The sequence below is a fragment of the Perca fluviatilis genome, chromosome 9 (genome assembly GCF_010015445.1).
Source record: "Perca fluviatilis chromosome 9, GENO_Pfluv_1.0, whole genome shotgun sequence".
NCBI classification, from domain to species: domain Eukaryota; kingdom Metazoa; phylum Chordata; class Actinopteri; order Perciformes; family Percidae; genus Perca; species Perca fluviatilis.
The window spans coordinates 6,888,114-7,120,613 of record NC_053120.1 but is presented as its reverse complement, the minus strand read 5'-3'; the positions used below and the strand labels follow the sequence as shown (position 1 = coordinate 7,120,613).

The window sequence follows — 232,500 nt, the reverse complement described above, 5'->3', positions numbered from 1 at the left end:
CGGCGTTCGGGAAAAGTTTGATTTTCCAGCTCGCTCCGTTAGTAGTGAAGGAGTTGGCTAAGGCGAACGCTAGCGATGCTAAGCCGATGTCACGACCAAACGTCAGCGATTGGTTATGGCAGATCCAGAGTGGCTCTGGGCAGATCCAATAGTTTTAAACTTCAACAGAGTACCCGCCTTCAAGGAAGTTAACACTTGTCAATGGAGAGAGGCCAGACTCTCTGGACTAATGAAATGGACCAGAGTCTGGTAGGACCAGGATACAAGTGAGAAGGAAGGCGAGGTGGATTAGAAATCCAGGGAGGGAACAGAACGAGGGAGAGAGACAGAGTGAAAATAGCTGTCTGGGTCCCCGAAGGTTGGCCAGTTATTATAAAGCCATTGTGGTTGGTGTGTACATTTCCACAGATCCTTCTGAGTCACGCTCAATAAGTCCGTCCTTATGGGTCTGGCACTGTCAGGACCCAGTGAGGGAGGAGGGAGGAGGGAGGAGGGAGGAGGGTTAAGGGTACGCAGGCACCTGGCTCACATCCTTAACCCAATGCCCCTTCCCCCTCCTCCTCCTCCTCCTCCTCCTCTTCCTCTCAAGACACACACACTAAACTCTGAAAGAGTACACAGAGAGACGCAGACACTGTCGTCCCATTCACAACCCTCTGCGGGGTGATTCCTGGCAAAACAAGGAAGGAAAAGCCAGGTGGGCGGAAGGGCAGGATGGACAGAATGATGGAGCGGGCAGACAGAACAAAGGACGGGTGGATGACTGTAGGCAGGGCACAATGGGGGTAATGATGGGTGGGCGAAACGATGAATGAGAGAGAGAGCCAAGGAGTGACAGTGAGAGAAAGGAAAAGTGAGAGTGCGTGTGAGACTTTGAGGGGTGTAATGAGTGGGTCAGTGTTAGGCATGCAAGGCCTGAACTGGGATACTGGGCCAATTCATATAACTGCTGCTAAAAATAGGTTTCTCTGTAGCAGAGTTAGGGCTAACACTGCTCGACCTTCGTCTACAGTGCTGGGGCATTCATATTATCAGCAACATATACACTGGAAACCACACACATACAGTACATGCTTGTGACTTTTTCCCTGTGATAGCTGACCCTCACAACTCACTGTAGACTTGAAAAAGTGGTTGTTCAAATTTGACTTTTGCCCTTCATGTAGATTCCAATGGATTCCAATAGTGACAAGAATTCTGAGTGGAAAAGTGTCAGACAATGTTCTGCAACTTTCCAAAACCGTCAACCAGGTCCACTTCACAAAGCTATCAATCAATTATGCGGAAGTGAGGAAGTCTGCAGGATTTCTTTGCTTTTCAACCTGTCTTTGAGCTATAAGCACTTATCCCTTCAGACATGGTCAGACGACACATCGTACAAACCATTTAGTTTTGAGCGTACCCTTCACTACCCTCTTCACTAGGGCTGTAACCGAAATAACACAGTGCCAGGGGTTTCTCTACCGTTATAAGGGCTAGGCACAGCACCCAAGCCTTTTTGGGCAACACATGCCGAACTTACACCAAACACTTTTCAAGCGATTCCACTGTTGCAGACAAATTTCCAATATCGGCATGAAATCCTGAGTCTTGCTAGAGTTGGGGCGCGCTCACGCTGTCTCAATCGTATGGTGTAAGGTGGTCATACAACTCAGTCCGAACTGTCTTATTCCCGTTCCGATAAAATCAAACATGTTTGATATTATATTAATTATTATATATTTATTATATTAAGTTTTAAGTCTTGGTAGCAAACTCTTATAGTCTGTAACTAAAAACTCAGTGACATTATGACAGCTTGTCTTAAGATGTAAGATGGTTGTCTTTAGATGTGAGATGCTGTCAGACTTTAGTCTTTTCAGAGTCTTCTAGTGTATAGTAGGCATAAGTCGAATGAATGTAAAATCAATGTGAGCATCAAAACTAACTAAAAGACTTCTCAGATGATTGTAGTTTGTCCCCAGTGGACTTCTTTAGCAAGTTTTGTCTTTAAGCTTTTTGAGTGTTATTTATGTATCATCTCCTCTAGCTTTTCCAACATTTTGGACACAGATATGGTAATCAAGTCGTAAAGTAATGAGGTAATAATGGTCAAAATTATGTAAAATTGCCTTTTTTTTTATTGAAAAACATTTTCTTGATGGAGAAACCCTAAACCCCTGTCAAATCTGTGCACTTAAGTCTTCCACATACCCAGGAAAAACAGAGTGATGCATAATTTATGGTTCTGCGGAGGCTCCACACAGAGCTTTCGCCGTAGCCTATGTAAGTGGCCTGAAGTTTATGCTTGTGCGTTGGTGTCTGCTTCAATCTCTTTGAGAGAATAGCAGGGCCGGCATGTGTGTGTGTGTGTGTGTGTGTGTGTGTGTGTGTGTGTGTGGTAGAGAAATGTAAAATGACGTAAAAAAAGGAAGCCCCACTGCGTCTGACCGAGACGCTAAAGGAGACTTTTTGCATCAGTAACAAACGCCAAAGGCACCTGACCAAGCATCGCTTCTTGACGCCCTGGGAGCGAGAATGTGTTGGATCGACGCACTACTGCAGCAGCTACGACCCATACAGTCTGTGATGTGGTGAAGCTTGAGCGTGGAGTAATTGACGGAGATAGCAGTTAGGCAGGCTGAGACGCTTTCATTCATTACATTACATTACATTACATGTCATTTAGCTGAAGCTTTTATCCAAAGTGACAAACTCCGGACAGCAAGAAGTAAGTGCAAGTACATTAGCTTTAGCTAAGCCAAACTACAAAGAGCCACATGAAAGTGCAACTGTAAGTTCACATCATTCACATGATATGTATTGAATGAAGTGGGACATTTTGATTGTAATTATTTTAAACGATACCCAGCACTAGCCTTCACCTACTCCTCCACAATTTATCAGTTTGCTCAGTATATTCAAACCGTCATTGTCTCCCAAAACATGGCAGAATAAAAGCGAGCACAGTTAGCAGCTTTACGACTCACTAAGCCAACATAGTTTCAAGTGCCAAATGTGAAGAGCTACAAATAACAGCAGTGTGTGTACAGCCGTATTTTGGCACAACCCAATATGTTTGCAACACACTGAGCAGCACAGTATGCAAATGATGCTGCAGGAGTGGTTTCACAAGTTTCTATAATCATTTTGATCCCTTTCTTCTGCTGTGAAAACCTATCACCACTGGAATCCATTGTAACCGACATGAATGTAATCTGACCACAGTTGCTTTTCTTTTCCAGGAACCCAGCAATCTTTTAGGAACTCTGGAACTTTTTCTGCATTTCCACCAGATGAACCTGTTTCCAGCTGTCCTTCTGGTGGCTTTACAACTACCTGTGCAGTAGTCTGCAGTACTGCCGACTGCCGTATGATCATGTTCTGGTCTCCCTGATCAAACACAAGCCTCAAAACTGCTTCAACATCTGTATTTATTTATTCAAAGTAAAAGCAAGAAGTGGCTGTTGCTAATATCACCATGTGGAGTAGGGATGGGATTAATGGAATTAAAACGGAAGTCATGTAGCTGAATTCCTGATATATTCATGGTATAGCCTAAAAACAAGCAAACGATTTCCACATCTGCAAGTCTTACACAATGTCTCTCTGTTATTGTTTCTATGTGTGAAAACCGTTAACGTCATCTAATCTGTTAAGAGGAATGCACAAAAGGGATTTATGTATAGTTCTTATTTTACTTCCTCCTTCCTTCCTGGAACTACTTGTTCAATATATTATTATTACTTGGTTGAAAAGCCGTGTTAGTTTCCAGTTTAATTCCTAATTACTAGTTGGTGCAAAAGGTCCATATGAAAGATGACACTACATATCAGCTTTTACCAGCCACCTTTCAACAGTTCGTGAGTATTTGTAATTAAATGATTGCGGGTGAAGTATCACTTAAAGATACTAAACGCAGCATGTGTATGATGTGTATGGTTATGCCCCTTTTTCCTCTGCTCAGTCCTTCACCCATCCACCCCCTCACCCCTCCTACCCCCCTTGCGCCCTTCTTTTCACAGTATTGTCACCCTAGACGGTTCACACGGTCTCCTCTTCGCTGTGTTTCCGGTCATAAATCTCTGCAACACACCGTGAAGGCACATCCCTTCAGATGGATTTAACACAACACCCTGCCCCCCCTGCCCCGGCCCTCTGAGAAAAGGGCGATCAAGGGCTGGCACACTGCTGCACACACACATTCTCACACATACACACACACACACACTGTTAGGTATATGTTGATAAAATCCAGGAAAAGAACAAGGAATTGAGTCTTATTTTAATAAAAGTAAAAAAAACGCACTTTGGAGAAACTGGGAAAGAGTGAGGTAAGAATCTCTGAGGATGATTTTATTCTGTGTGTGTGTGTGTGTGTGTTATGGCTCGAGTTGGTCTCTGACTCATGGTGCTTGTGGGGTTTGGTGACTCATGGGTTTCTCAGAACAGGCTCTAGCTTAGTGGAATCCCTCTGATAAGGTTCCCAACCTTAGGAAATAGGATGGTGGTATTTATTTGACACGCTGTATGTCTCAGCAATGCCCCACCACACCTCCCATCCATCCTTCACTGACTCCTCTCCCAGGCTTTCAAGTTCAGCACATCAACCACCAAACAACTTCAAATTAATTTTAGCTTCCTCGTCCCCCCCCCCGTCTTACAAATGAGCAGGCCATGGGTGGCCCGAGCCTGCTGCACCACGGACAAGAAAAACTAAACCAGTGACAGCCTGTTTGTTTTTTTTACCTCACCAACAGCACCCCACACCTACACACCCTCACCAAAACTACCGCCATCAAACAAGCGCCATACATACACTCCCCTGCCGCCACATCTACCGTGCCACACACACTCCCAGACCACATTCTTACATCCATACCCCCCACACTCTCCCACACCACAAACACACCTGACCGACTTCATTTCCTGTGAGGCATGAGTCAGACGGCTGCAGTGCATTTACTGGAGTAAAACATGGTTATTAGCCATTCTGATAATATAGTGTTGATGTGGCTGTCAAGGCAACCCGAGCTGCAAAAAAAAAGGGGGCATTGTGCATGTGTGGGTGGGTGGGATGAGTCTGTGTTCAGGTATGCAGTGGGTCTATCTGCATGTCCGCAGGTGTGTGTGTGTGTGTGTGTGTGTGTTGTTTAAGTGTGTAAGACAGGGTGTGAGAGAAACAGAGAGATGAAACAGCAGGGAGAGCCATTCACCTGTTTTTTCTTGTAGAAGCCCTTTCTGTCACAGTTGGGTATGCGGAAGCCTCTCGGGTTGAGCACGTTGCTGATTTTAAGACTGCTCAGGATGCTCTCCATCTCCCGCCGACACGGCCCCTAGCAACACGGCAAACACACCCGGGCGACGCCAGCGTTACACACTCATCCTTACACAATCACAGACATGAAGAACATGAGTAGTGTTCATGCAATTACAGCAAATCTGAGTTAAAAGTTAACTTCCTGAACCCTGAATGTCCTATGAACTTTCCCCTTCAGTTAAAGTTAAGAAGAAAAATTATTTTCCCACACTGCAGGATAACATATTTTTGGTATCTCCTTGTTCAACACATGCTTTGAGCTATATGATGCTTATATTAAAATATATACTAGAACTAAAAATGCCATCATTTTCATGGCTGCATCATCACATCAAAATTAAAAATTAAAAATCTTTAAAAAAAAATTATGTAAAAGTCTCCAGAATTTTTGGAAAAGGTAAATGTTTTTCTGTAAATGTTAACGCTGCTTGTCTGAACAGCACTTGAGTTGAAGTGGTGATCCCACTGTTACAGTAGGTCCAATGTTGAAGAGGTTATGTCCAAAAATGAGATGTAAACTTTCTGGGAAAAAATAGTACCTTCTTTTACAAAATGTTTGATAGCAAACAACCAAAATGATGTTGTTTAAATGATAGTACAGCAGATAACTTAATGGTACCCTGTGGAGTGTTTGACCACAAATTGCTCTGCAGAGCAGTGTTTTGTTGAGAGATTTCCTATACTGTTTGTAGCTTGTGTTTTTTTCTGCACATGCACGAGGTTGCACGCACACCACCTACCACAGGTTGACAGTGATATTCTTGCTAACTGCATCCATATGTCATGAAGAGCCAGCAATGTGTAGGATTTGGTTCCAATAAATTGCCTCAGCAGTTGATTTAAGTGATGAGTTATCCCCCTTTACCAGTCCTGCTAATCAGTGGGTAGAGTATTTGGTTGAAATAAAAAAAAGAAATACAGCCAGGGACCTTTGCTGCATGTGATTTCCCATCTCTCTATCCCCTGACTTCTTGTAATTTCTCTTGTATCAGCTTTTTAACACGGGCATTGAATGTCAAAGTAGCAGACTGCTGTCTCTCCATGGCATAGGCTGATGTTGCCTATCGACAGGTTGGATGGTAATTCACAAAAAAAACAAAAAAAAACGACATAATAAAGTAGGCAGTAATAAAAACATTGACCGAGCCGATGGTGAAAAGGCTTTGGAAATGTGTTATGAGATAGAATATGTACTCAATATGCTTGTTTTATTTCATAAACCTGCCATTTGTTCTAGCACAGCCTTGGAACACGAGGCTGTGTGGTGCTGAATGTATTAAAGTGTCTTCACAATTAAGGGTACCTTTAAGTAGGTGTTTGAATATAATAACATTTCCAACTTCAATAGCAGAGGTTCATAAAGACCTAACTGGTTAACAAATAACTGTCACACAGTGCAGTGCATGGGTTATCTATTTTTTTTTTTTTGTCAGTTAAGTGGTCTCTGTTAAAGTAGCCTGAAAGGACACAACACATGACGCTGCACTGGGTACACGTCACTCCGAACAGGTAACAGTTGTAAAAATGTTTAAATAAAGATATATATATATATATATATATATATATATATATATATATATATATATATATATATATATATATATATATATTTAAAAAAAGGTAAATACTCACTGTATACATGTTGGTAAAACTAGCTAGCAAAGTAGCAATTGGGCAAGCAGCTTATTAGCTGCCCTGCAGTTTTCAGTCACTCATTGTGAAACTTTTTTTCAAAGGTTATGTTTTGGTTCATTTCGAAACATTATTGGTTGCGAATTTGTCAAAACATAAATATTGCGTCCAAAATACCAGGTATTGTTAGCTAAAGAGCTAACTAGCTAGCAAAAAAAGGTCTGCTTTCAGCTAGTTAGCAAACAACCTAGCAAGCTAACGATAATTAACTGCTCAAAGACTCTTCTTTTCTCTTTTGTGTGTAACATTTATAATGCTTATTATTTAGGTTTTCAAAAGGCCAACATTATCAATCTTAAATATAAATTTGTCCAATGATAAATATTGTGAACAAAATGCAAATAGCTTGAGAAGTAACCGGAAGTATACTAGCTAACAAAAAAAACTAGCAAGCTGTCCCAGATCTTCTTCCTTTTGTTTTGTTTATGAGTGACATTCATAAGACGTGGTTGGAATCACACACGCATTTTTATTTATTTATAGAAAGCAGGTCATTTATTTTATTTCACAGTCAACAGCTGTCTTTATGCACCTCTGCCAGTTACTGTTTTTCACTGTTTAACAGAAATGTCAATGCCTCAGGGTGTGACTTACATACTCGGTCTCCCTCTTGTTCTCCAGGGAGAAGTTGTGTATGTCCATATTGGCTCCTCCTGACACCGATTCCACCTTGTAGCCCTGAGTCTTCCTGTTCTGATCTTTCTGGATCAATTTGTTGTGCAGCGGGGGTCTGATGTCCATCGACCCCCGACTGTGCCCAGCCTTCACGGTCGCCAGTCCAGGCAACACTGTCATCGTCGCGGTAACGTTGGCACAGTCTTCTTCTATAAGATTTCCAGCGTTCTCTGAAGATGTAAAGGTAAGTCATCAGTTTTAAAATGCTCAATACTTATTTAATGAAGCCGAAGTTAGTTTAGATTCATAGAGTAAGATAAATGCGGACATTTGGTGGCTGATTCTCTGTTTTAGTAGTGGAAAACGTGCTTTATATCTTACTAAAAGCCTCAAGGCCAAAAGGGCAGTTTTGTCACTTTTTCTGCATTGACAAGATAAGATAAGACCAGGTCTAGATCAAAAACCACTTAACACTTAAAATCTGGACTAGATTAGAGTCCAGAGACTGCTTATATACTATTATCTGTTTGTTTTTATCTGGACTATACATCTGCCCATTGCACACAGTGCTTAAACTACTTAAACAGCTATTTTGTATATATATTTGTCTATGTTTTTGTATTTATTGTGGCAATAAACTCCTTTCTGATTCTGTTTTACATCATCAGAATACAGGTAAAGCAGTGGGATTCCCCTTTTTTCTACAAAAAGAGTTTTATAAATCTTAAACTGTGTTTTAAACAGTCTCTGGAGACTAATTGCTAATCTAGTCCAGGTTTGACAAGTGTAAATAGGGCTGGGCGACATGGCTAAAATCTTCAATCTCGATATAGGTCATTTGATATCTCGATAACGATCACGGTATAACATCTTTTTCTGGTAATACAATAAATAGATAAATAGTCCATATGAAATAACCACATTATAAAGCCTATTTTTGTACACTCTGTGAATGAAATACTTGACAAACGAGAAATACTCAGGATGTACCTGTGAGTGCAAAAAAATCAATGAAGATGTTGTTAAAGAATCACAACGTAAAGCGTCGTGAAAATTATGTTAAATATTGCAGTAACGTAGTTCGGCCGCCGGTTATTCGATAACGGGATAGAAACAATATAGAAAACATGTACCTTATAGATATTTTTATATAATTTTTACGATATTTATGGTCATATCGCCCAGCCCTAAGTGTAGGCCTAAGTATAGCCTAGGGGTTTTTAAGTTAGACCTGATCTGTATTGATGCAGAAGAAACTGTAAAACCGCCATCTTTTTTTAAACAAAATGAAGGTTTCACAAATCCTAAAATAGCTTTTAAACAGCCTTAAGGCTTTTATTACAATATCTTAAGATAATGCTTTTTCACAACTGCATGTGGTGCAAACACTGGGAATCAGCTCCTAAATATTATCATTTATTTTCCTGTAACTTACTTCTTAACCTCCGAATCAGAAGCTATGAATCAGAAGCTGACTTCAACGTTGTAGAGTTGTTTTAGTTTACTATTTTGAACATTTTGATGTCCTTGTGGGCTGTTTGGAGCCAGAGCTGAAGCCAAGTATTAACAGAAACATGACAATTTCAAATCCACAAATTTCCACAGCATGCAGACCAAGAGATAGTCAGAGAGAGGAACTGAGTGTAAACAAGACTGTTTAAGGACGCTGTGAAGAAGAAAATGTTGTGTATGTGTTTATATGTGTAGGGTGGGGGAATAAGGGATTGGGGCTAAAAGAGGAGGAGGTTAGGGCAGGACGAGGTGAAGTGGGAGATGAGGGAGCAGATATATTAATAGCCTGTGGTGCTGGCAAAGATTCCTGTCAAATCTTTAAAGACAGAGTGGGGACCGTCTGACCGAGAGGAAAAGAGGAGGGGACTCCAAACACTCCTCCCTAATATAGGAGAGAGACCAAACTACCCACCATGTGCCACAGGGTCGGCCACACCGCAACAAGGCCACAGTCGGAGGAGCTAACTGAGCTTGGAGACGTCCCGAAGAGGCAGAGGGACGATGGGAACACACATGCAGCGGCTCACACACACCCAAACACAGTTTTAAACCGTTAACTCAAAGCAGATTTTGTGTTCGAGAGCTGCGGTGAGGGCGGCGGACGGGCATGTAGGGGTGTAGCTCATGTGGGCAGGCAGGCTGGCAGCCCACCCTTTCTCCGTGACCACCTGATCAATTAGTGACGTGGTGGGGCTCCACAGTCTCCCAGGCTCTCCAGAACTCGGAACAACAACATGGATGTCAACAACAGCATCAACCGGAACACGACAGCGTCACAAACCCGACAGATGATCTTTAACCTGATACAGCCTCCACACGGTTTTTCTGAACTCAAAAGAATGGCCATAAATGTCCATAACCATGGACAGAAAAATTGAGTCCTTTTTAAGATTCCTGCAAGCATTAATTGTTATTGTCAATATAAACTTTTATATAACCTTTCTAGGAAGTCTGGGGCGTTTTAGATAAACACATTACGCAATTTGTTTGTATAATGGCACAGAGGTAAACAGCACAAACTGCGGTGAGGAGAGCTTGTTAATGTCTGGGAGGAGAGGCTGCTCTGGAGCTGGGGACTGAGGGTGGTGGTGGAAACCACTGGGCTGCATTTACACACTCTGTCCAACAGGGGCGCTTGGGATCATTTCCCACATTTTCTTTCCCATATCCAATAGTGGAGATATTGGGGGGGGGGGGACATGCATTGGTACCTGTCACAGTAATGCTGTTTATTGTGTTCTGTTTTACAAGCCTGCAGTGAAGTGTGATAAGATGGATCTTTTTGCTCCAACATTGGAAATAATGTTAGTTTTGTCCTAAATCAAAAGCTGCAAATAGTGATAAACACATGTATAGTGATACAGGATGAGAGAATGAGAAGTAAAGAGAGAAATATACAGGCATGTGTGTGCACGCTGGTGGATGTGTGCGTGTGTGTGTGTGTGTGTGTGTGTGTGTGTGTGTGTGTGTCTGTGTGTGTGTGTGTGTGTGTGTGTGTCTGTGTGTCTGTGTGTGTGTGTGTCTGTTGCACACCACACATTACTGTGGCCAAACCAAATAACCAGAAAGATGAAAACACACACAGAGGCTCCTGGAGGCCTGACGTCAGCAGTGCCTAAACACACAACAGTGTGTATTCACATGCAGGTGACATGTGTGCCGTGTCACCAGTGTGAGCAGCATGCATCCATTCACACACAACACCATGCAGATATAAGGTCTCTCAATATTAGCAGAGACACTAGCATGCAATGAGGAAATATGCAGTTTGGGCTCATTGATAATGACGTGTGAGTGTGTGTTTGACTGTGTGTTGGTTGCTTATATTGAACTCAGAGAAATGCCCCCCCCCCTTTGCCACACACCCGAGATGTTTTGTCCCATATCCTGGACCAGGAAAGCACCAGCACATATTTTCATGCTGTGTACAAAAATCCATGAGCTTTACTTGAAGGAAAATAAGGACATTACAGATGACAAGGACATGGTCTGCGCTCGGCCTCAGCTAAATACTGTATACTTACAGTATGTATGTGGCATTCCTTAACTATTGGTTTGAGGGAGCCAGGCTGTGTGTGTGTGTGTGTGCGTGCGTGCGTCCGTGCATGCGTTATAGGGAGAAAGAGAGGAGCAGTGTTGTCATGCTGTGTGTGTGCGTGTGTGTGCGTGCGTTAGGAGGAAAGAGAGAAGGAGCATTGTTGTCATCTTCTTAAAACAAACGATCTGCAACCCCCAAACGACAATCTTTTAATTCCTTAAATTTCGTTTTGCATTTTACGCATGATGGCCCAAAGCTAATTAAGTGCGCACATGAAGAAGAAACAAAAAAGTGGCCGTCTGGTGGGAAAGCAACGATTAATTGCTGCGTAAACCTCCCACCCATAGCTGGTGTTATCCACTCAAACTTTCAGGAGCCTATGGGATTTGGGGATTTGTTTAACCCAGGCGAACACATCCCTGTGCAATGTCAAGCCTGCCCTCCAAAAACCTCACGACTAAAATGGTGTTTTACATTGTGACAGGTTGCAAAACAGCCCAAAGAATGCATTTACATGCCTATGTTTGTTTTTGCCTTATATCTCCCGTTGATCAGTTTAAGCATCTTTTAAAGATAGACTACGCACTTAATCGTTTTTTCCCCAATGAGCAGAGAACTCCCCGGACCTGGTCAGCACAGCGCAACCCCTCACGGGGAGAGCGCCTGTAAGCCCCTAAATAACAACACAAGCACACAAAAAGCAACACGGTCATCTACAAGCCATTATAAGCGCAAATAAAAACACCGCGTCTTACCTTGCTTTTGCGCCGGTATGAGAATGCTGTTGAGTTTTTTGGCCGCGGCGCTGGAGCACACTCCCCGACCCTCCAGCAGAGCTTGCAGGGGTCGGCTTTCCCCCGGCCGGTGCTGGCAGGTCAAGCCGGAGCCACAGCGCGCCGTGTACACTCCACAAGCCAGTCCCTCACCGAGGGCGCACGTCATGCAGCAGCCGCAGCCGGGCTCCCTCACTCGCTCCGCGCAGTCCTTCGGCAGGGGCTTACACTGCAGGAGCGCCCCAGCGTCGCACGGCTCGCATCGGACCACCGGCCCAACGGTTCCGGCGAGCCGGGTGAACGCAGCCAGCGCAGCGACGAGACAAAGCACGCAGAGACCGGGCATTCTGCCGATTAAGCTGGTCACAAAGGGACAGTATGTGAGTTGTCACGTAGGCTTAAGGGGACTCTCTGTGACACAGCGAGCCGGCTAGCCTTCTCCATCTGTATTTTCTTTTACGCGAAGTTCTCGTTTTATAAAGAGCCAACAAGTCACACCCTCCTCCGTATGAATAATGTAAACTGAGAGCCCCGATATGAGGGACCGCTACATCCAGTCTGAAGAGAGAGCTGCTCAAACGTTCAACCCTTTTAATCCCTCATAATAATTTACTCCTGATTGTTCATCTTTCATGCTCAACCTGTTATGACAAAAAAAAAACATCGGTGTTTTTGTTCCATCTGCAAATGTGGCCTCTTGTCAAAAAACAGGCAAGTGAAGTGAGCTGTGGCATGAATGTGTTGGTTAACATTTCTCTTCACTTTCAAAAGTATTCATATTTTTGTATGCTACAGATAAGATGCAGATTTCCACCAGAAGAGAAATATGCTGCACCAGGGAGGATTTCTTCTGTGTTGACTGTTCCCGAACCTGCGGAGGTTACCACACCACTGGCCACATCCCCTGCTGGCATCAAAGGTATGGGAGTGAATGCCATTGGTGGTACCCCCCACATGCAATACTGATAAAACATTCCTCTGGGCAAGTGTGTAGGTGGCCTCCATATTAACCCACTAAAACAATAATTTCTTTGCATATAACTTGTGTGTGTGACCACATGCTCAGTGGCGGTTGCAGTCGAAGAGGTTTTCTTTTACTGTTCTGTGTTGTAGGAGCTGCATTGTTCGGATGCACATGTCAGTCAGAACACCAGCCTCAGCTACCGCGCACGTGCAGGCCAGACTGCATACCTGACCCTTTGCCCAAGTCGGTTCAGGAGCGGTGCTCACCTTTCACATACCCTGAACAGACCTGGTGATCTGGCACTTTGCATCGCCCCCTCCCGATACGAGTCCCACAGGCAAGCATCCAGACCCCCTACACCTTCCCTCCTGTATGCTCCCCCCCCCCTCGACCTCACAGGATTTCAAATTATTAGACAGAAAATGTTCAGATTCTGCAGGCTCAGCATCGCCCCCCCTGTCCGGTATATCCTCCTGTTCTGCAATAACAAACGCGAGAGGGGGGTACACACTGAGAAAATAAAGCAATCAGTATCGGCCATTGTGTGATTTCCACCACAGAAGCAGAAAAAGTGTTGAGACTGCATTATGAAAAACAAGCACGGGGTAAGGAAACACCCCCGGAATAGCAAGAAAACGTATCCAGCTAAGATTAGTTTTCTTATTACTTGACTTTTTTTTTCTCTTTCTGCATTTTTTCATGTCTGATATATTCCGCTTCTGACCTTTGGCTTGTTTATTGTCTGCCCGTCCTTCCACGGTTTGATTTACCTAAAGCGCCCTTACCGTTTAAATGAATTCAGCAAAAAGACACTTTTTGGGAAACTGTGCCCCCTTTGTGTAAAACTAGTACGATCAGAGTTTATTGTGTCGTACCGTTAGGGTGACAGGGTTCATCCTGATGTGCTGTTATTGTTTCCCTGGCTGAAGATAGCTGCTAAACCGGCCTTCAGAGAATATATAAACAACCTAGATAGATATGACATTCTCAGGTTTTATGCCATTTTTGCTTGATCAGATAACATGCAATGCAGAAGAGATATCATGTGGTAAAAGCCAACCAATGGGGACATAACATTCACCTTCCCCTGAGTGTGTTGTAATTTGCCTCAGGACAGTTGAGGGTATTAAAGAAACATAAAATGAAAGCAGACAACTGCTGTTCAACCCGTCTGTGTTGCAGTCTCAGCGAACTGCAATAAGAGATACCATTTGTCATACTCAACGATCTTGTCTTCATCTTGCGTATGCACTTTTTATCTTTCACCCTCTCTGTCTTCTCGCCGTCAAAGAAACTGATATTCTCTAGTTATTAATCTCTGCTTCATTACAGCGTCTCTCTCCCAGTGAACATTCCTTTGCGTTGCATTCCCACAATGCAGCACATTTCAGGCCGTAAATCATTAATTGGAAACCCAAAGTCGATGACGGTCCTCAGTAACACTGGCACAATGCACTTTATAATTTGAGGTTTTGTGGGATCGAAAGGATCTGGACAGATTTATTTGTTTCCTTCCTCCACAAGTGATTCGAGCAGCAAATTTTACTTGCTGTCAGCCTATGCTATATTCATATGTGAGCTATGCCATCAGCACGCGCCTCGCTCGCTGACCACGTTTTGACCTGCATAATATCCCTTCATACAAAAAAATGGCATTTTACATGCTACGCACCATGCATCACGTTGACTTGACAGCCATGTTATTTAGTGTTTTGTCAGTTGGACGACTTTCAAGTTTACCACAGTGAGCTTCAGTTGGTCTACAGTGTGTTTTAAAGTGGATCTTCTTTTGGTATTTTTCACCCTCAGTGTAACCGTTGGACTGTTGAAATTCTTAGTTGGTCAATCTACGAGTCAACTGACATAAAATGACAAAAAAAAAATTTGTTTTTGTTAATCGATTAATTTCTCCTCTTTTTTTACGTGTGATTGACTAAACAGTTGAATGGTAATTCAACTTTGATCGTATTTTTGTAGTTTTGGCCATCATTACTATCTTTGAACCAAAAAATCTTAACTCGAGGTCTTCTAGAACTTTCCAAAGCTTTAAGCCACATCTTACGGTCTTCATCAATGGACAGACTTGCCTCGTTTGTCATGGAGATGGCTTAGTTGTCATCATATGGTCTAAGCGAGACCTAAGATGACAGCTGAGCAAACTCCATGTGCTGATGAACTCGGTGACATGAGGTTGTAAACTCAAGAAAAAAAGCCAGTAAGTGGACATTGAGTTCTGCGTTTTTGGCAAATTTTTTACAATGATGAGTAATGATTACAGAGATGTCAGAACATTGTGATATCACTAAAAGGAAGTTTAATGGTACCACTTTATCTGGAGGTAAAACTGAAAAGTTAGTCCACCCAAAAAGTTAAAATAATTCCTCATCGCACAGGAGAACTGTGTGCACAACTACAGTAACTACAGTAGTTGTAGACAAAGTTGAAGCAGGAAGTGGCTCTGTAAACTCTGATGGATTTTTACTCATGAACACCATTTTAAAAAAGTAATTGACTTTGCTCTCCAGTTGCTTCCTCACATGTTTTCTTTTAATACATGTTTTCATATTTTAATTATAAAATGTAATTTTGTTTAATGATGTTGACTGTGGTTTGCGGGGCGGGGGGAAGCATAAATAATGTGTACTACCAGCTTTGTGTTTAGGAAAATCATTTGGGGCTCTTTAACTCAGCCGGGCGTGCTGACAGCGAGGACAGGCCTCGTCCGTCATGGGGGAACCATGAAGATCGGCTAATGAAGCGAGTTTGTTTCTGAAGGCTGATAATTGCGTCTGGGATGTTTCGGGTCATTTAAACGACAAAACTGTAAAGCATGTAGTAAAATCTGGTAAACTTGCAGTACAAAAATATAGGAATCGGTTGATGGAATCTGCTGATTCCATCATAATCAGAATCGACATCTAGCCTTACCACCTAATGCTTTAAACAGCTTTTTTACTTTAGTAGAGCAAAGAAGATGGGATATAACCATATGCAGTATGCCAACCTGGGTGGTAGACATCTGCCCTTTTAACCACCATCCTCAGACCCCATTAATTTGGCTGTTTTGAGGTTAGGACTGACAGTTGAATCGTTTTCCAGAAAGCTCAAGGCCTATAGTTGTTGTTGTAACTGGGTCTGAAATGGTCTGTAGGTTTTCTGTGGATATGAAGCAGGTAAACAACTGTGTCAATACAGTCCTGTTTAGTTTTTATGTGTTTTCCAACTTGGATAAACCTGAAAGTTTCCACATTTTCCATGGCCGTCATAGTTACTTTGGTATCTGCTTTCTTGGAAAGCACAGGACTGACTTTTGAGTATATGTTCCAGGAATTATAAGTGTTTTCATTTTAACATTTGAGAATTATACAGCATTTGCCCTCTTTTCTAGAGATAATGGTGCAGCTTTTATTGAAATCTATTAAATGTCATGCACGCTTTTAAAACCAGCCATTCTTTATTGATTCCTGTAATAGGGGGGAGGGGGGGGGGGGTTCTGCTCTACAGGAATGAGCTCTTCCTGTAATATCTGTTTTCAATAAATTGATGGAATGAACACGGCCTGACCGCTCTCTGTCACAGTCTGCATGACATGGTTAGAGAAACATCTGGAGGCGAGCAGAGGAAGACAGAAAGAGGAATGTGTAGAGCTAGAAAGGTGAAGACTAAGTTAACAAGCTGTAGGTTTTTCAATCAAGACCGCTGCATGTGGGAGCAAAGAGAAGCAAAGAGGTTAGGGTTCGAGCATGTGTTATGATGTGTTTGTGGTAGATTGATTAATTGATTTTATTTGACCATTTCATTACAAGATACGATACAGCTTTGCACCATACATAAAAAAACAACAAACAAAGTCAGGATAACACAATAAAGCCCTGGGGCTTATTTCCATTGTGGTCCCTTAAAGGTAAAGCCTGTGCCGTTTTGTTTGGGCTGCAGTTAGATATGCCTGGCAGCTCTCAGCAGGAGGTCTGAGTCCTGCCCAGCAGAGGCTCACTCTAATTGGTCAAAGAGGCACTGTGGCACCTTGGATTGAACTCATGCCTGGAGGCCAGGTACGGCATACTTAGCAGCATGCTGAGGAAAGATCACAGTTATGTGCTCTCAGTCACTGGCTGTCTTTAGGTCAGCGCTCGTCCCACTGCTGGCCGGGCAGAGGAGGAGGCCACCACGGGAAGGAGATACAAGGCTAGACAATCTCGCCTGGCGCTCTCAGGTTGACCAACTCAAGTGACACTTTCCTGAGATGGGGCCAATTCCGGGCTGCTAAGAGGATCAGTTTCCCCTTCCTGTCCTGACACACATACCCAGCTAGCGCCACTCAGGAGTCTTCAGGCTCGCTGCTCACCAGGCACAGCCGCTTCAGACACTCTTCCACACTTTCTAAAAGCCAATGTGGCCCTGCAGCATATACGGGATCAGAGTGTTTCGCTGCAAAGACAAAGTCCCCACTAAGAGGATTGAGATCTTAAACCTAACTCTCACAAAGTATGACTGTAAACACAGGTAGGCAGGAGGAAAAGGCCAGTTCATACAACTTCAAACAGACTAGAATAAATCACGGTGGCTATTCACCTAGAATAGAGTTGTATAGAAATGAGTTTCAAGGAAATGGATTCGGATTGAGATTTAAAAAGTCTGATGGAAGAAGAGCAGACAGAAGAAAAGCATGAAACAGTGGGGGAGAGAGACACAGAGCAGTGTCTAATCTTGGATCTTTGAGTGGCTAGGCTTGCACCGAGCACGTCACATGTAGTGATGTCACTTCCGGGGAGCACGGCACGTGTTCGCAAGTCAATAGATCCTGTATTGGGGTAGTGGCTTACATTTCTCAGAAAGCCAGAGACTTGGACTTGAGTAAGACTTAAAGCTACTATGTATAATGTAAAATGTGTGGGCGCCTGGCTAGCTCACCTGTTAGAGCGTGCGCCCATATACAGAGGCTCAGTCCTCAGCGCAGTGGCCACGGGTTTGATTCCGACCTGCAGCCCTTTGTTGCGTGTCATTGCGTCTCTCTCCCCTTTCATGTCTAAGCTGTCCTGTCATAAATAAATGCCCAAACATTAATCTTTAATGTGAAAGGTGTCCCTCTTAGTGACAAACCTGCAGATATGACATGCCTCTGCTTTACCACTCAGCTCTACGGAGCGTTTTAGCATCCTTCAGCTCTGTTTTGGTTTCACAGCTTCATTGATCTGGTCACTTTACGCTACCTGCATCAAACAGATAAACGTAACAACTAGCTGGTGAACACAGTGGAGTTTTAGCAGCTAAAGAGGCAGATATTCCCATCAGGATTTGGCAGAGACCAAAATGGGGATAAAAACAGAGGGACTATTGATTTAGGTTCATCAGGTGGCCAAATGAATGCTAATGTTGCTCCGTGTCTGCTGGATGTGTAAATAAGGAACCGTTTGCCAACACGCTTACCACAACAACTTCAGGCGATGTATGTTGTGTTTACAGCTTGATGCAATGCAAGAAAAAAAGGAATAGCAAAGAAAAGTAATGCAGGTTTAAGTCACAAAAATTTGTACTTGCATGAGTCTTGCAATTTGGGGTTGTATCCACGTGACTGAATGCACTTATTGGAAGTTGCTGTGGATAAAAGTGCCAGCCTAAATGTAATGTAATATAAAACAAAAATGTATAACAGGGACATGATGAAAAGCAAAGGGAGCTTATGGATTTGTAATCAAAAGATGAAAGCTAAAAAAAAAAAATAAACACTCTCTCTTTCTTCCTGATAAAGGGACAGGTGTTGCCAAAAAGGCCAGAGTACAGCCCATTATGTATGAATGTAACCCTGTATATTTTGACACATGTTGGAGCCTGACCTGACACTGAGCAGGTGTGTGCCAGAATGGGCAAAAAGGCAGCATGTCCTGCACACCAGCTGCAGAGTGGCTCTGGCTGAACCCTGCCGCCCACTAAACCTGTGACTGCTGTTTGGATTGCGGGTGACTGATTAGGTCGTTATGTGGAGCCCGTCAACCACAACGCGCCTTAGCCGCCGCACTCAGGCGGCTAACAGCTGCTCTGAGCAGCACCTAGCTGTGGCCTAATGGATGGCTCCCATGTATCGTAGATGTGGAGGGGCTGACAGGCTGTATAGGAACATTTAGGTGTGGTCATGATGTTCGACATGTAAGGTGGTGTACGGAACTAGCTCTCAGACCCCACTCGATCAGATCCTGCTGTTAAAGCAATACGTACGTTATGAAAAGGGCTGCAGCCAACATTTTCCTTATCGGTTAATCAATGGTGGATGCCCATAATAGGTTACATGAGCCTAAGATTTCTTGTTGACCCTGTAATATGTTCAGGTTTGTTGTTACTTCATGCACTAATAGGTCAATTTCATCGTCAGTATATTTAAGCTTGCGCTTTCTTTTTCCCGTAGGAAGATCCATGATAGATACATGCGGGCCCATTCGTTGCTCTTTTAGAGGCGCGCTAATTACGCTAGAGGGCGGAGTATGTGTTACCTTTCTGTCTCTATCGACCCCGTATATTCGACTTATATTTTTTTGCAAAAATATGGCTAACATGGATAGACATACAGCTTCTGCTTTGTCACTATCAAGGTTAGACATTTATCTCTGTTGGTCGCAGAGATGGGGACTCGAGTCTGAGACTTGGACTTGAGTCGCACTTAAGTCGCACAAACAGTGACTTCAGACTTGACTTGCGACTCAACCCAAAAGACTAGGGTTGCACGATATTCACAAAATGTGATATTGCGATATCGATTATGAATATTGCGATATCAATATTAATTTTGATGTAAAATTACAAAAGTTACGGGAAAATGCATCAAAATAGATTCATAACAAATTAAACGTTTTCTTACAACACAAGGTTAATTTCAACTGACTGTCATATTGGACTGGTCCAACATGAATAAATAAATAAATAAATAAGGGCCGGGTCTACAGAACAGGACGTTTTACTGGTTGGACAGTATAAAATAAATGCAATAGAACAGGACACAACTTTTCTTTCGCTTCTCTGATTTGTTCCGTTTAGTTCTCTCTATTTCTTCACTTAAATCGTCACTCTGTTGAAATATGCACACACGTGGTACGCTCCATAGGGTTTGTCACGTTGTGGACCCGTGCGCTGACGTGCACTAACATGTGGAAGTGGCACAGTAACTGGCCACTGAAACATGATCATTATAGCGTTTCAAGCTCTAAATCAAAGACAACTAAGCCACACAGCCAACGGACGGGACGCAGCACTCCACAAAATATTGCATACTTATCGCGACAATTTCGATAACGATATTGAGTCGATATATCTAGCACCCCTACTTCAGACTTGACTTGGACTCAACAACAGCGAACAGCTATATGCAAGGTGTGTGGCACCAAGATAAATGATGCCGGATCAACAACGTCGGACTTCAACAAGCATCTCAAAACGCACCCAGATAGGTCAGTCGCTTGCTAATGTGAAAGAGACGTTACATTTAGCATATATCGTCACAGGTAACAAGCTAACCATCGCAAAGTGTTAATGCTGGGAACAGGCAAATGGTATCTTTATAGTTGAATCCATATGATGTGACAGACTTAGGTTAATATTTCACCAGGTCCGAGGGCTAGAGGGATGTGTTAAGTAGCAGAAGATTAGACTATATGCAATATACCAAAATGTTGAAAAATACAGTTATGAAATTGAAACGGAGTTCTTAATTTGTGTTTCTTCAGATTGCATTGCATAACTGATTTTGATACTGTACTGTATGGATGGTAGCTACAGGACATGCTTTGAATTCATAAGATTTAACAATACAGTGTTAGGGACAGATCAGATGGCCAGAGACTTGAGACTTGACTTGGACTCGTGGCAAAAGACTTGAGACTTGACTTGAACTTGCCCCTCAAAGACTTGAGACTTGACTTGGACTCGGGCTCAAAGACTTGAGACTCGACTTGGAGTTCCAAAAAATGACTTGTGAACATCTCTGGTTGAAAATACAGTAACCAAGAAAGTGATCCATTGAGAGCTCTGTATTTAGCATTATTTCACCAGTAATCTAAGGTTTTTAGACCATACTAAACATACAAATGTACACAGGAGAAGTAGAAAGTTTTCAGAGACACCTTTTAGCAAGTGTGTGACATTTAAAAATAGTTTTTTGGTAGAAATTACCCAACATATGTGTGTGCATACTATATGTGCATACTCTCACACATGTAACTGTGCTCTTCACATCAGTGATTCTGTAAAGGGCATGTTGAGCTCTGCAGATTGTTTAAGTGAAGTTGGAGAAATGAATGGCTCCCCAGTGCTCATCGCTAAGCTGAGTGGCAGTGAAGTAGGTTGTTAAGGTGGTAAAGTAAATACACAGGTCTCCTTTTTCAGCAGTGGAAAAAAGAGACAAATGAAAATGTAATCTCACTTCAGCTTTTAAAATCTGCCTCCTCCGCGAGACCTTGAGAACAACACGTTTCCCATCAAACAGCAGATTAATCTCGCGTAACTCATGCATGGTCACATCCGGGTCCTCTGGCAGTGCCGGGAAGGCTGTGTGGGAGAGGGATGACAGTGGGAGATGGGAGGAAGGGCTCAGTGTGTGCATCATATCATCTGATTTGTGGGGAGAGTTGGGGGCGGGGGCTGAGAAGCAATATAGATGCCAGGAGTGAAAGCAATATCACCGCCTGGGCCAACATCTCTCTGAAAAACTGCCTCCTATTCGTCGTGTTTTCATTGTGCTCTGCATTACAAGGCTGCAGAGCTGCTGACAGTGGAGTCAGTCGGCTGGTGTGGACAATTATCCAATGAACAAACTAACCTGTGCAGATTATAAAACTACTGGACCATAAGACTTGTTGCACGACTATCTATACTGTACAAAGACACAATGGAGAAACGTCCGAAGCTTGACAATGAATCGTTTCACAAAAAGAAAACAGTCGAGATTAATGTTTCTAGTCAAATATATCCAGTGCATATTGAAGTCCCAATAATGTTGAAGCGCTTGTGTTGCAGACATTTCAGCTCCGTATGCTTCAAACAAACTAAATCGACGTGTACGACATGGCTACCAATCATACACTTTCAACTTTGTGCATTTTGAATGTTGTTGTGTCGTACAATTGGGGATAATGGCGCATACTTTGAGACAGTCTCTCCTTAAAGGAATTCTTGGTATTCACCCCGGGCGTAGACATAAATAGGAAATGAGTAGTTGTGTATAGAATGGATATAAGAACTTAAAGCTTTAGTGCATAACTTTTTGATATTAATAAACGTCTGTTACATTCAAGCCATTGCCAAATGAGTAGCTACAAAGCTCATTAAGGCTATCAGCTCCAAACAACTCTCTCTGTACTTCTCAGTATGGCTATGTTCAGAAGATTGTGGCGTCCGGTGACTTCCCCGCGCAGAAACTCGAGTGAAGATAATGACCTCTTCTGAAGAGTCCATCATGTTTTTTTAATACCCCTGTCCTCGTTAGCTGCTAGCAACTGCGTGGGGAAGGGGTGGGGACGCGTGCGTGATCACGTAAGGCTTGTATCATGTGGACGCGCCGACAGTGTTGTCGTCAATACTTAGAATTCCTCATCGGGGCGACAGAAACTACGCACTATAGCTTTAAGGGCTAGGGCTGGGTGCCGAATTCAATACTTTTTAGACACCGAATTGCCTTTTAAAGTCTTGAGTATCGAAAAATATCTGGTCATTTAAGACCCAATTTCAATACCTAAGGAGTAAATCTCATCAGTGTCAGTGAGCCAATAAGCACGCAGCATGCTTCTACCTACATCTAATAATGTTTGTGATTGGCTGTCTAACTTTACACATTGTAGAGGCAGGCAGGAAAAACTACGTTACACACAGAGACGTAGTAGGAGCTGAAAAATAAATAAAAATATCTTTTCTTTTTTTTAAAATTGGTATCGAAAAAAGTAGCGTTTAGGAACCGGTATTGAAGTCACGGTATTGATATCGGTACTGGTACCGATATCAAAAATCTTTAAACGATACCCAGCCCAATTAAGGACCACAATTGCAGAAAGCAGCCCCACATCTAATTTCAGCCTCTTTTTTAAAGGGGTTTTCAGACACTGTGGGGCGATTCAACAAGCACTACATTTGAAGCACTGAGGGGCTAGCCTGACAAGCCAGACCAACATCCAGATGTTGGGTCTGGGAACTCACCATTGACAGGGCTCAATCCGAGAGGCGGGAATAAACGGTTGTCTTTCAAATATCCTCTGCACGCACTAGGATAACACTACAACCAGGCAGAGCAACGAAGAAGGTAGAGAAGCTAGTTGATTGATTAAACTTTTGCCGTATCCGGTCGGCAAAACTCCGAACACATCTTCCTTTTTTAAGAATGACTTCAGTGCCGTTCTTTGTTCTTTTCTCAAAGAAAAGCTGAACTCCAAGTCTTCCAGAAGACCGCTGTTCCCAGCAGCAGCAGCCATAAGCCCCGCCCACCGACTCTATACACGATGTGATTGGCCTGACCAGAGTTTGGTTTTTCCAGCTCGCAAGTCAACGGAGAGTGCCTAGACCAATAAAATAATTTTGCTGCCGCTAGGGTGCTTCTAGATTTCTAGGCTACTGAGGGGCTTTCCGGCAACAGCAACTGGTGTTTACAGGTCCCAGTTCAAAGAGAGTGAAAATGTATTGGCCACTGGGGGCAGCAAACACACCTTGAGCAGCTACTCAAGGTGAGAAATGCAACAAAATGAAGAGCAACGTATGTGTACAGGGCACACCGACAAACCGTGGGATGTGGGTGTTTTAATAGAGAGGACAGAAGAAGACAACGTTATTTGACAGGGTAATACTGAAGTCAGATGCTCAGTGTCAGCTGTCACTTTCCACACTATATGAGATATACATATGCTCTGGCTTATGATTGATAAGAATCAACTTGGACCATCTGAAAAACTAAGAAAGTGAGATACGACTAAAAAAAATAAATTAAAAAAAATGTCAGAATACATTTTAATGATTACAAATATACTTGCAGATGAGGCGACACAAAGCTAACTACAATGCAATCAGAAAGCCTGGGTGCTTCTTTTCGTGCTGAACAACTGGTACATGTCAGATTCATATTTCTTGACCATATAGTCTAATGTATTTTTGCCACAACCGCCTGTGAAATTCCTCATGTGAACTTTATTTCTGACACAAAATATTTGGGAGCTACTTGACATAATGAAGAAGAGAAAGTGAGCGAGAGAGAAAAAAAACCTGTCATGCACGCTTACACACACATGTACGCACGCACGCACGCACGCACGCACGCACATACATATACTTTCTTGGAAAGCCACAAGTTTCTAATTATATCCTGGGTTTCAAATAAAATGCGTTTACAGCCAATTCGTTTGCGTAAATGCCATTCCTGTCTGTGTGGAGAGATGTAACCATTTCTACCCCCGAGACAATAAATAGTTTATTGCTTTTATTTGTCATGGCTTTATGTTGTATTGCCAAGCCCTCAAACGAATAGAAAAAAAGCATATTTTCCCACTAATGACTGAGTGTGATTTATAGAGTCTGCCTTTGACATGGGGGTGTCTGTGCTTTTAAACCAAGCATAATTAGACCTCTGGAGCTGCATGCTGCGCAAAACGCATTGGACACAAATGCTGTGCTCCCCAGAGGGACTCTGCAGTGCGGTCTGGGTACGATGCTGAACAATCGGTACGTGAGAAAAAAATGCCTGGAGGTTTCCCTTCCAAACACCCGGATACACGCATGCACACAGAGGTCAATGATATCTGAAACAAACATAATTATTGGCTTTGACACACTTTCAGAATCAGATACAAGGGGAGAAGAAAGAGCATATAGATTGGCTCAATGGGGATCCAAAGAGTTAGTCAAGAGTGAACTGTTCCCTGCCGAGCGGAGAAAGAATTCCCCTCCCTCCTTCGTCCTTGCTGACCCTAAATGCTCACTAAGTGATTTTAACAGGTCACAAAGGAGCAGGAGTTCACACTTTTTGGACACCCCTCACCCCCTGTCACTCCTCCACCTCCTCTTCCCACCTTCTTCCTGTCTCTACTCGCCTTTGTCTGTCTCTCTGTGTGGATGAAAAAAAAGAGTAAGAAGACGTTTCTGTTTTGGGTGTCCCCGTCAAGTGATTTCTAATGACACACTGCCATCGTCCCCACAACATGTATTTTAGAGTAAATGAATCAGGCAGGACATGGCCTTGTTAAGTTGAAAGTGCCGCTCTCGGCCGCAAAAGTACATGGTGCTTTGGAGCCGGGACGTTCACACCGAGAGGCCGAGCTGCAACGTCAACAGAACACACGTGCAAGTAGAGGTTGTCTGTGTTTTCGGTGGTGAACTCAACTGGAGAGGCTGAAAGTAAGGGTGCTATTCACTTCCTCCACGCCTGCCTCCATCTCACCTCTGATGAAGAGATGGAGCTGGACGCAGCGATGGTCTTGCTTGTCCACGTAGTCGGCATCGTAGCCATAGGTGATATCTACGAGCCATCTTCACCTTTTCCTCTGTGTGTGTGTGTGTGTGAGAGTCAGTACAGAAGGGGATAAACAAAACATCAGGTCTGACTAACACAGATCCCTAAATGTGATGAAAACATCCACGTTGTGCAAGTAACCACAATTCAGGATATGATGGAAGTCCCCCTGACGCACACAGACACTTTATCCCCCTCCACCAAAATGAAGTCCTTGTGTTCCTTTCCCATCAAGATGGGTTACAACAGCATTGTTTACGGGGCACTTTTGTTTTATTAGGCTTAATTTTGCTGACTAAAAAGACGAGAAAGAACGTCATATGAGGACGTTGTTGAAGCCAGATTGAAACTAGAGACGTCACCAACCGGCGGTTTGTGCCTCAGCAGTGCTTTGTAATGATCATATCTGTCCAGTAACGATTCAGTGTTGAAGAGGCCAAGAGTTAAAGTGGAAACACAAACCGTTTGTGACAGCTCATAACCCATTCGATCCCTCAACTGCCTCATGATCAATCTCATCTGCAATAAACCACAAACAAGCTACAGGAGGCTGAAATGAGGCTTTTTCCTAAAGGAAAGAAAGAGCAACAATTTATCGCATTGATACATTTCAACTCCCCATTAGCGGTGGCTCTGCTGATTGTGAGGACAGATTGATAACATTGATTTTTTGCAGCGTGTCACAGTCACCTGACTGGCGAGGACTGGTGGAGACAGATCAGGAGGTTTCAGCAGCCAATCACAGCTCTGTCAATCATCTTACCACAACCAATGGCTTACTCTGCAGCTGGGCTGAGGCCCTGCCTCCTGAGCTGTCCAGTCAAAGGGTTAAAAAGAAATTCATTATGGTCAAATCATCTGTAGCTTGATCAAACAAGCTTATTTTACTCCTCTGTTCTTGCCCCTAAATGCAACACAGAAGATAGAGTGAAGACTGATGTTTCAACTGTCACCACGCGTCTTAGATGTAGTAGCTTAATATAAGGTGTTGCATTGATATGTTTATTTAATCTTTTTGACCTTTATCTAACCAGGGTGGTCACATGCGAGAGTCCTGTCCACCACAGTGATGTTACACGAACCAACACGGATACAGGGACAAGAAAAAAAAGAGCGAGAGAGAGAGAAATGTTTGTAAAAATGATTGAAGGCTGCCTGGAATGATAGGAAACCGAATATTCAAATTTCTAAAACACAGTAGCCTCGATTTATTGTTAGATCTCTTGAGACTCTCTAGTCTCTTAACATGGAACGATACAGAGACAAAATGAAGGCGAGGAAGCAAATATAAAGGAAAAGCATAGAAAAGCAGGAAATTCAAGTTGCATTTATTTATTTGAGCAAAAATGTTATGGTCCAAGAATCAACACCCAACCCAAATGGAGAAGAGGAAGGAAAGGAAGAACAATGGAAGTAGGAAAAAACTTAAGGGATGAAATCAACACAAGGGAAGGGCTCTCCGTGCATCTCCCAGTTTGTGGCTTCAGCCCATGCAGTGCGAGGACAGTCGAGGACACGGCGCTAAGCTCTGATAAGATGATGCAACCGCTCCGCGCATCAGGCACAGCGCCTACCTGGGCTGTGGCCATCAAAGGGTTAACCCTGAGCTTATACATGCAATACTACGCAGATCATTAAACGCATGTTAGCCACACGTGCAGTTAGTCCACAATCCTGCAGCCTTCTTTTTTTAATACCCCCATCCCCTTCCTCTCTGCTCCACCACCCCCACCTCTAACCTAAGTGGCAGGTGGGACATAAAATGTTGGGAGGTCTCGAGCTCAGGACATCAAAAGGATGCACCATGGGTGAGTCACCCCCACCGGCTCCAGATCGCTGCCCTGCATCATGAAAAGAGAGCGGCTGTGCATAAAACAGTCGTTGGCGGCGAGGAGAATGGAAAGTGGGACACGACCGGTCACAGAGGAATGTAATCAAAGTGCATTTTATTATGTTTCGCAGCAGGACCACAGGACACTGCAGCTCTTACCTCACACGTCAGTCCACTTAGTCACTGTATGCGTGGTGTATGCCTGCTTTGATTTTGGTGTGTGTGTGTGTGTGTGTGTGTGTGTTTGTTGATGAGTGTGCACGCATTCCTCTCATTCGTTACATGAGTGCGCTGCATTCCTGCATGCTTTTGAGGGTTTTTCGGTGAGAGAATGCCTTGTAGCATGTGTCATACCTAAAGGACCATGCCAGCCTGTTTTCAAGTTCAACTCTTTAGCTGCTTAGCATGTATAGTTGAAGTAAAACTTCCGGGTTCCGTACCCCAAGTAAGAAAACCTCTGATGTTTTTAATAGTGCGTATTAGTCCATGTCCATGACGTTCCACTTCCGAGGTTGCTCCAGGGCCGTCGGAAATTCCCCCGGATGTCACTCTGTTCACTCTGTAACCTTCCGCTTTCTTTGTGTTGTCGTGTTTTGGCCATTTCTTCGCTTTTCCGTAGGATTCTCTATAGAGCTTATAGAGATTCTCTATAAAAACTCCATTTCTATCTTGTTAGCCGGTTCCTGAATGGGCGTATGTGTGCAGTGCCGTGAAGCAATTTGTTACATCGTGAGACCTGATATCACGCGATACTTCCTGATGCTGAGGCCACTGGCTCGCCGGACGAAAGTTGCAAGGGTGGTTTTTCCGCTCACAGGCGCTAGGGGGAAGCGAGACGGCCACCATTCAACTCGAAAAAAGGCATATAATATTCCAATGACTCCAAAGCTGTTCAGTTAAGGTAAATCAAGCTAAAAAAAAACTGCAGAGTTCCCCTTTAAGTGTGGTAAAAGTGTTACCTGTTCTGCATTGCTACACCCAAAGGCGGTTACCAGTGACGATAATTGTTCAAATGGGAAAATGGTGAACGCTGTCTGACAGTCTCTCCTCAAAAGCCTTTGTGGTGTGATCATGTGACTAAAATGGGATGGAAGTAGTTGTGTGAAGAATGAAACTAAATCTTGAGAGAGTTAAGACCTTGCTTACTTTTACATCTCCACACATTGTCGAATTGTCTGTTTCAGAAATGTTCAACAATTGTCAGATGTCACGCAGCCCTCCCCCCCCCTCCTATTCAGATATCAGAAAGGTGTCAGTTGATTTTTTTTTTCCAGATCAACAAGCACTGCGTTTGAAACATATTAGTCTGGGTTAATGGAAGTACATACAGTAGGATAAAACCTGACATTTGGCATGTCTCTCATGCGATGTCCCTCCACTCTCACTGTCTCTGCTATCAGGGCTATTGGTTTAAAAAATTAATTTTTCCCCTTATGACAGAATAGATAGGTGGTGTAGCCAGACGTTACTCGAGCGCTGAAACGGCGCTGTGGAGAAAGGTCTAGCAATGCGAGACTAGAAGCATATTGAGTCCTGAAACAGTGGCAATCTTTATTAAAGGGTTTGTCCATCTCCCTAGTCCAGACATGGCAATAACAAAAGTACTTCTTCCACACAGAAATTCCTAGAGAGATTCTAGAAAAAAAGTGGTTATATTAGAAATAGCTAAAAATGCTTAGAGCACTGGCATATTTTAAAAAATATTTTTTTAAGCAAACAAGACTTTTAATACTCTTAGTCACAGTTTGTCAAATTTACTTTATTGTTTCATGGTGATACAGTTTATGTCCAGGGTGATTTGAGAAGTTTATGTCCTCAGTACTTATATAACTTTCAAGAGTCTGCTTAATGATTTCTACATAAATTAATGGAAACCACAAAATGGAAAATGGTGATATAATAACTAAAAACCGCAGTAATGTTTTTAATGTGCATAATGATTCGCTGTGATGATGTATATCATACATGATTCCAATGCTTTTTTCAATTCAATTTATTTATAGTGTCAAATCATAACAGGAGTTATCTCAGGACACTTTACAGATAGATCAGGCCTAGACACTTGACCACACTGTATCACTTACAAAGACCCAACAATTCCCCAGTGGGGCAAGCATTTGGTGCAACAGTGGCGAGGAAAAACTTCCTTTAAAGGTCCCATGGCATGACAATTTCACTTTTTTTTAACATTAATATGAATTCCCCCAGCCTGCCTTTGGTCCCCCAGTGGCTAGAAATGGTGATAGGTGTAAACCGAGCCCTGGGTATCCTGCTCTGCCTTTGAGGAAATAAAAACTCAGACGGGCCGATCTGGAATCTTGCCCCTTATGAGGTCATAAGGGAAAAGGTTACCTCCCCTTTCTCTGCTTTGCCCGCCCAGAGAATTTGGCCCACCCATGAGAAAGAGAGACATCATGGCTTTCAAACGAGCAAAGTGGCAGTTGGTCAAGGCCACAGCCACACCCTCCACCTAAAGCTACAGACACAGAAATGGCACGTCCTAAGGAAAGCTCATTGTGGGACTGGCTCTAGTGGCTGTAATTCTGCACCAAGGCTGAATTTCGGGAAAGAGACTTCAGATACAGTATTAGGGGACCACTAAGGTTTATATAAAAGAGACTTCAGATACAGTATTATGGGACCACTAAGGTCTATATAAAAGCATCCAAAAAGCAGCATGTCATAGGACCTTTAAACAGGCAGAAACCTCAGACAGAACTAGGCTCTTGGTGGGCAGCCATCTGGGACATAGATAAACTTATACAGATATAGAGATTTATGATTCATAATAATTATAGCAGTTGGTATGATGAACAGTGGCAATTATAGTGACAGTAAAGATGAACAGTAAAGGGACTATGACTAGAAATACTAGTAGTAACAGTAGATTTGTTGGCTATACTTGGTACAGATTAGTACAGTTGAAATGAACTATCCCAGTCACATCCTGGCTGGATCAATTTTGTCAAGCTGAATAATATATTGTTCAGTTATTCCAACAGGAAGCAAAGGTCTTGGCCAAACCTCAGACCATCCCTCTTGCATTTTTCTTCATCGTGTTTGGGATTTGTGTGATGTTGAATAGAGTCTTTGAGATAACAGAGGATATGAATCACAAACTTGTGACACACCCATTTCTGATATTCATTAAGGGCAGCTAAGCATTTTTTCCACCCTCATCCTCCAAGATGTTAGTCACCCAACGAAGACGAGAAAAAAAGAAGGAAAAGGGTGAGAACTGAATGACAGCAGCGTGTGAACTGAGGCGATGACTGTACGAGTAAGACGAGACAGAGGCTAGGAAGTGTTACAACGGAACATTTCAGGAGTAGAGGGCGACAATTTGCTGGTTACCTTTCATGCCAAGCTGAGGGAAAGTGTGACAGCTCAATGAGGTACAGAAGTGAGGGAAAGGGGGAAGCTAATTTGTTAGGAATGCAAAAAATCCCAATTATGTAAGAGGCCCCCAATGACTGAATGCGAGTTTCACTTTGACACAACACCTCCCTGCCTCTGCATATCCACAGTAGACAGATCATTTTCAGGCATGCATACAAATGCCATAAACTGCCATGGAGAGTGGAGGAGGGCGACATAGGAGGAGAGAGTAAGAGTTAGCAAGCATAGGGGTTTGGACAGTGCCATTTATAAAGCATGGCCCTCTGCCTGCCTCATAAACTGTGCATTATTCTGGGAAAGCAGGAAACCGGCTGGACTTCAGGAAAGAGGGAGTCAGAGTGAGCGAAAAAGAATAAATATATATAGCCCATTTCTGTCCGTTTCTTCTCTTTCCTGTGGTCCTACCTTCGATGCCTTTAGAGTATTTCAAAAATAGTTTTTCTTCTAAACCTTCACAGGAGACATATGACACCAGAGTATATGGGATTATTTTTGTGCCTTTAATTCCAAGCAAAACTTCTCAAGTACCAACTAAAATCCCTAACTCAAGCCAAAAAATTGTCATCTTTTTAGTCGTAAACTATTGTCCTTTTGTTTACAGTTCCGTCTGCTTCTTTCTCAATGATCAGTCTTTTGCGCTCTCCATCAGGTTTGCAGTTTTGCTCCCAGCTTTCTCGTTTGCGCTTCCAAACTCTTTGTTTGCAATTCTCGCGTGGGCGGGTCTTACAGGGGTGCGTCCCCATTGGCTAATGAGTTTTTGGAGTACGTTTGAGTGACAGCTCAGTGCCTGCCTGCCCTGACGTTTCAGTGCAGCTAACGTTAGAGACTCTGGAGGACACACAAACCACTCTACATAGCGGATTCCTACAAGATTAATAAAGTGTAAGTATTGATCATATATAATGTCTGTGATGTACGTTGTTCGCATGGTTAAGAGATGTGCAAGTATATAATATAATATAATCCTGAAAATGCTGTATAATAGTTGCCCTTTAATGCTGAAACCAAACCTACCCCAACAATTTTGCAGCAATAAAATTGAAGTGATATGAACAAACAGAGAAATGTATTTTTAGATAAAAAAGATATTGACAAAGTTTCCTTTTGAGGACATTGAAATTGGGAAGAATTTGAAGTTGAAAAAAGTTAATAAATTGCAATGTATCGCAGAATATTGCAATATGTTTAAAATCACAATAATATCTTATCGTGACAAGTATCGTGATATCGTGTCATGAGGCCTCTGGTGATTCCCACCCCTATCGAACAGCGTCTGAATGCTCCTCATCTGACACCTCTCCAACTCCGAATTTAAGGGGGCTGTGTCCACCAATTTCCGTAACTTTACTGTCTAAAATTGTGCACTTTTATCCACATATTTAAACAATTATCGCACCACGCCCCTCTTTATGATGACAGACTTTTCACCCCACCTTCTGGTTTGGACGTTCAGGACAGCTATAAACACTTTTGCCTTTGGACGTGGTGACGATTAGTTCCTTTTTGGCCTTAAGCCGGCTGCCACCACAACTCAGACCTGGATAATTGGCTTAAAAAGGATGTATGGATGCATGAATTGCCCTTTTTGCTGAGCAGGTCCTTCTCTCATACCTTTGCAAAACAAAATCCTCATCAAACAATTTATGTCGACCAATGGGTCCTTAAGATCGTGTTTTTTTTAAAACTTGAGTGGAAATTGTTCTGTAATGATACCTAAACTGTGACTCTGATCCATTCTATGCTAACTTTCAGTACTTCACAGTTTTCGGTACTCAGTGTTAAAGACACATTTTCCTTCACAGTTTTTGGTTCCCAGTTCGATACCTAATCCAACTTGCAGCACAGGTTGTAGTTTGAAAATAGACAAAAAATGACTTGATAGGATGGAGACTTGTTAGTGCACGGAATAGTGATAGTAATAAGCTATCAAGTCGAGTTCAGTAAAGCTGAGAAATGCACTGTTAGAGCCCAATAACACAGATATGAATAATGACAGAGAAAGGCCGACGAGCTCTCCGTGTTCTTTCTTTCCCGCTCTCTTTCTTTCTTTCCATGCCGGTCTCATTCGTCTTCCCCCAGTGCACCAGGAGGTCTATGTTTAGACAGGATAGAGTTCTCCAGGGCCAACATGGGTGAAGCTCTGTCTAGTTTCTGCACGGTGAAGGTGTCAGCGGAGAGAGTTATAAGCCTTGCTCTCCCCACCACCCCCACCTACTCCTTGGCAAGTGGCAGTCAGTCAGCTGATTTGTGCTGCTGAGGGGATTTGGTGTTCCACGTAGGCTATTTAAAAAGCACCAACACCTCTCTCTCTCTCTCTCTCTCTATTTTTCTCCTCTCTTTTCCACTCCCTCACTTTTTCACTATCTTGTGCACTGGCTCCCTTACAACCTCATAACATACCCCTCACCCATTCCCCTGTATTTCTCTCTGCACTCCCTTCCCCCATCCCCCGTCTTTTCAATCTGTCTTTTTTTTTTCTGCTCCCTCTTGCCTCGATGACTATTGCTGCATTTATTCCCTCTACTGTATCTCTCTGTGGGTCCGGTACTTCTGTTACAACATCTTCCAGTGGGGGTTGTGGATAATTTGAAGAACCAGGTTGAACGCCAGATTTACACCTCTCTGCCGTTTGGAGGTATAGAAACTGAGTTATCTTCAGTCTAGGATTTAGCCCATTTATTGTCCAGTATGTCTTATTCGTATGACTCTTTCCACTCATATGAGCATTTTCTGACTTGGCACCTCTATGCTTAATGTGTGATTGCATTTAAGTAACTCAATCTACTAAAGCTGCAGAGATTAATCGATTAGTTGTCAACTATTAAATCAATCACCGACTACTATGATAATCGATTAATCTGCTTAAGTCATTTTTTATGTAAAAATAAATATGGAAAATTCTCTGATTCCAGATTGTTAAATGTGAATATGTTGTAGTTTCTTCTCTGTGACAGTAAACTGAATATATTTGAGTTGTGGACAAAACAAGACATTTGAGGACGACATCTTGGGCTCTGGGAAACACTGATCGACATTTTTCACCATTTTCTGACATTTTATAGACCAAACAACTAATCCATTAATCGAGAAAATAAGCGACAGATTAATCAACATTGAAAATAATTGTTAATTGCAGCCCTAAAATCTACTTGGTTAAGAGAAGATTGCATTTATGTTTAACATAAATTGTTTGTAGGAAAATGAGGATGAGAAATGCCACATGAACCACAGTCTCACTTGTCAAAGTCTTATGTTTATCCACGATACACATTGGCCGTGCCACCGACTGTTGACACTCAATAAAGCACACTGGACATACATACAGAAGCAGTGGTCAAGCAATTGCAGCAAGAATTTACCACCTCAGTGGCTACATGTGATAAAATGGCAGTTTTTTTTTTGAGAATTAAAGCACGTTGTACGGGGTCGAAGGCTTGTGGGGGTGCGCTGGACTCCAAATGCCTGTCCATGCCAGCGGGATTAGCTCCACCATAACAAACTTGGTTGCCTGTAAAAAAAAACAACAACTTTTAAAACAACACGTAACTTTTCCCGCTTCGGTCCCCCTACAGGTTGTCCCATTGGAACTACAGCTCGCGCGACTGTAGTTCCATAAGACAACCTGTAGGGGGACCGAAGAGGGAAAAGTTACGTAGTGTTGCTTTAACTTTTGCCACAACACAATTAAACATTATGAAACCATGCACTGTGTCAGACAATCAAATCCACGCAAATGCACATTCCTGGTAGACTTTGTAGCGTCATTGTATTGAATGAAAACGATTAGCCTCATCAAGAGTCAGTATTGGTTTGGATATAACATTTCTTTTCCTGGAAATACGTATAGAAAAGTGGGGTCGTCATATATTTGGGGTCTAGACTTTTTTATGTTAATATACCCACAACAACAGATGTCGCCAGCAAGGGCCTGAAACATAGAGAGACACAGCGATCGTCTCGAACAAAGTCTCAGCTGGACAGCTGATGGTCACGCTGCGTTCAAGTCTCAGAGGCTGGTTTTAGAACCCTTGATTGTAATATTAACAGTTTATGGTTTCAACAGAGAGAAGTCAGCTGGTAAAGTCAGTTATAAACAATAGAAATGAAATTATCCATAATCCATTTCATTTTAATGTTACAAACAGCTGGTCCAAATGGCAGGGTTTATAGACGGAGCTTCAATGACCTCCCGAAAGGTAGGTCAGTCGCAGTCTGCGAATCTCCGTAGGAAATGAATGACTTCCGGTCGTTTCGCAGCCGTATCTCCTGTGCCAATGTGAAGGCGGCGTAAAAGTCGGAAGTTAGAATGGAAGTACAACGAGGCGTTGTCATGGAGATGATACACCGTCTAAAAATGCAAACAGCCAGAGAAAATCTTATCGTGGTCCTTCCAAGAGATTGACAGGAGCAACATGGCATCTTGACTTTGCGTAGACATACACACCACTTTCCTAAAGCCAAATGGCGTGTTATCTGTACGCATTTTGAGCTATCCACGTGTATGTCTACGCTGTCTACAGCGGATGTAAACATACACACCACATGGCGTCTGTTGGGTTTAGGAAAAGAACATTGGGAAAGACTTTAGTAACACTAAAAACGACAAAAACACAAAGAAAGGGGAGTCGTCTTACAATCAGGGTCGTCTTATTTTCGGACCAATACGGTACTTTCCAGAGTATTCTAATCCTGATCTGATGTTTGCCCAATCTTCAAACTCATGGATCTATTTACTCCAATCCCCCTCACACCCTGGGTCTTATCTCCAGTAATCTCCTCATCTGTACTCGCAGCTACATGTCCACACCAGAGCAGCCTCTGTGCTATTTTTGGTCTAACCATCAGCCAACAACATGACATTATTTCCGCCTTTGTTACTGTTAGAGGATAATCATTCACATGACCGCAAGATGTTGCTTGTCAGGAATTTGTAAACCCGGGCCGTTTTGAAAGCTTTTGAACAAACAACCAATGCCGTGATTTTTCAGATAAGTAGTGTGTAAATGTAGCGCCAACGCAACACTAGATGAATATGTCTTACATTAGGTATTAAGTTTAAATTTTTTGATTCACTCCTGTGACAGAGCAACGTTTACAGCGAGGTCTGACTCACTTTCATTTGTTACTAAAACAGAGAACCTCTTGTTTTCACTATTAACAATCAACGTCTACCTTCATTGGAAACGTGTAGGAGAAAACAAAAAGCCCCAGCTAACGTATTCAGGTTTTTGTGTATTTTTTAAAAACATTTTTTATGTTGTATCTTCATTGCCTCTTCATTGCCCTGACATGCAGTTATATTTTTGAGGAGATGCGTGTCAGCTCCTGTAGCCTCCGCAACACCCTGATCCAGAAATATAGATCTGTTTTCATGCACATACCTAAACCTTTGCTGAGATCTTGGTTACTTTCCCAATGTGTTTCAGTATACATAGCACGCATATATGCATGCACGCAGACAAACTGACAAACACAGATATAGCTATCTCACACACACACACACACACACACACACTGTAACACATACCCTTTCCAACCAGTGAGTGTAACCATTCAATACTGCAGTCTTTACATTCTGGGAGTGTCTCCGGCAGCGACTGGACTCCTCTGTCAGCAGCGGCTGCATTTATCCTGTTACATTTACAATGGAAACAAAAACATGGCCTCGGGACTTCATGGCAATTTATAACGCAGGTGTGTGTGTGTGTGTGTGTGTGTGTGTGTGTGTGTGTTCTCTGTATGCATGCATGTTTCTAGCTATGCTTATCTATTTCTTTATATCTATCTATCTTCTGTTTTTCTCTCTTTCCCTTTCTGCTGTTTTCTCCATTCTTCTCACTCTTCTTTTCACTTGTCTTCTCTTCTCCTCTCTTCATATCTTTCCTCTTTCACCCACTCTTCACTTCTTTCCATTTCCACCCCTCTCCACTTTTCCTTTCCCCCCTCTTTTTTTCCTCTTTCTTCTACTTTTTTTTTCTTTTCTTTTCTTAAGTCTTCTTTTTCTCTCTTCCACTTTTATTCTAGTTATCTCTTCTCTTCCTCCCCCTTACTTTCACTTTTCTCTCCCCCAGTTCTTGCCTTTTGTCTTCCACTTTTCTTCCCCCTTTGTCCATTTTTCTTTAACTCTTCCTCCCATTTTTGCCTCCTCCCATTTTTTTTTTTTACTTCTGTCTGTCCTCCCATGTTTCCATTTTCTTCCATCTCCTCGTCTTCCTTCCTTTTGTTTCTTCTTTACTGTTTCCTACACTCCTCTTCCCTGTCTGTTATTACTTAGTGGGATTGTTGGCTTTACAAAAGAGTCCAAACATTTATTGCACAGAACAATACATTAATAGTCACTTCTCTTTAAGGTGTAAAGATAGTCTTTTTTTTAACCCCCTCCCTCCCTCTGTCTCCCTTTTATTTCTGCCTCTTACTGTTTTAAGTGTGTGTGTGTGTGTGTGTGTCTCTGGTCGTCTCTCCGGGACTGCCTCCGTCCACCGTCGTCGTGCTGGGCAGAGCAGCTGAATAAGCTCATTGTCAGCCTGTGGAGAGTGCAGGTGCACCTCTTCTTCTTCACCTCCGACCCTCGGCCCTCGACCCCACAAAGCCCTTTGTGAACTCTATTTACTGGCGACTCCGATGAAACCGCAGTCCATTACCAACATCTCCTCTGCCTTTCTCTCCCCATTTTCTACTCCTCTCGAGAAACCAATTAGCGACAATACAAGTAGGTTAGACTCTCTATTCAGAGTGGGCATTGTTGAACACAATACCAGGAAGCATTGTGAGCGAACAATTAGTGGCAATGGGGCAGTGTAGAGTGTCACTGACATTGTTGGGAGTTGCACAAGGCTGGGTTTGTTCCCAAAGAGGGAGCTAGACAAGGGTGGAGGAAGAGAGCGGAGGGGTTCCCAGGTGCTGAATTAGCCCAATCTCGGCCCATGTGTCCCGGTCACACAAGGCGCTTATCAGTGGCAGGGCTCAGGCTACAGGGTAGTGTCCCCGAGAGGGTGTCTTGCTTTCTTTGGGTGTAGATGTTTATGTTAGAGGTAACCGTACCTGGATGGGATTGTGTGTGCGTGCAAGCATGCATGCATTCTTGAATGAGTGTATGAGCTGAAGTGTATGAATGTGCATCAGGTTACCTGTGTTTTATATTTCTTTCTTTTTTTTTTTGTGTGTGTGTGCAGAAATGTAGTTGATTGGGCTTTGTATGCAGGTATGTGAGCGCTCAGAAAAAGAGTGGTTGGCTCAGGGTCTTCCCCTGACCCTCTGGCCTCGAGAACGAGACCCCGGGTCTTTAGCCCAGGCTAATGCTAACAGCAGCCTAGTCAACCCGTGAGGGGTCTGCCCCCCCCCCGCTGCCGCAAAGAGGTTTTACCCGGCTGGTGACGCCGTGCTAACAGGTCACGACCAGAAGGTCAAGGGTTCAGCCATCATTGTTATCCTGCCCCAGCGCCTTTCACCATCAACACCCCAAACACACCCCCGAACACACCCCAGAACACACCCCCGCTGCAGCATGACATCATAGCAGACACAGCCAGAGAGACTGGAGGATGAGACAGAGTCGCTGACAGCTGACGCTGGCTGGCCTCGACCCGAATACTCGCCTCTGTTCAGTAATGAGAAAAGATTTAATCAGTCCTGTCTGACACAATTAGCTGTTCCAGGTGAAAATGAGAAGGTGGATTTTCAATAGAGTTCAGAGAAAGAGAGATGAGCTTTAATCTAGTAGCCTCGTAAAAAAGACTTTGGGAGACAAATTAACCATTTCAGGCACACATCTGGTAATTATCATGGTAAACCTCAGTAAGCTCAACGCTCCGGAGCAGCTGACAGCAGAAGAAGGACACACTCACGCCTGCAGTTTGTTTTCCTTGATCTGAATCATGCCGGAGGCCTGTCTCACAAGGCAGGATTATTAAGTTAGCTGGAAAAATGCACTGAGCGAAACCCAGAGGAGCTATTTTTTACTTCAGAAGACTTGATTTAGAGTCTGAAAGGGCTTCGTAAATGATCATGATAATTTAGTAACCCTAAATCTAGTCATCCTAAATTTAGCAATCCTAAATGTGTGACATAAACCCCAGTTGAAACTGCGCCTTTACAAAGTGAGGCACATGGACCGACAATCATTTTATTATCCTTGAGGGCTATTTTGGGGACTTGTGACCCTGTAACACTCGATGACACTTAAGATTTAAGCGGGAAATTTAAACAAATTAACAGATCACGCTGCACTTAACTGTACTTAACTTGCATTTGGTTTTCTTTCAAGCTATAAAGAGCATCAGCTGAGACTGTAGATCTAACCTGCAGCCACAGCTTTAGCTCAGTAGAATGAGTCTTTACTGCAACATGACGAGGGACACGGCAGCCATGATCAGAGGATGCATGAGGTCAATGTATCAAGTTTTGCTGTCTTTATGGCGTCTTGTTGTCTTCTGTATGTAAATTTTAACCTGTACTGTCTAGCTGTTTCCTGTTGCTCTGGTCTCAAAACATCCCGCCAAAGGACTACAGTTGAAAATTAGCCGGTTGGCTAACACTGGTACATTTACAGAACTGTTGATTGGTTTGATGTTGGTTATCTTGATAAATAAATGAAAAATTCAAAATGGTGCAACATAACTGAAAATATTACACAAGCAAACTAAGTTGAATTCCCTTTTAAAGAAAGGAATAATTATATATAAGACTGTCTGAGGGCGTTTTCACACCTAAAAGTCCGGACCAAGGTCCAAACCAACGTTCGTGTTTAATTACATTTAATACATTTGATTCTTTTTGGTTTCACATAGTGATTTTGTTAGCGCACTAACTCCTAATTTCCACCGGCTGCTGCAGAACGGCTGCAGAACGGCTGCAGAACGGCTGCAGAACGGCTGCGGAACGGCTCCGCTGCGTGTCGGCTCCGTGCTCTGCCGGCCATGACAGCTGTAGTGACGAGGACCCACGAGATCTCGCAAATTCACGTAAAATAGAACCAAAAAACCAACAACAGTTTGTTTCCATCCAGAGGAGTAGAGGGGAAACAGCTCTGTGCTGTGTTTTCAAGGTGTAGTGCAGGGAAATATGATCCGCCGTGAGCGCGGTGTATTTTATTTAGAAAATTAACCGGATGTTTTATTTTGTTTCTGTGCTCGACTTCCTGTCCTGAATTGAATCTGAATTGTGCTGAATCGCTCTCCGCCGTCCGGCAAAAATAGAAGCTCTGTGTATCTGCTCCGGAGGGCTGCAGACCGCCGGAGCTGGGACGCAGTCAGAACGCAGCCGTTCTGCAGTCAGTGGAAATACACACATTAACTTTAATGGAAACCTATGACTCCGCCGCCGTTCCGAAGCCGGTGGAAATTGGGGGTTAAGAACTTTCAATGTTTCCAGGGTTTTTCTTCTTCCTCTATGGTACATAGTTGCCTAACTTCCTGTAATTGGTCCGAAAGTCCGAACCATCCAAAAAGTGTTTTCATACTGCAAACGAACCGAACCATGGTTCACTTTGGTCCGGTCCGAGACCCCCTCTTTTGATCGGACCAAAATTTTGGTCTTTTGATCTGGACCGTGGTCCGAGGCACCTTTCTCACCTGCAAATTTGGTTTGGACCAAACTGAAAAGTCAGAAAGACCGGACCAAATGAGGTAGGTGTGAAAACGCCCAGAATACTAAAGTGTAAAGTGTTTCCATGCTTAGATAAATACGGTGTAGTAGGTCTGCAGTGTGATCTCAGTACTCTAGTAATTCACCTGCATTTATTTGGTGCAGACATCATTCTGTTCAGCTCCCTAAACCTGAAATTATGAGGTAAATTCTTTTAAGCATTCAAACTAAACTTCAATTTTTCTATCCCCGAAATCGGCCAGAAGACAAGAAACGTAAACCATGTAATCAAAGAATCGTATTCATAGTCTATAGTGTAGTTGTTTACGTATTTATGATCAGAGTTGCAGTTTTGCTCTTGTGGAACGGCTCTCTGTGGTCCTATGGGCCAATGTAATGGATCATGCTGTAGAAAGATGTCAAACAAGGCGAGGGAAGGCAAAAGCATTATAACACATTTCTGTCGAGATACTCTATGCATCTCATAGCCCTAAATTGCCTCCTTGAGTCCTCCACCTGCCTCCCTTCCTCGCATCTTAGTCCCTCCCACCGAGGACGCACGGGAGAGAATCGAGGGGAATCATGGGAGGAGAGAGGCAACAAGCAAATGTGTTTTTAGAGGGATGAGATGTCCTTTCCTCTGAAGCGTCACATGAATTCGTCAGCTGTTTGGGCGGAGTTAGCAACTCCTTCAGCTGCACGGTTTCAGGGAAGGCTGCTCTCGTGTATCCTCGCCTATAGCTCCTCGATGCCCGCTCCTCGGGCAGAAATAAGAGCTTTGAGACGGCCTTCACCGAGGAGGGACAGAACAATTTCCGGTTTAGCCGAGGACCGAGGAGTCGAGGAGCTGTCAAATAAGGGGCATGAGATGCAGCCACTATGAGGCGTCCTAGATAGTGATGTCTTACACTATGTCCACTTCACGAAATAAAACAAAGAACTGTTGGGCCTGATGCTTATTTTTACTCTTGTCAGTTCGGGCCAGTATCGGGGGGGTGACATCCTGTAGTCTGATCACAGCATAATATTGGAATAATGGAAAGTAACTGACTGAGGAGGTGAGCATCCGTCAACATGAACTGCACTCACGTAATAATGTTCCTTGATTGTAGAGGGAGACTGTTAGGGCTGGATCCGAATAATCTAATATTCTTTCGATGGGTGGGTACTGCATTTTCAATTTAGGGATTTGAATATTATAAAAATAATTATTATTTTTTTTTTAAATGTGCATGCAAGCTGAAATTCACTGTGTTGTTTTGGTGTTTAAGGTGCTTTAAATGGCCGCTATCCGCTGGCTAATGTATGCCATGCTGTGTCGTCCATCTCAGCCAAGAACGGAGAAATGTTGAGTTACAAGCGCACAGTCTGAAGTGTGGTGTTGGTTCCTGGTGTTGTTTTCAGGCAATGTGATAAAGGTAAAGATAGTACAATCGTGCATAGGGTCAAGACAGTGAGGCCTGGCTGAGCATTCACTCAGCAACACTGCGTCGGTCGTCAGACAGTCTGGCAAAAAGTCTTTCGTTTTGTTTTGAATGCCTGCAGCAAAAGTTGAGTTCGATAAATTTTTTGGAGAAAAGCAACCCAACTTCATGCTGCGGTGGACAATCATGTAGCATTAAAGCAACACCAAAGCACTTTTCCTATTCGGTCCCCCTACAGGTTGGAAGCGGAATTGTCCAATACCGCTATCGTATGTCTCATTCGAACTACAGATCCGCTACCTGATCTGGCAAACTTGCATAGTGCGGTTATAGCCGATAGAGGGCCGCAAAGCAAATGCAGAAGTGCCGTTCACCCTGTTACGAGTTGATGAACCACTGAAACGATTTTGGAAACATTATTTTAAGGTACAAAAGAATCTTAGGTGTTGCTTTAAGCGGCTTTCGGACTCGTCAGGCCGTATTGCTGCATGCGAAACATCACTGCCTCTATCGCTGCTACAAAAAAAGTTGTAAACAATATGAAGGTAAAAAACGAACCACAAGCACTGAACTGCCCAGGATTTTGTGTAACAGCAGGTGATATCTCTAGCTTTTCTTTCTCTCTTTTTCTGTGAAATGAAGCTGTCTTCAGGTACGTTCGGAAATGTCGTTTTCCCCGCCGCCACCAAAGCTTCAAACATTCGCTGTTGAAAAGCACTGTAGCTTTGAAGCTCAAAAAATGGTATATTCGGTCCAGTCCTAGAGACGATCAGACAGTAGAGCCTGCCGGGGGAAGTCGGATGCCTTTCGTCCCTTCATTTCCTCCCCCCATTACCCCGGGCAACCCCTGCTTACATTTGAAGGGTGTGACAGGAGAGATGTGGAGCGATGTACTGGAGGCTCTCTACACTGGTGCCCATTGTGCAGCCATCCCAAACAACCCTTTTCTATTTCTGTCTGCCCCTCTCATTTTATGTTTCCCTACACTCAGAGTTTATTTACTTCTTTTTTTCTAATCAGTTGATTGATTTTATTTGTTGATTTGACTCTGAGTACCCCTCTGTCCCGGTCCCCTTTTAAGGCTCTGCTTTCTTTCCTTGACAGCAGACAGAAAGAAAACTGGGTCATGGCATTCAAAACTCACATGGTAGAAATGCTGAATGAGAATACTGATGGGTCAAAAAAAGAGAAAGAAAGGAAGAAAAGAAAGTTGGATGCAGAGGGCCAAACAGCTCAGGCAGCATGTGTCTTTCTCCGCAGGAGATACACGTAGACTTGCTACTTTGTTCCCACATTCTGTAAAGTTTTTAAGTGCACAGACAAATCCAAATAAAAGACAGGAAATAAAAGAGAAAAGGAGAAAGAATGAGGCTGAAACTGAAGATGGAAAAAAACATAGTTGAAATGTGAACCAGAGGTACGTCAGGTCTAATAAAACACTGTGCAGAGAGGCAGGAAACAGCACAAAGAGGCGCACAGGCACACCATTTCACTAACTTTCCTCGCACAAACCAAACACACAGCACACTAACATGTAAGTTGTGTAATAATCTTTGAGGGAAATTACACTTCATTTCATTTATTGTATTCTGGTCTGGTTTTCATAGTTTTGTGCGTCATTTGTATCAGTTATGATAACATACTCAGCAAAGTAATTGCTGAGATGTGGGAACACCGTGGCGTCAATACAACAAAGCAAGAAACACAAGCAGTCAGATGATCAGAGTCTAAACCACTTTGTTTGAGGGTTACCCTAAAAGTGAGTACACCTGAAAAGTTGGAAATAATCATGCACCAAAAACAACTGTGCACAACTACAGTAATTACAGCATGTCAAAGTTGAACCAGCAAGTTGGTCTGTAAACTGTGATGGGTGTTTACAACAGACAGTTTGGATCCTAATGTAACCATCAAATTCTCTAACAAACAAGTTTAGTCTAGATGTATTTTTAGTGCTATAGTTGCGTCACCTCAGAAATTAACTTGGTAAGTACAGTCTTTTTATTGTCCTCATTGAGATGTTAAGATAAGACCTACCATCCCAATGAAGGTAAGCCCCAAGTTCTAACGGACCTTCGAACAAGCAGAAAACACAAAATGTACATATTTTATGAAGTTAATGTGGTAAATCTGTTGGCCAACAGTTGCTTATTTACACATTCAGCAGACACCATGCAACACTAGCATTGATTAAGAGTCGTGTTTGTGTCCACCTGATAAATATGTCAGATATTCACTCACTTTTAGCTCTGTTTTTGGTCTCCACCAACACCTGAGAAAAATATCCGTCTCTTTAGCTACTACTGTCAATGCTCCCCTATGTACACCAGCCAATCAGTATCTTTCAACCCAGTCTCACGGCAGTTCGTGATTGCATCACGAAAGGAAATCTATTAGATCGTGATACCATCACGATATTTTTAAGATTTTCGTGATGGGGTCACGTTTTTTAAACTAATGTATTTCAGTGGGAAGCATCTTTCGTGATCACAGCATGATTCTTTCTGCCAGTCGGGCTGCAGCAGAGAAGCAGTATACAGCTTTGCTATTATTGGTATTTTTAGCCCAATAACCGCTGTTTTAATCAACATTTATTAGGGATGCACCAAAATGAAAATTCTTGGCCGAAACGGAAAACCGAAAAAGAAGAAACCAAGACCGAAAACCGAAACACCGAAAGAAATTATGCCAATTATTAGTACCATTGCATTTATGGCTATGACTGTGTACTAACTTTACTAAAATCAAGGCATTGCAATTGTATAAATTAATATTAAAGTTTAATTAAAAAAATATCTAGCAGAAATATGGCTACAATCTGATAGTCACATACAGTATATAGTAGCCTAAGAACAGAATAGCTTACCTATTGTTATTATTATTATTATTATTATTATTTGAGGCACTTTCTTGCAGGATTTCACTGAACATATCAGACAACAAGGGTGCTTGCCCCTCATCTGGTGCAGAGAGACGAGTCTTTGTTTCTGCGCTCTGATCTCCTCCTGCGCCGCTGCCGTTCGCCTCTGCCTTCCACGCGGGTTCTCCGCATCCATCGCGGCCTGGATCATTTCTCGTGCTCCCTGATTTATTTCCCCTTCCAAGTAATGGTCTTTATAACGCGGATCAAGTAAATTCGCGATGAAGTGCAGAGGATCCGAATAGATCTCACTGAAACGTGTGCTGACGGACTCTAAGAGCACTTTTCACTGTTTTCACTCCGTGGTCCGTCTCAACCTCTTTGCTTAGGAGACGCTTTGCAGGTGGAACGGATCGGGTACTGACACACGTGCAGGTCGCGGTTTCTGTTTGCGTCATCACAACATTTCGGCCGTATTGTTTCAGTGCTGAAAGTATTTCGGCCGAAAATGACCTTTTTGGCTGAATATTCGGTGCATCCCTAACATTTATTCACCAGATCTTATCATGGTTTATATGTACTTCTTTTAATGTTATTATTTCGGTCTTGTTAGACTACGATATGAGCCGAGCTGGGCGCATTCAAAGCCGATATCCCACAATGCAATGTGGGCATTCATATCAGAGAATCGGACAGCGATCAGCGGGTACATTTAATCAGTGGTTTTGTCACCAGCAACAACCCGTTGCTCAGTTTTGTTCCAGTAAGTTATGCACCGTAATGACGTTTAAAAAAAATCAGCTGAAGACTCCGGAAGTGACGTAGTAAAAGATACAAGTACATAATATTCGTAATATTGATGTTTTTGTCTAAGGTTGTATTTGAGGATTTAAACAATAAAGATAACAATAATAATAAAATACAGTTTCATGTGTTTGTCTCATGTACTGTTTGCTTGGTCGGCGGGCAGCGGCAATCTGAAATGGAATGAAGCCCATTCACGGCAGACACCGAAACACAGGAGCCGAACAAATCCAGCCATCCACAACCCAAAACACTGAGCTGAAAAAGACTCACATTTTCTGATGGTTGAAATATATATATATATATACATTGTTTATATAAAAAAATTGTTAGAGTAGCTTAAAGGATGCAAAATGTATTTTAAGATACGTCTTCCTGCACAGCTGATCCCACACTGAAACGATAAATTGACTGAATCAGCAAAAGTGAGTCATCGCATTTAATTGCAATGGCATGAGAGCCGACACACACACACACACACACACACACACACACACACACACACACACACACACACACACACACACACACACACACACACACACACACACACCACACACACACACACACACACACACAAATAATCCCTCACTCATTAGGTGTATTGTGGGGATGCTGATGTAATGCAAGTTAATCTGTTGGCCTCTGGTTGGCTCGGTGGCCCAGCGGGAGCTCTTTGTGTGGGACATTACCCCGGCCCCGCCCCCTGGAGACAGGTTCATTAAGACTGACGCTGATACCCAACTACCCAGGCTTTTGTGTGTGTGTGTGTGTGTGTGTGTGTGTGTGTGTGTGTGTGTGTGTGTGTGTGGGGGTTGGGGGGGTGTCTGTGTCTGTGTACAAAAACAGTGTGTTTCAGTCAGTTATACCAAAGACAATGCAATGAAGAGGCGAGCCATATAAGCACTGCTTTCTCAGCATGTGCCTGAGAGCACGTAGGCCAGAAATCTTGATTGGCATGTGTGTGTGTGTGTGTGTGTGTGTGTGTGTGTGTGTGTGTGTGTGTGTGTGTGTGTGTGTGTGTGTGTGTGTGTTCATAAAGCCACACCCACAAACTATGTGAGTATGTGAGTCTCTGATGCTGCGGAGTATTAGGACCATATTTCTGTTTCGCTATTGTGTCAAACACATGAATCTAAAACATGAATCACCTGACGTGATGTTGAGTAACACTGATTTCCTGCTCATACAACTTCACATACAGGTGTGTTTGTGTGTAAGGGGTCAGTTACAGCCCACACGGCATCTGTCAGCGATTCTTGTTCCAGTTTTTTTGTTGTTGGTTGGTCCAAAACGCTCTCTCTCAAGTAAGGGTGGGGGAAAAAATTGATTCACGTATGTATCCTGATTTCTGTATCCTGTTTGTTTATATTGTACCCCCAACGGCAACTACATCTACAACTACATATCCGTTTCCAGCAAAACAGAGTGAAAGCAGAAAATACATGTTATGTACTTCTTCACAAATTAAACAAATGTCAGACTGACATGTGATCCGTTTTTAGAAAACAATTACTTCTTTAGAAATGTCTCATGATATATTGTCTCTAGAAGGGGATTATTCATCTTTTGTTTTTGTTAAAGAAGGAAAAGAAAATTGCAATACTCAATACTATCGAATCGCAACACTTCTAGAATCGCAAGAAATGAAAATCGCAGTACAAATCGAATCGGAACCTACGTATTGTGAAAAAATCAAATCAGGACAAAAGCATATCGTCCCAGCCCCACTCTCAAGGTTGTTTAGCACCAAAATCTCTCAAAAGGACGCTGCTATCCAGCAGCCTTATCACACCTGAGCCACCAGGTTAATTGCTAAGCTCTGCCCACTACCAGCCAGCCAAAAGAAAGAAGGGACTACTAATGTCACTACGTAAGGGCACGCTGCTCACCCTAACAATAAGTACTTCTGTTTAACAAGGCGTGGTCTAGACCTAGTTTGTTGTTGTGTACTCAAGTAGCAAATGACATGCTTTTCAATGTAATCATGCTATTTTCAACAAGTTATTGCTCTGGATTTTTTTATCTAGAGTGTTATTGTGTAATCAATGTTACTTTTATTTCATTGTTTCACCCCATGGCAATTATGAACCACAGCCTCAAATGTTAGTCTTGAGGAGCTGCAGCATTTATTCCTGGACAAACCGAAACCTACACTGTACATGTACTACCGACACACAACTTCACTCTCTAGACACTCTTCTCTGTAGTATATAGCCTACATACTTCATTACACTAAAGTAAAAAGTTCCGCATTCGAAACTTCACTTTAATGAACTAGCTTTCCAGAAAAATCAATTGTAATGTAGGGCAGAAGACGTAACAAGTAGCATAAAATGTAAATATTAAAGTAAAGTACCTCAAAGTTCTACATGAGCACAGTATTTGTGTAAATGTATGTACCACCTGTGATAAACAGTGTAATTAGTGATTGCACTCATTTGTACCACTATATGGTCATATCACTGAACGCTGATCACATACTGACCATGTTTGGCGCAGTAACAAAGCTTCGCATAACAAATAAAAAAAGAAAGTTTGTCGGCCTGGTCGCAGTCAGCCCTGCAGGCTGTGTCCCTTCAGCCCGCCGAATTAAAAATAGGAGAGGGATTATTTGTGGGCCGGTGTGGTTTCGGTGTGTGAGATGGAGTGTGTGTTTGCTCCTCCGTGCAGCCAGAGCAGCAGCGCCGCACTTAGCACGGGCTTTAAATAGCTAACTCAAATAAAGTGAGAGGAGGCCGGGGATCAGAGGCTGAGAGGGACTCTGTGAGGGAGGCATTCCCGAACGGAAGCCGGCCTTTGGATTTCCAACCAGCGAGCAATGCCAGGAATGTGATGTCGTCCAGCGGCAGCGGCGGCGGCTGTGAAAACCGCAGGGCCACCAGGTGCTGGTTGGGCCGCCTGCACCTGACAGGAAGTTCGGCAGGAAGTGCAATCAGAGGTCTAGCTAGGGGACAAAATGGCGGCAGGTGACTCAGCAGAGAGAGGACGGGAGCCAAACTGAGCAGACTCTCTGTCAGGCCTTTTTTTAAACTTTAATCAAGCCCGGAAATCTGTGGATCGCTGAAAAGGGAAGACAACTCCCCCCCCCCCCTTCGAAAGAGCCTCTTTCTTATCGACTAACCGCTCTTCCACACTTTGCCTCCTGTTTTACACACTGTGTTAAATTTCTATTCTTTCTCATCCTTTTTACCTTTTGATGGCCTTCTTTGTGTGCAGGCTGTGGGAAAGTTTCCCGTAATGGTGAGGTCATCTACCACGACACCCCCCCCAACCACCACCAACACCACCACCTCAATCACCCCCACCCCCATGCAGACACACACCCCCCACCCTCCATGCTGTCCCTATTCCTCCAGGACTGGGATGCGTCCCCATGCCTCTGTCCCACTTCCAGTTCCTCGGCTCTCTCCAATGAGACCAGAGAACCTGAATAGAGCCTCATTCAAAACTGGTATCTGATGATCTGGCCTCTAAAAAGTCTTGACCAACGCACAGAGTCTGGAGACAGACAGATCAGCAGATTTCTGAGGCACCCGGGGGCCTATCAGACATTTCAACCACCTTTTTCTGTCATGGGCACACCCTGGGATGCTCTCTTTCTCAAACGCGCGCACACACACACACACACACACACACACACACACACACACAAGCTTGGACACACTTTGACATTGCCAAAGTTTATTGAAGAGGGTGATTCTTCCTGCATGTGTGGACCTGCTCCAGCTCCATCTTTCATTGGTTCTTGGTATAAAGCTGGTATGATTATAGAAGCGAGAAGAAAGAGAGCTAAAATCCAACTTTTTTTTAGAAAATGTTTGTGAAATACCTTCAAGTTCTGTGCATTCTACTGAGAGCTGAACTGCTCCATTCTTGGAGTCAGTTTGCAGTGTGGAATTTGGTGGCTGATTACTGCCATCTTTTGGCAAAACTATGAACTACAACTGTAGATTTTGAAAGAGCGAGTTCACCCCTCAGATCTCTGCAGGGTAAATCCAGACAGCTAGCTAGACTGTCCAATCTGAGATTTCTCTTGCACAACTAGTTTGCAGCGGTTCTGTTTTGAGAGATGGACATTGTTGTTTTTGTCACGGTTGCTCAGTGATCAGCACTTTCGTCCCACAGCAAGTAGGCACTGTCAAGTACTGGGTTCATTCCCTGGTCCTTGCTGAGTGGAGTTTGCATGTTTTCCCTGTATTTGTGTGTCTCTGGGTTCCCCAGGATTCTTCCCCCCCACCAAAATCATGTACAGTATTGGTAGGTCAGTGCCCCATGACCAAAAGGCACACTACTCCTATGTAGGCCTATAGGATGGGTTAAATGCAGATGACAAATTTCATTTTCTGTGAATGACAATAAAGTCCACTTTTAACCTTTGTTGGTTTTAGTCTTTTCATGAGATTTGTTGACAATAAAAACAAATACAAAAATACAACAAAAATATTTATTAATTTCATTTTTTTTTTTAAGTAAGTGCTGTAGTATAACTAGCAGGAGACAAGTTATAATTGAGGTAAGTTTGGAGACATTACCTTAATTAATCATTAAATTAATAAATATTTTTGTTGTATCTCTTTTCGGTGTTGTAATTTGTAGACAGCCATAAGCACTCATTAGCAACAGCAGCAGCAGAGACAGAAGCCAACAGGCAAGTGTTATTTACATAAACTTCTGGTGTACTTACAAACTTTCCAATCCATCGTTTTATGAGTACATAACCTATTTGTACTAGTGTAGACGTTTGGTATCATTTCGGGCATTATTAGTGGGGTCATTTACGAGATACAAACCTGGGTCCATTAGCCCCTGCGCTAAGCTATTCAGCGGCTAACGCTACTCTACGCTAACTCTCCCAATGTTCGACCCAGCTGAAAAAAGCTTCTGGGGGGGTGTTTGGCTCGAGGTCATGGTGCAAACGACCCTAGGGTAAAATTACTCCGAACCATCACTTTAAGGTCAAATTGTTAATCACAACAACAACAAAAAACTAATTTCATTAAAAAACTGTAAGCAACAAAATGCCATTTTCCTCCATTGTACCAGAGTGGAAGATTTCTGGCAGACATCTTAGATTGATGTCTCAAAACCTTGACAAACCTTCACTATATGTGTTATATATGTTGCATAGTGTTTTCTATCCTACATGGATATTTGGATTTGTAACCGTCGACTTATACGTTTCATTTTTTTTGTCCTAAATCCTTCCATGCCTTTTGTTTGTGTGCATCCAACATGTGTCACTGTGACAACACTAATTATTTGCGGAGAGAAACTGCAGATTAGTAATCTGTCTCCCTGCCAGTGTGGAGAAAAACATTTTTTTTTCCCCAGACATTTAAAAAAACAACAACATTGTAATGTTGTAATTGCAATACCGCGAAACCGTGCTATTTTTGCTGAAGGTTATCACACCATCAGAATCGTATACCGGCCCATGCCTAGGCTAGATACCACTGGAAGTAAGAAAACGTTTTTCGTTATGGGACTTTGGAGCACGCTTTAATAAGATGTCACAATTAGAGATACCTTGGTTAACTGATCAACGTTCATTTACAAATCAGCAAAACAAGATGACTGTGATGCATAGAGGAAGCTGTGGCCGGAATGTAAAAAAAGACTGAGGTGGAATAAGACATTCTCACAGTGACTGTATTTCATCTCTCATTAGAGAAAATCAGAATTCATTTTTCATGGCACAAATACTTTACATAAATCTGTATTGGAGTTTCTGTAAAAGGAACATATTGACATCTATATTAGTAATACAACAAGTATACACGGGCAGCATGTGTAGTACCTTAAGATACCACAACAATATGTCACATAATTGTATAAATTCTGAGGTTCACTGACTTAAATGCTAATGTACAGTATGTTAATATACAAAAATATATGACAAGTATATTTAGGAAAAAGAAAGACTTTTACACATCCGGAAAAAGGGATAAATACTATAAACACAACACAATAAATCCATCTTAAGTACAGGGCGTCCACATTACTGGCTTTTTCATGATGTTGAAACCTGATTTACACATTTTTACCCAAATAAAAGCTTTTAGAATTATAGTCATACTTAAAAATATGTGTTTATGTGCAGAATATCAGATATTCTCCAGGTTTAATATGAAGTAAATGTGTTGTTGTCAGCAACAGGCAACGTCAGTGTATGGTACATTGAGAGTACGTTTGAAGATACAGGTCAGATAAAGTGGTCAAAATCTTTTTTTTCTTACTAAATTCTTTTTCAAACGTTTTCAAGGATGCATCTTAAAGTGCTCATATTATGCTTTTTGGCTTTTTCCCTTTCCTTTATTGTGTTATATATATTTTTTGTGGATGTTATAGGTTTACAAAGTGAAAAAGCCCAAAGTCCCCTCCAAAGGGACTTAGCTCCAAACTGCTCCAAACAGCTCTATTGTAGTCCAGCCTTTACTTCAGAGACAGACGAGGTCACTTTGGAACACACGTTATAATGCTCGCCTAGCTGCTAGCGTGGCACGCCCTCATACTCTGCTTCTGACTGGCTAGTAGTCCTTACCTAGGTACTGTCAGGGCACGCCCTCATACTCTGCTTCTGACTGGCTAGTAGTCCTTACCTAGGTACTGTCAGGGCACGCCCTCATACTCTGCTTCTGACTGGCTAGTAGTCCTTACCTAGGTACTGTCAGGGCACGCCCTCATACTCTGCTTCTGACTGGCTAGTAGTCCTTACCTAGGTACTGTCAGGGCACGCCCTCATTCTCTGCTTCTGACTGGCTAGTAGTTCTTACCTAGGTACTGTCAGGGCACACCCTCATACTCTGCTTCTGACTGGCTAGTAGTCCTTACCTAGGTACTGTCAGGGCACGCCCTCATTCTCTGCTTCTGACTGGCTAGTAGTCCTTACCTAGGTACTGTCAGGGCACGCCCTCATACTCTGCTTCTGACTGGCTAGTAGTTCTTACCTAGGTACTGCGTATGTGCGAATCCCAACAAAGATGGGTGTGTGATGCCTCACTCTGTAGCTAAAACTGAGAGCTCAACACACAGAGTGAAAAGAGGAGCAGCAGCAATGTGCAGTACAACAAAAAATATGTTTTTGTTTTTTTGTTTTTTTTAATTAAACCATGTAAACCTATTCTGATATAACCTCTAAATGCAATTATGAACCTGAAAATGAGCATAATATGAGCACTTTAAAGTAGTTACAACAGCCTTCTGCTGAGGAGTTAAACTTTATATATGACAGCCTCGGCTCCCTCTGGTGGCGGCATCCTGCAGTGCAGTCAGTACAAAGTCCACAAGTTTATTCTGCAGGATGGACCAACAGGACCAGGTGCTGGAGTGTGTGGGTTCATAGTTTTTGCCTCTTGGGAAGAAAAAGGTTTGTTTAGATCCACACTCTGTGTGTGTGTGTGTGTGTGTGTGTGTGTGTGTGTGTGTGTGTGTGTGTGTGTGTGTGTGTGTGTGTGTGTGTGTGTGTGTGTGTGTGTGTTAGGGGTTTGGAAGTGGATCCCCGGTCCAGGCTGGTCACTCTGCAGCGAGTCTCTTTCTCCTCACTTCTTGTGTGACCCAATCATAACTTTTGAGACGAAGTTGACGATGGCGCTCGCCGGCTGCTCAGGGTCGTGCTCAGCAAACAGGTGGCATATATTTTCAGTCTCACTCTGAGATTTCCTGGCGACAAATCCAAAGATCCTGGAAGGAAAGGACAGAGACAGACAGAAATACATAGAGCTTAACTACATTTTACAAATTACAATCGTGAGGAGGTAGAAGTTGAGTGCCTTGCTATAAGTAATAAGCCTTTAAGTATCACTCTTTATAGGCTAAATGTCACTGTTAAACGGTTTTGCAGTTTCCTTTTGTCTATCCATGTTCTCAATATGTTGCAAAAACACATTTCACAGCTACATCTTTGAGTTTTGAGGCACCCTTGTGGCCACAAATGCCAACGTTCCCCGTTCCAAACTGGTCGTTACCAATATCTCTCTCTATCCGCTGATTTCCAGTCATCTCTCTACTGGTGACTCTTTAAAGGTGCTCTAAGCTCTCAAAACGAGGCTAGCTCGCCCCTCCCTCCTCCCGTCCTCCCTCCCCTGCTTCCACGCACTAACCCCCCCCCCCCAACCCCCACCCCAAAATCCTTCTTGTCGGTTATTGGCTGGAACACTGTTTGTTATGTTTGGTGGGGCAGGTTGGCGCAGTTTGTCTTTGTTGTTGTTTGTGGAGCCTGGGCTGTCTACAGAGACTGCGTTTTTTTTTAAGTGTTCAGGGGACAGGCAGCTCACGGATACTGAGGAGATGTTGGCTCTATGTGACAAAAATTGTAGTAGCCGAAAAAACGTGTGACATCGCTTAGAACACCTTTGATAAACCCAAAATGATTACAGATTTTCGGAGCTTTCGAGCAGGACAGTAATTGCAAATCATTTATGAATGTTTCAATGCTGCCTTGAAAATGTGACAGCAAAGGAATTTATTGTAATCAACATGAAGAAATTCAAGCTAATGACAGACCTACTCCATTACAATCTGTAGTATTTGACATTTAAAGACCTGATCCTGGGTGCTGAACCTCTGAACATCACATTATCAAACAGTCTTTATAACCAGGCCAATTTCCCTGAAACCAAGATATATCCTACTAATGTTTTAATTAAACTGTATTATGGTGGTAGTTATTGCATCTATTTATGGCATGTTATGTCTTTCTTCCTGCAATTGAATGATTTGTTTTATCAGTGTGACTGAAGATGCAATTTTTTGTAAAATAAGAAATAATGGAAGGACATTAATGCACCATAACAGGGTGAAGAGAGCAATGAAAGGGACAAGACATGCAGTAAAGAAAAGGGACTTACTTTGCAGTAGAACCGCTGCCTCTTGTCCATCTGTTTGCAACAGAATAACATAATAAAGTTATCACGCTGCTATTGGCCATCACATACATACTCACATAGGTACATTAATATCACATTAAATATTAATGTCAGTCTCTTTTCCTTGGAAATATGGTCATAGCAGTACAAGGGCTTATCAAATAATAATATACAGTATTCCACACCAACAGTTGCTGTTTATCGACATTGGACTTTTACAAGCCATTTATTTGAAACTTGAAATGATTAATCTGAAACTTTCTGTAATTTATGCACTGCTGTGATTTTTTTCTTTCTTTTGCCAGATTGGGGGATAATGTATTAATTTAATTTGTTAAAATGTTAATGTTTAAAGTCAATATGAAAATATCAATATATATACAGTATTCCAATTTTAGTCAATATACAGTATCTATCATACTCTTTACGAGACTTTTTGTGGTGTTTGTAACTAGTAAAGCCCTCTAGTTGTTTGAAAATACAGGCTCTGATCTGAAATCTCAATCTAAGCTTTCTTGTATTGTTAAAGAAGGAACAACAGCGCGTTTTCTCAAATCACTACACCACCGTGACACACAGATAGAAAATAATGTTGAGTAATTATTTTCCCCTTTACCTCCAAGGTTGTTTTTTAACTGTATATACATCACCACTTTCATGTAACTGGTTGGGTTGTAGGAGTGGTCATCAGCCTAGGTGGAGGCTTATTCTAGTACTTTCTTTTAGAATCTAACTACCAGTGGCGGTTCTAGACCATTTCATTTAGAGGGGCCAGGCTGGGGCCACATGCGATTTTAGGGGTACCAAAATATATTAAGCACAAGTGTTACTGTACATACCACCAACCCTCCATAGGTTTGGTTCTACAAAGGACTAACGATACACATATAACAATAAACACAAGAATACTCAATAAGTGTTAACCTACTTTTTATTTATCACTGCACACGGATAATATGCCCTCTTTGGTGATAAAGGTGGGGTAAGAAATGTATGAAAATATTTGCCACAGTAAGGGGGGGGGGGGTTCCAGGCTTAATATTAAGGGGGCACTGGCCACGCTTGCACCCCCCGCTAGAACCGCCCCTGCTAACTATAAAGCGAGGACTCTCTGCTGTGTGTGCATATCTGTATGTGTGTGGGTCTTTCATATGATCCTGCATGCGCAAAAGACTTAAAGCACTAAATGGGCACTGCACTAGTATATACAAATTACGACATTAGTGTCAGAACACTCACTTCCTGCCCTGTGGGTCCAGAGAGCAGAAGATGACGGTGTTGACAGCGTAGTGTCTCCTGAAGAACAACCTGCAGGAACAAACACAGTCCGTGTGAACATGTGGATTCACATCTGTATCTGTATGTGTGTGTTTCAGACTGTACATGAACACTCACTTCCTCTGGTTGTCGGTGAGCGTGATTCCCTGTGCCGACACCTTGAAGTGGACGACGGTGGAAGCAGGCGGAGGGTCCATGGCGAGCGTCATCGTGGTCGCCTTCTGAACCGCCTGGTGTCCCGTCAGAGATTCCAGCTCCACAGAGCCCAGGTACCACACGTTGCACGCTGCACGGTAACACATTTAAATAAAAAGGAGCCGATCACTACGCATGTCAAAGAAACACACGGATGTTTTTGTACATGTGCGCTGTCTGTCCTGTACCTGCTCCCTGTTTGAGGAGCTCAGCTGCTGAGTTTGTCGCCGTCTGTACAGGCGAGTCGGTCAGCTCCTCCACCGGATCTGCAAGCAACAACAAATAGAGAGTTCACTGAGCAGGAAACACACAAAACGCATCTATGCATGCAAACGATGTAGAGCTGCGAAGATTAATCAATTAGCTGTCACCTTCAGCTTAATCGCCAACTATTTCGATAATAGATTAATCCGTTTGAGTCTTTTTCTTATGACAAAAAGTGAAAATGTCTCTGATTCCAGCATTTTAAATGTGAATACATTCTAGTTTCTTCACTCCTCTGGGACAGTAAACTGAATATATTTAAGTTGTGGACATAAAAAAATATTTGAGGATGTCATCTTGGGCTTTGGAAAACTATGATCGACATTTTTCACTATTTTCTGATTTTATAGATCAAACAACTAATCGATTAATTGGGAAAATAATCACGCAAAATAATCGAAAATAAAAATTGTTGTTAGTTGCAGCCCTGAAGCGATGCATCCGTACCAGACACACACACACACACACACGCAGCTTACCTCTGTCAGGCAGGATGAGTTTACAGGGCAGAGCCAGAGGAGTGATGGAGTGCTGACACACCAGAGCTGTGAGACTTCCTGACAGGAAAAATAAAGAAATACATTAATTATGAACATTTCTCAAACAAACAATCTAGACTGGTGAATAATGGAGCCAGCTCCACGTCATCACACTGTCCAGTAGAGGGCGGCACAGGAAACACATTATTATCCCGGGATACTGTACTATATTAACCTCAGTCTGTCCATCCTGGTGGACTATTAACATAGACTTGAGGAAGTAAACTGCTCACTGGACTGTCGGCTCAGTTTTAAAGTGTTTTATTGTACCAAGAGTACAACAATCGTGGACCTGGGTTAGGGGGAGAGCTCTGGTTCTTTACTGTCGCTGTTAGTATTGTTGTTTAATGCTATTATCTGCTTTTTCTTCACTGTAGTTTAGAGGAAATAATTTGGTAGGCATATGTACTATCACTTACAAAAAAGCCTCTAAACCCAACAGGAAGTCAGCCATATTTAATTACCTTGCTTTTTTATTTTTCAGGCGTTGTACTGTAACATACTCTTCCTACAGATTAAACCTGATTGACTTCAAAACTGGTCAACACAATCTAAAGACCTTGGCAAAGCTAAATTGCGAAACTTTTTTAGCCATAGTCGAACAGCGTGGGCGTGGCAATGCGTCAATTGTCCACTTTACGCCATGAAACAGGAAGTGGTTTAAAACTAGACTGTACATTGTTCAATCTGCCCCAAATTTCTCATGCATGATGACAGTCCAGGCATGAGGCCATCTGCATGCCAATATTGACTCAACTTAAATGAACCATCAAGACTTCTGTACTGTTGTGATGTCACAACTATAGTAAAGTACGGTAGAAAGGGCTGCTACGATGCTGTTACAGTCATTCCCCAACTGCAATGATGGTGCAAAGAATCTCAGAGAGTACAAATGTGGCAGACACAGAAACGCTGACCAATCAGAGCAGACTGGGCTTTTTTGGGAGGGGGTCTTAAAGAGACTGGCTCTAAAACGGAGCATTTCGGACAGATGGGGAATACAGGAATATTCAGACACACAGTATGAGAAAAAGAAAGTGTTTTTTAAACATTAAAGCATGTAAACATGTTCTAGTAGAAAGCCAAAATACATGAATGAACCTGAAAATGAGCATAATATGGGACTTTACCCAGAATACCTAGAAAATCTACAATATCACGATCCATGTCCATATCACAATATATATATGTTACATATTAGATAAACTGCCACCAAATATGAGAAACTATCCAAGACATTCAATAAAGCCGAAGTTTTCTTACCAAAGTACGGCTCGTTGGGGCAGCCCTTGAGACGAACTCCTTTCTGTGTGCACTCTATCAGGAAGTGTCTCACCAGCTCATTGGACGGGTCCCCTACCGCAGAGATGCAGACAACATTTCAGTATATTTGTATAAATATGTTGTTACTGAAGATGACTGTAGATGGAACATTTTGGAGATTTAAACCTGACACAAATAGTGTCTATCCCCTTGAATATTAGTTGCTCAGAAATTTAATTTAAAAGAAAATTAAAGTTCATTAATAAAATGCAGTAAATCACATCGTATGACACATAGAACGTCACTGAAAAGATGAATGAACTTCTCATTGGGCTGATTCATAATGCTGAAGGAATCTCAATTAAAAAAAAGCTTTAGCTTACCTTTCTTACTCTGTTGTAACACAGACGGAGGCGGTGTGGCCACCTTCATGGCCAATCCATACGCCCCCCGAAACGAATGGCTGTCTCTGACGATGAACCAGCCCGGCTCTTTGTCCTTTAGCACTGCGATGGCTGTTCAGCAGGTCAGTAGAGGGGGGGAGGAAACACAGATAAGCTCAAGTTAGAGTCATCATGTTCATGGTGTACAAGGAGCAAAGCTTTGCACAAGGGGGCAAAATGATCCGCTTTGAAGTGTCCGTCTAACGTGCTCTCCTGTTCCACACCAATATTTACCTTGGTCTCTAGAAATGTCGGGCTTGTACCAGAACTTGGAAGTGTCCTGAACAAACTTCACAGTGTCCTGCTTACTGCCAAAGTCTGCGAGACAGAGATTAAGACTCTATGTTAGGTTTCAGACTGGCTTTGGCCCAAAATATGATAAGACAGGGCAGAAAAAACAAAGTGAGGGCGACCGGATAAAGGGTCAGTACACCCAAATGACAAAACATGTATTATTATTACTATTTATATCTAACCAGTTTTGTTTGTGGTTCTAAGAGAACAGAACATTTTTTAAAACTCAACTTGTAGTTCCGGTAACAATGTCCCGGTTACTCACGATGATCCAAAGACTTTGCTGCAGGCAGTGCGAAGGAGTATTAGGTTATTCTCCAAATGTTAAATGTTGTTTTCCAAAATATTAAAATGCATTTCTTTTAATAATTATTACTTTATTCTCAAACCGCTTTTTTTTTTTTTAAATACAGCATGCAGCAGTAGCCGCTAGTCTGTTCAGATAGCTCTCCAGGAACGCACTTATGTAAGATTTTAGTTCTCGCCCTAAATTAAGTCTATATTAAATTAACCTTCGTGCTTTTTACCATGAAGTGTAGCACTGGCAGCACGATCCACAAACCTAATGGTTGATTTTCGGTATTGGATTAGAGATGGTTCAGTTTAGGTGACTTTAGTCAATTGAAGTTGCTCGGTTGGAGCAATATATCCAGGGGATATGGAAGTTCTAGGAAAAGAAAGTCCTTGTCAGTGTAGTTAGAAGTTTCTTGTTGAGATCATGGAGCTTTTTATTTCACTTTGGCACAAAACTGTTTCTGAATTGGATTATTATAAATTTTTTCAGGCATTTTAGGCCTTTATTTCCATAGGACAGCTGAAGACATGAAAGGGGAGAGAGAGGGGGGAATGAAATGCAGCAAAGGGCCGCGAACCTGCGGCCGCTGCGTCGAGGGGTAAACCCTCTACATATGTGCGCCTGCTCTACCAACTGAGCTAACCCGACCACAATTGGATTATTTTTATTGGCATGCCTGAGCATTGGGTCAAAGTGGCTTGCATTCTGTAAGTTTTCGGTGGATATTGATTTGAAAAAAGAAAAACAAATTGGCAAGCTCTGGCAAATATTGAGGAAGTTGCAGTGATTGTCGTCGCTGCCTCTTAGCCAGGACTTTCTTTAAAAAGACGTTTTATAATCTCAGTGAGGTTTTTCGGGATTAAATAAAGGTTGCGTCATAAAAACATTAAAGACATTCAAAATGTGTGTGATAAAATGTATCCAATTCTACCTGCTGATAAAAGACTGTGAGAAGTTCCAGAACAAGTACGGACGTGGACTTTAAGATTGATTTATTTATATATGTGAAACAACTACTTCCAAGTTACAGAATGAGCTCGGAATGTTGTCAATTATTAATATGTTTTTGTCATTTGGGTTAGCTGACCATTTATAAGAGGGAGATGGAATAAAATACTGTAAATGCCTCAATAGCACAGACAGACATAAAGAGAACAATCTGTGACAGTATACCTGCTCCGGGCGACTGGGCCCCACTGAGTCCTCTGAGGGGGTCGGGGGTCATGGGGGATGAGAAAGGGATGCTGAGACTGCTGCCGCTGTAAGGGCTAGAAAACCCACTCAGAGAGGGGGAGCGGGAGCCAAGCTCCCCCCCCTCACCCACTCTCCTCTTCTCAGGCAGCAGTGGAGGGAGGCGCCCGTCTCCCCCGAGGTCCAGACCCCCGAGGCCCTCCATGGCCTCCAGCAGGCTGTGCTCCAGGCTGCCGTTCCCCAACAACAAGGAGGACAAGTCTCCGCTGTCTGTCTCCCCGCGGACCCATGGGCCTCTGCCCGGGCCTCTCAGAGCCCCCCGCGGGGAGCTGTGGGCATTGGGAGTGCTGAGGGAGGGAGGAGGTGAGGGCTGGGGGGGGAACGGGGAGTTCAGGGAGTTTGGAGTCCGGTCGTGCCACACAGGAGGAGGAGTGGAGCTGCATAGGAGCGAGAGGCTGGATGAGAAGTGGAAATAAAGGCATACAGGTGTCCAAATAATTCATAACTAATGTTTGAACAATTAAATGAAAGGGTTAGAAGACATTAGAAATGGATAAAGGTTAATCACTAGGGCTGGGACGAGACGCTTTTGTCCCGGTTCGATTCTTTCACGACACATGGGTGACGATTCGATTTGTATTGCGATTTTTATTCATGTGTGAGTCTTTTTTTAGTATTGCATTTCAATAGTATTGAGTATTGTGATTTTCTTTTCAGTCAGTCTGACATTTATTTCATTTGTAAAGAAGTACATAACATGGATTATCTGCATTTTCTGCTTTCGGTCTGTTTTGCTGGAAACGGATGTGATGTAGTCGCCATCAGCGGTACCGTACAAAATATTTAGGTAAATCATTGGTAAAAAGTAAAAAATCAATTATAGTGAAAAGAATGTTTTTTCAAAATCGTTGCAAAATCACTTCACTTACGATTTTCGATTTTTTTTCCCCACCCCTTTTAATCAGCATATAACAAAGTTTAACTTGAAGAAGGAGCAGGAGCACTTTCAATGCAGAGCAAACTTTATTCTGTAAAATGTTTTGGTGACGTTGTGCCGTGCAGGAGCAGCAGTTGCACTGCAACACAAAGCTCTGAGGACAGCATGCTGTTCCAATGGACAACTCTTTTTAGTCCCTCCAGAAAAACGCGATTATGCGATTGCATAATTCAATGCATAATCAGCCAAGGTCCGCATATTTATGCGGGGGGGCTGTATTTTTTCAAATACGCTGCACTTTCGCCGCATAAATTGCCGATTTCCGTGCAAAATATGCAGGGCTTGCATGATTTCATAATCCCCGCATTTTTGTTGCAAAAAAGTCACATATATCTTAGCAGAAAGTTGAAAAATGTTGCGTTTACTTCACACAAGAGCAGCCATTTTCCCCTGTTACCATGGGAACACTATGAGGTGACGTAATTACGCGATGTGAACATCATCAAAAAGCAAGGTGTTGGGGGAATCACTTTTTTTTCTCTTTTTCATCAACCCGCAATTTTTGCAAGTTCCTGCAATTTCATCACATAAATATCCTGCATATTCCATCGCATTTTTTAAGAAAACCTGCCGCATAATCAAGGATTTTTGCCCGCAACAATCACAAAAAAACTCTCTTCATGTTGCAGAGTAATTAAGTAGATTTCCTGCTGAAATACAACCCACAAGGGCAGACTGGTCTCTGAAGTCAAGGATGCTCTTGGCCTTTTTTTTTAAAGTGAGTAGAAATATGTGTAAAAAAAAAAATGCAGTTTATAAAAGAGTAGGCCTGTTTAATTAATACATTTGGATATGTTGTAGAAGCCGGCAGTTTGACTTTGATGACTTGATCACTGACTTCTCTTCCAAGAAGGCTTAGTATGATCCTGTAACTGAGGATAATTATGACGTACACAGCATACGTAGAGCACAATCAGAAGTAAAACACGGTTAATGGAATACCAAAAATAATCATCAACTAGAGTCAAACATACTGTGTGGGGGTTACTTTGCAGATGTGTTGCAAATTGCTTGTCCCGTGTGATGAGAGAGGATGCATACATGCACAAAATTCTAGTTTTGACATTATTGTGGCCACGATATATTGATGTAACAATGTTTGTAGTTCCATTAGCCAGCCCGTACATTGAATAAAACGTTGAACATATCGGCAAAAAAAGCTCCAAAGACTTTGAAAAAAAAAACTAAAAACAAGGCAACAAAAACTCAAGAAAGGCGACAAAAAAAGTCGAAAAAATTGACAACAAAAACTCAAGTATTTCGTACAAATCTTTGTATCTCAGAACTTTAATCTTTAATATTTAAACTTTTACTTCACAGAAGTTTTTTTCTTTTCTCGGCGTCAAACGATCGTCTTACTAAATTAACTAAACTAAATTAAAAAGGCGACAAACAAATTGAAAATTGAAATTGAAAAAAGCTCCAAAGACTTTGGAAAAAAAACTGAAAACAAGGCAACAAAAACTCAAGAAAGGCGACAAAACGTCGTCTCTCAGAACTTTAATCTTTAATATTTTAACTTTTTACTTGACAGAAGTTTTGTCTTTTCTCGGCATCAAAAAAGTCAAAAATCAAAAAAAGCGTCAAAGATTTTGGAAAAAAACAACTTGTATATAGACCACAGGCATGTGTACCTGTCTGTGTGTGGGAGGGGGCTGTCTGATGACATGGAGCACATGGAGCCAAAGATCCTCTGACAGGAAGCAGGAGTGGCCGACACTTCTGATCTGAAGAGCTCTCCCTCTGCAGAGCTGCCAGCGTGGTTCATACTGTCCAGGAAACTCCGGGAATCTGACAAAAAAGAGATGAGGAAAAAAATGACAAACCTCTTTTACTACACAGTTCTCACATGTAAAACACTAACCAGGTGTACTGTAAAAAACCCAGGATGTCACTTTGTTCCAGAAACCACAATAACTGCCTACTACTACTAACTGGTACCTGTGTTTGCTTTCGTTGGGACCCAACCTTTGTTTGGATTATAAAAACCAACGTATATCAGCATAAAAGACACTCAATGTAAAAAAAATTTCATCATATTTTTACCACAGTCTTATCTCATGTCAACCTTTCTTCTATAACTTCAGAGTGGTTTCAAGGTACTACGGTAAAATAAACCAACATTTTTTCATAACATCATCCCTTTTTCTCAATATTTTCAGACTTCTCCGTGTGCTGTAAAGTGTATTTGTTTCAGCAAGAAAAAAGTGAAAGAAGAAATCAAAATTTGTACATCCTCATTTTCCCCATTTTAATCAGTCTGAATGATTCACATCTAATAAATAACACCGTGTAGTAATGTGTCTTCTGCATCTCAGACAACCGGTAGGCATATATATTTAATCTTTAAACAGAGCTAGGCTAGCTGTTTCCAACTACCTCCAGCCTTTATGCTAAGCTAAGTCGCTGCTACAGCATCATAGTTGAAGCACAGACATGAGAAAGGTATCAAACTTCTTATCTCACTCACATAATTATCGTTTCTTTAAGCTTATAGACCTCGTTCAACCTACATCAGCAATATATGCATTATACAGTAATCATGGCAGTAAAGCAGAGATTGACAGCATACAATAGCGTGTGTGTGTGTGTGTGTGTGTGTGTGTGTGTGTGTGTGTGTGTGTGTGAGATTGTGCAGGGAGGCTACTCCAAACATCCCAACATGACATCTTGACATTCTGACAACACAGTGTGTCATTCAGCAAACACCAGGGCAGGCCTCCTCAGGCCACAGACGGGCCTGTGAAGTACGATGAGTCACCGTGTAAAGAGTCAATCTTTATAAAGAGCTCCTTGTTCGGCTGACTCTATACCTCCCTACCCCCCCCCCCCCACACACTTCCCCCTCTACACTCCTTCCCTCCATTCAAGCTTTGAGATGGAGGAATTTGTTCTCGGTTTTGTTTGGGATCATATTGGATGCGCTGCATCATCTGGAGTGGATTATATAATCACACGTGGGGCTGGTAATGAATTTGAAGAGTGTTTGCACGATGCGTCGGCAACACACACTCAAAAAGTGTACATGTTTATAACACTATCTGAAAGTTTGAAGAGCAGTGCCAGCAAAGCTTCATGTCATGGATGTGTGAAAGAGAGTGTTATCAATGCATTAACATGTAAGCAGCATTTAAATGTTACAGCTGGCCCAAGTAGAGCTAAACTAGTTGTTTAACTTTCAGCAATAAAATCATCTTTTATAAAATGAATAAATCTTTTGTACGTCAAACCTTTAATCTGCAATATTACTTCAGCCAAATCAAATAGATGTAAGTAAGTGGAGTAAAAAGTACAAAAATATGTCTCTCTAAAATGAAGTCGAAAAATAACTGAAGTTACATACATATCCTGAGTAAACGTACTTAGTCATATTCTTAATTTGCTAATAAACCGATCTATGTGTTGTGCTCTCCTATAGTAGAAAAAGTGAACCAACAAAACATAACTTTCAGTATGTTTAATGAGTCCCGCTCACAGCAGCTGCCAGTAAGTTCACACTTATGGACATCTGGTACAACGCACATAATGTTGGCACTATAGAAATGTGTGTGGGAAACATGCAGCTGTGGGAAAGTCATGTTAAAAATTGTTAAAAACCTAAACCCTTTAACCGTGGAGGAGGAAGTATTCAGAGTATTCAGATCCTTTACTTAGATGAATGTAGCCAAACCGCAATGTTAATAAACGCCTTTAAAAGTACAAATCTGACGTGAAAAAGAATGAGATGAAGCTGACAGGCATTCCTTACAGTAAAGTGACAGCCAGAGCCTGTTTACAGAACAACAACGTGAAAAATGTCCTTCCGAAGACTTTCCTTTTGTCACCTTATTATTGCCGGGTGGTAACGGAGGTCAAAGCAGGATCTAATAAAAAGTCGGTTTCCTTCGTTCGTACCAAAGAGCCTATGAAAAGAATCCGATCATCAGTGGTGAAAGAAGTATTCAGCTGCTTTACTTGAGCAAAAGTACTAATACCACGGTGTAAAAATACTCTGTCAGAAGTAAAAGTCCTGCATTGAAAAAGTTACTTAAGTAAAAGTAAGTATCATCAGCCAAATGTACTACTTAATTTGCAAAGTAACTAGTAACTAAAGCTGTCAGATTAACGTAGTGGAATAAGAAGTAAAATATTTCTCTTTGAAATTTAGTGGAGAAGAAGTAGAAAATGGTATGGTGCCACTGCCATGGGATACACCCAGGGGCTGCTCAGCGAGTAAATGTTTGGATGCGTGAGTGGAAGAAATAAAGCGAGACAAGGAGAAGCGTTTCTTTGTCACACACACACAACACAAGGAGCTCTGTAGCTGAATGTTTCTCATCTTTCTTCTCCGTTGTTTTTTCTCTGCCTTGCCTTTCATACCCAGTGGTGGAAGAAGTCTTCAGATCATTTACTTAAGTAAAAGTAGTAATACCACACTGTAAAAATACTCCGTTACAAGTAAAAGTCCTGCATTGAAAATGTTACTTAAGTAAAAGTATTTAAGTATCATCGGGAAAATATACTTAAAGTATAAAAGTAGAAACGATCCAAACAGTTGTGTGTTCAATGGTCTAATCATTTCAGCTGGACTTGTAGGCCGTTATATTGTTTGATAGTTCATTTCAAGGTCCCATGACATTGTGCTCTTTGGATGCTTTTATATAGACCTTAGTGGTCCCCTAATACTGTATCTGAAGTCTCTTTTATATAGACCTTAGTGGTCCCCTAATACTGTATCTGAAGTCTCTTTTATATAGACCTTAGTGGTCCCCTAATACTGTATCTGAAGTCTCTTTTATATAGACCTTAGTGGTCCCCTAATACTGTATCTGAAGTCTCTTTTATATAGACCTTAGTGGTCCCCTAATACTGTATCTGAAGTCTCTTTTATATAGACCTTAGTGGTCCCCTAATACTGTATCTGAAGTCTCTTTTATATAGGCCTTAGTGGTCCCCTAATACTGTATCTGAAGTCTATTTTATATAGACCTTAGTGGTCCCCTAATACTGTATCTGAAGTGTCTTTTATATAGGCCTTATAGGCCACCATTTCTAGCCACTGTTGGACCATAGGCAGGCTGGGGGAACACATATTAATGTTAAAAAACCTCATAAAGTGAAATTTTCATGCCATGGGACCTTTTAATAATAAAACATATTTTATAAATGGCATCTGTTTTGTGTGCAAACATCTTAATGTGTAAAGTAACTAGTAACTAAAGCTGTCAGATGAATGTAGTGGAGAAAAGTACAATATTTCTCTCTGAAATGTAGCAGAGTAGAAGTAGTGGCAGGAAGAGAAAAGACTTAAGTAAAGTACAAGTACCTCAAATTTTTACTTAAGTACAGTACTTGAGTAAATGCTTAGTAAATACTTAGTTACATTCCACCACTGGACACACCGCACACAGGAAGTCAACACTCAACTTGAACTCTTAGGGGTTAAAGGTCAAGAGCACAGAGCAGGTGATGTTGTGGTCTGACCTCAAACTCTCATCACGTACTCGTACTCGTACACAGCTCAGAAAACAAAGATAATCCAGATTTATAGTTCTAGTTGTTGTTGCTGTTTGCAGAAAACAAAAAACAAAGTGAGTGGAATGCACTGAGGATTCCTCAAACATTCCCACAGTCCCTGTCAGTTTGTCTCTCTCAGGACGATTCCCAGAAAGCAGCCGAGCTTCGTCTATCTCTCTCTCTGTTCCCACGGCTGACTCTCTCTCTCTCTCTCTCTCTCTCTCTCTCTCTCTCTCTCTCTCTCTCTCTCTCTCTCTCTCTCTCTGCGGTTTGTCACATCTGCTGCTCCACGGCTCATCCCATCTCATCCACTTAATTACAGAGCAGCCCAAACTGTGGCAATGCCGGCTGACCCCACCCTGACCTCTGACCCTCAGACCGGACTCTGCTCTGTGAGGCCCTGCTGGTCGTTATGACACCCGAACACACCTTTCGCCCTCTGTATCCACGCTGCTCCAGTAGCCATAGCTACTCACCTTCACCTAGATGTGTATGAAGAAACCTGGAGAGAAAGAAAAGTCTGCGCCCAGTGTGAAACAAATGAAGTGAACAAAGTTAATGTTCTTAATGCATAACATATTAAAATGTAAAAGCCATTCATATTCTGGAAACCCTTCCCTTTCAAAATAAGAGCTCTCTCTCTCTCTCTCTCTCTCTCTCTCTCTCTCTCTCTCTCTCTCTCTCTCTCTCTCTCTCTCTCTCTCTCTATTCTTGTTAAAACTGCTATTGTTCCACAACATTTCACTTCCGGGATTGCTCCGGTGCCGCAGGAAATTCCCCCAGATGCATGTCTGTTCTTTTCGTTTGTCCATTTCCTTCTGCTTTCTTTGTGTTGGAATTTTAAACTCCGGTAGATTTCTGAGGACTATGGTTAACTGCTCCTCAGATCTCTGCAGGGTAAATCCAGACAGCTAGCTAGACTATCTGTCCAATCTGAGTTTTCTGTTGCACGACTAAAACAACCTTTGAACGTACACATGTTCCACCAAAACAAGTTCCTTCTCAGCGCTGTGGAGGATGGTCTGGCAAGTTTCGGTTAAAATATGTCTGTCGAGTACTGAAAGCTGGCATCTCTGGCAAGTCTTATATAATACATGTGGCATATGTCTAGGGAAACATAATAATAATAATTATATATATATACATACAAGTGCCGAGATCACCAAGGAGACATCCTTTGTTGGTGCCTCCAAAAGAGTCACCCTTACAACTGTTTTCTGATCTTACAATGCCATGGATACGGTTTGGTTAGGGCATAAAATGGGGAAAGATAATTGACAAAATATAGGTTACAATAATGACTTCATTAGCGTTAGGGGAGCTTTATCGTCATGGTGGCAATAGCAAACACTCGGTTAGGGTTAGGGAACAGTCATGGTTGGGGTTAAAAAGAAACCAATGGCTATCAGTTGGAAAGTGGAAAGGGAAAGTTTCTCGTGACAAAGTCTGACATTTTGTCGACTCTCTTCCTCTCCCTGTGGAGTTGTCTAAAATAATATCAAACCACTTTCTTACGAGTTTTTTCGAGTCATAATTCCCACGTCTGCTAGAAGGAATTATTGTTATTATTGGGTAAATTGGCTGAAAGGACTGATGGTGATAGTTTTTGTGGGAGGTATTACAGGGGGAAACAGCCTTTTGGATAACTCTGGCACAATTACAGCAATGTTCATCCACGTAGACTGTTCCCAGCTTCTGTTTAAAATCATAAATTTGGCAATTTTATGACAAAGCACTTGTGCAGGTGCTTGTGTTTAGATAACGTTTAACATTTCTTTTGCTCCGTTTGTTTCAGTAGTTTGACTTAATTTAAATTGAGCTACTAGTTAATTCATTCCATGTACAGAACTGTGTATGAGCCCTTTTTTGTGCATATAGATTGTATTTAGTTTAGTATAGAAAGACATACACAAACAAGTTTGCAAACACACTTGACAAACTTTAGCATCTGTTATTTTCTAAACATTTTGAGTGTACTTCCCCTTAATTTTTTTTATTCCACAGAGTGTTTTCTGTCCATTGTTTTCCCCTCACCCGCGCAGCTCCGAGTGAGCACAAAGCCTCTTCAGTCTGGGTCGAACCGTGCAAAACTAAAACTAATTCCAGATGGCACCGACCCATGTGGGCACAACCCTTATCAGCCAATTCTTTGCCAATTTCCTTTCTCGATCACAGAGAGTGACGGTTATATGGCTCGGACTGAAACTGTGTGCATACCTTTATGCTTTGTACGCAGATGATCCCATGAATCAATAAAACCAATAATATTTCTCTTCAAGTTTCCCACCTCAGCCCATGCTGGTGGTTTCATAAGCAGAATGGTATGATCAGTGGTGGAATGTAACTAAGTATATTTACTCAAGTACTGTACTTAAGTACAAATTTGAGGTACTTGTACTTTACTCAAGTCTTTTCTTTTCCTGCCACTTTCTACTTCTACTCCGCTACATCTCAGAGAGAAATATTGTACTTCTTACTCCACTACATTCATCTGACAGCTTTAGTTACTTTACAAATTAAGATTTTTGCACACAAAACACATGTAGTTTATAAAATACGATGTTTTATTAATAAATTAAACTGCCCAACAATACCCAGCTGAAATGATTAGCCGATTAAACAGAGAACAATTTTAATCGTTTCCCGTTTCTAAAATGTGAGGATCTTTCTGCATCGAGTACTTTTGCTTTTAATACTTTGAGTACATTTTCCTGACGAAACTTACATACTTTTACTTCAAGCTATAGTGCGTAGTTTCTGTTGCCCCCATGAGGAATTCTAACAAATGACAACAAAACTGTTGTTGCATCCACATGATATTAGGACTTTTACTTAAGTAAATGATCTGAAGACTTCTTCCACCACTGGGTATGAAAGGCAAGGCAGAGAAAAAGCAACGGAGAAGAATGATGAGAAACATTCAGCTACAGAGCTCCTTGTGTTGTGTGACAAAGAAACGCTTCTCCTTGTCTCGCTTTATTTCTTCCACTCACGCATCCAAACATTTACTCGCTGAGCAGCATCGCATTAGACAGAAGGCTGGGCCTACACACATGCATAAACACAGCGATGCATGTGGGGTTATGCAGGACAACAGTGGGTTTGCAGACTCCCCGCTAACCACAGGAATGTGAGTGCAAAGACCTTTGGATGTGCACACACAGACACACACACACACACACACACACAGGCTGTGGCTGACAGGTCTGAATGTCTGGCCTTTTACAGCTGCTCACAGCGATCACAGGCTGCGGCTTCTCAGGGGGATGAAGGGTAAAAGGAGCTAACTCTGAGAGGAAACAGGAACGCAGTGAGGAGGAAGACACCTGCTGTGATCCTGAGGCCCACTAAAAGTCAATTTTATTGAGTAATAATGATTAGATTTTAAATTTCTTTTTAATGATTTAGGCTAAACTAAAGTTCTTGTTTAAATCCATGCAGTTAAATTAAAATCCCAGGTAGTAACTGTACTCAGATTATTCACCATGCAGGACTCTGATGGTCTGATGATACCTGCTAACTTACAGTACTGCATATGAAATGCTGAACTGGCTGGTGTCAATCGAAAACTATAATATCTTATAATAATATATTTTAAAACTTTCGAGACGACTGTAGGAAGTTGAGCGCCAATATTTTCCGATCATGCTGTTCTCATTCACTGTTCGTACTTATACCTACGAATAGAATTTAATTCTACCTCTAAGGAGGAAGTCAGGTGACATAGTACAAAGAGCAACAAAGTCCTGTAGGTCAAGGTGGATGGATGGACTGCAGAGGCACTAATCGCTCGTGTTGCTGGGCATTCATAGGATAATGCACGGAATGCGTAACTTTGCATATGCATGCATAACTTTCTGAAAGAGATCATACAAATGTATGAGGTTACAATATTCAGTTATAGCAGTGAGGACTCAATTCACCTTTTTGCAAGTTTCAGGTGTGTAAAGCCAGTGCGGTCGGGATTTCTGGCACAATTTCACCTACTTCCAGCATGCATGGTGAAGGGAAACTGCATTTCAGAATGTGGCCATGCTTCGGTCTCACAATATTGTTATTTATACTCTAAATGTGGCTGCTGAGTATTGGCCTCTAAAGCCAGTGCAGGAATTCCTATAATTAATATTTACAAAATCATCTGCCAGTGTCTTAAACATCATTAATTGATACATTTCTGGCCAGATGAATACCACAAAGTCCAATATCTGCTCTCATTTTAGCTCTGGTTTGGTCTCCACCCACTCTTTAAAAGTTATCTTTGGCTCTCTCTAGCTGCTAGATGCTCCACTTTGTTCACCAGCTACTTTCTGTGTCTGTCTGCTGTTTGGCGCTGGGCAGGTAGTGTAAGACTACAAATTATGAGCTGAAAGAGGCTTAAAAATCTCACTATAGAGTTTGTGATAATTCTCTGTGACCCATAACACGTGGTTACCCTATCCTTTGATAAAGAATATGAATTAGTAGAGCTTTTAGAATTATTGAGTGATTTCTGCCAGAGAGACATGCAGCTCTCTCCTTAGTATCACTTGGCGCTGCATCAGAATGCCATCAGTTGTCTCCCACTGTCGTCCCTGCTTCAGTAACAATCAATCAGCCTCAGACCCTGCTGCGTCTTCCCTCCTCCCGCTATTCAGAAACAGAGCATTTTTCTGTAGAAGAGGACAAACTAGTAGGAGGTTGTGTGTAAATCAGATTCCTCTGCTCTTTTTGGGTGTGTGGACAGACAGCTTTATCGACTCAGTGAAGTGGAAGAGGAGAGGCTAAAGTTACGAGCCAGCTCAGGAGGGGAGTGAAGAATAATAAGGCTAAAGAAGTGGAGGGAGAGAAACAGGGTGAAGGGTAATGGCAAACAAGGAGTGTTTAAAGAAAAGGTTATGGGAGAGAATACTGTCACCATCGAGGTGTTTACTGGTGTCTAAACTATTCTGATAACGAGTTGATGACCTAAGTCTGCATCCACGACGATTCATTTAGGGGATTGCTCCTTGAATGATCGCTTGAATGATTTTCTAAACTGTAGTCAGAGACAGTTTGACTCATGAAGAATATCTAACTATCTTCATCCATCCCACAGTCAGAGTTTAGGATCAGATGTGGAGAAATGACGTTTTCCTCAAGCTCACAATGAACATCAGTGTGTTTTGTGTCCAAAGGAAGTCTGAACTACAAATAATGTCCCAGTTATTTGATCATGTCTTGAAGCTGAAGTGAAATTCCTCAGACATCGCCCATCTGGGGAAGTGATCATGGATTATAAGTTGTTCTCCACGTCAGTAGTTAAAGCACAAAAATAATAACTCTTAAATTGATATTACTTTAAAACTTGTGACTATTCCGTGAAAAATTTGACGTAACTGCTCAGAGCAACTCGTAACACAGCTACTGTATCATCTGAAATTGGCATCAGCAGGAAAAAAAATATGTCACTTGCTACTGATTGGTAAAAAAAAAAAAAATACTTTGCTCATCCATAACGTAAGACAGGTGACTCGGAGGGGGACGAGTAGGTCGAAAATCACAAAGAAAGTCCCAAACACTGTCTGACTTGCAAAAATAAATTCCCTAGCTGGCAACGTTTTGGTACTGAACAAGATTACATAATTGTGTGAATGCTGATTCATAAAATGAGTCTTCACGGCTCATTTTAAAATAGACAGAGAGAAAAAAGCAGCCGCACTCAACTGCAGTCTGCAGACATGCCGAACGGATGTCGCTCGCTTGCCAGCGCTGTGCCACTGTTGTAACACCTACAACTTTCATACAATATGGCTATTATTCAACTTTTAAAGATATCATATTATTAGAACAATTAGCACTTTTCCATAATTCTTACAACTTCACCTTCTTCTCACACATTTTAACCAGCAATCCAGTTTAGCTTTAGCATTAGCTTTTCAAAAAAAACTTTAATTATTCCACATCTTTTTTTACATTAGTGGTGTTATTCAACTTGTCAATGGAATTCATACTAATTCAAACCATTCCCACTATTCCAAATATTCTCACTACTTCAACTTCTTCTTACGGATATTAATCCAGTTTAGCTTTAGCAATTTAGCTATTCAGCATTCACACGCATTTTCTGCAGGAAATGCATTTTCTAGTATTAATTCACATTCCAATTACTATAGATAGAGCTTTGTACTTAAGTTTAAGCTCTATCTATGGTGAAGGAAATGTGAATGAATATTATGTAATCTTGCCTTATTTCATGTGAAGTAGGTGTTTGGTGCAGGCACCTCTTTTCTTTTTTTCCATTTGCCCGAGTAAGGTCTAGTATTCTGAAACGTTGCCAGCTATAAAAATGTAATTTTGCAAGTTAGAGAATGTGCGGGAGTTTCTTTGCAAATGTTTAAACAAAAAAGAAAATAACTTCCCCTCCCAACAAGAAGTCAACTTACATGAACACAAAGTCAGGCTGAATGAAAGAAGTGAAATACATAACTACTTATTTTTCTGCTTCACATGTCCCATGGTGTGCATATAGATTCCATACTGCCTGTAGTTTCACGGGCTCTGTAATATTGTTGAATACTGTAGACCAGACCCCATTACGTCATCACATGTAGAACCACTGCTGCTCTGGTACATCTCACACAGACTGAACTTGTTGATTAACACTCTGAAGAACAAAATCCTTGTTTCCTTCTTTCCACTTTGGTCTCTGCACCCTGTACTGGCCTTGTGTCCACTGTGTTGTCAACATTTTCCATCCTTGTGGCTTAAAGTGTTCTGCCTCTTTGCCCTTCATTTCCTGCAGCGCTGTGAAAGCCAAATATTTCTCACACAGCAGACGTCTGTACAGCGTTTCAGAGCAGCACTCCCCAATAACTTTGTCCCCAAGGAAATTATCCATTTTCTCCAAACTTACATTTGGCAGCTAATGTCTTCAACCTGCTTTCAACTTTGTCCAAACGTTCCTGTAGTGTCTGGGGCTGCACGTTATTTCATTATCGATGTATCTGCCAGCTATTTTCTCAACAAATCCAGAATTGTTTGGTCCAAAATATATGTTGTATAATAGTGAGAAATGCTAAACAAAGTTTGGTAATGCTTCCTTTACAGGTCTGTCATTTCCTAATAATTTTCTGGAATAGGTTTACTGGAGATGTAGCGTGTTACTATTTTAGAGAAAAATGAGTTTTATTGAAATAACTAATTAAATATAAGTAAATATGAATTAATTATCTCCGCAAAGGCTGGCAATTCATTGGAATTAATCACTTGAACATGAATTAATTGCATTGGGTCTATTTTATATGAGTACCAATTTACAAAATTATATCCAGGACGTGTTGTAGAAATTGGCGGTAAAATACTCCAGCGTTACCCAATATTCTAAGGTCAAAGGTGTTGCTGGTTTTTGTCCGACAAAGACAAAGAAAAGCAGAGGATCCTCACAAACGAGAAGCTTAATCTACAGAATATTGGTTTGATGAACGACTTAAATAGCTGCTGAGTACGTTTCTGTCCATCGCCAAATTTAAAGCTATAGTGCGTCGTTTCTGTCTCCCCCATGAGGAATTCTAAGTAACGACAACAAAACTGTCGGCGCGTCCACATGATACAAGCCTTCCGTGATCGCGCACCTCCCCCACGCAGTTGCTAGTAGCCAAGGAGGACACGGAGGATTAAAAAAACATGATGGACTCTTCAGAAGAGGTCATTATCTAAGTCACAATCTGCACGGGAAATCCACAATCTTCTAAACATAGCCATAATGAGAAGTCAGAGAGAGTTGTGTGCAGCTTGAATGTAATGGACGATCATTAATATCAACAAGTTACGCACTAAAGCTTTAATCCACTAATTGTTTCTGCTCTAGTAGTGTTTGCTCTCCGCAAAAACCACAGATCTCCTGTACGGCATATTTAACATAGAAGTCTAAAGGATGAGGAATTCCATTTAATATAAGTGGCATCAAGCACAATGTCAGTTTGTTCATTGTTGTGCTCAATAATTCAGGTTCAACACGTGGAAAAACGTTTTGTATGAAACTTCTGCTAAAGTTTAGTACCAGTTAACTTGTGGCTCAGCAAGATGTTGTTTTATCGTGTATGACATCAATAAGCAATAAGCACCCCGACAAAAAAACTTGAATCTTCAAAGGCTTTTTCGGTTCAGCTCAGGTCAGTAGCGCAGAAAAAAAGGGGGAAAACAGCCTCCATCGGTTAACCACCAATACATCAGCCTTCCATGACTGCACGATGGAGGGCAAAAATAGCCTTTTAACAGGATGAGATCATGAACGACGCAGTGGAACAAACCATCTCATCACCCCACCGAGTGTGAGATGTCAGAGGGGCTGCAGATGCTGCTGGCCCGAAACAAGAACAAGTAGTTTTGTATGCCCAAAAAGACAGAGAGATGAGGCTCGGAAGGGGGTGTTTGGAGAAGAGAGAAAGGCATCTGGCAGAAAAATTCCAGAAGGTGTCTGCAAATACCAGCGGCCTAGAGGAGGGATGGGAAGTGTTTCTGTGCATGTGTGCCCTCCTTAAAATTCCCAGGAGGGACGGATGCAGAGATAACGACGCTGGATAAACAAGAGAGAGAATGAGCAGAAAGAGAGAGACAAAACGCCTAGTGAGAGAAGGAGACACAATAAAGAATGCATGGAGGAGAGTAAAAGGTGTTAAGAGTTCATAGACTGCTTGGAGAGATTTGGATGTTATTACACGTGAAGAAAAATTATTCAGTCTCACTCACACACACACAAACATACACACACTCTTTAAAGCTCTCTGACTAGACACATTCACATAGTGTCAAATCATAACAGAAGTTATCGCAGGACACTTTACAGAAAGAGTAGGTCTACACACTATAAATCACAGAGACCCAAGCACGCATTTGGTGCGACAGCGGCAAGGAAAAGCTTGTGTGCATGCTCGTACATACCGAGAGACGCAGTCATGATGTGACACCCTCTGAGGTATCCCGTTATTCGCTGGTTTCCTGTTTTAGGATCACTCTTTCACCTTTCCTGTTCCAAAGTCTCTATCTCTCTGGTATGTGGTGCCTCCCAGCGTGAATGAAACTCTCCCTATCGCCAGACTCTCCTCCTCTTCTCTTTCTCCAGAAAGCACTCTGAGCCTGACTGGCTGAAGGTTTTTTCTTTTTTCTTTTTTTTCTCTTCAGGGGCTGGATCGTTTCGCCGCCATGCGCGATTCCTTTCGTCCCCCAGATGGGAAAAATAAGCTCCCCGTTTGTTCCTGGCTTGTTGTGACACCGCTCAACTTCTGGGGTTTGTATGGAGGGAGGGACTAGAGGTAGAGAATCCCCCACTCCACTCCACTCCCCTCCGTGCATGTCTACACACCCTCCCTCCCTCTCACTGACCACTGAGCATTGTTCCTGCTGGGCCACTGCCAGCACTTTCCCCCCAATCAGAATGGATTCCAGTGGGATCATAGGTCATGTGTGGCCTTTTATGGACCAGAGAGGAGGAGGTGGTGGTGGTGACGGTGGCGGTGAGGTGGTTGGTGGTTGGTGGTCATGCAACGGGGGGTGTGGGGGGTTGATCTGGGGGTTTCTATGGCCTCTCTGTCAAGGCATGTGTGTCCACTCCCACCATCTGCTTGCCACAAACACAGAGACAAAGGCATGCAGACACACAGTGACCGTGTCTCCTGCCATGTGTCTAATCTTAGCACACCATAAATCACACCCCAAAGCTCTTCTTGATTGAAATGTGTTGAGTTCACTTTTGTTTCAATGGAAACATGTGCTGCGTGCATTATTTTAACCTTTTCCCGTGTCACAGGAAATGAGCTTTGTCCATCTATGGCGCTCACTTAGCAGTTTAAAGACCCAAAGTCTTCCTTTATGAAGCTACCGGACAGTTGTCAAAGATGACAGATGTAAACAGAAAGCTTTAAAGGTGTCAGAAAAAAGATAATAAACCTACAGTAAGCTGTTGCTGGGGCTGTATTAAAGGAATAGCTGGATATTTTAGGTATGTTCATTGACTTTCATGTTGAGTTGTTCAATCCGTCGGTTCGATATGAAGCAGGAACTCAGATCTGGTTAGTATAGCTTAGCATAAAGACGCAGGGGGAAACAGCGAGCCTGGCTCTCTCCAACTGTAACGAAATCTGCTCACTAGCACCTCTAAAGCTCTATAGTTAGCACGCAACACTTCCTTTGTTTAATCGGAAATTGAAGCACATGGCAATTTGTTTTAGCGGATTTTGTTTCCTTTGAACAGAGCTATGCTAGCTGTTTCCCTGTTGTCAGTCTTTACGCGTGGCTTAGCTAACCAGCTGCTGGCTCCAGTTCAATATCTAGCAGACAAATATGAGAGTGGTATTGAGCTTCTCGTCAAAGGGCCTATTCCAAAACCCCAAAAGATTTAATAGGTCCCAATACGTATGTCAAATCGACTGTGGTGGTCGGTAGTGTGACATCGACCGAGCCGCCATTGGAGCACAGACAGACGACAGCTCAACTTCAAATTCCGGGTTACGGACTGCAATACAGGACTGAATATATGAGCAAGAGGGTCAAAGTTCAAGGTGTAATGTAACGACGAAAGTAGTAGGCACTGAGCGGAAGATAAGTCACATCTACTGAGCCGCCGAGAGAGCACAGACAGATGACAGCTCAACTTTAAATTTCACGCTACAGACTGCGACGCAATGTGACGACGCAAAGCTTTGACCAAGTAGTATGTCCCAGTTGTATGCATACTGCATGCAACAGTGCTCATGTTTAAGGGCAGCTGCAGTACTAAAAGTACAAAAAGTAAAAAGAAAAAGTATACGATTTGGAAGTCAGCATAATTTCCCAAAATGTTGAACTGTTCCTTTAAAATAATTGTCAAAAGTGTACTAATTCATTCAATGTCAGAGCGCCTGCAGCTTTCACTCCTTTTATTTACATTGGGGTCGCTAATTGTGACTTTAAGTGTTGACCACACAATTAAAGGTAAAGGTACTTTTTATTTGTCACATACACGTACATGTAGCGAAATTCATTCTCTGCATTTAACCCATCCCCCAAGGGAGCAGTGGGCAGCCAATGACAGCGCCCGGGGACCAACTCCAGATCTGAGCCAGTGCCTTGATCAAGGGCACTGCCTGGAGAACCTAGTACATGTTTTTGATGGTGGGGGAAACCGGAGCACCCGGAGGAAACCCACGCAAACATGGGGAGAACATGCAAACTCCACACAGAAAGGCCCTGGAACAACCTGGATTCGAACACAGAACCTTCTTGCTGTGAGGCCACAGTGCTAACCATTGGGCCACCATGCTGCAATTAGTGTAATTCGACTACAAAACGTCTCCGTTCAGGATCAACGGCAGCACTTTAAGATGTCTCATCTCTCTCTCATTCATCACTGACAACAAATCCAATCATCTGAAGGAGAAGGAGAGGTTCCCCTCGTACTTTCTCCTGACCTTTGACCCCCCCACACCCTCCCGAGGTTCAGACAGTCAAGTGTTTGTCTGAACTGACCATCTGCCTCAGCTCATAACAGCATCTACATTCCTTTGGCTGAAACCTGCTTCCGCTGGCTCAGAGCTTCTCCGTATATATCACTGTTTATTTTGATGTGGCCACAAGTACACAAAGGAAATGTTATTACGTAACATTTCAAAACATCGCAAGGAAATGAAAGTACGCAAGTACAGAGACAGCAGCGGAGTTCATCTTTGGGTCGTGACTTTGGAAGAGTAATGTAAAGACTGTCATCAATCTGTTGCCATTAGGTGAATATATTAACTTAATATATTAAGTACTTCTCACTTTGGTTGGAGAAATTCTCTCCTTTTCACTGCTTTCTTTGACCTTTTTAGGTTCATGAAATCGTTTTAAAACCAAATAGATGAAGTCAGAACAACAATGACTTCAAGCTAAAGACAGCGTGGTTTCTCAGATGTCATGTTTGTCAGCCCCAAAACATTTAGCATGTGACATATCTGTTTAAGTGATCCCTGTAAGCACTGATTTGGTGATATTGCAGGTCAGAAGCCACCAAGAGGTCTAACCGGGAGACATTTGGTTAAATAATTAGTAGTTATATAGACATATAGGTCTTGAGATGCTTATATATATATATATATATATATATATATATATATAAAGTGAAATTTGAGCATTAAAGCTGTACCAATTTCTATAGTAACAATGGATCAAATGATGCTAGTAGTGACCCACAGATCATTGTTTTTTGGTTCACTCTCACTGCTCTCATCAACAACTTTTCCAGCTGCAGCTTCAGTGAAGAAGTCTGATCACCCCACTGTACACTAAACCTGCTCAGCACCAAACAGCAGACAGACACAGTCTGGTGAACATCGTGGAACATTTAGCAGCTAAAAGGCCAGATATACAGTAATTCTCAGGAATTGGTACTAACGGCTCAACTCGCCGCCTCTCAAAAAATCTTTTAAACTGACTGTTGTCGATCTAAAATGAAGACAGATTCAGCACCCGCATAGCTTATTTCGCGTATAAAATGTTTTGAGAAACACCTTTTGGTGAACTATTTTCGTAAAATAAGCGAAGGTTTCAAAATCCGGTAGCAGAGTCCAGGTGCAGTCCTAGCAGTCGTCAGTGATCCTTATCCTCAAAAAAAAAAAAAAAACGCTCCTGTGGACACGTTATGTCACCGGGATACTGAAGTGTGTGTTGATCCCAGAATGCCCAGTGTGATTAGCCCAGTGATAACAGTGGGAACACAGCTGTAGGGCTCAGCATGGCTGACTGAGTGCACTGCTGTTGTTTTGGAGCGGTCTGCTGCTGCTGCTGCCCACAGTAATCACTCCCCACATTACAGTAGCCTCGGGTCCACCTGTGATTACAGTAATGACTCTAAACATTAAATAAAAATCATTTAAATGGGGAATCTGACTGTTTCTGTCCCGAAGTGGCAAGTTCTTTCCCAGACAATCGTCTGCCTTTTAACGTGGGAAACAGGAAACTTTCGTCTGCCCCCCAGCTCCAGATATTTTGTGTCCTTTGTTAATTCTTCTGTCCATCCAGCATAGACTTTTTTTGTCACAAGGAATAACGACTCTTTCATCAGCTCCTTCTATATCCTGCCGTCGCTCTGTTCTGACAAACATGTTTACAATAAACAGGCAGAACTGTAGTCGTGTAGTATGTTTTTGTGACATTTCTTTATTTATATTTTGTCAAAAAGAAAAATCAATAGCAAACGTCGGTCTCCTCGGTAAGTATTAAAGGGGTGATAGAATGATTATATAGGGTATTTCACACTGTTCCTTATGGTCTCCTAATGGGGTATGTAACATTGGTTGGGCTGAAAATGGCCTGGTTGATATTTTATGGGCCCTTATGCATCCCTGTGTTTTGGCCCTATTTGTAACAAGAGCTTTTCTTCCAAATATGGTATGGTCATGAATATTTAGATGAGCTGCGCGGTGATTGGTTGAGCGACTTGCCATACGCAGACATTAGAGACGCGCGCTGATTGGTTGAGCGAATCCCCAATACACATACATTAGAGAAGCGACTGAATCTCATATTCCAGACACTGCAATGTTTCATTACCAAATTCACTTCTGAGACTTTTTTAAGCGAGAAATCAACTATATAAAGCTCAAATATGGGCCGTTTTACAAAAATTGATGGCTAATTGCAAATTTGGTAAGACGTGTCGGACTTTAGGAGCTCCACACAGTCTGACGAGAAAGCGACAGCCTGCTGGGCTCCATACCCAGGGCAAAGTCACCCTTTGTGGATACTGCATACGGGGCTCCGCGGCCAGCTGCCCGCATAACTATATCTATAAATAATACATTTTACGGTTTTGAGCAGCTAGCTAGCTACATTGTCGCCATAACTAAATTATATTTACAGTTTGAATTGTCCCGCCACGCACTTATACAACATCATTCCCCAATGTCTTATAAAGCTAACCGTTGTGTCCGATTTGATTTTAAGGCATTTTTATGAACGCTGGGTCTTTGTAGGACGAGCAGCTGCTTGCTATATGTCCCATTCATTACAATGGGGAAATACCGCAGCTTGCTCACTTTCGCATAACTAAAGTATATTTACAGTTTGAATTTCGTCACGGCATGAATATTATAGGTTCCTCAAGGTCTTACAAAGCTTAGCTAACACTTGTCCGATTTCGGATTTCAATTGAATGTATTTTTGTGAATGTCAGAGTTAGGAGGAGGCTAGCTAGCTCTCATTGATGGACTCCATCTCACCGCGGCTCTATCAATGAGACTTCGCGGACAAGAGGCGTTTATTTCCCGATTGTTTAAATAACTCAACACACATACCCATTATAAGATTAACTGGAACCTGCGGGCTGCGGTAAAATATTGCGGGCGTAACAAGCTCCGGCTGACACTGCGCGTCAGGGTGGCGTGCGTAGCAACCCAGGCAGCACCAACACCGGCACTAAACTCCGACACACAGTCGGAGAAAATTTGCAATTAGCCATCCATTTTCGTAAAGCGTCCCATATTCGAGCTTTATATGGTTGATTTCTCGCATAAAAAAGTTTCAGAAGTGAATTTTGTAATGGAATAGCAGAGATCTGCGTGACCTAGCTAGATTCAGAAAACTACCTGATCTCAGGTCAGTTGTGTAGCCTATGTAAATGTTGGGGCGTGACTGTTCTCTTAAGGTTCCGGATTTTGAGATGCTTGCGCAAGCAACTCAGCTTTGTTGGGATTCGCCCGTTTTCAGAGGCAGTTTCAAAATATGAGATTTTCATAGTAAAGGGGTGTCAGTGGGATTTTGAGCTTCTATGTATGTCCTATTTACCCACCGAACTGTCGTGATTCAACTATGACAGGGTAAAATCGGTTTTGCATTCTATCACCCCTTTAAGAGCGTGCGCCTAGCAAATCCACCATTATAATAGCAATCCGCCATGGAACAAGCGCACCTGCTTTTAAAGGGAATGTGAGATAACGCTCTGATAGGTTTATTGCAAGTTACGCCCAAACCACACCTATGAGTAATGTAGCTACTTCAGACCAACCCATTTTAGATTTGCGTCGTGCACAAGAGTCATTTATCCCGCCGGTCTAATAGCAACAGTGCCCGAGATCCGCCCACAAAGCTACTTGCGTTTCAGATCGTTAAAATAGGGCCCATACTCTTGAAATGATTTTTGTCACAGCTAATTGAAAAACGTCAAATGATATTTTGATTGTGTCCCTACAGCATCACCCTCCCGGCGCTAACGCTTGTCACATCGTTGTCTTTGTTTCTTCTGCGGGAAAGCCCGAAACGTTAGTAGCCACTCAGATCACATATGAGTTACAACCACTGAAAGACGCCTGTGTTTTTTTGACACTACAGTAAATTCCTTCTGCAGCTGTGTGGTACACATCTCCTCAGGCAGGATGTCCCAGCAACAAAAGACCCTCCCCTCTCCTCCCGTCCCCTCCCAGAACAGGACGTGAGTGGACATCCTGCCTGCAGTGGTCTCTTCCTCTGTTACCGGCAACTATTATTAGCGGACGTCCAGTATTAGCTGTCCCTGCATGGGCCCAGAGAGGATTTCCCAATCCATTTTATCAACTTCTTCAACCGCTTTTTACCTCAAACCTTAAAAATACCACACAAGCCATCTGTCTGCCTCTCGCCAGACAAGACTAACTGTACCACAAACAGAGCCATGCCAACATATCCAGCCAATGGCAACAAAGGACAGGCCAGGTGTGTGTGTGTGTGTGTGTGTGTGTGTGTGTGTGTGTGTGTGTGTGTGTGTGTGTGTGTGTGTTTTGGTATATTATGCCAGAAGGACATTCCAGCCGGCACTTGAACCCTGTCCGGCAGCAATCAGGAGCTCGAGAGTTTGAGTTTTAACTCTAGTGCTCTCGCCAGTCACACACACACACACACACACACACACACACACACACACACACACACACACACACACACACACACACTCTTGGGAAAGTGTACCTTGTGTCCAGCTGTGTTGGTCCCACTGTCCACCAGTCCTGAGCTCGGAAAACTCTGAGAAATGTTTCACTGGGAAGAGAAAGCAGAAACTGATAAGATTCTAAAATGCAGACACACCCGCACCAAGAAGAGTCCATTTTGACATTATCTCTTACTGTAGGGCGTCGGAGGAGTCACTGGGAAGGCCGGAGTAGAAGGGACAATGTCAGAGCTATCTGTCTGTCCCCGATGGTAGAGATGCCCATGCTTTTAAAAAGAACAACATAATTAAAAAAAAGTAAGAAAAGAAATGATGGGGAAAGTAAATAACATATTTTTTTGTATGTCCTATAGGACAACAAGCACACACACACACACACACACCAGCAGACATCAGTCTTGTGATCTGTGTGTGGCTACAGCCTGTGTTTTGGTGTAAACAGTCGGGCCATTCATGCCACCCAGCCATAAGAGTGCCAGAGCAGAAACCTCAACTCTTAAAAAAAATTGTTAAAAAAAAACAGAGAGGTAGGCAGGTGGAAAAGAAACATAACTACAGATATGCAGATAGAGTTACAAAAACACAATCTCAACAGAGATGCCTTGACTGATTTTAAAGTGATTACCCTGGTGTTATCTTTTTTTCTTCTTCTTTCATGCAACTAAGTAACACATGCATTCAAGTTATGAATTGAATGGAAAAAATGATGTGGTATAATCTGATCAGGGCTGTTCACAAGATCACTTAAATCGGGTCTGACACAAGCAAATCCGTTTAGAGCTTGAGTCAAGGCATTGAGTCCAAAAGGGTGTTGGGTCCAATTCACATTAAACAAGCTTGAGTTAAAAGTCTAAAACGAGACAAAACTAGTAAATCTACAAAACTACACCCAACAGTTTGAAATGGAATAAAAAAAATCTTAAAATGCCTAAATGTTGCATTATTTGCTAAAATTGTGATTACAAAACATTAGCACATAAAACTGCAGGTCTAAAATGAGGATGCTTTGTTAGAGCATAAAAACTGTATGAGAAATAAGTGGTTTACACTTGTTAATAGCAGTGCAAAACAATGTGGAAACATAGATTGTAAAAATAGTGGACGTAGCATCTGTGACGTCCCCCATTGGTTTGTGGAGTGCCGTTTTGAAGCCCCGAGTTTGGGATACGGACGTCGCCATCTTGGTACATCTTGGTGCAACCGGATGTTACGATTTTTGACGAGAGGGTGGAGCCGGGGAGGATGGCGCAGCCAAGCCAATGTTGTTTATGGTTGCAAATGGCACTGCGCTAAGCTTAACTGTTCCCCCTCAGTCACATTAGCTACAAGAGACAGGCCGTTTGCCAGTGACAAGCGACGAGCTTGCCGCTGCCACGAGCAAGGCGGGGCCAAAATAGACAAGAAGTCTATTTTATGCAAATGCTGAGTGATGCGATAAAGCGACTGCCAATCAGAGTAAAGGTAGCGTGAGGGCAGCGTGACATATGTCAGTGGCTCGAGTCGAAGAAAATAATTCAAGATGGTGGAAAACGCTTCAGGACATCCTATTTATGTATCTGATATGTTTGGCATTTTATCTCATATATTTTGTTACTTTTATCGAGAAATAAATACTTTTAAATCCCAAAACATTGTTTTTGTGACTTAACAATACCTCTGAAGTAACTTTTAAGACGTGCTTGAAGGTAGCACCGGAGAATTTCTGTTTATTGTTGCCAAGCAACCAGGGGTAGGCTAGGCACGCCTAGGAGCACCCACAAGCGAGTGCATGTCGCTCTCTTTTGTAGCTAATGTGACTGTAGGGTAAAGCGTGATTCATGGTTGTGCTGAGGCTCCACGCAGAGCTTTCGCCGTAGCCTACGTAAGTGGCCTGAAGTTTATACTTGTGCGTTGGTGTGTGCGTCGATCTCTTTAAGGGAATAGCAGGGCCGGCATGTGTGTGTGTTTGGGGAGGGTGTGGCAGAGCGAGTGAGAGAGTGACAGTGATTTGCTTCGGAGCGAGTGCCGACTCTAGAAAGCCATAGTGGGAGAAACAATGTATCTACTCAGCGCTTTCTAACCGCGGTCGAAAATCTGTAGCAGGAAGCGGGTTCTGCCGCTATTAAACTGCATGTACGGCAAGTTCACCGAAAACCTGCAAACTGGCGAGGTAAACGGGGGAAACTGTGTTTACCTGAGCTGGTGAGTAGGGGGGACTGTAGACTGGGGAGCCTCTGAAGCTCTGAGCGCTACCCCCCCTCCATCCTGGACTTTGGAGACCAGCATAGTCGGTCACATCACTGATCTGCATCTGCTGCCTCCAACCTGAGATAACCATTGGGGTGAGGGTGGGGGAGAGAAGGAGCGTGGGAGGAGAGCCAGACAGTCAGACAGATTATGATCTGAAATATTATCTAACTCAGTCATGTGTTGCTCTATGAAATCAAACGCCAACAAACAGTTATTACAGTATGTCTATACTTGTAAACTAAAAAAACAACAACACAACATTAAAAAGTATTGACGCTTTGTTATGGGCGCTTTGTTATGACTGGATAGTAATAAAAGGTGATGACAGTGGTTCACGTTTAGTGTGTTTGTCTATCAGTATGTCAATGAGCGGCGTGCAGCTTCTATCATCAGGGCAGACGCTGCGTGACCAAGCAAGACTTCACTGTGACCAGATGGGGGAACATCATGGCGGCGTGTCGGAATAAAAAACATCTGTTGGGACAATCAGTCGTTTCTCTTTTCAGATGGGACTAGATCAACCACAAAGGAAGAAATACTTTTTCTTTTAGCTTGACAACCGGATTCCAAAAATCAACGAATTGATAAGCAAAGTATATTCTATCAGCTCGTCAGTATCGGATATAGCGTATGTCGGTAGAGTACAGCTCTGGACGTTTGTCTCGGCTGTCGGTGAATATGGAAACTCAGAGGGAGACAAGCCACCCTCTTCAAATGATGCTTTGTGGGAGTTTGAATGGGGTTGAAACTGTCTATCAGTGTTTTCCCAAAAGCCCAAGATGACGTCCTCAAATGTCTTGTTTATGTCCACAACTCAAAGATATTCAGTTTACTGTCACAGAGGAGAGAAGAAACTACAACATAATTCACATTGGGGAGGCTGGAATCAAAGAGTTTTGACTTTATTTCTATGACAAAATGACACAAACGATTAATCTATTATCAAAATAGTTTGCAAATAATTTAACAGTTGACAACTAATTGATTAATCTTTGCAGCTCTAAATGATCACAGATATATTTTTTGTTTTACTCAGCTTTATTGTAGCCTTTGAAGACAATGGAAACACCAAAAACACACCGTAACATTGAAACCCCAGTCTGACGTGTGTCATGATAAAGATTGACCATAAATGGGACCCGTGTTGTGCCTGAACGCGTTCATTGAACGATAGTTCATGAACTCGTTCATATTTTGGGCGAACGTGAACTGAACGTACCGTATTAGGCTACTGCCTGATGAACGTTACTGTGAACTTGTTCATTCTGGTGTCTGTGAACGGCACGCTCTCTCAGTTTAACTTCATTCAATAGGGTGCCAGATTTCTATAGAGCCTTCCAGGCGAAAACACGGCTAAAACACACCGTAAACAGGCCTTAATATGTAGTGGAAAAAACAGCCAATCTGGCAACACTAGCACTAATTTTTAAAAATAATAACTCGCAGCAACATATGGAAAAAGAGAACTATGAACTAGTTCATTTTTGGATCCGTGAACTGAACTTTGTTAGTTAGTTAGTTCATGTAGAAAGTGAACTTTCCCAACACTGAATGGGACCACACTCATATGGGCATATCGACTTCAAACAGCAATGTGGAACATTGTGAGCATCCATCATCAGAGTAGTACTTGATACCGGTTGTGTTTGCGAGGAGGCTGTTCTCTTCTGAAGACTGTAACTCCAAGGATGATGAGAGGGCGAAGGAGGGCATGGTGCAAACACACTGGAGAGCAAAGTGTTGTGTCAAACTTCAAAAGCATTCCTGATCGCTTACAAGTTCCTGCCTTAAAACATCGCCTTGAAAAACGCACGTTACAAACAGTCACTTCTACATGCACGCGCACACTGCTGCAGTAACTAAGCGGTGGAATATTTTAGTGTTACTGCTTCAAATATGCCCTTGGGAAACATCTCCCTGACAAACTCGGGACCTACATACAGAGAAACGCACATGCTCCATTTCCTGTGCTCAAATTCCATGATCCTGAGAAGAGCCACTGGACATTCTCATTAAACTGACGGTGTACAAAAACACAGGGTCAGAGGTTAAATGTCAGCATTAATGTAACCCCGCCAGGCACATGGCCGCGAGTCAAAGATAACCGCAGCACCTGAGTGACCCTGACTGACACATGTGATTCAGGGAGCTGTAACGGGCGCTCTTGACTACGGGAGGGGGGGCTCCCCTGTGAACCATCGGGCCACTGTGAGGTTAGCTTTGATGCACCAGCTGCTCCGTATGCAAAGAGCTGGGAAGTGATGATATCGCTCATACACCTCTGACCCGCAGGTCTCAAGCAGAAAATGAATCAAGGGATGGAGGTTGAAGCAGAAATGTGCCTCTTCTTCCCGGCTGCGTCCCAGTGGATCTGAGAGGGAGTAAATATGTCATGTGTGCCAGTATGGGGAGAAAAAAAAACGGTGAAGAAGAGGCAACGCAGACACACACGGGTCAGAAAAAACAGGTATCATCACTGTGACATGTGACATGTGACATGTTCAAGTTTTTCAAATGTGGGACAAAGTTTTGCAAGTAATGCCTACCATACACTAGAAGACTCTGAAATGACTCTAGAAAGACTAAAGTCTGACACCATCTCACATCTAGAGACAATCTGTCATAATGTCACTGAGTTTTTAGTCACGGGCTATATGATTTTGCTACCAAGACTTAAAACTCACGATAATATCAAACACGGATAAACTCGGAAACGTCAAGACGGGAAAAAGACTGACTTTAGACAGCTCGGACTGAGCATTAAGACCACCTTACAACAAACGATTGAGACGACGGGAGCGCGCCACAACTCTAGCAAGACTCTCATGATTTCATTCTGATATTGGACAGTGACAGGGGAATCGCTTGAAAATTTATTTGGTGTAAGGTCGGCATAATTCTCAAGTCTTGACTACAATGTCCCAAATCAAGTCCCGAGTCCTAAACTTTGTGTTTGGAGTCCTAAACAAGTCAATATTTGTCAGCACAGCCAAACACCTTTTCACACTACAGGATTTGCTCCATGTCTGATTGAGTCAAAGTATATTTGTTGTCAGGAAAATGACGTATTTCATCTTTGGGTTTGGGGAGGATATCAGGCCATTTCCAAGTCAAATGGCTAAACTCTAAGTCAATCAATGTTGTAAGTGAATTGATGAGTACACTTCATTAGAAAATCAAATTGTGTCTTTTTTATCTTTCGATACCAGTCTGATAGTAAGTAAAAAATGGAAGCAGAGGAACCTTTTGGCTTTTGCCACGTAGAATCAAAGCGATGGGCGAAAACTCAAGGAAGGGACAAAGTTTTGTTATTTGGAAATAAATTACACTCTTATCTGCAAACAGTATCCTAAGTTTCACTATGTTGAGAGGTCAGATTGGTCCGACATAAGACAGACTGAAGGGTAAACAAATGATTGTGCGAACATCGCAGGAATATCTTTTAATTAAATGCTTCCACCCTTTCAGCAAACAACCGTGCACACTAACAAGCACACTACTGTAACAGATTTATTCCTCTCTCTCTGGTGGATTTCCACAATCAGGCAGCACTTCAGTCCTTCAAGTCTGGTTTATAAAGACTTCTCTGTATGTGCAGACTGAACTGAGCACCACAATATAACAAGTCCAACAGACAACCTTCATCTGCCCGCCAGCTTGTTGGCACACGTGTGCTATTTTCTTTAGTATGGCATTTCAGCCAGTCTTAATGTCACAGTGGACTGTTCAGTGTCTCTGTACAAGTAGAGCTGTGTAAAGGTACTGCTGTAATTTACCCAAATAAAGCGTCAGTTTGCCCAAAATACATAAATTTTTAGTCATAGCTTAGCAATGCAGAAAATGTTGGCTTTAAGTGATGAGGTTTTGAAATATCAGCCTCTTAACCCTTTTATGTACTTTTATGTATGGATTATGTACTTCCCTTTACTTTGTTGAGAATTGCTCTCTAAACCCTGTTTCTTGTAAAGTAAGTAAGTAAAGTTTATTTCTAGAACACATTTAAACACAGTTTAAGCTGACCAAAATCCTGTACAAACAAGAACTAAGGTGCTGTATTAACCCATGTTTAGAGAGCAATTCTCAACAAAGTAAACGGAAGTACATAATCCTTGTGTTGTCCTTCGGGTCACTGGGACCCGAAGGACAACACAAGGGTTAAACATCTACAGTCATTCTAGCAGCTGTGTGAGTCTGTATTTAGGCATAGAACAGTCTCTCATAGCCAGACCTATCTCAACAGCACTGTGTCTGGATATGATCTGGCTGCACCCGTTATCATTCTGCTATAGGGGAAAAACCGCTCTGGCTGGTTTGTATTTCTTTAAACCAAGCACAATCGTCTTGGGCGGCGCTAAGCCCAGGATGCAGTGATGGTGATCTTGCAAAATAGTGTCAGGAGGGAACATGTTTGGGGGGGAAACATTTGCAAGTGCTGGTGGTCATAAACCAAAACATTGGATCGTGTGCGTCGCAAATTTCACGGCAGTCCATCCAATAGCTGGTTGAGAAATTTCACCCAAAACCACAACATGGCAACCTTATGGTGGCGCTACAGGGAAGGTCAGAGGATCACCAGAGTCATTAGGATTCATCCTCTGGGAACCTTGAATGTCTCGGACTGAGTTTTATAGCAACCTTACAACAAATGACTGAGCCGACGGGAGTGCGCTCCAGCTCTAGCAAGACTCTCGTGATTTCATTCTGATATTGGAAATTTGTCTGAGAGAGTGGAATCACTTGAAAAGTCTTTTGGTGTAAGCTCAGCATAAGTCTCAAGTCTTTTTTTAATTTATTTTTTGGGGGGCTTTTCCCTTTATTTGAAAGTGGATAGACATGAAAGGGGGAGAGAGATAGGGGATGACATGCAGTAAGTCTTGACTATGATGTCCCAAATCAAGTCCCAAGTCCTAAACTTTGTGTTTGGAGTCCTAAACAAGTCAATATTTGTCTTCACAGCCAAACACACCTTTTGTTCCATGTCTGATTGAGTTTTAAGTATTTTTTTTTTGTCAGGAAAACGAAGTATTTAATCTGTGGGTTTGGGGAGGACTCTTCCAAGTCAAATGGTGAAAGTCTAAGTCAATCATTGTTGTGAGCGAATTTATTTTCATGAATGTCTGACCAAATATTTTATGACAATCCAACAGATGTTGAGATATTTGTCTGGACCAAAAATTGAGGACCAACCGACCAACATTCCCAACCCTATAACCACGCCAATAGGATTTGGTGTTGTTGGAAACAATATTTCTACGGTGCAGTGCTTCCTTATTTAATTCATTTTACTTTGTCTTACCTGACTGACGGGTATTTCTGTTGTTGCTGAGGCCGTTGGTGTGTAGGGAGGCGGAGCGGGACAGGGGGGAACAGCGGGTAGGAACAGGAACAAAGGTGGGGTCCAAATCCAGAATCAGCTGGTTCAGCTGTTCTATGGACTCGTCGATGTCCGTATTCAACGACGACAAATCCTCTTCTTGGCAAGACGAAGCGTGCGTAGTATGGACAGAGTCCACGCTGTTTGTAACATCTGTGTTTTGCGTGGCATCCTCGTCCACCAGCCCTCTCTGCACTGCTTCCCTGCTGCTGAGTCCTCGGTGTGGTGTCTCAGGCGCTACCAGAGGCGGCGGGCGCTGTTTCCTCACCCTGTTCAACCTCTCCTCCCCATCGACTCCAAGGTAGGCATCGGTGACGACGACGTCAACCATCTGCTGCTGCCAAACCCAGGAGTGTGTGGAGTACTCTGCGTGGGCTGATGTCTGAGCTTCAGGCAGGTTCTCAGAGGAGAGGGAGCAGATGCTGCTTGAGCTCGGCAGGTCCGAAGCAGGCGCTGCTTCATCTGCTTCATCCTCATCATCTAATATATCCGTTTCCCTCTCGCTGGACGAAGCCTCTCCATTGATAGTGTGTCCCAGTCCAGACTCGTCTCCAGTCATTTCCCCTTCCCCTCTGCCGGACGCAGCAAGCTCAGTCATGACCTCCAGAAGCGGCTGAGCAATCTCAAATTCCAGCCCAGAGAGCAGCCTCCCTGCCTGGGTATACTTGTCCCGTGCAGCCCCTCTCCTCTGCGCGGCTCCGGTGCGCCCCTGTGAGGCAACAGACAGGCCCGAATCACTGCTGGCAGATGGCGCTCGGTCGCTGCGGCTGGGGCTGCTGGTGGTCAGGCGGAACGAAGACCCTTCCTCACTACTCTTCTTCCTCAGTCCAGGGTCCAGGAGATGAGGGGAAGCTGTGAAGACAAAATCACAAAGGTTCATAAGAGGGTTAGTCTCGCATTGCCAGACCTTCCTCCACATCGCTGCGAGTGGGAAGGTCTGGCTAGTCCACACAGCATTCCGGGATGGGAGAAAAACGTGCTCTGGTTTACTGGCATTTCTTTAGACCAATCACCATGGGCCGTGCTAATTGCCGGATGCAATAATGGTGCCTCTGCCTTGGGAAGGATCTTGTTTTGGTGGAACATGTGTACGTTCAAAAGTTGTTTAAGGCATACAATGGAAAACTCAGATTGGACAGATATATCTCTGCAGAGATCTGAGGAGCAGTTAACCAGAGTCCTCAGAAATCCACCGCAGTTTAGAATGCTAACACAAAGAAAGCGGAAGGTGACGGACATCTGGCCGAAAATGAGGGACATCCGGCCGATCTACCGGTGGCACCTGAACAATCCTGGAAATGAAGCGTTGGCGATATAGACTAGAAGAGGGTTTATATGTTGATAGAAGAGCGAAAAAAGGTTCCGACGTGATCTGTTGAAGCGAGGGTTTGGTGTCAGAAGTGATGAAGTCGGAGGTTCTTCAACCACAAAAAAGCAAACAAACAACCTTATATATTTAATGATGGAAAATGTATTTGCAGCATAATTTTCTGCATCATCATCATTCAACTGAACTGTACATCAAAATATAAACTTTTCTTTATAGATTTCATTATCATATTCATATGTCATTTTTTGATTAATCAATTAATGATGTGGTCTACAAAATGTAAGAAAACACTAAAAACTATGGATATTGAATTTACAATTAACATTTGAAAACTATGAAAAAAATGCAAATATCCACATTTAAGAAGCATGTTTGCTTAAAAAAAGACTTAAATGATAAAACGATTATCAAAATTGTCGACAATGCCATTTTTTTTTGACTAATTGTTTCAGCTGTGATTATAAATTCCTAGTTTTCCCTAAAAGGTGTGCTGGTTTACGACAGCGTATATCAAGTCACGTGTAAGTCACGTTAACAACTGAAGGTGATGTAAAGGAGCATATCAACATTTTGGTTTTATATTAACTCCCTGTTCTCTAATCTGTAATATGGCAGCGGCACAGAAGACACTTTTATGATTTTAGTGAGTAAATGAAAGTTAAACTGTAAAATATTAACTAGATGTAGAAAGTACAGCCTTATACTGAAGATATTCTTACTACATATGACTCCATACCTGCACCACTACTGTATATGATTCACTGTGACGCACACACACAAACACACATACCACCTGTTGGACCACAGCCATCACTCCAGACACACTCCATGTAGATAACACAGGGCCCCTTTGTGTGGGCTGGCGGCGGATGCATACGTGTATAGTTGTGTATGTGTGTGTCACGCAAAGGACGTTTCTGTCATAGACATGTACCTGAGGTCAGATAGATTGCACACACACGCCCCACACACACACACACACACACACACACACACACACACACACACACACACACACACACAGAGACAGACACATACTACTGGAAACATTCTAGAGCTGAAACAATTACTTGATAAATCAAGTAGTTAATTAACACAAAATCAATCAGCTGCTATAACGATAATTTATTCATCATTTATGTCATTTTTTCAAGTAAAAATTGTGAGAATGTGCTGCTGTTTTTGTCAAATATGATACTAAACTGAATATATTTGTTTATTTTTTTTTTTTCTAACATTTTGTAGATCAAATAATGAATCTACTAATGATAACTATTGTTATTTGCACCCCTAAAACATACCAGAGAGTATTAGAACTCAACAAGCAAGCAAGCTGTTTTCTGATAAAGGTTGTTACATAAAGATGAGATAAGATTTGTACAGTGAATGCAACAGTGCATACCAGAGCTGTATGAGCACAGCCTCTTAAGTCCAGAGAGGCAGTAAAACCTAAATACCAGACATGCATGGTAAAACCTCACAGCTGGTCTAAAAGATCTCTCACACAGATGTACAGTAGCCTACACACACACACACACACACACACTTAGAAACACTCCGTATAACTTTAACAGACAAAAAGACACTAAAATGCCAAACTAGCATCATGAAGCTGCTTACTTACTCACCGGCAGTCACTCGGAGGGTAAACTTTCACTGTTCCCACTGCGGATTAGAAACAGGATGGAAATGCTTGCTGAAGCCTCCCTTCGGAGTCAGAGAAAGAGGAAAAGAGAAACAGATGACAAGCTGAAAAGGAAAGAGGGGGCAACGACGAGGACAGAATGAAAAGGATGCAGCTAGAGGGTAAAAAGAGAGGCTGAAAAGATTCAGTTTAGTTGAAGTTGCTCCCCTGCTGTCGTCCTCTCAGGCTGCCACAGGAAGACAAGCAAAGAACATTCTTTCTCTTAAGGTGCTAACAGCCCCCCCTGTATCCCCCCCCTCCTACTCTCTCTTTCCCCTCGCTCATGTCACTCCTTCCTCGCCTGCTCCGTCCCGGCACTACGAATCCCCGCCTTCCCCGTCACTACAAAATCAGCCTTGCTTTGCCTCATCCCTCCTCCTCTTTCCTCCCCCCTGCATCCTGTCCAGGCTGACACAGGTAGGTAATGCTGTGCAGAGAGTGTGCGCTCATGCATTTTGTTTATGTCTACAGGGGGGGCAATGGAAGGAAACTGACGGGTGGATCATTCACTAGACTGTGCGTTCAAGCACATATATCTGCACACAGTCACACGCAGGTGGAAGAGTTTGGGCAACACACACATATGCATTTTTGAAGAACAGAAACACAAAGCACAAGGACCTTGAGCTGGCCAAATATGGAGATGGGGAATGTAAACATGGGGGCGGGCTCTGGGGAGACTTGTGTGCCAAAGGGGGAAGGGGACATATTGGACAAATTGCAACCTGCAACTTGAACCTGAAAGCAGCACGCTTCAGCTGGGAAAAGAGAGACCAGATAAAGGGGACGAGAAGAATAGCAGAGAGTAAAAGAAGAAGGGGAGATGGAGTGATAGAAGTAGTGGAGAGGAGGGGTGTGAGTGGGCTGAGAGGGTAAAGTAGAACCACCTGTGGTTGAAAACAACATTCTTGTGACTGGCTGCGTTGCTAACTGGCTGGCACCCTCATTATGCTCATGTGCATGCGTGTGTGCTGGGGCGGTTAAACGTATTGGCCGTGTGTGTGTGTTTGCGTTCATGTGAGCGTCTGTGTAAATGTATGTTTACATGCCACTTTTCTGCATTTCTCCACCAGTGATCGGTCCATCTAAATTACATGGCTGGCAGAGCAGATTTAGCAACAGCATAAAACAGCTGGAACTGAAACGTCAACCGCCGCTTTAAGTGATTGTTTCAGCTGTCTGGATGTGTGTTTTTGTGTTGGTGTTTTTCTGTGTGTGTGTGTGTGTGTGTGTGTGTGTGTGTGTGTGTGTGTACCGTTATTCTAACTAAATGGAAACTTTTTGAAAAACATCCGCCTCCAAATACACGGGTCTGGTCTGGCTGCTGTCTAGATGATTGTCGTTACGTCCAATCCCTGGAACGTCTCTGTGACCACAACAGTTGTAAGCTGTGACACCGATGACCAGAAAATTACCCACAGCACTGACCGCAGCAAAGGCCAGAGTCTAAACAGACCTTCCCAGAGACTGGATCTGCACTCACAGAGGCATACGACTTCTGAAGAGCAGCCAGAGATATACATAAAAGCTTTAGTCCATCCATCCATCCATCCATCCATCCATCCATCCATCTTTATCTGCTTATCCGGGGTCGGTTCACGGCGGCAGCAGGGGACCCCAAACTTCCCTTTCCTGAGCCACGTTAACCAGCTCCGACTGAGGGATCCCGAGGCATTCCCAGGCCAGGTTGGAGATATAATCCCTCCACCTAGTCCTGGGTCTTCCCCGAGGCCTCCTCCCAGCTGGACGTGTTTGGAACACCTCACCACCAGGGGGTATCCTTACCAGATGCCCGAACCACCTCAACCGGCTCCTTTCGACGCAAAGGAGCAGCGGCTCTACTCCGAGCAACTCACGGATGACTGAGCTTCTCACCCTATCTCTAAGGGAGACGCCAGCCACCCTCCTGAGGAAACCCATTTCGGCCGCTTGTACCCTGGATCTCGTTCTTTCGGTCATGACCCAGCCTTCATTACCATAGGGTGAGGGTAGGAACCAAAACTGCCGGGAGATTGAGAGCTTTGCCTTCTGGCTCAGCTCTCTTTTCGTCACAACGATGCGATAAATTGAATGTAGTACCGCACCCGCTGCGCCGATTCTCCAACCAATCTCCCGCTCCATTGTCCCCTCACTAGCGAACAAGACCCCAAGGCATTTGAACTACTACGCTTGGGGGTAAAGCTTTAGTGCATAACTTTTTAATATTAATGAACGTACGTTACATTCAAGCCATTGTCAAATAAGTTGCTACAAAGCAAAATAAGACTTTCAGCTCCACAAAACTCACTTGGTATTTCTCAGAATGGCTATGTTTAGAAAATGGTGTCGTCCGGCTACTGTCGCACGCAGAAAATTAAGTGAAGATAATGACCTCTTCTGAAGAGTCCATCGTGTTTTTTTACTCCTCCGTGTCCTCCTTGGTTACAAGCAACTGCGTAGAGGAGGGGTGGGGGTGGTGCGCGATCACAAAAGGCTTGTATCATGTGGATGTACCGACAGTGTTGTTGTCATTAAGAATTCCTCATGGGGGAGACGGAATCTACGCCCTACAGCTTTAACTAATTGTTTGGGGCAGAAAATCTCCATGACAAGCTAAAAAAAAACATAACTTTGACATATTATCATTTAAAGCTGTTATGGCTAACATGTTATCAAACAGCTGCCTATTCCCACATCCACCTGGTGGTGTCTGTATCCGCCTGATGAATTTAAGTCCAATATTCACTCTACATTTTTAGCTCCGTTTTTGGCCTCCACCAACTCCTGAGGGAAATATCTGGCTCTTTAGCTGCTAAATGTTCCACTTGCTTCACCAGCTAGTTGCTAACTGTGTCTGTCGGACATTTGGTGTTGGGCAGGTTAGTGTACAGTGGGTTTATCAGAGCTTGTTTGCTCAAAACATCTGCTGGAAACACTGAGCCTGAACTATAAGCAAAAAAAAGTTAAAAAGCCCCATAGAGTTGATAAAAATTCTCTGTCTCAGCACTGAGATCGACCTTTTGATTTATTCTAAAAAACAGTATTGGTTAGGGGACCTTTAAAGAACTATAGCCATAATTTGGGAACAATGTAAAAGGGGTCACTCGTAGTGATGATGCTACAGAGAATTAACTACTGACTCTGCAGCTCCCGTCATTACAGAGCTTACAGAATTTCAGCTCATCGTTCAACTGTTTATCTTTACTGTTTCAGTTCATCCTTACAGCTCTCATGGCTGAAATGAATCAGGCCACAGCCGACAGCGTGAACATAGTGGAGCATTTAGCAGCTAAAGAGCCAGATATTTCTAAGTCTGATCTAAAGTCTTTTCACTCCTGTGTTTATGACTTAAGAATAGGTGAAAAAAGTTTTTTCCCGGATAATATTTTTTTGGTACTTTTTCATTTACAAAAGTGACTTTTTTTCTGTCAGGATCATTTTTCAAGTGTTGTAATACTAAAGTGCATTTTAGTCCTTTTTAGAACATGGGGTAGTGGTGCACTTCAGCCTCTTGTGTCCAAAACGAGTAGTACAACAACAAACACAAAAAATATTTATTACCAATCGTTTTTTTGTCTCCACCTGTTTCTCAGATGAAAATAAATAAATAAAAATAAGGAACTTAGAAAGATTATCCTGGCAAAACCTTATTTTTTTAAACCTGTTCGTACTCTTAAACAGGAGAGAGAACAATTTAGATCCGACTTAGAAAATGGATCACCAGAATGTTTTTTTTCTCACTCTCAGGGCTTCCATACAATCTTTGTTGTTCCGTAGATCAAACTTTAAAAAAAACAACCATTGGTATGGTCTTTTAAAAGTCAGCATTAAGCTGCCCTGGATTGGCATTCTAGTTTTGCAAAGAATGCCATGGTAACAGAATAAATGTCACGATTATGTAAGAACAGAACAGAAAGGTTTATCATTTTCGCTGGTAAATCTGGTCTTAAGTCACAACAGGAATCCAGAATGGGAAGAGAAAGTGAAGGTAAGACAAACAGATAAAGAAGTTATGATTAAAAACAATAAAAAGCACCTCACCTTTTTCAAGAGAAGACGTGTCTTGATATGAATCTCTTCTAACCAAAGGGTCCAAGGTGTCATAGTCCACGGTCACACAGCGTCCGTTGTGCCACAGCTCTCTGCCTGCACATGGAAATGACAAACTGGTCAGTAGTCAGTTAAACAACAATGACACACACACACACACACACACACACAAAAACCAGCTGATGCCAGAGCTCATTTTTCATTTCAAATTGGATTTTAGAAATAATGTGAGCTTTAATTTAGTTTTTTGTTTGATGTGTCTGTCAGTGTGACAGTGTGTGTGTGTGTGTGTGTGTGTGTGTGTGTGTGTGTGTGTGTGTGTGTGTCTGAAAGAGAGTGTGTGTCCTGGTTTTTCCCCGCCTGTGTTTCCCCTTTACAGTATCTCTAATCTGAATTCCTGTCAGATGTGTGTGTGTGTGTGTGTGTGTGTGTGTGTGTGTGTGTGTGTGTGTGTGTGTGTGTGTGTGTGTGTGTGTGTGTGTGTGTGTGTGTGTGTGTGATAACTGCTCATATTGCTTCCTGTTGGGAGGCGAGGAGTGTGATTGTGAGTGCTGAGGGCCAGTTTGGCTGTTCCATCCTCCTCCTGGTGTCCAACACTGCCCCCACCTGGGTGACTGTTTGTTGAACTTGCTGAATATGTTTTTCATTCATTAGTAGTGATAGTCTGTGTGTGTGGGTGTGTGTGTGTGGGTGTGTGTGTGTGTGTGTGTGTGTGGGGGGGTGTGTGTGTAATGTCTCAAACTGAGTCATTTCTGTCTATTCTGCTTGAATTAAGAGACACAGTGATGCTTGATGCAGTCTTTGTTCATCTGTAGCACCTGTAGCCCAAATAATGTGTCTGTGTGGATGAGTGTTGTCTGTGCATGTGTGTGTGTGTGTGTGTGTGTGTGTGTGTGTGTGTGTGTGTGTGTGTGTGTGTGTGTGTGTGTGTGTGTGTGTGTGGTTCTAGCAGTCCAGGTGTTTGTATGCGTCAGTTCGAGCAGTGGTTCCCAGCGAGGGGGTCAGAAGAAGATAAATTGGAGGAGTCACGAGATAAATGACAAAAAAGGAAAGCAAAAATGGCTTTTTTCTCTCCAATTTCTTCTAATCTTTACTTGTTTTCTTGTAGATTACTGGATAACGTTACTTCTAAGAGTTTTTTTTTTTTAAAGAACAACAGAAAACATTGCAACCTGCAACTTGAACAGAAAACAAAATATAATATTTACAATGCCAACTGGTGATGAGGGACTATTTTAAAGGGCCACGAGCCAAAAAGGTTGGGAACCACGGAGTTAGAGAAGATTTGTTTTGTACATTTTGGCAATCATAGGTGTAAAAGGTACACTTCTTTTAATTTACTAACTACACATTTTTCTTTACTTATCCCTAATGTTGTCTGGCCATGCAAAACGTTTTGATGCTGTCTCAGCTGTCTTTTTGCTTAAATCAATGAGATATTGCGGAGTATTGTGGGTGCAAGGCCTAAACGTAGGAAAAGTTTTTAAACCAAAATATAGTAGTGTAGATTTTGCCTGAGTACAGCCTCACAGAGCTGCAGAGCTGTAGTCTCTTGTGTCCTTTAAATAATAAAAAAAATAAAATAAAAAAGTACCAATAGGCTATATAGTGGATCCTGGATCAGAGCTTGGCAAAACCTCTAAAACAAACATCTGAAACACATTTTCACCTGCATATTTTCTCTCTGTTCTTTTATCCAGTTCCCTGTAGTAATGTCTGCTGGTGGTTATCTTATCTGCAGTCTTCAGGTTAAAAGTTTACCTGTTATCTTTTCAGGGCTGTCAGAAAGCAACAGTTCTACTTTTCCATCTTCTGTGAACCGGGGATCTGGAATATTAACACGAAAAAAAAAACTCAGACAGCTGGACAGTTCACTTGGCACGCTGGACATATTTCCATGTTCACACCTGCAGCACAGCTGATACGTTGGTTCACGTTTAGTTCAGTTGAGTCATATTTACAGTACATTGGAGGAAGAGTGAAGGATTTATCAGCTACAGATTAAGATGGATGTTGCAGCAGAGTGTGATAGTGGCAGCGTGCAGGTTATAAATACCTTCACTGGCACAGTCGAGGTCCGCCTTACAGAAGGTCAGGCTGTTTCCGTGTACGAGTCCCGTATGAAACTGGAGACGGAAGACGAGCTGCCGGCTGGCTGAGCGGCTGTTTTTATCATAACAAAGCACCTGAAACCAGAAAGAAGATCTCACAGTGTCCTCTATGTGCTGCTCTTATCTCATTCACATAGGTACAATCTATTAGAGCTAAATAAGAAGTCAGTTCATAACCACTTCCTGTCAATTTGGTTTATGAATGAGAACTGTTGAAGTTGTGATTTAGATTTTTTTTGCAGATTTTCAGTCATTTAACGATTTGTTAGTTTTATGTATTGTCATATTTTTTTTAATTAATTTCTAATTATTTTCATGAAATATTTCTCTAATAATTTCCAAGATTTGTCCTCGAAAGTAAGGATTGACTGTGGCCAGGTAGCTCAGTTGGTAGAGCAGTTGCACATATATAGAGGTGTACTCCTCAACGCAGCAGCTGCGGGTTTGACTCCAACCTGCGGCCCTTTGCTGCATGTCATTCTCCCCTTTCATGTCTTCATCTGTCCTGTGAAAATAAAGGCCTAAAAATGCCCAAAAAAAACGAAAGTAAGGATCGACCAATACTGTTTTTTCAAGGCCGATACCGGTTATTCATAGTTAAAGTGCCCATATTATGCTCATTTTCAGGTTCATAATTTTATTTTGAGGTTGTACCAGAATAGGTTTACATGGTTTAATTTAAAAAAAACACCATATTTTTTTTGTACTGCACATTGCTGCAGCTCCTCTTTTCACCCTGTGTTTTTCAGCTCTCTGTTTTAGCTACAGAGTGAGACATCCTACTTCTGTACCATCTTTGTTGGCATCTTTGTTTGTTGCGCAGTAGCTAGGTAAGGCTCACATCATCTAGCTAGCTGTTTCTCTAACTTCAGTCAGTACAAGGCAGGATTAGCCGGGAGACTTCCATCTTTGCGTGGAATACATGTAGACGAGGGACATGTAAGTAGTTCTTTTGTAGATTATGGTGAACTTGTGTGTGTTGTAGCAGTGTTTTGCCATTGAGAATGAGGGGGTTAACCGCTAGCATGGTTTAGCCCCCTCGTTTCGGCTAGAAAGCCCTGCAGATTTTGACCAGCTCACCCGGAGACTGGAGGCAGGACACATTCAGAAACAGTATCTCACTCAAAACAGTTTGTGCGTGTGGAAGCACCAGAGACACAAAATAACACCCCAAATCCCAGAAAAAGTGATTTTTTTCATAATATGGGCACTTTAATGAAACTGATATACCCAATATTTGGAACCGATATGCCTTTACAGTGAAAATGAAAATCTTTAAGTCAAAATTAAGATTTTGGAATGTTACAAACTCCCAACACAAAACTTTGTTTAAATACTTTAAGCAATTATGTAATACATTAGAAACTTTGAACATAATAGCCACTAACAGAGAGTCAGAGATTGTTGTGGGGGGGACATTAATTCAGACTCAGTGGTGAGTTAATCTGAAGCAGAGGGACAGACACAGAGCTGTAGCCGAGCCAGAGTAGCACACTTTTTAATTCATTATTTTAGCGGTTATCAGGCAAATAAAACGCTGATACAGATAATCTTCAAACTGCCTAAAAACGGCCCGATAATCGGCCAGGGCCAATAATCGGTCTATCCCTACTTGAAAGAATAATACAATTTCTTACAAATTTTAGGGGGAAAATGACAGCGTTTGGTAATTAACTAATTTTAATTAACTAATTCCAATTCATTTCTTAGGTAAACTTGAGTCTTTTAACTAGTGTCAGCTGAACATAAACAACTTCTATAGGCAAGTTTTAAATAATAGTTACATAATTCATAATTACTCAGCTTTAATTGGAGCTTTCCTTTGAAAGAAATTCCTATTTATTTTATTTATAACAATTTATATATTTTTTTTCCAGGAAACCTCTTCAAGTTATTTAGGAAATAAACATCTGTGTCACCCAAAAGATTATAAATACACAAACAAACAAAGAAATTAGTAAAATAATCTATACTTTTGCAAAAAGTCAAGTTTGCTGCAAGGTTGGCTTCTAGTAGTTCCCAATAATGAGTCATTTAGGCTACATTTTGTGCCGTATACTGCAGAAATAGAATAATGACCTTTAAATATAAACCTTAATGATAAATAAAATAATAATAATAAAAAACTCATAATGTAGTAGATCACCACTCACCATGATGTCCCCTTTGAGCAGCTGAGCTGGCTGGAGCACAATGTAGAGGCGGTCTGTCTGAGCCGCATTAACGTGGCTGAGATGGATATATAAACACACATTACACCGTATCCTCTTCTGAACAACACCCTGTCATGTTTACAGATTATTATGGGATTTCTTACTAGACTGCTGATGTGTAAACAGGCTGTAGACTCTGGTAGACTCTCAGGAAGAGACAACATGCTGCGAAGAGGAAGAGTCTCATCACAATACATTGGCAATCGTTTGACTTTTTGGACTTCAGAACACATTTTAAATTATAAGCATCTCCTTTCCTTCTTCTTCCTTAATAAGATTTAAAAAAAAAAAAAAAAAGAAGAATACAACAGGCTGGCCCTTGCTACTGCTGTTTATCTACTTAGCTTTCTCTAATTCAGATCAGACATCTGCTCCTTACCTCCATCTGGTCTTATTTTGTGAAGACCTTGAAGAACAACACACAGGAGGAAAGACGGAGAGGGTGTGTGTGTGTGTGTGTGTGTGTGTGTGTGTGTGTAATGTCTCAAACTGAGTCATTTCTGTCTCTTCTGCTTGAATTAGGATACACAGTGATGCTTGGTGCAGTCTTTGTTCATCTGCAGCACCTGTAGCCCAAATAGTGTGGATGAGTGTTGTCTGTGCATGTGTGTGTGTGTGTGTGTGTGTGTGTGTGTGTGTGTGTGTGTGTGTGTGTGTGTGTGTGTGTGTGTGTGTGTGTAGTTCTGGGAGTCCAGGTGTTTGTATGTGTCAGCGAGTCACGAGATAAATGACAAAAAAGGAAAGCAAAAATGGCTTTTTTCTCTCCAATTTCTTCTGATCTTTACTTGTTTTCTTGTAGATTACTGGATAACGTTACTTCTAAGAGTTTTTTTTTTTTTTAAAAAGAACAACAGAAAACATTGCAACGTGCAACTTGAACAGAAAACAAAATATAATATTTACAATGCCAACTGGTGATGAGGGACTATTTTAAGGGGCCACGAGCCAAAAAGGTTGGGAACCACGGAGTTAGAGAAGATTTGTTTTGTACATTTTGGCAATCATAGGTGTAAAAGGTACACTTCTTTTAATTTACTAACAACACATTTTTCTTCTTACCTCCATCTGGTCTTATTTTGGGAAGACCGTGAAGAACAACACACAGGAGGAAAGACGGAGAGGGACACATCCTCAGTCCTCCCTTTAACATGCTCCCCAGCATCCACACATACCTGAGAGCACAGAGAAATGTACAGTATTTATTCCTGTACTCTGCCGTGCCTGAATTAACCAAGTAAAGGTGCCAGTACCCTAATTAAGCGACTGCATGACCCCGAATAGTAACTGTATCTAAGGAATCTGATTTGACCTCTCTCAGTTCAAACATCCGTATTTTACGAGTTCGGAGTTTCGGGTTGTATATATACCACAACGGCATTTCAGAAAATGAAACGTTTTGTTTACTATAATGTTGTGTTTTTGTGAAATGTCGTGTTTTCTGAAATGCTGTTGTGTTTTGTCCTTCAGGTCCATATATATATATATATATATATATATATATATATATATATATATATATATATAGCCTATTTTGGTATAAATATCAGCCACAGTCTGTGATATCAGCCTATTAATAATACTGTTAATAACAATTAGAAGGGCAGATACAAATAAGAGTCTATCCAATATGTAAATGTATCTGAAATAACTTTATGAATTGATTAAAGTGTGCTTTTCATGAAGTCAGTCTCCTACCTCATTGTAGATGTATTATAGCAACTATTTCACAAGAGCATAAATCATGTGATTAGTGTCAGTCACAGCAGTCGGAGTCTACATCGAAGATCAGAGGCTAAGACCTGAACCAGAGTTGACCTTTGACCTGCAGTGATCCTGCTCAATCAACCCTGTTCTTACCGTTTCTGCGACGGGGTCATCAGAGCGGACAGTTTGTCATTGTAGAACCTCCTCATGGCAAAGTGGTCCAGAGAAAGGTCTGCACTGAGAGAGAGGCAAATACTCAGATGGTGATGCATGTAACACTCCTCAGTTCACCGAAATGACGAAATACTGTTTTCTGCTTTACCTGACTCGGTGTCTACTAATGCAAAAAATCTGCATGACTTGAACTTGTGAATCTGGTTTTAATTTTTAATTTTGTAACTTTAAAAACCATGTGATTCTCAAGCCCAGGCATACGTGCACTCACTCACAAGCACGTAGAGTGACAATGGTCACAATCAGATATTTCTCAACAATGAGTCAGCTGTTCAGCCATGAACCACACACACACACACACACACATGCCAACAGTGCAGAAATCCTCCAGATCTTCCACTTTTTCCTGCATTTTCAGTTGACACTGATTCTCCTCAAACTGACCTTTCCCTCCATCCCATGATTAGATGTGTAAATGAGGATGTTAATGACTTTTAATAAGTCACATCTAAAAGATAAAATAGACGATATATAACCACATGAACCGCAAAGGCTGTAATGTTTGCTCTAAAAATGCTTTTCATTAACATTAACAATGTGTTGTGTCTTCTAGGCCAATTAAGTAAATTACGAGTAAATACGTTATTGGTGTCCAACAGCAACAGGATCTCTGCCCCAATATCAAATAACTAGTCTAGTTCAAAGTCTCTTCAATCATCCGCCCTGCCCTTAGGCTGGTGAAGACGTGCAGCAGATAAGCCTCTGTTCACTCTATTGTTCTGTCAGTGCTCTTTGGTCTGCAAACACATCCAACAGTAAAATGTTTCATTAGGATTCACCCTTTGGGAAACAGAAAGATCTCTGCCAAATTGAATTCCAATATAGCTGTTGACTAGCCTTGATGTCAGCCAAACTTAGCCCCGCCCACAACATTTGAGGTCGGGAAATTCAGTCTGGACTTGATCCGTTGTGGAGCAACTATGCTCGAACCAGAGCTGTTTGGACCAATCAAATTGTCAGGGCGGGCTTTATACGATGACGGACAGATGATCAACAGTAACCTAAATAACCACGTCACCAAAAAGCGCTTGGGTTGAATTTGTTTACAACTCCATTGCTCTGATTGGTTGTAGGTCTATCCGTTGCTCTGATTGGTTGTAGGTCTATCCAATTGAGTGCAGAGGCATTTTCTTTCCTGGTTCGGTTGAAACACGCCCCATAATCACAGCCCAGCGGAGCAGTATCTGAGTCAGATTCTGACTAGGATCTGAGTATGACCACATCAGGCTAGCTGTTGACATATCTGGGACAAATGTTAGATGGAAGGGCATTGATATCTTATGGGGAAATCATGCAGTATGTTAAACAAGTTGACACTGAGACTAACACTGACATGGTAATGTCACACCCAAAATCTGTACAAGTATAAGAAAACAGCCACACAAATGTCTCCAAATGACAACTGTGCACGTTTGGCTAAATATATGGGCACACTAGAGTTTCTTTTACTCGTATAGGCACTGATCGGCTTGATGACCCGCATTTTATCCAGAGAGGTACAAGTGCCCATATATCTTTCACTCTATCTGTTTTATTTTCTTATATTTTTAGCCACACTCGCATCATAGCTACGGGACGGCAACGTCAGTCAGTTGTGGGTCCACCGCTTTGGTGCAGCCTGAAACTTCTTGACAACTACTGAATGGATTGGCATGAAATGTGGTGCAGACATTCACGGTTCCTGCAGGATAAATTGTCATAACTTTAGTGATCCTCTGACTTTTCATCTAGCACCATCGTCAGAACAAAATTTGAAGTTGTCCAATACTTTGGTTCAGCCTCAGCTGTACTTTGGGTTTAGTGCTAATAAGCGAATGTTAGCATGCTTACACACTAAACTATGATGGTGAACATAGTAAACCTCAGCATGTTAGCATTGTTACTGGGACCAAGCACTAGCATTTAGCTCAAGTACAGACTCACCGAGCTGCTAGCCTGACTGTTTACTGGGATTGTTGTTCGTTGCCACAAATTTTCGTTGGTTTGCAAATGATTAAAGTTAAATGCTGCTTTAGCATCCGTTAGCCCTGTACCATTTGATCCATTACTGATTAAATTCACATGGCATCAGTGTTTGTTACCTGGCTGACATGTTGCTGAAGTGGATGTAAGAAGCCACCAGAACTCCGAGCCGGCCTTTACCTCCCTGTGGAGGACAACCACAGAATCAGGATTAATAAGCTTGACATACTCTCAGACAGGGTTCAAAATGAACTTTTTCGCCCATCAGCCAAATAGCAAGTGAATGTTTAAATTTGATCAGCCACTCAATAGATTATCAATGTTTTTTTTTGGATGGTGAGTGAAGAAAATCTACAATCCATTTGCATATTTTACCAGCATTTGGCTGGCAGATGGTGCTAATTTTGAACCCTGCTCTTAGATAGTACATGGATCATTTTGTGCAGAGGAATCAGTGACGTGTACCCTGCAGTGTAGCACCAGGACGTGCTTTGGATGTGTTTGCAGCCAGTTCTTCATCGTCGTGCACACACTGAAGATCTGCTCCAGGTCAGGGGCCAGGAGATCCAGCCAACCTGTATCCAAAACCTCACAGACAACCCACGCATACTGTAACATACAGTGCATTTATTTTGTATCATCAGCAGGGTTTTGTACTTTTGCATTTTAGTAGGCTTAACCTCAATATTTGCCAGAAACCAATAAAAGGTAGGGCTGGGCGATAGGGAGAAAATCAGATATCACGATATTCTTGACCAAATACATCGATATCGATATTGCGGCGATATTCTAGGGTTGACAATTGGTGCTTTAACAAAATATCTTCACACTTAGATTTTAGATAAATAATCATCAGTAATGTGGACATAATGTCTAAGTGGGGAAAAGGAAAATAATGGAACAGCTAGAACAGTCTGGTAAGTTTAGAAAATGACATCACTTTACTATAATGCAGCCTTTAAAACCAGTAAAAGACATCACTTGTCATATCACGATATTATGATATCCAAAATCTAAGACGATATTTAGTCTCATATCACGATATCGATATAATATTGATATATTGCCCAGCCCTAATTTGCGGCAAACTTAACTGCCTCAAACAAACAAACAGAATTAAGTCATCAGTACCTTGTGGTTCATTCGGGTGAGAGTTTCGTGTTTCTGTGAGAGGTTGATGACCTGGAGAAGGGAGGAACAATTGTTTGAATGAAAAAGGAAAGAGCGGCACGAGGACAGGTACATTTTAAATTGTATTCAATATTAAAGAACGTTCAACCATATCAGTTACCCTGGAAATCCAGAGTTCTTGCGATAGCACAATTTGAATTTGCTCAGCGAGTCACTCTGGCATTCAGTAACGATGCTCATTAACTATGCCCTTGTAGCCAAGCTGCACCAATCACATCGGTGTATCTGATATAGGCGGGCCAGAGGCGAGCTAAACAGATGACGACTGATGACGAGTTTAATCTACCAGGTAGCTCCACTGGTAGCTAAGCGTATGGGGCTCTGGATACGACGCCCCGTGTATTGTTGTGATTGGTCGTAGTGTTATCCAATCGCATGCAGTGATATTTGCAGTTTAAATTTGAGATTTTCAAATGCATGCTTGGTGCCGCCCCTCGAGTTGGGCCATTTTCATTACTCATTGCCAGACCCTTAATCTTTTGGATTTGGGTCTGGATTTCCAGGGTACCATATCATCACATCTAAATGTCTAAAATGCAAATGGGACTGAAAGGATAGTGGGTGTGGAGCTGGAACTTGTTTACTTATTTACATTTTAAGAGGTTGTGATCTAAGTAAAACTAAATTCCTCATCTCACACTAAAAGTTTTTAAAGACATTGTTTTACACCATAGATCTGATTAAATAACTAATATCTCTAATGATGTTTAAATTCAGTCAAAGCAAAAACTAAAAACCTTTATTCTGTACATCCTTGAGGATTTCTTAAATCAGGCCTCATGGCACACTTGTAGCTGTGTACTTTTGTATTTTATGGCAACATGGGGAAACACTCTGCATTAAAAACAAATACAAATCGTTTTTTCATACTTCAAAGCCTAACCATACAAACTGTCACTTAAACTAGAGATTAAAACCAACTAACTTACTTTTTTTCACATATATATATCATTTTTTATATTATATACCCAAACATTTAAAATTTAGGGCGATTTTAAAAGATATCATGTATAATTTTCAAAATAAATGTCTCCTTATCCAGGATCTAATGATAGAGTGTCATACAGCATGCTGTACAAATATGTGAATTGGGGCTGGTATAATTAAATTTGACTTGACAAAGTAACCACAAAGTTGTTTGAAATGAGAGAAAGCCAATATGACTTTAGAGGAATGTGCCATTTAAGAATCTGAGGACAAATGTAAAAACATTTTTTTAATTATTGTACGTTATTGAGGTACTTGAACTTAACATGAGTACTTCCATTTCATAGTTACTTCTACTCCACTACACAGGAAAATAATGTACTTTATATTCCACTACATTGATTTTAAAGCCTTGATTCAGAAAAATATAAAGCCAAACATTAGTCCCACCTTTACCAGCAACAATACCAAAGTGATACATACAGTACATTAATGAATCAATAACTGTAATCCAATAATACAAAAGGCATTTTTCTGAATTAGGCCATTCTGAATAATGAGTACTTTTATTTTTGGTACCGTTAGTAGGCTATATTTCAATGACCCAACCGCTCACCAGGAGCCAGGTTCTGTCCGAGGTTTCTGTCTGTTAAAAGGAAGTTTTACTTCGCCACTGTTGCACCAAATGCTTGATCTTGGAGGGAATGGTTGGGTCTTTGCAAAATTATAGTGTGGTCTAGACCCCCTCTATCTGTATTGTCCTGAGAAAATTTAATTGAACGCTAATGCTTTCACTCAAGTAACATTTTTCAAGTTCTGAGCACTTTTTTTCCCATCTCACCATGTAGTGGTGTCCATGCTTGGACTGCAGCATGTGAATAATCTCCTCCAGGTTCTGCACGTAGAGCTCTTCTGGACATTCGGAAGGGCAGAAAATGGTGATGATGCGTTCTGTGATGTAGGTCAGATCGATTCGCTGCGGTTCCTCCATGACTGATCTCGGTCACATGGGCGCCCTACAGGACATGAAATGCAGGGTGTGTGAGAATGAAAGGTCTTGGAAATTTGAGGGAAGTGAGAATTTTTCACTCCAGGTCAGCAGATGTTTGCAGAGCATTTATCTGTGTGTGCCGTATCAGCTGGAACTCCAAGTGAGGCATTGCAAATATGTTTGACCCACACAGATATGCGAGTTCAAATCCGGTCAGCCTTATTAAACCTCAAATCCTTTTACAGGATGTGATGCTAAAACAAAGTGGGGCCAAGGCCAAACAAAATGAGGAACGCAACCAAAAGCTGAGTCATTGGAAACTTTCACTGAGCTTGTGACCAAAGGAGAGGTGATGATGAGTCACAGAAGGATAATGCTGCCTAAACACCAGAACGTTACCTCATTACTCATCAGCACAAACACACTAAACTAAAGCACAGATTCTGACCAGGCCAGAAAATCATCACCTCAGAATGATAACATCCTATCTGACTTGAGTTATTCATCTGACTGTAATGTTTTGTCTGGGTTTATTTTGAACTGCATTGGTGGTTCTATAATTTAAAAAAAGGAAAAGCTCTATCTCCAAAGCAATTCTCTAATTCACTTCTATAAAGTTCCAACTAGGAACTAAGTTCTGCCTCTTTACCGTGCTGCCTCATGATTAGGTCATCATTTTGGGATTATGGTAGTCTCGCATTGCCAGACCTTCCTCCACAGGGCTGCGAGGAGGGTCTGGCTAGTCCACACAGCAATCCGGGATGGGAGAAAACCGTGCTCTGGTTTATTGGCATTTCTTTAAACCAATCACAATCGTCATGGGCGGCGCTAAGCGATGGATGGAGTCACGGTGCCTCTGCAAAATAGCCTCGGGAAGGAACTTGTTTTGGTGGAACGTGTACGTTCAAAGTTTGTTTTAGTCGTGCAACAGAAAACTCAGATTGGACAGATAGTCTAGCTAGCTGTCTGGATTTACCCTGCAGAGATCTGAGGAGCAGTTAACCGATAGTCCTCAGAAACACACAAAGAAAGCGGAAGGTGACGGACATCCGAAAATGGAAATCTGCCGAAAGAGTGATATCCGGCGGAATTTCAGGCAGAACGAGAGCAATCCTGAAGTGGATCGTCGTGGATATCGAGTAGGTTAAAAGAGCTGGAAAGATTGTGAAATCGTGCTCGAATAGAGATTTTAAGACCTCAAAATTTATAATTTTATCAAAGGCCGTCTCAATGACACAGACTCAGTCAAATCTTGTTTGTAAAAGCTGAATTTTACTACGAGCTAGCAGCTAGAATGAATGTTATTATTACTAACACAAAGTTACTGAGTTAGAGGTGACAGCAATTAGGCCAAATCTTAAAGGAATAGTTTGACATTTTGGGAAATACCCTTTTTTCTCTTTCTGGCTGAAAGTTAGCTGAGAAGATTGATACACAGCCAGCAACAGATTATCTCAGCGTTTCACTGGGTGGTACGTGCCAGACTATTTCTTGGCACGATCCCTAACATAAGCTCCCGTAAAACCACAGTTTCTTCATTTTTACACTGTGGTTTTTATGTGGATTTAACAAAACACATATCATGTTCATTTGTGAGCTTTAGAGCTGCTTTTAGGCTGATTTTGGTTACCTTTGGATAGAGCCAGCCGAGCTGTTTCTACCTGCTTTTAGTCTTTGTGCTAAGCTAACTAGCTGCTGCATGCAGCTGCACATTTATTGTACATACTTGGGTGAGTGGTGAGAATGAGATCTTAACTCATAACTCCCAATACTTTTGCCTTTGTACATTAAAACAAAGAGTAAGTAACTGTCTGTTTTTTCAGACCTGAGTTGTCAGTATTAGAAGATAATATCTGAGCCTGTTCTTAGAAATCCCATGTAAAAATACAATGTCATTTTGAAATGACATATTTAGAGTATCTTTACTGTTATTTTGACCTTACAGACTCCACGTCCTGAAGACCTAAAGAATGTGACATCCTGCCACATTCTTCTGTAAACCGTGGACGGGATACTTCTGTGGTATCTGGGCTCTGTGTTAGCATATACGGAGCAGGGAAATGACACGCGTGTTAGTGCTTGTCTGTCGGGAGTGAGATCAACAGACGAGTGTACAAAGAGCTGTGGTTAACCTCGCCTTCACCCTGACCATGTGACCACAGCAGAGTAAACAGTGATACAACCATTTTCACCACTGCAACGTACAAGAATAACCTGCTGGGAACCACTGCAGCCAGAATGAAAACACACTCAGGTTCAATCCTGTCACCCCATTTTCTTAGTTATTATCCTTTAATGTGAGCAGATGAATTGTGTGGGGTCAGCCTTATGTTCCCACAGCCCAATGGTCCCACAGCCCTATGTTCCCACAGCCCAATGGTCCCACAGCCCAATGGTCCCATAGCCCTATGTTCCCACATTTCTAAGAATTTAATTTTTCACTGAAAATTAGGCCCTATGTTCCCACAGCCCTATGTTCCCACATTTCTAGGACATTTTCAAAATTAGGTCTTGTGTTCCTACATTTCCCTTCAAGGGTTAGGGTTAGGGTGAGTAAGGCGAAAATAGGGCCTAATTTTGGAAAAAAATCTTAGAAATGTGGGAACTGTGATAACATAGGGCCTAATTTTGAAAGAAATCTTAGAAATGTGGGAACATAGGGCTGTGGGAACATAGGCACGCTATCAATTGTGTTGATGGCTTATTTTGGGTGCTAATACAGTCTACAGTGAACCAAATACTGTAGTATAATTTGCGTAATGAAAAGGTCTCCATTTGCGGCCGTTGAGATTGCAACACAACCCTGGATATTACCAAAATGGGGTCAAAAGTGTTTTCAAATGTCTGCGGTTTAGGGGCTCTGAAACACCGGAGCAGTGTGAATGCGAGGTGTAAACGTAGCAAAAGATGTTCGTTTTTAAACCAAAACGTAACAGTGTAAATGTAGCCTAAATATCAACAGTTCAACAAGTATGAAAAATCTTAACAACATCCACTTTGAGGAACCTGAATAGCTCACCTGAATAGCTCACCTGGTAGAGCGTGTGACCCATGTGCAGAGGCTTAGAGCTTGACGCAGCGGCCGCAGGTTTGATTCTGTCCTGTGGCCTTTTGCTGCATGTCTTTCCCCCTGTTTCTACCCTGTCATGTCTAAGCTGTTCTATCAAATAAAGGCCTAAATTGCCCCCCCCAAAAAAAAAATATATATATACATATATATATCCACTTTTATTACATTGACAATTGATGAAGGGGTATGTGAGTTCATCTGACAGGGCTGTGGGGGTACCCCAGAACAGAAAGGTGGGGAACCACTGCCTTACATGTAAGTCACCAAAATGTACCTATAAACAACAGTTTACTCATTAGCCAAATTCAGAAAATAAATGTTCTTGTCTTTTAATTTTCTCCTTTTTCTTTCGGTTTTATGAGTAAAAGCTAGTGAAATAAAGAGACCAATCAGGACTCACTAGTGCTATGACAAAGACTTGATCCCTCACCAGCTTCCCACCCAAGCTCAGTGGGCCCGAGCCAGAAGCAAAATTTGTCCCATGAACCATAAGTAACTACCACCTATATGTGTGTTCAAATGGTACGCATCTGGGCCCCAGGCCATGGGTGAAAAACGTACTTTCCAATAAAAACATGCACTCCTCCTGTACTAGTGCTGTTTCTGAGAGTGGATGATGTGTCCTTGCTGAAACGGTTGACAGGGCTGGGCAAACAATCTTAATGAGTGACTACTCTCCAATTATGTATTTCTGCTCTGTTTTTTCAAATTTTTTAGACTTGCAAAAATCTAAATTTGTCAGCGCTCCGCCTGAGGAACCAAGACAAACGGAAGTGAGTGATTTAACCACACACACACACACACACACACACACACACACACACACACACACACACACATTGCTATAGGGAGAGCTGCTTCGCTAAGTCCTTGAGCTTGAACTCGCCACATCTAATTATAGTCTCTATTTTCCATTTTAAGGAAAGGATTCTGAAATGGATTAGCCATCTTTGTTTCTGCCTTTTCTTTCCTTCTGGCTTCTTAAACGCAGCAGGAATAGAGCCATCGGTTTTAATTCAACTGACACATTCTTTGAAAGTGAAAGTGTTAGCGCAAAATACCAGAACTGAAATTGACAGCAGCCCGTCACCGTAACCAGCTATTGTCATCCTCCAGCGTTTTCTCCATTTAGATCCTCTTCCACTCTGTTGTTTTTTTTTTCTCTTTTCCTGAAGGCTTTTCATTAGAGCAGTAAACTAATCTCCCTTTAGTCCATCTGATCCCCACAGAGAGAAAGAGTTGTACAATCTTATTTCCTATTATTGAAATAAACTGCCAGCAGGGTGAGCTCATTTCATTTAATTCCACTTGTTCCAAGGATACCACAATCAATTAGGGCTCCATCTCATTAGTATCAAATTCATGTCACTGTAGGAAGTTCATTTGCATTGGTAGTAAGTGTAATCATGACACCCCCACAGGCAGGGTTTTTCACTTGTCCTTAGAAAAGTAGGCTTTTAAGACTTAATGACCTCTTATAATGGACTGAATCCCAGTGGAAACACGTCTGCTGGGGCTAAGTGTCTTAATGTGTCAGTAGGCTAATCCCCCTCCCCTCAGTACATCTGCAGGGAGGCACTTCCAACTATGAATCCCCCTGAGATTTACCATCCATCACATGGTCCTTTGTTTTCTAAACAGTGGTGGTCTACAATGACATTTGGAGCAGCATCGGTGGCCGTATAACATTCAAGGAAAGAAAAAAAACACGTCCCAGGTGAATGAACGCATGAACCGGCCATGCTGAAAAAGGGAGAAGCCTCATAGGTGTAGACTGACATTACTGTAGTTCACTGTAAATCAACTCAATTAATTAAACATTTTAGACAACAGGAAAGGGGTCTTACCTTTGCTGATGTTGCAGTAAACAAGAAAATCACAGCAATATGAAGCCTGATGAGTGAAAGTCTGACTGGTCTATAGAAATCGAGGTGGAGACTTGACAGGGGGAGGGAGGAAGAGAAAGAGAACAAGAGAGAGAGAGAGAGCATGATAAACTATACAGTCAAAGCTTGCACTTTGCCCTCTGTTGGACTGCAATGTGACAGCAGTCCACTCTGGCGAGATTGTAAATGTGACAAAGACGACTGTAACATACTGATACCTCTCTCTCTGAGAAACACTCATTAGCACATACAGGAACTGATTAAACAGTTTGATCTCCACTTTATCTGCGCTCCAGGGAAGCCTAGAAAAAAAGAAATTTGATCAACTTTTTAATGTCAATGACACAAAAAATTCCCGTTTCATTTTATAGACCCTCACCTGATAAAGAAGTGCAACTCCCTCATCTTCATATGAATGATTTATCATATGATTGTGATAACTAGCAGAGGTGGAATGTAAGAAGCACATTCACTCATATACTGTACTCAAGTACACATTTGAGTATTTCCATTATCTGCTACTTTATACTTCTACCTCACTGCATGGGAAATGGGGTACTTTTTTATGTGGATTAATATTTTATGTAGCCTACAAAAGGTAAAATATAAGGCGTTGCTAGGATTAAACTACCAGGTAAAGTTTAAATTAGTTTCATCGTGACTCACTACAACATTAAAATGCTTTTGACACGCATACATCCACAATGATAAATAATGAATATATAATGTAACACTGGGTTATTCTGCTGCATAATGAATACTTGAAGTACTTTTACTGATACTTTACATGAACTTTACTTTTACTTAATGTACATTAAAATGCAGGACTTTAACTTGTACTTTTTTGTATTTTTACTTTGGTAAAGGATCTGAATACTTACTTAGCTCCACCACTGACTTGTAAAGAGTAAAATAGTAGCCTAAGTGATTCCTAAATCTCACTTCAGGAATGATGATACAGCCTTTATGCCACTAGGTGGCGCCAGAAGACAAGAAATAAACTATGGAGTGAATTGTCGGTTTAGTTTCATTTCATAAATGTACAGGATAAATTATTATCAAAGCATAAAACACATTCTTAGTTTACAGGCATACTGTTAAAATGTGACCGTTTTGTTTGAGCTAAATAACCAAGTAAACTGCACTTGTGAGCCTCTGAAGGCAACATATGCCTTCAGAGGCTCATTCATGCTCGTACTTCACGGCTTCTGTAGTTAAAAAATATTTCTCGCGCTTTCATGTGCTTTGTGAGGAAAAGATCATGAAGGTGTTTTACATTAATGCATGAGTAATAATAATCTAATAAAATAATATATAAAAGTACAGTCAGGGGACATGTTTCTAAATTGAGTGTTACTTTGACTTTTACCATGTTTAATATTCTTACATAGAGTAACTTGTAGTTTTACAGTGTGGTATTAGTACTTTTAATTAAGTAAAGGATCTCAGTACTTCCTCCACCGTTACTCACACTTTACCCTCGGTTACTTGCTCTCTAACCCAAATAATAAACATGGGGGATTCCGCCCTTCCCCCGTTGTTTTAACCACGTTGTCAAGTCGGATCATCTGTCATGTACAGCGCTATACAAATTCCGAGCTTTCGGGAGCACCTGAAGGTGTCATAATTCATATCCAATGAGACCCCGCCCTGTCCACCGTGTACTGCTGACAGTCTCATCTGTCTGTACAGTTGCAGTCGCGCCTTCTCGCGCTAGCTTCCATGGCGACCAACTAGAATATGCGTTTTCTTATCTCGACCAGCCGGTTAGCTCCCGGTTAGCTCCCGGCATGTTACGAAATGGGGTGATGTAGCGGAGCAACTCTTTGGACGAACCGCGCAGTACTTTAGCATGCTAAGCTAAACGTGGAGCCGTACACCAGGAATAAACTAGCCAGTAAGTAGAGCGAGCTAACGACTGTGAGCTAACGGAGGCTAACATTCACCTGCAGGCTGTTCCTGCTAACTAACTGGCGCCGCCGTTGCTAGCTAACATGGAAAGTGTGAAGGAAAACGAGTCTGGGGCGCTTTCAACTTCGTTAACACCACAGGGGATACTTGACTCTAGCGGCGACAATAATCCCGTGAAACCAAGTGGATTAACGCCGCTGTCTGTGGGAAAGAGACCCTCAATCGGGGAGGATGACGGTGGGGGCGCAGAGGCGAAACTCTTCGGCAAGGGACTTGCAGCCACCTCCCTTCTCCAGATTGCGATAAGGAACGGGATCTATCAAAACCAAGTTGCCAACGCTATCGGTGGTGCGGCCAAAAATATGAACATTCCCGCCGTAAAAACAGCCAACATTTACAGCCTGACATCAGTCAACAGCACCACTTCTGTCAACTCTTTGCTGAGCAGGAGACGGCAGAGACACAAGCGGAATCTGTCGCTCGGGGCTCCGCCGACCAGCAGCTCGCCCGGCGGCTTGTCCTCTGCTGAGGCGACCAGTCCCGCCCCCTTAGCCTCGCCGCTGAGCACCCTCAGCCTGGATAGGAGGACTTTTCTTCGGCAGAAGCAGTCAAAGCAGCTCCAGGCCTCGGATAAGACATGGGTGAGATCGGACCTCCGGCGGGGCTGCATTCACGTCCACGACTGGCTCACGCCCTCCTACCCGCGACCGGTGCTCTGTACAGTGGACACCACTGCTGCAGACGTAGCCAGTAAGCTGGATGGGAGCAAAGCTGGGGCTGTGTTGAGAATTAACTGCAAAACTGCTGCTTTAGTTGACTTAAATGATCGTTGTAAAGATAGTAATGGGCACACTGATGAAATCAAAAGTCTCGCTGACAGCGTGGATGTCAAAAACCCCAAAGCAGATGAGAATGAACACACAAAACCGTATTACCCTGACACTAAACTGTCCTCTAACTTGTTGGATGATAAAACAGCGAGGAACTCTTCATCTGAGGTTTATCTGAATGACATTGTGATGGATTTGAGCCTAAGTGTGGCAGACTGTTATGGGGTCTACTCTGGTTCGGATATGGAGGGCAGCACCTGTGAGGACTTAAGCCCAGGCGGGCCCAGAAGCACAGAGCTCCGGGACTCGCTGAGCGATGGCCTAGGTCCGGGTACAGACTCCTCAGTGTTGAGCCCGACCTGTGACAGCGCCACAGAGGGGCCTGATCCGTTTGAGAGCTCCTCAGATGAAGTTGACCTCACCTCTTCTCCAACACATTCAACCGACACATCTGCTGCAGACATGCCCACCACAGACCCCTGCTGCGCTTCCAGCCAAGTGACAAACACACTAGATGACATCGAAGCTGGAGCTGGTGATAATGTAAATGCCCCCAAATTAATCACACCTCCATCTAAATGCCCCAGCAGCTCTCAGACTCGGCCCCTGTCCAGCCAAGCATCTGTCCAGCCTGACCCGGAGGTCCCAGGGGGGAGCAGAGGATGGCCTGAGCCCATCAACACCAGCCCGACCCCGGCTCTCTTCCTCCAGCTGCACGGTGGAGCCGTGCGGCGGCTGGGAGATGATGAGAGGCCTCTTCAGATATTAAATGAGTACCTCACTCATCTGGGGTTTGAAGATCCATGGAGGGTGCAGGGGGAGGGGATGAATCCAGAAATTGGCTGCCTGATACGCTTCTACTTTGGTGAGTAGTACTTTGTCTAGGTTAGTTAAAAAAAAAAAAAAACATTTTTACAGGTGGATGATGATGTATTCCTAAAGAAAGATCTGAAAAGCATTGGAGCTGCAAATATAAGTCGATTAATCGTCAACTATTTTGATATCAAATCTATTAATCGATTTGTCATTTTTTTTTAAATAATAATTTAAAAACAATTGAAATTCTCCAGATTCCTAAATGTGAATATTTTATGTTTTCTTTACTCCTCTGTGACAGTAAACTGAATATCTTTGAGTTGAGGACTGACATTTTTATAGACCAAATAACTAATCAATGAATCGTGAAAATAATCGCTAGATTAATCGACATTGAAAGTAATCGTTAGTTGCAGCCCTAACTGTATGTTTACGAGACAACCAGGACATCCAGATTAATACTTTTTTTTTTTTTAATGCTCTTTTCCAATTACACTTTGCCTCTAGCCGCTTGTCACACCGTGCCACTTTAGCTGTGCTCGACTTGTCTCTGCTCATTCATTGTTCATCCATTATCAGTGCAGCGTGGGTGCTGTCATTGTGTTTGGTCAGTTGCACTGTTAAACAAGTGTATTCAATTGTCCCGGGGGGACAATACCCAGTGTTTTGCCTGTAAACCCACCCAAGCCCTGTGTGTAGGTCTGCAGGCAGACACATCTGGAGGTAACAGGTGTGCTCTTTGGGAACACCAATCACCAATCAGGAAGCATTATGGATTCTGCTTCTCTTCTTCTTCTTCTTCTTCTTCTGTTGTTGTTATTATTGATAGCGATCCTGTTTTGCTGACAAGCAGGCTAAGAGGATGGGAAAACAGCCATGATCTCTTCTGGGATTAGCACAACTGGATATTGTTTTTGACCTTGTTTTTGACACCCTCAGCAAAGACGGTAGAGATAAGAGCGGTGGTGTGATGTTGGAGGAAGAAACAAACAAAAAATGTTATTTATAAAATTAACATATTCTAAATTCATTTCTGTCACATTCCTAATCCTGTTTGAAAATGTTTTCAGTGTCCCGCTCTAATCTTCTTTTAAAACACTTTTCTTTTCTCCTGTTCTCTCTGTTTGTTTTATACTAGGGCTGCAACTAAACAATTCTTTTCATTTGCCGTTTTTTATCTGTCGATTATCTTCTTGATTAATCGGTTAGTTGTTTGGTCTCGTCAGAAAATGGTGAAAAATGTGGACCAGTCTTTTCCCAAAGTCCAAGATGGCATCCTCAAATGACTTGTTTTGTCCCCAACTCAAAGATATTTTGTTCACTGTCACAGAGGAGAGAAGACACTAGAACAATATTCACATTGAAGAATGTGGAATCCGAGGTCTTTTTCATAAAAAATAAGTCGAACCGATTAATTGATGATGAAAATAGTTGACAACTAATGGTTTCATCGATTAATCTTTGCAGCTCTATTTAATACAATAAACACACCAAAAGACACTATTACTACACATACTGTCGGCGTTAACCTAAAGGTATACTCAAGACATTGGACAAAAGTATCTATATATACTGTAGTATTAAATAATAAAGACAAAAAAATCAACTGTCAATATTTTGAAAACAAGTAGCCTAATGAATAAAATACAGATAAAAGTGAAACGCAAAGAATCTTTTTTTCTCAATTAGGCCTACATTGTTTTTGTGATGTTAGGAGCCAAAATTGAAATTGAAGTTGCGATCAAAATTTGATTAATTGCACAGCAACAACAGTTACATTTAAATAATTGTAAAACAGTGGTCACCAACATAAAAAAGTGAAGCATAGTTAACTCACAGCCCCTTCTAAAGTGATTTATTTCCAATTTTGAAAAATAAAGTTGTATAGGTCTGAAGAAATAAGAAGTCTCCCATTAATATAGGATACACATTCATATTTTTCTCCACGCTGTCCTGTAGTCTCAGTGTGTACAGTATTGTTAATGTTGATGTTCAGAGCTACAGGCCTTTGACTCAGCATAATCTCTCTGGCAAGCATTCTCTCTTTTCTCTCTATCTCACACACACACACACACACACACACACACACACACACACACACACACACACACACACACACACACACACACACACACACACACTCTGTGCTGACAGTAAGAGAAAAGTGACCTTAGTGGAACTCAGATTTCACCTCCTCAGTGTTTCGGATCTCCCTGAGACTGTCGCAGCAGCAGACTCCTCTTCAGCTCAGAGCTGCAGTACCCAGAGGTCACTGCTTTACTCTTCAAGGGTAAACACTCACCCAACAAACGTGTCTGATACTGGTGCCCAAAACTCCCACGGCACCCACAGGCCGTGAAGGCAAACGTCTCATTTTGTCCTTGGGGCGTGGACATCACAGTAGCACCACGCCAGCTGGTTTAAACTGAAATCCAGGGTTTTCCCTGCCGTTGTAAGGTCTAGGTGTAGCATCCGAGCCGTTTTGGGCAGCACCTTAGCCAAATGAATGTGACTTAATGATTTTTCTAAAATCTAATAATTGCAGTTTGTCCTCAGTGGACTTCTTTCGCAAGTTTTGTCTTTAAGCTTTTTGAGTGTTATTTTTGATCTACTCTAGCTTTTCCAACGTTTTAGACACCGATATACTGATGATAATGGTCCAAAACAACGTGAAAAAAGAGACTCAAAACTAGGGCTGGGCAATATGGAGAAAATTTAAATATTACGATATTTTTGACCAAATACCTGGATATCGATACAGCAACGATATTGTAGTGTTGACTATTGGTGCTTTCACAAAATATTTACACAATGAGATTTTAGATAAATAATCATCAGTAATGTGGATATAATGACTAGGTGGGTAAAAGGCAAATAATAGAACAGTTACAACAGTCTGGTGAGTTCAGAAAATGACATCACTTTACTGTAATGCAGCCTTTAAAACCAGGAAAAGACACCACTTATGTCATATTACGATATCCAAAATCTAAGACGATATCTAGTCTCATATCACGATATAAATATAATATCTATATATTGCCCAGCTCTACTCAAAACGACCACAAAGAGATTCCAAATGAAAAACAAAAATGACCAAAAAGTGATGCAATAACCCACAAACATACAAAATCCCACAAAGAGACACATGTATTAGGGAAATCCCCACGTTGTCTTTAAGCTTTTTGAGTGTTATTTATGATCTGCTCTGGCTTTTCGACCGAGATATGGTACTAATGGTCCTAAATGATGTGAAAAAGAGACGCAAAACTACCACAAAGGGACACAGACTAACTAAAAAGAGATGCCAGATGACCACAGAGAGCCTAAAAATGACCAAAAACCACAAAGCGACACAAAATGTATGGGGAAATGTCATGTTTTTGTTGAAAAACTTAACATTTTCTTGAGGAAGGACGCCAAATACATGTACCTAAGTCTTCCACAAGCAGTCTTGTAACTGCTGCGAGTAAGAAAGATGGAAGGAAATTGTCAGGTGCTTGGCACAGGGCTTGGCAGGGACAAGATGCACCAAAACGATGAGTTGTAGCATGAACAGGAAAGGAAATGGCTGCATGAAAAAAAAAAAGATGTCCCAAAAAAAAAAAAAAAAAAAAAAAAGGGGGGGGGGGGGGAATAACACACTATGTCTCGGCTGCGCCGCCCAGGGAAGGGTGGACCCACACAATACAAATTCCACATTATTGTTTAGCTTAAAATGGGGTGTGTTTGAGAGACTCGTGTTGATCGGCTCCATCAGTAAGTTTACGTCATATTTGTCCAATCATAACATCTATGCATTTGTGGTAAAAGACACCATATGATGTCACCGACTGATTGTTGGATTACACCTCGATAGTGTTAGTGTTGGCCAAAGTTTATCTTGAATTTCAGTGGCTTCCTTCATATCTTTATTTATATTTACCGACATCAGCGGCATCTGCACTGTCAGGACTCCCTGTTCACCGAACTCAAAGTTTTCATGCGGGCAGATCCTTCATCTTGAAATATTCACTACACAAAGCTTTGAATTTATGGATGGCAGTGACCCAGAATGATTTTAAACACATGTAGAGCTGAAATGATTAGGTGATAAACAGAAAATTGATTTAAGGCAAATGCCATATGTGAGGTTTGCTGCTTTTCTTTGTCACTGCTAATATTAAATATCTTTTGGTTTTGGATTGTTGGTAGGATAAAAGCAGCAATTGAAATCCAGTATGGAACCTTGGGGTCTGGGATATTATAACGGACCAGTATCACTATTTTCGAGAGTCGTGGACATTTTTAAGGACCAAAATGGACAGATTTGGTCGTTGACCTGATTTTTAAATGCATGCTTTAGTGGCTTGCTTTCAAGTTTTTGCCGACTTTTCTGTGTGTTGGTGTTTGTAACATAATTGTCTTAGTCTTCATCAAACCTCTGTAAAAGTTTGAGCGCCCGTTGGCTCAAGAGTAAGAGTTTTTGTTACTTTTTCCAAAAATCTTACTTTGGAGAATGGAAGCATGCATTTCTACAAATCCTTCCATTTCACAAAAGAATCATACGTTCTCAAATGTTGAATGTTGTCCAAACACAGGCAGCTGTACAGCGACTACTGACTTGAATACTGTCTAAAGTTGTCAAAATTCTGTTTTAAATCTAGAGCTATCTGATCAAAGAATAATAACTCTTAATCTGACGTATTGAGGTTCGATACAGCCCCACTCAGGAGTTGGTTAGCCCCAGTGAAACCTGTGGGTGTGTGTGATCACCAGAGCAAAGAGTAAAAAGTACAGACCGGAAAACCCAGTTTTATAAGAGATAACATTATTAATCAGTTCATAGTTGTGAACTGAGTTTTCATAAAACAATTCAGAGTCCCTCCATGTTGATTAAATAGATTTAAAAATGAATTTGTCCCTGCATCAATAAAGCTTTTAACTAGCAGATAAATTAATGTCTAGGTCAAGATGGACTTGGAGGATCTCTTTGGTTTTACTACTATTAAATTAATTATTTATTTTTTACTAAGGGATTAGTGTTTTAGGAACCGTGCTGTGTTCAGTAACATCTATGTATGTATGTTGTATGTCTGTATGTATGTTTGTAATGGTAATGGCAGCAGCATGGCGGGTTGGCCAAGCAAAATTTTCCACATTGTGGAACAATAAAGTTTATCTTAACACATTCGTCATCTGCTATTGGACAAGAGCCCCATCCAAATACTGAAATACAGGTAGCTAACACCTGTTTCTGGCCAATCCCCTGCTTTGTCCTGTAACTGTGGCTGCTTTTTGTGTCAGCAAGGGGTTAATGTAACCAGTCACGTCTGAGTGACCGTTCACTCTCTCAGCCCACAGGCTATTAACAACAATTCACTTACATAACCGCATAGCTCTCTGTGGCTTTCACTTTGTGAAAGAGAAAACCAGTGTGAGAGAGTTGATTGACAAAATCCAGGGCAGCTAAAATAAAAAATGGCACGTTCTATTGTTCCAAAAGGCCATTATGAAACATAAAAACAGTGTGTATTAACTATCATAAGCAATGTTCTCTCTCCAGGCAAGCCTCGAAGTGTGGGTGGTTCGGAGCGCGTGCAACTTTCTGGGGTGTTCAACGTGCGGAAAGGGAAGCTGGCGCTGCCGGTGAACCGCTGGTCGAAGCGCCAGGTCACGCTGAGTGGAACCTGCCTCATTGTCTCATCTGTGAAACACGCCCACACCGGCAAGATGCACATCCTCCCTCTCATCGGTGGAAAGGTACGTTCTCAAGTGTTTTCATGTCTTTAACTTGCTTAAGTAGTATTCTGGATTGGTTTATTGGTTTATCAGTATTAAAGGGACAGAACTCCTCTCTGTGGTTTAGAGCAGTGGTACAAAATATTTGAGTTCTGGAGCTCAGAGGTTGTACGCCGCTCCCGTGCGCTCCTCCTGTCCAGCCATGTGCTGCACCAGGTTTGGCTTCCTCTCCTTCAGCCACGCATTCAGAACAATCAGAAAAGGTTGTAGTGCCACAATAAGTTACACTTATGTGGAATTTGCCTTGGTGAAAGGTGCATACATTAACAAACAACATATTAAACAATTAATATGAAATACACAATAAATACAGAAAAACAAACATACTGTACATACAAAATAACTGTTAAGAATAAGAAAAAATAGGCTGAATGGGTTGAGTACAACATTTGCAAAGAATATATAGTATATAGTAGGGCTGTGTATTGTCAAGAATCTGGCGATACGATACGTATCAAGATACATGGGTCACGATTCAATATATCGCAATATATTCCGATACTGTGCGTAAGGCGATATGTTGGGATTTTTTTTTAAGTATAGTTTTAGAAAAACTAATATTTAAAAAAGAAAAGAAATGATGTGCATAAAAGTCAAAGAAGTTTACTTTAGGTTAACAATTCAGTAGACAGAAAATCAAACTGCCAGTATGGGATTGTGGTTCCCAGGTTCTTAGTGAGCTAATGTTTATATGCTAAAGTAGGCCAAAGTTCAGCCAAAGCTAAGTTGTTAGCTTCTAGCAAGAAGTCAGGCACTGTTAGGCACTGTTAAGCAAGGACACTAGTGGTGTGTCTCAGCATAGCCATCTAGCAGTAGGGGGGTTTAAACACAACATAAACGTGAACCACTGTCTTACATGAATATTTTTGCACGTAACTTTCAAATAAAAAAAATAAAAAAATTGATATTGCATTTTTGAAAATGGATACAGTATTGCAAAATAAAATACCGCGATACTCAAGTGTATTGATTTTTTTCTTACACCCCTAGTACATAGTATGTGCAATAGGCAGCTGTAAAGTCCAGGATGAAGGTTAGTGCAAGTGTATTGTTGTACAGCATATATTATGTATAGTTGTACAGTGTCAAACTTATCATGTCTCATCTCTTTTCTGTACAGTAAATATGAAGCTGAAGCCATGAAACAGTTAGCTTAGCATAAACACTGGAAACCGGTGTAAACTGCTAGACTGGTTCTGTCCAAAGGATAAAGAAACAAATTGAGGAACCGTCACATCTAAATTAACACGTTTTTTATCTTATTTGTGTAATCCGTACAAATACCAGAATGTAAAATGAACAATTTGTGCTATATCAGCTAGGGCTGCAACAAACGATTATTTTTCATTCATGTATGGTCTAAAAGATGTCAGAAAAAGGTGAAAAATGTCGATCAGTCCAAGCTAACGTCGTTAAATGTCTTTTTTTTTGTCCACAACTCAAAGTGGAGTGAAGAAACTAGAATTGGTCCCATTTAAGCAGCTGGAATCGGAGAATGTTTTCATAAAAAATGACTCAGACGATCAATAGAGTTGGCGATTGATTTAATAGTTGACAATTAATCGATTAATCTTTGCAGCTCTAATATCAGCCATTTCCAAAAGAGATTGGATATACAGTATGTTTAGAAAAAAACAAAAGGGTCAGAGATGGAAAAGATGGCAACTTTTTGTAACCCCAGAAGATTTTTTATTTTATTTTTTTAAAGATCCAAGGAAACTGAAATATGTTCTGTGCTGCAGGTGGAAGAAGTTCGGAGACACAGCCACTGTCTGGCTTTCAGCTCCGCCGGTCCTCAGAGTCAGACCTACTACATCAGCTACGACTCCTACACAGAGCACCTCCGCTGGCACAGGACGGCCTCAAAGGTACTTCTCTTCTATATATGTATGCATTTGTGTCCACAGTTACACTCTTCGCATCCATAATTATTCCATTCTTATTGTTGCATATTCTTCACTAAACCAAAAAGCAGGACAGAAGTAAAGCAAAGATGTGTTTTGGTGTATGGAGTTAAACTGTGGAATGAATTAGAAACTGACATGGAAATGTGTAACACATTTAATAGATTTCAAAAAGTATGTACATACAGTGCCTTGCGAAAGTATTCGGCCCCCTTGAACGTTTCGACCTTTTGCCACATTTCAGGCCTCAAACATAAAGATATAAAACTGTAATTTTTTGTGAAGAATCAACAACAAGTGGGTCCCAATTATGAAGTGGAACGAAATTCATTGGCTATTTCAAACTTTTTTAACAAATAAAAACGCAAAAAGTGGGGCGCAAAATTATTCAGGCCCCCTTTCCTTTTAGTTCGCGCGCAAACTCTCTAGAAGTTCAGTGAGGATCTCTGAATGATCCAATGTTGACCTAAATGACTAATGATGATAAATAGAATCCAGCTGTGTGTAATCAAGTCTCCATAAATATAAATGCACTTGCTCTGTGATAGTCTCAGAGGTCTGTGTAAAGCGAGAGAGCATCATGAAGAACAAAAGGCCACACCAGGCAGGTCCGAGATACTGTTGTGAGAAGTTTAAAGCCGGTTTGGATACAAAAAGATTTCCCAAGCTTTAAACATCCCAAGGAGCACTGTGCAAGCGATAATATTGAAATGGAAGGAGTATCAGACCACTACAAATCTACGAAGACCCGGCCGTCCCTCTAAACTTTCAGCTCATACAATGAGAAGACTGATCAGAGATGCAGCCAAGAGGCCCATGATCACTCTGGATGAACTGCAGAGATCTACAGCTGAGGTGGGAGACTCTGTCCATAGGACAACAATCAGTGTATACTGCACAAATCTGGCCTTTATGGAAGAGTGGCAAGAAGAAAGCCATTTCTTAAAGATATGCATAAAAGTGTCGTTTAAAGTTTGCCAAAAGCCACCTGGGAGACACACACCAAACATGTGGAAGAAGGTGCTGTGGTCAGATGAAACCAAAATCGAACTTTTTGGCAACAATGCAAAACGTTATGTTTGGCGTAAAAGCAACACAGCTCATCACCCTGAACACACCATCCCCACTGTCAAACATGGTGGTGGCAGCATCATGGTTTGGGCCTGCTTTTCTTCAGCAGGGACGATGGTTAAAATTGATGGGAAGATGGATGGACACATACAATGCAGGACAAAATTGATGGAGAAAACACAAAAATGAAAGACCTCGCAAAGACTGAGACTGGGATGGTTTTTGTCTTCCAACAAGACAATGATATCAAAACATAAAGCAAAATCTACAATGGAATGGTTCACAAATAAACATATCCAGGTGTTAGAATGGCCAAGTCAAAGTCCAGACCTGAATCCAATCGAGAATCTGTGGAAAGAACTGAAAACTGCTGTTCACAAACGCTCTCCATCCAACCTCACTGAGCTCGAGCTGTTTTGCAAGGAGGAATGGGCAAAAATGTCAGTCTCCCGATGTGCAAAACTGATAGAGACATACCCCACGCGACTTACAGCTGTATCGCAGCAAAAGGTGGCGCTACAAAGTATTAACTTAAGGGGGCTGAATAATTTTGCACCAATATTTCAGTTTTTTATTTGTTTAAAAGGTTTGAAATATCCAATAAATTTCGTTCCACTTCATGATTGTGTCCCACTTGTTGTTGATTCTTCACAAAAAATTACAGTTTTATATCTTTATGTTTGAGGACTGAAATGTGGCAAAAGGTCGAAAAGTTCAAGGGGGGCGAATACTTTCGCAAGGCACTGTATATGCTTATTAACAAATATATAGCAGTTTTTTTTCAGGTAAAACAGGTCTTTATAATGTATTACTCAGCAGTGTTTCCCTCGGAAAAGTTGTTAGGCCCAGTGGCAAGTGCCTTTTTTCCGATGAGGGCTCGGCTGGGGTCTCGTCTTAGAAATACATTTACATTTTTTCCTCCCAATGGCTTAGGTCCGGTGGGGGGGCAACTTAGGCCCGGTGGGCCACCGGGCTTCCAATACACTGGGGGAAACCCTGACTACACTAAACTAAGTTTAAGGCTTAATTTATCATGAGGATGATAGCAGGATTTAACATATCTTTACTACCTCTTGTGGTTAAAAGTTGCTCATCATATTGTCCTGTGCCGCCCCCCACCCCCCCTTTGTCAGATTGCGTCCCAGAGGGTGAACTCAGTCGACCTGTCGTGCTGCAGCCTGGAGGAGCTGCCCGCTCAGCTCTTTTACAGCCAGGACCTCACACACCTCAATCTCAAAAACAACTTTATGTCGCTGCACAAAGGTGTTCCAGCACTGACCAGGTGAGTTTCTGTCCCCACCGCTCCTGCACACACCACACCGCTACCATCCTTTGTGTTCAGGAACAAGGCAACAGGAGGAGCCGACACATGAAAAGCACTATTTTTTTCCCTTTTGTTCTTCTCTCTTTAGGATGTGGAATTTCCCTCTGTGTTTTTTTTTCTGTCTTGGGGAGCTACCATATGGTCTAAAGAGGAAGCAGCTTAGATAAAATTACAGATGACGTGTGTGTGTCTGCGGCTGTGTGGTTTGGATGATTAAAAGAGAGCTACACTTGTGATGAGAGAGTTTGCATCCAGCCACCTGTTGTTAAATTGGTCGCTGATGTCACAGTCTTGTGTAGCAACGTCAGCTTTAGTGTAAGAGAATGTCTGTGGGTCTGCGCAGTTATTATTCACTACTCTAAAACAGGCAAACAGGATAGTTGATGACCCATCCCATGTTCTCCATGCTGAGTAGGAGCTCCTGCCCTCCTAGGAGGAGGTTCAGAGTCCCTCCATGTTGATTAAATAGATTTAGAAATGAATTTGTCCCTTCGTCAATAAAGCTTTTAACTAGCAGATAAATTAATGTCTGGGTCAAGATGGATTGGGAGGATATCTTTGGTTTTACTACTATTAAAGGTCCTATGACATGCTGCTTTTTGGATGCTTTTATATAGACCTTAGTGGTCCCCTAATACTGTATCTGAAGTCTCTTTTATATAGACCTTAGTGGTCCCCTAATACTGTTTCTGAAGTCTCTTTTATATAGTCTTTAGTGGTCCCCTAATACTGTATCTGAAGTCTCTTTTATATAGACCTTAGTGGTCCCCTAATACTGTATCTGAAGTCTCTTTTATATAGTCCTTAGTGGTCCCCTAATACTGTATCTGAAGTCTCTTTTATATAGACCTTAGTGGTCCCCTAATACTGTATCTGAAGTCTCTTTTATATAGACCTTAGTGGTCCCCTAATACTGTATCTGAAGTCTCTTTTATATAATAGTGGTCCTATACTGTATCTGAAGTCTCTTTTATATAGACCTTAGTGGTCCCCTAATACTGTATCTGAAGTCTCTTTTATATAGACCTTAGTGGTCCTCTAATACTGTATCTGAAGTCTCTTTTCCGAAATTCAGCCTTGGTGCAGAATTACAGCCACTAGAGCCAGTCCCAGAATGAGCTTTCCTTAGGATGTGCCATTTCTGTGTCTGTAGCTATTGAGGAGGAGAGGGGGGAGGTGGAGTGGGGGGTGTGGCCTTGACCAACTGCCACTTTGCTCGTTTGAAAGCCATGTTGTCTCTCTTTCTCATGGGTGGGCCAAATTCTCTGGGCGGGCAAAGCAGAGAAAGGGGAGGTAACCTTGCTCCTTATGACCTCATAAGGAGAAGATTCCAGATCGGCCCATCTGAGCTTTCATTTTCTCAAAGGCAGAGCAGGATACCCAGGGCTCGGTTTACACCTATCACCATTTCTAGCCACTGGTGGACCATAGGCAGGCTGGGGGAACGCATATTAATGTTAAAAACCCTCATAAAGGGAAATTTTCATGTCATGGGACCTTTAACCCTCTTGTTGTCTTCCCCCGCCGAACATGCACTTGTTGTCCTCTCGGGGCTTTTTTTAACCCATTTTTTTATTTTTTGGGACGCTTTTTTCAATGTTTTTGTTGCCTTTTTACTGTTGACGCTTTTTCCCACTACCACCAGTACTGTATACACGCCACGGACACCAACTTATTACCACTAGTGTTACACTTATTTTTCGGAATTCATGGTCACTAAATCTCATTGGATTTTTAAATTATACTTAATTTTTGAGTAAAAAAAACTGAAATTATGAATTATTTTGACTAATATTAGAGGAATGTATGTTGATGGATAATCAAAGATGATGTCAGAATACTGTTTAGAAACCGTTTAATTTTTTTTCAAATGCTATAAAATTGAATAAAACAACTCAAAATTCAATGAAAGTAGTGATCATTAACTGTACTTGGCGAACCTGGAACCATCCATGTTATTTTCTCAGTAATTTGGTTGGAAAAGAAGCCCCTTTTCTTTTTTTTCTTTTTTTTTATATATAAATATAGACATTTTGATAATGGGTCCAATTTGACCCTGAGGACAACAGGAGGGTTAAATTAATTATTTAGGGATAAGGGATTAGTGTTTTAGGAACCTTGCTGTGTTGTGTGTTCAGTAACATCTATGTATGTATGTTCGTAATGGTAATGGTAATGGCAGCAGCATGGCGGGTTGGCCCAAGCAAAATAAGCCACATTGTGGAACAATAAATTATCTTATCTTATGTTATCACATTCGTCATCTGCTATTGAACAAGAGCCCCATCAAAATACTGACATACAGGTAGCTACAATAATGAGCATGTGAGCAAAATGGCAATTAAACAGGATCCAGAACTACAAATAAGTATCATTTAAAACATTGTGCTCTGTCATATTTAAAGCAATAGACTATGTATTTTTTATTTTTAACTAATCCTGTGAAAAGACCAAAATCTAAAATGTGTTAGCCCGTCTCTCAATCATTTCTGTCTTTCCTACCCCGTCTGTGGCTCTGAAGACATGAATCTTGAATGTGTTCTTTGAGTTAAATGGCATATTTGCTGGGGATTACTTTCAGTGGCGGGTGGAGACACATTTGGTGATGAGTGTTTCTGGCAGCAGTACAGAGGATGTGGGATTAGTGGCACTCGTTTGTCGGATCAATTTATTGTTGGTTCTGGACTTTTCACTGTACTTACTGACAAGAAGACAAAACAGACTTGTTGTTGTAAAGATGAAGTAGTGTCGCATGTTTCGGCACATTGATTCTCTCTGTGGCAGCAAAAGATTTAAAAGACTTTAACAAAAACAACAACATATTGCAGAGCTTCCTGAGTCGTGTTTGTGGCTTCATCCTTGTTTAACAGCTTTCTAGCTGAATGAAAAGCTGTTTCCTTCACTGTAGCACTAGACCAGACTATAACTGTATTACAGGACCAATGTTTAGTGATGTGTAATATTATTTGCTTTCAGATAAAGTGAAGTTGCTAGTGACCTGACTAACATCGTTATCCGAACACTATACACACAGACGTGGTTGTCGAGATAATTACAAGATGAGAAATCAATTACGTGAACATCTAGCCGCTGGTTGTCCAAAAGAAGCAATGCAACGTTTGTGTCATGTTTCAACGCCATCCTCTTCTGATCCAATATTCACCGGACAGCAATTTCTGTCTCTCTTGATTTTGGCTCCTTTGTAGCCGCCCAAGAGAGGATTACGTTGAAGTCTGACATTTACTTGATGACAAATGAATGCATATATACTGTATATACACCGCCATTGTTCCCCCATAAACACACGCTTCCCGGGCGGTGTTTTGAGGAATGTGTTCTTCCCGTGGCGTGCCTGTGACTTTCCCCTCGGAAGGATGTGGATCGGGCGCAGCCTTTTCACCCCGACCCCTCTGTGAACTAGATTAGGCTAGGAAAGACAGCCACACACACACACGCACGCACGCACACACACACACACACGCTCCCACCTGAAACACACTCTGAAATCTTTTAGTCATGTAAACACTTAGCTTTAAATAGTGTCTGTACTGAGTGTTATGGTGCTGTGTCCTTGAGACCTTTTTACAGGCTTCCTCTCGTAATCTTCCCTGTTTAAGAGACGGGTGCTATGGAACTAAAAACATGCTTTTGTTAGACCCTCAAGAAGTCTGATTATAGGCCTGAGAGATTTATAACTTTGTCTCTCTTTGTCTGCCCTTTTCTTCCTGCCCCCCTTCCTCTTTCTAACTTTCTATAGGTTTTGTAAACTGAGAAGCCTCACTCTGTCAAATAACGCTCTGTCAGACTTTCCTCTGGCGTTGTGTGACATCCCCTCGCTTACGGAGCTAAACCTGTCTGGAAACCGCCTCTCGTCTCTGCCTGCAGAAGTAGGAACCATGCACAAGTAAGTGTGCTGACAGAAGAATGGCGTCAACCTCTGGGCTGAAGCTATTCATGATAACGGTGTTGATAAGGATGATGATAATTTGCCGACTATTTCCCCGAGAGCAGAATGTGTCCTCGGTAACCTCAGGATAGGAGTTGTTGTCCTTGTGATGCGATCAGTGCAGATTAATCCCTCTCTGTATTAAGTGAACAACTGGCCATGCACCAGACTTCTGTCCCGACGGTGCAGGTGATCAGAGTGCATGCTGAGTAATGCCGATTCTGTCCCCGCATTACAGGGGGATTTAGGGTCAAGTGTGCAGTTATTGTGTGTGTGGTTATGTACTGTTTATGTACTCCGTATGACTATTTTATAAAAAATAAACAAATTAGAAAGTCCACATGGGATTTGTTTCTGATGTACTGGGATTAGCCAATCATCGTAGTTCCACCTACCAATGTTATGAGGCCGGCCAAAGAATTCTAGCCAATCAGAGGCAATGTAGGGAGGGTGTGAGAAACAAGAGTGCGGTGTGGTCACCCTGCAATGCAGATAAAAGATGGAGGCAAAGTTACCCCTCCCTCCCTTTTTAAAACACTCATTAAATGGGAGGAGTTTTATTGTGAGTTTCATGGATATTTTAAAAACACACGTGCAGATTATTAAGGACGTAACAATGCCTCCTGAATCGGTTAAAAGTCGATATAAATTAATCGCGATGCAATTTTTTATCATCCTAGGGCGTCATCTACTTTTGATTTCACATGAAGCTTGAGTTCTGACTTCACTATGTGTTCTTAGTTCATTTATTTGAAGATATATTTTTTTCTGTTTATTAGGTCAATTTGTGGTGGGATTTGTTTCAAAAACATCGTAATTTTTTTTATTGAATTTTTGTTATTTAACATACAATTTCAATGGCACTTTTGATAAGAGGAGACACTGTTGTTTTGCACAATTTTTATAAATAAAGTAATATTTGTCAGCTCTTTGTCTGCAGCTTACCCTAACTGCACATATTATGATGAATATTATGATGAGACGGGCAGTGTGCACTTTTGTTGGCTAGTGGCAGTCTCTGCATGCAACATGAGCATGTCCATGCAGAGCGAAAGTCCTATCGTGAATCGAATCTTGAGTTACATGGTAACATCCCTACAGATTAATAGCACTTGTATAAGCACTTTTTGAGGTCCATCACCCCTCTCTGCTCTCGTTGTTGTGTCCAGCCTGCAGACTCTTCTCCTGGATGGTAACTTTCTGAGCTCTCTGCCTGCGGAGCTGGGCTCCCTGGAGGGCCTCACCTACCTTGGCTTGTCCTTCAACTGTTTCAGCTGCGTCCCCCCCATCCTGGAGAAGCTCAGAGGCGTGGAGCGACTCTGTCTGGCAGGGAACCAGCTCCCTGTCCTGGATATAGCCGGACTGCAGTGGCTGCCTGCTCGCCACATAGATCTCAGGTAAACATATCCGCACGGACTCCTGGACGCAACACAGGAACAAAGCTCATCTGAAATCTAACACTTCCCACGATGCTGCAGGAAGAAAATCTGCGCTGTATTTCTGCATCACTGCCTGTTTTTGTCCTTTTGTCCCGTGGATTTGGAAATCACATAATTAAATAATTAAAGTTCAGTACTTTTTGCAGCCAAAGCAACAATGGCTCAAACTGTATATTAACTTATTGGGAGAAAACAGGCACGGTAGTTCTTTGTAAAATCAGACATTGAGCACCGCCCATATAGCCAAAATGACATGATCCTCGTTTCATTACAGTAGAAATGAAATGATCCATGATACATTTTATTTCTCTGCTTTGGACGGACGCTGGCTGAAGCTTCAAAGGGTTGCCCGCGAGCACGGTATGTGGTTGAGCGAGCTAGAGTGTGCCTGAAGAGAGCGAGCGGCGTTAGAACAAAGCCAAGAATCGGAGAGTTAAAACGTTGCTTTTTGCCCTTTCATCACTAGAAGTGCAACTGTAGCAAGTATCTCGCTATCACTGATGTTATCCACATTCATATGTAGACGCAACAGATGACATATCCAGCTACAAAAAAGCCCGAAAGTCAAAAGTTAGAGCATAAGTACAAAGAGTCTTGTTGCTGAGCTGTGGAGATGATACACAGTCTTGTCTCGCCGCATTGGTGTGAACTGGCAGCTTTCAGAACAGTGCAGACCGGCGCCTTGCAAGTAGCTGCAAGTTTCAAGTCTTCTCGTCGCCAACCTTTGGTCTGAACAGGGCCTTCGAAGCATCGAATATTTGACTATTTGGGGTCACCCCTAAATTGATTAATGAAATGACAGAAGTAAATCACCAGCTATTTTACCCTCTCTCCTTTTGTTCACATTCTCAAGTTCTCACTTGTACATACACACACATTTTTTTTATTTGCAGACTTTTTAGAACAAGCATGGTCTAAAAGGAAGACTGCTTTGTATCGATGATTCTCTGTCTGTCTCTGTTATTATTATTTTGTGTGTGTGTCTGTAGTTAGTTGTTTTATGTATGAAATGTTTAGTTCCACTTGGACAGTTTATGGGTTACAATATTGTGTTGTGGCTGCTGTAATACATTTTTCTTTATTTTGTGCAAAGAAGAAGTATGTTGTGTGTGGACATTGGACCGGAAGCTGTGGATGAAATAATTTTTCTGTTGGTGTCATGTAATTCCGTGTGGGATAGGCCCACTTAACGGCATGCCACGTAAATAAAATATATTGTATCATATCATGTACAGGCTGAACCGGCTTCAAACTGTGACAGTGGGAGACGCAGAGCAGCTGGTCCACATCGTCCAGCTGGACCTGAGGGACACTGGGTTACAGGAGCTGGATGTCAGGCCTCTCTGCAGGCTGGAGCTCCTCCGCTGTGACCGAAACACTCTCTCCACCCTTAGAGTCAGTGGACACTCCCTCAAGAGCCTGCACGCTGCACACAACGGTACTAACTCTTATGATGTGCTGTATAGATGTTAAACAGATATGAGAATGTCTGCTGCTATATATACATGTACATACAGCTTATGAAGGATTATGCACGCTGTGTTTGTAGAGCTGAAGCTGCTGGAGGTGCAGCCCGTGCCAGAGAATCTGACTGTTCTGGATTTGTCCTGGTATGAAGACTCTATGAATACTTGAACTGTCCTATTTCCTGTGTTGGAAAAAGAAGGTTCTGTGCTCGTTATATATCTGGGCGCTGACTGTCTTTGTTTTATTAAAGGAACGAGCTGGGATGTGTCCCTGCCTGGGTGTGTGAGAGCAGCAAACTGGAGGTGTTGGACATCAACCATAACGCTGTTACAGAGCTGCCCATACAGTGAGCAACACACAAACACCTGCCGCATCGACACGTTTATCGCAAAAAAAAGAAAAAAGCTCCGAAGAAAGGGTTCTTAAAGTGCAGAAGGAAAGGCGGGTAGCTCCTTGGATGTAATAGTTTAATGGCTCAAATAATGTAGCACATAATTAAAGATTTCTTAAGGAGCAAGGTTACCTCCCCTTTCTCTGCTTTGCCTGCCGCCCACAGCTGCCCAGAGAATTTGGCCCGCCCATGAGGAAATAGAGCTACAACCGTGGCTGTAAGCTGGTCAAGGCCACACCCCCATCCTCCACCTTGCCCCCCTCTCTCCTCCTCAATAGCATTTAAAGCTACAAACACAGAAATGGCACATACTAAGGAAAGCTCATTGTGGGACTGGCTCTAGTGGCTGTAATTCTGCACCAAGGCTGAATTATGGGAAACAGACTTCAGATACAGTATTAGGGGACCACTAAGGTCTATATAAAAGAGACTTCAGATACAGTATTAGGGGACCACTAAGGTCTATATAAAAGAGACTTCAGATACAGTATTAGGGGACCACTAAGGCCTATATAAAAGAGACTTTAGATACAGTATTAGGGGACCACTAAGGTCTATATAAAAGAGACTTCAGATACAGTATTAGGGGATCACTAAGGTCTATATAAAAGAGACTTCAGATACAGTATTAGGGGATCACTAAGGTCTATATAAAAGAGACTTCAGATACAGTATTAGGGGACCACTAAGGTCTATATAAAAGAGACTTCAGATACAGTATTAGGGGATCACTTAGGTCTATATAAAAGAGACTTCAGATACAGTAGTAGGGGACCACTAAGGTCTATATAAAAGCATCCAAAAAGCAGCATGTCATAGGACCTTTAATTGACAGATCTGTAAAACTGAATTTCTTCACAGAAATTATGAAAAAGCACCACTTTAATTATTGTGCTTACCAGAGATGTGCTCATATGTTTCTTGAAAGTAAGTCATTCAGCATGAAAAAAAAGACTAATCGATTAAGAAATTTTAGTCAACTAAAACAAAAGAAGGGGCAGGCCTTGTTGGTACAGGGGGAGTACTGATGCTGAGGGCTGAGGCAAAAAAGTGTTATCATGCAGAAAAAAATCTTTTTAACCTTTAATTTAGCAATCCTGTGCAAATGCACAGATTATATTCAGTTTAATTCAACTTTATTGCCATTACTTATGTCACAATGTCATTCTGAGACTCCAAAAAGTTAATTTAACAATGAAGGTTATAATGTAATTTTACATTGTTTAAAAAGACAGGGCTGCGGGGGTTGGGTAGCTCGGTTGGTAGAGCGTGCGCCCATATAAAGAGGTTCATTCCTTGACGCAAAGGTTGCGGGTTCCAATAGGCACTGCGGCAGGTTTCCTGCATGTCTTCCCCCTCTCTCTCCCCTTTCATGCTGTCATGGGCATTAAACGCAGAAATGCCCAAAGAAATGATCTTTAAAAAAACGACAGGGCTGCTGTTTATGTTACACTGCAGACAGTGTTCATACAGATACACTGGATAGTAATGTTTCTGGTAAGTCTGTAAACTCTTTAAATAAACATATTATTCCAAAAGGTCTAATCGCTACCTGTAGCAACACGCCTACACCAGTTCTATTTCCAGTCTGTGTGCAGCCTTTGGCAGTAACTACAAACTTGTGCTGTTGCCTTCACAGACAATTTGAGCATTGATTTTTTTATTTTTTTTATTTTTTTGGGGGGTGGGGAAACATCCACGATGATAATGGTCCAACTACAGACTCCAAGAAGCACAAATGTAATTCCAACTCAATTTCTTAGTCCAGCCGTGACTCAAGAGCTGATTTAACTTATTGTACTTCAGTGGGTAATTGGGTCATTATAACAAAGGGGTGCACGAAATACTGCTCTGTGTCCTCATGGGGGGAACAGAGTTCACGCTGACAGGTTTAAAGTACGCACACAGAGAGAGAGAGAGAGAGAGAGAGAGAGAGAGAGAGAGAGAGAGAGAGAGAGAGAGAGAGAGAGAGAGAGAGAGAGAGAGAGAGAGCTGTGTGTGGGTTGTGGAGAGAGAGAGAGAGAGAGAGAGAGAGAGAGAGAGAGAGAGAGAGAGAGAGAGAGAGAGAGAGCTGTGTTTGTGTTGCGTAGAGAGAGAGAGAGAGAGACACTGAGCTCGCTGTGTTTGTGTTGCGTAGACTGCTGTCCAGTGGAAGCCTGAGAAAACTGCTGGCAGGCTGGAACCAAGTGTGTCTGCTGGCTGAGAGGCTGGAGAGATCCCAGCTGGAGGTCCTGGACCTCCAGCACAACCATTTGACCGAGCTTCCACACAACCTGTTCATCAAAGCACAGAGGTGAACATTTCTTTTTCTTTTCACTATTCATTCTTTCCGTGGGTATTTTCATCCTTCACACCTGTGTGTTTTTCAAATCTTTCCTTCACATCTATCTATCCCTATTTCTTCCCTTCCCATCTGTCGCTTTTTATTTTTGTCAAGTAATTTGTTCAAGTACTAAGTTTAAATTCTCTGCTGGGATTTTGTGGCAGCTTGAGATACTTAAACGTGTCAGCCAATAAGCTGGAGAACCTCCCTGCAGCCAGCCTAACAGACGACAGCTTCAGCAGCCTGGAGGAGCTCTACGTGACCAGCAACAGCTTGACGGACAAGTGTGTCCCTCTGCTGACGGGACACGGCCACCTCAGGGTGCTGCACCTCGCCTACAACCAGCTGCAGACCTTCACTGCCAGGTAAAATAACAGGACTGCATATGAACTGAAGCATGCAAAAGAGTAAATCAATACATTTCATACCTTTTTTTTATTTTTTTATTTTGCTGCATTGAATACAGTAAATTCAAATAATAAACAGAAAACTCACACGTAGACACACTGGGACCCTCCGGAGTGTTCAGTAGAGTTATTAAAGTGTAGTTTGGGAGGTTTAGGTTTCCCAAAACACACTGAGGTGTGACGCGACCTCTGGCTTTGTGCGGTTGCAGAACATCACACAAGTTTGCTTGTATGCTTTTAGGCCCGCCCAAGCTTACATACACATACAAAACAGTCTATATCCACGACGTTCCACTTCTGGGATTGCTCCGTCGCCGCTGGAAATTCTTTTCGGCCAGATGTCCGTTACCTTCTGCTTTCTTTGTGTTGGCGTTCTAAACTCCGGTGGATTTCTGAGGACTATGGTTAACTGCTCCTCAGATCTCTGCAGGGTAAATCCAGACAGCTAGCTAGACTATCTGTCCAATCTGAGTTTTCTGTTGCACGACTAAAACAACTTTTGAACGAGCACGTTCCACCAAAACAAGTTCCTTCCCGAGACTATTTTGCAGAGGCGCCGTGACTCTGTCCGGCGCTAAGCACCGCCCTCATCCTTTTGCTTTTATGAGCTGCCCTCATCCTAAAAAGCATGGTACGTTTTACATTATCGCCCAGTGTAAAATCACAGCCTTGCGTCAGACTCAGGTTTAGGTCACGAGAGATGAGTCTGATGAATGTGGTTTCCAAAAATAAAATGTGCGGTGCCAGCGCTCTGATACAACCGTACCTCCACCTCCTGCAGTAAACTGGCCCGACTGGAGCAGCTGGAGGAGCTGGACCTGAGCGGCAACAGACTGAGGGCCGTGCCCACCACCATCCTCAGCTGCCAGCGTATGCACACACTGTCGGCCCACTCCAACTGCATCAACGCGTTCCCTGAGGTTCTCCAGCTGCCCGAGATCAAGGTTAGTCTGATATACGCAGGTATCTTAGGCAACCATTCCTTTCATTCATTTAGCTGTCGTATTTTTCTTTCTTTTTTCTAGGCACACATCCACACGTACATATGGCTATTAGCTGTTGTCCCAGTTAGGTGCCTTGCGGAATTAGGTTGGGAAAATAAGGATGAATCTCAGCGTCATTTTACTCTGATGACAAAAGTCGTGCTTCTTCTTCCCTTTTTATGTCTCTCTGTCTACCTCTGTGTTCACCTTTTATTGGGTTTAGCTAAATCAAGAAATCCTTTGTATTCTGCTAGTAACTCCCCAATCTCTTCCTTTCTCTGAACCCAAATGATGGTGTGTGTGTGTGTGTGTGTGTGTGTGTGTGTGTGTGTGTGTGTGTGTGTGTGTGTGTGTGTGTGTGTGTGTGTGTGTGTGTGTGTGTAAAACAGAGTTAAAGAGAGAAAAGGGAGCCATCATTTGCGTCAGAGAAATGGAGAACAATGCTGGAGACAGAGCAAGGTCAACTTGTTATGTATGCTGCAACGGAACAAGAAGGCTGTCTGCCTGTCTGTCTGTCTGTCTGCCTGCCTGTGTAAATTTGAAGGTGCATCATATTCTGTATTGATGCAAGAAACTCCTTGGTCAGAAGCTTTTGTTATTAGCGAGCGTTGGGGGACATACAAACTTTCTTTCAGTGGACACTGAACAGAACACCTGAGAACAAGCGAATCACTAGGTCTGATGTAAATCTGTAGCCGTGCCCTAGATGGAAAGCCACGTGAACCGACCCTTTGTCCGTCTCTCACTCTGCGCTGTGCTTCCTCAGTGTGTCGACTTGAGCTGCAACGAGCTGACTGAGGTCACTCTGCCAGAGACGCTTCCCCAGAAGCTTCAGGAGCTGGACCTCACAGGCAACCCTCGCCTCAACCTGGACCACAAGAGCCTGGAGCTCCTCAAGTATGAGCCTCATGGATCCTGCAGTGCTTACATAATAATGATACATAATCTATGGAGGAAAAAAAAAAGTTGACTTATTAAAACCAACTGGCTGATCCTTTTGTCTTTCTTTCCTTTCTGACTGCTCCCTGCAGTAATATCAAATGTTTCAGGGTGGATCCATCCCCTTCAGCTCCGTGTGTGAGTGAGAGCCACGGGGCCCCGGCAGTCTGGAGCCACGGCTACACCGAGGCCTCTGGGGTCAAAAACAAGTCAGTCCTCCCCCCCTCTCTTTGTGTTTCAGAGTGCTTTTAGAATATACACTAGGGCTGGGCAATATATCGATATCGTGATATGAGACTAGATATCGTCTTAGATTTTGGATATCGTGATATCGTGATATGACATAAGTGATGTCTTTTCCTGGTTTTAAAGGCTGCATTACAGTAAAGTGATGTACATTTCTGAACTTACCAGACTGTTGTAACTGTTCTATTATTTGCCTTTTCCCCACTTAGGAATTATGTCCACATTACTGATGATTATTTATCTAAAATCTAAGTGTGAAGATATTTTGTTAAAGCACCAATTGTCAACCCTAGAATATCGCCGCAATATCGATATCGATGTATTTGGTCAAGAATATTGTGATATCTGATTTTCTCCCTATTGCCAAGCCCTCATATACACAAAAAAATCGAATACAATAACCATAGTAATAAAATACAAAATTTGCATAGAAAACTGCATTAAACAAAATTATAGAAATGCCAATTTATACAGACATACATTATTGGTGTTACAGCTGAACAGTAAAAGCATGACATGTTTTAGTCTGGACAGCAAAGCTTTAAACCCGTTCCGTCAGCAGATGTGTGTCGGTGCAGATCTGACTGCTGAAACGGATATGGAGTTAAAAAAAAGACAGGAAAAAAACAAACACGAAATGGCCAAACCCTCAAAGCTTTATAAGGACATTAACAAGATCTGACATGTTTTAGAATGTAGTGAAAGTCACTGCATTGCAACCAGGACTATACTCGTGTTTTAGTGGGTTGGTTAGAAGGCTAGCTGCTGCATTCTGGACCAGTTGCAGATGTGCAGTTGCTGAACCATTCACACATGTAAATTAAGACTTACTCACTGTGTGTGTGTGTGTGTGTGTGTGTGTGTGTGTGTGTGTGTGTGTGTGTGTGTGTGTGTGTGTGTGTGTGTGTGTGTTTTTTTTTTTGTGTGTGTGTGTGTGTGTGTGTGTTTTTTTATTTATTTATTCTTCCTACTCCTTTTTGAACATGGGAATTTCTTGTTTGAATCACTTACAATAAGTATTTTTTTTTTTTACATGTTCAAAATAAACCAAAAAACTAACTAAACTAGATGAAGGCAGGGATGTTTTGCTCAGCTATATCCTTGGCAGAGTTCTCCCCATTCTACATAAATAACTTTGAGTGGTATTGCGTTGGCCATAATGTGACAGACTGGCACGCCAATCCACTTGTTGTGCTAACTCAGCATCTATTGCTGGCTAAAGGTTTCCGGGCAGAACTTGCACTTGTATTGGTTCCTCATTACTCGCAGCAATCTACATAGCGTGCATTCTGCGTGCACCGGACCGTCACTCCCCCCCACCCCTGTACCATGACGTTTCGACACAGATACATAGGGCTGGGCACCAAATTATTTTTAGGCACCGACCAAACTGCCTCCTTAGTATCCAGTATCGAAAAATGCCTCGTCATTCAATACCTAATGAGTAAATCCCATCAGCGTCAGTGAGCCAATAAGCATACAGCGTACTTCTACTAACATCTAATAATGTTTGTGATTGGCTGTCTAACGTTACACGTCATAGAGACATGCAGGAAAAACTCTTCATTACGCAGAGACGGGGCTAAAAATGGATTTTATAAAAATTTTATCGAAAAACGTATCGTTCAGCAATAGGCATGGGCCGGTATGAGATTCTGACTGTATGATAACCTTCAGCAAAAATATCACGGTATTGCAGTTACAGCTATAAATGTATTATTTTTGAAAAATATTTTATTTTTAAATGCACTGCTGCACACTGGCAGGGAGAAGAATTTCTAAACTGCACTTTCTGTCCTTTAAGACTCAAAACAGCTCATACCTTCAGAACGGTATGACAGAATTAAAACATAAATAAGTAAAATAGGAAAAAAAATAAAAAGGTTTGAGGCTGAGTTTGAATTAGGTTTGATAATATTAATTATGGGGCACCAGTCAGTTCAAATAGAATAAAATACAGGAAATGAGACCAGACCTGGTAGAATTTGCCCCTACCATCATTTAGTCTTGCAATAAGATCTTCAAACCGTGACTTTTTCAAACTGCGGTATACCGTGAAACCGCTAACCGGCCCATTCCTATTCAGGAACCGGTATCGGAGTCACAGCGTTGGTGTCGGTATCGACCCTTTTTGAACGATACCCAGTCCTACTACTACTCGAGCCGCTGCAGCCGTAGTAACCTGTTGATCTCGTGGGTGTTCTCAGGCTGTGCGTGGCTGCTCTGGCCCTGGACAGCTTCTGCGGGATTCGTGAAGCTCTGTACGGAGTTTTTGACGGAGACAAGAACGTCGAGGTGCCTTACCTGCTGCAGTGCACCATGGGAGACGTGCTAGCAGAAGAGCTTCAGAGGGGCCAGAGGCAGGAGGATTACATGACCAACACTTTCCTCACCATGCAAAGGTAAACACGCAGCTTTTAGAATTCCTTGAGCGGCACTGGCCATCCCCCCTGAATTAGGGCTGCACAATATCGGCCGTTTTATATATATTCAATATACGCATCGTGAAAGGCTACGATGTATCGCGAAAGAAAATATCAGTAGAAAACTGCACATTAAAATGTATTTTTTATTGTTTTTTTTGGTGCCTTTTTATATTCAATATAATGCATCCATTTGTTCAATAAAAGAATGTTGGAAAGCTTTCCTTTCATTGTTTTAAATACAACAAGCAATTTGTTGTATTTTAGAAGAATACTGAGAGCAGAACTGAATACACTTTTAATATCGCAAGTAATATCGTTATCGTGATATTCAACAACGTTATATATCACATATTTTCCTCCTATCGTGCAGCCCTACCCTGAATACTTCCACAGCCCATTGTAGGGATGTGTTGATCATATGTTGCTCCCCTGCAGGAAACTGGGCACAGCGGGCCAGAGGATGGGCGGCTCAGCGGCTCTATGCCACATCAGACACGACCCGGTTGCCCCCGGCGAGCACGGCGGCTGCTTCACCCTGAAGGCTGCCAACGTCGGCAGGTGCCAGGCTGTTTTGTGCCGCGACGGTAAAGCTATGCAACTCTCCACCACTCACACCGTCCAAGAGGAGCCGGAGTACCGGAGGGTCCGGCAGCACAACGCCATCATCACCGAGGTGACGACCAACTCATGGTTTAGGTGTTGTCGATGGTGATTTGTGTGCACTAGAGCTGAAACAATGAGCTGATTAAAGGTGCAGTCAGTGTTTCCTTTAGGATTTTTTGTTTTAGTTAAAAACGCCATTGAAAGTTCCCAGAGGGCATGGTAACATCTTTAAATTTCTAATGTTGTTTGACCAACGGTACAGAAATAGTTGCCAGTTAAATTGTCTGTCAGTCGCCTAATTGTTTCAGCACTGTGCAGTCCTTCCAGAAAAATGCAATGTGTTTTTTTGTGATTGTTGCGGGCAAAAATCCTTGATTGTGCGGCATGTTTTCTTAAAAAATGCGATGGAATATGCGGGATATTCATGCAATTTTATGCGATGAAATTGCGGGAACTTGCAAAAACTGCGGTTTGATGAAATGGAGAAAAAAACACCCTGCTTTTCGATGATGTTCACATCGCGTAATTACATCACTTCATAACGTTCATTTTCATAACGAAAATGCGGGGATTATGAAATCATACAAATCGGCAATTTATGCGGCGTATTTGAAAAAATGCAGCCCCCGCATAAATATGCGAACTTTGGCTGATTATGCATTGAATTATGCGATCGCATAATCGCGTTTTTCTGGAGGGACTGACTGATAGTAGCCTGGATGCCAGCTGAACTTAGCCCCGCCCACAACATTTGAGGTTGGGAAGTTCGGTCTGGACTTGATCCGTTGTGGAGCAACTATGCTCCAACCAGAGCTGTTCGGACCAATCAAATTGTCAGGTGGTTGGTTGTAGGTCTATCTGTTGCTCTGATTGGTTGTAGGTCTATCTGTTGCTCTGATTGGTTGTAGGTCTATCCGTTGCTCTGATTGGTTGTAGGTCTATCTGTTGCTCTGATTGGTTGTAGGTCTATCCGTTGCTCTGATTGGTTGTAGGTCTATCCAATTGAGTGCCGAGGCCTTTTCTTTCCTGGTTGGGTTGAAACACGCCCCATAATCCCAGCCCAGCGGAGCAGCATCTGACTCAGATTCTGACTAGAATCTGAGTCTGACCGCGTCAGTTTACTGTAATAGATTAGCGGATAACAAACATCATTAGTAGTTGCAGCACGTGAAAAAATAAAGCCCTAAAATGTCCTTTGTCCCTCTCTTCTGCAGGACAACAAGGTCAGTGGCGTCACGGACTCCACCAGAATGATGGGTTACTCCTTCCTTTGCCCGTCTGTGACCCCCAGACCGTACGTCTCCACGGTGACCCTCACCCCGCAGGACGAGTTCTTCCTCCTGGGCAGCCGGGGCCTGTGGGACATGTTGTCTCCCGGCGAGGCGGTGGACGCGGTCAGGAATGTGCCGGACGCTCTGGCTGCCGCCAAGAAGCTGGTCACCCTGGCTCAGAGCTACGGCTGCTCCGACAGCCTCAGCGCCGTGGTCGTCCAGCTCAGCATCACGGAGGAGGACTGCTGCTGTTTCTGCGAGCCTCGCCCCGCCCGCGCGGCCCCCGGCCGAGCGGCGCGCCGCACACCTACCGGCGTAGCGCTGCGCGAGCCCCCTACGCGAACGGCGAGCGGCCCGAGCTGAGCAGCGAGTTCAGCACGTCCGAGATGAGCAGCGAGGTGGGGTCCACGGCGTCCTCGGAGGATCCGCCGCCCCAGACCGAGCCGCTTCCGTCACAGCCGAACCCGCCGGGGCGGGCCGGCGCGCGGAGACCGGCCTACGGCGGCGGGAGCTTCCACAGGCAGTTCTCCGGAGCGCTGTCCGACAACGGCGTGGACAGCGAGGACGAAGAGCCCATCGCCGGCGTCTTCTCAAACGGCAGCCGCGTGGAGGTGGAGGCCGACGTCCACTGCATGCAGCGCCACGGCGGCCCGGTGCCCCAAGCGCACGCCAGCGCCCAACCGAGCGCAAACGCCCCCCCTCTCGCCGCGGCCTCGCGTCCGGAGCCTTCGTCTCTCCCCTTCTCCTCCCCGTCTGCCTCCCCCGTCCCTCCCTCGTCTCCCTGCCTCGGCGGCGAGGCCCAGTCAGGGACGCTGGGCCGCAGGGCTCGCGCCAACGGCTCCGTGGCCTGCCAAGGAAGGAACCAGGACCGCATAGAGGAGGCGGGCGACGCCCCCGTCAGGAAGCAGGGGGGCTACTTCAACGCCCCCGCCCAGCCGGACCCCGACGACCAGCTCATCGTCCCCCCAGAGCTGGAGGAGGAGGTCCGGCAGATCATCCAGCAGCAGCAGCAGCAAGAACAGATTCAAACACACAACCAGCAAGCACACAGCTACCAGAAACCTGCAGACTATTTCATCACACCACTCTAACTTCTGCCCCCCCCCACACCCCTCCCCCCCCTCCCCCTCCCACAACAGCTGCTGTCGACCTTTAATCCAGGGTTTCAGATGGAGAACTGTGGAATCAGGACTCCCGGTCTTGATCCTCTGCCCTGCATTAAGTTCTACCGCTCCCTCCTAAAACCTCTGGACCAGAGAGACTGGGGTTTTTTGGGGTTATGGAGTTTTTTTGTTACTTTTATTTTCGACCTTGAAACGCAATGCAATTTTTTATAACACTTTATGTTGATTAAATCTCCAATCACATGTAATAGATTTTTTTACCATATCTCGAATTTGAAGAAGCACTTTGAATGCTTTTTTTGATTAGACTTTGGAGGTATTGAATGGTACTTTTGGAGATACGGACCGTAGTGTTTTGGTGTTGTAGCAGACGTGGCCCCCTGCTCGCCGCGGCTGGCGGCCTTCCATTTGTCAGAATTAGTCCAACTGTTTAACTAACTCCTAGGAGTTTAACACTTCAACGTGACCTAGTCACTGAAGCGTACTAATATTCTCTGAGAGAAAAGATGATTGTTTGGAAAGGCTGATGCTCCAGGTTTATGTTCCCGGGGGAGTGGGGTGTGGGGGTGCGGAGCGGAGATCAGAGTGGTGCTGCAGTGCTGAGTAAATGCTGAACGGGGAGGGGGGGGATGCTATTACCACCAGCTCAAATGAATGTTCTCAGAACAGTGTTACATACTTCTTGATAATGGCAAATCACACAAGAGAGCTACTTTTGCTATATAATAAATTAAAAGTTTTCAGATAACCAAAACATGTTGACTTTGACTTCTTTGGGAGGGGCGGGGGGGGAGGGGGGGGATACTTTGTGCAGCCATCGGTTATGTTTAGTTTGTCCAGATCTTTTGAAGGCTTTGTTAACACATATTACAACATAAACAAACATTTTCTCACCGTATTTCGGTACCTAGCCAGGCAGATAGTTTTATTTGACAAGAATTAGAGATATTTAGCTTCTTAAACTTCTGCCCCCACTGCAGCACAGTGGAGAGCAATAGAAGCTTACAGCGATCGACTTGATGATCTCACACAAAGGAACAAATATACATTTGAGCATATGTGCACACACTCTATACACAATATGTATATGTGAAACATGACATGAAGCTTCATTGGTTGCAGGCGTAGCAGACCCACCCACAATACAAAACTTGTGATTTAGCAGGAAGAGGGGAGGGAGAGCAGCGAGCTGCGGGCCCTGGAGCTCCGTCAGGGCCTCGGCATTTGGTAGTCCAGTAACCCAGAAACGGTGACTTTGCGCGGGTATGGAGCCCGCCGTGACGGAGCTTCATCTAGCTCACAGCAGGCCGGGGTCTGTGAAGGAGGACACGCCGGGCGGCGAGGCAGCACCGGCCGCTGTCACGTTAGCCTGCTGAGCTGCCACACACAGTCAGACAAAATTTGCAATTAGACATCAATTTACATAAAACGGTCCATATTTGACCTCTACGTAGTTGATTTCACGCATAAAAAAAGTCTCAGAAGTGAGTAATGAAATAGCGGACGAACAATGTATAACATTTCTGAGATCTGCGCGACCTAGATTCAGAAGACAAACCCCGTTTACACGTACATGGTTATTTTTACAAACGGAGACATTTCCCTTAATTTGTGCCCTTCGTTTACACGCAAACGGAGAATTCGCCTCTGAAAACGAGTCTTTCTGAAAACGAGTCTTTCTAAAAACTCTGGCCAGAGTGGAGATTTTTGTAATTTTCGTTTGCACGTAAACTGAGACAAACGGAGGTTTAGGCAGCCGAGAGAGAGAGAGAGAGAGGGAGAGGGAGAGAGGTGTGATTGGTTGCTGTTGTTGACATTTTCGGGATTCTGATTGGCTAACGTGGGCTTGAGCTTCTCGTTACACCGCCACCTACAGGTCTGGCGTGCTCTTGACGACATTGACGGCATATATATATATATATATATATATATATATATATATATATATATATATATTACATACAGGTACGTGTAAACGAACACTTTTCTGAAAACTGACAGCTGTGCACGATGTTATTTTTGAAAACGGAGAGGTTGAAATGTCAGTTTACGCAAATAACCAAATAGCATAAGCTGACCTCAGGTCAGTTGTGTAGCCTGTAAATGTTGGAACTTGACAAAGGTAGAGACTAGAGCCAAATAAAGAGGCGCCACCGAGTTGACGTCAACTTTTAGCTTTGTTGAGATTCGCCCGTTTTCAGAGGCAGTTTCAAATAGTGAGATTAGCAGAGCAAAGAGGTGTCAATGGGATTTAGAGGTTCTATGTATGTCCTATTTACCCTCCAAACTGTCATTTTTCAACTATGACAAGGTAAAATCGGTTTTGCATTCTATCACCCCTTTAATTATTTGTAAATGTCCAAAGGTTGATGCCTTCAAATAGTCCTGTGTGTCCGGCGAACCATCTAAAAACCCCAAATTTTTTATTCCATATCACACACGACAAAGAAAAGCACTGTATCATTACAATTGGCATGCTGGACAAGTGAATACTAGGTGTTTTTGCTTTAAAAATAAAAGTAATAATGGACTGTGGACTAATCATTTCAGCTCTAGATGAACTGATTATAAAACTAACCCATTCAACTTTATTGGGTTGTCAGGAGAAATCTTAGAGATAATGTATCAAAGGGCGTCACATAGCACTCAAACTGCATCGCTGGATGCCACTAAAAATGGGTTTGTAAACTGATTGAACTGACCCTTTTTTAAAGAGCTCAGTTCACAGATTAAAAAGATCTAAAACTAAACGTACACGCTATTGTACGTACGACCCATTTTCAATGTTTTTATATCAGAAATATGGGTTTCTTTTAACTAAAATGCCCAAAAACAACATGGATGTACGTTGTATGGAACCCATACAACGATCTTTGCACGTAAAATGAATGATTACTTTTATTGAATTTTGGGTGTTTTATTCAATTTTATAAACCTGTTTAAATGGTTTTAAAACCATATCCTGACTAAACTTTGACATAAACCTAAGTGTGATTTACTCAACATCCTTTGATCTTAACTATTAGTCCAAATAATTCATAATTTCGGCTTTTTTTTTTTAACTAAAAAAGTAGGTATAATGTCATAAATTAGGTTTATTGACCATGAATTTAAAAATAAAAATGTTGAAAAAAGTGACAAACATTTTAAAGTGTCAAAAGCATAAAAAAAGAGCCCAAAAACACTGTAATGACCTCACTCTGGAGGATTTCTTTTGTTAGTAATCAAGTCTTGACTGAAACAGTCCCAGCGGTTACATCACTGCTGTGTCCTTTGTGTGTGTGTGTGTGTGTGTGTGTGTGTGTGTGTGTGTGTGTGTGTGTGTGTGTGTGTGTGTGTGTGTGTCCCATTGTGTGACCGCAGTGATGTCATGGCTGCCAGGAAGCCTCTGGAGCGGACAGAGCGACCTAAAAACCAGCAGGAGCTGTACAGAGTGCTGGCGCCCCCTGTAGGCTCTAATCATAAACCCAACAAACAGTTGAATAGAATCACGTCGATGGGAGTTTTAATTTGAGGAGATACATTCTTGTACAGTTTCACTATCAAAAACATTGCATTATGAAGCCCCACTTTGATATAAAAACACAATAATCATACTACACAATAATTAACTAGTATGTTAAAAAAATAAAATAAAACATTTATCTAAATCCCTGCCTGAGTTCACACAGTCTAATCCATCATAAAAAACAGTTCATATGAAAATGTACTTCCTCCCAGGTTGGACCTCTATCCCAAAGTTAAACTTGAGTCTTTTGCGCTCCCTGGCTTCACTTCACAATGATCCTCCTGGGTGCAGTGTTGTAGTCGAGACCACCTAAACCGAAACCAGGGTGTATAGAGACCGAGACCAGACCAGTTCCAGACCAATGCCATGATAAAATGTGCAAAATGCTAACTATAGGCACTCCTCAAATTGCTCTGAAATATCCACATTCCCATTAAAAAAATAACACACCCACTGAAAACAAATTAAGATTCTTCTTTATCCACCTCTTTAATTGCGATAAGCGTATCACGAGAAATGCCTTGATAAATTAATCAAAAAGGCAGGTTGTGGTCTTGACTGGTTTAGAAATCAAATCCAGAGTCCTTTTTTTTTTCTGAGCCAAAACTGAGGAAAAATGCGGTCGATTCTGAGACAAAACCTTTAAATAGTGTTCTCGAGACCAAGACCGATCTTGAGTACAACCACATCGGGTTGGGTTTGGCAAATTTTGGTTCCTCATTTCGGTTCCACTTAATGCGTTTTCTCTCCGTCGCTCCGAAACGGACGTAAAAATATCACACTTTCTCTTTCTTATTATATATTTAAGTACTTTAAAACGTTAATATATTGTTGCATTTAAATCATTTTCAATTTTAAAAAAAATAAAAAACTATAAAAAGAGACTTTCTTTGATGTCATTTTTCAAGAATCTGTTTAGGAATTGGAATCGTTTTAAAAGTACCGGTTCGGCATCGGAATCGGAAAAATCCAAACGGTACCCAACCCTACAACCACGCTGCCTAAAGCTGAAGAAGCTGGTTACTAACTGGTTCAGTTATTTATCATTAAACAAATTAAAAATAAATCATAGAAGCCAATGATGAATGATCTGATGCACTGAACATAACTTGGTAACATCTATTCTACAGGGATCTAGTCTTAAGGGCTGTCCTCGACTAAAGAAATTCCTAGTCGTCTAAAACTCCTATGATTTTATCGATTAATCGATTAGTTGAATAATTGGACAGATCTTTAAAACTGAGTTTCTCCACAAAGAATCATGCAAAGGTTTACCAGAGATTTGCTCATAGGTTTCTTTGGAATAAGTCATTCAGCATGAAAAAGCATAAAAAAAGAAATGATTAAGAGCAAAGCGACTGATTAGTCGACTAAGACGGGGGAACCCTGCTATTCTTATCTGGGATACAGCCCCCCCCCCCCCCAGAGGTCTCTTCTCTGGCCTCTCACACAAAGATGGTTTCAGCCCTCAGCGGGGACCTCTGGGAGTCGGCTCGGGCCTTCTGTTTTTCCGCCTCTCTGCGCTTTACCTCCTCCAGGTAGCGCCTCACTCCCCGAATCGTCTGGAAGGTGAGCGCTGTGCCGACGGCGTACAGGATGGCCGTGATGAGCGCAAACAGGGCCACGGCGGCATCCCCCCCGCTCACGTTACAGTTCATCCAGGTGTAGCCGCTCCGGGCGTACAGCCTCTCGCGCTGCTTACACACGTCGGTGGAGTTGACGCTGATGACAAAGTGCAGGTAAAGCCCCACGGCCACCACAACCGCCACGGCGCCCACCGCCTGGAACACCAGCGCTCCGTACAGGAGCTTACGGGACATCAGGTGGGGCGGCTTGTTCCCGGCGACCGCAAACAGCAGCGACAGGACCCCGAGGGTCAGGGTGAAGGGGATGCCACCGTAAATGCCCGGCGCCCTCATCTGGCTGTACTGAATGTCCAGGTCGCGCGCCTTCTGCATCTCGGTGCCCTCCATGTTAAAGTTGGAGTTGATGTCGAAGCCGCCCAGCCCGCCCATGGCGGACATGCCTGATGTCACCATCTGAGCTGCAATCAGACAGATCAGGACCAGGCTGTTGGTCAGTACGGAGACGATCAGCACGATGCCTAAAGGGAGACACAGGAAACGGGTGAAACTAATCAGATCAAGGCACAGTTTGTAGCCTCCTTAACTCGCACAGGACTAGTACTACCAGCCCCCCCCCCCCCCCACCCATGTCTGTGTTTGGTGCAGCACATTCCAGTCCTTCCAGAGTTTTTTTGTGATTGTTGTGGGCAAAAATCCTTGATTATGCGGCACGTTTTCTTAAAAAATGCGATGGAATATATGGGATAATTATGCAATTTTATGCGATGAAATTGCAGGAACTTGCAAAACTTGCAGGAGCATGCAGAAACTGCGGTTTGATGAAAAAGAGAAAAAAAAGTGATTCCCCCAACACCCTGCTTTTCGATGATGTTCACGTCGCGTAATTACGTCACTTCATAACGTTCCCATGGCAACAGGGGAAAATGGCTGCTCTTGTGTGACGTAAACGCAACATTTTTCAATTTTCTGCTAAGATATATTATGGGACTTTTTTGCAACGAAAATGCGGGGATTATGAAAACATGCAAGCCCTGCATATTTTGCGCAGAAATCGGCAATTTATGCGGCCCCCGCATAAATATGCAGACTTTGGCTGATTATGCATTGAATTATGCGATCGCATAATCACGTTTTTCTGGAGGGACTGACATTCACACGGGATAAGCAAAGTCTGTATTTTACTCAGATTCACTGACATTATCCCCCGCATATGATGCATAATTGCGCATTCTTAATAATAATAATAATAATAATAATAATAATAATAAGACATTTTATTCGGCGGAAGCCTTTCTAGATACACAAGGACAGCTTACATGTTTAAGAGGGCACACAAGAAGAAAATACAATAGAATACATTCAGCTTCATAGAAATACATTAACAAAATAGACAACATCTGAAAAGTGCTAAGAAACGTCAGAAAAGCAGTACAAAAAAAAGTGTGTCGTGAGGGTTTCTATGGCGACACAACACTATGAAGACTTTAAGATTAAAAGCTTTCTTAAAAAAGGTAGGTTTTTAACGTTGTTGGCCCTGGCCCCCCCCCATGGTGGAGAGGCGGAATGTGGGGGTGACAAGGAGGCCAGTCGAGGAAGAGCGGAGGGAGCGAGGAGGGATGCAGCCTGGTAGGAGGTCAGAAATGGAGCTGGGTGCCAGATTATGGAGTGCTTTGTAGGTGATGAGGAGGGTCTTTAATGTAATAGGGTAGTGCACAGGGAGCCAGTGTAGATTGATGAGGAGACGTGTGATGTGTTCACATGTTCTGGTGAGCTGTGAACGAGTTGGAGACGGTTTGTAAGCCAAGCTGTAGACGCAGCCAATACAACCCCGAGACGCCGATTCGCAGAGGACTTATATTATCACACAACCTGTGTTCGGTCAAATGTTGTGGCTTGTTTTAACTTGCCAAATTACAGACATGGCAGATTCACGCGGGATTAAGGCGACACGCGGGCGACCTCCGCAATTATTACAAATGACTTGAGGTCCCCAGGTAATACTAGTAGCGTGGGAATCGGGCGCTGGTATACAAAGGAAGCTGTGTTCCTTCACTGCTAGGGTGTACACACAGTAAAGAAACAAACAAGTCTGAAGGGCCTTAAGCATCTGTAGCACCCCAATGATAATCAGGGACACAATTAGTGATTCCTTTTATAATTAGCTGGGCAAATTGGGCAACCCAGAACCCCAACTTCCCCATGTTTACTGTCAAATGAATAACTGCAAATGTGTGTGAAAAACTAATGTACAACATTAACAAAGGCAGGTCCTGCATTATTATAGCCTGACAAGCCAGACCCACATCCAGATGTTGGGTCTGGGAACTCACCATTGACAGGGCTCAATCTGAGAGGCGGGATAAACGGTTGTCTTTTAAATTCCCTCTGCACGTAATAGGATAGCGCTACAACCAGGCAGAGCAACGAAGAAGGTAGAGAAGCTAGTTGATTGATTAAACTTTTGCCGTATCCGGTCGGCAAAACTCCGAACACATCTTCCTTTTTTAAGAATGACTTCAGTGCCGTTCTTTGTTCTTTTCTCAAAGAAAAGCTGAACTCCAAGTCTTCCAGAAGACCGCTCTTCCCAGCAGCAGCAGCCATTATCCCGCCCACCCACTCTATACACGATGTGATTGGCCTGACTTAATTGTTCTGTACTTATAAGTAGGTGGCAAACATATCAGTACTGATGTTAATTATGTGGTCACACGTGTATATTTGTAGGCCTGCAAATATATATATATATATATATATATATATATATATATATATATATATATATAAGCTTTATTGAGGCCAACAGGTTACAATGTATGTAGGATTTTTTTTTTTTTTTACACATTTTCTATTTTGTTATATGATTTACAGGATCCTGGTACAAAGGATAAGAAAGAAAAAAATAATGATAGAAAAGAAAACCACAAGGATTTTCCATCTGTGTCCATAGTTATCTTCATATGTATTTTAGTTTTCTTCCCTGGCCCAAAGTTTTATTTATTTTTACATTTTTGTATATTAACATTAGGATCAGTTAGAACATAAGGGGGAGTTTCACTACACTTCTCAGAAAGAAACGAAAGAAAGAAAAAAGGACATGCGTATACATACACAATTACAAATAAAACAAAAATGCCTCAAACTAAATCTGATTTTAGGCCTATATGTTCAACAACCTGCAAATACTTTTCATCTCTACAAACAATTCATCTTGAACTTGTTCTATTCATTAAACATTTAATCTTATAACATTTCCAACAAAGTCCCTAGACCCCAAGTTGATGCCTTCAAATGTTGTGTTTAGTCTTATATACAGTACAGTCCAAAACCCAAATGTATTACATTTACTATGATGTGAACAGAATAAAGTATCAAATACTTCTAATTGAGAAGCTGGAACAAAAACTTGTTGATCATTTTTTGCTTGATCAAAGACTTGAACAATGAATCAGAACATCATGTGATTAACATTCCTAGAGGCTCAACTCTTTTGTTAAATGAAGAACTAGAAAATGATCGGCAGTATGTGATTCATCTATTAGACTCGGGTATCAGGTTATCAGCTTACTCCCCACCAAAGTGGAAATTCTTAGAAAAGAGGCCTGTAAACATTCTAAAACCAGTCCGTCCAGTATTCATAGGAGGAAGGACTGAGCTGCAATGTGACTGAAACCAAAGTCCACCCTGTGACGCGGCAGCAGCAGCAGCAGCCTCACTTTATATTCGACCCAGATACTTCCACTCTGATCGGGACTTACCTCTCCTGGAGCAAATGTGTGAGCATTTGGACTCGTGGTGCTCCACTCTAGGGACTTCCCGCACATGTCTGGGTTTGGGAGGGGCGTTGCCTTCTCTGGGGAGGTATGGGGCTCGAGAGGAAGACCTGGAGCACAGACACACACATAATGACACAAAGCGGAGTTATCTACCACTTGCACTTGTTATTGTTGACGAACTGAACGTGTTTTGTTAATTTTTTTGTTTATATTCCAGCACACTTAGGACTGATATAACCTGTCTATATATATATATATATATATATATATATATATATATATATATATATATATATATATACATACATATATACATGCATGCAGTATATTCCTAAAACAAAAAGGTCAAACCCCAAGGCCATTTTTTCACTTTTATGATAATGTTATATTAGGTAAAATGATATATCTATCTTGTTTCAATAACTTTTATCTCTTGTTTCAAAAGCCTTATCGTCTTGTTTCAATAGCTTTATCTTGGTTCAATAGCTTTATCTTTTTCAATAGTAGTTTATTTACAGATATACAGTTAGATAGATAGATAGATAGATAGATAGATAGATAGATAGATAGATAGATAGATAGATAGATAGATAGATAAGCCAAGACACAAACAAAACATAATAAAGAGCCTTAAATAAATTAGACGCCAGTGAACTACTGTTACAGTCTCTGAGAATATTGGCTGAACTTCCGAAAACAATAACTTGTGCTGTAATAATAATAATAATAATAATAATAATAATAATAATAATAATAATATAGTGCTGGATTGATCTTGTGTAGGTTAAAATTAACTACATCCTAGTGAATGATCCCTGGTAATGTAAATAGTTAGCTATGTATCATAGTTTTTTTGTCTTTATGGATAGCCTACATTTTTTGTATTTTAAACCATTACAAAATAAATTTTGTTCTGTGGAGCACTTTGGCTGCTTGCTTGCGTGGAAGGTTTTATAAATAAAGTTTAGTTTGGTACAATTACTGGATCAATAAAACAAAAGGTACCGTTAGATCAGTTTTACACTATAGGGCTACACTTTTTATTTTTATTTTTTATTTATGAACTCAGGACACACTAGTAGGATAAATTAGCCTGTAATATCAGAGGAAACCCAGTGGATACTTTGATATTTACTGACATGGCGCATTAACCACACCTGTCGCCCGGTGATGAACGTCTGTCTCCGTGTGAAGAGTCTCGGTGGTCTCCGTTTCTCTCCCGGTGTCCCCGGTTTGAACGGGACGACTGGCTCATACCGAAACCGATACGTTTGGACACAGAAATGACCTTTGAACAATACAGAAACTAAAGTATCAAAGAATAGCCTATTTGTAATTAAAAACAAACCAAAAGAACACTTTCTTTTTTAAACGTCACGTCAAGGTTGCTGAGCAGGTTTGTAGTTTCAAAAGTGGACAAAAAGGGAGAAAAACATGGCTGCGTTGTCTTGGCTTGTTTAATTATCTCTAGCTAGCGTAAACACGTTTGTCTAATGAAGTGACAATTCGACCGTTAAGTATCAAAGATAAACTTACTGTGAATATCTGTCGGTGAAAGCACTCTAAGTCCAACTATAACGCCATTGTTGAACCACACTCCTGTCAAGGTAGAAACAGCTCCGCCCTACCTGGAGGAGGAGGAGGAGGAGGAGGAGGAGGAGGAAGGCGGAAGATAAGCTACAGGTTCAGGTCAGGTAGGCTGTTTTTGTCTTTTCCTCCAGGCTGCAGCTTCACAAAATGAGGTTTTCTTTGGATGAAGTTCAAGTCATTACATGCTCTTCTAAATCAGCCGCTTTGTGTGTTGTCAGTACCCATCAGTAATGTCAACAAGGAAGCCTCTGTTTATAAGTGCGCGCCCCATTGTAGGTTCAGTCTCTTGCCAGCGGCCGCGGGTTCGAATCCGATCCGAGGTCATTGGCTGCAAGTCATCCCCCCTCTCTCTCCCCCATTTACTGTCTCTTTTCAGCTGTTTATAAGGGAAAAGGGTATATATGTGCAGTTTAGTGTCCAAAATTATTTTCCAAAAACTGAGTGTCCCAAACATAGACTGCAGGCCTATTTCGATATGGTCCCAAATGATGAGGGTCTTATTTGAAACAGGTTGCCCTAACCATAACCATAACCCAAACACCTGTTAAACAGGTGGTTCATAATTAAGGACATTGTATGGGGAATTTGTGACACTATTTAGGACACTGTTTAGGACTTTTGGCAGTTTAAACTGCCAAAAGTCCTAAACAGGTCCAAAATGAACGTTTTTGTCCACCAAACTGCTAGTGAATGTTCAAGTTTTACCAGCCAGTCAATAGATTACCATTGCTTTTGCCTGGTGAGTGAAGCAAATCTACCACCTGCATATTTTACCAGCATTTGGCTGATAGATTGTGATAATTTTGGACCCTGCCTAAAAAATGTCAAGCTGGGGTGTTGGGCCTTTTAACATGAGCAGCAGCCTCTGCATGTCTGTTGTTTATGTGCTTCTTTTATCAGCCAAGAGATTTACATGCAGCACCCTGAAGAGACCCGTTGTGTTCACTCAACAATATTAACTTATTTCTCTGCTTGGAATCACATGTTCCCACAAGTTATTGTTAGGCTATACAATCTGTAGGCTGATTGCACCGTTTATGGCTCATGAATTTGTATTTTCTATGTCACTGGCTAGCTGAAAACCAACAATGAGCTGCACCGAATAAGCGATTAGTCGATTAAGCAACTCTTTAATCGTTTTGGTCATTGTTCAAAACATTCACTATAGTTGCAGCTTCTCCAGTGTGAGGATTTTATGCATCTTCTCTGTCAAATAAGAGAGGTCTTTATTGATCCCCAGAGGGGAAATTCAGTTGTTGCAGCAGCCAGCAGCACAAGGACAGAAACACGCAGCCTCCAGATATGGACATCATCAGCAGATTAATCGATAATTAAAATACTTATAGTTGCAGCCCTAAAACAGACACAGAAAATGCAATCAGTGCAATCTATCTATCAATATCTAACATGAATAATATCCATGGATGAATTACCAAACAGGTCTGCTGGGCTCATGCAGGCCCAAGGGTTCATGGGACCCCTGGGCCAGTGTCTGTTATTACTTATATTATTGGGACAGCAGGGCTTATTCAAAGGTAGGAATGTCCTGATCCAAGTCCTTTAACATTAAGGATCCAAGTTGAGTAAAGACATCATGTCCAATCATACATTGTTATATTTTTCAATTTCCCTTTATTACGGCAAATGTTAATAGTATATTGATTAAAAAAAAGTTTCAATTATCGGTGTCTTATCCTAACAAAACCTTTAACTGAAAAGTAGAAGACAAAGTAGGGAGCATATCTGGTATCTTTGGAAACTTTGGGATCTCCACTATAGTTGGTAATGACTGACCCAGCAAATGACTGACTGCTTTTCCTCTTTTCATTCATTGTAATCTTTTAAGCAACCACTACATCCCCGCAGTTATTGTCCAACAATCCATCAAAAATATTTCTTGTTAAATATACAGTACAGGCCAAAAGTTTGGACACACCTTCTCATTCAATGTGTTTCTTTATTTTCATGACTATTTACATTGTAGATTCTCACTGAAGGCATCAAAACTATGAATAAACACATATGGAATTATGTACTTAACAAAAAAGTGTGAAATAACTGAAAACATGTCTTATATTTTAGATTCTTCAAAGTTGCCACCCTTTGCTTTTTTTGGTAACTCTGCAAACCCTTGGTGTTCTCTCAATGAGCTTCATGAGGTAGTCACCTGAAATGGTTTTACCTTCACAGGTGTGCTTTGTCAGGGTTAATTAGTGGAATTTCTTCCCTTATTAATAAAAAAGCAAAGGGTGGCTGACAAAGAATCTAAAATATAAAGACATGTTTTCAGTTATTTCACACTTTTTTGTTAAGTACATAATTCCATATGTGTTCATTCATAGTTTTGATGCCTTCAGTGAGAATCTACAATGTAAATAGTCATGAAAATAAAAAGGAAACGCATTGAATGAGAAGGTGTGTCCAAACTTTTGGCCTGTACTGTACATACATATGTTGTCTTTCCTGTTTGCTTTTCTGGTAATTAAAAAAACGTGTGCTCTATCAGGGGAATTTCTTCACGTACAAAATAGTTGAGCAATTGGACGTCAGTAAAAACAAAGTGTTAGTTAGTTGTTATGAAACAATCCGATCATGATTGTTTTGTGGTCCGTATCCTGTCTGGCTTGACCTCTACTCCAGCACTGTAAACCCGGATTTCATATCTAGTCAATCATTTTAATTATGATGTACTTACACAATTCAAATCAATTGATTCAAAAGTTTAGATTGCATTACTAGCAAATGTAAGTATGTTATACTAATTTGTTGACCTATTTGAGTCTGTGAATAAGTTAAGTGTTAGGAAAGGTGTGGAACAGCCACAAATACTGTATCTGTTCTGTATCTAATTTTTTCATATATTTGTTTTGTCTTTTATTTCCCTTTTCTCGTTTCAATGTTGTTGTTTTTTATTTTTATGCATAAAAGAAGAAAAATAATTTAATAAATAAAATGGGAAAGAAGCGGGAGATAAGAAACATCTAATTCACTTCTAAATGTAAATCTACTCAATGCTTGGCAATTTCTTTCATATTGCTTGCAACAGTTTTAATTTAAAATAAAAAAAATAATTAACTGAGCTTTTTAAAAATGTTTCTGTGATTACTTTTGTATGTAAATGCTGCTCTTTTCTCACACTTAGTCTAGACCTTTGCTTTGATGCAACGTATTGAATTTGTAATATGAGAATTATACAACAGAGGAAGGCGATATAATCAATGTCCACTAGGGGGCGGCAGACAAAAACCGATGATGTTTAACAGTAAAACACTTCCGGTTTGTAGCTCAGTTTGTAAACAAACATGAGGGCAAAACCATTGGCAAAACTGGCGTAGGGCTACTTCGTCTTACAATAGTCTCGCGGCTAGTGGTTACTCGGTTTCCGTGTTTATCCTGCAACATATTCGCCCTCTTTTCGGCCATGCTGTTCCTCCGGGCTGCGGCTCTCAGCTGCAGAGGTCTGCCCGCTCTGCGCTGCCTGCCCGCCGCCTACACCGGCTCCAGAACCACCGCTAACGTCACATACATCCAAGGCCAGAGCCCGGTACCACGTATCCGTGAATACTTCTACTATATTGACCACCAAGGGCAGGTGAGAGTGTAGACTGACACATAACAAAACTTTTCAAACATATAATTATAAAATAGATTCTCCTGCTAGCATGACATGTTGGTGTGTGTGCTCCACCTACAGCTTTTCCTCGACGACACTAAAGTGAAGAACTTTGTCACCTGCTTCAAAGGTAAACATGAACACACACAACGCTTACATTGCTTATTTAACAGCTCATAAATCAGCTCAAAAGCAGTGGTGGAATGTGACTAAGTACTAGTTACTTTACAAATTAAAATTTCTGCACACAAAACACATGCAGTTTATAAAATACCATGTTTTATTACAAATTTAACTAGCCAACAATATAATGTCCTACAGGTAAAGCTAAACAGCTAAAAATGCATGCTTGCTATGAAACCATAGACTGTAAAAAAAAATACTGCATGAATCCCACAGGCAGGTGGAGTTTCATCCTAGCATGTTTTTAGAACAGGAATATTGAACCAGTAAGATATGGCAACATCATATCAAGCAAAATTTACCACAAGTCACTGTCATGGAAGTGCTGTAAACCAGGGCTCTTCAGCGTTTTTTAGGATAAGGACCCCTTAATAGAGAGAGAGAGAGAGAGAGAGAGAGAGAGACAGATCAGGGACCCCCTACTACATATATTGTATAAAATTGAGTTGCATATTAAACTTGCAATACAGTAACATGTGACCGGCCTAAAGCCTTTATCGTACCCTTTTACTGCATAGAATACTAAGCTAATAAAAATAATAGTTTAAATGTTAAACATACAGTACATGCGGCACAGTGAATCCTTAGGATTAACTGTACCTGTGGATGGCATCAGTATGCGATTATTTTTTTTCTTCACAATTAGGCTTATTTATATTTGCTAATATGTTGGATTTATGTTTAAAAAAAAAAACTTTCAAAAAATTATTATTAACCACAATTTGGAGCCCCCCCCTGCAGTAACTCTGAGGACCCCATAGGGCCTACACATGATCCGCAGCAAAATCGCGAGGTAGGGCAAAGAGTCAAAGCGCAGCGCAGGAACAGTCTGAAAATAGTTGCGCCTTGAAAAGTCAGCGGCAACGAGGTCAGCGTTGAATTAATTTGAACTTTGAGCGCAGTGCACAGTGGAAATTCCGAGCGGTGCGCGAAGCAGCAGATCAAGCATCAATCATCACACCCATACATATATTAAATAGATCTATCAAGACAATACAGTAATAAAAAGACATACTAAGATTGGCATCTGAGCCATTTTTTCAGTGCCTGCTTAAAACCTCCTAAACTTCTGACCGTCTTTAGATTTCCTGGCAAGCTGTTCCACAGGCTTGTTGCTATATACAAAAAGGACTCATGTAAATTACTCTTAAAGGTGCCCTGCCACACATATTTCATTACTTTGTGGTAATGTCTGAAGTTCTACCATGGACTCTGTAACATTTATTTCGGAAAAAATGCCTTGGTTACCTTGTTTCAAGCCATTCTAGCGTGGTATAGAAAGCCTACAGGAAGACTCAGTTCGATTTTTGCCAGTTCACATTAATATTCAACGAGCTAAGCTGTTTGAATATGATTGGCTAAAAGCTAGCCAATGAGAGCCTGGCTGTCAGTATCCTTTACCCAGCCCAACTAGGCGAGCTAATGAATACTAATGAGCTCAGGCAACATGATGTCAGACTGAACAGCTTTTGTAATTGGCCTGATTTCTCTGCTTATTTCTTTTCAGTGGCTAGAGCTGACAGAGGAGGGAGCAATTTATTTTCACATTCACAACATAACACAAACACATATGGACCTAACGTATTTCAAAAAATGCAAGTAAAAACGGTTTTGTATGGCAGGGCACCTTTTAACTCTAGGAGATACAAAATCAGTAGAGCTGCCCCTGGTGGAGTAGCTGTGAACATCTCTCTCTGTTAAAATAATTGATTAAATATTTGGGGACAGCCCCATGCACAGTCCTATGTACCATGCACAGGTGAATCTGACAGACTCGATCTTCTACTTTTAACCACCCAATAGTCTCAAAATGAGAAGTGTCAAGGTGAGATCTCGTCATACCTGTTACTTTATTTACAGACATAAAGTTCCTGATCTTCTTCTTCAGTCGGCTGTGCTCCAATCAGAGTGGTCGCTATGAGGAGGACTTCCCCTTCTTGTCCCTGTGTGGCAGGGAGAGGAACTTTGTGCGCTGCGATGACCGTCCCATTGTCTTCACCCACCTGCTGCAGAGTCCCGCGACGTCGCCGGGAATCACGGGAATCACGGGAGATCAGGAGCTGCTGTCGTACTGCGGCGGGGCGGAGAAGCTGTCGGCCCCGTTCCGCCCGGAGGCGCTGTACATGCATCCTGTCAGCGGGCGAGTTTACCACCCCTGCTCAGAGCGCGGAGGGGGGGTCGGCCTGGTCAGGTCGGCTCTGGCCATCGAGCTCAGCCCCTTCTTTGTTTACGCTACGGAGCACGGCCAATCAGGACAGCCGACACACTTTCTCTGGGGCGGACAGAAGCACACGCTGACCAATGAGCTCGCAGGATGCTTCCCCACTGCGGAAGAGGGCAGCGGGCAGAAGGATGAACTGGGATAACGACCAGAACTGGTCAAAAGTGTGCCTACGATTTTTTTGTAAGCAGTCAGTGTTCCGTACTGGCACTGGGAAAAGACGACCATGTTCTCACAGTTATCACTATGTGATCGTTACTGTTGAAGCCTGAGCCAATGTTTTTCTCCTATCTTAGTTTATGTGATGTGTGAGATATTCACTGATGATGTAGAGTGTCCCTGGCGTTTTGTGGCTTGAGGCTACTCAAACATAGCAGTGTCTCCCCTCACTACAGGTTGCAGTTTAAAAAAAAATCCCTTTTAGATTCCCTGGACTAATCTGAATCATATTTATGGTCCTGAAGTGGAATAACTATCCAGAATGTCACTATAAAAAAGCAAGGATTAGGGAACTGTCTGAAAAAGATTAACACACAATACCTTTTTTTTTCTTTCTTTCCTTTCCTGTTAATCCTTAAAAAATGTTAGATTTATCATCCGGACACTGAGGTCGGAGAGGATAAAACTACAGCGGTTGAGAGACAGCAAGAGACTGAAAGGTGCTTTTGTTTATTTTTTATTTTGTGACACAAATTCAACACAAGAAGAACAGACGTTTATTCTGTGGCATGTTCTCACTACTGTCCTTTAAGCAAGATTCTGTCACATGGGAATCTGACTAAGACGAAACCTTAAATAACCCAAAGTAAAAATAAGGTAATTATAACAGTTGCTCAAGAGAAGAGAGCCGTTACTTTGCACATTGAGTACAGATGGTTGTACATTAAACAATAATACATGGTCTACAAATATATAACATATAACATACAGTGCTGCTCATAAGTATTCATACCCATGCTAAAGTTGACTAAAAAGAGGAATATACATCTTTATCTTAATGCCTTAATTAAAAAAATGAGGAAAAATCCGACCTTTTAAGGACACCAAATTTTTTTGTGAATGAATAATGTATTGTAAATAAATAAATGTTCTTCCTTAAAATACAGGGGCCATAATTATACATACCCCTGTTAAATTCCCATAGAGGCAGGCAGATTTTTATTTTTAAAGGCCAGTTATTTCATGGATACAGGATACTATGCATCCTGATAAAGTTCCCTTGGCCTTTGGAATTAAAATAGCCCCCCCCACATCATCACATACCCTTTACCATATCTCACGATTGGCATGGTTTTATTTCAGTTTGCCTAATAGCTAACTGAGATAAGATCCATATCAATGCAAATCAAACCAGCTATTAGGCTAACTGAAATAAAACCATGCCAGTCTCTAGGTATGGTGAAGGGTATGTGATGATGTGGGGGGGGGCTATTTTAATTTTATCAGGATGCACAGTATCCTGGATCCATAACTGGCCTTTAAAAATAAAAATCTGCCTTCCTCTGCCCTGTATTTTAAGGAAGAACATTTATTTATTTACAATACATTATTCATTCACAAAGACAATTGGTGTCCTTAAAAGGTCGGATTTTTCCTAATTTTTTTATTTAAGACATTAAGATCAATTTCCAAAAGATGATTTTTTTTATTCCTCTTTTTAGTCAACTTTAGCATGGGTATGAATACTTATGAGCAGCACTGTATATCCTATTAAAAAAAACTATGATAAAATTTACAGAGTAGCAGATATCTGCATCAGAGCTTAATACATAATTTTGCTCTAAATGTAATTAAATTTGCTTGCATAGAAAAAACAAGTTTGAATCAAATAGTATAGTATTGCTGTTCTTGAAATACGAAAAAAAAAAAAAAAAGAATTGAACCTTAAAATATGTATTTATATGTGAATAACAAGAAACATGTTCTCTGGCAAAAAGCAAAACCAAGAATATGCTACTGAGTGTACACAGATCCTAGTTTAATAAAGTGAGATACTCTGAATGTCTTGTTTTATTTTTTATTATGTTACATTCTTTAAGCTGAAGTTGCTACTGCAGATCTTGCCCCCATCTCCCCGAAAGTAACAAAGTACATTTACGCAAATATTTGGAATTTGAAGGTACTTGTACTTGTACTTTAACTTTAAGAATTTTTTATCTTTTATACTTTTACTCCACTACATGTATCTGACTGATAGTATAGTATAGTCTTTACTTTCAGAATCAGATGAAGATGAAGATGACACATTAGCTCATACAAATTGATATTGCAACTTTAAGATGCTTCTTACACATGCACTTACATTCAAAACGTATAAACTATAATATTCAACACCATGCAAAGAACATGTTATTTTTCTTTTTAACTTTTACTCCACAAAAAAGTCATAGGCTTTAATTCCGCAGAGCCATTTATTTGGAGTGCCTTTGTTTTTGACAGTAGGGGAGACCTGGGTTGGTTGTTACACTGCTCATTACAGCTAGCTAAACTAGAGGGCACTGTGACAATTGATTTTATATTAAACAATTTTCCTTACTTGAAGGTATCTACATAAGAGTGACATGACACTGTCATGAACATGTAAACATAAACAAGTCATAAACGTTTATGACATAACGCTTCTGTCAGTAAGTGTCATTCGTTTTTGTCATGACAAGTTATGGTTAGAGTTAGAGTTTATGTGTCATGACTGTGTCATGACTGTGTTGTGTTCATGACACTGTCATGCCACTTTTATGTAGATACCTTCAAGTAAAGTGTTACCCAAAACATTAAGGTGAGGAGATATTTTGTAAATTGTATATTGTTTATATTGTGTGAGTAATTTTTCATGTTGGTGTCGTTTTTGTATTAAAAGCTTGTAGGTTATTAGTCATTTCAAACTTAAAAACGTATTAAAAAGTTGAAGTTAATAGCTTTGATTTGAGTTAACTTCAAGCTAGCAGGCTAAAAGCAATGTGGTAGCTAGCTTAAAATGTTTGTCGAGAGGACGGTTGGGGATGGTTGTCAAATATGTGGAGATGAATATTTCAATCTAACTGCTTTATTTATTTATATTCATGATAAATTGTTATGAAACAATTGCTTTATTAAAGCCTAGATTATTTCAGCGCTGTAAATTCTTTTATTTTACTTCTCGTTATAGAGAATAATTGAAAGAATTACCTTGTTCAAATGCATGATTTAAACACAAGGGGCATTGATGAGTACTATTATCCATTTCAAAACTTTTTTAAACTTTCATTCAGTGCAGGAATGACTATTGAAAGATGTTTTAATGATGATCATTTACACAAGAGACCTAAAGTATATTTTCTGTTTGTAACTATAATGTACTGCACGGCTCATTAATTAATAGTGTATTTCTTTTTAACATTTTACGCTGTGAAAGTTTTGAGTCGTCAGAAAACGCTAGCAGTCAACTCGGACGGATGAGAATATAAATATAGCACACCATCTAAAGAAATGTTTGTTTAAGTACAAGTGTCATCTGAAACTGGAACTGCAGCTTAGCTAGTATTTCCCAGGACACATCACGCCTTGTCCGTGCCTTAAAGTCTCCCCGCTCTGGGGCTTTGGAGAACTGCAAGTCCCAGAGATCTCGGCATCAGTGAACCCAGACCACGGGCTTGGATAACATGGCAGCGCCGTCCAGCAACACATGCGGGGCTATGGAGCGCTCTATCCGGGAGCGGGTCCCCCCGCTGCTCACGGACCTGTACCAGTTCACCATGGCGTATGCGTACTGGCGGACCGGCCGGCACCTGGAGCCCGCCGTGTTCGAGCTCTTCTTCAGGGACAACCCGTTCGGCGGCGGCTTCTCGCTGTTCGCCGGGCTGCATGACTGCCTGCTGTTCCTGCGCAGCTTTCGCCTCACAGACGAAGGTGAGAAAGTGAACTCGGGACTTTATTAGCCCGTCTATTTTATTACTATTTAAACAGCAGCAGCAGCAGCTGACCAAATCTAGTTGATGACAGTGTTATTTTCCCATTAGATCTGTATGCCATTCCCGCAAACTCCCTTTAAAACGCATAGGCTGCCGTTGTGGTTGCGCAATACTCCACCGCTCGACCCCTGTGAGGCTTTCAATGAGACGTCGTGAATGCCGGTGGAGAATTTCACTGAACTTTGACGTTTAGATCTGAACTTTATCATGTGAACTTAAATGACTTGAACACACGATACGTAATCTCTTGTGTGCCGCAAGGATCAGTACAAGATGAAACACTGCATACCAAGAGGGTTGAACGCTTGTCCTTATGTTACTACAAGTGATCTGCTTTATAGGTTAAAGATCATACAGATTCCAAGAATTAGGCTATATAACAACATAAAAGGTTGTCTTTCACAGTTACTTTTATGGTGAATGAGCCACTGTCAGCTGTGTGACAGAGTAATCATAATAATATCATACTTATTTAAGTACAAGTTCTGCATTCACAACTGTAGGTCTACTTTTGTAAAAGTAGTTAAAGCAAAATCTACTTGAATGCACTCAATGTGTAGAATGGATTGCCCCTGTTCACAGTGTTATCTTATACTTTATTATGGGATGGTTGCTGATAAGTTAACATAGGCCATACACATATACCCTGTTGGGTAGTTTAGTCTGTAAGAGTAGGCTACATCATATTTTATACCATTGGCCTATGTTTTGTAGCCTAAGTCTTAACCTTGATCAATAAAGTTAAATTTTGTGGATACTCAAGTAAAGTACAAGCACCAGAACAAACAGCTACTTGAGTAATATATATTTAGTGATGCAGCCATGGGTAAAAGAAATATTCAGCAGAAACATTACGAAATAAAATGATTCTGCGACACTTTTAAGATCTGCTTTCAAAGGTTTAGTTTTAAAGACGCACTCATCATGTAGAATGGCACATTTCCCTCTGTTAGATTGTCAAAAGTGTTATGTTATTGGATCATTATAACACATGAATTAACCCGTCATCATTTTTATGTTGTAGCTGGTTGAGGTGGAGCTAATATATCACTGCTGCTCAGTTACATTTACATCAAGGAACTATGTTTCATAAAAGATTTTCATCTGAAGAGTATACAACTGTAGCGGTCAAATAAATGTATGTTATTTATCTTTGAAATAGCAAAGATTAAACTACTTAACAGAATATAAAGTAGTGGAAACTGTGTGACTACTTAAAGGTGTAATATGTAATACTGACAGCTAGTGTTTAAAATAGTTACTGCAGTACAAAATACTGGAGAGAGTCATCTCCCCCGCCCCCCCTTCTTCCCAGACACAAAGTTCAGGGAGGTTGCGAGGCTGCGACCGCACATAGCCATACATAGCCATACATTACTTCACAGCACAGCGGAGTAGCTAACGTTAGATGCTGGCTATATTGACAGTATAAAAGCCAGACGTCTGATAACGAAAATCCTTCATCCGGTTAAAAATGACTTAAAGGTCACATATTATGCTTTTTTTGTGTTTTCTGTTTCGGGAGGAGGGATTAAAGAGACAGGCGCTCCTACAGTGCGTCTCATACAGAGGGTGAATACAGGTGCAGCAGCCATGGGCAGCCATGGGTATGAGAAAAATAAAGTTTTTTTTTTTTTAACATTAAAGCATGTAAACATGTTCTAGTACAAACACAAAATGCAAGTATAATCCTGAAAATGCTTTATAATAGTTTCCCTTTAAGATCCAAAAAGTGTATCCTAAAAATGTGTCTTTAAAACTAGATACAAATTAAATTCATGACAGCTTCTGGCAGACAACCACAACGCTGACGCATGTACAAAGGGGATATGACGCAATCGACAGGCGACCAGATGTAACAGACCCTCACCTCGAATAAAATGACAGATTTCTCTGGGTTTGACCATTGTTGGATACATTTGGGATAATGTAAGTACACAACTCAATGACATATATAACATAGGTGCAGTTGTTTTTAGACAGTACATATTAAATATTTAAGTAGGGTTATAAATGAAGGATTTTTACTTGTAATAGAATATTGGTACTCTTCTTTAATACTTATTTGTAAAAGTATAGTAAAAAATTAGTAAAGTTCAAGAACTTAAATGGTACTTCTGTAAAGTACATTCTCAAACATGTTTCATCTAAACTTCATTATAGTCACACCACTGAGGTCAGTCGGTGGCTGCCAAATTAGATTTAGCTCTATTACTGTGTGTGTGTGTGTGTGTGTGTGTGTGTGTGTGTTTGGGTGGGGGGGGAGTCAGGACATGTGAGGGAGGCGGGGCACATGGAGGACACATGCACTTGTGTAGTACATGTGTTGTAGGATAAAGGGCGCTCTCTGTGGTTGGTCTTGCTGACGGTGTTCCAGCTGTCGCGTTATAGTTGTGTTTTTTTTTCCGATCCAGATGTTGAGTTCCTGCGCTCCGTCCTGCCCCCGGACACCGACCCCGCCTTCTTCCAGTTTCTGCGAGGCCTGGACTGCTCCGGCGTCACGCTCCGCTCCGTCCCAGAGGGCACTGTGGTGTTTGCCAGGGTGAGCTGCAGCGTGAAACTAAAGGTCAAAAGTTGAATATGGGGCGACCTTTAGCTCACCCAGTAGTGTGAGTCCTTGGCAGCGGCCGCGGGTTCGAATCCGACCCACAGCCCTTTGCTGCATGTCTTTCCCCCTCTCTCTCCCCTTTCCTGTTTTCAAGCTGTCTTGTCATTAAAGCCCAAAAAATAATACTAAAAAAGGTCAAATACAGGGTTCTGTTCGAGGTCACAGGAAGCAAATTTGCATTTCCTAGAATGGTCCTACTCTGCCTCTGATTGGCTTACCCTGGTAACTCTAACTCTAACCAATCTTACTCCTCATGCCTAAACCTAATAAATCCAACAAAGGCGACAAGTACCAGCCAATCAGGGGCAGAGTAGGGCGGGACAGTCCTTTACCATCCTAGGAAATGCATATTTGCCGGAGGGAATAACTTGTGCTGTCTAAAACATCTGCAGGTGCCTCTGATGGAGGTGTCAGGTCCGCTGGCTGTGGTTCAGCTGCTGGAGACCAGTTTACTGTGTCTGGTCAACTATGCTAGGTAACCACCAAAAGACACACACACACACACACACACACACACACACACACACACACACACACACACACACACACACACTGGGCGGAGCCAGATGTTGTAAACATCAGGGCTCAGCCCAAACCTAGAGGGGCCTTATGGCATGCTACACCGGGGAGATTTCCCCCCCCATTTACGGCAGCTATATTCACTATTTTTCAAGCCATTTTAGATAATAGAATGCCTCAGTATCTGTACATCATCAACAAAAACATGTTGCCAAGGAAAAGATATCATCCTGTAGAGCCTACATCCTATGTTGTTCTCCAACTGTCTTCATTATTCTGAAACTAGAACACAACAAATGTGGACTTATTTTCATTCCTGTCACATAACCTTGTAACCCTTGTAATTTAGGACTTTTCTAATCTTGAAACTATTTTTCTTATACTATGCGGGAGTTCACAATGGCAATATTTCCCTAGTAGTATAACTTTTGCTCCATTGATTTAACACACACACACACACAGAGCTCCACCATGGCTCCAGCATGAGACTTAAAACAGCCTGTTTCTGTTCTGTCTCCTCTCTATTGTCAGTCTGGTGTGCAGTAACGCTGCCCGTTTCCGCCTGGCGGCCGGCCCCAAGAGGAGGCTGCTGGAGATGGGCCTCAGGAGGGCTCAGGGACCTGATGGAGGGCTTACCGCCTCACGATACACATACATTGGAGGTGAATGTTGTGTGGTCTGTCAAACATTAATGCTGTGACACTCACTATGTCAATTCTGTTCAGCTCTTCTCCACATTTGTGGTTTTTATTGGCTTCAAGTAGCTATAATATGAAAAAAAAAGTAAATATAAATAGCCTTAGATATATATGATTTTACTCATGTCTGTATGGAGCATCCAGGCCATTTCTCTTTGTCACTTTCCCCTCCCAACAAAACACGCATAGATGTAGGCGTTCTCACTGAGAGGTAGAGCTGCAAAAGATAAATCGATTAGTTGTCAACTATACATCACCTCTCTACTGTACTATAATTAATCGATTAATCGGTTTGAGTTATTTTTTATGAAAAAGGTGAAAATTCTGTGATTCCAGCTTCTTAAATGTGACTGTTTTCTAGTTTCTTCACTACTGTGACAGTAAACTGAATATATTTGAGTTGTGGGCAAAACAAGACATTTGAGGACGTCATCTTGGGCTTTGAGGAACACTTATTGACATTTTTCACCATTTTCTGACATTTTATACAGCAAACAACTAATTCATTAATCAAAAAATAATCAAGAGGAGGCACATTATGTAGAACCACATAAAGAGGCTTTATCAGCCCCAGGAGCTGAGGACCTTTGAAAGAATGATGCAACTTTATCTACGTTTCCACTGCAGGATATTGGAGAAATGAGTCTTACACAGCGTGTCTCCAAGTACACAAATTGAGTACACACTGTGAACAAACACAAAGTATGTTCACACACTTGTCGATACAAGGAATGTCAACAGCCAACACGGGGGATTTGAAACAGAGATAATTTGCTTCAAATTATTTTTCAAAATGTTGAAAAATGAACTTTAGCCAGGTGTGTTGCCTCAGGCCTGAATGGGTTCTGAATTTGTCCCCCCCCCCCTTAAGACTGACGCTAGAAAACTGTCTTCCAGGGTTTGATTTCAGCAGTAACGTTCAGGCTGGTTTCCTGTTTGGGATCCCCGTCGCAGGGACCATGGCGCACTCATACGTCACTTCCTTTACCTCCCTGGAGGAGGTGTGGCCACAAGTGAGTATGTGTTCTCTCCTCCAATCATCCTTCAGGGACCATACCAAAGCCCGTCTACGGAAAGCCTTTCCACTCCCTATTCAGCCCCATTGTACCAAATTTGGTTGCAGTTCCACCAGAGTTCCACTGGGGTTGATCGCGGTCCAGTGCAAAATGAATGGGACTCTATGGAGCTAGACGGCTAAATGTGTCTCTTTCGCCTGATTGTCGTTGAGAAACCTCAGATTTGATTGTAGTTTTTGCAAGTTCAACCTGGGTTAAAGGTCGAAAGTTGAATAAACGAGTACTTATGTCCTTTTGATTTCTTACAGGTTGAGTCGTTGTTGCCCATAACACGCTAGCATTCTGCTAATGAATGCTGATTGGTCAGTGAAAGACTGATTACGATCAGAGATCCCGCTTGACAGCATCCGAAGCAGAACCAGAATGTCAGAGTGAATATTTCGGCGTGGTCTTTAAAACATCAGCAAACCTCTTTCTAGCCTAACCTGTCAGCTGTGTTGTCGATGCCTCGAGAGGATAAAGGAAGTGATTCAGAGCTTGCCGTAAAGCAGTATCTCAGGCCGTATATGTGTATGACGTCATTGACATTTTAAAAGGCTTTTTGGAACAAAAAAGCCACTTTAAAAAAATCTAACACCCAGCAGTGTGTATTTTCTTAGCCTCCCCTTTCGAATGCAACATTCAAAGTACCAGACAAAAAATTATATCCTGAGAAAAGTGGATTTTGAGGGGTATAGCTCCATATAGTCCCATTCATTCTGCACTGGCCTGTGAGCGCCCCCTATATGGAACTCTGGTGGAACTGCAGTTCAGAAGCCGGAAGTAACAAGAGAGTGAAACTTCTTCCCTTATTAGAAATTCTTTGACCATACCGATGATGCTGCACATTTGTAGTTCATTAATTACAAATCGTGGGTGCTTACATTATTGCATAATGCCGAAGATAGGTTACGTTTCATCGGTCTCTGAAAAGGAAAACAGTGGCTTAAGAATTTGTGTCAGTGATCAATTATTATTAATAATTTATGATCGCTGGTGGAATGTAACTAAGTACAAGTATTTATACATAACATATACATATATATACATAACAGCTACAAGTGTATGCACTATACAGGATTTACCCTATTATACTTTATCGACAGGAATAGATAGGTCAAACAGCAAACAGCCACCCACAAATAATCTATAAACAAAGCATCAGGCTGTCTTTGAGATTTCACATGAACAACGGTTAAAGTTACTCAGGCTACCGAAGAATACCATAATTCCTCCGTTCAATTAGGCCTAAGCGACGCACCCCAGGCTTCCATCCTTTACAAACAGCCATGTATATATCGGCTCTTCCAGTCTCTCCACTGCTGGCTGTTCCAATTTAACGGGAGAGAGGAGCAAGAGGGGTTAGGATGGTGCCCGGCCTCTGACGAGCTGTTACAACCTCCATCTTCAGCCAGAGAGGACATTATTTCTTCAGCTTCTTCTTGCGTTGTCACCCCGGCGGGAGGTGTGCTAACAGAGCTTGCAGCAGGTGAATCGGTTGTGCTATTAACGCCATCGCTACACAATGTCAATGTCTTAAACTGCCTTGTTTTCTTTTTGCCATGGCTATATGATGCTAACAGCAGAATGGATTTCAAGGACTTTGCGCGCCGATTAATGGCCTCCAACGTTTATATTTTTTCTACCAATCTTTGAGTTAACATGGACTAAATATGAGTTGAATTTGCACCACAGCACCGCCACGCTTTGATGCTCGTAACAAGAATAGCATGTATAGTTACCTTTATTGAAGTGAATTAGGTTTAAATCGCCATCATGCATGAATGAATGATAATTTTGCAATTTTACACATAATAATCCACGATGATCACGTTACACAAAACTGAAATTGCATTTTTACATCTTCAATTGAGCGACATTGTCCAGAAACAGAGTTCACGGAATCCGTGATCTCCTTCCATGCCTCCTTTTTGTTGGTGGCTTTAAAACCACTGGAAACATTACTAAATGTTATGCCTCGTTTGGCATTTACCTGTTGCAGTAGAATTTCTATTCCAGAATTACTGAAGCTCTTTTTTCATTTGGTGATCGGTAGACCACCACCGTCTGTGAGTCTTTTGGACATTCTCCAACTTTTCTTGCACACGGACCTGAAGTGTCATGTCCTTGGGATCATGGGAATTTGCGGAGCGCTTTCTTATGCTAATTAGGAACAACTGGCACGCGCTTTCAAGTACAAAGACGTAGGATTCATCAATTCTAAGAACACAGGTGCGAACAATTCTGTTGTTTAAAGTTACATTGTGTAAGAATTTCTCCCATCTAGCGGTGAAATTGTATATGACAACCAACTGAATATTACTTTCTAGCCCCTCCCATTCCGAACGCGTTTCAAATCCTCCGGTGGCCGAACCCAAAATTAGAACTTAGTATCTCCTTCGTTTACACGCAGCTGTTCTAGCCACTCCAATATTAACTTTGGTCTTGTTGCTTTGCCTGTCACGTTGTCGTTTTAATTCCTCTTTTTCCCTCCTGGCTGGCATTCGTCACGGCGCCACTGAGTCTAAAAGGCAGAGGTATGTTCCTCTTTGGCTAATGTATTTTAAAGATGGAGGCGCTGCTTGGCGGCCATCATTCGAGCGACTCGCTCATATGTATTCTGAATTATTCTGAATGTCAGATTCTACGTTTACGAGAATACTTTGATTAGTTGGTGGAAGTAATTACACATGAATGAGCACATATTTGTGAAAGAACAAAGGGGTTTTTGCTAAGAATCAATTCAAAACATTACACCATGTAGGTTTAAGAACATGGCAAGAATTAGACGTAGACTTTTCTTAGGAAGTTTATTAAGAACAGTTAAATTCTTAGGAAGATATTGGTGAATGAGGCCCATTGTCCTGACGATTTCAATGCAGGACAATACAATTAACAGAGTATTTTTACAGTGTGGTATTGAACTTTTACTTAAGTGAAGGATCTACATCCTTCTTTCACCACTGTATACGATCATGAGGAAAAGAAATAGCAGGAAGCATGTTATCAACAGTGGACAGTGACAAGGACCGCAATGTGTTGTTAATAATATGTTCCCCGTTTTATGTTTCCACTCAGACTCTTGTAGCGGTGAATGGGGAGAAAGATCCAGTTGACATCGTCTCGTTGACGAAGGGCTGGCTGAGTCGTGTGTGTGAGCTTCTGGGAGCCGAGCCTGGGAAGATCAGCGAGGGCGAGTTGGCTTCCTTTTTGTCGTACGCCATCGCCTACCCTCAGAACTTCCTCCCAGTGATCGACAGCTACAGTGTTGCCTGGTAACTAGCTGCGGGTTCAGTTCTGACCTGCGGCCCTTTGCTGCATGTCATTCCCCTCCCTCTCGCACTTTCCTGTCTTAATCTGTCCTATAAATAAAGGCAAAAAAGCTTTGACAGCAATGTAAAGCAATACAAACTATTTTAAATATAGCATATTGACAAGTACAATGTGGTATTGTTACCAGCAGGTGTCACTAGCGTATACTGAGTTAAATCAGGTTTGGAGTTATTCATCTGTAATATATTATTTGCTGGTAGCCTGACAAGCCAGACCCACATCCAGATGTTGGGTCTGGGAACTCACCATTGACAGGGCTCAATCTGAGGGACAGGATTAACGGTTGTCTTTCAAATTCGCACTGCACGTAATAGGATAGCGCTACAACCAGGCAGAGCAACAAAGAAGGAAGAGAAGCTATAGTTGGTAGATTAAACTTTTGCCGTATCCGGTCGGCAAAACTCCGAACACATCTTCCTTTTTTAAGAATGATTTCGGTGCCGTTCTTTGTTCTTTTCTCAAAGAAAAGCTTAACTCCAAGTCTTCCAGAAGACCGCTGTTCCCAGCAGCAGAAGCCATAAGCCCGCCCACCGACTCTATACATGATGTGATTGGCCTGACCAGAGTTTAGTTTTTCCAGCTCGCAAGTCAACAGAGAGTGCCTAGACCCCCCTGGCTGCAAATTAAATTTGTTGCCAATAGGGAGCATCTAGATTTCTAGGCTAATTTGCTGGAAATCCTCATTTCAACATCACAACTGGCAAAGACTGTCCTCCAGTCAAGGCTGCAACAAACAACTGTGTGTGCGTGTGTGCGATCACAGAAGGCTCGTATCATGTGGATGCAACAACAGTGGTGTTGTCATTACTTAGAATTCATCATGGGGGCGACAGAAACTACGCACTGTAGCTTTAAATCATTTGTTGATCATATTTCTTTTAATCAATAACAGGACATTTTTCAAGTAAAAATCCTAATTTCCCAGAACCCAAAGTGACCCATACATTTTTAGGGCTGGGTACTAAATATAGCAATACTTTTTAGGCACTCGACCAAATTGTCACCTTAGTATCGAGCATCGAAAAATGCCTCGTCATTCAGTACCAAATTTCCATACCTAAGAAGTAACTCCCATCAGCGTCAGTGAGCCAATAAGCATGCACCATGCTTCTACTAAGATCTAATCATGTTTGTGATTGGCTGTCTAAGGTTACATGTCGTAGAGACACGCAGGAAGAAGTGTATGTTACACAGAGAGACGGGGCTCACGTAGTACGAGCTGGGAAACAAATTACAAGATTTTTGCCATAATGTGTAATGTTGTAATTTCTTTTTTGGTAAAAAGAATTCTATAAATTTAGTATTGAGAAAAAATAAACGTTCAGAAACCGGTATCGAAGTCACGGCATAGGTAACGTACCTGTATCGGTAATTTTGAACGATACCCAGCCCTACTCATTTTAACAGTTCATGTTATAGTTTATGTTCATGCTCAGCTGTGTGTGTGTGTGTGTGTGTGTGTGTGTGTGTGTGTGTGTGTGTGTGTGTGTGTGTGTGTGTGTGTGTGTGTGTGTGTGTGTGTGTGTGTGTGTGTGTGTGTGTGTGTGTGATTTCAGTAGTGGTCTGCTGAACTTCTGTGCTGTGGCCTTGGCGCTGTGTGAACTGGGCTACAGGCCTGTCGGAGTGCGTCTGGACAGCGGGGACCTCTGCCGGCAGTCGGTTGATGTCCATCGTGTCTTCAGACTCTGCAGCGAGCAGTGAGTGAGGTGCCATGCTGTACGTGTGCATCTTTAAACAAGGTTTCTGCAGGTTTGCCCATGTCAAATTGAAGACTTTTTAAGGCAAGGCAGCTTTTTTTTGTATAGCCCATTTCAGCAACAGGGCAATTCAATGTGCTTTACGTAAAACATTAAAGAGCAGTTAAAAACAATTAAAAAAATTAAAAACTGATAAAAGACGAGAATAAAATTTACAGTGCAGTATAAGAACAAGTTAACCGAGTCCAACTCGGGCCTCCCAGAGGACTTAGGTTTTCTGTTGCAACTCAGGTTCCAAACCTGGTCTTCCAGAGGACTTAACCAGTTCCAAACTGGGCCTTACAAAGGACTTAACAAGTTAACCGAGTCCAACTCGGGCCTCCCAGAGGACTTATACTTACACTCTTTTTCTGTTGCAACACAGGTTCCAAACCTGGCCTCCCAGAGGACTTACTTAAATTAACAATTATTTAAAGAAAGACAACATCAAAAGGAAAGGTCTTCAGCCTTGATTTGAAAGAACTGAAAGTTGTGGCAGACCTGCAGTTTTCTGGGAGTTTGTTCCAGATATGTGGAGCATAAAAACTGAACGTAGGACCATTTTGAATGAAATATAAGAACTATATCATGACGTAAAAAAAAATCCCGTTTTATATCTGTGGTACAATCCGAAAGAGACTTGTGCCAGTAAGATGAAAGCTGATTGGTTGCAATAAAGGTTGCATGTTAATCTCATTTGTAGTGGTAATGCAGTGAATTATATTTGTACTACAACACCACGGAATCAGAAGAGAAAACTTTGTAAAGCATTTCAATGAGCATTAGAGGTAGCGTTACATGGATGTAGGAACATTTAGACCTGTTTTAACGTGACTCGGGAAAGGGAAGTTTGGGGTCCCCTGCTGGAGCTGCTCCCCCCGCGACCCGACACCGGATAAGCGGATGAAGATGGATGGATGGACTTTTTTAAGACCCTGCGGAAACCCTGTTTAAAACTGACAGTGAGAATATATATCTCCCTTCCAAAGGTCAGTGGTACATGTCTGATTGTCTGTTGTTCCTTTCGTTCGCTTCATCTCTACAGTTTCTCCATCTCGGCCTTCGACTCGCTGATCATCGTTGGGACCAATAACATCACAGAGCAAAGCATGGCGGAGCTCAACAAGAAGGTAGATTGACTGGACGTATGGATGGTCTGAGATGAACAAGAAGTGTTTTTCTTTCCCCTCTCCCCTGATGTTCTGCGTGTCATCGTTTCAGGAGAATGCGATCGATGTGGTTGGCGTTGGAACACATCTGGTCACCTGCACACAACAACCCTCGCTGGGCTGTGTGTACAAGGTAATGGGTCAAACAAACACTTAAACTGTCTCTCCAAATGCCCCAAAAACTCACATTCTCCTATGATGTTAACGTTGGTGTTTGTATATGTGCGTTAGCTGGTGGAGGTGAGGGGGAAGCCCAAGATGAAGATCAGCGAGGACCCAGAGAAGAGCACTGTCCCCGGGAGGAAAGCTGTCTATAGGCTAGTGGACGCTGAGGGTGAGAATCTGCTTCACCCCGATTCCAACATACTTATTTCTCTCTATGTTTTCACCATCTTATTTTAGTTTTGGCTGTTTTTTAAGATCAGGGTTCAAAACTTGACCAATACAGAAAAGAATAAACCAAAACATAGGAATGGAATGGAATTGTAATGTAAAGGTATTGTTGTATGTTGTTTTATTGTTGTTAGTTATTGTAAGACCTGAAAGATTGTATGCTGTATTTGCATATCTATTTGTTTTTTAATAATATGATATTGTGAAGTAAGGGCAGGACCTAATAAGCTGCTCCTTCTCGAACTTATCCTTTTTTATTATTATTTTTGGTCTTTGGTAAATTCTGAATGTTTGTGTTTTAATTTTGAATTTTGTTTTCTTTTGCAACATTGTTGCTTGTTCGAGATAAATAATAAAATAATAAAAAAAATCTTTGACAATGTGGAACGGAGCCCAACAAGTTTAGATGCCCTAAAAAAGTCACTATTCTGTAAAAAAAACCTTTTTGATTTAGGTAACTGGCACCACCCTCATTACAGTGTTTCCATTATTTTCTTTACAAGTGGCTGTAAGAATAAAAAGCTTTGGTTTCCTGGTGTATAATGAGAATTTAAACAGCCTCACTGGACTGCTCCTGTGCCTGTAAACGTTTTCACAGCTTCCCACTCTCTTCTCCCTTGCAGGCCATCCTTTTCTGGACCTGGTGTGTCTTGCTGCGGAGCCTCCTCCAGAGGCGGGAGGTTCTCTAAACTGTTACCCTCTGAGGTGTGATGACTCCTGTATCTCAGTCATTCCAGCTCAGGTCGCCTGCCTGCGCCAGGACGTGTTCACCAAAGGACAGGTGAGGACGGCCCGTGGCTGCTCAGAGGTTGAAATTAGTAGACCAGTTGCTGTTTCGTGATGCTTGTTGTTGCGTTTGTCTCGCCATTTACTTCTATTTTTTTCAAACCGGGACACAAACAACACAGTATCCTGGGTGAAAATTGTGTTATGTTTTTCTTATACTTTATCACCTTACGTCCTGCTTTTCTCCCCGAGGGCCCCGCCACTAGAAACGTTAACCCTCCTGTTGTCCTCGGGTCAAATTTGACCCATTTTCAGAAAGTCTTTATATCAGAAATTTGGGGTTTCTTTCAACCTAATTTTCAAAAAAAAATAACATGGATGGTTTCATACAACGCTCTTCACAAGTAAAATAAATGATCACTTCACTACTTTCATTGCATGTGGGTGTTTATTCAAATTTATAGCATTTAAAAAAACATTTGTTCAAAGAACATTGAACAAAGTGACAAAAATGTTGTAAAATGTTTCAAAAACGTTGGAAAACAACAACAAAACCGTCAAAAAAAGGGCAGAAAAAATCGACTAAAACATCGTAAAAAAAATGACAAAAACGTCGGCAAAAGCTTCAAAAATGTTGTGAAAAGTGACAAAAACATTGTGAAAAGAGACAACAGCTTAAAAAAAAAATTGCGACCCAGAAAAACACAAAGTTGCATGGTCGACGGGAAGACGTTACAGTGTTAATACGAGTCGTAATCGCTGCTTGAGCAAACGACGGAGCGTTCTTCAGGGAGGACAGTCTCCAATAACAGCATGAACATCTATCAGACTGCCTTAAAAACCGTAAAGAATCATACTTAAACATAAGAAAAAGCCGACGTGTTGTTTTGGGAGGCATTGAGCCGTACAAAACAAGACTGGACTCTACTGTGTAGGAGTCTAATCTTTATGAACGCGTCTCCCCCTCTTTCTAGGTCACACACCCTCTGTGCAGCGCTGCAGAAACTAGAGCAAAGGTCCAGGGCTCCCTCCAGACTCTGCACCCTCGACACAAGAGGCTGCAGGAGCCAGACTCCTACACAGTGAGCTTCACACTCAAACAAACCTCTACTGGCTACATACAAAAGAAATACAAAAAAAAACATTTTTGTTCACAGACTTAGAAGCCGAATCTTCCAAACTACACTCTATCTTATCTTTGGCCTTCTCTCCGACCAGGTGGCGCTGTCAGAGAAACTCCATAACCTTGTCACGGAGATTCGAAAAGGAAGCTCCAACAGCAGGAACTTTCTCTTGGCCAACTAAAGATAATCTGAGACAACTGTTCTGTTGTCATCTCCTGTTTTCTTCTCTTTTTTTTTGGTCTTTTTATTGACACTCTTTTCCAAAGTGCCTCACGGTAAAAGAAGTGCATACTATTCTAACAGTGTACACACCATACTCTCCAAATACAGGAATACACAAATGTGTTGTGGCCGGTGTCATTCTATAAAACAGGGTTCAAACAAGGAGTTGTGTATGTAAAGATGGAAGCAAATGAAAATACAGCATTCGTCTATCTTAATGGATGTATTTTCTGCTGGTTTTGATGGTTCCAACAAGAAGCTTCCAAACAAACAATTGAAATTGATGGATAACTTAACTGCGGAGCACAGTCAGTCACACTTATGTTTATATTTATGAGATATGTATTTAATAGCCCTTTGTTTCCTCTCTTATTGTCTGTGATCAAAATGGAAGTAAAAGAGAGGCCTCACTGCTAAAAATTTAAAAGAATTAAATAAAATGCAACCTGTTACGTCTCCTAAATTGAACAACAGGTGTGCTACTATAACAACTAATAAGAGACAATTATTAAAACTTAGTCTGTAATGTTTTGCGATTGCTGTAAAATGTTTGTTTCCATCAGTAATGAAAGTAAAACTTAATTGTTGACCACGGAACATCAAGTCAAGATCATCTTCAGCTTTTTTAGGAGATTTCAACCAAATTAGATTAGATTTGGTTTACGTCCAACCAGAAGTGCAAAAAGAGCAGAAAAGTGCAATGTGATATACAAAGTATAGACGGGTATAGACAGGTGGTGCATAGACAGGACAAGAAATCTAGTGCAGTGTAGACAGTAGTATACAGTTGGTTTACAGAAGGTGGTTTAGAGTAATATAAATGAAATATGAATATGTACAGTGTATTAGCAGTTACCTTATAAGAGCAGAATAAATATGGCTATGTAAGATGAACAACGTATGAACAACATGTGTGCAATGTAGCAGCAGTAACATTATAATAGTAAGAATAATATAGATATATGCAGTGTATTAACAGAATATATTATAAGAAAAGCACAATCAATAGGGATATTCAGTATGAACCGTATAGAAAGATATGTACAGTATAGTACGGCTATGTGCAGTGTGGTAACAGTACCACTGTAGGGCAGAGACAGTAACTTTAGAGGCACAAATCTCACAGGTGGACACAACCACGACTCCGATGGGACGCTCATGTTGCTCTGCGTTTGTTAACACAACTTCGTAATACAGTATATCAACACTGTTTTCCACATTGGTTTTTTTGCCCTGTAGTGACCAAAAAATTGATGAATTGTAGCTTCATTTTCTGCCAGTACTTAGTATTATTTTTTTTTTGTGCCATTTTCGCCTTTAATCACCAAGACAGCATGAAAGGGGAGAGAGAGGGGGGGAAGACATGCAGGAGACTGCCGCAGGTCAAACCCCAACCCTGGACCTCTGCGTCGAGCAATAAACATCCCCATATGGGTGCGCACTCCACCAACTGAACTACCCGGGCGCCCCAGTGTTTTTTGTTTTTTTTATTTTGACCAATTTTTAAACCACCTGAAATAATACTACAATTGCAGTTGGTCAGACTTGCCGATATGTGTATTTTTTTCCTTGTAGTTTTCAGTTGGTGTTTGTATTAAAGCCTTACAGTGGTAGTGTAAAATTGAAATGTATTTTGGTCTGTAGTTATTTGCACAAACAATTTGGGATAAAAGCATATATATATATATATATATATATATATATATATAAAAAATCTGACTCACTGCATCAGATTGTTATGAAACTGCTAAAAAAAGAACGGTGCTAATTTTCACTAGGTTTGTCCTACTTTTCTTCAGACAGAACGTGTGCCATCAGAATACAAGTTGCCACTATCACTTGTAACTTCTACAGATGGTGGTTTTGAATTTGCTCCATGCTATCTTTTATATTGCTGACATGTCAAAATAATTCTGTTCCAGGTGCATTCCTCTGAGAAACTTCTTTGCAGTTCATTTGCAGGCTGTATTTAGAGTTTTAAAGGCAACTGCACAAGACACAACATCCTGATAGTGTGCAAGTTGTCCTGTTTGTGGTGGACTTTTAATTTGGATTTGAGATCCGGCTCGGGAGGGTTCAAATGACTGTCTGAAGAGTTACACACTCCTCTTCATCCTCCCTCTGTCATGAAAACTCTTTTCCACATTACTCTCCACCCTCCCTTCCTTTCTGCTCTGGGACACGTTTCCTTGAATTGTGATTGGCTGCCTGCTGACCAGTGGTAGTAGACGTGCAGACATATGGAGCTGGTTAGACATGGAGAGGCTGTGATGTCATTTATGTCTGCCTCATCTCTCTCAGGTGGACGACACTCTGCTGATGTTTTTTTTTCTCCAACGTTTTTGATGCCTTTTTTTCACAATTAGTTTTTGCTTTTTCCAACGTTTTAAATTGTTACATTTTTCTTCTACACATTTTCAGCGCTTATTTCTACGTCCCATATTTTCTGATATAAAACAAAAATTGAAAACGGGTCAATTTGACCCGAAGTCAACACAAGGGTTAAAGCAAAATTACAGATGTATCATCAGCAAAATATACTTATCACAAAGTAAAAATACTCACGGGGCCCCTTTTACAGTGTTCTATAAATATACTATAAATATATATATATATATATATATATATATATATATATATATATATACGGCTGGTCAAAAGTTTGGAGGCACTTTGAAATTTCCATTCCACTCCATTACAGACAGAATACCAGCTGAGATCAGTTGCATTGTTTATTTTAACCAGGGCAGCAGTTTTCAGATTACATAATGTGCTTACATAATTGCAAAAGGGTTCAATGTTTTCTCAGTTAGCCTTTCAAAATGATATCAGATTAGTAAACAGAATGTGCCTTTGGAACATTGGATGAATGGTTGCTGATAATGGGCAATGTAGATAGATACTGCATTAAAGATCAGCCACTTCTTTCTACAACATTGGAGAACCCTTTTGCAATTATGTAAGCACATAATGTAATCTGAAAACTGTTGCCCTGATTAAAGAAACAATGCAACTGATCTCAGCTGGTATTCTGACTATAATGGAGTGGAATGGAAATTAATGTAATGTGTATATATATACACATTACATTATTTTTATTTAGATGATAATGTGATGATGTTCATGCAGATATTTCCTCCTCCAGGAACTTCATCAAATCTAAATCAAACACACGGAAAAAGGAACACTAACTTCCCAAACTAAATCACTGTAGTTTGCACGAAATGTAAATGATGTATTGCTGCAGCTGATGGCTGTCTGACATGTTGTGAGCTTTGTCATTTGAACCCCACACCTCTTGACCCACCTGACCCCCCAGATCTCCTGGAGACCCGCGGAGGACTCCCCCTCCTCTCCCCTCATCCTCCCTCAGATATACCACACTACAGCACAGATATAGATAGAGAGAGAGAGAGAGAGAGAGAGAGAGAGAGAGAGAGAGAGAGAGAAACTCAGTGGAGATGTTCTAGAGCTGCGGAAGAGGATTAGGGCCACATGTGAAATGATGTATTTGTGTTCTGTCAGAAAGTCAGAATTCTATGAAAAAAGTCAGAATTGTGAGATTTCAGAATTCTGACTCCTTTACTTTAAAAAAATAATAATGTTTTTTTTACTTTAAAAATAGACCATATTATTGGAATTATTATCTCGGAATTCTGAGAATAAAGGCTGAATTATTTTTTTTCCCAGAATTTTGACTTTAAACTCAGAACTCAAATAATTTGTTTTACATGTGGCCCTAATCCTCCTCCGCACCTTCCTTTGTTTGATTTATGAATGATTTAAAATTGTTTTTTTTCCTCACGGAAAACAAGTAAAATCTAGTAAAATTGCAAGAAAATGTGATATGATATGAGATAACTTATGTCTAGGAAATTACTTTTTAGATTAATCACCCCTTGCATGGCGCTCCTAAATGTAGATTTTTATTTTCTCTAGCCTTGTTGGTTTTAACCAGAGGTGGGTAGTAACGAGTTACATTTACTCCGTTACATTTACTTGAGTAATTTTTTGAAAAAAATTATACTTCCAGGAGTAGTTTTAAATCACTATACTTTTTACTTTTACTTGAGTAGATTTGTGAAGAAGAAACTGTACTCTTACTCCGCTACATTAGGCTATAATGAGCTCGTTACTTTTCTTTTTACCTCTTTGGTATTCTAGCGTCATTGAGACTTCCGCTAAAGGCTCTACCACGTGGCTGTGTTTCACCAATCACACGTAGTTGTGCAGTCTCGTCGTCACCATACTCAATCTCATCGGCGGGACGGGTTAGCTTCGATAATCGGCCTGATGTGTCCCGGCCCTTACAATGTCAGAATCAACCATCGGCAATGCAGACACAGATGAGGAGGACCACCCCAGAGGCCAGATCAACATGTCCTGGATCTCTTTCAGTTCCCCGGCTTCACCTAACCTAACCACCGCGGTCCCGCAAGCTGTGTCACGACCACTGACATATATAACGGTGGTTAACAACTAGTTCAATCAACCCAGGGTTTCCCAATCTAGCGCCGCGTGTTCACATAAAAGAGGCGATGTTTGCACAACATGACCAATAATAGCCACATATTTTACATAAGAAGAGCAAACTATAATTCTACATATATGAAGAACACAGACACGGTTTTACAGACAAAACGCAATACAGTCGCTGCTTCCTAAAACAGGAGGACAGCTGGCAAAAATAAATAAATAGGCGACGCTGTAGAAGCGTAGGCTAGCCTACATCACAACGCTTATCAATATCACTTCCCCATCAGTCAGGCACAACATCTGACCATAATTACACTTGTGCTTTCCATAAATTGCCGTTGCTTTAGCCTATTATTTCAGTTGCAACCCTGGCAGTGGAAGCGTTCATGAGAGCAAATAAAAAATATAAAAAACATAATTCAAACCGCTGTACGCATTGGTGATACACAGCTCAAGAAGCCGACAAATAGCCGATATGTAATTCCCTCCCATTAAAATCTATATATTTCATAAATATACCCATCAGGGAATGTTAACAGGGTTGTCGGTCTCTAAATGTTTTTTGTATCAGCGCACCCCCCTCTCTCTCTCTCTCTCTCTCTCTCTCTCTCTCTCTCTCTGCGCACCGAGCTCCGCCTGATCTTCTAGAACGGTGATCGCCGTTATCAATCGAGTATTGATTGGTCAGTAGGTGGTCCTTTTACACCGGTTGATCTCTGATCTCCAACATAACCTGCTCCCGACCAGGTTAGGCGTCCAGCATGAGTTACCACGGCGATTGAACCCGGTAAGAAGTGATCCACCTTCCTGATACAGAAAACCAAATCTTGCTTCGTAGTCCAGGCCTCTGGCCTCATAATGAAAGCATGGTTACCTTAGTAAAAGTGCCAAACAGCAGCTACATGACCTTGTTCTAGTTCTGCCTGCAGAGCCTGGTAAAAAAAAAAGTATAAAGGTTTGGAAATTTGTGTTACTTGTGCTTATTTATTTTTTATGTATTATTATTTTATTGATTTTATTTTTTAAGTATTTGAATTTACCTGGATTATTTGAATTTAAGCTATTTTGTAATTCATTAATTCATTTAAATTTATTTTATTGATTGGATGAACTAGGCTATAATTTGCCTAAAGATGATTATTTTGTATTTTTGTCTGTCTGATTGAATGTTTGTGTTAAAAAATAAACCAGACATTACTCAACAGTTACTCAGTAGGCCTACTTGAGTAGTTTTTTCACCAAGTACTTTTTTACTCTTATTCAAGTAATTATTTGGATGACTACTTTTTTACTTTTACTTGAGTCATATTATTCTGAAGTAACAGTACTTTTACTTGAGTACAATTTTTGGCTACTCTACCCACCTCTGGTTTTAACTTTTGCTTTTGACTGATTTTAAGTAATAACCCCCTTTTTGATTTGCTTGGGTGAGTCTTTTCTTTCGTATAGGCCTACACTAACAACGTTTGAATACCGAACCTAGTGATCCCGTACGAGAGTTTTGCATGTCAATGAAAAAAAAAGAGAGGGAGAGAGAGAAAAAATCGGATCGAGCTTTTCCGGTCTGCTAGCCCTAATTTCCTCTCAAGACCTCTGGCTTTGGAGCAGAGCGCACGCGCAGGCAGAGAGCTCGTGCCGACGAGCAGCGACGAGGAGCTGGGGCCGTAAATTAACGCGTACGTAGGCTAATACCACCACACCACGACCCCGCACGCCTCCGTACGGCTACTCCCGCGTACGGTAATGCGTCCTGTCCACGGTGTAATGTGCCCGGTAAGGAGGAGTGTGTGAGGGGAGAGCAGAATGGGAGGGCGGCCGCTCCGTGCTCTCCCTTCCCATCCGTCACTCCGTCTCCGGGACGCCGCCACAGAGCGCCTGCCGGTCCTCCTCTCCGCCGCCCAGCTACACTCACCTCCGGGTAATTGTCCGACTCGTCATTACATAACTCGGCGTTAACTGTGTCGCTCGCTTTGTCGACTTAATCCCCCCCAAAAAACAAACAAAAAAGACCAGGAGAGGGAGAGCCACATCTTGTTTGGACTGGGCTGCCTTTGCTGTCGTGGACTCAAGGACCATAAGGGTGGAAACCTGAGATCAGCGGTGATGAGAGAGGATTTCACTGGTGTTCTTCCAGAAGCATCTGGAAAGGATAACACGGGGATACACCCCCCCCCCTCCAGAGGACCAGAGGATCATTCACACCTCAGACATTTTAGTGTTTTTAGCTTTGAGTGATGTCTTCTAGCTTGTGTTTTTAAGTGAAATTGGTTTAAAATCACTGGCACTTATACTCTCTGCCTGCTGTGAGTGGCACAATTTGGGCTCATAACAAGATTTCCTCTTTGCACCAGTGGTTTTGGACATGTTGGATAACTGGTGCATTCAGTAAGTGATTAAAGGACCAGTACCACCAGTACAGATCAGTTATCCTGCACGGTTTCCTCGTAGCTATGCAGTGAGGATGTGTGCAGCCAGGTTCAGTGGCTTCCTCAATGGCTGTGCCGAGGAGGCTGCCGGTGGTGGTGGTGCCATAGCGGGGGCTGCCGGTCCGGTCACGGCCTCCAGGATGCTGGACTGGACAGAGGCCGGTCCTCGCATCCTCCGCAGCCTGGAGATGGGGACGGTGATGACGGTCTTCTACCAGAAGAAGTCCCAGCGGCCCGAGAGGAGAACTTTCCAGATAAAGCAGGACACTCGGCAGATAGTGTGGAGCCGAAGCCCTGACAAACTAGAAGGAGAGAGTGAGTATTGATATGAAATCATAAATGGATCCCTGAGAGGGCCATCTGGGCTCATAATCCTTTCATGCATAGGGTTGGGAATCACAGGGTACCTCACGATACGATACATGGTTCCCGATTAGGGTTGGGTATCGTTTGGATTTTTACGATTCTGATGCCGAACCGGTACTTTTAAAACAATTCCGATTCCTAAACCGATTCTTGAAAAACTGAAAAATGACATCGAAGATGTAATATGTTTACTAGCAATCACGTGCAGTGAATGGTTAATATGCTTTTACGTCCCGTTTGGTGAGCCCAGAGGGGAAATACGGCATTTTAAAAGTAGCCTACATTTACGGCAGCTAACGATAGACTACAGAGAAAGTGTGATATTTTTAGTTTCGGAGCAACAGAGGGAAAATATTTCAGTCGACCACTTGCAGGGCTCCAGACTAACTTTTTGCCTTGGTTGCACTGGTGTGCCTAACATTTTTTATTTAGGTGCACCAGCACAAAATTTAGGTGCACCCAAATTTTTCCTCGCATTGCCGTTAACGCTGAATGCCGATACATAATATATAGCTCTGTATTTTATTACAAAGTGGGCTAAATGTTCAGTTTAAAGTCAAAGCCACTTTTTATTTTAATCACAATCTGTTTTAATAAAACAGCTTGTGATTAAAATAAAATGCAATGACAGGGTTTCCTTTTCCAGTTTAAAAATATACAGCTGCAACACATGTAAAGGAAAGTTATCTGAAATAAATAGCCTAGGAGATATATATATATATATATACATACATACATACATACATACATACATACATACATACATACATACATACATACATACATACAGCGGATTCTCGTATCGCATGAAGGACGATACATTGGCGTATCGATATTTTGTCCCACCCCATTCATGCATGACATCCCTGATGTGTCTCAGTCACATGCACCGTATGCACTTCTTCTCCTCCTTCACATCATTTACATTGTGTGCCAGCATCAGAAGATGCTGAAATGTCAGCTGAGGCTAAAGTATCGGCTGAGAGCGTGCTGACAAATAGAGAAACAGAACACCAGGGACAGTTTCTTCTGTGTGTGCAGCTATTAAAGGTGCAGTAGGTAAGCCTTCTAAAACTAACTTTCTGTCATATTTGCTGAAACTGACCCTATGTTCCAGTAGAACTACAGGAAGCAGGTCATTTAAAGAAAAAATCTGGCTCCTCTGGCACCACCTACAGCCAGTAGTGTGATTTGCAAAACTCCACTGCTCCCTGTTCAGATGCACCAATCAGGGCCAGTGGGGGTGTCAATCACTGCTCATACACACGCATTCATTCTCCCTTGTGGGGGGAGGGGCTTAGGAGACCGTTTTGGGCTTTAGCGGAAAGGGGGGAGGGACTGAGAAGTTGTCGATGTTCAAATTTTTTTGGCTAAGTCCTGGATCTTCGCAATCCTACCTACAACACCTTTTAAAGCGGTGGTTCCCAACCAGGGCCTAAAGATAACTTTTTTGGCAATCCACTAGCAACACAGGCTTTTTACCAGCCAAGTGTTTTTGCCCTTAATATACGTGAAATACAGAAAATGTATGAGCATCGTTCTTGAACTTATTGCTTCTAATTTTAAGTTGTTGTTTTTTTGGTCCCGATTTACAAAAGGATTTAACTTTGGGTTTCTCTGAGTGATACACAGACAGTCACTGCATTACATTTATTTTTTTCGGTGCTGCTGGCGTTAATCACTTGGTATTAAAACGTCGTCTTTTACTTTTCTTTAAATTATCATCATCTTTTTGTCGCTTGCTTGTTTTAGCCGGCCTTCTCACCATAGTAATGTGCTGGTACATTTTTCGAGATCAAATCCAATGGAAATGGCAGAATGACTTACATTTTTCCCAATTACTTTGTTTTTGTGATTGTTATGAGATCAAAATTAGATTTATTGCACAGCCCTAGCATGCAGGTTTGTTCTGATTGTGTGTGTGTGTGTGTGTGCGCCCCCCCCCCCCTCCGTTTACATCCTGACCCCGACTTGCAGCCGAGGCGCTGTCATGGCTGTATCACGACCCTGTGACCTGCTGCTTCCTCCGTGTCAGCCTGCCTGTAACTCTCACCAGACAGAATAGCATGCACGCTGCAGCCACATGGACCCTGACTCCTGGTCCAGCCCAGAGCTTCCTGTCTGACTGCCTGACTTACTGTGGGCTGAGGCGGCGGTGGCAGCCTGCTGGAGTGGAGTCAAGTGGCGGTGGTGTACTTAAAGCGGCAGGCCGTTCTTGTGCCGTTGAGTCGGCCTGTTGGAGCAGCGTTGTGCCACTCTGGGTGTTGGGGTTGTTGTTGGCGCCCTGCATTTTGTGGCCTGGGGGAGGATTTGTTACAGTGTCTGTTAACACCGAGAAAAGTTATGGCATTCATAACAGGCATGATTGAGTTTCCTTCTGTCTGCCATGTGTTATTCTAAAAAAAAAAAAAGCAAAGAAAAAAAGACCCCTCCCCTAATGAGATAGGAAGAGGTTTACTGCTGTCAGGTTTGTTTTTCCATCACCCCGCTGAAGGTGATTCTTTCTGCCGTAACTTGAAACATGCATCATAAGGAGACAGAAAGTAGAGACGCTGCAAGTCGCACAAAAAGGAAACCGAACTGAGTTGAAAGACAAATAACTTTCTAGGCAACATTTAAAAACTGATGAATGCGCTCGAACGGCTTTGTTGAACGGAAGTTGTTGCCAGTTTTAAGCGGAACTATAGTTTGTCATACCAACATAGCCTGTATCTTATGCAAAGTCCTTAATTGTGCCCAATTCATCAGTTTATTAAAATTGGGATGCTAGTAATCAGGGCTGCAGCTAACGATTATTTTCATTGTCGATTATTTTTTTATTTTTTATTTTTTTTCTCGATTAGTCGATTAGTTGTTTGATCTATAAAAATGTGAGAAAATGGTTAAAAATGTCAGTCGGTGTTTTCCAAAGCACAAGATGATATCTTCAAATGTCTCGTTTCGTCCACAACTCAAATATATTCAGTTTATAGCTTAGAAAATATTCACATTTAAGAAGCTAGAACTTTTTTTCATAAAAAAACCCCGACTCAAACAGATTAATCGATTATCCCAATAGTTGGCGATTAATTTAATAGTTGACAACTAATCGATTAATCGTTGCAGCTCTACTACCAATCAGTAAAAGTCAAACGCTTGTTGTGTAGAGAATATTTGCAATATTATCCGCAGAATATCAGTCAAGCAATCAGAATGTTTAACTAAAAAAACTAACTGAAACGAACGTAAAAATTTTAGCCCGTTAGCCGACACCGACGACAGGTAGCCGACAAATCATGGCAACAGTCCTCGTGTTCAGATGAGTTCATCACCTTCTGTCCTCTCGAAACGTACTGTATTTCAGTTTCAGTTAGTTTTCTCCTGTGAAACTTGCAGCGTTTCTGTATTTGGTTTTCCTTTTTATTTGCACCGTGGTTCTGCACGTGTTGTCCCACCGAGGAAGATGTTTTCTTCATTTGCACGTGTGTTACCGTGGGCTTTGCTCTCAGGGCTACTGCAGTTTTCTCTTCCTTTCCATTTCCAGGAACCCTCCTCCCTTCATCATTCTATGAAAGCTCCGAGACTAATTGGCAGCTGTACACATGTAGGTGTTGTTTCTGCTCGGGGAGCCTTTGTCAATTATTTATCCATAATCATAAACCGCATAAACGGCACTGCTACTACAAGTCTGAGCGTGACCAAATCTACTCAATCCCACACCGATGAAAACACACACACACACACACACACACACACACACACACACACACACACACACACACACACACACACACACACACACACACACACACAAACTTTCGTAACCCACAAACGGCCCTTTACAAACATACTGCCTCTGGACAAACCCACCAGAACATTCCTGGAACTCAGCGGGTCTCTCCTTCACTTTATCTCCCACAGCTCTATCTCTCAGCTACCCATTTTTCTTCACTCCTCCTCCTCCTCCTCCTTCCTTCTCTCTCCATTTTCCTCCTCCAGCTGTCCTTTCCCAGTTTCGTTCCCCCCCACACATCCACCTAAACACCCTTTTCATTTTCAAGGTTTTCTCTGACCTCCCATGTCACTTACTCAGTCTGTTTTCTTTCATTTCTTTAATTCAGAATCTGAATTCTTCGTACTCAAAAATCTCACTCCTATTTATCTAAGTGACCCCTTCACTCCGTCTCCTCTCACCTCCCCCTTCTCTCCTGCTTTTCCTTCCTTTTTGTTTTTGTTTTTTTCCCCTACTGTTTGCTTTAAAATGAAGTTTCTCCCTCAGCTTTGCTGTTTTTCTTTGAGATGAGCGCCTTTGGCAAACAGTGGAGGTATTAAATCCCGAGGCACAGGAAGTGTGGGGTTATCAGGGAGTGTCTCGCTTCCCGTCTCAGATTGAAGGACTGGCTGGCTGCAGGAAAACAAAAGGTCCAGCATCTTCTGCAGGAAGCAGAGACATGCACCACAAATGAGGCGACGGTCGGCTGGTTTGCACCAATAGGGAATTTTTTAAAGCGTGATTGGGACTGTATCGGTGTGCGTGGTAAAACTTGCAAACACACTGACTGACTTGAATTTTTTAAAGACTGGATTCAGTGTCCTTTTGCTCAAATATGCGGACAATAATCCAGTTAAGGGCTGTCACTTATAAAAAAAAAAAGTTTGAATTTAGTTAGTTTACTTAAAGGTCAACGACTTTAAACTGTTCCGTTTTGCTGATAGGCTCTAACTTTAGAATTTAAACAGTTCATTACAGTTAAATATTTAATTTGAAGTAGGGCTGTCAAAATGAATGCGATAACGAGTTAACGCAAATTTTAGACCTTTTTTTTTCACAGGACATGACGAGGAATGACATGCAAAAAAGGGCCACAGGTCGGTGTCGAACCTGCAGCCGCTGCGTCGAGGAGTAAACCCCTCCACATGTGCGCCTGCTCCACCAACTGAGCTAACCTGGCCACTACGCAAATTCCACTTAATTTAATGCCACTAGATAATTTATTCCTGTTGATAGACCTACTTTCTCCGTAAAAACATTCTACTGTGTGTGTAGTCATGTGACTTTGCCCTGACCAGTCAGCCGCATGGAAATGATAATGGAGGATAGCTCAGACACCGAGTCCGAGTCAACTGAGCAACTTGTGCCTAAAAAATGCAGTGTCCGTCGTCTGGAAACACTTTGGCTTCAGAAAATTAATCGTTATCGAGGTAAAATGTGCAATGTGTTGATTTTAGGTCATATCGTGCAGCCCTACCTTCTTGATGGTTCTTTCCATAAGACTACAGTTATTTGCATGTGCTGTCGATGTGAATTGAGTTACAGCCGGAGTATGTCCAGTCTCAAATACTCAAAAACATTTAAAATATCCCTTTTTGAAGTACATTCAGAACAGATTTTAAAAAAGTGCGATTAGTTTATATCCACGACGTACGTTCCATTTCTGGGAGAATCTCTGGTGCCGCCGGGAAAATTCTGCCGGATTTCACCCTTTTCGGCCGGATGTCTGTTACCTTCCACTTTCTTTGTGTTGCCGTTTTAAACTCCGGTGGATTTCTGAGGACTATGGTTAACTGCTCCTCAGATCTCTGCAGGGTAAATCCAGACAGCTAGCTAGACTATCTGTCCAATCTGAGTTTTCTGTTGCACGACTAAAACAACCTTTGAATGTACACAGGTTCCACCAAAACAAGTTCCTTCCCGAGGCTATTTTGCAGAGGCACCGGGGCTCCGTTCGGCGCTTAGCACCACCCATGATGCTTGTGATTGGTTTAAAGACATGCCAATAAACCAGAGCATGTTTTTCTCCCATCCCAGAATGCTATGTGGACTAGCCAGACCCTCCTCCGCAGTGCTGTCGAGGAAGGTCTGGCAATGCGAGACTAATTTGCGATTAATCATGATTGACAGCTCTAGTTTGAAAGCAATTTGGACTTTGGAGTAAAACGTGACAGCCTTAAAGGTTTTGAGTTAGTCCTCCGTGGGCCTCCGTACTGACCTCCTGTTATTTATTAGCAACTTTATTTCAGCCTCCCATCTATCTAATCGGTTTTCCATTTTATAACCTGCCCTCCTGCCTATTCTCGTCTCCCTTTCGTTTGCCTTCCTGTGATTTATAATCCCCAAGTAGACTTCTACCATCTGGTAGGGAGTGATGTCACCAGCTGTACCAGGAACAGTTTGTTTCACTGGAAATGCACTGCAATTATCCACGGCTGGTGGTTTCAGGTCAGCTATGCACACAACTCGTGGTGCGTTCGTTCAGACCGAGCAGCGAGCGCTGAGAGCTGACTGAGGGAAGAAGAACGGTTAGCTACCGTCCCATAACGGAGTGATTTAACTCTGATGAGACTGTTCATAGTATCTTATACTCTGATGTCTCTCCAGTTGGCTCACTGTGTTTACTGCCATCACATCAGACTGTAACTTTGAAGCAGTGTGTGTGTCTTTATCACAACCATGTTTACAGCCTGGACCAGGATTAAAGGTGTGTGTGTGTGTGTGTGTGTGTGTGTGTGTGTGTGTGTGTGTGTGTGTGTGTGTGTGTGTGTGTGTGTGTGTGTGTGTGTGTGTGTGTGTGTGTGTGTGTGTGTGTGTGTGTGTGTGTGTGTGTGTGTGTGTGTGTGTGTGTGTGTGTGTGTGTGTGTGTGTGTGTGTGTGTGGTGGAGTGAGACAGGCAGGGTATGTGTCCAACCTTCAGACAACATGGCAGGCCCAATGGTTAGCACTGTGGCCTCACAGCAAGAAGGTTCTGGGTTCAAATCCAGGTGGTTCCGGGCCTTTCTGTGTGGAGTTTGTATGTTCTCCCCATGTTTGCGTGGGTTTCCTCCGGATGCCCCGGTTTCCCCCACCATCAAAAACTTACTAGGTTCTCCAGGCAGTGCCCTTGATCAAGGCACTGGCTCAGATCTGGAGTTGGTCCCCGGGCGCTGTGATTGGCTGCCCACTGCTCCCTTGAGGGATGGGTTAAATGCAGAGAATGAATTTCGCTATGTGTATGTGACAATAAAGTACCTTTTACATTTTAAGATGTAAATCTTTAAAAACACCTCAAATATATAGTTTCATCAGTAATTTCCCAAAACAGCTGCTCACTGTAGCTTTTATCAAACGAACAGGAGGAAATATGGAAATAGGGCATTTGTTGGCGTACTAGTTTCAGCTGCAGATTCGTCCACATTTGGTGTGCGTGCGTGCGTGCGTGAGATTGAGTCAAAATAAACTACAGTGTATGTGTGTTCATGGTAATGAAGGAACATGTCACCCAGTGCAACAGTGTAGCTCAGTGACTGTTTACATGCGCATAATATTCCGACTAGGCTGTTTACATGGCTAATGGAAATGAAAATTCCACTAGTATTCCAGTTTACATCAGCAAAATAGGATTTTTATTCAAAGTTTTCCTCCGGTGGCGGACTTGTTTGACCGTGCAAACACAGCCTCCCTCTTGCATTCCTTCAACCAGCTTCTTGAAAAGGTCGGCGTTGAGATGTTTGTACATATTTAAAAAGCTGTCGATATCCAAATCTTTCATAATGTTTTAGAGTAGGTGTGTTACTCCTTCTTTTCTTTTGGCAATGCATCTCAACTGCAGCGCTGCAAACTGTCAGCTAGTAGGATTGTGTACAAAAACCCTAGCAACGCACAGAGCTGACGGTAAGCCGTGAACAGGCAACAGGCCGTAAACTGCCACAAACTGCAGTTAAAAACCCCAATTAAGAGGCATATTCTGAATATATGTCCAAAGAATGCTTCTAAAATCCGACTATATCAACAATACAAAATATAATATCCAAACAGAATGTGCTGTTTACATGACCTGTATCAAATTTGGATTATTGTCATATTTGGAATAATAAGGGGCGCCTGGATAGCTCATCTGGTAGAGCGTGCACCCCATGTACAAAGGCTCAGTCCTTGCAGCAGCGGCCACAGGTTCAACTCCAACCTGCAGCCATTTGCTGCATGTCATTCCCTCTCTCTCTTCCCTTTGACATCTTCAGCTGTCCTGCATAATAAAGGCATAAAAATTCCCCAAAAATAATATTTGGAATAATAATTATATAATAATAATAATAATAATAATAATAATAATATGGATGGAGAAAAAAAAAGTATTGTCCTATCGAAAGGTTTTTATGGCACAGAAGAAGAACAAACACTTTAAGATTTTTTTGTTGTTACATTTTATTCCTTTTATTTAATAAGACAGCTTAGACATGAAAGCGTAGAGAGAGGGGTAATGACATGCAGCAAAGGGCCGCAGGTACCGGAACCGTACCTGCGGCCACTGCGGCAAGGACTAAGCCTCTGTACATGGGGCGCACGCTTCACCAGGTGAGCTACCCAGGTGCCCCAGATATATGCTTTTAAAGTAGGTTTTGATGACAATAAGAAGAATGTAGAAGATCATCACACTTCTCCTTGAATTCATCAGGTAGTTATTGTGCTGTGCAACAGGAACGCACAGTATTTGTTGCTGAATTGTTCTTTTTTAAAAGCTTAAAACAGAACAGGTCATCTGTGGGTAATAACTCGGACAGATTCAGTTACGTGTTCTGCTCCTTCCAGCTCTGAACCAGGCCCTTCCTCCCTCCCTCAAAATTATGGACACATTTCCATCGGAGGATAATGGACTTCTCTCTTAATCTCATGCCAAAACGCTCTCCCTGTCATCTCCACATGTAGGAGGCTCAGATAGGAACCAGATTCCTCCTCTCGGCTCTTTGATTCCCGATTATATACAACCTGCTGAGGACGGCTCGCTTTGGCCCGATACAGATCAGCAACAGGCTTTGATAGTTCTGTCCTCCGTGTCTCCTGTTGTCTACCTGTTGGGGAGATCACTCTGTCTCTATTCTCTCTATTATTCCTCTTTTCTTTTTCCTTTTCCTGTTTTGTGTATTGCATTCATACTTGACATTGCCAGTTCTTTCTTGTTGTTTTTAAATAAGAAAAAATATTCATGAAAACTAAAAACAAGAAAGCACTTATTCCTACATACATAGGAAAATAAATATTTAAATAAGAACAAAATAAAAATATATGCACATAAACACACCCACACATGTATTATTGCTGTTTTCATTTGGTTGAAGGAAAATAGCTGTGTGTGTGTGTGTGTGTGTGTGTGTGTGTGTGTGTGTGTGTGTGTGTGTGTGTGTGTGTGTGTGTGTGTGTGTGTGTGTGTGTGTGTGTGTGTGTGTGTGTGTGTGTGTGTGTGTGTGAGTGAAGAGAGAGTGTGAGAGAGAGAGTGTGTGTGTGTGACTCTGAGTGTATCTTTACATGTGTTTACACAAGACATCTGCTAAGTCAATAAGCCGAGGTTTTCTCTGTGGGTGTGTCGACTGCTGCAAGTGTCAGAGTAGAGTCCAGAGTTTACATCAGGCTCTGCGGTCGGTCGCCTCGCCTCACTCCTCCTTCGGCCACTCTGTTAACCCTTCTGGTGCAACATAAGTGTAGGAGCCACATATAGTATGTTGTTTATGGTCTCATTTATGTTATTTATTCATTAGTATATTGTGCACTTATATTGTAGGTGGTGGGCGTTTTCATCGCAGTTTGAGCGGAAGTGTTGACCGCCGCACTAACGCACTTATTTTCGACTCACAAAGTAACTTTACATTTGGTAACTGCAGTGCTGCTTGGATTTTACGTGGGGAGGAATAAATTATTGCAATACAATCTCAAGCGTGTCACGGTGTGTTTATGCGTCTCTGTGTTCAGTCCCTTCGCGGGAGCACTTTGTTGGACTGCCTACAGCCGCAACAATAAGCTTTCAGTAACTGATCGTTTACTTATTAAATGTAGTAATACGGAGACAAAACCTGCCACAAGTGCAGATTTTAACTTTTTGAATGTTTTTACAGTTTGAATAAAAAAGGGGTGTTAACAGAAAAAAAGCGAGGGTTTTTTGCTTGTTAATACCGACATTAAACACCATACCTATGAATCAGAAAAATATCCCTTCAGAACTTTTAAATGCTTTAACTATCCTATAATCTGTATTTCAATGCTCCGTAATATAAACTTGCAGTACCTTAATATCTAATATTAAAGCTTAGGGGACAGCTCAAATAAACAAATGTTTATTTAATAAAATAAAAACAAATAGGGCGCCTGGGTAGTTAACCTGGTAGAGCATGCACCCCATGTACATAGGCTCAGTCCTCGCCACAGCGGCTGCAGGTTCAATTCCGACCTGCGGCCCTTTGCTGCATGTCATTCCCCCTCTCTCTCCTCTTTCATGTCTAAGCTGTCCTATCAAATAAAGGCCTAAAATGCCACAAAAAAAAGAATCTTTAAAAAACAAAGACAACAAAAAAGAAAAATAAAGTGCAGATTAGCATTTTAATTGTTAAGTCTTTACATGAGCTAGAGTCTTTGAGAAAATTGGGTTTACATGTTGATTCCTGTCACAGAATCAACTAGAAGGGCACTCGGAGAAGGCATGCCCTATCTCACAATATTAATGCAGTGTGAATTTTTCCATTCGGAAACCCATTTCTTTCCGATTATTCCGACACCGACATGAATGCAGCACAGATGCCCTATCTCGCAGAGTTACCGAAAGTGAAAACTAATTTGTGAATCTGCTTTGTAAGTCGGATCCACTCCAAAATGTAATGGGTTCTTCCTTCCTCTGCTCATGCCTTCCACCAAGTTTCAAGAAAATGGGGCGAGTAGTTCTTCTGTAGTCCTGCTGACAGACAAACAAACACACCAACCGCACCAAAACCATAAACTCCTTGGCGGAGGTAAATATTGTATATTTTCAGATATGTATTGAGTTTTGTTTGACAAAAACAATATTTGGAGTAGGGCTGCACGATATAAGGAAAATATGCGATAATGCAGTAACGTTGTTGAATATCCCGATAACGATATTACTTGCGATACATAAACGGATATTAAAGTGGACTCAGGTCTGCAGCTTTCAGTAGTCTGCTAAAATACAACAAATTGCTTGTTGAATTTAAAACAAATGAGAGAAAATAATTTCCAACATTCTTTTATTGAACATATTGAACATAGAATTGAATGTAAAAGGCAGCATTTTAAAATGCAGTTTTCTACTGATATTTTCTTTCAACTAACACAAACAATCTCTGAGTGTCTTTCTAACCTTCCCCGATGTTTATTGCACCAGATATCACGATGAGGATTTAAAAAAAATGGAGGTATATTTCTACAAGTGCAGAATTTGCAGACATGACTTATTCCATTGAGGTTTTAAGGCACTTTTGAGCTTACAGTAAAGGTTTAGGGATTTTTTTTCTTCTCATCTACGTGAAGTAAAGGTTACAAAAAGTGACTTTATTTTTTTGGTTGCTGCTGCTAAAAACCTCTTGCAGACTTTTGGAGCATCCTGATCCCTCGACAGCTGACATGTTTGTGTCTAAGTCTGTTCTTTGGCTCTCTGGACTCACACAAAGTACATTTGTTGGACTCTCCGGCAGCAGATTGCGGTGTGTTTGGCAGGGAAACGAACAACGTGCCAAAGTGTGATTTATGGTTGTGCATATTTGTGTTCATGCAACACTATCCTTCCTTCCTTCCTCCCTCCCTCCCTCCCTCCCTCCTCCAGTCGACATAGGAGAGATCCGGGAGCTGCGGTTGGGGAAGGGCTCCCGTGATTTTGAGCGCTATCCGGAGGAAGCCCGGAAGCTGGACGCCGCCCACTGCTTCATCGTGCTGTACGGCCTGGAGTTTCGCCTCAGGACGCTCAGTGTGGCTGGTCAGTGTGTGTGTGTGTGTGTGTTTGTGTAATGTACTTTCACTGCTACTGTTAAATTTCCTTCAGAGTTGTCAAAGCAACACTAAGTAACATGTTGATTTTGATGTCTCAATGTTTCCAGATTTCTTAATTTTTTTTAGCGTTCTCCTAACTCATAAAAAGTTAATGGACAAAATTGAAAAAATAAGACCCAAGTTCCAATAAATTGGAAATGGTATCTTAAATTAACTTTTCAAATAAACATTTCTTTTAGCTGTTTGTTCCCTATTAACTTGCAATCTGACATTAGAAGGATTAGGAGTCGCCAGTCGGACATTTTGACAGTTTTCTTCCCCCTCTTGTGTCGTCCGTCTTTGTGTTTTTGCAGCCTTCAGCGAGGAGGAGGTCAACATGTGGATCACTGGTCTCAACTGGCTGATGGTCGACACTCAGAGAGCGCCCGCACCACAACAGATAGACAGGTGTGTGTCCATGTGTACCATTGGTGTACGTTGTCGTGACTTTAAAGGAATACTCCCCTGAATATCTCTCTCAAGCTCAGGTAGGCTCTAAACAGTTTGCAGCGTGCTCCCAGTACGGAAACTACTAGTGGATTGAGTAGTTAATTAGCAGGAAATGAATTGGCAACCACTGGGTGTGATTAAGTGATATCCGGTTGCATCAACAAAAAAACAGCGACCTGGATGGGAAAGGGAGGAGCGGGTCGGAGGAGATGAAAATATTTACCCCAGATGAATGTGCGGAGGCAGTTTTGGCTCCTGTGGTGCGAGCAGGAGAACAGAGCGAGGCTGTTGACATAATGTGAGCGGTATAAGTTTGGAGACGGTCAGAGGAAATGAAATAGCTAAATGTGTCTGTTTATGACAGTTGTGTAAACTGGAGACTCATTAGCTTTCACTGGGTTTGACGAATACAGACTCTTCGTATCGAGCTACAACCTGTTGCTTAAAGGTGAAGTCCAGATTTTTGTGGTTGTGTGAGCTACTTCTCCATAGTCAGTGTGTTAGCTACAGTAGATGGCGGTCAGCTAGTCCCCAGTTTGGAGAAGCAGGCAGGAGTACTGACTGAAAATATGTGATATGTGATATGTGATAACGTTGTTGAATATCGCGATAAAGATATTACTTTCCATAAATAAACAGATATGAAGTGTACTCAGTTCTGCCTTTTTGCTGCTTCCAGTATTCTGCTAAAATAAAACAAATTGCTTGTTGAATTTAAAACAAATGATAGGAAATCATTTCCAACGTTCTTTTATTGAACAAATTGAACATTGAATTGAATATAAAAGGTCACATGAGACACAGCCATCTTCTAACCGTATATAAACTGGGAACTATATTCTCAGAAAGGCGAAGCACTGCTACTCTCTGCTACTTGGGCGGAGTGATATGCTTACAGCACCTGAGAAGCCCCGAGCAGAGAGTAGCAGTGCTTCGTCTTTCTGAGAATATAGTTCCCAGTTTATATACTGTTAGAAGATGGCTGTGTATTTGTACACGCTGTGACTCTACAAATCACAACATTTAAATAGGAACATGTTGGCGTTATTCTGTGTACCTCCAGCATCTGTGCTAGGCTAAGCTAGCGGTGGGTGGGTCAGACAGAGTTACAACACGCACGGAGATGAGAAGGGTATGTATGGACTTATCTAACTCTGGGGGATACGGTGAATAAGACAAAGTCCCAATAAATCGGCGTGTTCCTTTTAAAGTCACATAATAATCAAACAACCTAACCGATCGAGGCAGTGGTAGACAGAGCATCTCCTGTTTATTGCAAGGTAAAATTACTACCGGTCAGGTGGGGTTGGCGGCCCCCTCTAATTATATGTGGAGAGCGAAACCATAAAAAAATGGGAGAGGAATCTAGGAATGGGCAATATATCAAGTTATCGATATATGAGGCCAGATATCGTCTTAGATTTTGGGTATCGTAATATGACACGTGTTGAATTTTCCTGGTTTTAAAGGCTGTATTACAGTTAAATTATGTCATTTTCTGAACTAACCAGACTGTTCTATTATTTGCCTCAGTTAGTCATTTATATCCACATTATTGATGATTATTTATTAAAAATCTCATCGTGTAAATATTTTGTGAAACGTCTATTGTCAACCCTACAATATCGCCGCAATATCCACATCGAGGTATTTGGTCAAGAATATCGTGATATTTGATTTTCTCCACAATGCCCAGCTCGAGAGGAAACTATGGAGAATATATATGGGTGATTTCTTCATTAAATGTGTTTTAATTTCAGTTTCTAGCAATGCGTAGCACCATTTCTGCTGTCACCAGTCACTCGCATTTTCTCCAGGAAACGTGTGATTTCTATTTTTAATAATTTAAAGCAGGATTCTTGTGATAATCACTACTGCCTCATGTTTTTTTTTCCTCTCTCCATCCCTTCCTCCGTAGGTGGCTGAGGAAACAGTTTGAAGTCATGGACCGGAGCCACGAGGGCAGGTGGGTGACTCGCCACAAACCCGTCAACGCCCAGTCAGAGCTTTCACATTCGCCTGTGTTAGATTGGCCGGCCTGTCCGACCTGTTCTCTCTCCCAACTTGTAAAATACTGACGCTTGGTCAGTGTCTCTCAGCGTCAGATAACGACACCAAAATCACCCTTTAGCGTCTGTATGGAACATACTGGAGGCAGAGCAGCAGCTCTACCGCGCTGCTGTCAGGTGACGTAGTATTAAGAGCGACAATGGTAGCAAGTAGTAGGAAAGACCAAAATTCTGGTTAAGGAGGTTGGTTGGGGTGGTCGATGGGTCAAACAACACAGGAGACCGGGGTTTGTGTCCCGTTCTTGTCCTGTGTGTCACTAAAAACCACATTTTGTAACCCCACCCACGATCTTCTCCGAAACCTAGTCTATATCCACGACGTTCCACTTCCAGGATTGCTCCGGTGCTGCCGGAAATTCCGCCGGATATCCGTTACCTTCCGCTTTCTTTGTGCTGTAAGTTTATACCGCTGTGGATTTATAAGGACTATGGTTAACTGCTCCTCAGATCTCTGCAGGGTAAATCCAGACAGCTAGCTAGACTATCTATGCACTATAGAGTTTTCTGTTGCACTCCTAAAACAACTTGTAAACGTACACGTTCCACCAAAACAAGTTCCTTCCCGAGGCTATTTTGCAGCGGAACCGTGGCTCCGTACGGCGCGTAGCGCCACCCAAGATGATTGTGATTGGTTTAAAGAAATGCCAATAAACCAGAGCATGTTTTTCTCCCATCCCAGAATGCTGTGTGGACTAGCCAGACCCTCCTCTGCAGCACTGTGGAGGAAGATCTTGCAATGCGAGACTATCCGAAACCTAACTGTGCCGTTCTTGTGCCGCATGTCAGTTAAACGTCCGTCCCACCCCAGAGTCCCACCTTAACCTGCACACATCGCACACTTTCTCGGTCTGTTTCTCTCTGGTGCTCGCATTAATAAGTCCAGGCTTCTGTTTTGGGTTGAAGCCGCTCCAGGACAAACAGCCTGCCAACGCCTGATAAGGAGCAGGAAGTGATGCGATGGGCTGGGAGAGGGCAACTTCCTGTCTCCTGTGAAAATAGTAACAGTAACAGTAGCTAGACAGAGGGAAGCGGGCAGGGAGACGAATCAGACCGGGCAGGGAGGGAGGTCATTGACCCCAAATGATCCTCTCAGAGCATTGACCTGGATTCTCGTTGTGTTTCTACCTGCTTTTCTCGCTTCCTTCCTCATTCTGTTACTGACGGCTGCGTGTGTTTTGTTAATCAGTAAAAGTAGTTATCCATGTGCTGTTTGTCCGAGAGAAAAAAAAGATGTCCAGGTAAAGACTTAAACAACTCCACAGAAGCAACTGCAACAGCGTCTGTGCAAATAGTACATCTTTCATTGATTAAAAACCAAAAACAATCTCTCCACATGGCCCACTTATTAGCTGTTCTGGAGCTTTTCATCATATCACTTACGCAGATGGAGTTTGCCCAGTTGTCACGGAATTGTAAATGTTCAAATTTCCATTTTCTCTGAGCATTTTAAGGATTCTGTGATGGCGTTAAAAACCAAGCTCGACGGTTCATTCTTTACCTAAAAAACAGCTAAAGCCTTTAAGCCAACATGAATGAAAACATGCTGGGGAAAAAAATGGAAATTTGAACATCTACAATTCCACGACAGCTGGGAAAACCCCATCGACTGTTTAGGAGTGTTAAATGCCCCAAATCTCCAGAACAGCTATTTAATGCACCTTGTGGTGAGATCCCAGTATTTTATCTCAACAAAAATAACTGCTTTCCTTTTAAATGTTCCTTATGTGTCCTATAAAAGTAACCATGAGAGTGGATTATTTTTTAGTTGTACGCCCCTAAACTGTGGAACTAACTACCTCTGGACAATAGAAAGGTATTTTTTTTTATTAAGAAATTAAAGACTAGGGGTGCACGACTCAGAAAATGTCACGATTTCCGATTAAAAAATGATATAATTTTAATCTGTGGCTTTAAATTCAGACTAATGTTGTACCTTTAGTTTCTGAGTGTTAATCATTTTTTCATCAAAATCTTAATGAAAAGCTACTATAGATAGATAGATAGATAGATAGATAGATCCCCAAAGGGAAATTCCCTTAGGTCCCAGTAGCTTAAAGACATCACACAAAACATACACATACATCATAAACGGGATGATAAAATGACAAATCCACATGAATAATATCGACAATAAAAGAAAAGATACTAAATAAAAAATCCACATGAATTTACTAAGGGATGTATAAGCATGAGACGCTTGCAGTGACAGAGCAGGTAAAGTGCTCTATGAGAGTGCGTGTCATGGTGGTAGTGCAAATAAGTCCAATAGTGCAAGGATAAAGTTTGGATACCAGCATTAAAAATGGACAATATAAGAGAATAATTTTGCATGCATGCAATAAATTTGCATGTAACTCTTTGCAGTTGATTCGGAGGAGTTGGTGCCAGAATAACGCCAGGTTTATCCTTTAAGTGATGAGACAGAGTAGAGTAAAAGTGTATAAATCCGGACGGAGCCTTTCCTCTATGTCCAGGACAAGACATGTCACCATCTAACCTCTGACCCTAAACAGTGAAAGCTTTACTGTTTACTCCTCAACTCTCAGCCTGGAAATATAGAATCCTGACATCGACAGTAGCGCTTCAAACCATACAGCACCATCTCCTGGTTCTTTAAAGTTTTCTAAATGTACTTTCCCTCTCTCATTTCTTTTTCAGCATCACAGTGAAGGATGTGAAAGCTCTGCTGCCTCAGGTCAACTACAGAGTCCCCAACATGCGCTTTCTCAAAGACAAGCTGCAGGTCAGAGTCTGAAAAGTCTTTGTTTTTCCACCTACAGCTCCTGTTAGGGAGAGAAATCGATACAGCATAGTATTGCAATTTTTTCCATGGCGATACTGTATCCACATACGGACGCCAGCTATCGATCTTTTATTATATAAATTGCACATGACTTTTTTTAGTCCCAAGGCTCGAAGCAAACAGTAGCACATTTGGTTTACTTTAAAGGGGTGATAGAATGATTATATAGGGTATTTCACATTGTTCCTTATGGTCTCCTAATGGGGTATGTAACATTGGTTGGGCTGAAAATGGCCTGGTTGATATTTTATTGGCCCTTATGCATCCCTGTGTTTTGGGCCTATTTGTCACAAGAGCTTTTCTTCCAATTATGGTATGGTCATGAATATTTAGATGAGCTGCGCGCTGATTAGTTGAGCGAATCTCCCATACACACACATTAGAGACGCGCGCTGATTGGTTGAGCGAATCCCCCATACACACACATTAGAGAAGCGACAGAATCTCATATTCCAGACACTGCAATGTTTCATTACCAAATTCACTTTATGAGACTATATAAAGCTCAAATATGGGCCGTTTTACGTAAATTGATGGCTAATTGCAAATTTGGTAAGACGTGTCGGACTTTAGGAGCTCCACACAGTCTGACGAGAAAGCGGCAGCCTGCTGGGCTCCATACCCAGCTCAAAGTCACCCTTTGTGGATACTGCACTACCGGGGCTCCGTGGCCGGCTGCCGGCATAACTATAATATATTTACAGTTTGAATTTCATCACGCCACTTATATAACATCTACCCCAATGTCTTACAAAGCTAACGGTGTGTTCGTTTTCAATGTAAGGCATTTTTATGAACGTCACTCGTTTTGTTAGGAGGACCAGCTAGCTAGCTATATGTCCCATTCAATACAATGGGAAAAGATCGCTGCTAGCTAGCTACACTTTCGGCATAACTATAGTAGCTATATTTACAGTTTGAATTTCGTCACGGCACTTATATCACAGCTATCCCAAGGTCTTACAAAGCTAACAATGGTGTCAGATTTCAATTTAATGAATTTTTGTGAACACTACCTAGGGGTTTCGTTAGCTGCGACTGTCCCTTCAATCCTATGTGTACAGATTGCGGCTAGTTAGCGTAATTCGAGTATATTTAAAGTTTGAATTTCGTCACGCCACTTATACAACATCTACCTAAAGGTCTTATAAAGCTAACAACGGTGTCCGATTTCAAGTTAAAGAATATTTGTGAACTGTAAGGGTTTCGTTAGGTGCGACTGTCCCTTCAATCCTAGCTATGTGTAGCTACAAATCACGGATAGTTAGCTTAATTTTCGGCATAATTTGAGTATATTTACAGTTTGAATTTCGTCACGCCACTTATATAAACTCTACCCCAAGGTCTTATAAAGATAACAATGGTGTCAGATTTCAATTTTATAAATTTTTGTGAATTTCAGAGGAATTCTAAGAGGAGGCTAGCTAGCTCTCATTGATAGAGCTAGCTCCATCCAGCCGCAGGCTCTATCAATGAGACTCGCAGACAAGAGGTGTTTATTTCACAGATTGTTTGTTTAAATAACTCAACACATTATAATTACACACATAAGATTAACTGGAACCTGTGGTAAGAGATTGCTGGCGTGACAAGCTAGCTGACCGCGCTCTCACTCACACACACGGGGCATTTAGCAGGAAGAGGGGAGCTGCAGGCCCTGGAGCTCTGTCCAGGCAGCGGCGTTTGTTAGTCCATTAACCCACAAAACGGTGACTTTGCATGAAGTGCCGTGGGCTGCCAGCCTTGACTGAGCTCAATCTACCTCACAGCAGGCCGGGGTCTGTGAAGGAAGGCAGGCAGGCCGGGCGGCGAGGAAGCAACACAGGCAGCACCAGTCCTGAACTCCAACACACAGTCGGACAAAAATTGCAATTAGACATCAATTTTCGTAAAACGGCCCATATTTGACCTCTACATAGTTGATTTCTCGCATAAAAAAGTTTCAGATGTGAATTTTGTAATGGAATAGCAGAGATCTGCGCGACCTAGATTCAGAAGACAGTGTGTGACAGTTGTGTAGCCTATGTAAATGTTGGGGCGTGACCGTTCTCTTAATACATCCATGGGCGTGACAAAAGTACAGGTCTTGGGATGCTTACGTAAGCTTCCAGCTTTGTTGAGATTCGCCCGTTTTCAGCGGCAGTTTCAAAATATGAGATTTTCATAGTAAAGGGGTGTCAATGTGATTTTGAGCTTCTATGTATGTCCTATTTACCCACCGAACTGTCGTTATTCAACTACAGTGCCTTGCGAAAGTATTCGGCCCCCTTGAACTTTTCGACCTTTTGCCACATTTCAGGCTTCAAACATAAAGATATAAAACTGTAATTTTTTGTGAAGAATCAACAACAAGTGGGACACAATCATGAAGTGGATCAAAATTTATTGGATATTTCAAACCTTTTTAACAAATAAAAAACTGAAAAATTGGGCGTGCAAAATTATTCAGCCCCCTTAAGTTAATACTTTGTGGCGCCACCTTTTGCTGCGATTACAGCTGTAAGTCGCTTGGGGTATGTCTCTATCAGTTTTGCACATCGAGAGACTGACATTTTTGCCCATTCCTCCTTGCAAAACAGCTCGAGCTCAGTGAGGTTGGATGGAGAGCGTTTGTGAACAGCAGTTTTCAGTTCTTTCCACAGATTCTCGATTGGATTCAGGTCTGGACTTTGACTTGGCCAGTCTAACACTTGGATATGTTTATTTGTGAACCAGTCCATTGTAGATCTTGCTTTATGTTTTGGATCATTGTCTTGTTGGAAGACAAATCTCTGTCCCAGTCTCAGGTCTTTTGCAGATTCCATCAGGTTTTCTTCCAGAATGGTCCTGTATTTGGCTCCATCCATCTTCCCATCAATTTTAACCATCTTCCCTGTCCCTGCTGAAGAAAAGCAGGCCCAAACCATGATGCTGCCACCACCATGTTTAGTGGGGATGGTGTGTTCAAGGTGATGAGCTGTGTTGCTTTTACGCCAAACATAACGTTTTGCATTGTTGCCAAAAAGTTCGATTTTGGTTTCATCTGACCACAGCACCTTCTTCCACATGTTTGGTGTGTCTCCCAGGTGGCTTGTGGCAAACTTTCAACGACACTTTTTATGCATATCTTTAAGAAATGGCTTTCTTCTTGCCACTCTTCCATAAAGGCCAGATTTGTGCAGTATACGACTGATTGTTGTCCTATGGACAGAGTCTCCCACCTCAGCTGTAGATCTCTGCAGTTCATCCAGAGTGATCATGGGCCTCTTGGCTGCATCTCTGATCAGTCTTCTCCTTGTATGAGCTGAAAGTTTAGAGGGACGGCCGGGTCTTCGTAGATTTGCAGTGGTCTGATACTCCTTCCATTTCAATATTATCGCTTGCACAGTGCTCCTTGGGATGTTTAAAGCTTGGGAAATCTTTTTGTATCCAAATCCGGCTTTAAACTTGTCCACAACAGTATCTCGGACCTGCCTGGTGTGTTCCTTGTTCTTCATGATGCTCTCTGCGCTTTAAACGGACCTCTGAGACTATCACAGAGCAGATGCATTTATACGGAGACTTGATTACACACAGGTGGATTCTATTTATCATCATTAGTCATTTAGGTCAACATTGGATCATTCAGAGATCCTCACTGAACTTCTGGAGAGAGTTTGCTGCACTGAAAGTAAAGGGGCTGAATAATTTTGCACGCCCAATTTTTCAGTTTTTTATTTGTTAAAAAAGTTTGAAGTATCCAATAAATTTCGTTTCACTTCATGATTGTGTCCCACTTTTTGTTGATTCTTCACAAAAAATTACAGTTTTATATCTTTATGTTTGAAGCCTGAAATGTGGCAAAAGGTCGAAAAGTTCAAGGGGGCCGAATACATTCGCAAGGCACTGTATGACAAGGTAAAATCGGTTTTGCATTCTATCACCCCTTTAAAGGACAGTTCCTGCGAAAAATGAACCCAGGGGTTAATAACAAGTCAAACGTTCTCTTGGATAGGTTTTCATGCTAATCGAATGCGTCTCCAGCTTTAATCAAGCTCCGCAAACCGGTGGTTAGCTGCTAACGCTAGCTGTTGGGGCAGATGGTAAATCGCTACTTTATACCACTAACAAGGCTCAAAATAGCACCACACTTCAGCGGTAGCCTAATGAGGGTCCCTACATGTAAACCGAAGCATTGAGAACTTTGTAAGTGTACAGACAGTTTATTAAAAAGATGGTTTATAAAGACAGTAGCGTTCATGTTTACATGCAGGCGCCATCTTGGAAAACAGTCATGAGCAGTCGAACGCTGTGCAACCAGTAACCAGTAACATAGCTCAAACACAGCATTCGTGATCTGACTGCTCATGACTGTGGTGGTGGTGGTGATGGTGATGGCGCAGTGGATATGACACATGCCTTTGGTGTGGGAGATCTGGATTCAGTTCACATTGCGATACGTCAACCAATGTGCCCATGAGCAAGACACTTAAGCCCTAGTTACTCCAGAGGCCTCTGACATATAGCACATATAGCAATTGTAAGTCGCTTTGGATGAAAGCGTAGCTAAATGACATGTAATGTAATTTCAGTTCTCCAGTTGCTAAAGGGCCTGGGCAACTTTTTTAGTTACATAATTATTCTAAACACCTGCCGTAGCACAGCAGTACATACCTGTTTGCATTTAATTAAGGTGGACTAGACTAATGCAAATGGTTCAGTTTTTAAGGTGCATGCAACATTTATGGAAGGTTTTCATCAAGTGTTTAGTTTTTCTGCTTAGAAAATCCTATTTTACAGCAACATTTAAGTAAGATGAACAAACAGAGAAATGTGACTTTTATTAGATAGAACAGATGTTGACAAACTTTTCCTTTGGGGACATCATTTGAAGTTGGAAATAGGTAATCAATTGCAATATATTGCAGAATATCGCAAAATGTGTAACATTGCAGTAATATCGTATTGTGACACAAGTACCGTGATAATATCGTACCGTGGGGCCCCTGGTGATTTCCCGCCCCTAGCTCCTGTGCCTCTGTGAATGTCGTGTCCTGGATGTTCGGACGTAACCGCTGCTCTGTTTTATGTCACACTAGCTCTCATCCTCCCTGTTTTTACTCAGGAGGTGGAGGCCAGGAGCGAGCTGTCGTACCCCAACTTCTCGCAGCTCTACAGAACGCTGATGTTTGACGCACAGAAGAGCGTGAGTCACTTTTGGGTTTGCACACTCACACTGTCGTGGAAGAAGTACTCAAATCCTTTACATGCATAAAAGTAGTGGTATCACAATAGGACCATAAATAGGGTTGGGCATTGCTTGGATTTTAACAATTCTGATTCCAATTCAAATTCTTCCTTTCGACTCCGGTTGTGATTTACAGTTTGACGGGGCTTTTTCAACGTAAAATAAAGCCACACTAGAGTGCCGCTTACTGTGCTCCATGGCTCCAACACAACAAGTGCTTGGACGCTACGGAAACCAAAACTTGTGCATGTTAAAGCTTTAGTGCGTAACTTTTTGATATTAATGAACATCTGTTACATTAAAGCCGTTGCTACAAAGCTGAGATTATCAGCTCCACACGACTCTCTCTGTATTTCTCAGTATGGCTATGTTCAGAAGATTGTGGCATCCAGTGATTTTCCCGTTCAGAAATTCGATTGAAGATAATGACCTCTTCTGAAGAGTCCATCATTTTTTTTTAATCCTCCGTGTCCTCCTTGGCTACTACCAACTGCGTGGGGGAGGGACGGGGGTGGTGCGCGATCACGAAAAGCTTGTATCATGTGGACGCGCCGACGGTGTTGTTGTCATTACTTAGAATTCCTCATGGGGGCGACAGAAAGTACACACTATAGCTTTAAATTTGGAACTGATGATCGGATTTGAAACCAAATCCTCCGAACGTTTCCAATAAAGAAACCATTCCGATGGGATCGTAATTTTTGGATCGATTCCGATTAGGAATCGGTTCTCGATGCCCAATCCTATTCATGTACTTGTGTTATTGCAAGGTTTAGTTCCATAATTACGAATCATGTAGACTTTATGTTTATGCTTACCATTTTCAAATGCATGCATTTGAAAATGGTCATTTTTTAATCCTCAGATGTATTTTCTTACTGTTCTAGGCAGCCATTGCTTTCCATTTATGTTCCATAGGGCATGGAAATCAAACAGCAGATTCTGGGAAAGTGTTTGAGTTGTGTGATCCCTCACATTGAACATCAACTCTGCACTCAAAAGTGCAACTCATTTATGTAACTATGACAAAAAAATGAATGCAGACTGGATGTTCACAGCTGGATTTATACAACTCAAGCAAGTTTTAAAATGGTGGTTTAACTGGGACTTTAATTCATGTGATTTGCAAAACCACCAAAATCATCCTTTTTAATAAATAATGATGTAATAAAATCCCCAAATTGGAGATGGATTTTTTTTGGAGATAAAATAATTTTACCCAAAAGCAGCAATATTAAGTCTGAATCTGCAACATAATCAGTAATATCAGTCATCAGATAGATGTCATTTCCCTCCTGAGATGTACAGTAGTTGTGGAAAAGTTTGAAGTCTCCCACTCTGAAAAAGTACAGTTTGTGTGCATCCCAATCCCACTTCAGTACTGTATTTGAGTACTTCTGCACTCGTGCCACACCACCACGCTCACTCACTGTTTATGCTTCACCTGGCTCCCTCCCACCTGTCCGTCACCTGGTTCCTCACCTTCTGTTCCCAGATTATTGAGCAGCTGGAGCTCTCCTTCCCTCTGAGGTGAGTCCTTCCACCTTCACCTCCACCACCTTCTCTTCCTCTTCCTCAGTGTCCACTCCCTTGTCTTCACGTCCCCCGAACTCTTGTCCTTCTACATCTCCAGTTTCTCTTTAACACACACTAAATGGATAGTCCGGATCTTTTAAAGTGGTGCTGTATGAGTTACTTCTCCATACTCAGCGTATTAGTAGTCTATATCGAAGACATTTCATTTCTGGTACTGTTCGGGTCCCGCTGGAAATACCGTTTGGTTTTGTCAAAGGAGTCTGGTGGCTTTGAAGAGAGCAGAGATGGATAGAACAGCTTCAGTTCCCTGACGTAAAGGGCTGTCTGACAGCAAGGTAAAGTCATGAAAGTATTCTAAATATAGCATACACTTAAAGTGCTCATATTATGCTTTTTGGCTTTTTCCCTTTCCTTTATTGTGTTATATATCGTTTTTGTGCAAGTTATAGGTTTACAAAGTGAAAAAGCCCAAAGTCCACCCCAAAGGGACTTACCATCTCCAACAGAAAACACTGTTCACAAACTGCTCCAAACAGCTCTATTGTAGTCCAGCCTTTACTTCAGAGACAAACGTGCGTCACTTTGTAACACACGTTATAATGCTAGCCTAGCTGCTAGCATGGCACGCCCTCATACTCTGCTTCTGACTGGCTAGTAGTCCTTACCTAGGTACTGCACATGACAACAAAGAGGGAACAGAAGTGAGATGTCTCACTCTGTAGCTAAAACAGAGAGCTCAACACACAGGGTGAAAAGAGGAGCTGCAGCAATTTTTTTAAATTAAACCATGTAAACCTATTCTGCTATAATCTCTAAATACAATTATGAACCTGAAAATTAGCATAATATGAGCACTTTAAACTGATATAGATGTTTTTAGGTGTCTAAAATGCATTTAGCTGCTGCCCCGTCCACAGCACATTACTTAGCTTCCGTGTCTGTACTCCTGCCTGCTACACTGACTATGGAGAAGTAGCTCATACAACACCACACTTCAAAACATCTAAACTATCCCTTTAAGGGAGATTTAGGCTTTCAAGGAAGGGAACCATTTCCATGTGTTTTTGCCATTTTAATGGTACTTAAATGTTTTTTTTTTTTCTTGGCTCTCTGGATGTGAACATTTAACGTTATGGAACATTAACCTTTAAAACTGGAATAAATAGAATTGGCATAGTTAGTAGAGTAACAAGGTCAGTTGCCAGACAGACATTTGTATGTTAATGTGTCATGTCTCCTCTCTCATTTATTTGAACTTTTCTTTACCTTTCCCTCCTCTGCCGTCTGACATCTTGAAAACCGTTGTGTTCGCAGGAATGTGGACAGACCAGAGCTTTGTCAGATCTCCCTCTACGACTTCCAGAAGTTTTTACAGATGGACCAGAAGGTACGGAGCAGACTCATCGCCCGTCAGCACAACACACAATTCAATTCAATTACATTTTTTATTTCAGACACACCGGTCCATGTCAGTATAAAAATATGTAAAACACAACAACACAGACAAGATAAAAGTTATACAAATTTAAGTTCATAGAATCAAAGTGATTAAAACACATACAGACATTAGTTCCAATGTTTCCAAAAGCAGGAAGTGTACCTTGTGTTACTCTGTGTGGGGTCACTTAAAGCCATTATAATTAGATATTTTGAATAAATTAAGGGACAAATAAATTTGTACATAACCTTTGTCAAGACGGCATGAAAGGTGGGAACATTACTAGTCACAAACATATGGCTCGCACTTGTCCATCTTGGCAGTTTGAGAAAGATTCTGAATGCATCATTAAACGCCACCTGAAGCTTTCTCATTTTTACCTTACTATAGCTGCACCACAAGTGGGCTGTTCAACAACTTTATTAATCCCACAAGGGGCAATTAGTTAAGATTAGCTACAGACAACACACACCACACACACACACACACACACACACACACACACACACACACACACACACACAGCACACAGAATCAGAAAGCCTTTATTGTGGGGCGACCTCTAGCTCACCCAGTAGAGCGTGCGCGCCATGTAGGCTGAGTCCTTGGCTCTCTCTCCCCTTTCCTGTCTTCTTCAAGCCATACTGTCGATTAAAGGCCATAAAAAGCCCAAAAAATAATCTTTAAAAAAAGAAAAAAGAAAGCCTTTATTGTGCTTGCATAGGAATGAAACAAAATTAGTTGTGGCATTCCAACATAAAAAAACCAACAAAATAAAAACACAAGACAAAGGACATTCAATGGTATACAAATACAATAAATAGATAAATATAAAAGTATTTAAAGTGCAGCAAGTGCTTAGTGGATTGCAGTATGGCAGTGATTACTTGATTTTTTTGTTTTGTTTATTGAGTGTGCTGATGGCTGTGGGTCTTTGAGTCTGGTGGTCTGAGTTTTGGCAGCTCTGTAGCATCTGCCTGATGGTAACAGTTTAAAGACTGGAAGACCAGGGTGTGAGATATCTTTAATGATGGTTTTTGCTGCATTGATGTAGCGTGAAGTGGCAAGTTCTTCCAAGGGAGGCAGGGAGCAGCCGGTGATCTTTCCTGCAGTCTTGATGACCCTTTGCAGAGCCCTTTTGTCTGCTGCAGTACAGCCTGCATACCACAGCGAGATACAGTGTGTTAGAACGCTCCCAGTGGTCCCGCGCTAGAACGCCACCAGCAGCTTCCTCTCGACATTGTTCCTTCCGAGCACTCTGAGGAAGTGAAGTCTCTGCTGTGCTCTTTTTAGTGTCATTGCTGTGTTTGATGACCAGGACAGGTCATGAGAGATATGGACACCCAGGAATTTGAAAGTCTGCACCCTCTCCACATATTCTATATTAATGTGAAGGGGGGACTATTCTGTGTCACACTTCTTCTGGAAGTCCAGTATCATCTCCTTTGGTGTAGTGGTGTTCAGTGTAAGGTTAGCAGTTCGACAACCTCTGTACCTCGTCCCTATACGCAGACTCATCCCCCCCCGAGATAAGCCCGATGATGGTTGTGTCATCCGCGAACACAGGCCTACACCCTAGAGAGTAGATAAATAATAATCAAAACATTTATTTTATTCATTTAAAAGTTGAATTGCAGAAGGCATAAAAGGGTTAGAGTGGCAATTAGTTTAAAAAAGCAGGTCAAATATAAAGATGACTTGCAACAGAGAAAATTCCCTCTGGAGTAGGTGATCTATAGAAGACAAAATGCTCGTTGCTTCACGCGAGATTTGTTGATTACAAAGAGAATTTAAATCTCTTTGTTTCACACCAATAATTTTCGAGCAGGTTTTGACTATACCGTTCAGGCTGTTTCTGTCTTTCACTGTGACGCTGTGAAACCAGCAGATAAAAGAAGAATTCATAAGGCTTTCGATAAAAGATTGATTAAAAACGACAGAGAATGACTGGCCTGACAGAAAAGGAGTTCAGTTTCCTGAGTAAGTGAATTCTCTGTTGCCCCTTCTTTTAAAATAGCCTCAGTATTAACACTGAATTCAAGGTGGTCATCAAAAATGGTACCTAAATATTTATGTGAGGTGACCATTTCAACCTTTTCATTGTGAATAAAGGACTCCCTGGCTGCAGGTTTATAGCGTCTAAAATCGATGAAAAGTTCCTTGGTTTTTGAGATATTTGTATAGAGGGGAGTACAGTAGGATCTAAAAAGCAGTTTTAACATTATCTGTGCACATGTGGAATTTGCGTGCCAGCATATTGGCTTGTGCATACACTGCCGCACACAGAAAAATGCTGTCTTAAAAAACTGCTCTGTGCTCACTTCTTTCTCCCGCTCGTCTCAGGAGTCGTGGGCGTCGGATCTGAGTCGTGTCAGAGAGTTCCTCACCGGGTACATGAGGGGGGGGCCGCAGCCTGAGCCCATGCTGCAACTGGATGAGGTGAAACAAAGACACAGCTGGAATAAACTGTGCAGATTTTTCTTTCCGGCCTCACAGTCTGATCGTGTTTCTTTGTGTTTCTAGTTCCTTACGTTCCTGTTCTCTAAAGAGAACTCTGTGTCTGACCCTCGGCTCTCAGCTGTTGTTGCTGAGGACATGAAAAGGCCTCTGTCTCAGTACTGGATCTCCTCTTCACACAACACGTAGGTCTCAACGTTTGTGTCTCAAATCATATCTTTGTCTCAGGAGTCCCCATACTGTATAAGAAGATCTTGTTATTGTATTTAAAGGAGCTTTAGGGAAATAATGGTGTTTTAAACACTCCACATTTTGAAAATCCTGCTTATTTTCTGTCTTATTAAAGGTGCTCTAAGTGATGTGACGTGTTTTTTAGGCTACATTTTTTGTCAGATACAGCAAACATCTCCTCACTATCCGCTAGCTGCCTGTCCCCTAGGGCTGGGTACCGAACGTTGATACTTTTATGGCACCGAAAAAAATCCTCCAATCCTATGAATATTTCGGTTCCAAAAGCGTCTGAGTGCATAAGCGCAAGCTTATCTGTTCTCTCCGCATATTGAAACAGAGCGGAGCTCCGACCGACACACACACACACACACACACACACACACACACACACACACACACACACACACACACACACACACACACACACACACACACGGAGAGGTGCGGATGGAGTAAACTGTCTGCAGTTTTGTTGAAGTCACAGAGAGTCACGGTTGGTTTCAAGTGTGGTTACAGTTTTTCAAAAGCGTTTTTCGAATGCGATATGATATTAATGGCGAGCCGAAAGCGGTCGCGGTGCTGTTGACATTACACTTCAAAGCAGGCAGAACGGTGGTTTATATGCCCTGATGAATGACTGACTGACAGGCTGAGCTTGCAAAGCAAGGCACATTTAATAATGTTACTCTGAGTGAGCAGTTTTGATTCACAATTAAAGTGAAAAATAAAAGCTTTGTGTTTAATGGATTTTTGTTGATGTTGAAATGGATTTTAAAACACATGGTATCGAAAAAGGTATCGTTAGGAACCGGATCGAAACTGAGGTATCAAAATTGGCACCGGATCGAAAGATTTTGAACGATACCCAGCCCTACTGTCCCTTGAACACACTGTAAAAAAACGCGGTCTCTGTAGACAGCCCAGGGTCCACAAACGCCAACAAAAACAAACTGCGCCAACCTGCCCCACAAACCATAATAAACAGTATTCCAGCCAATAACCGACAAGAATGAGCAGGTTGAGCCATCACTGCAGCAGCGTTAGCACGTAGGCTACTTCCACAATGCGTATTCATGACTCAACCAGCTCCTTCTTGATGGTTATTGGCTGGAACACTGTTTGTTATGGTTCGTGGGGCAGGTTGGCGCAGTTTGTTTTTGTTGGTGTTTGTGGAGCCTGGGCTGTCTACAGAGACCGCGTTTTTTTACAGTGCGTTCAGGGGACAGGCAGCTAGCGGATAGTGAGGAGATGTTTGCTGTATGTGACAAAAAATGTTGTAGCCTAAAAAACGTGTCACATCACTTAGAGCACCTTTAAGCCCAGTTCAAAACAAAGATTCACGACGAGACAAGTTGAAACTTGCAACTACTTGCAAATACTTGCAACGCACCGGTCTGCAGCGTTCTAAAACCTGCCAGTTCACACCAATGCGACGAGACAGTGTATCATCCCCAATGGAACGACTTTTGTACTTCTGACTTCCAGGCTTTTTGTGGCTAAATATGTAATTTCTTGCGTCTAAATATGAATGTGGATAAACGTCAGTGATAGTGAGCTGCTTGCCAAAGTTCCATTTCTAGTGATGAACCTGATTCACGGCTTTGTGCTGGGCGCTCCCTCTTTTTAGTCATTCTCTAGCTCGCTCGACCATACGGGTTAGGGTTAGGTTACATTCTACGTTTTTATTTTCTATAGTTTGTAGCCGACTTTACAAAATGAATTTGCTATTGGCTGTTGAAACAGGTGACGTCCGTTACGTTCTAAAACCAGCCTCTGTGACTTGAACAACTGAGTCGCAGCTAAACCATCAGCTGGTTTGAGTCAAGCGGAGACGGGCCGGTTCAGGCCGCTGAAAACGTTTCGTCTCGTCGCGCATCTTTGGTGTGAACTGGGCTTTAAGAGTCATATGAAAAGATCATTTTCTTCTGTGTGTCCAATATTAACATATAGCTCAGCCTAGCCTAATGTAGCACAGAAAGTGGAAGCCTAAGTGATGCTCCCCAACATCTCCAAATCTGTCTTAATCACGTGTTGCGTATGTGTGTTTAACATGTCTAGAAATAGAAATGACGCACGGTTTGATTAGCAGTTAGCTGCACGTAGCAGCTTTGTATACTTTCTCAACTCAGAACTAATGCCCAGCTAACTCTTCTCGAATGATATGACTGAATTAATGCTAACTGCAAAATAAAATAATTAATTTTTTTAGTTTACCAAGTTTTTTTTCTTTTGAAAACGACTACCCGTTTCCCCTGTTTGGTCTGTAAACCAAACACGTCACGTTTATATTGAGTGAAATGCTGAAACATTTGACTGAACAATAAGAAAATTCAACACCAGTTGATTCAGTCGTTGGTGTCAAGCATTTTTCTGACTCAAATGATTAAAGAGGAAATAACTGACTGTATTAATCAATATTGGAAACTAACATTAGTTTGAATGCAAAAAACTGAAAATGAAACGGAACATCTAACTCACAGTGAGACAGCAAATCTCCTCGAATGACATTATTAAAGCACCACTGCTCTTCTGAACTTGTTTCCATGTTGTTGTTCTCCCAGCTACCTGACAGGTGACCAGTTTTCCAGTGAATCATCTCTAGAAGCCTACGCCCGCTGCCTCCGGATGGGCTGTCGCTGCATTGAACGTAAGATTCTCCAACATTTGATTCTAACTCACAAGAAAATGAAGTGTTGGCTTTTATCAGAAATCCACTGGGCCTAGGGGCCGGGCAATACATCGATACTATATCGACATCGAGTTATGAGGCTAGCTATTGTCTTACATTTTGGAATTCGTAATATCCTGATAAGACACAAGACGTTTGCGTCGGGCTTTGCGCTGCCCCAGGTGCAAGATAGGGCCTGTTGTGTTAAAGCTATAGTGCGTAGTTTCTGTCTCCCCGATGAGGAATTCTAAGTAATGACAACAACACTGTCGCTGCCTCCACATGATACAAGCGTAGGCTCCCCTAGTATTGATGTTGCCTGGTAAGTTTCTGACATTTAACCATTCACTTCAATAGGAAGCGTGTCCAAACTTCTGACTGGTACTGTATTTGATGAAAAATATTGTGAAATATGACTTCCTCCATATGGCCCACTGTTACTGTGGAGCTGAGGATATTTAGCTGCTCATTTAATCAAATGTCTGCAACCCTCCCTTAGATACTTTTGTTGTCTTATTTTGTGCTCAGATTTCTGGTCCAGTCTTTCTGTCAGGGTCACACAGCTAAAAGCCTGAACATTCAGTTGAGGTTTGTAACTAAATGTGTGTTTTTGTGATCTCAGTGGACTGCTGGGACGGACCTGACGACCTGCCCATCATCTACCACGGCCACACATTAACCTCCAAGATCAAATTCCTGGATGTGCTGCACACCATCAAAGAGCACGCCTTCGTCACATCGGAGTAAGTTTGGAGCTGGTTTTCATCGTGTTGAGATATGTTAACTCGGTTCGTCAGGTCACCCCGGCCTGGGTGACGATGCCAGTGCTGTCCCAACTTTATCAAAGCAAACAATGTATTGGTATTCATTAGGGCTGGGGCGATATGCTTTTGTCCCGATTTGATTCTTCCACGATACATGGGTGCCGATTGGATTTCGATTTTTATTGATTGTGATTGAAGTGATTGAAGTATTGCAATCCGATAGAATTGAGTATTGCGATTTTCTTTTCCTTCTTTAACAAAAACAAAAATTATAAGTATACACTTCTAGAGACAATATATCACGAGACATTTCAAAAAACTAATTGTTTTCTAAGTCAGTGTGCCATTTATTTCATTTGTAAAGAAGAACATAAGATGGATTTTTCTGCATTTTCTGCTTTTGCTCAGTTTAGCTGGAAACGGATGTACCGTATAAACCGAAAATATTTAGGTGAATCATTGATAAAAATTTTATAAAAAATATTGTAGGTTTAAAGTCATCGCAAAAAAATTACAATACATACAATTTCCGAATTGTTTTTTTCCCACCCCTGGTATTTATGTTGCCTGGTTAGTTTCTGACATCTAACCACCAACACCAGGGTGAAGAGACTCACCCACCTGCTGTTGTGCCTGTGCAGGTATCCTGTGATCTTGTCCATCGAGGACCACTGCAGCGTGGTCCAGCAGAGGAACATGGCCACGCACTTTAAGAAGGTGTTTGGAGATCTGCTGCTCACCAAGCCTGTCGATAACAGCGCCGAGGAGCTTCCCTCGCCCTACCAGCTCCGCAGGAAGATCCTCATCAAGGTACACAGACAATCACACACCTACGTAGCAAACCATATCAGACACAGCATCTTTCAAAGTCAGCAGTGTGAAACTGAACATGTCATAATAGGGCAACAGACTCTCACAGAGCTACAGAAAGGGATTGTGAGAGGAGGTGAAGACTCAGCGTAGGTTTCAGGTAGGGCTGTGGTCTCCAGGTCAGTTGGTCGGTTGATTTCCTCTTGTACGCTCAAATTCTCATTGGTCGGACAGTCGCTGGTTTTAATTTCACAAGGTTGCCTGCAGGCCTGCACGATATTGGGGAAAAAACTGACATTGCGATATTTTTTTTTCATGAGATATATATTTCGATATGAAAAAAGAAAAATTTTTACAAGATGGGTTGGTGGCAAGAGGTTAGTGTTAGTTTCCAGCATCGTGGCTCCAAACTGTAACGTTAGTTGGGACAGACGCCTTGTTTCTTTAGGCTAACTATATTAGCTTTAGCCTGGCTGGTAGCAGCTTTCTGCAGTCATAAATGGCCGGGAGACGTCGTGATAACGTTGCATTAATCAGGTGAGTTATTTTGTCCTTGCAGCCAACATAAAACACTGACTACTGTAGCTTCACTGCCCATGGAAAAGCATGTGCATCACTGTGTCAGCAGCAGCTGCCGCGGTACTTTTCTACACACGGGAGAGCCTCACTTCCCATAACAACAAACCCCGTCGGATATACACATACACAAGTTGCCCGTGGCTTCCATGTCTTAATGGGTGAGGGTCGCCCGTTAACAATCATGTAAAAGGAGATCGGTGAAAGTTTACTTTTCTATCAAGCAGCAAAAAAGTTATATGCGGCAACATCGCAACGTCCTGCGATGTGACTATCGCGCAACCAAAGCATTTTGTCCCAGCTGAAAAAGCCAGGCGCTCTTCTGAGAACACTAAGCTGGAAGAGCTAGAGCGCTTTGGGGCTTATGAGTCGGCACCGTTAGGGTTAGGGTTAGAGTACTTGTTCTGAATGAAGGGAAGGCTGAAGCACGCAGATAGATGGGAAAGATATATACGGTCCAGCAGTATTCATTTCTCCTACTCTACCTTGTTGCTGTTCAGCACTTGTACATGACGGTTGGTCTTTGTGTTGTTATTTGTCCCACCCCTCCTCCACTGTGATTGGACGGCTGGGCACACTTTACTGGGTGAGCTAGAGGACGCCCCCTCGAGCATGATGTCTGACCTCCATAAAAAAAAATGTTGCATGACAGAAAGTTGGTCAGAAGTTCCGACACGGTGCAGGCATGCAGTAACGCACTCCCACATTGAACAGTGTGTCTTGAAACATTTCTTCACTGTGTCACAGCACAAGAAACTGGTGGAAGGCACACTTTATGAAGAGGTGACTTCAGCCAGCTACTCTGAAAACGACATCAGCAACTCTCTGAAGAACGGCATCCTTTACCTGGAAGACCCCATCGACCACGTGCGTGAGTTCTTATACATCAAATATACAGTCCGTGTAGTGTGTGTGTGTGTGTTACTGACGTGTTTCTGATTCACAGACGTGGACTCCACACTATTTTGTCCTGACCAGTAATAAGATTTACTACTCGGAGGAGACCTCTCACTACCAGACAGCTGAAGAAGAGGAGGACGAGGAAGGAAAAGAGGTGATTATAAATAAATGAGCACACACACACACACACACACACACACACACACACACACTAGTCCAACAGCGGAGCAGTTTCTCCAAATGGCTCCAACAGCTTTGCATTGACCGCTACAAGAAATCATTCCTACCACATGCAATAAAACTGCACTTAGTGTTAGATAAGACTCACATACTGTACATCACAATACTGCACTATAGAGCAACTTGCACAAACATAGGTTTACTTATATCTTTATAAACACTATGTAATAGGGGTGGGGGGGGGGGAATTGGAAATCAAATGTATTGATTTTTTTTTTGGACAATTTTTTCAATCGATTCTTTGCCCCAAAATTGATATTTGTATTTAATTCATTTTTTACCAATGATTCACCTAAATATTTTCTGTTTGTATGGTACCTCTGACGGCGAATACATCACATCCGTTTCCAGCAAAACAGACCGAATGCAGAAAATCCATGTTATGTTCTCCTTTACGAATGAAATAAATGTCAGACTGACATATATCAGACTTCTTAGAAAACAGTTAGTTTTGGGCGCCTGGGTAGGTAGAGCGCGTGCCCATATATAGAGGTTTACTCCTCGACGCAGCGGCCGTTGGTTCGACTCCGACCTGTGGCCCTTTGCTGCATGTCATTACCCCTCTCTCTCTCCCCTTTCATGTCTTCAGCTGTCCTATCGAATAAAGGCCTAAAATGCCCCCCAAAAAACTACTTTAAAACAAAAACAAAAAAAACTATTAGTTTTTAGAAATTTCCTATGATATGTGGTCTCTAGAAGTGTATTACTCAACTTTTGTTTTCATTAAAGAAGGAAAAGAAAAACGCAATAATCAGTACTAGCAATAATTAAAAACTGCAATACAATGTATCTTCAAAGGACCACAATGGAAATAAGTTGAGGACCACAATGGCAATAAGTCTTGGACTTTATTGTGTTTTTATCCTCGATTGTATTTGATGTCCTTTTATCATGTGTAAGGCACTCTCTTACAATTAAATAAATCAAATCAAATCAAAAGAATCAAATCGAGAAAAAGCCACTTGTATATACGTTTGTACATGCTTTCCTGTGTATATTTTTGGAATAGTTCTTGTATTCTATCCTATTTAATATTTCTTTTGTATGTGTGCTGTGTGTCTTATATTTGCTGCTGGAGCACTGACATTTCCCAGTTGGGGATCAGTAAAGTCAATATAATCTAATCTGAAAAAGTATTAGTCAGGTAGACAATGCTCACTCCTTCTTTCCTGTTCTTGGTCAGGAGTGTAACAACAACGAGCAGCACTGTGCGGAGCGCTGGTTCCACGGGAAGCTGGGCGGAGGCCGCGACGGTCGACAGGTGGCCGAGAAGCTCCTGCAGGAGTACTGCGAGGGCGGGGCCAAAGACGGCACCTTCCTGGTCCGGGAGAGTGAGACGTTTGTCGGGGACTACACCCTCTCGTTCTGGTTGGTAACACTTAACGGGACGGCTCTTCAAGTGATAACCATCAGCTTTCAGTGGAGAAGAGAAAATAGATTTAAAATTTAGAATTTAAGCAGAGTTAAAGGGAATGTAGAAACACATTTATAAAGTTATTGGGGAGAGTTGGGAGAAACAATGTCAGCATTTGTTCAAATTTAGTTCATCTGAAGTGAATTGAACATGAAATAAATAGAAAAAATAAGGATAAAATGAGAGATTGATAATTTGTCACAAAATCTGAATTGGAAAGATTTCCCTTTTTTATTTATTGCATTGGAAAGATTATTTAATTGTATTAGGAAGCCACTTAAAAATGAAATATTTGGGGCGCCCTGGTAGCTCACCTGGTTGAGCATGGCCCCATGTACTAAGGCTCTGTCCTTACCGTGGCCCGGATTGGATTCCAACCTGCGGCCCTTTGCTACATGTCTTCCCCCTCCTTCTTCTCCCCTATCCTATCGACAGCTGTCCTATCCATTACAGGCCAAAAAATAATCTTTAAAAATCAAATATTTGCCAAGATTGTAAATTTCAAAATAAAAAGGGATCAAATGCACCACAGGTCATCCAATACATCTACTCCTTGTGTGGCAAATTATGTTAACAATGAATCAATAACTAAATATAATTAGGAATAATGAAAAAAAGAAAAATCTTCTCAGCATTTTGATTTACTTTCCCGTTTCTGAAGCTTTCAGTCACATCTTGTGGCCCCTAAAGTCGAAGGGTGAGGATGGCCACAAGGTGTGACTGAAAGCTTCGGAACCAATAAGAGAGTTAGAGATAATTTATTTGTAAAGGTGCTTTTTCCTTTTGTATAGCAGTTTGGGTGACATTTTGGCAAGTATTGAAAGTTTGAATTAGGACATGTGTCCAGCCTGCCAGATTATTATTTTTACAATATTATAAAACCATACTACCACCCCACACAAACATGTGATCCGTGTATCATTGGGGGACTGCAATCATGACAAATAATGTTACACGTTTGGAGTGTGTGTGTGTGTGTGTGTGTGTGTGTGTGTGTGTGTGTGTGTGTGTGTGTGTGTGTGTGTGTGTGTGTGTGTGTGTGTGTGTGTGTGTGTGTGTGTGTGTGTGTGTGTGTGGGAAAGGTGCGTCAGATGTTTGTTGGGTGACCATACAGATGTTTTTTAATGTTCTTAATCTGTTGATTGTTAGGTCAGACCGATGCAAGAAAAGATTCTGTGTGAACAGACAATAAAGTTGTATCTTATCTTATTATTATTATTATTATTATGACCGATCACTAGAAATCAACGTACTAACTCCTCCTCCTCTTCCAGGCGCTCCGGTCGAGTCCAGCACTGCAGGATCCATTCACGCCAGGAGTCCGGCTCCACGCGCTTCTACCTGACCGACAACCTGGTGTTCGACAGCCTCTACCGCCTCATCTGCCACTACCGAGACACGCCGCTGCGCTGCAACGAGTTTGAGATGAGGCTGGGCAGCCCCGTGCCTCAGCCCAACGCACACGAGAGCCGAGAGTGAGTCCGGCTCTCGCTTTTGATTTGCGTGAAAGTAAAGGGGAAAACAGTTAATCCATGACTGAATAGAATAGCTTTGTGTTCTCCAGGTGGTACCACTCCAGTCTGTCCCGTGTTCAGGCTGAACACATGCTGATGCGCGTCCCCCGAGACGGAGCTTTCTTGGTGCGAAAACGCAGCGAACACAACTCCTACGCCATCTCCTTCAGGTAGAAAAAAAACGACAACAACATAAACTCATCAGTTCATTTAAAGAGCCCCCTATTGTACTCCTTTTCAGTATCATATTTGTACAGGTTTACAATACATTATCCTTTTCATATCTCCACCTGAAACGCTCTCTCTGAACCAGTCTTCTCTGATTGGTTAGCTGGTGCACTCTGTTGTGATTGGTCAACCAAATTCAAACAAGCCCCTGGGCGGGCTGTGCTTGCTCAGACAGCACATATGAAAAACTGGGCTGGCTTTCTCAATCAGTGACATCACTAACTAAGGATTTTTTTATTTATTTCTTTATTTAAAAGGGACAACGCACATTAATCAACATGAGTACAAGGTCCAACCATAGACTGTATAACAGTCTATGGGTCCAACGCAAATGTGCCAGATTTAGCCAGGCTCATTTTCATCTGCAGTCAAACAGGAAAGAAAAAAATGCTGTCTGTGGGAGAGAAAGCCTTATTTGGAGCGAAATGTGTGTTTTTTTTATTTTACTTTACACATCTATTGCATACACAAACATTCATATAACACACTTAAGTATAGGGGAAATCCCAAAAAGCTTAACAGGGGCTCTTTAAGAAACACCAAAAACTCCATTATGTCTCTTTGTTTTTGTGGCTAATTTTCTTCCTGCGCCCATCATCCGTCTGCAGGGCGGAGGGGAAGATCAAACACTGTCGTATCCAGCAGGAGGGCCGTCTCTTCATGTTGGGCAGCTCGGCCGAGTTTGAGAGTCTCGTCGATCTCGTCAGCTACTACGAGAAGCAACCTCTGTACCGCAAGATGAGGCTCCGCTACCCAATCAACGAGGACACTCTGGACCGCATGGGCACCACGGTGAATCACACACACACACACACACACACACACGCACACACACACACACACACGGCTCACCAATCACATGTTACAAGTTTACATTACTGCTGTCTGTTTCACAAAGCAGCCAATGGTTTCCATTCATTTTTGTACAATATTAAAGTCTAACTTGACTTGAAATCTGAGTTTAGGGCGCTCGTGCGTGATCACGGAAGACTTACAACGTGGACGTACCGACAGTTTTGTTGTCATTACTTAGAATTCTTAGAATAATCAATAAATAATATAAATGAGACCATAAACAACATACAATATGTGGCTCCTACAAGTATTCTTGTGTGTATTGTTACATGTATCGTTAGTCTTTTGTAGAACCAAACCTACTGTAAGGAGGGTTGGTGGGATGTAACGCTTGGTATATTTGAAACGGTCTAGAACCGCTACTGTTCAAGATTGCCGTCGTAAACACTTCCTCCATGTATTCAGAAACATTTCAACATCAGATCCGACAGCAGCATCACTCTCCAGGAGGAACCATTATTATTTGTTGTTTGTTTGTCAGGAGCTTGACTACGGGGCGCTGTATGAGGTCCGCACGCCTCACTTCTACGTGGAGGCCAATAAGATGCCCTCCGCTCGGGTAAGTGAGACTGTTTGTACTGCAGACCTTCAGTTCAATCTGTGTGTTATTATTATTATTATTATTATTATTATTATTATTATTATTATTATTATTCAATCATCATATCATTTAGGAAATGATTAGCAGATTTGAATACCCGTAAAGCTTCTATGGATATACTTTTCTTGATAATCATCAGCAGCAAAAGAGGTACACAACCCATAGCAGTACAACAAGTACAAGCTGGTTCATATTTGCATTCAACTTTCTACTGTAAAAGCAGAAATATTGGAGGTGCAGTGTAATCATTGAAAGTGTAGACAGTAAAATGACTGATACTGAAGAGGAGTTCAGTTTCACTGTTGGATGAAACTCCAGTGTCTCCAGTGTGAGTGATTTTCAGACTTTGATTAGTTAAAGAGGAAGATTTGGGGGGGGGGGGGAATCAATAATGAAAGAAATATTAGAGGAAAGAGATGTTTTTGAGGGTGTAAATGGAAACAACATTTATGATTTAAGTCTTTTTGACTTTGGCACCCCTTAGTGGTTGTATCTAAATGTTCACTGTGGCCGACAGACTGATGGTGTATCCCTTGTAGGGCTGCACAATATACAGGTTTTTTTATCGTCATCGCAATATCTGCCGCATTAAACACATTGCAAAAGACGCTCCGAGATTTTTTTTTGTGTCAGCTGAATGAAAATATCTAATAGAAAACAGCATTTTAAAATGTACCTGTCATTGTTTTTTTTTAGTGCTGGCTTTTATATTCAATTCCATGTTCAATTTGTTCAACAAAAGATGATGATTTCCTTTTTATTTGTTTTAAATTCAACGAGCACTTTGTTGTACTTCAGCAGAATACTCAAAGCTGCAGAAATGCTGAACCGAGTACACTTTAATTTCTGTTTATTTATCGCAAGTTATCCCGTTAACGCGATATTCAAGAACGTTAGCGCATATCGCATATTTTCCTCATATGGTGCAGCCCTAATCCCTTGCTACTGTGTGTTTCAGTGTACTGTTTAAGCTCTGTCTGATGGTGTATCCCTTGCTGCTGTGTGTTTCAGTGTACTGTTTAAGCTCTGTCTGATGGTGTATCCCTTGCTGCTGTGTGTTTCAGTGTACTGTCAAAGCTCTGTACGACTATCGAGCTCAGAGGGAAGACGAGCTCTGTTTCCCCAAACAGGCGCTCATCCTCAACGTAGATAAGCAGGAGGGCGGCTGGTGAGTGAATCTCCGTGTGACTTCCTGTGCGTCTGATGACATCTATAGAGCTCAACAGGGTGGTTCCGGAAGTGAATATCCCGTTCATTTTCTCCATAAGGATTTTGATTATCATCTGTCTAAACCAGGGTTTCTGCGGGGTCTTAACCCTCCTGTTGTCCTTCGGGCAAATTTGACCCATTTTCAAAATATGTGGGTTTCTTTCAACCTAATTGTCAAAAGAAAATAACGTGAATGGTTCCGTTCTTCACAAGCAAAATAAATCCGTTCAGTACTTTCATTGAATTTGGGTGTTATATTCAATTTTATAGCATTTGGAGAAAAAAAAGAAAAAGTGACCAAAATGTCAGAAAAAGCTTTAAAAATGCAGGAAGAAAAACAATGAACAAAATCGGGTTTTTTTGTTGTTTTTTTTAAGTTGGAAAAAAAGTGACATACACGTTGGAAAAAGTGACCAAAAACTTGCACAAAAAAATCGAACAAAAAATAAAAAAAGTTAATTTAAAATTTTGGCTCAGAAAAACAAAAAGTTGAATGGTCGACGGGAAGACAACACAAGAGTTAAAAAGTCTAACACTGAAAAATCAAAATTTTAGGCCTTAAAGGAACACGCCGACTTATTGGGACTTTAGCTTATTCATCGTAACCCCCAGAGTAAGACAAGTCGATACATACCCTTCTTATCTCCCTGCGTGCTGTAGTGCTGTCTGACAGCTCCAGCGGCATCAGCCCATAACAGAACAGGCAGGTGAATGGTTCTAATAATCCTACTGCTCCGAATAAGTGACAAAATAACGCCAACATGTTCCTATTTACATGTTGTGATTTGTAGAGTCACAGCGTGTACAAAAAACAACATAACATGAGACACAGCCATCTTCTGAGTAAGCGAACGCGGAACTATATTCTAAAGGCGGAAGAATATAGTACTTGCGTGAGTGATATGCTGCGCAAGCAAGCCTGTCTGAGAATATAGTTCCCGGTTTGTTTACGGATAGAAGACGGCGTGTCTCATGTTACGTTGTTTTTGTACATGCTGTGACTCTACAAATCACAACATGTAAACAGGAACATGTTGGCGTTATTTTGTACTTTTGTCACAATGGGAGTAGTAGGCTAGTTGGAACCAGTTACCTGCAGGATCTGTGCAGGGCGGCTATTGCTGGAGCCGGTCAGAGGCCTTATGCGCATGCATAAGGTATGTATCGACTTGTCTAACTCTGGGGGTTACGGTGAATAAGCTAAATTCCCAATAAGTTGGCGTGTTCCTTTAAGAAGTCTTAAAAAGAATTGTGTTCTAGGTCTTAAATCATTTTAACCAGGTCTTACATTTTCCTACGTCCATGCAACGCTGCCTCTAATGCTCATTGAAATACTTTTTTTTTTTTTATTCTGTGGCGTTGTAGTTCTTTCTTTCTTCTGTATATGAACATAATATTATAGAATACATTTATTTACTTTGCAAGGACTTGGACTCTGCATTTCGTTGTACTTTACTGTCGTGATATAGGTCTTCAATTTCATTCATAAAGGTCTTAAAGGGTTTTAAAAAGTCTTAAATTTGACCTGGTAAAACCTGCAGAAACCCTGGTCTAAACCATCCAAGTAGACTGACCACGAGCTCCGAGGCTGTGAAACAAAAGTGTCTGCTCCTGTAAGAAGCTAAACGTCATGAAATCAACTTTAAGAACATGTTTTATTCGCGATCTTTTGAAGAAGTACAACACTACCCACAATCCTAAGCGTAACAGCGACATCTCTGATTGGTGGAACTCTGTACTGTTACCATTGAAATGTTCACCGCACCCGCGAATGGCTAAAGCGAGCTGCTACCATTGAAGTCTATGATGATCTTGTACCTTTGCCATTTTCAAAATGTTATTTTGCGCTGAATCAAATGTTTTATGGTCAAGATTCGTCTAGGAGCTGGTTGGCTTGGTTCCAGACTTTAAACTCTTTTTATAAACCTTTAATGAAACGTCAACAGAGAAGTTGGACGGAAAAAAAACACTTCCGGAACCAGAGCTGTTAAAAAAGTGCGCAGTCACTGTTGAGCTCTACAGCAGCTGGTCATGGACCTGTGTGTTTGTCTTTAGGTGGCGAGGTGACTACGGAGGGAAGAAACAGCTGTGGTTTCCTGCAAACTATGTGGACGAGGTTCACAGTTCTCCCACCACAGAGCTGGACGAAGCGGTCAGTTTGCATTCTTACATGGAGCTTTAACGATGTCAAATGTTGTTCTGTTTGTTCTTCCTTATCTTAATATCTTGATAAAGTAGGACGTAAATTGGAGTAGTATTTTTGTATTGTTTAAAATGGTCTGTTTGATTGATCTTGTCTGTAAACTGTGATGTAGATGTGGTTAACACTGGTGGTAGGACCCGATGAGCCTACAGGGCTTCTACCTATCCCTTCTTTTAATCGTTCAAAATAAAGATTTCATTCATTCAAATGATCAACTTCCAATCATAATCAATCTTTTATTTCGTATTGTTGTGTCGTCTCAGTCTACAGAGAACAGTCCTCTTGGAACATTCCTTAAGGGCTTCATTGATGTACCCACCTGCCATGTCGGTGAGTTTTTTTTTAGTGTGACTTGCCAATTTCAATTTAACCCAGAAAACCCTACCAAAAACTACACATCATGTCGAAACATTCTCCTTCAAATTCCCTTGCAATTGTCTCACAATCTAGCAAAATTCAACACATTTATTGATCTGCATTTTGGTATAAACTACACAATATTTTCACTTTAAACTGTCTACATATTCTTTCACATTTAGCCGCCACCAGTCACTGCAGTTTCCCATGTAATTGATCCGTTCCTAAACCAACCACCCAACATCTTGAACACATAATCGTACACGCTGATACATTTCACGCTCAAGAGACTATTGGCATTTACATTTTTTTCCCTCCCACTAATTGATTGTAGTTATACAAAAGGTTACAAATTCCACTAGTTGGGACATGTATTTTTTTCAAACATGTTTATTGAAAATTCTAAGTTAACACGGATTCATGCGTTTTGATTTTCCTGTGTTGTAATAGATCTATTGGTAGATTAAAACAGTGCTGTATTACCTATTAGCCCTTGTAGCCCTCAAACTGCCTTCTCACACAAAACTGACACGTGATCTCTTCCTCCATCTTTCTTCAGTGGTGCATAAGGACGGGAAGAATTCTCGTCCCTATGTGTTCACCATCCACTCCCAGCAGCTGTCGTCTCACCCGGTTCAGACTCTGGACGTTGCAGCCGACAGTCTGGAGGACGTAACCAGCTGGGTTGCCAAGATCAGAGAGGCCGCACAGAACGCCGACGCACGGGTCAGTATGACCAAAGCGACGCAAACTAAACCTTGGCGAATGAACAATCTGACTTTTTAAACTTCAATTTATAAAATGTTAAGACATAATGTAAAGACTAATCATTTGAAACTGAATTTTGTGGCCGCATTGCTGCGGTCTCAAAAGTAACCAATATTTGAAAGGGATTTTTTTTCTATTGTATTGGCTGAACAGTATGGTTGTCTTATCTCCATGGTAACAGATGCAGGAGGAGAAGCAAATGGAGAGGAGGAAGAAGATCGCGGTGGAGCTGTCCGAGCTCGTGGTCTACTGCAGACCTGTCCCCTTCAACGAGGACAGTAAGGATCCAACTGCTCTCTCTTCATCTCTTGCTTCACTATTTATTTATTTTTTTAAGTTTCTGTGATAATTTTTTTTTGATTTGCTGCTGCTTCCAGAGATCGGGACAGAGAGGGCATGTTACCGGGACATGTCCTCCTTCCCAGAGACAAAGGCCGAGAAGTTTGCAACCCGCAGCCGAGGGAAACGCTTCCTGCAGTACAACCGCCGTCAGCTTTCCAGAGTTTATCCCCGGGGACAGAGGCTGGACTCGTCCAACTACGACCCGCTGCCCATGTGGCTCTGTGGCTCCCAGCTGGTCGCACTCAATTTCCAGACCCCAGGTCAGTGGGCAGATGTACAAGTATTTACACAGTGTCAAAGCAAACAAGAGAAGTACCCAGAGCATTTACCAGAGACATTTCTCTACACATAAAGATAAACAATCAAAGATAAAGAGCGTAGAGGCTTTCACAGAGACGCACAGATAAATTGATTCAGCAGCTACTTTATTTTCCTCATCGTAGATACAAATTCATAAAGCTGAAAGAAAAAATAAATGAAATTGATCAAGAAATTTGGCCTCACTTGCAATTTAATCAGCTTCTTTGTGTAGGTTGTAATATTAGATTTTGTAATTAGTTGTAACAGTTGCAATAAAAAGTACTATAGTAGCACCAACTTATTGTCAAATGGACTTTTTCTACTAGTAAGTAAAGATTTAATTAGAGTGTTATATTAAAATGTGTATCTGCTGATAAGCAACTCATCACATGTTGCCTCTAGTTTCAAATGCCTGCAATAAAGTGGCCACCAAGGGAAGAGAGAACTATTTCCTGGTTATAAACATAACAACTCTTTACTAGGTATAAATAAGCACCTGAATGCATCATTAGGTTTTGTCTTAGTGATGTGAGACTCTCTTTTGAGGAGGATAACCAGGTTCAGCCTTCGGGTCCTCTGATGGACACACCCGTCAAATGTTGCAGCAACCGGCTCTTAACCCTTGTGTTGTCTTCCCGTCTACTATGCAACTTTTAGTTTTTTTTCTGTGTCAAAATTTAGGTTTTAGGCTGGGTTTTTTCCCAACACTTTTGTCGCTTCTTTTTCCCGACGTTTTTGAAGCTTTCCCCAAAATTTTGGTCACTTTTTCCAATGTTTTTGTCGTTTTTATCTGCGCTTTCCCCCCCTACATTTTTGTCACTTTTTTTCAGCGTTCTCTTTCTTTTTTTTCAAATGCTATAAATTTAATAAAACACCCAAATTCAATGAAAGTAGTGCACTCATCATTTATTTCACTTGTGAAGAGCGTTGTAGGGAACCATCCACGTTCATATTTATTTTTGATAGTTTGGTTGAAAGAAACCCAAATTTCTGATATAGAAACTTTTTCAAAATGGGTCAAATTCAACCCGAGGACAACAGGAGGGTTAATACTGAGGATGTCAGCTGTAAGACACAAAACTGTGTGTGTGTGTGTGTGTGTGTGTGTGTGTGTGTGTGTGTGTGTGTGTGTGTGTGTGTGTGTGTGTGTGTGTGTGTGTGTGTGTGTGTGTGTGTGTGTGTGTGTGCGCGCACATGTGTGCGTGTGCAGATAAACCCATGCAGCTGAACCAGGCCTTGTTCATGCTTGGAGGCGCCAGCGGCTTCGTTCCCCAGCCTGATGTCATGAGGGACGATGCCTTTGACCCTTTCGACAAGGACACCTTACACGTGGAGCCAATCACCATCCAGTTACAGGTCCGATCGATCACTGGGAGAACAAACGATACATACAAGTATTGAACTTGTAGCGAGATTAATTTTGTCTTGTTACACCTAAACATTTCCAGCGTTGTACCTGCTTTTAACATTCATCCACGGTTCTGGATCAGGTTCTGGGGGCCCGTCATCTGCCTAAAAATGGCCGCAGCATCGTCTGTCCCTTTGTGGAGGTGGAGATCTACGGCGCGGATTACGACAGCTGCAAGTGCAAGACCGATGTCGTAGGTAAGACAGCTGCCGCCGCGTCGTCTTAATTGATTTGATTCCCATTCATTGTGTAATATATGCATTTTATTTTATTTTTTCCATTCATGCTGTAATATATGCTTTATTTTTTTTTTTTACCTCCCAGCTGATAACGGTCTGAATCCTGTGTGGGTGCAGAAGCAGTTTGTGTTTGACATCCACAACCCCACCTTCACCTTTCTGCGCTTCACTGTCTACGAGGAGGACATGTTCAGTGATCCAAACTTCCTGGCACAGGCCACCTACCCCGTCCGCCTGCTACGAACAGGTGAATGCAGAAGAACTCCTACTTCATTTTAGACGATTCTGCAAAACGTATTTAAAAGAAGCCAACCATAATTAAAAGGTCTGAGGGAGAGTTAAGAGTTGTAAATTCTTTTTGCAGATGTGACAAAAAAAAAGAAAGAATTAAATACAGACAAGTATTTTGCAATGTGTTGCTTTATTCACGTGTTGTCAGGCTACAGGAGCATCCCTCTGAAGAACAGCTACAGTGAAGAAATGGAACTGGCATCACTTCTGGTCCATCTAGAGATCGTCAATGCAAAGGTAAACCACTGGGTCCTGGGGAGGAGAGGGAGAAGTAGAGGTAAAGAGAGGGAGAGAAGTAGACAGGGAAGATTGGGGGAAAGGGGTAAAGTTAAAAAAGGGGGGGGGGGACGTTTGGAGTTAGAGAGAAGTAAAGGTAAGGAGAGGGATTAAAGTTGGGGCGAGAAGGGATACAGAGAAGTAGACAGGGATGAAAGAGGTGGGGGGGGAGACAGTTGGAGAGAGAGGGAGAAGTAAAGGTGGGGAGAGGGTTAAAGTTAAAAAGAGGTAGAAGTGGAAGAAGGGGTAGTTGGAAAGATAAGTAGAGAGGGAAGAAGTGGGGGGAGGAGGAGTTAGAACTTCACGAGAGAGAGAGAATTCGCAAACATGACCGGCTTGCCTTATCCTGCTTACTACACGGCTACTCATACAGAGGTTCCGCTGTCGGGACGGTTAACTTCACCGCTGATGAGCACGGCTGTCCGGTGGAAGCCTGGTTTCCCCGGTGAGTGAGCTAACTAATGCTCTGTTGCTATTAGCAATGTTAGCGATCGCCATTTTCTCCAGCCTCTCCCTCTATTCCATCTGTAGCTGTATAAGCTCCTTATGAGCACAAATATTGATTTAAAAAAGTTCTCCAGTCTTTGATCAGTATCAATAATAATCAATATTTGTGCTCATACAGCGCTCCTGCTAAGTGAGAAAGAGGCTAACGGTGCTAATAGCAACAGTTCAAACAGAGCAGTGGTTAGCTCACCGGGGCGACCTGGCTTCTGCTGGAAAGCGGTGCTCCCCAGTGGTAAAGTTAGCCAGGATGCAGGCGTTATCAGTAGTAGGGCTGCACAATATATCTATTTTTTTTTTTTAATCGTCATCGCGATATTAACAGGCGCAATAACCAAGAGGGTTGCAACATATCGCAAAAGAAACTTTCATTTTAAAGAAAATATGAGTAGAAAATTGC

General features: G+C 42.0%; 7 protein-coding genes across 10 annotated transcripts in view; 4 read left to right on the top strand and 3 right to left on the bottom strand.

Annotated features, from left to right (window-relative positions):
• The window catches only part of igfbp3 (insulin-like growth factor binding protein 3), a 19,124-nt gene extending 6,659 nt beyond the window's left edge, over window positions 1–12,465 (bottom strand). Inside the window, exons 1-3 of the mRNA XM_039811275.1 lie at window positions 11,912–12,465; window positions 7,586–7,836; window positions 5,196–5,315 (exon numbers count right to left, since the gene is read on the bottom strand). Of these exons, the coding sequence (XP_039667209.1) occupies window positions 5,196–5,315; window positions 7,586–7,836; window positions 11,912–12,275 (735 nt within the window). The 5' untranslated portion in view covers window positions 12,276–12,465. The remainder of the gene's footprint in view (window positions 1–5,195; window positions 5,316–7,585; window positions 7,837–11,911) is intronic.
• A 40,214-nt stretch (window positions 12,466–52,679) lies between these two features.
• si:ch211-191a24.3 (tensin-3) lies at window positions 52,680–113,444 on the bottom strand. Its single transcript, XM_039811274.1, has 28 exons — window positions 113,427–113,444; window positions 113,170–113,260; window positions 108,103–108,277; window positions 106,275–106,325; window positions 105,609–105,731; window positions 105,263–105,327; window positions 103,101–103,184; window positions 102,303–102,415; window positions 101,348–101,408; window positions 101,184–101,259; window positions 98,976–99,105; window positions 98,681–98,746; window positions 96,911–97,015; window positions 89,799–90,728; window positions 84,447–84,577; window positions 82,449–82,539; window positions 82,294–82,362; window positions 62,523–62,679; window positions 59,874–60,328; window positions 58,346–58,429; window positions 58,052–58,183; window positions 57,669–57,761; window positions 56,346–56,423; window positions 55,791–55,868; window positions 55,525–55,693; window positions 55,369–55,437; window positions 54,112–54,141; window positions 52,680–52,945 (listed from the first exon to the last, which is right to left on the bottom strand). Exons 3-28 carry the CDS (start codon window positions 108,250–108,252, stop codon window positions 52,804–52,806), a joined length of 3,732 nt encoding a protein of 1,243 aa, XP_039667208.1. The 5' UTR covers window positions 108,253–108,277; window positions 113,170–113,260; window positions 113,427–113,444; the 3' UTR covers window positions 52,680–52,803.
• Window positions 113,445–114,823: 1,379 nt separating this feature from the next.
• On the top strand, window positions 114,824–145,164 carry LOC120565467 (PH domain leucine-rich repeat-containing protein phosphatase 1-like). The gene is given in 18 exon segments (XM_039811273.1): window positions 114,824–116,814; window positions 122,311–122,507; window positions 124,289–124,414; window positions 126,655–126,803; window positions 130,603–130,749; window positions 131,961–132,188; window positions 133,466–133,668; window positions 133,780–133,840; window positions 133,948–134,043; window positions 136,226–136,381; window positions 136,576–136,776; window positions 137,600–137,762; window positions 138,568–138,698; window positions 138,833–138,949; window positions 141,194–141,388; window positions 141,848–142,085; window positions 143,230–143,572; window positions 143,575–145,164. Coding segments are annotated over 18 exon segments (5,166 nt in total). The 5' UTR covers window positions 114,824–115,202; the 3' UTR covers window positions 144,378–145,164.
• A 4,149-nt stretch (window positions 145,165–149,313) lies between these two features.
• Window positions 149,314–155,067, bottom strand: si:ch211-191a24.4 (uncharacterized protein LOC100150331 homolog). Its single transcript, XM_039811272.1, has 4 exons — window positions 154,814–155,067; window positions 154,435–154,565; window positions 153,260–153,384; window positions 149,314–150,022 (listed from the first exon to the last, which is right to left on the bottom strand). The coding sequence occupies exons 2-4, from the start codon at window positions 154,530–154,532 to the stop codon at window positions 149,364–149,366; spliced, it is 882 nt and encodes a 293-aa protein (XP_039667206.1). The 5' UTR covers window positions 154,533–154,565; window positions 154,814–155,067; the 3' UTR covers window positions 149,314–149,363.
• A 3,025-nt stretch (window positions 155,068–158,092) lies between these two features.
• Window positions 158,093–161,577, top strand: c9h8orf82 (chromosome 9 C8orf82 homolog). The gene is made up of 3 exons (XM_039811271.1): window positions 158,093–158,459; window positions 158,562–158,610; window positions 160,524–161,577. Exons 1-3 carry the CDS (start codon window positions 158,289–158,291, stop codon window positions 161,027–161,029), a joined length of 726 nt encoding a protein of 241 aa, XP_039667205.1. The 5' UTR covers window positions 158,093–158,288; the 3' UTR covers window positions 161,030–161,577.
• Window positions 161,578–163,645: 2,068 nt separating this feature from the next.
• naprt (nicotinate phosphoribosyltransferase) lies at window positions 163,646–178,632 on the top strand. Of its 3 annotated transcripts, XM_039810661.1 has the most exons (14): window positions 163,646–163,660; window positions 164,412–164,769; window positions 167,246–167,373; window positions 167,832–167,914; window positions 168,490–168,620; window positions 169,554–169,669; window positions 172,790–172,986; window positions 174,601–174,741; window positions 175,826–175,910; window positions 176,002–176,082; window positions 176,181–176,283; window positions 176,966–177,123; window positions 178,043–178,150; window positions 178,287–178,632. In XM_039810661.1, exons 2-14 carry the CDS (start codon window positions 164,523–164,525, stop codon window positions 178,371–178,373), a joined length of 1,665 nt encoding a protein of 554 aa, XP_039666595.1. In that variant the 5' UTR covers window positions 163,646–163,660; window positions 164,412–164,522; the 3' UTR covers window positions 178,374–178,632. The 3 variants fall into 3 exon arrangements, with proteins under 3 accessions (XP_039666595.1, XP_039666596.1, XP_039666594.1); XM_039810662.1 differs by lacking the exon at window positions 163,646–163,660 and having other exon boundaries at window positions 164,243–164,769; window positions 174,604–174,741; XM_039810660.1 differs by lacking the exon at window positions 163,646–163,660 and having other exon boundaries at window positions 164,249–164,769.
• A 5,859-nt stretch (window positions 178,633–184,491) lies between these two features.
• The window catches only part of LOC120565179 (1-phosphatidylinositol 4,5-bisphosphate phosphodiesterase gamma-1-like), a 52,944-nt gene continuing 4,935 nt past the window's right edge, over window positions 184,492–232,500 (top strand). Inside the window, exons 1-30 of one of the 2 annotated variants that reach the window (XM_039810659.1) lie at window positions 184,492–185,631; window positions 197,241–197,390; window positions 197,758–197,851; window positions 199,812–199,859; window positions 202,621–202,705; window positions 207,849–207,929; window positions 209,467–209,501; window positions 210,822–210,894; window positions 213,289–213,384; window positions 213,469–213,587; window positions 216,195–216,280; window positions 216,924–217,044; window positions 217,707–217,875; window positions 219,199–219,318; window positions 219,398–219,505; window positions 220,775–220,959; window positions 222,280–222,480; window positions 222,570–222,689; window positions 223,356–223,539; window positions 224,084–224,161; window positions 225,268–225,371; window positions 227,468–227,564; window positions 227,879–227,945; window positions 228,532–228,698; window positions 228,922–229,018; window positions 229,118–229,342; window positions 230,593–230,738; window positions 230,873–230,987; window positions 231,115–231,276; window positions 231,469–231,557. In XM_039810659.1, the coding sequence (XP_039666593.1) occupies window positions 185,352–185,631; window positions 197,241–197,390; window positions 197,758–197,851; window positions 199,812–199,859; window positions 202,621–202,705; window positions 207,849–207,929; window positions 209,467–209,501; window positions 210,822–210,894; window positions 213,289–213,384; window positions 213,469–213,587; window positions 216,195–216,280; window positions 216,924–217,044; window positions 217,707–217,875; window positions 219,199–219,318; window positions 219,398–219,505; window positions 220,775–220,959; window positions 222,280–222,480; window positions 222,570–222,689; window positions 223,356–223,539; window positions 224,084–224,161; window positions 225,268–225,371; window positions 227,468–227,564; window positions 227,879–227,945; window positions 228,532–228,698; window positions 228,922–229,018; window positions 229,118–229,342; window positions 230,593–230,738; window positions 230,873–230,987; window positions 231,115–231,276; window positions 231,469–231,557 (3,702 nt within the window). In that variant the 5' untranslated portion in view covers window positions 184,492–185,351. Of the gene's footprint in view, window positions 185,632–197,240; window positions 197,391–197,757; window positions 197,852–199,811; window positions 199,860–202,620; window positions 202,706–207,848; window positions 207,930–209,466; window positions 209,502–210,821; window positions 210,895–213,288; window positions 213,385–213,468; window positions 213,588–216,194; window positions 216,281–216,923; window positions 217,045–217,706; window positions 217,876–219,198; window positions 219,319–219,397; window positions 219,506–220,774; window positions 220,960–222,279; window positions 222,481–222,554; window positions 222,690–223,355; window positions 223,540–224,083; window positions 224,162–225,267; window positions 225,372–227,467; window positions 227,565–227,878; window positions 227,946–228,531; window positions 228,699–228,921; window positions 229,019–229,117; window positions 229,343–230,592; window positions 230,739–230,872; window positions 230,988–231,114; window positions 231,277–231,468; window positions 231,558–232,500 lie in introns of both variants that reach the window. The other variant, XM_039810658.1, reaches the window with a different exon arrangement.

Coding starts and splice junctions, on each gene's coding strand:
- si:ch211-191a24.3 (XM_039811274.1), bottom strand. CDS start 108,252: ATGGAGGAACCGCAGCGAATCGATCTGACCTACATCACAGAACGCATC. Junction 82,363..82,448: donor GACTCCTCCGACGCCCTACA/GTAAGAGATAAT, acceptor TTCTCTTCCCAG/TGAAACATTTCTCAGAGTTT. Junction 60,329..62,522: donor CCCCTCCCACACACAGACAG/GTACACATGCCT, acceptor GCTCCTATGCAG/CTCCACTCCTCCTCCTGTGT.
- si:ch211-191a24.4 (XM_039811272.1), bottom strand. CDS start 154,532: ATGAGCCAGTCGTCCCGTTCAAACCGGGGACACCGGGAGAGAAACGGA. Junction 153,385..154,434: donor CGTTCATCACCGGGCGACAG/GTGTGGTTAATG, acceptor TCTGTGCTCCAG/GTCTTCCTCTCGAGCCCCAT. Junction 150,023..153,259: donor ACACATTTGCTCCAGGAGAG/GTAAGTCCCGAT, acceptor GTCTCCCTTTAG/GCATCGTGCTGATCGTCTCC.
- c9h8orf82 (XM_039811271.1), top strand. CDS start 158,289: ATGCTGTTCCTCCGGGCTGCGGCTCTCAGCTGCAGAGGTCTGCCCGCT. Junction 158,460..158,561: donor ATATTGACCACCAAGGGCAG/GTGAGAGTGTAG, acceptor CTCCACCTACAG/CTTTTCCTCGACGACACTAA. Junction 158,611..160,523: donor CTTTGTCACCTGCTTCAAAG/GTAAACATGAAC, acceptor CTTTATTTACAG/ACATAAAGTTCCTGATCTTC.
- naprt (XM_039810661.1), top strand. CDS start 164,523: ATGGCAGCGCCGTCCAGCAACACATGCGGGGCTATGGAGCGCTCTATC. Junction 174,742..175,825: donor TTCAGACTCTGCAGCGAGCA/GTGAGTGAGGTG, acceptor TCATCTCTACAG/TTTCTCCATCTCGGCCTTCG. Junction 176,083..176,180: donor CGCTGGGCTGTGTGTACAAG/GTAATGGGTCAA, acceptor TATGTGCGTTAG/CTGGTGGAGGTGAGGGGGAA.